The sequence below is a fragment of the Ochotona curzoniae genome, unplaced genomic scaffold (assembly GCF_017591425.1).
Source record: "Ochotona curzoniae isolate NIBS_2020 unplaced genomic scaffold, NIBS_Ocur_1.0 contig_78, whole genome shotgun sequence".
Taxonomy (NCBI): domain Eukaryota; kingdom Metazoa; phylum Chordata; class Mammalia; order Lagomorpha; family Ochotonidae; genus Ochotona; species Ochotona curzoniae.
In genome coordinates, this window is record NW_024466559.1 from 5,745,345 (window position 1) to 6,031,546 (window position 286,202).

The 286,202-nt window shown below is 45.5% G+C and overlaps 2 protein-coding genes across 2 annotated transcripts; both read right to left on the minus strand.

Annotated features, from left to right (window-relative positions):
* Positions 1-9,200: 9,200 nt before the first annotated feature.
* On the minus strand, positions 9,201-134,973 carry ARHGAP21 (Rho GTPase activating protein 21). The gene is made up of 26 exons (XM_040992614.1): positions 134,888-134,973; positions 133,076-133,503; positions 76,077-76,253; positions 73,282-73,306; positions 57,346-57,438; positions 55,916-55,994; positions 54,827-54,881; positions 46,190-46,219; positions 43,141-45,034; positions 38,441-38,599; positions 38,201-38,303; positions 34,194-34,230; positions 31,404-31,529; positions 30,590-30,874; positions 27,878-27,942; positions 27,657-27,793; positions 26,445-26,587; positions 25,673-25,828; positions 25,497-25,575; positions 24,274-24,347; positions 24,107-24,196; positions 16,165-16,290; positions 15,978-16,019; positions 15,588-15,693; positions 13,590-13,621; positions 9,201-11,429 (listed from the first exon to the last, which is right to left on the minus strand). The coding sequence occupies exons 2-26, from the start codon at positions 133,139-133,141 to the stop codon at positions 9,984-9,986; spliced, it is 5,625 nt and encodes a 1,874-aa protein (XP_040848548.1). The 5' UTR covers positions 133,142-133,503; positions 134,888-134,973; the 3' UTR covers positions 9,201-9,983.
* An 87,258-nt stretch (positions 134,974-222,231) lies between these two features.
* Positions 222,232-281,976, minus strand: PRTFDC1 (phosphoribosyl transferase domain containing 1). Its single transcript, XM_040992539.1, has 9 exons — positions 281,929-281,976; positions 276,254-276,360; positions 271,404-271,587; positions 237,386-237,451; positions 229,320-229,337; positions 227,379-227,461; positions 226,130-226,176; positions 223,405-223,481; positions 222,232-222,279 (listed from the first exon to the last, which is right to left on the minus strand). Exons 1-9 carry the CDS (start codon positions 281,974-281,976, stop codon positions 222,232-222,234), a joined length of 678 nt encoding a protein of 225 aa, XP_040848473.1.
* Between the last annotated feature and the right edge of the window lie 4,226 nt (positions 281,977-286,202).

The following is a 286,202-nucleotide window of genomic DNA, read 5'->3' on the forward strand; positions in this document are numbered from 1 at the left end:
TTTCCAGGTACCTTACTAGGAACAAGATGGGAATCCGTGTAGCGGAGATTCAACCAGGCACTCCAGTGTGGAATGCTAGCATTGCAAGAGGCAGCTTAACCCACTGTACTAGCTCCAGCAGCATGCATATTTCTTTGTCATTGGTATAAATGTGACATCAATGTAATTGTCTCAATTCTTGTATAAGAACTATGTCTCACACTGTTTGGAATTTCATGCCTTACATTCTCATAGCTCAAAAATCTCTTTATACTGATCTGAATTCAGGAGACCTCTATTTCTCAGTACAGTAGGGTAGCTCACACAGTCGTCCTAGGCTCCAGGACAGAATGAATCAGATACACTGCGGAAAACATCCAAATAGTAACTGGAGAGTTGCCAAGATGGCCAGGAGTGCAAGAAACCAAATCCAAGGCAGAACGGGGGATAACAGCAAGCTTGGGTGCTGTTGTTCCCCTCTGGGTCTGTTTGCAGGTGTGAAGACGTGAGGTCTAGGGGCCAGTATTGTGGGCTGAGTCAGTTTGGATACTGACATTCCCTATTGGTGCATTGGTTTGAGTCCTGGCTCCTCTGCTTCCTGTCCAACTCCCTGCTAATACATACTGGGAAGGCAACCCAAGATGGTTCAAGGGGCCAAGATGGGCCTGGCCCCTATCTTGTTGAAGGTCAGGATGGAGTTCCAGGATCCTGGCTTTGGGTCAGTCTAGGACTAACTATGGCAGCCATCTGGAGAGTAAACCAGCAGATGGAAGCTTCTGTCTCTCACCCTCTCTTTGCCTTTCAAATAAACCTTTGAAAAGGGAAGGGAGTTGGAGACTAAGAAGTCAGGTGTATGTGTATGTGGGGGGAGTATGTGAAGCGGGCTCATGGCAATTTTCTGGAGCTGGGGAGACAAACAGGGGCATGCAGTGCAGGGATGGTGAAATGTGAGGTCCACTAATGCAAACGGCTGAGACTCCTGAGAAGGGGATCCTATACCGGATAGGTTTCCCTTGGAGGAATTTCTCAGACCCATACTTAAGATAAAAGGCAAGGAAGCTGAAAGTAGATTAAAAAGAAACAACCAGATTGGGCAGAGCGAGGATTGAGGAAGCACTCTCAGCACACTCTTACGCACTTCAGCCCTCGTTCTCACCCGTGGACAAGGTGTGAGTCCTCCTTGTTACCGTGAAAGCTCAGGGTGCTCTTTCCCTCAGCTTAGGGTAGAAATGAAAAGCCAGGGATTGGTTGCAGACAAAGAAGGAGTTTTATTTGGCAAGTAAATGCACGTGAAAAAGGAGAAAAGGGAAAGCCCCTCCTGGGAGAGATCAGGAGATGGGGTGTCTCGCAGGGATAAGGTTTCTGGAAATGTCTTGGACTTTTCGAGAGTTCCCCGACAACTCCTTGTCCGGGGGGAAATAGGCAGTAGGCCTTCTCTACTGGCGGTCTCTAGCTAGTTAGCAGACGACTGGGTGGCTCCTGTATTGCCCACTTGAAGGTGATGAGTTTCCTGACACATGCTATGACTGTACACAGGGGGCGGTGGGATGGAGGCCCAGGAGAGTGGCCTCACAAGGTCTGCCCCTGGACCTCGCACAGGATTCAGAGGGCTTGAGCAGTTCCATGCTCCAGAGCAAAACACCAGTCCTGGTCTACTCACTTAAAAAAAAGAAGAAACCTTGTCTTTTGCAACTACGTGGATGCAATTGGAAGCCATATACGCTTAGTGCAATAAGCCAGTCCCAAAGGCCAGACACGCTTTCTCTTACCTGAGATAACGAATAGACAGAGTACAATAATTATGATTTATTGGTGCAAGCTTTACTGGGATGTGATTGTGTATACCTTTTTTGTTTATACTTCTAAGGAAGGAACTGCAAGGTTTTTTTTTTCTTTTTTGTTTAGTTCTTTTGTTGTTCTGTATTATTATGTTTACTTGCCCTGTTTGATATCTTACCTAATGGAGTGTTAAACCAGTGGAGGAAAAAAAATTTTAAAGTTAGATTTTTAAAAGACAACATATATGTAAAATGAAGAAAAAATATGCAGCTGAAATTTCATTTTGAAAACAAACCAGAAACAGATGCCTCCAGCTGGGATCTCAAACTCACCCTCCTGGTGAGTCAGATGGTAAAGCTGTCAGGGATGGTTTTTAAAGTCTCTACAAAAGGATGCTCACAAAATAAGCAAGATAGGAGCGTGAGACAGGACAACCAGGTGGAATGCATACAAATAAAAGTGACATGAAAAATTACCAATAGGGCCTGTCATGGTAGCCTGGTGGCTAAAATCCTCTCCTGCATGCACTGGGATTCCATTGGGCTCTGGTTTGTGTCCCGGCTGCTCTACTTTCCATCCAGCTCCCTGCCTGTGGCCTAGGAAAGAAGTCGAGGACGGCCCAAAGCCTTGGGACCCTGTACCTGTGTGGGAGACCCGGAAGCGGCGGCTTCTGGCTTTGGATCAACTCAGCTCTGGTCGTTGTGGTTATTTGGGGAGTGAACCATCAGGTGGAAGATGTTTCTCTGTAAACTTGAGTTTGCAATAAAAATAAATCGTTTTTAAATTACCAATGGTACATGCAAGCATGTAACAGTACAGGATCATACAACCAAAAGTAAGGATTATGACTAAGACTGGACATGCCTGAAAAGAGTACTAATGAATTTAAAAACAGAGTGTCAAACTGCATCTCTAGTTCTTCCCCGAGGCTGAAAAGGTGGGCAAATGCCAAAATAAATAAATAAATAAATAAAAAGGCATGAAACGTGACAGGCAGTAAAAAGGAAAATGTCAGCTCCAGGAAGGGTTAGGGTAGAGATGGGCAGCAGCCATCCATGCCATGGTCTAGAATGTTCCCTGTCTGTGCAAGCCATCAAGCTAGGTGTGAAATGTGCATGGAGATTATCCTAATTAATGTTGCAGGGAAACTGATTTTTTAAGCATTCGGTTGGAAGGTAGAGTTATGGAGGGAAAGGGAGAGATGGCGCTCTTCCGTCTCCTGCTGGCTCACTCCCCACATGGCCACCACAGTCGGACCACTCTGAAACAGGATCCAAGGTTCTTCCTTTTTATCCCCCGGGGTTTCCTGCAGGTATACAGCCCCCCCCCCCCGGGCCGCCCTCTGCTGCTTTGCCAGGCGTATCAGCAGGGTCAGAAGTGTCCTGCCTGGGAATCAAATTGGAGACCATGTGGGATACTGGAACTGTGAATGGTGGCTTAACACACTGTACTACAGTGCCACCCCTGCCTCTGCCCCAACTTGCTTTTTCCCTCCCCCTTTAAAAAAAATGTAGTTATAGGAAGTGAACAAATTGTGTTTCAGAGTAGTTTGAGGAGCACAGTATTTCTCACCCTGCCCTCCTTCTGGTTTATACATCATTGGTTTCTGATTTTCACAATGGCATATTTTCATTTCACATTGCAATCTCAAACTTAACACTACATAAGGTAAACGTATCTGCACATAGCAAGTAGAGAGAAAAAAAACCCTATTTCTCAGGAGTAAAGACAAAGGTTGTAAACTGTAATCAAATCCCCAGTTGTTAATACATTAAATATTTGTGCTCTGTGTTTGTTATCAGGGACAACATTTATCTTTGTGTCTGGCTTGTGTTAATAAGCATAATAGTGTTCGAGTGCATCTATTTAGCTGCAAAAAATAAAATTCTATTTTTTATGTCTGAGTAGTAGTAGATTCCATAGTGTATGTATAGTATTTTTTAAAAAAATCCAGTCACCCATTGATAGGCTTCTGGGTTGATTCCATATCTTAGCTGGTATGAATTGAGCTGCTCTCTGTGAGAGTGCAGTCCACCAGCATGAGCACCTGGCTTCCACCGGCACACAGGCGGGTTCAGAGGGCTCTGGGGGATGGCACCAGTGGGGGCATGTGGGTACCTGGGGCTCGTGCCCAAGATGGTGGAATAAGCCTGGGGATTTTCACACATGCTTGACCTCAGTTGGGGAGGAAGGAGGGCACAGCCCTAGGTTAGCATGCTGGCATGGTATGCTGTTGGACTAGGCTTGGGGAGCTATGAACACTCTTGGGTCTCGGGTAGGAGGAGGGTAGGGTCCCAGGAGAGCATGGGTGCCAGGGGACTGGGTCTTGGGGTCCATCTGGGACTGGGAGCTTGGGTTTCTGGTGGGTGAGCAGAGATCCAGGACAGAATACCATCCCACTGGAAGATTGGACTTGGGAAGACTGAGCTGGAGAACCCATATGTTCTTGGGACTGTGGATTGCTCAGGGAAGGGGGCATGGGAATATAGCAGGGGGAGGACCACAAAGGGAATATGTAGTAGGTGAGCAATGACTTCTGGGGGAGTTCCACCAACAAGGCTATTGTACTTGCAGACAAGTAAGGGGGCTGAGACTGAGCAACTGGGAGGAAAGAAGCTGGAGGGCTTTTCTGGGTCAGATTGATGCACTCACCCACATGGGTGACCTGAGCTGGGCTAGTTAGCATCAACTACAGGCAACCACCACCTACCAATGCATAATAAATCCTAAGCTGGGGACCTATCTGGCAGGGATATATCAGTACCTGCCAGTGAGTGTCCGAACAGGGGGCAGGTAACTAAGCTGGGCAATGACACTAACTAGCACTCAAGAGAACTATGTCTGGGAGCAGATTCTGTGGGGGATATGTGTGCTCATCCCTGTGGAACTGCAGCGTCTCCTTTTTTGTTCAAGAGCTGTGGGTAGTGGTAAGCTGAGCTAGGTGTGATCCTGGGACCTCACAACACTCATGGGCATTGTGATTGGGATTAGGCTGGGCTGATCCCGGCCAGTAGCACCCGTAGGCACACCCAATAGGTTGTGAGGATCACAGAACACAAAAAGGTCAAGACAGGGAAGGCAGACTGGGTGGGGAGAGGACTTAGCACCCACTAGTACATGTGGGATCTAGGGCTAGGAGTGGGTCTGGTGGGCTGTAGCTCCCACTGGTGAGCACGTGAGTCAGGACTGGGTGTTAGTTGGGCCAGCAGGGCAGCTCCACTTGCTGGCAAGTGTGTGGGTTGGTTCTGGTGGGGGCTGGGGAGCAGAGAAAGAGGCAGACAGGGTAAGGTCAGGCAAAATCTAACCCACTGACATGTGCAGAGGATGGGATGGAGTGCAGGCCATGCTGGGCTAGGCTATCACATCTACCAGTTTGAAAGCCAGGGATGGGAGTAGACTAGACAGGGATAGTCTGTAGCACCCACTAGTAAGATTTGGGACCGGGGACAGGCTGAGCAAGGCCAGGCTCCAGCAACTGATGGCAAAGGCCAGAATAGGGATGAGCTATGCTGGGCTGCGTCAGAACAACCACTAGCATGTTCATGATCTGTGGCTGGGAGCAGGCCTGGTTGGGGAGCTAAGGGATGTCCCTGTGTGCTATGGTTCCAACTGGTGAGCACAAGAGCCAGAAGGGGGATGCCAATCTGGGTTGGACATGACTGCAACATCCCTTACATGGGTGTGGATTGGGGTGTGCCAGACTGGGCTAGGCTGCATCACCCACTGGTACTTGGGAAAGCCAGAGTGAGTGTAGGATGTGTTGGGCTAGGTCTCAGCACCCACTGAACCATGTTAGAGCTGTGTCTGGGGTGGACCAAGCATTGCTGGGCAGTAGCACCTAACAATAAGAGCCAAAATGGGTGTAGGCCAATCGGGCAGGACCACTGTTCCTGCTGCCATATCCACTGATACATGCATGAGGCAGAGTGGGCGCAGGCTGATCAGGCTTTGCCACAGCATTACTGGCAAGTGCTGGGAATGGGGGCAAGTTCTGTAAAGCTAGACCATAGAACCACCTGGAAAGTGCAATATCTGAGTCTGGGAGTGGGCCTAGCAGAAAACTGTGGGCACCTCAATGATGGCCTGCAGCTCCTACTGGTGAGCATGAGAACTGGGACTGGAGATGGACCTGGTTGCACAGGCAGTAGCCAGCATAAGTGTGGGCTGGATAGAAGGATTGGTTGGGCTGAGCTAGGCTGCAGCACCCATTGATGTGTACAGAATCTGAGTGGGATATGGGACAGAATGGTCCGGTCGGCTACACATGTCAGCATATTCTAGAACCAGGGCTGGAGGCAGGCCTTGTTAGGTTATTTGGCAGTTGCTCTGGGCTATAGTGACCACTGGTGAGTGTGAAGGCTGAGTGTGTGGTGGGCAGGGTTGTGCTGGCTGCAGCTTCCATTGGTTTACATAAGAGATGGGGCTGGGACAGTACTAACCCAACAACTGCAACCACCGGTGTGTATGGGCTGATGTGGGTGATGGACTGACATGGACCCCCATACTGGCTGGCACACACAGGAGTCAGTTCTGGGGGTCACCTCTGGTGAGGTTCTTTATGGACTCCCCCCACCCACCAACTGAACCCCTAAACTCAGAACTCCAACCATGGGGGAAAACGTAGGATCTGTGTGTTCTGACCGTGAGTCAGAACTGGGCCTCCTCAGTTGCTGAAGACCGTGCAGTGGACAGCATGCCCAGATACACACTGGGGATATGGAAGTTCACTGGGGTGCAGAGGACACCTGGTACCATGCCAAAGTATGCAGGGCAGAACAAATTGGACAACTCTCCCAGCCAAGCGTTGAGAGCAAGTATCTGGGCAAATGGAGACTCTAAGGTGGACTGTGTTGGCCAATGGCCCATGAAGGATTTCCTTGTCTTTATAACGAACTCAACAGCATTTCAGAACTATCAAAAATCACTTGAGATGTACCTTTCGAGCATGCTCCACATCGGAGACCCTGGGATGATACCAGGTGCCTGTCCCCATCCCTAAGTACTGATGTGTTTGGGATGCTACATGTGGCCTCTGCCCTACTCTTCACCCCAGATACAGGAAGAAAAGAAAATTGGCAACCATTACCTCATCCACCTTCCCCTGTTCCTTAACCCTTCTCACCATAATCAGTGGTCCACCTGGGCATGTACCCATCTCAACTATGTAATCATCAGGAAAAAAAAAAATGGGAGTACAGATAGCTCTCTCATATGCTGAATTCACTTCACTTGGGGTAAATCTCCAGAAATGGGATGTTTGGGTCATATGGTGGATTTATTTTGAGCATTATGAGCAATCTCCATACTGTCTTCCATATGGTTGCGCTAGTTTATATTCCTACCGGCAGTGGGTCACAATGTCTTTTTCCCACAACCTTTCCAGCACTTACTTTCTGACTTCTGTTTGATGACCATTCTAACTGTGATGAAGTGAAATCTCATTGTGGTATTTATTTCATTTCCCTGATGGCTAGTGAACCTGAGCATTTTTTTTTTCATGTGTCTGTTGGCCAATAGAATTTTATCCTCTGAAACATGTCTGTTTGCTTTTGCTTATTTTGTAACTGGATTGCTTGTTGCGTTCCTTGAGCTCTTCATAGATCCTGAATATTAATCCTCTATCAGGGCATAGTTTGCAAATACTTTCTCCCATTCTGTTCTTCGTTATCTTAGTTGATAGTGTGCTTGGCAATGCTGAAGTTTTTTTGTTCTGTTTTGTTTTGTTTTTGTTTAGCTTGATATAAGCCCATTTGTTTATTCATGCTTCAATCGCCTGCCCTTCTGGAGTCTTTTCCAAGAAATCTTGGCAATGCTTATGATTTGAGGAATTTCTCTGAGGTAATTTGATGGCATCAGTCCTAGCTTTGGCTCCTTGATCTGCTTGTTTAGTTTTTATGTGAGGTTTAAGGTAGAAGTTATGCTTCATCTGTCTGCATAGTAGATCCAGTTTTATTAATGAAACTTATTTCTCCTTGTCTTATTTTGGTTAATATGTCAAAATTAGTTGGATGTAGATGTGTGGATTTGTTTCTGGGGTTTCTGTTCTGTTCCACTGATAGTCATGTTTGTTTTTGTACCACTGCTAGGTTGTTTTGATTACAACGGCCCCATAGAATGCCTTGAAGGTTTGGTATTATGATGCCAGACTTTTGTTTCTGTTGTTTAATTAAGATTGCTTTAGCAATTCCAGATCTCTTAATTTTTCATATGAATTTGAACATGATTTTTTTTTTAGATCTGATAAGAATGTCAAAAGGATTTTGATTGGGAACACATAGATTTTGTAAACTGCTTTTAGTACATGGACATCTTAATATTCTATCAATCAATGAGCATGGCAATTTTTGTATGTTTTGGTGTCTTCCTCTATTTAATAGTTTGCAATTTTTATCATAGGGATTCCTCAAATACCTGGATAATTAATTCCATGGTATTTTTTTTTTTGCAGTAATTATGAATGGTACTGATCCTTCAAGTTCTTTCTCAGCCATGACATTGTTTGTGGATACAAAGACCACTGATTCTTACATGTTGACTTTATAGCCTGCAACTTTGCCAAACTCTTATGCATTTTAATTTCAATTGTCTCTTAGAAGAGCTTTGCAGTTACCTTAGAGAATCCTCTCATCTGTAGTTATAGCTTGACTTCTTCCATGCCAAGTTTTCCCCCTGCCTAATGGCTCCGGCTAAAACTCCCAGAAGTATATTGAGTAACAATGGTAGAAGTGGTCATCCTTGCCTAGTTATAGATCTCAGTGGAAATGCCTCTAACTTTTCTGCATTCAAAATGATGTTAGCTACGGGGTCTTCATACATTGTCCTGATTGTGTCAAGTGATATTTCTTATGCACCCAAATTTTAAGTTTTTAAAATTACATATTTAATATATTATTTATATCATATATATATAAATGAAAGAATGTTGTATTTTATCAAATGCTTTCTCTGGGTCTTTTGAAGTAACCCTATGGTTTTTTAATTTTTCTGCTTGTTAATGTGGCATATCACATTTTTTGCTTTTGTTGACCCATCCCTACACACCAAGGATAAATCCACTTGGTCCAGGCAAGTGATCTTTCTGATGTGTTGTTGATTTAATTAGGTAGTACTTTGTTGTGGAGTTTTGTATCTCTCATCAGGAATATTGCACTGTAATTCTATTTCTTGTTTTTGGTTTTGGAAGTAAGGTGATGTTGACCTAAAAGGAGTTGGGAATATTCCCTTCTTTTCCATTGCTTTTAGTATTAGTAGCATGACAAGAATTTGAATTAGTTCTTGAAAAGTTTGGAATTCATCAGTGAAACCATCCGATCCTGGGAGCACTGCCCGCCAGCTAGAAGGGGGGAAGGCACGGGTCCTATCAAATCACTTTGGACAGTTGTAGATGAGTGGCATTTAAAAACAGGATTGCTTTTGAAACCAAGCAAAGTTCACCAAAACAGTTTTATTTCCAGTGTTTAATCGGGTATGCACACAGGCATGACACAGGTTTGGATTCGTTAAGTCCTCATGCAGAATTATATTCTTCTCGATAAAGAGGCCAGTTCCATCCAGGACCCACTACTACACATCTATGTTACAACATTTATATCAAATCTGGTATCTGAAGAAAAGATACACATATAATATGTTCATTTAAGTTACGTATTTTACAGAAAGATTAAAAATTCAAGTCACACAAAAACTCAAAAAGCTGTATTAAAAGTTTGAATATAAAACTCAGATCCACCTGGAATGACTAAAGAATGGAAGTTCTGTATCCACCTGTGTTAAAACTGGGCCATGGGATGAAGCTTGTTACCGACAAGGTGTGCTCGCGGATTCACGTTATCTCACGTCACCAATATGGCACCCTAACACCCCGACGTGTTTTCGTATGAGGCACTTTTGTTAGTGATGAAACCAGAGGAAGAGGCAGGCGGCACGTGCGTGCCAGCGCCTTCCTGCGGTCATTTTGGGTCTTACACTATGGAGCGAGTTGCAACAAATACTGTGCTCATTTGTATACAACTATTTGATATACTTTTAAATATATATATATTTAAATATATATATATCTATATATATGTATGTTCTTCTGGCTGCGGCAGTACACTGTAAAGCCGTTCCACAGTGCACGAGGAAGAAGGCAGCCCTGGGCAAGGCTGCGGAATAACAGGTCTGGGGCGGGAAGGTCTGTACAGAGGGGCTAGAGCCTGCAGTAATAGCTGTGCCTGAGCCTCGGCTCACACGCAGGGATGGAGCGGTGTGCTGCTGCCCCGGGCTTCTGACAGTTTGTGGGGTTGTGTGGCAGCTGCAGGGCCAGAGGCGGCCTGGCTCCCCTTATGGAAGCGCTCGTCGCCATTCACCTGGTCTGGTGAAGCCGCTGGGGTAAGGGCTGGGCCAGCACCCAGGCCGCTGGGGCTGCTCAACACGGGCTCGCCTGTGGGCGAGCAGCTGAGGTCGGGCGTGCTGGTGCGGAGGCGCTCCCGAGCCAGCCAGTCTGCGATGGACAGGTCCTGGGCTTGGCACTTGGGTCTTAGCCGTGTCACGGCCGACAGCTCGGGTTCGGTGCCGCCCTGCTCATGCACCTTCCAGAAGCTGGCCACGCTGGCGTCTGCTGCGTCCCGGTGCCCGCCAAGCGTGTGCCGCCGCCGGATGTTTTTCCTCCGGGTGCCCTCGGCCTGAGGCCTGGGGCTGGCCCCTGGGAGCATGTCGTCGGCAGCGGGCGCCCTGACCCGCAGCTTGAGGCGATCTGCAATCCTGCTCTTCCACGAGGGCTCAGGCCGCTCGGCCTCGGCTCTGGCAGGGGGTGGCGCGAGGCTGCCAGTGGACCTGCCCTTCTTCATGACATCCAACACGCGGGCTAGGGCAGGCGCGTCCCGCTCGCCCTCGGAGCGCAGGCGGGTGGACTTTCGTCGGGACAGCGTGTCACACTCGATGAGCTTGTGCGAGCTGAAGGGCGGCCTGCGGCCCTCGAGGCTCAGAGCCAGGCTGCCCTCGCGCTCGGCAGCGTGTGACACGGTGAACACAGCAAAGTCACACTCGCTGTCGCTCTCGGGGGGGCGGCCCTCGCTCACCAGCTCGCTGCGCTCGTCGTCTGCCTCGTCGCCCCTGCTTTCCGCCATGGACTGAACTTCGGGGCTCAGGCGACTGGAGTCCAGGCTGACCGCGTAGGTGGCTGAAGACGTGGTGGAGTAGTCAGAGGTGATGGTGCCCACAAACTCGCCTCGCCTGCTCTCCGGACTGGCACTGGGCTTGGTGGATGGCTGTGGCAGCGAGGCCTGGGAAGACATGCTGAGTAGTGTGCCCGAGTCTGAACCCGCCTCCTCCGCGGAGCAAGGGGGCCTTGGGGTCAGCCGGCAGCCAGAGCCCTCCCTGGGCACCGGCAGGCGGCAGCTGAGCGCTGGGGAGCGCACCTCACCCCCGGGGGCCGCCCTCTCACTCCTGGCTGCAGCTGGGCCCCTCTGCTTCCTGCCCAAGGTCTCTCCATCTTTCCTGGACTCTTCCTTGGCGTCACTGTGACCCTGTGCCGCGTTCTCCTTCTTATGAAACACACTGTCCAGCTCGTCTTCTGAGCTGCTGGGCTGTGCCTTTTCCTTGGGCTTTTTCCTTTTGCGGCTGGCGGCTGCGAAGATGGAGGACACCAGCAGTTCCCTGCTGTACTGCTCCTTTCCTGGTCCCCAGGAGCCCTGCGGAGTGGCAGAGAAACGAGAACTTGACCCAAAGCACGGGGTGCAGCGTGGGTTCTGGGAAAAGCCTTCCCCAGAGCTCTAGGGGCACTGACAGCAGACACGGGCCGGCTTGAAACCTCCCAGAAACTGCAGCAGAGAGGCACACTTAACCAACCAGCCCCTCTTGTGGCCTTGGTGCTGTTTCCCTGCCGGTCACACAGGATTTCTTTCTACCGTTTGACCCTAAGGGAGAGGATTCGGGCTTAGCGCCAAGGAGTGCGCCTGATTTCTACTCACTTCTCTGAAACAAGAGCCTGCCTCAGCTGCCACACTTTCTTGGGACTCTGGACTAAGAGCTTGGTGCTATTCCAATGTAAGATTCTGATGCGGGCTGTTCAAGTCCTGTGGCTGACTTGGGGGTTCTAACGACAGCCGCCCTAGACCACAGATGTAGGGAGAAGATCCTGCTAACCCTGCTGCACCCAGGCCGTGTCTTTAGGCACTGCTCTTGGTGAAGGCCAGTGGGGCAAGAACTGGCTTCGTGGACCCTGGGAAGCTCCAAAAGGGCAGGGATAGGATCTTGTGTCCTCTCCAGTAAACGCGTCAGTGTACTGTGACAGGTCAAGCTGGCTGTGAGGTCTGCATGCTAAAGCAGGTACTGGTTTATTAATGATAGAAGCTATTTGTTTTGGCATAAACATCCTAGGTAAGCTAAAACTGTACTTAATTCCTAAGAAATGAACATTGAGGCTGCTGTTGCATTAGAGGCTCCAACACAATGCAGAAGTCTGTGTTTTGGAAGGGTGTAAGGACGTCCTAAGTATGCAGTACACACATGGTGGTTACTGGGCCTTCCTGGCTCTCCCACACAGTGGGTGCGGGGACAGTAGAAACCTTCCCCCTCCTGGGTGTTGCGAGTCATCACGCTGAGCCAGTGACTCATGGTTCAGCTCCTTGTTAAAAGCTGAGGACTTCATAATTGTACATGTGCTGGGGTAAAAGATCCTATTTCCACCCGAGAGACCCTTACCACAGGGGTGCAGGTTACAGGGCCCCTTCATGGGTTAACCAAGATGCATCCGGTGAGTGAAGAGTGGAGACTTTAAACAGGGCTTTTAGGTTAAAGACACTTTTTCTTTAGTGGAGGGGAACGGGTTGGGACACTGTACTGAGTTAGAGTCCAACACATCTCGGGTAACTAATTGCAAGGACTGCTCCTTGACTGCACCCTGTGTAGAGAAATGAAGAACATAACTGTCATGGGGTAGGGAGTTTGTATGGTATGCAGTGTACTCCTCGTAGGAGATGCCTTCACTCCCAGGTGACAGAAGCACCGGTAGTTAGATGTGTTGTCATTGTTTGTGTAACCCAAATGACTGAAGGAGAGAAATGAAAACCGAGATCCACCTATACACAGCTCAGACTACACCACCTGATGAATCTAAAGGATGTTACTATCCCAAAAAGGTTGCCGTAGGCTTAAAGATTTGAAAATAAAGACAATGGGGGTGAAAAATGATGGAAATCATTCAGTGTTAATGGATGTGTTTAAGTATGGTAACATTGTTAAAATTCCATTGACAATTCTAAGTCACTAGTGCTGTGGCAAAGCCAACTTTGGACATGAATCCACTTATCAAAACTTCCTGCCAACTCTTAATTATATGGTTTTGATATTGTTGTCAGTAGAGCACAACTAATGCCCAAACCTAAATTAGAAAGACAATTTACTGAGGAAAACAGGAATGTGTGTGTGTGTGTGTGTGTGTGTGTGTGTGTGTGTGTGAGAGAGAAAATGTATAATAACAATGAAAGCTCAAGAGCTGTGGTGCTTGTACAAGAGTAGTCCCAGGGAGAGGGTGGTTGGTGGAGGATGGGATGGCGTGGATCACTGCTGGGTCAGTCAAGGGTTCAGGGAGACTTGCTTTACTGTCCGCTACACTCCTCGGATAAGAAAGCTGAAGCCTCTGTATTATGCCGACAGTGCCTGTGAGACAGCTAGCATTCCCACTCATGATCCAATATTCGTATATCCTGCTTTAAAAATGAATTTTTCCATTTACTGCATTGCTGCTCTCTTTAGACACACAGGGATGGACATTTGTATAACTGTGAGAAGTCATCTCAGAAGTAACCTCCGCCCTTCCAAATATTTCCAAATTGCACAGAATACTTTACCTTAGATTTTGTTGAGTCACTAGTAGCTGAATCTGAGGAGGGAAAGGAACCACAGTCAGTATTGGTCAGTCTTCACCACTTTCAACAAACGATGCAAAAAGTTAAAAGTTATGGAAAAGACAGGTGCAGGACAAAATGGGAAAGCAAAACTCAAACAAAACCGTAGAACACAGTGGATAGTCAGAGCTCACAAAGATGCCAGCTGCACCACAGAAAGCCACTGCCATGAAAGGATGCTGTGAATTGTAGGCAGAACCAGCTCAATGATAGGAATGGCAAAGGAGCCCTGTACTAAACAGAAACAGAAACACTGGTGTTTATATTAGGGCTTCTAAATCTCAATTCTTGCAATACCAGAGCCTAAAGACCATTTCAGAACTGTCTTATGTGCCACATCCTGTATCTGAAACTGATACACAATGTAGAACTTGTAAGACCATCGGCTGCCCTCACTACAAATCGAGACACTCATACTGGTGCGCTTTGATGGATTTTTGTCAGACTTAACATTTTGTCAGTATATACCGGATGCTTCATACTTATGGGGTATGAATGGATGCCAAAGCTGCGTTGGGATAACCCTGGTTTCAGGTCACCCATTCTCCTGATAAGCAATGCTGATGTCTGGGATTCAGACCCCAGTTTCACATCACTGCAGTCAGGGGTCCTTTTGGCTAGTCTGGTTAAACTGCTACCAGTTTTGCAATTATCTATTAACAAGCGCAACTATGGAAATGGAAAAATGGAGACCGTAATTTTACTGTCTGGCAAAAACTCAGATTGTACAATTATAAAGAGGGTAGGAAGGGGCTAGCGCTGTTCAATTTAATACCAATTTTGAAATTTCATCTTTTAACTGGAGGGAAATCTTTTTTTTTTTTTTCCAAATTATTGAGCTGAGCCCCATGCCACGCCCCTTTTAACACATGGCCAAATGCTGTATGACTTTAAGAACTGGTAGAGCATACCATGCTATTTCTCCTCAGGGTCTGCTTCAGAAATAACAAGAAACAGCAGAAAGACTTTAAGAAAGTAGTATTGATCTGTTTACAATAGTCTTAAGAGAAACTTGACACGACAGATCAACTCTGTTTGCGGTTACAAGAATCGGGGGTTTCTGCAGACAAGGCAGCTACAGTGGGGACAGCAGCCGTCCTTCTTCCTACAGTTCCAGCTGTCCATCAGGGACAGCACCGAATCCACCAGTGACATTACCGTGTGATAGACTCCTCCCACTTCGCCTGTGCAACATCAGTATAGATTTGCCTGTGTCAGTAAGTGCTGAGAAACAACCCTTTAGGACTAGAACAAGAACTAGAGACAAAGGGAGAACATTGTGTCAAACAACATGCTAGATTAGTGCAAACAGTTTGGCAGGAGAGAAATTTCATCAGAAGCCTAGTAAAAACTAATACTTAACCAAGCGTTAGGGTGGCCGTAAGAAACAGGAGAAAAATAAAGGTCAGATTTATTTATTTATTTATTTTTAACTGAGGCGACTGTAATGATAATACATAATAATAGATAGTTATAAAAATGGTGCCCATCGCAGTTGGACGTGTTAGCTTGCCACTCCAAGGCAGACCTCCCAGCTCAACAACTACGTATACACTTTAACCCCGGCTTTCTGCCCTCACAGCAACCACATATCCAGCAGCATGTATCTGTTTTACCTTGTGATGACTATTAGATGGAAACTATGAATTAAAAAAAAAAAAAAAACAGAACAGTTTTGCATGCTCTTCTCCCTGTTTTCGTTCTGAGAAACATTACAACCCCATGCACTGTTCAATGGTTTGAGAGTCACTGGAGACAACGGAGATCGTCAGAAAAGGAAGATCACATTTTCTAGTAGTTGGAGTGGGAAAAAAAAAAAAAAAACAAACGAAAACAGAAAAGAAAGATCATAGTGAACTGTTACTCATGATTGATTCGTTCTTTCACAGCACAAGAATGTAGCGCTGAACCTCGAGATCGACACTACCAGGCGGGAGTTACCTGATCCGTCTCCGGGGGCCACGCCTGTCCTTCCAATGTTGGTGAGTAAATGATCTATGTTTGGCACTGGCTGCGAGTCTACTGTGTTTTCCTCCTGCACTGTCGTCTATGGTTAATAAACAGAGATCTCTTCATCATCTCGTCACAGACACTTTCTTCAAAATTCAAACAACAGTTAGTGACAGACACATTACTGCACAGAGCACCTGTGCGTAACGGTTTAACCATAAAACACACACCGTACTTGTATCTCCCTTAGGTCAGAAACCTGCTTCCGGGGTGCAAAGCAGACAACAGCGCACAAAGCGGGAAGTGGACACTGTTGTAGCATCAGGTTCTCGCGTCCCAAATGAAAATAACGGAGTAGGAACGCAGACGGACAATACTTACAAGAGGTTCTTCGGCTCCTTCTTCCGTGAAAAACCAATCATGCTAAAATTCAAAACAAAAAGGACAAGGAGAGAAATTAGTTCCCTGAGGTTGAAACCTCAGAAGGCAGTAAACACCAGGATCACAGCCCCAGAGGCCAGACGTTTCCCTGCAGAAGCAGCTGGGGCCCCGCGGGCGCCACACTCACGTGCTGGATCAGCGTCTCCACGATCTTGTACTGGTCGGGCATGTGGGTGACCATGTGAGTCATGTTGTCTTCTGATGTTCGCACCAGAGTGGGACCAAAAACTATTGCCAGATTTCTTGGTTCCATCTGAAAAGGAAGGGTGATTTTTTTTTTTTTTTTTAGAAGTGGGCTTAAATTTATTTATTTTTTTGTAAAGTATTTATTGGCTTGAAATCGCAGAACCACAGAGAGGGAGGGAAAGACGGTGGTAAGGGGTATGGGCAGATTCCATCCACTGCCTCACTGCCCGCGTCTGGCAGCCAGATCGGGAGCCAGCTGAATCAGGGATCCAGAACTCCATCCTGGGCTCCTGCTTGAGCCATCCTCCTTTGCTTTAGAAATTTTTGTCAGTTAATCCAACTCTGCTAATGGTAGTTTGGAACCAAGTCAAATGTTTTCTACGAAAAATGAATGCTCATAGTCATTATGTATTGTCATGAAAGCAGGAACAAGTTATGTAGATTGGCTTATGAAAATCCTAACTAGAAAGTATTGTTTCTTTATCCACCTCAGTCAACCAAGCCTACCACAGAAGCATCAGCCTAGCGGCTGGCACTGGTTACAATGCCAGCCCTTATGAGAGTGCCAACTGGAGTCCTAACTGCCCTGTTTCTGATCCAACTTGCTGTAACTGGCCTGAGAAAAGCAGATGAAGATGACCGAGTGTGAGCCCCTGAGCTAGAGAAAGCTGTCTCCAGCCTGGTCCAGTGCTGGCTCTTGTGGGCTATTTGGGGAGTGAACCAGCAAATGGAAGATCTCTCCTCTTTTTTTTCTTTTAAGAAAGGCTTCCAGGGCCCAGCGCGATAGCCTAGTGGTTAAAGTCTTCGTCTTGAGTGTGCCAGGATCCCATATGGGCACCAGTTTTAATCCTGGCAGCTCTGCTTCCCATCCAGCTCCCTGCTTTTGGCCTGGGAAAGCAGTTGAGGACGGCCCAAAGCCTTGGGATCCTGCACCTGTGTGGGAGACCTGGAGGAGCTCCTGACTCCTGGCTTTGGATCAGCTCAGCCTCAGCCGTTGTAGCCACTTCAGGAGTGAATCATTGGATGGAAGATCTTAAAGAAAAAAGAAAAAAAAAAAAAAGGCTTCCAGAGAATGAGATGGCACGAAGGGTTAGGCTGTCCCCTGCAACACTGGCTGGTTTGAACACCTGGTTACTCTGATCCTGATCAGCTCCCCACTAACTGCCCCTGGGAAGGCAGACACAGCTAGAGAGCCTAGCTTTCACCTGGCCAGCTCCCAGACATCGGGGGAGTCAACAAGCACATTGAGGGTCTGTTTATTTTAAAAGACTTATTTATTATTTTTATTGGAAAGTCATATATACAGAGAGGAAGATCTTCTGTCTGATGGTTCACTCCCCCAGCAGCCACAATGGCTGGAGCTGAGCCAATCCAAGGCCAGGAGCCAGGAGCCTCTTCAGGTCTCCCATGCGGGTACAGGGTCCCAAGGCGTTGGGCTGTCCTTAGCTGCTTTCCCAGGCCACAAGCAGGGAGCTGGATGGGAAGCGGGGCTGCCGGGATTAGATCGGGTGCCCATATGGGATCCCGGGCATGCAAGGCGAGGATCTTAACCACTACGTGATTGCGCCAGGCCTGAGGGTCTGTTTATTAAAAGATTTTCTTTCTCTCTGCCCGTCAATTTTTTTTAAATAGTGAATAGACTGGGGAAGTATTTATGATGAATTTCTACTTCAATCAATGCTCTTAGCTTTTTCTTTTTATTATTAATTACATTGCATTATGTGACACAGTTTCATAGGATCTGGGATTCCCCCAACCCCTCCCTATACCCTCCCCATACTGGATTCCTCCACCTTGTTGCAGTACCACAGTTCAAATTCAGTCAAGCATATACCAAGCCTAGAGTCCGGCATCTTATTGTCCAGATAAGTTCAACAGTTTCTTGGGGAGACCATCTCTGGTCTGAAGGTAGAGATGGCAGAATATCATCCCGATCAATTAAAAGCCCCAGCACAACAACGACAATTTACAACATTATGGAATTAATTGACATGGTAGTGAGTAACCAATATGTTTAAAAAAAATGCAAGTTCTTAACCACATCCTGTGACTATTTCATTGACATTTTGATTTTAGTTTATATACAACTAGCTTCTATACACCTTAAAATGGCTGTCTCGCATCTATTTTCGTTTTAGTATTTAGCAGTTATACCATTGAAGCATAATTGTACTGAATTGGCAGATTTTAAGATAGTCTAAACTAGCTTATAACTCTAGCACGGCATATGTCAACAGTTGAGGTGTAGAACAGTTTTAGGAGCGGTGTGCAGAGAAATCTTCCATTCCCCAGTGAGGAGTATCTAATCCCTGTGTCCTACCTAGTTAGGTTTATGTGAATCCACTCTGACCGTTTCCTGTCTGGTTCTAAGCTTTCCTTGTTTTTCTGTCTATTCTGATTTTGTTTGTTTTTGGGGTGGGGGGCTCTGGAGTGACCCTGATGGTCACTGCAAGATAGGTAAGGACCAGTGAAAGCTCGCTTGCCTAGTCCCGAAGGAAGTTTGCTGTTCTTCAGTGTCTACGGACTGCTCAGGGTTCCAGATGGGGGTGGGTGACCTCAGAGTTCTCGGCCTCCGGAGGCACTCCAATTCCCCGTAGTCTCCTTGGTAGTTGGGATGTAGTCCTTGGTGCCCATACTGGTAGTCCTTCGTGTAGATCCAGGGGACTTGCTTTGTGTGCTCTTAGCTTTTGTACATTTGTTTCTATGATACTGTTATAAAAGATTCTCAAAGGTTGAAATATCTTATTTTCCTGTGATGGTACCTAGAATGATGGTTTGGAGTGAGACTTCGATTAAAATGTTAAATAGGTTTAACTAATTCTAAACACATTGAGGGACAGCAAGAGGAATCACTGCAGAACTCAAAAAGCCAAGCCAGTGTTTAAACAATCCCACGTGGGGAAGTGCACTGCCAGCCTGCTCTGCCAGGTGCCTGCATGCGCACATGCCGGCACTTTCAGGTGTGGCAGAAATGGCAAGCCCACAAGGACCGTTGCTTCCTGTGCAGGTACTATGCATCTAAGGGTTAAAACCATGAAGGACACACTGGCACACACCGCGCTCCCTGCAGAAAAACAGGACACACTATGCCTAATGTCAGCGTTCCCCTAGAAAGATGTAAGAATTTACTTAAACTGATATGTGTGCATATGTTGATACAGTGGGTCAAAAAAATAATCACTCTTTCACAGGTCTTAAAATTTTTACTACATTGTTGTGTCTATGATTTCATTTAAGTTTTTTCAACTAATCTGAATCTCATTTCTATATACAAGGGACTTGAGAACCTTTGAAAAATAAAAATAAGATGCATATCTCAAGGCAAAATGTTTGCAATTCACAAATACCATCTTCATAATATGTATTTCTGAACTTGAGATCTACATATTTCATAAATTTCAAACTTTTGCACCAAAATAAGTTTAATTCTCTCATTGCTTCACCCTCTGCCTTTCAAATAAGCAGAATCTTACAAACAAAAAAAAAAAAAGAAAAGAAAAAACCCTACTGAAAATGAAGTAGTAAGGAAAAAAGACACCTTTTACAAGTCAAAATGTTATTTTCCATTGTGTATTACTTGGTGCTTTTTGACCACTGTATCATGCGCATGTGGTACCTAATGATACATGGTTGAAAAAGAAATCAAGCACAAAATTTCTGACTTTTAAGTTTTTCTAGCTGGTTAACTATAAAGACAAGTATCTTTAAAAAAAAAAAAGCTGACACATGAGACAGGCATAGTTTCCCTGGCAGCAAGACAGCCCTGTTCCACTGTTGTGTACCTGTTTCAATTCCCAGGTCTGGCTCCTGAGTCCAGCTTCTTGGGAGCAATGTATGAGGCCTGAGTGATGAATTCCTGTGCACTGCTCTGGCCTGGCTAAACCCTGGCTATGGAGGGCTGTGGGAAATGGCTATCTACCTGCCTCTCTCAGCCTTTCAGATAATTTCTTTTTCTAAATGCTGACAACTGGTATTTTGGAACACTTTAAAGCAATTTCTAGAGATTTTAGCAACTTGAAAATATTTCAGAATGTTTCAGTAAATTACAGACTTTATCCAGGATTTACAAAGAGTTTCAGAAACTCAACAACAGCACAATAAATACTCTGTGAAGAAATGGGCAAAGGAAAGGAACAGACATTTTTCAGAAGACATTCAAATGGCTAATACACATGTGGGAAAATGCTCAGGCTCCCTAGCTATCATGGAAATACAAATGAAAACCACACTGAGGTTTCACCTAACACCGGTGAGATTGGCTTACGTTCAGAACTCTACTAACACCTGCTACCATGGACGTGGGGAGAAAGATACTCTTCACTGCTGATGGGAATGTAGGATAGTACAACCTCTATGGAACTCAGTATGGAAAGTGCTAAGAGATCCGAGCATTGATCTACCATATGATCCAGCTATCCCACTTTTGGGCATGTATTTAAAGGAAAAGAAATGTGCAAATGAGAAAATGACTTGTACTCCTCTATTCACAGCACTGCAATCTACAATTGCAAAGACATGGAAGCAACCCAGATGATCATCAAAAGAGGAGCAGATAAAGAAAGTGATACAGGAAGGAGTTCAACCTCCGGGCTTGGATGGATGGACCTCTCGGCAGCATGCCAGCTGCTGGGGGCACCTGAGCCAGGTTGGACTCAATGCTTGGGGCCCTAGCCCCAGCCACCGCTACCAATCAGTGGACATATCGGGCTTGTCTGGGCCTGGTAGTTTTTTCCTGCTGGCTGCCCAGCAGAGAGCTCTGGGGTCTTGAGGGGGTGGAATTACTGCCTAGGGACATCCGTGGATAGAGCTACTCTATGTGAGGAATGAACCCTGAGGGCCTCCCAATGACAGGACCACTGTACTTTCAGGTAAGTGAGGGGACTGAGACCTGGTGGTTTGGAGAGGACAGACTGGAAGAGCTGTCTGGGTCAGACTGATGTACCAGCCCACATGGGAATCCTAAGTAGAACTTGTTAGCATGGAACATTGCTGTCCTCCACACACCAGTCCACAAAGCAAGGGCTAGGGGTCTGTCTAGTAGGGCTAGAACCCAGTACCAGATTGAATATCATAATAGGGGACAGGTCACATTAGGCAGGGTCATGCCACTAACACGCAAGAGAATCAGGTCTTTAGATTCTGTGGTGGATGTGTGGGCCAAATCCTACGGAAATAAAAGTCCCACTGGTTAGTTCAAGAGTTGGGGTGATGATGGGCTGAGTTAGGTGTGGCCATGGAACCTGCCAACACTAACAAGTACAGGGGTTGAGAATAGGCTGGGCAAGTCCAAGCTGTAGCACCCACATGTGCATCCTAAAACAGGGGTGTAGGGCGGGCCAGGCCACAATGTTCACCAGCTCATACAAGGCCAAGATGGAGGGGCAGGCTATACCAGGCATGCATGAGCCAGGCCTGGGGATCAGGCAAGCTAGCTCCAATTGTTAGCTAATGTGTGGGTGGATTTTGGAAGGGGGCAGACCAGGCAGGGCCAAGCAAACCTTAGCTCACCAGGAAGTGTGCAAACCAGGCTAGAGCACAGGTCACGCTGGGCTAGGCCATCATACCTACTGGTTTGCATGAGCCAGGGATGACAGCAGATTGAGCAGGGCCCAGTTCCAGTACCCGCCAGCAAGAGCTGGGACTGGGGGCAGGCCAGTTCATATCACCCACTGATAAATCTGAGCGCCAGAACGGAGTGTGGGTCGGGCCGAATTGGGTCACAATCAACCCAGTTCACATGAAGGCCATGACTGGGAGTGGGCTGGGCTAGGCTGTAGCCTCCACCAGTTTTTAGCTGGAATTTGGGATGGGCAGGGCCCGGTCAGGCTACAACACCTATTGGCAAGTGCTGAGGTGAGGCGGGCCATGTCAGACTGGGCCACAGCACTCAACCAGCACCTGTGAGACCAAGTGAGGAGGGGGCAAAGCCGGTAAGGGACTGTGGAGGGCTCCCCTGCTAGACCACCACTCCCACTGGAGAGTATGGGTTGGGATGGAGACAGACCAGGTTGGGCTATGAAACCTGTTGGCCTCGTGTGAGCTGGATTAGGGAAATGCCAGGCTGGGTTGGTTGGGCTCTGCTGCAGCATTAGCTGGCAGATACTGGCACAAGGGGCAAGTTCTGTCAAAATGCAGAACCACTTGGAGAGCGCAAGATCTGAGAGTGGGCCCAGTAAGGAAACAGGGGCCACCTCCCTCTTGGGTTGCCACTCCCACTGGTGAGCATGAGACTCAGGACAAGGGGGGTAGGCTTGGCTAAACAGATGGTGACACCCAGTGGCACCAGTGTGGACTGGGCTGAATTAGGTTTTCAATGACCTACAGGAAAGCTGAATGGGTTGTAGGACAGACTGGACCAGACCAATATGCTGTACATACTGGCAAGCCGGGGGTAGGCCAGGTGGGAGTTATTACAGGTTGTTCCAACGAGGTGGCCACTTCCACTGGCATACTTGAAGGTCCAGTGTGTGGTGGGTAGGATCAGGATGGAGAAGACAGGGCTGGAGACAACTGACCTGGTAATTGCAACTAACAGTATGTGCATAGGCTGATTTGGGTGACTGTGTCAGACCCTGTATTGATATGCACACACAAGAACCAGGTGTGGGATCCGCTCAGATGAAGTTTGTCTATCCTCCTGCCCCACCACACAATGGAATCTCTGGACTCAGAACCCCAACCCTGAAAAGAAGTGCAGGTTGGTCTGACCATGGAGTGCGTGTGTCAGAGCTGGGCCTCCTCAGTGGCTTACATGGGACAGTGAACAGCATATCCAGATGTACATGGAGGATACACAGTACAGTAGAACATGCAGAGGACACCTGGTAACATAACAGGACGGAGGATAGAACGAATTGATCAACTACCCCAGCCAAGAGTTGGCAGTGAATACCTGGGCAAACGGATACTCTAGGCTAGACTATGTTGACTAGTAGATTCTGAAGAGATTTCTTCATGCTTGGAGGGGCAAGATTATCAGTAATTCAGAACTGTTGAACTATCAAAGCCTCTTCAGCAGGACCCTCAGAGCATGCCCCATAGTGGGGACATTGGGGTGGTGTTGGGTGGCTGTCCACCATCCCAGAGTGTAGAGGCATCTGGGAGGCTGGACATGACTTCTCTCCTTCCCCCACATACAGGAAGGAGAAAAAGAATGTGGAAATGGTGGTCTCACCTACCTTTCTGTAGCCCTTGACCAGAATCAACTGTCTAAAACTAATTCATGGGAAAAATAAGAAAAACTTAGTAAACTTAGCACATTTACTCGGGAATATTACTCAGCCATTAAAAAGAATGAAATCTGACCATTTAACAAAATGTCCCAAATTGAGCCCATCATGCTCAGTGAAATAAGCCAATCGCAAAATGACAGATAGATTCTCTGGGGTTAGGGAACCTTCATGCAGAAAAATGAGATCAATAAATATGTAGGTTATCTAGAGGGACTGTGTATCTTCACAAGATAGTCTATCAAAGATGGACGCCCAGTGAAATTGTTGAATATATATTGGCAATAGGCTGCTGGACTCTACCATTGTCAACATAAGCTTAAATAGGATGATGTAATTATAGGGGAAATCCCAGAGCCTATGGAACTGTACCCTAAAATTAATTTTAAAAATTTTACTTGTGAGACAGTGAGCTCCCATCAGCTGGCAGATTCGCCAAGGATCAAAGCTGGAAACACTCGAAGACTCCCACTGACTGGCAAGAACCCAGGTCCAGGAAGCTGCAGTCAGGAGCTGGGGCCTGGACCCAGGGGCCTGGATGAAGGCAGCATTTTCATTGCCAGGCTCAGCATCCCATCCTGCAAACCCATCTTCGTCTACCTGCCATGACACAGTGAAGCACATTTTTTAAACTCAAGCGATTCATTCACATACCTTATTTTTTTCTGAGTTTTCTGCCACTGTCTTCAAATGAGCTGAGAGAAATTTAAGTGTTTCATAATGATGTTCAGGCAAGTCATGAATCTGAAAGATAGCATTTCATGAGCAGTCTTAAATGTTGAATTTCGGTTGTATTTCCAAATATATAAAATAATACCTACTAGTCTTTTTAAGGTTTTCAGGCGGTCAAGAGGATCTTCTTTACGATTGGCTTCAATAAAATCAGCGTATTTATCTGATAACAACAATAACAACACCTTAAATTGATTTGGGAAACTGAGTTTTTATGTTTGTTTTTAATTTGAAGGCGGATTCAAAGAGAAAGAGAACTTCCATCTACTGGTTAACTCCCCAAATGGCTGCAGGAACCCCAGCACTTGGGCCAGCCTCTGCTGCTGTCTAAGGTGCATTAGCAAGGAGCTGGATTGGAATCAGAGTAGCTGGCAATTGAACCAGCACCCATATGGAATGCTGGCACGAAGGGTGGCTTTACCTGCTGAGCCGCAATGTTGGGCCCTGAGGTTTGATTTTAAACCACAACCGGTAGAAGAATACATGGAAGGTTCCCACATGTAAATTTATATTTTGATGTTTTTAATGATCTTCTCAGCTTTATTGCCAAGTGTTAGAAAATTCACTGGAGTTTGTGTTCCCTGATGAGGCCACCCTCTATGCATGCTGCCTTTTTTGCGATTCCCCCACTCCCTTAGATCTATGGAACTCAGTGCTTTAGATAGCTTAACTAAAGCAATGTTTTCATTAAGGGATGCCTTACCAGGCCCCATGTTTTTTGACCAAAACAGTAACACATCATTCACTTGAGTACAAACATGGATTGACTGGATAGTCTTACTTTATACTGAACCTTAGACAATCATTTGGCGGGGGGGGTGGGGGGGGGGGCGGCATTGTAGCACAACAGGCTAAGTCACCATCTGCGACACTGGCATCCCTTACTGGATGGCTGGTTTGAGTCCTGGCTGCTCCACTTCCAGTCTGACTCCAGGGGAAGACAGCAGGTGACAGCCCTGGTTTGTGGGCTGCTGTCACCCAAATGGGAGACCCTAGTCGAGATCATGGCTCCTGGCTTCAGCATGGCCCAGATTTGGCTGTTGATGTCACTGGGGAATAAACTAGCAGATGAAAGATTTCTCTCTCAGTGTGTCTGCCTTTAAAATAAGTGTTAAAAACAACTATTTTACAACAAACAGGAAAGAAAAATCCAAATGATAAATAGTACATAATTAGGCTTTTAGGATAAAGGAGGCCTGAACCAGGTCTTTTTTCTTTAGCTAAAATATTTTCCTTGTATTAATATTCAGTGGTTTCCAACTGCCATGATTTGTGCCATCTCAGTGGGCACTTTCTCCAGGAGCTAACTTACCATTTGTGAAGAGAGGCTCTGGGAGTTTTCTGAAGAAAGATTTTAGTAAACTGCTGATCACGTTCAAGTCTCGCCATTTCTAGATGTGCAAAATAGAATCAGCATTTTTATTGTCAATTCCCATAAAGAGAAGGACGGGCTAAGTTTTCTATTGAAACAGAAATGAACAAACTTACATCATCTTGTATATCAATATCAGCCATTCCCTTGTTGAGCTCTTCCTGCATACTTGAGATGGCTGCATTATTTCCGGGAACTCTATAAATACCTGTATATTCGAGACCTCGTTCTTCAACTAATTTGCAACATATATCAACTATTAATGGAATATACTGTAAAATAAGAAGTAGACACAAAGGCTTATCCTTAGTGAATACTTACATATCAGAGCTAACATAGTCCCTGATCCTCTAAAAAGAAACTTACAAATTGCTATAGGTAATACAGAGAACAGGGAAGGCATAAAACTAGTAGATGATATTTGAGACAGTGGGAAGAGATTGGATAAGTCAAAACAAACCAGAAGATCCCTCGGGGCCCTAACAGTCTGAAGAGGAAAGAGAAGGAAACAGGTCTCAGGATGGCAGAACAGGGTGAGCACAGGTTTAAACAGAAGGATTAGCCGAGGTGAAGCAGCGAACAGCCCAACAGAGTCAAGAAGAGGGGAGGTGCAAAGCCAATCAACACATGGGAGGAAGTTTAACAAGATCACTGGGTACACACTGACACACATAGGCGTCTGCATTAAACTGAACTCCTTGATCTAATCCTTGTTTTCTGGTGTTAAAAGCAGAAATACACGACTGGAACATGAATTCCTACTGACCTCGGACATATTCTTAATGGTTGAATAATTACTCTTTCATGATCAATACAAAACATAGGATGAGATAACTACCCAGGTGCCCCCCTTCTACAGCTGAAGAAACAGCTGCCCGAGTCTCCTACCCGATTTGTGTGAGCTGGTGGGCAGTCATCCAGTCGGACCCCGAAGGTCCCTGTAGCAGCAGGCTTCTTTTCAAATGTCTTCCTCATGATGTGGGGGATGCCTTTTCTCCATGTGCTTTTGTCTTTGGGGGGACTGGTATCATCTTTGGGTTGTTATGCAAAGTAAGATGATGTAATAAAGAAAACACAAACAAGAGTGTTTAAATTACAACTTCACAAATATTTTCTGGGGCCAGAGTCCCGCCATGGCAGGTTAAGCTGCCACTTGCAGCGTAAGAGTCCCATCCTGGAGTGCTGGTTCGAGGCCTGGCTGCTTCACTGCCCAGCCTTCCCTGCTACCGCACCTTGAAGGCAGTGGAGGCAGACCCATTGTGGGAGACTTAGCTGGAGGACCAGGCTCCTGGCTTTTGCCTGGCCCAGCCCCACTGCAGCCATTGTGGCAATTGTAAGAGTGAACCAGAGGTTGGAAATCTTCTAACTCTGCTCTTCAAGTCACTCTTACAGGTTAAGCCACAGTCCTATAACATGCTTCCCCTAATGTGCCTTTCTTAACCGCTATCATTCCATCACTGAGACTTCCTGACCCCTTTAGGATCTGTACCGAGACCTTCTTTTAGAAAATAGAATCAGTGGGTCATGTTGATAGTAATCGTTTTGAATACTGTTTATTCATTTTCATTTAGAAGGGCCCAGTGACAGGGAGAGCAGATCCCCCATCCGCTGGTTCACCCACAGATTCCCATCACAACTGGGCCAAAGGCATGAGCCAGGAGTTCCCGCTGTGTCTCCCATGTGGATGGCAAGGACTTAAGTCCTTAAGCATTCCACTGCTCCCAAGGTAGGGAGCTGATCAGAAGGTGGAGGCTGCAGTTGATCCCAGACACTCCCACATGGGAATATGGGATGCAGTCACCCCACGTGGCAACTTAGCCTGATACATCAAAACACCTGCCACCCCCCTCCCTTAGTGAGACTCTAGCAAAAGGAAAAAGCTGGTTTTTCCTCATGACAGCACCTGGATCTCTGTGCAAATCACGTTAGTACTGTCTCTTATGTAAGGGCTGTATTTTCCTTGCCTTTCTCCTTCACCTTAAAGGGAAGGGCCCCTCACTGGCCAAGGCCAGGCCTATGGCGGCCACGGAGGACATGACGACAGCTTTACAATCCCAGCGTGGCCACCCTTGGGCAACACAGAGCAGGGAACGCCAGTACCTTTACTGAGAAGTTTCCGCTCCGACTCCTCTTTTGGAGAGTGTGGGCTCTGGGTCTTTGGCTCTGATTTAGCACCAAGCAAAGTCTGCCTGAGGCTGAGGCTCTGGCGAGGGGTTTTTGGCAGCTGTTCTGCTTTGCTGTGGAGAGAAGTGCACATTTCTTCCCCATCTCCTCTCCCACATGCAAATGCACTGTGGGGGCAGGCAGGTTGGGATGCTCACCTCATGAGGCTGTTGTATTCTTTGATCCTCCGACTGATGAGATCCCTGTTGGTCACACCTGTGTCCTGCAGAGGTGACAGCAGAAAGTCAGCTCTAACCCCTGTGTGTTCAGTTTGCCATGGCGGTGGCAGGCTTGCTCAGCATTGATGCCATCACCTGTTCCCAGGGTTTCCGAGTCACCACCATGTGACGGAGGTTCCAAGTGCCTCTCTGCCCTTCCCTGACTGCCCAGAGTTTTCTGGATTGTACAAGATCTAGATGAGTACCAGTGAGGAGTAAGAGGCTGATACTTGATTAACTAATGACTGGGAAGACCGAGGACCAGTTTTTTCTTTCATAAATACCAGAAACAATGACCATCATTTAAAAACAAAATACCATTCAGTAACAGTGGAAAAATTCTGACAGAATTTATGAATGGTTTATCAGTAGGCCAGGGACATAATGAGCCAGTTAGTATCATAAACAGCAGAAAAGAAAAGCCTCAACAATTTTTTTAAACGTAGCAGATTAACTTTGATGTTATATGGTAAAACTAGAATTTATCCTAAAATATTCTTTTTTTTTTTCAAATACCCACTGACATATGTCTTCAATTTTTAACTGGTCTCATTTTGACAGTGAATGCCCACTCAGTTGACTAAGAACAACATTAAGTTGACTGTTCTAGTCTGGCAGCTGGGAGTCCTATGGTTAAGATCAACAATGAGACAGCCTGGATTTAAACCCCAGCCCCAACACAGCTACCTGATTTTGGGAAAATTCTACCAGTTTCTGCCTTTTTAGAATACCTCCCAGTACTGACTGACCTTCATGCAGCATGCTGACCACAGTGTCTGACATGTGGTACATTCTTGGTGAATTACTTTCTCAACCATGAAACTGTGTGTATGGAGGGCGGGGGACCTGCCTTAGCACGCTGATGACGGTGGGGGTGTGGCGGCTGACACTGATGGGCTTATCTCACAGGCACTAGGCAATATTCTTGATAAGCATTCCCTCATCCAGTCCTGGAAACAGCCCTGTGTCACTGATGAAGTCATCAAGCACGGAAACAGACTTTTTATTGCCTGCAGGGTGCCTGCAGGTGCTTATTAATCAAGAACACCTTAGAGTTACAATCTATATACTATTCTCCTTGGTTACAGTACAGAACCTCAGGTCGGACTCTCTCTTTCCCATGGGTGGCTGTGGAACAAAGGTTGTATTGATAAGGATCTGGTGTTAATTTTTAACTGCAGATAAGGAAGAGAGCAAGCTACTAAAGGAAAATCACAGGCGTTCTCTCACAGTATGTTTTCATAATTTGAGTCAGAATGAACGGCAATGACTGAGAATCCGACCTGCATAACTTCACAGTCAATGCGGGAGCTGCTCGATACTGTGAACAAGGGAAAAGAACTTCGTCCTTGTTTGTTGGTTCTGACAATGGGACTGGAAAGGGAGAAGAGTGAAAAAAAAAATGCATCAATGTTCGAGAAAAAAATATTCGAACAAAAGCTAAGCTTTGTCAAGAAAAATCTAGCTGTGATTAAGATCTTAATTATATATACTTTAAGAACTACTTTTACGTGCCAGGCGCAGTAGCCTAACAGCTAAAGTCCTCGCCTTAAATGCGCCGGGATCCCATATTAGTGCCAGTTCTAATCCCAGCAGCTCCAGTTCCCATCCAGCTTCCTGCTTAGGGCCTAAAAAAGCAGTCAAGGATGGCCCAAAGCCTTAGGACGCTGCACCTGTGTGGGAGACATGGAGGAGGTTCCTGGCTCCCAACTTCAGATTGGTGCGGCATCGACCACTGTGGCCACTTGGGGAGTGAACCATCGGATGGAAGTTCTCTCTCTCTCTCTTCCTCTCTGTATATCTGACTTTCCAATGAAAATAAACAAACCTTTTATAAAAATTAAAAAAAAAACAACCTACTTTTACTACTGACATTTTGGCTGTGACAGTATCTTGCCAATTTGGAAACAGACTAACTCAGTGTCCCTTAACATTAATTGTTATAAAGAAAAACTGGGGCCAGTGTTGTGGCATAGCAGCTAAAGCTGCACCAGCATCCCACTTGGGTGCCAGTCTGAACCGTGACTATCCCACTTCTCAACCAGTTCTCTGCTAACGTGCCTGAAAAAGCGCTGCAAGATGGTCCAAGTGCTTGGGCTCCAGCAAGAGATCAGCCCAGCTTCAGTTGTTGCAGCCATTCAGGGAGTGAACCAGCAGATGGAATATCTGTCCTGTCTCTCTCTGACTCTGCCTCTCAAATTAACAAGCCTTAAAAGCAAACAAAACCCAAAACAAAGCCTTGCAATGCTTCTTTGGGAGCTTTCTCAGAAACGATTTTTTGGAACCATCAGAGGCTACACTCTTCCACGAGCCAAAGTCATCCATCAGTTCCTGTGTTTACATAGCACTTTGTTCTAAGAAGCTTTTTCACTCTGATATAAACATTATGAGAATCTTGTCTTCCAGGGAATGAAACAGATCTGGAACAATCTGTTCAGGAAGGCACACACAGGAACCCGGCCTGCCCTTGCACAGGTCTGGGCAGCTCATTCCTTACTTCGGCACTCATGACTTTAAGTGAATAGAACAGGGACAGCTGAGTGGACCTTCTGGTCAACTCTTCCGGAAATGACAGCATGTTAGAATTTGCACTGGGACCGCCCTCTTGGGGATGCGGGCATCAGCACCCCCCACCCCAGGCTGACCACGCACCTCCTCGTTGAGGTTGCTGCTGTCCTGGATGGTCTTGATCCAGGCCAGCATGTCGTCCCGGTCCTCCGCCTGGAACAGGCACTCGCAGTCGGGCGTGGTGAGCCGGAACACGTTTTTGCGCTTGGTCTCGCTGTAGGAGATGTCGATGAGGCAGGCGTTCACGCTGATGGGCTGTTCCTCCTCGCACGGAGTCGGCTGCTCTCTCTTGTCTTTGTACAGGTACAGCGAATGGCCCCGCAGCACCACGTACATCTGCTTCCACGGCCGGATGCTCCCGCCGACTCTCTGGAAGACACCCCGTGGCTCCTGACGTTCACCACCTGTCTACCTCCTCGGGACCCTTCATTCACACACGGGCACATCCACCTGGCGCAGCAGGTGTCTGATTTACCTCCAAATGCTTTTCTTAGGAGAGGAAGGGTAGGAATTGTGAAGCACAAGCCAAGTGAATTCATGTAAAAATCAAGGGTGGTAAAGCCCCAACTTAAACCTAACTGGGAAGGTTAAGATGAACAGAGTAATTCAAATAAAGTAAACATTGCAAAATGCATTAAAAATACTAAGGGAATAGGACACAAGGGGAAAAAAGGGCATCAGAAAAACCTTTTGAGTAAGATTAAGGTCTGGGAGCTTGTGGATGATAAAAGGAATTCCCAATTCAAATGTATGAATCAGCAGTTAAAGCTGATCAAAAACATATGGCTAAGCAACAACATCCACACCCAAGGAAGGCTTTCTTAAGAATATTTAGACTCCATGCCTCTTGTGCCAGGCCTGCTGTTCTGATGCCCAGGCTGCCGAACACATGTCCTACCTTGCCCTTGTCGGTGACAAGGGGCCGGAAATGCAGCCACCCTTCCTTGGCAGCGTCACTGAAGACCTCTGAGGAGGAGTCTTTCCTGGATCCTGAGTCTTCTGATGACTTCTGGCTGTCAGTGAGCTGCAGAAAAGGCCAAGAAAACAGGAAAATGTCAGCTTTTGCCTTTGTAAATATTTGCACACCAACGTTCCTTTGCTGTGAAGGTTTCAAGTTCCATGCGAAAAGCCCGGACTTGATCAATTACATTAGAAAAATATCCAGCCGTATTCAAAGTTTGCATTGACTGCCGTCATTTTTAAGACGACATTTGGAAGAGCAGGAGTGTGCTTCCCCTGCTAGTTCCCTCCTTACGTGCCCACAGGAGATGAGGCTGGGCCAGGACAAAGCCAGGGAGAGACGTGGAGGTTACCCACACACTCGCATTATCATCTGACGAGCTTATGTGTGTATCAGCAGGAAGCAAGACAGAAGTGGCGATAGAAACCCAGGCATGGCAAGATGGCATGCAGGTGCTCAAGATGCAGTTTAACCTGCTCCCAGCCCCTTTTGAAAAGCCACTTGAATGAGTGTTTCTCCTACTCTCTTGAGTACACATTTTAATGGCAAAACAACACTGAAGAAAGATGACAGTGCTATTGTGATTTGTTCCATTGAAAGGAAGGGAACAGCAGGATGGAGCAAGAGCTGGCTGAGGAGTAAGTCTGTGGCAGTGGTGGGGGCCAGGCCTCTGCAGAAATGACATTCAGATGAAATCTGGAGAGAAAATCAAAGAGGTGCTACCCACGAAAAGGCAGAGGGAAGAAGTGTGCAGGGAGAACTGACAGTGCATACTGGTCATTACCATTTCACATTCCCGCTGTTCAGCGTGAGTGGCACAGCTCATTATCGAGAGCTCAGGGACTTGAAGGCTGTGCAGGTATGCACAGCAGCCAGGAAGTGACACACCAGTGGCGTGCAATGATGTGATCAGTTCAGGGGTCCCTCTGGCTGCCATGAGAGAAAGGATTCTAAAGGGACAAGCATGAAAAGAGAATGTCACCGTAGCAAGTCAGGTGAGGGATGACGGTGGCTTAAACTAAAGCAGCCGAAGAGAAAACAGCAAAGTGTACAGATGTGGCAAGCAACTAAAGAGGGCGTGGGAAGATCTGATGGGGGGGCAGGAAAAGAAAAACAAGGCACACTCCCCAGTCTGTGGCTTGAGCACAGGGGTGAGAAGAAGTGGGCATAGTGAGACAAGGAAAGCTAAGGGACAGGTGGACTGGGGGCATCTAGGTGTAGTGGCTGTGTATGCCTGAACTGCTCCCTAAGACCCACAGGACGATACCACGTTGGCACCAGGGGCAAGGAGTAGGGGGACAATCACAGCCAGAGGACCAGGAACACCTGCGTGAGATCACCAGGGATATCAGAGAGGGTAAGAAGGCGGGGTAGGAAGGAACAAGCTCTGGGCACCCCCACACTATAGATACTTGCTACAGGCAGATGAGGTGGAGAAGATGGAAGCAGAAAGCATGCCAAGACAGGAGCCCACATAACCACATGTTCCTGGAAGGTGGGAGGCTGGCTGGGAATACTACTGGAAGGCCAAAGAGGTAAAAACCCAAATAACCATTCATTCTGGGAGGTGAAAGTCACTTCCAACCCCAGGGGCATTCTGATGTTTTAGGCTATGAGACAGTGGATGCTATAAGCAATGTTTTCATGGCGTGTTGCTATGAGAGAAGAAATGGCAGGAATCAAATACAGGATGTGGATTCCACGAAGGCAACTGTTTGCTAAGAGGGATCCTCAAGGAGCTCATGGAAAATGATCTTACAAGAAAACGCCACATGGGTTTCAAAAGGGCTTTTTTTCCCCCACAGCAAAAGCAAGCCCCCTTAATCCGGTTTTCCCAGAATTTTCCAAAGTCCCTTCTTACAGAAAGCCTGTGGCCGATGCAGAATGAGGCGAGGGAAGGCACTGGTGAAGGGTGGGACAGTGGTCACAGCGGCACAGGAGTTGGCTTCTACTGCGACCATGTTCCCAGTGTGAGGTAAGGATGAAGGCAGAGTGTGTGGGCACAAATGAGGGTGCGTGACAGTGTGGGGTTGGAGAACAAGGTAACACCTGTGGAACAGTGTCCACTTTTCCAGTAAGGTACAAGGAAAGGGCAGAAGACAGAAACACACACACACAACAAAGGACAGAATAACTACCGAGCAGTTACATAGTTCAGATGAATGAGCCTAGTTTGTGTAATGAACATGTGAAGACATTCCAGGGCCCGGCGGCGTGGCCTAGCAGCTAAAGTCCTCGCCTTGAATGCGCCGGGATCCTATATGGGCGCCGGTTCTAGTCCTGGCAGCTCCACTTCCCATCCAGCTCCCTGCCTGTGGCCTGGGAAAGCAGTCGAGGATGGCCCAAAGCCTTGGGAGCTTGCACCCGCATGGGATACCCGGAAGAAGTTCCTGGCTCCTGGCTTCGGATCGGCATACCATTGGCCGTTGCGCTCACTTGGGGAGTGAATCATCGGACAGAAGATCTTCCTCTCTGTCTCTCCTCCTCTCTGTATATCTGACTTTCCAATAAATAAATAAATCTTAAAAAAAAAAAATAAGACATTATCAAAGAACACTTCATACCTACTTTCCCAAAGTACTGATACTTTCAGGAAAAAAGGTGTAAACTTTAACTATTAAATGTCTAATGGATTAGAAAAAAACTTCTGCAGGAAGAGATACAGTGGATGAAAGTCAACAGAAACATGTCTCATTTCCCTGGCGTTTCAGGACGCTGGCTACCAACCTTGATTCCCTTCAGGCTAGACACGTGCTTAAAGGACCTGTTGGAAAAAAAGTACACAAACATTTGTAATCAAAAACTTCATAAAGATGTAAAAATCTATTATAATTAACCCTTCACTGATGAGCTGACACATAAACTAACCACAGTAGATGCTCTCAGTTCAACATGACAGACAGCTAATTTTGTTTTTCAGTGTTAGGTTTTTTCATATGAAAGGCAGAGACGTAGAGACAGAATGACTGGTTCATTCCCCAAATGCCTGCAACAGATTGGGCTTGATCACCCAAGGGACTCCAACACTTGAGCCTACCGCCTCCCAGGGCATGCATTAGCAGAAAGCCAGAATCAGAAACGCAAACAGTTTTCGAATCCAGGCCCTCAACACAGTGAGCCAGGGTACCAAGGAGCCACTACACTAAAGGCCCACCATCAAACAGTGAAACTCAAATTCAATTATAAAACTTTTCTTGGTTGGCCTAGTAAATTGTAAGATGTTTTGCTTACAGTGTCAGTGTGAGATTTTTTTTTAAAGACCAAAGAAACAACTACTGAGATTCAACCTTAGGCTTCCAGTTACTGTGGTGCAGAGTTTAAGGATCTTCTGTGGCCAGAGGCAGTCGGTGCCAAAGAACAGAGCATCTGCACTCAGCCAGCAGGTGGCGCCCGTGTGTCACAAATGGCACAAGCACCGGGTCACCACCCAACACCTTCCCCTTCAAACACAAGGCTGAATTCAAGAACTTACTAACCTTTGCTACACAAAAGGCTTAGAGCTTCAGAAGACAGGTTCACATCAATTATAGTTTACAAAATCAGTTAACTTATATTAGAGGGCAAAGTTGCTTTTTTTCCTTATTTCAAACTTCATTAATGGAACTTAGAAGAATTTTAAGCTGTGATGCCCGTCTTCTGCAGTATCAACAAATACTGAGCCACAATCCAGACCATGACATGAAGTAAACAACATACAGGGAAGCATGGAATGCACAGCCCAAGCTAAACCACCATGCCTGCTCTGAGAGACCACACAACCCTTGGTCCTTTGCTGGGAGCAATAGGGATAGGCACTGGAGCTCAGGAGGGGGTGGCCAAGGGTCCCAAAAGGAGGCTGTGTGCACCAGCCATAAGGGGGACAAGCAGATGGCTCACAAACCCTATGGCATCAGGGAAATTCCTGCCAGCTTGGTCACCCACCCCAGCCACACCTCACACAAAACCCCCTTGAGTACCTTGTCCAGAAAGAACTGTTTTTTGTTTTGCTTTTTTAAAAAATGTAGTTATTTTTTTTAAAGATTTATTTTTATTATTTTTTCATTGGAAAGGCGAATATACAGAGAGGAGAAGAGACAGAGAGGAAGATCTTCCGTCCAATGATTCACTCCCCAAGCAGCCGCAACGGCCAGTGCTATGCCGATCCGAAGCCAGGAGCCTCTTCCGGGTCTCCCACGTGGGTGCAGGGTTGGGCCGTCCTCGACTGCTTCCCCAGGCCACAGGCAGGGAGCTGGATGGGAAGTGGGGCTGCCGGGATTAGAACCGGCGCCCATATGGGATCCCGGGCGTGCAAGGCGAGGACCTTAACCACTTGCGCCACCATGCCAGGCCCAAAAAATGTAGTTATTTGAAAGGGAGTAACAGAGAGGGAAGGGAGAGAGATCTTGTGTCCACTGGATACCTGAATGCCTGTAAGAGGCAGGTTGGGCCAGACCAAAGCCAGCGAAGTGGAACTTTATTGGGGTTTCCCACATGGGTGGCAGGGCCCCAAGTACTTGGGCTGTTTTCTGTCGCCGCCTTGAATACATTAGCAAGGAGCTGGGTTGAAATTGGAGCAGCTAGGATTCCAACTGGTGTTCCAATATGGATACTGATGTCATGAATGGCAGCTAACGCACTGTACCACAACACTGGCCCCCATGAGTTTTATAGGAATGGAAATAACCATAACTTTCAGAGGTTCTTAAAGATGAGATCATAAAAAAGGACAAACTACTCCTTGACAGAAGGTTCAGTATAAAAGTTATCAACTTTCACTAAATCGATCTGTAACTATGTGTCAATGAAAAATATGAATAAGGATTCAAGAACTAGAAAGCCTGAATTTGAGGTTGAAATAGAACATCAACAAAAATAGCAAGATTCTAAACAAACCAAGTAATGATGGACAATAGCCACCTACTGAAAAGTGATTATGCCACTGCTAGATTTATTGGAAGCTAGTTAACGTGGGCATGAGTCAAACAGCAGAGTCCCAAATGAAACTCAGTAATTGCATAGAATAACACAATACGGAGAACAGGTAAGAAAGGGGACAGTGGCGATAGCTGCTCTGGCGACAAAAGAGATTGGAAAGCAGAGTTGGCTTTCCATCTCACTAATGAGAAACTAGCTCCAAACAAATCAAAGCTGTTGCTATCACAACAACAACATGCAAATTTGAGAAGTGGACATGGAATAATTCTGGACAGGCTTTTTGGTAAAATTAAAAATTCAGTAGCTATGGGAAAAAATTACCAAATACAACTGTAGAAACACGCTGAACAATTTTCCTTGATTTTTTTTTTTTTAACTAGAAAACTTGGCGTGGTAAGTTTAGTCCTAGTGGTTAAAGTCCTCGCCTTGCATGCACTGGGATGCATAGGTTCTAATTCTGGTAACCCCACTTCCCATCCAGCTCCCTGCTTGTGGCCTGGGAAAGCATCCGAGGACGGCCCAAAGCCTTGGGACCATGCACCCATGTGGGAGACCCATGGGAGGCTCCTGGCTTCGGATCAGCTCAGCTCCAGCCGTTGCAACCACTTGGGGAGTGAGTGAGCTATCGGACAGAAGATCTTCCTCTCTATCTCTCCTCCTCTCTGTATATCTGACTTTCCCATAAAAATAAATCTTTTAAAAAAATAGAAAAAAGAAGTTTATTTATTTGAAGGGCTAATGGCAGAAAGAAAGGGATATCTCCCATCTTGGTTTTCCAGAATGGCCATGACAGCTGAGACTGAGCAGGAAGCTGGTGCGCAGAGATGGACTCTGGCCCAGGCCCTCTCACACAGGATGCTGCAGGCAGCCTAAATGGCATCTGAACCCACTGTGGTCGAACACCTGCCCAGAAATGAACACTAGTGAGTGGGAACAAACTTCCAATATTTATCAGAGGACTAATTTTATTTATGTAGAAGCACATAGAAGAAAAATCAGTAGTGAATGGACAGAAAAAAACAAAAAGGCAATTATCCAAAAAGGAATACAAGCATCTGATCTATGAAATGGTACTCAATAGATGACAAGGTTTTGGATCACAACTGTAATATGACACCATTAGGGCCACCAAGAATCGAAGGTAAATGCCACACTGTGCTGGTGAAAGGAATGGAAAGGAACCCGTATGCTGCTGGGAGCAACGTGACCTCATCTGCTCTGTACAGGCAGTGTCTGACAGACACAAATACGAAAAATACACCCGCCCACTCATGGATACAGTCCTGTTTTCAACTGAAATCACACTTATGCTAATTGAAGTATGCACAGATATAGCCAGTGACGTATTAACTGTAGCAGCATAAGAATCTATATGTCTAATAATGGGAGACACAATACTGGTTAAATGTATTATGACCCAACTATTCAATGGGAAATGAAACAATCATGAAACAGAAACTCTAAAATCTGTGCACATACCGTTAAATCACTCACATACTATATATAAGGCATGTGGGTAGATGCATGTGCATATGCGATTCAGTGCCTGGAATCACTCTATAATTATACAAAAGCAAATATATCAGAGAACTGACCAACTGAGCATATCTAATATGCTAATATCATGTCTGCTTATCACTTGATTTTTAAAAATTTGTAAAGCTTAACTGGGTTTGTTATCAAATAACTGATTTTATTTGCATGTACAATTTTACAGTTATAAAATACAAGACAGACATTAGATTCAGCATTTACATGTCAAAGTTATGCTGAATACTCATGCATACACAAAGATTTAACGTACTACACCTGAGACTCACAATTTGGCATCTTCTCTGTAGTCATCCAGGCCCTCGTCGTAGGATTTGGACCTTTCCGTCTTTGAGGTGGGCTGGGCATCCAGGCCAGGGGTCCCGACAGACTCTGTAATTGAAACCCAACACTGAGACATTTGTGGAGTCTGCTCCCAGATTCAGTTTCTGGTGAAGAGACGCTGTCTGCAATTCTCAGTGAGGAACTGAGAGCAAGGTGCTGTTTGCACAGCCGCTCTTTAAACCTACCATGGTCATGTGACAGTTGCCTTCGGATTAAAGGAGCGGAGGTCGTGAGGCTGGGAGGGACAGTTGCAATGGAGGGGACTTGAGAGGTGGAGGCTGAAATTACGGCAGAAGCAGGGATGTGTGCAATGTCATGATCAATGCTCGGGCTGGTGGGCTCATCTGGGGGGAAAAAGGCAAAGAATGCATCACAACAGGAAAGCAATCCCCTCGCCGGCCTTGCTGGTTTAACAATAGCCTACTAGAGCGCCAATGAAGGAAGCATTTGGTCTGCTCTAAAAAAAGATCTACTACATGATCATTATTTCAATAATTCCAAGTAGTTCTGAAAACATGGCCTGTAAAAATGAATTATCCCTTTTGCCAATCAATTAGTACCACATCGAAATGGGAATCAGATAGACAAAATATCAGATGAGTAGTTCCAAAATAGTAGCCATATAATGCAAAAATTCTTCACAATTTTGGTTCCAACTCCAAAAGCAGGGGCACTGACTGAAAAAAGATCTAAAATGCCAAGGTATACCTCAAATATGCCAAATGCTGACGAACTATCAGTCATTATCTTATATTCAAATGTGATAAATACCCTTTTCTTGCATACTACACAAGGAATGGCAGTCACACCATGTTAAATTATCTTAATATGCAGCAGAAGTTCTTTCTTTACAAGTAGCAGCTCATCTTTAACAATGCCATTTTCTCATTATTTCTTTAGGTTAAACCAAATGAAAAAAGTCATCCTAAAAAAAAAAATTCTGGAATCCCCAGGAAAATCTTACTTAAAATAAATTACCGAACATCAGATCAAAGCGTTGACAAAAATAGCATACTGAAGAAACTGCATTTATTAAACTAAGAGGATATAGTAAGGCCTCGATCTGTGGCATAGCTGATAAAGCTGTCACATGTAATGCTGGCCTCCCAAATACTGACAGTGGTTTGAGTGCCATCCGGCTCTGCTAATGTGCCTGGGAAAGCACCAAGTGTCTTGGCCCCTTCATCCACATGGGCCACCTGCATGAAGTTCCTGGCTCCTGGTTTCAGACGCACCCAGCTCAAGCTGTTTCAGCAAGCTGGGGAAGTAATGAGTGGATGGGAGCACTCTCTCTCTTTTACTCTGCCTTTCAAGTAAGTAAATGATTTTTTTTAAAAAGTGACACAGTAAGAAAGACTATAACACACTGCATACTGAAGAAGAAAGATTACAAGGACATTAACATAGTAATGCAGACTTGTAGTCTGTGGTCAGCAAGCGATGGATCTGATCGTGAAGCAGTAAGGCCTGTCACCCTGCATATGAGCCGGCCAGAGATGCCATCACCCGGTTCAAACATCCAACTTTTACCTTAACTGGTACATAAAACAGCATGTACAACATGCTAACACTCCCCTAGGTGTGTTCTGCAGTCTACAAACCCATGGGAAATTCTAAATGAATTTTCTGAGAAGTGTCATTTTCTGTTCTTCCTAGCAAATTCATGTCAGCAGTGTGAGGCGGCCAACACAGAGAGAGGAGGATCAAACGTGTCTGCAAACCAGTGTATCTGAGCACGGGGCTTCAAGAGGAGTGCAATTAGCACTCCTGCACAAAGCAGCGTTGTGATTTATGTCAGCACTGGTATCTAGTCTACCTTCTGTAAAGAACGTACTTTACACAACTAGACTGGCAATAGAAACACTTCTACACCAAATAAAATCCTAGAATCCAACAGTAAAAGAATTGCAGTTAACAATTTCATAACTTACACCCAGTGAAACACTGACAACTGTAATGATTGGACATTTGTAGGTATTTATGTATTGAACTTGGTCTTTAGAGCAGAGTAATATATTTTTTTCCCTTCGAGGTCAGACAGAAAATCCAAATACAAATGTAGTAAGCATAAAAAGATAGTTTTGACGTTAGGCTGTGAAAATTAGACACAGAGGGGCTGATGCTGTCATGCAGTGGGTTAAGCCACTGACTGTGACACTGGCATCCCATAAGGGTGCCAGTTGGAGTCCGAGCTGCTCCATTCCCATCCAGCTCCCTGCCAATGTGTCTGGGAAAGCAGTGGAGAACCATCTAAGTGTTTGAGCCCCTGGCACCCATATGGGAGATGTGGAGGAAGCTCCTGGCCCTTGGCTCACAGCCATTTGGGCGGGGGGGGGGGGGGGGCGGGGCATGTACTAGAGGACACCAGTTCTGTGTCTCCTTCCTGTTCCCCACCAACCCCTTCTCCCAACTCTGACACTCAAATACATAAATCCTTCAAAACATTATATACTGATATTTTTTCTCAGTGTTTTTGCTTCATCTGATTCGCTAAGAATAGAAAATGTCTGAAAAATCTCAGGAGGTGGGTGTCACTCCACCTCTGGGATCACATTAATGGGATATGTTCACACACAGCAACACAGGGACATATACTCTGTCAGGGCCTCCCTTCTGATTATTCCTCTGACTCAAGGGCTGTATGAGGGCACTGCACATAAGTCGTGGCAAATGCACATTCGCTTTTAATTCTATTTCTCCATAGACCTAAGTTCACAACATACCCTCACATGACTGATCCCACCAGAAGCACATGCCATATGCTAACCTTCAGAAATGAGGGGCTATGATGGCATTCTTCTGCTGGGTAGCTCCAAAAAAACCAGTGCTTCATAAAACAAGGGATGCCTTTCACTATGAAGGAGACTTTAATGTGCCTCAAAGAAAAAAAAAAGATCAATTTGGTGAGCAGCTTCATCCTCAATGATTAATAAAATGGTATGTTTCCATTGATTGTATTTATAGGATTACTTAAGTCTCTAGATGACATTTTCACCAACTTTCTCTCTTGGTTGTTCATATACTTCTCAGTAACCGCAGGCAACACTGGCAATGCCACCAGCCCAGGTTAGTAAAAACTCCAGGGTACTCAGACTGCACTGTTCCTACTACGTAAGAAGAAAATGTGAGATTACTGCTTGGTAGGATCTCAGAGGCCTGCAAAAGGGAGCCACAGGTTGTAGCATTTTTTTATGTTTTATAGATATCACAAAAATAATCATTAACTTTCTTCAAAACTATCTATATGATATTTAAGGTCCTAGTTATAAGATTTTACTGTTTGCTCAGCTTGGCCTGAAACCTAGAAGATATGAGCGAAAGGTTGAGAATCTCCACAGTACTTATTGTAACTTGGATATTCAAAGCAATAAAAATTGTGAGTTAGTGAGCCTTTTTTAAAGTTTCAGAGCATCCAATGATAGCGCAATAGACTAACAGCTTCACACAAGGTTCCCTGGAAAAGAAACACTCTGAAACACTGCTCAAGAGATATATATTCTATACAAGTTGGGGGAACTCTTTTCTGAAAGGCTTTTCCACACACTCTGATTGGCTGCCATCTAGAGCCATGCTCCATGACAAGACTGAAGCAGGCAATGCCAGAGTCCCTATCTCCATCACCTGTTAACTGAGGGATCCCCGAAAATTACTGAACTTTTCTACCTTAAATCTCATTGACAACGTGTAAACAATTCTAAGAACATAAATCATAACCCTGTTAGCTGATAATGTGTTGGTGGTGTTGTATAATCATTGTGACCAGAACTTTGTTTTGCTATCTAAGTATCATCTCAAAGTTATCGTTGAACCATTATTTCCACAATTATTTATAGAATGCAGTGTTCTAGACCTGAGGGACATACAAGTAAACCAGATTTAAAACCTTGGCTTAGTTTTACAGAGAAATGTGAGTAAAAAAGAAAAACCACAAACTATATCAAGTGGAAACAAGTGTTAAGATGATACACATGGGTGCTAAAGAGGAAGCAAATGGAGTCCCATGTATATGTGTGGTCCTTTTTTTTGGATAGGCCAGCCGGGAGGTGGTAACACTGGTCAGAGAGCCAGCTGTAGTGAGGGGAGGAACAGCCTTCTGAGTGTCTGTGCCAGATGTCCAGACTGGGAAGGAGCCGGCCAGCCCCGGGGTGGCATGGCCTACAGCAGCAGGGATGTAGCAGAAAGACTTCAAAGGATTCTAAGAGGAGGGCATGAGAGACGTGGACCAGTGCTGGGAGGCTATCCCCGATCAGTCAGGCCATGAGAGGTTTTTGGATTCAGTTCTGGATGGGATGGGAAGGAAAGAGGGAATTCCAGAGGACATGGGAAAAATATCCTATTGGCTGCCACCTGGATAGGCTGGAGGGGATGCTGGGGGCCATGGTCATGACATCAGCCTGCACCTGAAGGGACTTTCTCAAATCCAGGCCAAAGTCATCTAAAAATGAAATGTGCTTTTCTCTCAGTTCAAGTAAGGACTATCAAAATATACATTAGAAAGAGAAGGCACTGTGTACATGAAGCTCTGATTAATGACCCAAGTGGCTAGGCTTGGTTTTTTAGTTCAATGAACCAAACTGGATTGCTGATTCTCTAGGCCCTTGCTGGCAGGAATTTGTTTCATCAAAATTAAAACTGAAAAAAAGAAACACAATTGTACTCAAGTAGCTGTTATCTGAAGCATAATTGATGCTAGGATTGACTTTTAAGCTGGTAAAAAGCTTATGGCTCTAGTTAAAGCATAGCTTACAAAATCCTGAACAGGGATTTTAAAATCCCAGTGCAAGGTTTCTAGACCTGCTGACCTGGAAGGACTTTCTGGATGTTTCTTGGTCACTGTGTGGGCTGATGCCAACCCGTCGACGCCGGCCCTGGGTGAACTACCCACCTATGAACGGGATGGATGCCAAGGAGTCCCCGGGCGGACTGGCGCTGGAGGCCTTCCTTTCCTCCAGCCTCTTGATGTTGACCTCTCGGCGGGCGTCGTTGGGCAGCCAGCAGGTGGTGTCAGAGCCCGTCTCCTGGTCGTTCACTGCCAGGATGTAAGACTGGTGCCTCAGAGGCTGTGGCGTTTGGCGACCAGATGGAGGTTTTTCTCGCAGGACGACCGTCTCTTTCGTGTCTACAGTGTGCGACTGCTGGGTTTCAGCCTCTTGTATGTTTAGGTCTGCATCCCTCGGACTGACGGGCGATTGCACGTTGGCAGTGGTGGAGTTCTCGCTCTCCCGCGCAGCGGGCTTGGCAGGAGCTCCGGAGAAAGAGGGGGGTTTCGCAGGGTCCACCTGGTGTTCGGGGCCACTGCCAGCTCTGAACCATGGCTGCTGACTGAGCACACTGTTTTGATGCAGGTGATTTACCGGTCTGTGGTCCTTGACGGAAACCAATGAGTTCTGGCTGAAAGATGGTCTCGTGGCGTGCACGGAGGGCGCTTTCAGAGAGTTGCTTCGGACTTTCACAAGAGGTGATCGGTCTTGGGAGACACCCCGGGGCAGGGACACTCCACAAGCAGCGGGAACATTTCTGCTTGACTGTAGCGTTTTCAGATCGGAGGGGGTCTTTTTAAACTGTGCCACAGCTCCCATTCCCCGACCAGTCACTCGCCTATTATCCACACTAAGCACACCCGGGGCCACGGAGAAATTCGAACTCCGGAAAGTTTTATGAATTTCTTGCTGCCTTGTTCTTTCATAAATGCCTCGCCTGTCATCCTGCTCTGTAAACCCGCTCCACTTGTACGTCTGCTTCCGCTCCCCATTGGAATCGGGTGTTTGACCCTCAGAACCAGCATTCTCTGCACTTTGGCCCTGTCCCTCCAGGTAATCCCAGGACCGAGTTCTGTGGTTACTAAAACTAACAGGGGGAGAGGTCAGCGCTCCTTGAGATGCACTCCGTGGACAATACTTCATTAGCAAAGAATCTTCCAGTCTTTCCTGGGACACGCTGCGCTGCCGGACCTGGACGGACTGGGGCACCCGGTCATGAGAAGTGCTGCGACGTCGTACCTGCGAGCTAGTGCGGCTGGGTACCTGGCTATAGTCGGCCGTGCTCTGAGATGCAGCTCTCAGACTATCCAATCTTTCTTGAATCGTCCGACAACCTATGTGCAATCTTCTGTTATCGATATACTCTTTGTAAGTCTTATAGTTTTTCCAGTCTATGTGCTGATGGGAATTGGGGGAACAGTGACTAACAGACACCGATGGGGAGTCTACCATGTGAGACCTGTCGCTTGCGATACCTTCTGAATGGCCACTGTAATTGCCAGATTTAAGTAGAATTCTGGAAGGTTCCAATGACCTGGAGCCTGCAGAATGATGAATTACACGGGCAGTGGGAATTGGAGATGGTGGAGATGTGGTTCTTGATACTGTTTTTAGAGAGGTCTGCTCATTTATGCCATACCTCACTTCTTCAGTTCTATGAGAAGGACCTGTGTGGTTACTTCTATTGGAGAGCAAATCTACAACCTTCTCAGAAGGCACAATAACAGTCCTTACACTTTCATTGCAAACACACACTGCTGTGTTGGATTTTGCAACGTCTGTTGGTGACGGAGGCACTTGTATTTCCATTCTGTAGGCCCGCGCAGGTTGCGTCAGTACTGGGGTAGTGCTTTGTGGCTTGCTCAGCGAGGAGTCCGGAGGAGATGCTTCGACCGGCTGTGCCACGGCTGAAGGTGCAGAAGGCAACCAGGGATAGCAGACGGGGGGAGGCTCTGGGATGTTGCGGGCATTGCCACTGAAAGCTTCATTGCCTTTCAGGTAGGCATCTTGAGAATATGCCTGGATGGAAATCAGAGGGGAGTATCATTGGGAATTCATGGAGGGGTCAACAGTTTCTATTTTGGCAGTGTACTGTACTTTTGGCCCACCCTGTTTCTGAATCGCATTCACTATGGCATGCACACACAACAGAAGGGCAGTCAGCAAATCTGGAAAACAGCTAGTCTTTTCCACAAATTATCATCACTTATTTTCGCAAAAGATGTGAAACACATCAGCTATTTCCCCCACCAGTGAAGCACAGCCACATTGAATCTAAATTTCTCCCCATCCAAATTTCCCCGTTTCTTAGTAGTTGGTATGACAAATGGCTGTCTTATACAGGCCAGCAAAAAAACAAAACAAAATAAAAAAATCTTACCTTTGGCCAGAGAGAAGGTGCGAATATTAAAGATCTCACCCAAATATATTTTAAGTGCTACTGACATCACAAATTACATATAATTTATTAAGCTGTCTTGTCAATGAACTATTAGAGTCCCCCCAAATAATCCACACCTTGATAGTCTTTTGATAGTCATGCTAAATATTTTGCTATAAAATAATCAAGCACATACATTAAAGGCATAAACATATTAAGAAGTTAATTCTTATTTTTTTTATTTTAAGCTAAGGTCAAATTTTCTTGCATAAATTCATTTCACCTCTTGCTTATCACAAGGAGACATTTCACTATTAGTAGCAGGCAGGCATGCAGCTCAACTTAGGTTGTCATCAGCTATTTGTAAAATTAGCTGGCAATAGTTTTAGAGACTTTGGAATCACTGAAATTAACTATGGAGACTAAAGTTGTCAGTGCAGCAGAGACTCCTGGTGTGGCAATACCCTCCCCCAGCCAAGCAAGCTTCACTCACTGCATCCTGTGTGTGCATTAGACAGCCCGCCAAGCTCAAGCACAGCCACACACAACAGCCAAGCACCAGCAAGGGGGAAGGGGAGAGGCTTAAAAAAGGAACACGCATATAGAAAAACATTATGCTTCAAGAGCAGTAGTGTGCTTGACATAAAAGGAAACCAAATGTAAAATGGTAAAAGCATACTTTCTGAAAATTAGTAAAATTAATGCCAAGAAGAGATTTCTCTACGTCAATGTATACATCTTTACAAAACATGACTTTTAAAAAGTAAGGAAATGGCTGCTTATGCATTTCTTACCAGTGCTGTGACATCCTTTGTAAATTGTAGCTAGCAGAAAATAGGAAAACATAGAAGCTGCTTACTGATACAAAGATGGAATTATGTTGTCAAGTTGATGCTGCAAATGGCGAGCTCAAGATACACCTATCCTGACGGCTCTGGGAGGCAGGGGACAGTCGGCTCAGCACCCTGCGGAGCCCCTCCATCTCTGCCTCTTCTCCCAGCTTTCTTGTTGTGTCTACCACTAGGGACAGTGCAACACATCTGGCAGCACATATTCCTGACAGCCTCTTCCTCAACAGGCTCGGCTGGCTGACAGCCTGCTACAAAGCTTCCCTTGCACAGAGAAGCCTGGTGGGGCTCTCGTGTTTCCCTGAGTGGCTTCCAGTTGACACAACGAAGGTTCCATTGTGCCCTGAGAACAGCACAGCCTCCTGCTTGCCTGGGAGATCAGAGCCCAGCCATGAGCTCCCAGCTGACTGCAAGCTGCCTCCACACTACACTTCTGGGAGAAAGAAGACTGTTTCGTTAAATAGTTTTTACTCAAAATGTAAAAACTTTCAACATTGTAAGATTTGTACTATTTTGTGAGCATCTGAAAATAACTACATAAAAGCACGATTTCAAGTGATTCTTACCTTATAATGAATACTATAGAACACAGACTAGAATGCAGTAAAAAATTAAAGCTAACTATATAAAAGAAAATATGCATAGCAGAATATTCTTACAATCCAATTGTACTTGTGCAGCATGGGCGCTGTCATCACAAACCCATCTTTATTGTGATGGTGCTTGTGCCATTTGGTATAGCATATCCTATAGTGTGCCTTTATATCAATCCTTCATATTCTCATGGAGGGAAGGGTCAAGGTCAGCCTGAATTTTCAAAGCCTCCACAACATTAATGGACATGGTAAAACTTCAGGGGAAAGTATAAACTCATTTGCCCAAGACCCTATTTCCCCCCCAAGAGGTTTTTTTTTGTTGTTGTTTTGTTTTAAAATAGTTGGAATACCTGCTCAGGAAATGATGTTTCAGAACTAATAATTCAGAGGTACTTCCTTTATTCAAACTTGGAGAACAAAATTATCTTTTAATAACAAAAGTGTAAGGGTACTTTAAAAAATTAATAGAAAATACAACTAAAAGTTAAGCACTTTGGTGCCAAAACTTGTGAGAGCTATGCATAGTGTTTTCATTGTATGCATCTTCCATGAACTTTCATATGACCAATAAATACTGGCAAAAATGTTTCATAATCTGACTCTGAAATAGCAATCCTAAATATCAGACAGCCGTGAGCTCTTGCTTCTAAGTAAAGCTGGGGGAAGGCATCCTTAAGCCCATACACCGGGAGCATGTCTGAACAGCAAGCTGACAAAACAATCTCTCGCACATACAGTGCCATTGTCTAAAGCAAGCAGGTAGAGTGGAGATAATGAAATATGAAGTCATTCATGAGCATGATTGAATTACCTCATATGTTCTCTTAATTGAGACTTGCTTCTCTGCCTTTACTTATTTACTTACAAACTTAAAGGTTCCTGGTTCTCCAGTAAGCTTCCTTTGGGACTCGGAAGAGGAGTTTTCTCTGGTCCTTACTTAGTTCCAACTTTGGATCCCCACCCTATCTTGCAATGACCATCAGGGTCGCTCCAGAGACCGACCACACACACACACACACACACACACACACACACACACACACACACACACTTTAGAACAGATAGAGAACAACAAGGAAAGCTTAGAATCAGACAGGAAATGGTTAGCGTGGACTCACACATACCTTACTAGGTAGGACACAAAGATTAGTTACTCTTCACTAAGGTATTGAAGATTTCTCTGCACACCCCTCCTAAAACTGTTCTGCACTTCAACTGTTGACATATGCCTTGTTAGAGTTAAATGCCAGTTTAGAATATCCTAAAATCTGCCAAGTTCAGCAAAATTATGCTTCAACACTATAAGCTGCCAAATACTAAAATGAAAATAGACATGACACAGCTGAATAGTACCCTATAGCCATTTTAAGGTGTATAGAAGCTAGTTGTATATAAAACTAAAATTGAAATGTCAATGAAGAAGTCACAGGATGTGGTTAAGAACTTGCATTTTTTTAAAGATATTGGTTACTCACTACCATGTCAATTAATTCCATAATGTTGTAAATTGTTGTTGATGTTATGTTGTGGCTTTTAATTGATCAGGATGATATTCTTCCAGCTCTACCTTCAGACCAGAGATGGTCTCCCACTGAATTTATCTGGACAATAAGATGCTAGACTCTATGCTTTGTATATGCTTGCAATGAAAGGATCTTGACTGAATTTGAACTGTAATGCTGCAGCAAGGTGGAGGAATCCAGTATAGGGAGGGTATAGGGAGGGGTTGGGGGAATCCCAGAGCCTATGAAACTGTGTCACATAATGCAATGTAATTAATTTAAAAAATAATAATACATAATCAATCCTTTAAAAAACAAACAAACAAAAAGCTCCTGGTTCTCATAATATTGTGAAAAAGTACCATTCTCATGTGGAAGTGGCAAGGCCTCTGAGCTCACTTGTCACAAACATGTCTGGAAATAATTTCTGGAACAATGATGGCTATTCCAAGAGGTGCACAAACATGCAAATTAGCTCCCAAATAACTGAGCAAAGTCAACTAAGAGTGGATAAAATGTACTGCAAGGAATGCCTTGTCACCATGGTGCCCATGTTCCCTTAGAACATCCACTGCCTGCTGAAGGCAGGCCAAGGAGGAAAAAACTCAGAAGAACCTGGGCCAACACTGCAGTGCATCCATTGGAATGGATCCCTACACACAGCTCCCTGAGGTCAGGGCTGCACTACTCAGCTTTGGATGCCTCGGGCTTCGAATGTCTTCTCACAAGGTACCATTCTTTCATGGTTGGGCATATCAATGTTAACTAACCACTGAGGATTTTTGAGTTGTCAGTGGGCGCCAATTAAATGGCACCAAGTATTACTGACAAAGCAATTTATATTCCTATATCATGATGTTAAAACCATGCTGTATTAATTTTGTCTGAAATGATATGACCAGGAAATTTTGTACCAATGTCCCAAGAACCACATCCTTACTATTAATCATTTTGAGTTTCACTTTTAAGTGCTAATGGATACATTTATAGGCATTTGGGGGAATAGAGTCAATGTTTAAAATATCTTCCAATTGAACAGTTCTGGTGAATTCAACAGAATTTTAAAAACTAATCATTTTTCCCATTTTATCTTTTCACATACTACTCCGCATTCTCCCTTGAATTTTCTTTACCCTCCTACCTTTTTTTAATCTCATAGTAGTTTCATAGTCCATACTGTGACATTAAAGCCATCCTTAAAGCAGAGAGACTAGTAGCAGCTCTGTTAGACCGATCAGGTCCAAAAGCTCTTACGTGAAAAGAAAGTGAGAGGAAAACAAAAAGAAAGATAACACTCAGAATTCTTCACCTGGGACTAGAACTGCACAGAACGCATTAACTGAAATTTAATATTCACAGTGTGGGTCGGGACTCCAGGTACAGTGGGTTTCTGTTCAGCTTTCACTAGTGATACTCTAAGAAAAAAATCACCTCTCCACCCCAACAATACTGTCTATTTAAGCAGTAACAAAAATAAAAGTAACATACAAAGAGTTTACTGATAAATAAGCTGGTAAGATTAGAATTCTCCCCAACTACTCATCTGGACAGGTGAATTTGTAATGTAATGCCATCACCTGTGGCTGACGCAGAAACAACCAAGACACGCACCACCCAGGCCCCAGTGCGGAAGAGGAGGATGAATGCCTTTCTAATCAGAAATGCTTTCCACAAACAAGCACTGTTCCCAATTACATTTAAACAAATTCTAAAGAAGCATCACATGATTGTGGCTATCCTGGAAGAGTCTCAAACAAATATCTAGAATCCCAACTCTTGCTTTCCTGGCAGAAAATCACCTCAATTCACAATTGGTCCTTCATTATTAAACAAAATGTTGGACTGAAGACAGAATCCATGAAATGACTTAATAGCTACTCTAGTTAAAACTAAAGACAAGCCTCTGTAAACTAAAAAATTTTCAGTTTGTGTCACATCCACGGTGTCGCTCAGAATCTAGAAGTGCAAGTTGGAACAATGCAAAGTGCTGGGTTCAAAGTACAAGCCTTAGTCACAGGCCTGCAGGTCCAAATCTAGCTCTACTGCTTTCTTCCCCATTGCACTAGATGAGCTATTCAGCTCTGTTAAGCCTAACACAGAATCAAACAAAGCAGGCTAGTGGTACCCCGGGCAAGCACCACCAACTGTCCAAAAGTCTCCTGAGACATCAGAAATAATCAACCTAAAATCTAGTTCTGAGTGCCCCCTGAGGCCGAACAAAGGACCTGGCTGACACACAGATTAGAACATGCAGGTGCAGTCCTCCTGTCCTGTCCTGGGTCAGTGCCACAGCCTAACTGCGTGCCCTCCCAGCCCTTCTACAGAAAACCAGTCATCATCAAGACAGTACTGGGAGATAAAGGCCTGAGGAGGTGACTGGGCCATGAGGCTGGAGGCTCTCCAGCAGAATTAATGGCTGCACAAAAAGGCTCTGGACAGCATCTTGGCCCTAACACCCAGAGAAGATCCAGCAAGAAGGCACCATCTATGAAGGAATAAAGTCCTGCTGGTTATTAGCTTCTCATAGCATCCCCAACCAACCAAGAATGTCTCACTGTTTAGGAACTTGAAGGGTGATAAAAATGTTATTTTTGTACAGACAACATTTCATAGAGAAACAGTTTTTTAAAAATTAAACAAGAAATGCCTTTCATTTTGTAATAGTACCTGAAAAATGCAAACTGGTCAAAATGACTGAAATGAGTGTATACAAAATAGATGTGTTGGTTTAAAAGACAAGACTGCCAAGAATAGGAACTCTTTTAAAAATAACAAATTGTCCTAATTTCACTTTGTGCTTTTCAGTATCACATCACTGCCACCCATAACTCATGGTTATATATCAGTCCTAACCCAAGCCAACTTTTAAACCACATTAAATGATCTGTGCCAACTCTCAACAGTGAGCTGAGAATTTCCAGGGTAACTTGTGGTCCATTCATGAGACCAAGAGACAAAACCACTGCGGACCACCCAATCCTAAGGCTAGCTAGGCGATACAGGCCTCATGAGACTTCTAAACTGCCTGTAAAAAGTTCATGTCATTTGTTTTCTACAATAAATATTCTACAGTGATAACATCTTCCAGGTGCTGGCACAGTGGTATAATAGGCTAATTCTCCACCTGCAAGCCAGGTGTGTGCCAGTTCGTGTCCTAGCTGCTCCACTTCTCATCCAGCTCCCTGCTTATGACTTGCGAAAGCAGCAAAGGATGGCTCACATCCTTGGGCCCCTGCAAGCACATGAGAGACCCAGAAGAAGCTTCTAGTTCTGGCTTCAGATTGGCTCAGCTCTGGCCATTGTGGCCATTTGGGGAGTGAACCAGTGGATGGAACATCTTTCTGTCTGTCCTCCTTTCTGAAAATCTAATAAAAGATAAAAATAAAAATAAAAATAAATCACAAAACATGCTATCTCTAGAATCTGGGCCAGAGACGGAGAAACAGTCTTTTCGAAATTTCAGACTCTGGGGCCAGCACTGTGGTGTAACTGTTTACACAGACGTCTGTGATGCCAACATTCACATGGGTGCTGGTTGAAGTCCTGTCCGCTCCACTTCGGATCCAGCTCTTGGTTAATAGCTAGGAAAAGCAGAGAAGATAGCCCAAGTATTTGGACCCTGCCAACCAACCACACAGGAGACCTGGATATTCTCCTGACTTCAGCCTAGTCCAGCCCTGGCTATTGTGTCCATCTGGGGAGTGAACCAACAGATGGAAGATCTCTCTTTCCTTCTCACTCTGTTAACTATCAAATAAATAAATGTTTATCTGATTATTTTCTAAGATCTTTAAGAACATAGATATTTCATAGAAAACCAATTTTTGTGGAAAAGAAGTTGCCATATCTAATGCCCTTCACAGAACAGCACATATTATATCTTATTTATTTATACAGACACTTCACTGACTGCCTGATGAACTGAAATACACTCAAATGTGAACTAAGAGTATTTTTAAAGCCAGTCTTCCCTCACCACCGAGGCCATGGGTTTATAAGACTCCTGCTGGTTTCAAGAACGTATTCTAAAGATAAATTTTTGTTACAACACACCAGAGCCCTTCACTAATGAGCCCCAAGATCCATATGCTCATGTCAACTATTGTCTGCATATCTTCTCGTTTCTAACAGTCTATGCTTTGCTTTTATTTTACATTTACTTATCATTAATACAATTTAACAAGACAAATTAACTTTCTACTAACTATATCATTAGAACATTATTCCTTTCCTTTCCTTAAGTGGTCTGTTTCTTTTCATAATGATCACACAACAGGTCATTATGGAAATTCTGCATTTAATTCTTTTCCTCCGGGTTTAGTATAGGGCTGGTCATTCCCTGACATGGGGCGTTATTTTTAATGGCATCCAACGAATGCTTTCATCATAATAAGGACAGAGTCTACTGAAGATCAGAAAACAGCCTGGGTTTAGAAATTAATTCTGTCTCTAGGTCTTTAGCTTCTAAGGAGGGATTAGCAGAAAGCCTTCATGATCTTTAGTGTATCAACTTCGTGTACTTTGTGTTAAGAACAATAGAAGGGGGCCTGGTGTGATGGCTCAATTATCTAATCCTTCCCTTGCAAGTGTGCGGATCCCACATGGGCACTGGGTTTGTGTCCTGGCTGCTCCACTTATCATCTGGCTCCCTGCCTGTGCCTGGGAAAGCAGAGGAGGGTGGCGTAAAGCCTTGAGACCTTGCATCTGCATGGGAGAAACAAAAGAAGCTTCTGGCTTCTGGCTTCAGATCGGCTCAGCTCCAGCCACTGCAGCCATTTGGGGAACAAACCAGTGAATGCCAAGATCTTTTCTCTTTTTGTCTGTTTCTCTCTGTAAATCTGACTTGCCAATAAAAAAACATTATATATATATATATATAGTACATATATATAAAATATGTATAATTTTATATATATACGTAAAATTAAGAACACTAGAAGGGTGGGCATGAGACACAGCAGTTAAGACATCGCTTGGGACATTGGCCAGCTCCCTTGTTAGTGCCTGAGTTTGAGTCCTGGCCCTGTTCCCAGTTCCAGTTTCCTGCGGATGCACACTTGCAGAGACAAGACGTGGCGATGCTAGTACTCTGGATCCCCGTCACCCCTGTAGGAGATTTCAGCTGAGTTCTAGGCTCTTAGGTTATGCCTGGTATAGCTCTGGTTATTTGTGGGCATTTGGAGGATGAACAATTGGGTGAGAGAACCTCTATCTCTGCCTTTCAAATAGTTACACAAGATTCTTAGAAAAACGGAGTCAGAAGATTGCTCGCACAAAAGCACTTAGGATAATTTATTATCTCTGTTGAGTGATTCTTACAGCCATTGGCTTCAGTGGTTATGTTTGCTTCTCTGTGTATGGGATTAAAAGGTCGGGAACTCTACAACTGCTTCTACATGCCTGGGACAACTGCTGCAGATAGCTCTACTGTCCTTGTCAGACGCCAGCAGCACTGTATGCTTAAGAAGGGGATTCTGCTACCAGTTAATCCGCATGCCTTGAAAACACGGGGCTTGCCTCTGAGATTTCACCTAAGCACACTTCACATGTGAACAGGATGAATGATGAGGATCAGCATTAGTGATACTGTTACGAAAAACGTTTACAGAAGATTACTGTAGGGCCTTTACTAAGCTAAATTCAAACTATGCCATCACAAATAATAAAAAAAAATACCATACCATTTCCATTCCCACCACAGAGATTCCATATAAGCTTTCTTTTTCATGAACTTAGCCATTAGCTAGAATACAAAAAAATCTATTCACTAAAATGACTTAAAAAAATGCTCTATGGTGGTCACTGTCATCTCCTAAACCTGACTTAAACAAGAATGCTACTCAAAGGGATCTGTATGTTCTATTTAATACTCTTCAATTGCAGTCAGTTGAAGAAAAGTATAGTCTTCTTGAAGGAAACACATTTTAATCGCCTTTTAACTTTCATCATTACTTAAAATTAACAAAGCAGTTAAGCATTCCGCTCAGTTTGTTTCTTCTGGAAAGAAGAAAAATATTTTAGAGTAGAGGCTATAGTTTCCACTATACAGCTCCAGTTCTTTGGTAAGACTCTAACATTAGCAAAGATACTTGGTTTACTCATTTACAAGATGAAGATGGAAAATGAAGAAATGGTTTTCATAAGATTTCTGTTCTCATGCTAAAACAAAGAGATTCTAGTTCCCGCACCAATGCACTTGAACTCTCAAAAAACCAGGGGGAAGACAACACCGGGTGAAACTCCAGCAGTTTCAACCACTGAGTTTCCTGTGGAGTCAATTACACATTCCAATGTCTGTTAATTCCAAAAGTGACAACGGTCTTGTTTGGCTTTGTAAAATGTAGAGAATTCTTGATTCTGCTAACTGAAACATTGTTTTTTTTTTTAAATTCTTTTTGTGAATTCTGTCTACCTTCATCTCAAAAAATAGTTTCTTAGCATTCAGACCTACGAAAATGATTCATATTAGAATAAATTAAACTTACCACTTGGAGAATGTCTTCATCTTTTGGCATAACACTAAGTTCCAATGTTGTATCACTGAAATCGAATACATATATTTATACAACTTTAGCAGAAGCAGAAATGTATAAGGAAGCTAGTTAACTTGGAAGTATTTTTTTAATTGCTGAAGAGTTTTTCTTACACTTTCTCCTATTAAAATCACATCACTAGAATGAAGCCACTCTTACATATGTAATTACTGTGCCCTACTTGTACTGTTTATAATCACTCACATTTACTTTACAGCATGTTGCTACTTGAGAATCACAGAATATGTTAAATATTTCCAGAGCAAAACTCACAAAATATCAGTATTTACTGTTTTAAGTCATAAGAAAAGTACAGATTTTTAGCACATACTCTGTTTATCAAGTTAAAAAGTCAATAACATAAAACAAAGAACCTTGAGTTTACTATTTTAAGCAATATTAAACATCCCAAGTTTGATAAACATTCCTTTTATGGCCTGAGAAGTGAAGGAAATCGATTTCCCGTCACTACTGCTTGAAATGATTCACATTTTAAAGCTATATACCACCTTAACCACTGGCTTCTCTAATGCAAGTGCCAGGATGCACCTAGATGCCTGCTCAAAACACTGTTGCTGAAGGACTATACTATTGTAACAATGGGGGAAATAGTGGGCTTGGCTTGGCGGGGATGGGGAAGAAGAAAGGGAAGGGAGAGGGAGAATCTCTATACCTACAAGACTATATCATGGAAAATATTAAAAATTTTAAAATGACATCTTAATAAGAGGTTATGGAATAAACTATCATTTATTTACTATACACAAATTATATACCTGAAATAAAAGTACAAATCTCAACAGTCGATCTTTGCAAAGGATTTTATCCTAAATCTAACAAGTCTGCCAAATACAAACCAACAAGTAACCTATTTTCAGGAAGCTGGGCCTTGGCAACTCCCAAATGCATTATCCAGTGCAAAGGAAGTTCCACATCTCCACTTCATTCCAACTCCTCATACAAGACTACATTAAATCTGCTTGGTCCATTATCTAGAAAGTCCACCTCGGACCAAAATTAAATATCTTTCAAGATTCTCACCTGTTCTGAATTAAAGCAATCACTTGAGAATAGGTCTTTCCAATAACACTTTCTCCATTGACTTTGATGATTCGGTCACCTGCAAAAAGGAGAAAAACAACCCATGAAGATGTTGTAAACGAGGCTACTTTTCATACTTTTCAAATATTTCTTGAGCACTAGTCTTATTTTTGATGTAGCCTTATTCATCCTTTTCAATGTCCCACTTAAAAAATGAATTTAAATTAACATACCCAGATTCTTATAAAATATAGCCATATTCTAAAGAAATTGTCTACATATAGATGAATTTAGAAACTTCCAAAAGAAAGGTCAACAGCTGACCCTGGCCATACTATTCATACCTCCATCCACCCTATCACTTCAGAGAGAAACGTTATGCCATAGGTTTAAAATTGTGATTAGTTTTATTTCTTCAGTGTGCTCCAGTTTTAGCCCAGCTCACTTTAACAGTATTTTAATCTATGTAATTGGCTTACTGAGCAGATTGTAATACAGAACTTAAGTACACGCTTTTGATTTTATACATACTAAAGGGTAAACAAAGGCCAGAGCAGGGAGAGGATGAAGCAGGAAGCTGGTGCTGTTGGGTGTGGGCTTCACACCGCTCACAGGGTCTGGGGTGTACTGGGATCCCGTGTGGACATAACATCCCTGTCACACCTGGTGACACTGAAGTGAGGCTCACCTGAAGTAGTGTGAATTGGCCAACAAAGAGGAAATGCACCGGCGATGCATCCTAACAAATCCTAACAAAGATACTACCCAGTTTGATTTGGTGGCTATGATACATTTTATCCAAAAGATGGTAAAGAAGCATTTTTTATTCTTTCATTTCAAATTATTTCAGGTTTAAAAACAACAGAGTATTGTAGAATACACACTTAATGAAATCTTTATTTTTACTTAAGTCACGAGTCACAAAATATTTTGAAACAAAAAGCCAGCTGAGCAGACCACACCCACTAGCTGATGCTGATGAAACTGGGAACTGGGCTTGCATAGCATTAGCAACTTAAGCTGCTTCTGATGTCAGATACTTCACCTTTGGCAGACCAGGCACTTCCAGAACTTGGACATCCAAGAAGATTATTTCGATCATGTGAAATAAATTCCTTCATTATTTTGCTATTTTGTAATCCGTTGTAAAAATTCACTGTATGCAAAATATGTTCATTAAAGGAGGCAGCAAAGGCCCAAGATCTGCATGGCAACTCCAAGTGCCTGCAGTGTAGCAATTTATGCTGGTATTTCTTTTCAAACTCATCCACTGGGGGATAAACATGTGACTAGCTACACAAAAGCGATAATCACAGCAGCAATGCATTACCAGTACATCCTAATAAATACTAGTAAGAACACGGGAGACACAGCAGAAGGTGGAGGAGGAAATGCAAGGGAAAAGGTGTGCCGTGGGGAAGAACAGCCACCTGTGCACAGTCCAGCTTCAAACGCCGGCCCTCCTTCCTTAACCTGCTTGACAAAGATGGTGTCCATGGGCTCCAAGCGCTTCCCTTGTTTTCCTGAAGGAGAAAAAAACATGCACATTTGATTTTGCTTCCTCATATTTTATTTAAATCCTAAAATATAAAATATTCAGTTGGAATAAAGCAATGACTTTGTAAGTATTAACACATATCCTGAATTTAAATGGTTAAAAAAAAAATCGCCATGCCAACATTTTCATTCAGAGTTTAATTTTACCTTTTCCGTAACACAATGACAACCACAGCATCATGACGGTTGCCACTTCCTGTGACTGTCTAATGTTCATGATGACACTGAGTAACCAACACATATCTTAAAGCTGATTCCCACAGCAAGCAAGCATTGCTACCACCACTGTGTCCAGCAGGAAACTGGGACCTTGGGAGATGAAGTTCTCTGTGGTCACGTGGACTACACAGGCACTACTCACTCTCCTGCTTTTTTAACATGCACTGTGCTGGGCCTTAACTAAGTCTCACATCTTTCCCTCCAGGAATTCTGGTAAAAGACAAATGATAGTATAACATTATAAAAAAAAAATCAGAGACAAATAAAACACTCATCATCGTATTGAGGCAGGTATGATCAAACCTGTGTCACAGATTGCTCTCCATGGGTCATCTGCAAGGACATCGAAGGGGAGTCAAAACAGAAACCCACTCCAGCACCACACTTCCCACATGATCCCAACACATGCTAAATTCTCAAAACCGACAGGTTTAATAAAAGGGAAGTCAAGGAAAGGTTCCCAGAAGAAGGGCCGTGTGAGTGATGAAGCCCATGGTTAAGGTCTGCAGGGGGACAGGGAGGTGCATCCTGGCTCTTCCAGGGCACTCCTCGGACGGGCAACAGGAATCCCATGCACCCCGAAGTGGCTGTGAGCACATTCAAGCTTGAAAACGACTACATTTGAATTCCTGAATGCTAAAGAATATAATCAAGAAAGTGCTTATACACACATAAAGCATGACAGTGACACTGGCTGAAAGCAACACTGGACAGCAAGTGACCAGGCATCAAACAGAAAGAAGGCATAACTACTGCCATAGAATTGTTACCATGGATATGCACAAAGATCACTCAAAAATATTTCTTAAAGGAGTATCTGAAAGAAGTCCTTTAAATACAATGAATAGATAGCTACTTAACAAGCTATAGAGCCTGGCTTCTTCGAAGGCAGCCGACATGACCTGGTGTGGTAGCCTAGCAGCTAAAAGTTCTTGCCTTGCAGGTGCTCTGATGCCTGGATTCCATACGGATGCCAATTCTAATACCAGGAGCCCTGCTTCCCATCCAGCTGCCTGCCTGTGGCCTGGAAAGCAGTCAAGGACAGTCCAAAGCCTTGGGACCCTGCACCCATGTGAGAGAACCAAAGGAAGCCCCTGGCTCCTGGCTTTGGATGGCTCAGCTCCGGCCATTGTGGCCACTTAGGGAGTGAATCAGTGGGCAGAAAATTTTGCTGTCTCTCCTCTCTGTATATCCTCCTAGTAAAAAAGAAATACATCTTGGGAAAAAGTCAGTAGACATATGCTCAAATCCTTTTATGACCACAAGAAACAGGTTTCAGCTTTCCTCAAGAGCTCATCTTACAAGACTATATTTTTGTTCGCTTGCATGCTTGTTGCACATCTCTCCTACTAACATGCCTCCAAGGCTGGCATTTTGAGCTAAAATTGCCATTTGGGTGATGAGGAAACAAAGTAACCTGCAAGGTTACAGAGTAAGAATTTGAACCAGGGTCTAATTTAAACACAGCATTAAATGCTGCTTTGAAGGAAAAGGAAAGTTATTCACTTGTCAAGTTCTACTGAATACAAAGGATAGTCCAGTTCCTTTTCAACTTAAGTCATCTGAAGTAAAACACTGAATTCCAATTCAGTTGGTAGATAAACTGGGTACTCTGTGGCCAACCCAACAATTTCAACAGTGGGAAAAAGGAAAACCACCTCTAACCTGGGTGAGAGTTCAGGGTTTCATAGCTGCTGCAACAAGCCATTGCTTCATGGTTAGTACGGACTCCACAAAATCAGTTACTTTTTTTTAAAGATTTATTTTATTTTTATTGGCAAGTCGGATACACAGAGGAAGAGAGATAGAAAGATCTTCCATCCATCGATTCACTCGCCACGTGACCACAACAGCCAGAGCTTAGCTGATCCGAAGTCAGGAGTCAGGAGCCAGGAGCTTCTTCCAGGTCTCCTACGTGGGTGCAGGGTTCCAAGGCCTTGGACCATCCTTCACTGCCTTTCCCAGGTCACAAGTAGGGAGCTGGATGGGCAGTGGGACTGCTGGGATTAGAACCAGCACCCATACAGGATCCTGGCAGGTGCAAGGCAAGGACTTTTGGCTGCTAGGCTACAACACCAAGCCCTCTACAAAATCATTTAAAAGTGGCTTGTGGAGCAACGCAGTGACTTCAGAAAATTTTGATTGAAAATTTTCACTTACACTGAATGAAAATTTTCACTTACACTGAATGGAAGCAGCTCAAAATCATGTGGCATTTATTTCCATAAAGGAAATGCTAATTTTGCAATGGCTCAGTTGCAAAGTCAGATATTTTTTCATTGACAATTTTTTTTAAAGATATGATAGCCAGGGTCCAGCACAGTACCCTAGTGGCTAGGGTCCTTGCCTAACACACGCCAGGGTCCCATAGGGGTACCAGTTCTAACCCTGGAGGCCCCACTTCCCATCCAGCTTCCTGTTTGTGGCCTGGGAAAGCAGTCGAGGCCCAAAGCCTTGGGACACTGCACCCGCATGGGAGAACGGGAAGTAGCCCCTGGCTCCTGGCTTCAGATTGGCTCAGCTCCAGCTGTTGTGGTCACTTGCAGAAGGGAAGCATTGGATGGAAGACTCTCCTCCTCTCTGTATATGTGACTTTGCAATAAAAATAAACTTTAAGAACAACAACAACAAAAAAACACTATAGCTAAAAACACATCAAGATGGGGCACATTAAAACAAAGACCACATGGCAGCCAGGTAGGCTGTGCTCACAGTGGTGTTTCTGGTTTCTTGTTCACTTTCTTGGCTTTCTCCAAAGCTCTGACTTGCTACTCCTGCCTAGATGGTGTCTAATTCCTTTACGGAAGAGAAAAATCTCTCATATGCGTTCTTCATCATGTGCAGGTTTCATTGAGAAATATACGTCTCTTTACCTCCCATACCCACAAACACTTGGCTCATGAATTCTAAGACTATCTTTTAACTTTAATATAAGTTGTTAGCCTACAATTTGGAAATCAAAAGTGTCAGATTCAAAATGTTTGTTATCAAAGATTAGTTACTGCTCACTAGGGTATGGAAGATTTCTCTGCACACCCCTCCTAAAACTGTTCTGCACCTCAACTGTTGACATACGCCTTGTCAGAGTTATAAGCCAGTTTAGATTATCCCAAAATCTGCCAAGTTCAGCAAAATTAAGCTTCAACTCTATAAACTGCTGAATGCTAAAATGAAAATAGTCATGAGACAGCTGAATAGTAATCTATAGCCATTTTAAGGTGTATAGAAGCCAGTTGTATATAAACTAAAATTGAAATGTCAATGAAATAGTCACAGGATGTGGTTAAGAACTTGAATTTTTTTTTAAACATATTGGTTACTCAGTACCATGTCAATTAATTCCATAATGTTGTAAATTGTTGTTGATGTTATGTTGTGGTTGTTAATTCATTGGGACGATACTCTGCCAGCTCTACCTTCAGACCAGAGATGGTCTCCCCAGGAAACCGTTGAATTTATCAGGCCAATAAGATGCTAGACTCTATGCTTGGTATATGCTTGCAATGAAAGAATCTCAACTGAATTTGAACTGTGGTACTGCAACAAGGTGGAGGAATCCACCATGGGGGGAGGGTATAGGGTGGGGTTGGGGAAATCCCAGTGCCAATAAAACTGTGTCACATAATGCAATGTAATTAATTAAAAAAAAAACATAAACAAACAAAAAAAATGTGTGTCATTCACTATCTTGGATCTTAAATTCTTGTGAGTACACTTCTAGAACTAAAAAACAAAAATCCTGAACTGCTACTGCTCACCAGGAAAAGACAAACCGCCTAAGTGCCCATATGATGATTTAGCAGAACCTGATAGCTTCCTTGGTGATTCTTAGTTTAGAAAATAAACAAAGCCAAAAACTAAAGAAAACCCTTTCAGTTCCACATTCATAATCTGTGATCAGTTGAGTCTGAGAGCACATCTTTCGCAAAAACGCTGAATGCTCAAGAATCATTTCCTTGGGGCCCGGCGCGGTGGCGCAAGTGGTTAAAGGTCCTCGCCTTGCACGCCCGGGATCCCATATGGGCGCCGGTTCTAATCCCGGCAGCCCCGCTTCCCTTCCAGCTCCCTGCCTGTGGCCTGGGAAAGCAGTCGAGGACGGCCCAAAGCCTTGGGAACCTGCACCCGCGTGGGAGACCCAGAAGAGGCTCCTGGCTTCGGATCGGCATAGTATCGGCCCGTTGCGCTCACTTGGGGAGTGAATCATCGGACGGAAGATCTTCCTCTCTGTCTCTCCTCTCTGTATATCTGTATATCCGCCTTTCCAATAAAAAATAATAAAAATAAATCTTTAAAAAAAAAAAGAATCATTTCCTTGAATTTATCAAAGGCAAAATGTGGCTTTTCGCACACACGTAATAAATCTTACTGCATTTGCACAAAGTGACATAAAATGACAATGCTCTAAGATGGATGAGAAAGACTAAAGTAATCAGGTACACAAAAAGTTCTGTCTTATGTTTAAGCTTATTATAGACTCAAAAGGATAGAAAAAGCACATATAAATTGACCAAAAGCCAATACTACCCTTGCAATCAGAAAGAGCATGCATGTGCTGGTATCATCAAACACAGAAATAGTTTGGGAAAAATTAGCCTGAGTAAAAAATCGTCTTTGCATCTGAATAGTAGATGTCATCTGAATACTGAAGGTGTGGGTGAACGTGGGCTTTAGTCCCCATTTTCACCATAATGTAAGGGCTAAGACCTTGGGCCCTATAACTAGATTACATAGTTAAAAAAAATCCCACCACTAACATTTGCTTGCCAAACTTTTCAATATTTGAATCATTTGAACTCAAAATTATAGTTGTGTATGTGAAATTGAAATTTAATTCCATATTTTATCTGGCAAACCTATCTCCAGGTGATTCCAGGCAAATTATTTATGAGGTCCAGTTTACTCATTCTAAAAATGGGAATGAAAACTTCCTACCTGGCAAGACTTTTGTGGGGATGAAAAGAATCCATTTCAGTGTCGGCAGAGACCCCAGCACAAAGAGGCAATTCAGAAATGTTGTTCACCACTATGTTAGCCCTACTAAAGCCACAAAAGGCTTCCATACAGGGTAGGGATGATGGAGGCTGCGGACTCAGAGCTTGTCTCACCATTGATGGTCAATGAAAGAAGTCCCAGAAAAGTCAGTTGTCTTATCCAGGGCAAGTCGAGGAACACAGGCCAAAACAGAAAGAATATAGGTAGAACAAAAGGCAGAAAGGCCAGAGGGGTTGTAACCAAAACTCCAGGTAACTTTGGCACAAATCCTGCCTTTGACCTGCCTGGGATTAAGAGACTTGGTCTAGGGCCTGGCATGATGGCAGAGTGGCTAAATCCTTGCCTTGAACACGCTGGGATCCCAGATGGAGGCCAGTTGTGTCCCAGCTGCTCTGCTTCTCATCAGGCTCCTAGCTTATGAACTGGAAAAGCAGCAGGGGATGGAAAAAAGCCTTGGGACCCTGCATCCATGTGGGAGACCCAGAAGAAGTTCCTGGTTCCTGGCTTGGGAACAGCTCTGGCTGTTGGAGGCACTTGGGAAGTGAATCAGTGGATCTTTCTGTATCTCCCTCTCTCTGTAAATCTGCCTTTTCAAGAAAAATTAATATTTAAGTTAGAGAGAGAGAGACAGAGAGAGACTTGATCTAAAACCAGAGGGCCACACCTCTATGGGATAACCTTCATCCATCAACAAGGGAAATTTTGGTCTCTACATCCCCTTTCTTGGGGGAATGTTGACATCAAAATCACTTCTGATATCTGGACTTTTTGTAAATTTGAAATATTAACTATGCAAGCAAATAGACTGAGGCAAATAGATGAGAAGCAGCAAGGCTTGAATTATGCCAACCACAAAAAAGACCCTGTAACAAAGATCCACAGAGAACGAGATAGGTCAGGGAACTAGGAAAGAGAAAACAGAAAATCCATTCCCTATTTTAGCAAAACCAAAACGATAGGAAATCAAAGCTATCCTTGAGATTAACCTTATTTTCCTCTGAGTTATCAAACATTCCACTGGAAATTTTTTAAAAGATTTATTTTTATCGCAAAGTCAGATACAGAGAGGAGGAGAGACAGAGAGGAAGATCATCCAATGATTCACTCCCCAAGTGACCACAACGTCTAGAGCTATGCTGATCTGAAACCAGGAGCCAGGAGCTACGTCTGGTTCTCCCATGTAGGTGCAGGGTCCCAATGCTTTGGGCCGTCCTCGACTGCTTTCCCAGGCCACAAGCAGGGAGCTGGATGGGAAGCAGGACCACCAGGATTACAACTGGTGCCCAAGTGGGATCCTGGTGCGTTCAAGGCGAGAACTTTAGCCGCTAGGCTACTGTGCTGGGCCCTGGAATTTTTTTTAGAGAAATCAACTATGTTCTGCTTTTATGACGACAGCTGTCACTAAAAAAATTTTCTTTCATTGATCTCTGTTGTATAGGAAAAAAATCTCTACACAACAAATGCTGTTGAAAAAAGTGAGGAGGTTCTGTGTAAAAGTCAGACAAATTAGTGTAATATAGAGGCAGGTAGGTAAAAGACACCTCGGTTAATGGAGCATGAAAACACAAGGCATCAATTATTTAGGAAAAATCAACCAAACAGCTTACTGAAATCAATAGCTATTTTTGAGATCTAAATTAATTGAAAGCATGATGTAGAATGAAACATATCACACTAAGGCCTGGTCAATGTTTTTTTTAAAAGGTCTTCACCTCTCTTTGATGAAAAATAGCCCAGGGGGTGAACTCTGCAGGAGGATTTATTGAGCAATAGTTAGGGAAGAAGTGAGAAACACCAAATGCTGCCTGATGCTGGCCTGCAGGGAAAGAGAACGGGGTGGCGGAGAGGGGTTGGCATAAAGGGCTTCACAGACATTTGCAATCATCTCCACCCTGGAGGGAGAGGAACAGAAAGGTTGGAGAAGTGGAGCTGCCACTACGCCAATGGCAGCCGACATCTTAAAGTTACCTCCCACCTCCCTGTACGTTGGCATTTTGAAATGTTGCAATTTTCCATTTTAACTTTGAGGGATATGATTTGCAGGCATCACATGAATCACCAAGAGCCTAGTAGAGACAAACATAAAAAGCCTGTGATCCCTGGTGAACATATCCTGTGCCGCATTCATTCGGCAGGATGCAACGGATTTGTCCTTACTGGAAGAAACAGAACAGTAACAAGAGACAAACATGCCAGTTTATGACGTCTACGTGTCACTCCAATTCCCATTCCAAAGGGAGAACAGGTACTTTAAAATCACCTCCTCGGTGTCCACTGGGGCTGCAGACCCACACTCCAATAACCAGCAGAGACCACCTGTCAGGTCCTAAGCACATTACAGACTAACCATCCCTACTCTGAAAACGGCACAAAATTCAAAACGCAGAACTCTGGTTCATGCATTTAAAATGTTATATAAAATTACCTGGGAGTAAGGCATTTGGCAGAGCAGCTGAAATGGCCCCTGGGACTCTTGCCTCCCAAATCAGACCTTCTGGTCCCAAGTGCCTGGCTCCCCTCCTGAGCGCTTCCTGCTAAGGTTCACGTGGGAGGGAAAGAGGAGGGCAGCCCTTCCACCCACCAAAGAGAGGGAGTTTCTGGTCCCCAGGCATTTATTTAGGGAGTGAAGCAGGAGATGACAGCTCTCTGTCCCTGTCTTTTTCAAATAAGTTATATTTCTTAAGTACCATACTAAAGCAAATAAAAAAAAAATTTTAAAAAACCAAAAAACACTATCATCAGGCTATGTATATAAATTATTTAGACTTGAATCTTATTTTGAAGATATCTCATTACATACATGCAAGTATTCCAAGATCTAAAAAATACAAAATTCAAAACCTTTCTGGTCCCAAGCATTTTGGACCCATTATAAGTAAAAACACTGCAGTTTCTGCTTATTCTGATCTTCAAGTAATAGCAAATAAACAAATGGAATAAGGAAATCTGTGGAGCTAAAAACAAGCTTGTTTTCTAACTTAATCACATTAGGCTTTCCTTCAACTCACAGCACCTAATTTTTTTCTGTAACTTTTAACTGAAGAAAATGTCAGGCATATAAAGACCTTAAATGACAACGACATACAGCAATCTGAGCCCAGCATAAACAATTACAATAAAGCTGTTGATCCTATTTCATATAAATTCATCCGCCTTTTAAACATTTATTTACTTCAAAGTCAGAGAAAGAAGTCTTCCATCTGCTGGTTTACATCCCAGATGGTCACAACGAAGACAGGAGACCAGAGTTTCACTCAGGTCTTCCACATGAGTGGCAGGCGGCCCAAATCCTTGGGCCACCTGCCACTGCTCTTCCCAGGCCACCAGCAGGGAGCTGGGTCAAAACTGGAGAAGCTGCACTTTTATGGGATGCTGGGATCACCAACACTCCTTTACCAGTTACAACACAATGCCAATACAAATCCTCTTTTAGACTACTATTGTGCACCAGAGGGCTAAATCAATGACTGCAACACAGGTATCCCGTATCGGTGCTGGTTCAAATCCAGGCTGCTCCACTTCCAATCTAGCTCCTTACTAATGCACATTCTGAGAGATACATTATGACCAAAATACTTGGGGCCCTGCCACCCATTTTGGGAAACCAAGATGGAGTTTCATGTTTCTGGCTTCAGCCTGGCTAATCCAGATTCTGTCCCTTTGGAAGAAAATGAGGGGAAAATCTCTGTTTTTTCAAACAAATAAGTCTTAAATCCATCCCTTAAAAAAAAAAAAAATCTACTTTTCCTAGAAAGGCGTATTTACACAGAGAAGAAGAGACTAAGACAAAGATCTTCCATTTACTGGTTCACTCCCCCAAAAGGCTGCAATGCCCAGAGCTGAACTGATCCAAAGCCAGGACCAGGAGCTTCTTCCAGGTCCCCCTCACAAGTGCAGGGTCCCAAGTGCAGGGTCTACTGCTTTCCCAGGCCACAAGCAGGGAGCTGGACGGGAAGCAGAGCAGCTGGGACACAAACCAGCACCCATATTAGATAGTGGCATCTGAAGAATGATTAGCTTGTTGGGTCACAGCACTGGCCCCAATTCATCTGTTTTTTCTTTTTCTAAAACTTTTTAAAGCAAACTTCAGATACACTAATTTGCTCATGTTTTAATCGGTATGTTCACTAACAGATAAGATCTTCACTTTTCAAAGGGGTTAGGGGCAACAATATCCTAAAAGGTTCACACATTGTGGAGTACTCTGAAGAGGGGGTTTCTCATGCAGGCTGACAATAGGCCCAAACTTTCTGCTATCTTCCCAAAAGGCCACTTAACATTAATGAAAAGCATTGTGCCATGATATAGGCCTGGCAATCTCAGAAGCTACAGCTTAAAATCAGAAAAAGGCTTATGTGAAAAATTTCAGCAGTACCCTGGATTCTGCTGCCCAAAAATCCTTCTGGTGATTTGTTTCAGAAACAGAGTAGTAAAGCTGATATCTAGGTGGCAGTTCAAGAACTGTACCACTAGGTGTCAGACATGAACCCAAACGTTCAACCAGCAGGGAAGACTGTAGAGGGTGTTATTCATTCAGCAAATATTTACTGCTCCCTTACAGTGTGCCAGGCGCTGATTATCCCACAGCGAACCAAACAGTCCTGGAATCTGGAGTATCTTAAGTTTCTGCAGGGTCATTTTCCTAGTCAAGTGTCAGGAATTTCACAGTGCATCACATCCAGTTCCACAGCCTCCTTAGTCCTATTGCTCTCAAGTCTAATTTCTCTGTTAACCAAAAAATTTTCTGGCAGTGCTCTAACCACAAGCAACTCTTTCCCTATTCTGACCTTATACTTCTTAATCCCGTAACCAACTAAACTTGTTCCTGGACTTGATCAGACCTCTCATTTCCTTTAGCTCTCTTATCCCCCAAGAATCACCGTCATTGCACTAGACTATTCAGGGATCAGTATTTCACAACAGTCACCAGCAACCCCAACTGCTGCACCCCTGCACTCTTGCCCCTGCCACTGCCTTCCAAGTCATTCAATTTGCCCATCACCAGCTCTTGGCCCACTTTGCTCTTGTTCCTGGCCTGCAAATAAAGCTGAACGAAGCCGCAGAACACAGTAGCCAGGCTCAGCTAATTTCTTGATGATGCTCAGAAGCAGCATATTCATTCCTATCCCCTCCAGGGCGCACTTCACACTGCTGATACTTCTCTTCAACCTGCCGCTCCATCCTGACTTCTTCACGGGATCTGGACAGCCTTGTCTCCCACTCACTGTACCTCACTGCCATACCCACCATTGCCTTCCCTTAGCTCATCCTGCCTTGGTTTGATCTCAGATGAGAATTTAGTCATCAGCCTTCTTGAAGCCTTGCTCCCATAGTTCCCTATCCTCATTAGTAAAACTTCAGACACCATTTGGCATCATGGTTAGGACACCACTGAGTACCCACATACGATATCCCAATATAGGACCCAGTCCTGGCTCCAGTCTCCATTAACCTTCCTGCTCATGCACCTGGGGAAGCAGTAATGATGGGTCAGGTGCTTGGGTTCCTGCCACCCGCGAAGGGTACCCGGATGGAGTTGCTGGTTCCCAGCTGCTTTGCTGGTACTGAGAAGTGAACCAGCAAATGAATGATTTAATTAATAAAATGTGAAACATGAAAAATAAAACTTTAGTCAATCCTTAGTCTTCTCTCCCAATCTTATAGCATACAAGTTATCCAACTTTGAAACAACCAGTTCTTTGCACCCTTCCAAACCTTAACATTCAGGCTCTGTGCTCTGCATTTTCCATGCCTAGGCACAGTCAGCACACTCACACCCACATTTAGGTTCACTGCCCTGCTTTATGCCCAACCCAGTAACCCCTGCTTTCCTCAAGAGTTCTTGGTAACTCTACCCATTTCCCATTTGTTAGATCTGGTTCAACAGTATCTTTTCGTCCCTGTATAGTAAACTGTCTATGACAAATGACAATTTTACTGCTCCCCCCTTAAAATTTCACCTGCTAATCAACAAATCACCAACTCCCGCTGGTCACACTCCTCTTTCCACTCCTTACTCTGATCTCCTGTGAACCCTTCTTTCTTAGAACTTCTCTCAGTCATGATGGTCCCTGACCCTATCTTCATCCTTCAGGTCTGCAGACTGCCTGTCTGTCAGGCACTTCATTATATGTATACTGTGATGGTTTCCAAATTCACATTTAAACCCCCGTATCTTCTTACCAGCACAGATGCAAATTTTCAACCAGACACTAAACACTTTATAGACTTCAGAAATCCAACTTACCCCAAACTCAGCTCAGTTCTCTGGGGGGGATGAAGGGAGGGAGGGGACAGGTTTCTCCTCAGGTACCCTTTGGTTACTGTCACTTTCCCTTTCAGTCATGTGAGCCTCACTGAACTGGTGACAAGCAGCACCTCCTCAAGGCCTCCCAGGAGCTCTGGGCAAACACCCTCGCAACGTGTCTGAAATCAGCTCCAGGCGGCAGCATTTCCCTCAGGCAGACAGCACTCCCCTCCTCTGTTAACCACCTGAGAACCCTGCCCTGGTGCACTGAGACTCCTGGAGCCGAGGTCATGCAACAGCCTTGGATACCTTTGGCTCTGCAATTATGAGACCAGTGTACATTTCCATCCTCTATCAGTCTAAGAGCTTCTTATGTCATGGCTGTCATATATATGCATGCAAATAAATTTACATTTGTTGGATATATGTATTTATACACACCGGCAACTGCTGCAAATTTCAAGAAAAATGTAATAAACAAACCTGTTCTGCATCACAACTGAAAGAGAAAATATTAAGGAAGACACAAACACAGTGAAGGATGGAGCTGAGTGCTTTGTGGAACAGAGGCGAGAGGGTCGGGGGAGGAAGGATGGCTGGGGCAGTGGGAATTCTGGCCGGAGGCATTCCTCCAACAGATATGTATCTCTGAAAGACATGAGCTTAGGGACCATTCCTCTTCTCTCCCAGCAATTTGGCTAGTGCTTGGCTCATGACAGACTCAACAGATGCTTGCTAAGCATTTCTTGATGTAATGCATTCATCATTAACATGCAAATATTTCCATGTTGTTTTTATACCTTTTCACTTCTTGGACTTATGAATTATATACTTTCTATTCAAACCAGATAGAGGGCATTCAGGAAGCAGATGGGATGAGCCAGCGAGGTGGGCTGTAACCAAGGCCATGTAACTGAGTAGCTGGGACAAGAGCTCAAAATTAACTAATTATAGCGATAGCTCAGAATTTTTTTTTTTTTTTACAGAAGTTAGCTTCAAACAGCATTAACACTCTAACCAAGTTATTTTTTGGATTTTTTTGACCTTTGTACCCAGCTCCAATTACTTCTGAAATCCTATATTTCATATTTCTTAAAGGTTTTAGAACTGCTGAAGAGATTTTTATAAATCGCAGTTATTTTCTTGAATGTCAAATTAACTTAATGTAGTGTTTTCTTTCAGTCTTAAAATCTACTTCTAAAACTTGGATTACTGACAATGCCTACTTTAATCCAATTGAATTTCCTTCATTTTAGATTATTGTACTTCAGGGTTCTCGGGCTTCTTAAAGTAACAGATTCTTTTTCCCACCTCTATTCAAAGTTGACCATGTCAGTAGTTTATTTTACAGAGAAGATGTTCAAATTGCCGTGAATGTCCAGGATACCCTAGTCTTGTTCTTAGCCAAAAATACACAGAGCTGCTATGTGAAATACTTCTAAAATGAGAAGTGGCACGGACATGTTGTGTTGCAGAAATGGTAAAATCCCAGCAGGAAGAACAGCAAGGGACAAACTTGCTTCTTCCTCAGAGTAGAGGAACCGACACCAATGTGCTGCATTGCAAATGGGCATTCTGGACTAACACTCCGTACACGGACTCCTCAGACATCAGAGCGCCTCCTGGGCACCGGGCTCACTGGGCTCTGCAAACTCACATGTCTGAGACAAAAGTCCAGCCTTGAACATTTGCAATTCATACATTTTTTTCACAAACACATTAAGCATGTAAGCTGGGGAGGGAGAAGAGGGAATCCCAGAGCTTATGGAATTATTATCATAAAACTAAAAATAAAATAGAGGGGGAGAAAAAGAAAATGCTTCTTTCCATGTTTCTAATGATCAGGCCCTGTGTCACCCCTCTGTTGCTGCCACTACCTCCCCAGCACAGGCCTCTGAAAGGCAGACATTCACTACTTGCTTACCTCACAGCACAAATAATCCCTCAGGTTGTTTCCAGGATATGAGCAGGTACCTTTGCAGTAGAGAATTTGGGGGAAAGTCCATGTCTCTTATGAACTATGGAGCATTTACTCCTTGTTGGACAAATTAACAATCTACACAATCTCCCATCAAACATCTGGAAACGGGCCTGGCATAGTACCCTAGTGGCTCAAGTCCTCACCTTGAATGTGCCAGGATCCCATATGGACACTGGTTCTAATCCTGGCAGCCCTGCTTCCCATCCAGCTCCCTGCCTGTGGTCTGGGAAAGCAGTTGAGGATGACCCAAAGCCGTCCCTTCTTTGATACTAACAGGGACCGCGTCATCATGCACCATGTGTACCATGTCTATCAAAGGTCAATTTACATCATCTTAAATGTGTTTTTAACCATAAACTTTAACCTCTTTTTCTATCTAACCATATAATGCATATATATTCCTGTATGTAAAATCAGATAATGTAAGTTCTACTCTTCTCCAGTAGATCACAGCTCCTAAGTCCCACTGAATCACTCCTCTTCAAAAGCCCTTCTGCTATACCCAGATCTTCTAGTTCTCCCAGTCAAATGTTTGAAATTTATTCAAGGCACTAACTAAACCATTCGTTGAAATGAATGCCAGATACATAATCATCTGCATGCAGGGCGAGCAGGAAACTCCCAAGCATTGGCTGACCAGCAGGCGAGAGCACCCACATCCTCCACCTCCTCCTGTGCTACTGCTGGTTTGGAAGTTCTGCCTTTCCCCAATAAAACTTACCACAAGCGGTACTTGAGTCTCACCCTGAATCCCGGAACATTACAGACTGTAATACCCAGAGGAGTTTCGACAGCACTCAGAGTCAGCACATCTCTCCCTTTCTAATCTGCAACACATCCTTTCCAGTTCCTCAAACCAGATTGGCAAGATCATCTCACAAAGGTCCACCAACACCACAAGTTCCCTCACAAACATGGTGAGCTGCAAAATGTTACGCCAGAAAAAACAAAGAGTATGTCTTGTATTAACCCGTTTTTTTTAGGCAGTTTAGACGAACTGTGTGAGAGAACAGGGTGCTGGAAGCTAGGGCTAGGATCTGAGTGCAGAACTGCACAGGGGAACTTTATAGGATGATGTAAAAGTTACTGCTGCTATCACACCTCAATTGAGACTTACACACCTAACAAGACTCACCTCACCTCACTACAGAATTAAAATAGGTGCCAATGTGGTATTCTTGCTAAAAATGTAAAATCTTGAATTAATGCTAAGACAAAAATTACACAAATCTAAACAGAAAGACTTCCAACAAAAAAGCTGAGCAATACTTTTCAAAAATACCAAGGTCAGGATGGGCATTTAGCCCAGAAACTAAGGTGCCTACATCTGACCGTTCCTAGGTTTGATACCCAGCTCTGCCACCTGACTCCACCAGATTCCTGCTACTGCGGATCTGGAAGACACTGACAGCTTAAGTAACGGGATTCTTGCCAGCCATGTGGGATACCTAGACTGAGGTCCTGGCTCCTGGCCTCGCTGCCAGCATTTGGGGAGTGAACCTGTAGATGGGGGAGGGAAGGTGGAACATACAGTGTGCTCACACCCGCTCTTAGGCTCTCTCTCCCCACCTTCTCAAGTAAGTAAAAGAAACAAAGTCACAGTCAAAATGTAAGGAAAGACTGAAGAATTGTCATAACTGGGAGAGAATACAATGTGGGGTTCTAGAACAGAAAAAGGGCATTAGTGGGAAAAACTAGCAGAATCTGAATAAAGTCTGTAGTTTCAATAATTATGTTTGTCATACTAATTTCTTAGTTTTATTAGCTGTATCATGCCTATTTAAGCTTTTAATATTAGGTGAAACTGAATGAAGGATATATGGAAACTCCTATACCATCTTTGCAACTTCTTCAAATCTAAAATAATATGCATATAGTTTTAAATGGGTGCATTTTGTTGTATATAAATTCTAACTCACTAGAGTTGATTTAAAGTTAAAACAAAAATACACTAGAATTACTAAGAAATTCCCTTACCTCTAGCCGGACCTTCCTGTTAAACTCATTAAATATTTATATCAAGAATAAGATTAACTATAAGAAAAATTTAACTTCTTATAGGGCAAACCCATAGTATTCCTCACCTGAAGAATCACAAATTCTAGCAAGGTTATTAATTAAAAACATCAAGATTACTTTCCTTGGGATCACGTTGATACTAACAAGAGAGTCCTTGTACATTTAAGTCACAATAATTAGATTTCAAAAATAATTAGATTTCTGCAGTAAGAAATACTTAGCATCTGTGTCTCTCACACCTCTTATACAGAAGAATTACACTTGAACTGCAAAAATGCTATCATTTCACTTACTATTACTCAAACAGACATGGGCAAGAAAAACAGAAAAATCAAAACACTTATGGCATACCTCCTCTGTTTCCATTTTCTTCATCCTACAAGATAAAAAAAATCCATTTTGAATACACATTTGTAAACTCCTGTCAATTCACAGCAAGGCTCAATTTATTTCACACTGACCTCCCGGAGGTAGGCCGATTAAAATCTCACTGGCACCACCTTAAGGCAAGGGGGGTGGAGTTTTCATCGGCAGAAATGAGAAGGTTGTGGTGAGGTCCCATTTCGGCAGCTTTGGGGACCCACAGTGTGAGATGCTAACACAGATACACAAATGAAGCAGTCAGAAAGACAGTGGACAGACAAACTAGAACTTGGGAGAGGCGGGTCATCCTCTACTGTGTTTATAGGTGCCTTGAGGCCCTGATTCATGCATATTCATAGACTGGTTCCAAGCTGCTACAGATTAAGGCTCTTACGCTCCACACTAAGGTTTGTTTGTCTACCTACTATATTTTGCTGTTACCAGGCTATCCAGTACCTGACTCCACCTAAGAAATTAGAACAGCAGTTTTTTTTTTTTTTTTAAGATTTGTTTGTATATTTGCCTTTCCAATAAAAACAGAGAGGAGGAGAAACAGAGAGGAAGATCTTCCATCCGATGATTCACTCCCCAAGTGAGCGCAACAGCCGATGCTATGCCGATCCGAAGCCAGGAGCCAAGAACTTCCTCTAGGTCTCCCACACGGGTGCAGGGTCCCAAAGCTCTGGCCTGTCCTCGACTGCTTTCCCAGGCCACAGGCAGGGAGCTAGCTGGATGGGAAGTCGGGTCACTGGGATTAGAACCGGCACCCACATGGGATCCCAACACATTCAAGGTGAGGACTTGAGCTGCTAGGCTACCGTGCCAGGCCCTAGAACAGCAATCTTTAAGGAGTGGCACAAAAAGACCCCCTTCCAACATCTCTTCCAGATGGAAGCTCCCTTGCACTGCAGAAAGGGAAACAGTGAAGGCTAATAATTTCTTACATAATTTTTGACCTTTGTTTTGGCTATGTAAATGTTGCTTCCTTCTCTCTCTGGTCATAAGCTCTGCTCTTGGACTAGTCAGTTTGCCAGCAAAGGGACACAATGAAGACCTTGTTGCATCCATTGTGCATTTTCTAGAAGCTACACAATACCAACATTTAAAAAAATCATTTTGAAGTGAACTAATGAAATGTCATAACTTAAATAAAAAACATTCAGTATGTATTTTCCAGATAAAAACTGGTAAGGCAAGAACATCGACACAAAACAACAGCAAGGACAGATGGAACTTCCTGAGCAATTACCACAGGTGCATATCAACTCTAGTGCTGTGTTCTCATGTGTAGTCTACGTCATTTGCTCATTGCATGGTCAGGAGGAATGTTCCATCACTGCCTGGCAGGTCATGTATTAAAGGTCACCAAGCCAAGGCAGGCAGAGCCTGGACTCAACTCGAGGCTCACTGGACTCCAGCGACCTTGAGGCCAGCAAAGACTCCAGAGCACCACACGGCAAAAATATCTTCCAAGAGCAATGTATTTTTAATCTGTGTTTGGTAACCTTACAAAAATTATGCTACCTATTTGCTCAGCAAAACTTCTATTCAAAACAAAATAGAAATAAAAGCCAAAAAAATATTCAACCCCGATATGTTCTTTCACATGTGGTCCATTATATAAATTACCCTATTTTAGACCTTCTAAGATCAAGCTGATTCCTGGGAAATGTAGTCAGTAGTTCTAAAAATTCTGGGAAATCCAAACTTGTAAATTGCAACTCCAAACATGGCAGTTATTTATAATCCCTGAGAACTAATAAGTACCCTATGGGGTTGCCACTGTGGGGGTAAGTGGGTTAAGCCAACACCTGCAGTGCCAGCATTCAATACAGGCACTGATGTGAGTCTGGGATGCTGCACTTCCAATCCAGCTCCCTGCTAATGCATCTGAAAAGCAGCTGGAAGATATCCCAAGTGCTTGGAACCCTGACTCAACTTGGGAGACCTGGAAGCACCTCCTGACACCTGGATTCAGTCTGGCCCAACCCTTACTGTTGCAGCCATTTGGGAATTAAACTAGTAGATGAAAGCTCACTTCCTGTCTCTCTAGCTCTGCCTTTCAAAAAAAAAAAAAAAACAGAGTTAAAACTATTTACTTGAAAAAGATTATCCTCTAAGATATTTTATTGGAGAGACATATTTTGTAAATAAAAATATTTATTATTTTTATTTATATGGCTATGTTCAGATCCCAGGTCTACTGCTTACCCATTACAGGACTGAAATCCATTTACACAATCTGACAGATGGATCAATAGCATCACCTGCTCCACGGGGTTTGGGAATGGAGACAAAGAATGGCTGCAGGGCCAGCTCCCAGTTGTTAACTGCCCCGTCACCCCCTTCAGACCGCCCTGCAGAAGCACAGCAGTGTCACCCATGTTGAAGGAAGCCACATTTGTAACTCAGATGTGGCATCTTGTCACCTGAGAACCAGGCAGCATTCCAGTCTTACTCCTCTGCGTAACCGTCACAATAGCTCAATGAGTCCACAGAATTCTCTTGTCCAGAAACTCACTATCTTCCTAGATGGTGTGACATCAGTTACACTGCAGAAAATGCAGGAGTCTTTGAAGAAAGGGAGCTTAACAGCAGCCTGACCTTTCACCTAAGCTGTTGTTCTAGAAGACAGAAAAATATCTAAAGGGGATATACTAAATGTCAGCTTAATACTTCTTTCAGAAACAGAAAAACCACAGGCGGGAAGGGTGACAGGACGACTACAAGGAGACAGGGTGGGCTGGTGTTATTCCTGCAGTCACTGGACTTTTCATTCTTACCTTATATGAAAACTGAACTGCGGACTCTGGGGGGTAGACAATAAAATGCCTCAGTGTGAAGCCAAAGCCTTGAGAAGTTCTTTTCAGCGTGACCGTCTTGGGACCTGGCCAGAACGCTTCATCTTCGGACGGTGATACAGTTTCACTTTGCTCTTTCCCATCCTGATTTTTTGATACCTAAAGTGAAAGATATTTAAAAGGTAACTATATGTTACACAGATCAATTCCTCACTTAGAAAAAAAATGCATGTAAAAATATAATATCTGAGTGCAAACAGGGACATTTAATGGAGAAAATGAACTCTTATAATATGTGAATTATGTTTTATAACTATTCATGCAGTCATCAAAAATGAGTTTTTATAGAAAATGATGATGCTATGATTATTTCATCAGCAGCAAGAAAGAACATTGGAAACTAAAGCTACAATGGCTAAAATTAAAATGGCAAAAGAATGAATGAATGATAATTACAGAGAAACCTCATGGCGCCCTATGAGGAGCAAGAAACAAACCAGGAAGGGACAAGGAACAATAACGGAAGAAGTCCAATCACTCATCATGTAGTCCAAAAGAAACAACAGGGCTTAGAAAATAACAGGAGAGTGGGCCTGCCCTGGTGGCCTAGCAGCTCAAGTCCTCGCCTTGCACAACCAGGATCCCATACGGGCACAGGTTCTAACCCTAGCGGCTCAGCTTCCCATCCAGCTCCCTGCTTGTGGCCTGGGAAAGCAGTCGAGGACGGCCCAAAGCCCTGGGACTCTGTACCCGTGTGGGAGACCTAGGGGAAGAGGCTCCTGGCTTCAAATCGGTTCAACTCTGACTGTTGCGGCCGCTTGGGGAGTGAATCAGCAGAAAGAAAATCTTTTTCTCCATCTCTCCTCATCTCCGTATGTCTGACTTTCCAATAAAAATAAATTTTTTAAAAGAAGAAGAAAATAACAGGAGAGGCCTTGGGGTTCTGAGCAGATTCAGCAAACAGGCTCCCTGGACTTGGAGTTGTCGGATCTTTCACTTCCATCCTTCGCCTGGTCCCAACTGAAACCCCTTTGCAAACTCAAATCAAAGATTCAACTAGGATCACCGCCTACTGCTTTTCAATTCAGCCCTTCTCACATCCCAACCGTAAAAAATTCTTCCATCTAGGCCTGATACAACCACCCTGTCCTTGGCCCTCACCACCCGCAGCTCCCCTTCCTCACAAGCCAGCTTCAGCTCACTCTATTGCTCTCATCTCCTCAGCTGCTTGCCAAAATCTAATTCATCCTCACTTTCTCTCCCCAGATAGGGTTGCAGCGATCCTGTTGATCACATCATTCCCATCTGCATACACACATTTGTCATTTCTTGCATCTTAATGACAAAAAAAAAAAAGCCTCTCAACCACATAGCCCTTGCCAGCTGCTGTCTTAATCTGCTTTTCTGTAGAGCAAAACTCCTAAAAATCTGCCTATACTTGCTGTCTCAAACGCTCATGCTCCCCATTTTTCTCCTGTGGCTTCCACAGTAGTAATATGAATGGCCAATCTCCATCTCTTATTTTATCTAACCTATCTGTTAATTGAGGGGTCACATTCTCCTTTTTGAAAAAATATGCACCTGACACCTCGCATGCATCTCCCTCCCAGGCTGCTCTTGCCAGGATCCCTACCCCTGCTCAATCTGTTAAATGGCTCAGTCCATGAACTTCTCCAGCTATACTCTGGGTTTTGGTGATGGTGTTCAGTCCCATGTATTAAATACCAGCTATACGACAATGAGTCCCATGCATTTATCTCTAGTCCATATATACCCCCAATAACAAGTATCCCAAACTTCACATCTGCATTGAATGGATGTTTGTATTAAAAAGAAATTTTTCAAATTGTGACTATTAAGTTCATTCCATCATTTCTTAAAGTGTCACCTGTATCAAGTGTGACAAATATTTGAACATTCTTCCATGTTTTATTATCTCCCTCTGGTGACTTGCTTCATATAAAGAAGGAATGACAATTACATAGTAACAATGCCCACCCAAACCTACAGTCTGGGTAGCCATGAGAATGAAAACTAACATACAATACACACAAATCCACGTTTTTTTTTTTTTTTTAAACAGTAGCAACAAGCTACTGGAAAGGAAAGATCTTCAAAAATCACTTAAAATGGTAACAAAATATAAAATACAAGTAAATCTGACAAATGATTTCCAAGGCTTCTAATCCAAAATTCAACCACTAAGAGGTCATAAAGACGATCTAAATGAACAGGAGAAAGGCACCAAGTCAGGGGTTCTGGGGGCCCTGTAGTGCGAGGTCAACGCTCCCCAAATTCACTTACAGACTCAATGTAATCCTCATCAAATCCCTCAAGATTTTGGTGAGAAGTTGCCACACTATTTCTAAAACTCAATTTACCACACAAAGAACCCAAAAAGTCACAAATTATAAAATAATAATGAGGTTGGACAATTTATACTACAGCTCTTTAGGACATAAACTACAGCAACCAAGACAGTGTAGTGTTGATTTTGTTTTGTGGCTCTTCATTTAAGGGGATGTATATAGTAGCTGTGTAATGGTGACTGTCATATCTAGTAACATGTCATTTCACTTCATGGCACTGTAAATTTCTATTTTTCCTTCTATCGTTGATTTTGTATTATGACTTTTCATTTGAGGGGATGTACAGTAGCTGTGAAATGCAGACTAACATGTCCAGATGTGAGGATACAATGTAGTATGCATTTCTACTTCCAGCAAAGATGGACTTACAATGAAACTGTTTACTATATCTTGACAACAGGATGCTGGACTCTCTGCTATTGTCCATGCCCGCAATTATGGACATATGACTGTGTATGAAGAACTAGACTTTAGTAAAGATACAGAAGAAATACACGGGGAGGGGGAGATTGGGGCTGGGATAAGGGAAATAACAGGAGCCTATGGAACTGTATGATAAAATGATAATAATAATAATAAAATCTAAAAAAAAAAAAAAAGACAGTATAGTGTTGGGATCAAGACAGCCAGATGGACTCATAGAAAAGAATAGAGTCCAACTACAGACCCGTGACAATCTGACACAGGCATTCTACGCCTGTACATTGATTCAGGAGAGGGATGCATATGTCAATATTGCACAAGCACAATGCAAACACTTGTGAACACAGTCTGGAACAGCTGGCTATTCATATGCAAGAAAAGAACTTTGATTCACAGCTCACATCACAAACAAGCATTAACTCAAATGACTACAGACTTAACTACAAATCCCAACATTATAAACTTGTGAAGGAATGCACAGGAGAAAATGTTTACGAACTTAGGATAAGCTGTGATTTCTTACTAAAGATGAAGAGTCATTACAACGACAAAACATGGAATGGAAGTTTTTGCAAATCTCCATGTCTCTCAAAGATCTCATATCTAGAATATATCAAAACTCAGCCATTGTGTAAAAAAAATTAGGCAAAAGCTGCAAGCAATTTATCAATAGCTTCTCTGGCCATTAAGCAGGTGTCAATATGGAAACATACATGAAAACCATAGTGCAATGTCAGTACACATCTATTAAGGGTGCTAACCCACCACAAAAAGTGGGGCCTGCGATGTGAAGCTACTGCAACTCTCAGGCACTACCAGACGTGTTGTGCATAAATGTCCATAGCCAATTTGCTATACTATCAACTAGAAAATACTCCGAACATTCATCAACTGATGAATAAATGGTGACACAGCCAAAGAGTAGAACAATATTAGCAATTACATGAAATGGACTATTGATCCATGCAGCAGTACGATAACTTTGCTCAGGTCAAGAACCCGAGGGGAAATAGTATATATTGTATGATTCCATTTACATAAAATCCTGGAAAAACTGCAATAACTAACCTGATCTATACTAACTAAAAGAGATTAGGGGATACCTTGAACAGACGGAGGGAGGGCAGTATGACAAAGGGAAAATGAAGAAATCTGGGCAATGAGTAATGTTCTGTACCTTGACTGAGAGGATGTTTTCAAGCAGTGTTCATGTGTAAAAGTTTACCAGATGGTATAGATTAACTATGTCCCCTTGATTACACGTTAAATACACCTCAATAGAGGTGTTTAAACAAAAGGTACGTGTAGGGAGAGGAAGGATTAGCACAAACCTCAGGAAAGGGGTTATCCTGAAGAGAGACAAGTATGCAAATGAAGAATTAAAGGGCAGAAATCATGTAAGTTTCTTCACTGGCACTGGTGACAAAGTGACAACTTGTGAAGGATACCTAAAGCTTCATTTTATTGTACAATATAATGTCAATGCATGGTATATCTATTCTCTGGGTGTATCCTATCTGATAAAGACTAAAAAGTAAAGCAGTTCTATAATTCAACATAGTAAAAATTCTTTAAGATTTATTTATTTTTATTGGAAAGGCAGAAATACAGAGAGGAGGAGAGACAGAAACATCTTCTGTCCAATGATTCACACCCCAAGTGACCACAACAGTCAGTGCTGCACCGATCCAGAGGCAGGAGCCAGGAACTTCCTCCAGGTCTCCCACCTGAGTGCAGGGTCCCAAGGCCTTGGACCATCCTTGATTGCCTTTCCAGGCCACAAGCAGGGAGCTGGATGGGAAGTGGAGCTGCCAGGATTAGAACTAGCGCCCACATGGGATCCTGCCACGTTCAAGGCGAGGACTTTAGCTGCTAGGCCACTGTGCCGGGCACATAAAAATTCATAATCATTGCTTTGTCATCCTTTAATGCAAGATTCTCTGATTCATCTTGCTTTATCTGACTCAGCATTTTAATGCTCAGTTTTACACTGGTTAAGAATGCAATTTGAATCATCCGAATCAGGCTCTAACCCCCTTCTGCCATTGGGAGTCGTCCAACAGACAATGACCTAACCTCCCTACAATTCATTTGTTTCATCAATAAAATAAGAGCACTTCTCTCAGTCAGTCAATGGGCACTAAATGAGAAACACCTGTAAGGAACTGAACCACCTGAGAATTAAGCGTCATGATATATACCATCTTCTCTAATTCTTTACTTTTCTTGATGGCTCTTTAAATCACAGTATTTCACAATTATGAACATACTTATGGGTCATATGCATGTGGAATCAGACCTAAAAGCCAGTCACAAACTTGGCAAATAACCCGGGCAGCAATCAATGCTGTTAGGAGGAATCAGAGCTCAGATAATCTGCTAAATTTTTCTTCCTATTTTTAAAAGCTTTTTTTCATCTTAGGGGAATCTATTTGAAACAAATTCATTACAAATCCATTGTAACTTGTCCCCTCCTTTTTGGATTTGAGGGTTGGGAAGAATGAGGCATAAAACTGAAAAAGAAATTACAGGAGACCATTGTTTTGAACTAAGATACTTCAGGGTACTGGGACTCAACAGAAAAGACTAAAAATCAAAACGAAGTCACTCTTACTAAAGGGCCGTGCCACCAAACAGAAACTAAGCTGCTATTTGACCTTCTGAGAAACCAGTAGAGATAACAGCCAAATGTCCCAAGCAGGCCAGCTCCAATGGCCTGATAATAATGGTCCCCTGCCCAACTCTCACAGAAGAAAGGACTGATTAAGCCCAGGTGGCTATCTCCCAGTCCTCACTTTACAAGGAATGTAACAGAACAACCCATCCACTCTCTGCTTTTTGCTGCTTTCTTAGACATTTTTCTGACTATAAAACCAACCTCTTTAGCTCAGCTCCCAGGAATATTTGTTCTATTTCATGGAACGGAATACCACCTGATTCTAGATTCACAAATAAAGGCAATTAAGATGGTTCAGTCTGTTGTAATGTTACCTTTTCATAATACCAAACAACATGGGAGGCTAAAGCTGAGTCCCAAGTGGCTGCAAAGGTGATCATACGCTTGATTAGGTAAAATTTGTAGGATTAAGGTTATCCTAGGCTTCATTATCCGAAACATTTCGTTAAGCCTTAAGTAACGACTTGGCTTCTGAGATCCATGCGGATTATGCTCACTCCCACCGTCTTCATTCATTGTTTATTAAGCATTTAGAATGTACACAACAGTGACTATAAGGTAACTAAAATATGCAATAAGAATTTTGTGTGGTTTTTTTACTTATGTGAAAGTTCTATTATCCACTGGCTCACTCCCCACATGCAACAGCTAGCACTAGGTCTCCCTCGTGGGTGACATGCACCCAAGCACCTGTTGCTTCCCACGGTATACCTTAGCAGGGAGCTAAGATTAGAAGTGGAGGAGCCAGGATTTTAAAATGGGATGCAGGTCTCACGTGGCATCTTAACTACTACACCAAATACCTGCTCCTGGTCTGTTGCTTTAATAGTTTCCCAAGTTTAGATAATTGTGAATTCACATGCAAGTGTAAGAAATAAATACAGAAGGACACCACGTAATTTTCATGCACTTTCCCTCAACAGTAACACTCTGGAAAACTAGTACAACATCCCAACAACCAAAGCATAGGCATAAAATCATCTAATTTAGGGTCTCCCGACTATTTACATATGTGTGTTTCCATGAGAGACTCAGGCAGGGGAACAGTGAGTTTGGTTCTGTACAGTGTTAATCACAAGTACAGGCTTGTATAACCATTCCCAGACAAAAAAAAAAAAAAAAAAAGTCCCATTACAAGAATGTCTTGTGCTGCTCTTCCATATTGGCACCCACTCATCCTGTCCCTAACCCCACCCCCACAACCACTAACCTCTTCCACATTTCTATCATTTAACAGTTCGGGATTGGCAAAACCCTTGGGTAGTTTGTTTAGGTGGCTGCATGTGCCAACAGTTCGTTCTTTGTTACTACTGAGTAGTGAGTACCACGTGGCATGGATGTGCTGCTTTTTGTTCCACGGTTAACCTGTTCAAGGACTTCTGAGCTGTCTCCAGTTTTCTGTAAGAACACAGCTGCCATTTCTCTGGGATAAATGTATCTCCTAAGAGCGTATCTGCTAAGAAGAATGACTCTTAGCACATTGCAACAGCTCTAACAAAACCCCATAGGCCACAACGCTTACAAGCTACAGAAACTGACTTCTCCCAGGACTGGGAGAGACCAAGATGAAAGCCACTTACAGGGAAATGAAGCTGTCAGAGGCTTCCTGTGTAACACTACATTCAAGATATGTCTAGTGTTACAAGATACTACCAACTTGTGTTCCAGAGTGCTCAAGCAATTGTACACACTCAGCAGCACCTAAGTTTTTCTCTATCTCCACATCCCTGACCCAAGTTGCTACTGCCACTGTTCCTGCTTCTAGTAATCTTTTCAAAGAAAATATTTATTTTTATTAGAAAAGCAAATTTACAGAAAGAGATAGAGAAATATCTTCAATCCACTGGTTTACTCCCCATATGGCTACAATGACTGGAGCTGAGCTAATCTGTAGCCAGAAGCCAAATGCCTACTCTGGGTCTCCCAAGTGGGTTACAGGGTTCCCAAGGCATTGGGCCATCCTCTGGTGCTTTCCCAAGCCACAAGCAGGGAATTGGATGGAGTGTGGAGCCACAGGGACACAGCATTTGGGATGCTGGTGCTTGCAGGCAGAGAATCAGCCAGTTGTGGCACTGCACTGCGCCCCCCACCCCCTTTCTAGGCAGGTATCCTGACAGGTATGTAAAGCTATCTCATTGTGACCTTAATTTGCATTTCTCTACTTGGTAATGATGATGAATTATCTTTCCTGTGCATAGCTGCCATCTCCTTACCTAAATTAAAATTACAAAAGAATTTTTAAGATCCCACCTAAGTGTACCCTTTCATGCGACACATAAAGAAACCTAAGTCCAGACTGTGAAGCAATTGAACACAGCAAGCTAGAATCAGGACAGGAATTAAGGTCATGGTTTCCTAAATCTAAGGCTACTAAACTTTCTGTCATATTATTTTTCATTATTTTGTCTGTTCTGCAATCTACAGCGATTCTTCCTTCAAATAACTCTATGATTATTTTACTGTCATTTTAAATTTCCATCTGTGAGGTAAGAATTTTAACACTTTAAATACAAAGTATTTGAAGTGGACCAGTATTGTGGCACAGTGAGTTAAGCTACCACTTGCAATGTTAGCATCCCATATCAGAGTGTTGGTTCAAGTGTCAGCTGCTCAGATTCGAATACAGTTTTCTGATCATATGCATGAGGAAACAGAAGATGACCCAATTACTCAGACTGCTGTCACCGTTTGGGAGACCCAAATGGAGTTCTAGGCTCCTGACTGAACCAGTCCCAGATCGGCAACCATACGATGAGTGAAACAGAAGATACAAGATCTGTCTCTCTCCCTCTTTCTTTTCTCTGTCACTAAGTCTTTCAAATAAATTAATAAATATATCTTTTAAAAAGGTTACTCAGATTTCAATTTCATTTCTAGTATACTATTTGGCTTCACAATTGCCAAATATTTTCAAGTTTTCTTTTAAATCCTAGAGGTAATTCTTGGATAATGTTTCATAACTCAAGGTTTTTCATTTAAGTCTACTGTAGCTGGCTTCAGTGATCTCTTTATACACCTGAGGATGGTAAAGCAACTTCTTTTTTCTTAAAAACAGAGTGACAGAGGGATAGAGAGACAAGTAAGGACAAGAGATGCGGAAAGACATGAAGGGTGGGTCTGGCACTGTGTCACAGCAGGCTGCAGCTCCGGCACCTCATTCAGGTACTAGTTTACATGTTGGCTGCTCCCTGTCAATGAACCTAGGAAAGCAGTGGAGGATGGCTTAAATACTTGGGTCCCTGCACCCATGTGGCACACCCAGAAGAAGTGCCTGTCTCCTGCACTTGCCTGGTTGACCTTCAATCATTACAGCCACTTGGGGAGTAGGCCAACAGGAAGATCTCCATCTCTCCCTCTCTGATAACTATGACTTTCAAATAAATGAAAAAAACAAACAAACAAAAACTTTAGGAAAAAAAAAACCCCGAGGGGGAGGTAACTCTTCCATCTGATGCTTTACTCCCCAAGTGGCCACAAGAGACAGTGCTTGGATCAGGCCAAAGCCCAGAATTTCAAGGAGTCCCATGTGATAGGACCCGAACACTTGGGGCAAGGGATAATTAACCCTCTGTACCACAAAACTGGTCCTAGCAATTTCCTTTATTTCCCTCTGCAAACTTATTTAAGATCTGAGTGGGACATTACTCAGTAGTCTAAATTCTTCCAGCCACCCCTAAGACCCTTCTCTGCAGGACAGGGCAGGATTACATTTTTATGTGCCTAAGAGCAAAACAGAGGCACAGATGCCTATCTACATTCTATCTACAGGTCCTGGGACCTCCTGGGTTTCAAAACAAGGATGAACCTTTAGCAGCAGACAATGAAGGTACCCTGCAGGCACACATTTCTCCAGGGAAGAAGCCAGAGGAGCCCAGCACCATGGTTCAATTGGCTAATCCTCCCCCTTGCATGCGCCAGGATCCCATATGGGCACTGCTTCAAATCCTGGCTGCCCCACACTTCCCATCCAGCTTCCTGCTTATGGATTGAGAAAATAGTGGAGGATGACCCAAAGCCGTGGCCCCTGCAGCCATATGGGAGACCTCGAAGAAGCTCCTGGCTCCTGGCTTTAGATTGGCTCAGTTCTGGCTGTTGTGGCCATTTGGGGAGTGAACCAGAAGATGGAAGATGTTTCTCTTTCTGTCCTTCCTTCTCTATGTAAATCTTAAAAAAAAAAAAAAATAGAGAGAGAGAGACAACTAATATGTATCCATCTACATAAGTCTTTTGATTGAATAGTATCTCAATGTTAACAGAAGCCAAAATAAAGGATAAAAACTCTATAAAAACTAGATATAGGAACTAAACAAAATAAAAATATAAAGAGATAAAATTATTAAAACAATGAAGGAAATATAAGCTTCACCTAAGGGAACATAAACTGGTATGACAGACTTTTCAGGATAATAGAAATGAGCCAACAGCATCAGCTTCAGCATGTGAATTTTACAACTCACAAAGGATACTTCAATCAAGATGGTTTATTTATTTTCGTTGTATTCAAAAGGCAGAGAGACATCAAGAGACAGAGATGTTCAAACTTCTGGTTCACTCCCCAAATGCCTGCAACAGCCAGGGTTGAACCAGGCCAAAGCTTAGGGCCTGGAATTTCATTTAGCTCTTCCATGTGGGTGCCAGGGAGCCAAGCACTTGAGCCATTACCTGCTGCCTCCCATGATGGATGCTAGCAGGAAGTTAGACAGGAAGTAAAGCAGGCTGGACTTCAACCCAGGCGCTCTGACAAGGGGTTTGAGCATCCCAAGTAGCAACTTTAAATGGCTATGAGTCAGACACTAGTCTCAGACTGTTTAAAATTTACATACGTGAAAAACACAAAGCCTAAATAACTTGGTTGCCAGAGGTGAGGCAAGGCTGTCACAAAGCAAACAAAACAGTTACCAAAGAATGCCAGTTCAAACAATTAATGAACTCCTGAAGTCTTAAACCAGCTCCTGTAACTCTGTAGTTCACATAGAAGGAGGCTAGTGTTCTAGTCTGCTCAGAAGTCCATCTGTGATGAAGCACAGAAAGGATTTTGTGTGGTGTTCACCTTCAAAGATTCTAACATGACTTCACCATATCTCTAAGATTATGAACCCTTCTCTTCCTAGTCACTCTTGGAAAACAGTTGGCTAATTTCTAATTGTGCCAACAATAATATTAGTAATATTAGTTGCCTAAATTAAGATTCTTTTCTTATTTCAGGACCAGACTTCCATAAGGTGGTTAGATAGCCTTTTCATGATGTCACTTGCTGAGAAAACACAAGCTACAATGCGAGTGTGAGCAACCACCTGGTTGATTTTCTCCTTTTATGCGCTTGAATTGCTGGACTGGTCTGGCATCAGTCTTTCATTTTATGACACTGGGATGTAGGCTCATGTAGGCACAAGAATAGATATCAGACCCAGACCAGCTATGCCACGATGCTGGATTTGAGCTGTGGACAGAGGGCAGGTTCCTTAACACATTTGTGCCTGGGTCCTCGGCACTACCATGATGATGATAATATAGGCTGAGAATCCTCAATCCCAAAGGCTCCAAAACCCAAAACTTTCTGAGAACTGACAAGAACACTACAAGATCTAACTTCATGTGGTGGGTCTCCAAACACATGTAATCATTTAAAATGTTATACAAAACATTTACATGAAATATAGATGAGTTTCATTAGATTTGGATCCCATCCCTCTATTTGCCAGCTTTTCATTAGAGCAACTAAAAAGAGAGGGAGCGAGGGAGGGAGTTTATTTGGGGCCATAGTTTTGAGCTTCAGGGAGTCCCACAAGTCTGGTATCTGAGAAGGACAGTAGATAAGGTGTAGAGGGAGGGCCGGATGGCAAGCTAGTCCGCAGACAGAGTGGAGGTGGGCCCGCCCCAACACTCCCGGGAGGACTGCTTTCTGAGGGCACACCCCAGTGACTAAGGAGCTCCAATAGGCCCACCCCCAAACACTGTAACTGGATCAAGTCTCCACCCAGTCCCCACAGTGCCACTGTGGGATCAAGCCTTTACCACAGGAGCCTTGAGGGAAATGAAAACTATGACAGCCAAGCCATAACACATCCCCAAGACATCTCATTATGTGCCAACATATGCAGATACTCAAAAACTTGGAAAACAGCCAAAAGCCAAACCCAAAACATTTGTGATCCCAAGCATTTCTTATAAGGCACTGTACCTGTAATAATGTCTACTGTACATTCTTGTTTATACAGTTATCTGTCAATTAAAAGTAAGTCTAAAAGATTCCTTTTTAGTGACTAAAAAGCCTGCAGCTTGTACCTTGCCCATATTGAACACTATTAAACTCAAAACTAGGGGTCACTGGAAAATCAAAGTTTATTTCAAAAGTAGATTACAGGGTCACTTTTCAGGACCCAGGAAGACAGTGCATAGGACAGTTTTGCCCAAAGGAAAAAGCAAATCTTGCTAGATTTACATGTACACTGCAGGTCTGATGAAGAGGGCTCATCGTGGTTTCACAGGGTGCAGAATGCAGACTGCCAGGACGTGACTGAGCTGGCGCACTCGCTCCTCCCTCAGACACGAGGGGGCAGGGTTTTTCACGTTAAGGTTTTACTGTACTGCTTTTTCCAGTGCCAATGCCACAGAGGATTTCCTTTGGCAGTAAATAACTCCTCACATATTGGGATTCTTTATGAGGCCATTCTCCTCAGAACTTTCCAGCATATGTGGAAATACAATGTTTCAATTAGAGGAGTTTTTGTTTCTTTAAACCTCAGAAGACTTGTTAGAACACTTGAATAAATGTTTATATGCTAATTGCGCCTGGCACCTCCAGACACAACTTGAGTATGGAATCTCTGCAGTCCAGGGTCACAAACTGAACCACTTGGATGCTGAGTATCTAGATAAATATTCCCAAAAAGCAGTTCTGTTCTTTCAATGGATATTTAATATAGAGGAAATTAATGACTAAAGAAAATGACCCTCATGACTTGAAGTTGAAAATTCAGATAATTTCAGTCAATAATGCTTCAAATGAAACACTGAACTTACTTCCATAACAGACTGCCCACCTGGGCCCTTTTAGCCAGTGTTCTTCATGATTTCATTGTGTGGATTATTCTAACTCATTGTGCTTTCAGTATAAGATCTCCTTCCCTATTCAGCATTCTGGATTTTAATTTAATTTTTACCTAGACAGCAATTTTCTGTTTTATTTTCAGATTCCAATATTTCAAAGACAAACTAAGTTCTTAAATACTCAATTTTAGAAGTTCACATTTGGCCCGACTTGATGGCTCAGTGGTTAAATCCTTGCCTTGCAAGTAACAGTATCTCATATGGTGGCCAGTCATGTGCAGGCCACTCTACTTCCCTTCCAGCTCCTACTTGTGGCCTGGGAAGGCAATAAAAGATGACCCAAAGCCTTGGGACCCTGCACCCATGTGAAAGACCCAGAAGAAGCTCCTGGCTCCTGGCTTTGGGGTTGCTCAGCTCCAGCCGTTGCAGCCATTTGGGAAGTGAACCAATGGATGGAAGATCTTCTCTCTTTCTTTCCTTCTGTAAATCTGCCTTGCCAATAAAAATTATAAATCTTTGTGTGTATATATGTACATATATATAAAAAGAAAAGTTCACAATCATGGAAGACAGCTAGTTTTAAATCTGTTAAATAAAAAAATCTGAATGAATGTTGTGAAGCATTCGAGATGTTCTGCAAACAGTTGAGTTTTGACCACCATCGCGACCTTGAAATATTGCATGTCATTATTTATAACACATATAATCTGGTCTCAGAAAAGGACAAGATGGGGAATATTCACAGGGTACTTCTCTTCATAACCAATGATCCATTTAGACCCATTGTTGGGCAGAATTGAGTTACTGTATTTCTAGTGATGACAAGTTTCAACCACACTTATCTAATTCTCTCTCTCCTTGGGATGGATAGTAAATGCTCCCATGAAAACAGAGGATGGTTTGGATAGCCTCCTCAAGTACAGAAATCATGTTCAAAAGTATGCCTGGAATGGGAATTCTCACTTGTCATTTGATATATAGTTACCTTTCTTTATTACTCTGATCCCAGAAGCAATTAATATCACTGACTGCAAGTAGCTTTTTTTTTTCACATTTTTTTTCTTTTAGCCTCTGACTTTACCTTCTAATCTTGCTATCAGAAATATTCATTACAGGAAGGGGTATCAGGGGGTAGGAGACCCATCTGGCAGAAGGAACATGAAAACAGGCTGATGACCAGGTAAGGGAACTCTGCTTAGGGTACTGACTTAACCTACTATACTCAATTCACATCTTCCTTACTCACTCTTTTGTAAGAATTGGGTTTTTTTCCCCCAAATATTTTGCTATCTTTATATAAAGCTTTGCTAAGAACATTTGATGACATTTATGCTGCAGTGTCTCCAAGGTATTTACATGACCTCTTCAAGACATGTACCTACACTTTCATAGTATTTGCATAGGATGTTTAAACATACTTAGCTGATATAGGATACATCTTTACAAGACAATGCCAGAGACAGCTTAATACACAGTAAGCTTAAAAGATGTAATTCAGAAAACTAATCTGGACCAGAATTTAAGCAGCCACCGCCCACTGCCATCTGCTGTATCACCTTCTCATCCTGGAAGGCTGCATGGTTAGGAAGTCTGATCCATGGAGACCTTGCTCAGTATTTCAACCTCAGTCTCAATCGTACTCCCTTAGTTCTGCCCTCAGAGACAGTAAAACTCTTATTTTCAAAACTGCTTATGATCTGGGAAAGCAATGGAGGAAGGCCCAAAGCCTTGGGACCCTGCACCCACACGAGAAATCAAGGAGAGGCAGTTGGCTCTGATTGGCTCAGCTCCAGCAGTTTCAGACATTTGGGAAGTGAACCAATGGATGGAAGATGTTTCTCTTTTACATCTGCCTTTCCAATAAAAATAAATTAATCTTAAAACAAAAATGAAAGCACCTCAGTGGAGCAGTTACTGTGGTACAGTGGGTCAAGTCCATATTCCTTGTCAGAGTGATGGCATGGGTCTCAGCTATCCTACCTCCAATCTAGCTTCCTGCTAACACACCTGAAAAGGCAACAAAAGATGGCCATGGACTTGGCTTTCTGCCACCAATTTGGAAACCTGGATGGAGCTCCATAAACCTTGCTTCAACCTGGCCCACCTTTGGGTGTCCTGAGAATTTGAAGAATGAACCAGCAGATGAAAGATCTTTACCTATCCTTTTCTTTCTCTGTCATTCTTTCAAATAAACAAAACCCATCAAAAGCAAACAAACATAAAAGACAAAACAAACAAGAAACACCTCAGAAAACAGTGAACCTTAACTCAGGGTCTAGAGAAACACAAATTCTAACCCATAAACTTGTGAATAACAAAACAAATTCTAGGACTTTCTCAGACTGAATGTTGAATATCTTCAGAACATATGAGGGCAAGGTTTTAACAAAGGACTGATATTTGGATTGTCAGGTAAACCTGCTTAACATAAACTTCTATTTTTTTCCCTTTTAAAAAAGAACAGAACAGAATGACTAAATCCAACACCTGTTCAAATCTAATGCATGTTCAAACATAATTTTAGTCACTCTGGTATCAATAAACCTTGTAGCTGTACTATAGTAGTAAGCACTAAACTTTCCATGATGCTTTTTTGTTCCTTTTCTGCATTTTAGCAAGCATGTCACTTCCCAAAAGGTAAGAAGAGAGCCAGATGATACAAAGGAATAATACTTATTTTACAACATGGTAAAGGCAGACAGTCATGTGTAACCATGTGCCAATCAATGATGGTTGCACAAACATTGGGGGTCCCATAGATAATAACAGAATTGAACACTCCCTGCTGCTTAGGTGGCATGTATGTGTGTTTGTGTGAAGCTGGTAGAAACATACCCACTTCACTGTCACCTACAACTGTTCATGATCAATAATACACAATCATCATACTGCACAATTACGGTGCTGAGGTACATACATTATTGTACTTTCATCATTGTTTTGAAGTGTACTCCTATTTTTCTTTTTATTTTTATGCTACTATGAAATATCCTAGGGCAAGACTTTGAGGCTGCATACAGAAGGCACTCCTATCACAGGAGGCAACGGCTCCATGTGTGTTACTATCCATGAAGACCTTCCAGGGGGAAAGATGGAGGCAAAGACAGCAGTATTTTAAAAAAGAAAATGTTTTTGTATAGATGTATGATATGTTTGTATGTGTGTGCTTTACGATTTGTTGTTGTTGGAAAGGGAATTACAGAGAAGGAAAAAGGAAGATCTTCCACCTGCTGATTCACTCCCCAAGTGCTTGCATTGGCCAGAACTGAGCCAATCCAAAGCCAGAAGCCAGGAGCTTCTTCTAGGTCTCCCACGTGAGTGCAAGGTCCCAAGGTTTTGGGCCATCCTCTACCGTTTTCTCAGGCCACAAGCAGGGAGCTGGATGGGAAGTGGAGCTTGTTAGACACAAACAAATGCCTGCAAGGAATCCTGGCACTTAAAAGGTGAGGATTCACCAATTGAGCCATTGTGTTGGGCCCAATAAGTTTGTGTTTTAAGCTAAGTATTACAAAAGTGTCAAAAACCATTAAAAGTGTAAAAGGTTTTTTTTTTACTGTATAAAGTGATAGTAAGCTAAGATGAATGTACTACTGAATAAAGAAAATGTTTTCTATGAGGTTCTAGCCTACGTACAGTGCCTGTGGTGTTGACAGCAGGGAACAGCAGGCTCATAGGCCTTAATGGCACCCAAAATAATGTGCTGTATTTCTGTGTTTATACATGTGTAGAGACACACATTTTTACTATTGTGTGAGAACTGTCTACAGTATTCAGTGCAGTGACAGGCTGGATCCACCACTTGAATCTGCATACATATGCTCTAACGTGGCATGTTTCATTCACCGCGTCCCCATCATCAAGTGATCTATGACAGTTTACAAAGAGTACATAGGTAATCAACTGCATTCAGCATGGAGCCAAAACAGAACAGACTGACGCAGGTATTTGCAATTCAGTACAGTTTATACTGCCACAGCACTTTCATAATCTAGATCACTCCAAATGCCTACAATAGCCATGATCAGGCTAGGTTGAAGCCAGGAGTCTGAAATCAATCCTGGTCTCCCACATGGGTGGTAGGAACTCAAGGACTCAAGTCATCACTACCGCCTCAAGAGAATATATATACCAAGAAGCTATAATCACAATCAGTATTAGAGCTGGGCTTGAATCCAAGGCACTTTAATAAAGGACGCTGGCATGTGATGTGGTATTTCAACTAACTGTTGCACCAAATATCTGACCTAACAGCTATTTTTTCCCCAGGGAAAACTCATACACAAGGAAAGACAAGCAGACACAGAAGGAGGAAAATATCCTCCATCTATTGGCTTACTCTCCAATCAATCAGATCTGGGCCAGGCAGAAGCCAGGAGGCAGGAATTCCAGCAAGCTCTCCCACATGGGTGGCAAGGGTTTAAGTACTTAGACATCTTCAGCTGCCTCCCCAGGCACATTAGTGAGAAGTCAGACCAGAAGCGGCGCAACTGGGATGTGAACTGGTACTCTGGTATGGGATGGTAATACCACAAACCTGCAACACTCCCAAATATATCTTTTTATTTATTTTTAATCATAGACCACATTCCTGAACAGGGTCCATTGTCTTTTCCTGACACAAATTTGGAAGACCTTAAAAATGAATTAAGATTTTTTTTTTAAAGATTTATTTTTACTATTTTTTTTATTGGAAAGGCGGATATACAGAGAGGAGAGACAGAGAGGAAGATCTTCCGTCCAATGATTCACTCCCCAAGTGAGCGCAATGGCCGATACTATGCCGATCTGAAGCCAGGAGCCTCTTCCGGGTCTCCCACGCGGGTGCAGGGTCCCAAAGCTTTGGGCCGTCCTCGACTGCTTTCCCAGGCCACAGGCAGGGAGCTGGAAGGGAAGTGGGGCTGCCAGGATTAGAACCGGCGCCCATATGGGATCCCGGGCGTGCAAGGAGAGGACCTTAACCACTGCGCCACCGCTCCAGGCCCCCATGAATTAAATTTTTTATGAATTAAAGAATTTAAGTTTACACAAAACAAGGGTAAGAGAAAGAAAATGTTTAAAACCTTGTTGAAGAATTGCACAGCTGAGGGGCTTCCATTAATAGCTTCATGGCATGGGTATATACGTATGGGGCCCACACCAAAGTGGTTTGGAGGAAAGAACAAAAGTGAGAGAAGCTGTCTGTTAGCAGAATCTGTGGGGGCAATGTGGGCTCACCCTTGTGGAACTGCAATCTCTGCTGGCTCCTCCTCGAACTGCAGATAGGGCCAGGACTTGCTGGGGAACTAAGGAGGCAAACCAGTTGGGTTGGGATTTCCACTGTTGAGGATAAGAGTAGGATTGAGTGCAAGGCCTGACTGTACTTGGCTAAAGACTGCACCAGCACGGGTATGCACTGGGACAGTGGAACGTCACATTGGGCTTAACTCCAGCCACCACTGGTGCTCGTGAGGGCCAATTTGGGTGTAGAACAGGCCAGACTAGGTTTTGATTCCCACTGAACTTCGAGAAAGCTGTGTCTGGGCATGGACCAGGTGGTGCTTGGCTACAACCAACAACAAGAAACAGAATGGGTGTGGCTGGCTGAGCAAGGCCACTGTTCTCACCAGGATAGGAGGTAGACAAAGTCAACCTGAGCCACAACAAAATGTGCAAGAACGGCCACTGGGAGAAGACTCAATGGAGGAGCTTGGGAAACTCCTTCATTGGGATGCAGATCCTGCAGGAGAGCGCAAGCAGCAAGGAAAGGAGCAGCCCAGACCATGCCAGGTTACAGTACCCACCAGCAATACATGTGGGTCAGGCCTGAGGACAGACCAGTCTGGGCCAGCTCATAATACCCACTGGTACTATGATCTGAGAACCAGGACAGGGGGCAGGAGGAGCGAGATCAGGCCGCAACACTAGCCAGTTCACATTAGGACAGGGACAGCAATCAGGCTGGGCTGGAAAAGGCTGCAACACCTACCAACAGGAGCTGGAACAGGGGGCAGACTAGAATAGGCCAGTTGGTAAACTGTTGACATATGTCTTCTTAGAGTTATAGAGTTAGACTATCCAAAAAACAGCCAGGTTCAGCAAAATCATGCTTCAACGCTATAAACTGCTAAATATTAAAATTAAAATAGACATGAGACAGCTGAATAGTAAACTATAGCTATCTTAAGGTGTACAGAAACCAGTTGTATATAAACTAATAATTGAAATGTCAATCTAGAAGTCACAGGATGTGGTTCAGAACTTGCATTCTTTCCCCGCCCCCCTCTTTTAACATATTGGTTACTCAGTACCATGTCAACTAATTCCATAACGTTATAAATTGTTACTGATATAATGTCGGGGCTTTTAATCAATCGGGATGATATTCTGCCAGCTCTACCTTCAGACCAGAGATGGTATCCCCAAGAAACCGTTGAACTTATCTGGACAATAAGACACTGGATTTTATACTTGGTATATGCTTGAAATGAAAGAATCTCAACTGAATTTGAACTGTGGTAATGCAACAAGGTGGAGGAATCCACCAAGGGGGGTGGGGGAGAAGGGGCGAGGGGGAATCCCAGTACCTATAAAACTGTGTCATATAATGCAATGTAATCAAAAAAACAAAACAAACAAAAAAACCCAAATAGGCCAGGTGGCACAACAAGTTTGTGGAAGCTCAGGTGAGGCAAGTCATGCCAGGCTGGGCCAAGCAGGGGCCAGGTAGGTGAGCCCCAGGGACAGGGGATTTGACAGGGCTTGGGTAGATTGGCTCAGGTCATGGGGTCCACATGTGTGTTGGGAGACGAGTTCCTGAGCCCCGGGAATAGGGGAACCAATGGGGTGTGGGTCACCCAGATCTTGTGGCCCACCTGCTAGGTGGGTATTGGTTTCATGAACCCCAGAGTAGGGAAACTGGCGGGGCTTGGGTTTCCAGGCCAGGGTCCTGGGGTCCGCATACTAGGTGGGTGCCGGGTTCATGAGCCCTAGGGGTTGGGGATCTGGCGATGCTTGGAACATCTGGACCAGCTACTTGGACTCACCTGCAAGAACATGCCCTACTTAATGAAAAAGGTGGAGCAGTAGACACAGGCCCTGTTGTAAAAGGAGAATAAGGCAGCACATTTGGTGCTGTAACAGAAGAACAGAACTAACTGGACAACAACCCCAAACAAACGATGACAGCAAAAAATCTCGGTGAATGGAGCCAATGGACATTGGGAGAGTGACATCATCCTTTGATCAGTGAAATTGGCAGCATTTCAGAACTATCCAAGCCACTTGAGCAGAACCCTCAGAATATGTACACTGTGAGACTCAGTTACTACAAGGTGGCGGATCCCCATCCCTGGGCACTGGGACGTGCGGAAAGTCCTGAGTAGTTTCCCCCTTTGTCTCTCCCCTTTCCCCAGGAACAAGAAGAAATAGCAAATTTGGAAGCAATGAATTCACCGAATTTTCCCTAAAACTTGATCCTTCCCAACTTGATCAACCATGCAATCCTTACTTTAAAAAAAGATAATAAAAACTTTGTTGAAGAATTGCTTCTATTTAGTTAGTCCCCCATGTGCTTCTTCTGAGACAGTAAATGCATACTGCACTACTTCCTAGCAAGGAGAGACAAACAGGCAAATACTCAAATACAAATGCCTATTTGGGTCACATATTTCTTGCACAGAACTGCTATTACCAGATCATACAATGGAGACATTTTTAAGGTTATTTAATTATTTATATGAATAAAATCTCGTGAGCCCAGTGCAATGGCCTAGTGGCTAAATCCTTGCCTTGCAAGCACTGGGATAAAATGTAGGCACTAGTTCATGTCCCAGCTGCTCCACTTTCCATCCAGCTCTCTGATTGTGGCCTGGGAAAGCAGAAGATGTTCCAAAGCCTTGGGACCCTACATGCATGAGGGAGACCCAGAAGAAACTCCTGGTACCTGTCTTGGGATCAGCACAGCTCTGGCCATTGCAGCCACTTGGGAAGCAAACCAGCAGACAGAAGATGTTTGTCTCTGCCTCTGTAAATCTGCCTTTCCAATAAAAACAAATATAATCTTGTTTACTCTGAGCCAGAGAACAGATTATTCTTTGGGGTTAAAAAAAAAGTATCTCCATATCTTTTGGGTAGGCAGAAATCAACAAATCAAAAATCAACACTATGTTGACTAGAACCCCAAGACTTCAATAAGTTCAACAACTTGTGAGGAGTTACACAAACACTGATAACCCAACCTGCTCATGATGAGGGTCCTAGACGAAGTAGGGTAGACTAGGGGAGGAGGACTACCCCAATGGGGTGAGACTAGGAGGGGAAACAATTCATATAAAGAGCTCATATCAGCAGCTCCTATCTGTCAAAATAACATCAGCAGTTTGGGGCTTTCAGGGGAGAGGCCCTAAGACATGCCTTCTCCTTGAATCCCCCCTGCCAAACAGCAGCAAGGTGGGACGCTTAAAAAGAGCGACTTCAGATACCTTACACATAGGGTTTTCTTTTTTTACTTTTATCCCACCCCAAATCTACGGAATCTTTTTCTGAAATTCAATACACAACATATGAAATATACAGTGCTGCTATTTGGAGACTGACAAGGGAGTTTCTATAGAAACCTACGAACTTGTCGGAAATCGAGTTTGTTAGAGTGTTTAGAAACCAAAGATCTAGTTCAACCAATTTATTCTACAACTAACAGACACTGAGGCCCAGGGAGACTTGTTGACAGCCTCACAGCTAATTAGTGACACAGCAAGGACGAACCCAAGCCTCCTGTCTTCTGGTCCTGGAACTTTCCCAAGATACAACACCACTGATGCATTGCTTTGGCAACTCAAGAATGGCAGCTAAGAAGAAACATGGCATTCTTTTTTCTTTCATAATTTATATTTAAGAGACAGCTAGTAGTTTCGTTAAATTAGAAAAAAGACGCTAAGCAAAAGCAATTAATTTATTTACCCTTTTCCCCCTCCTCTAGGGAAAAAAAAATGACATCAGTATTTGGGGATATATCCAATCTTTGCATATATAAATATGTACTAACACACACTTTTAGCAATTCTACACCACTTAGCTTAATGTTTATGTCTATCAAAAATGTCATTTTTTAAAAAAACCTAGATGGCATTTTACAATATGAACCATATTCTATTTGTGAGAATTTTTGTCATTAGCTATATACACTGTTTATTATATTTTTTAATAATTTAATTTCATTTATTTGAAAGGCAGAGTTGGAGAGAGAAAGCAACCTTTCATCCACTGGTTAATTCTCTAAATGGCTGCAATAGCTAGGACTGGACCTGAACAAAGCCGGGAGCTTTAGCAGAGTCTCCCACACAGGGCCGGGCCAGCTTCCGCTTTCTTCCCAGGTATATTAGCAGGGAGCTGGATGGGAAGTGGAGCAGCTGGGCCTCAATCAGAGCCCATATGAGATGCCAGCATCTCAGGCAGCATTTTATTCTGCTATCCACTAACACTGGCCTCCCATATTTTTTGTTCTAATACTGCTGGTGCTGCTATCACTGTTATAACAACCTTGTAGATCACAAGAGTTACTTTAGGATCAACTCCTGAAAATAGAACCGTTTGGCTTAAATAGGCATTTTTCTGGTTTTAGCATGAAATAAAAATGTCAAGGGGCCATCCATAGATCAGGGACACTCAAATCCCAAGTCCTCTGACAGGATGTGAGACTGCCATGTCCATACCACAACCAAGACCAGGGAGTTATTTTTGCAATCTTTGCAAATATGCTAGGATAAAAAGTGGCCCTTATTGTGTGGCTTCTTTTATTACTAGTAAAACTAAACATTTCTGCCTGTGTGATCCTATTCTTAGAGTCCTATAGTATAAATACATAGAAAATAATGTAGTCTCCAGTTCCTTTAAATTACATAAATGAATGGTGTCATTGCAGTGCAGAACATTGCTCCCATGTAAAATTATACAACAAGATTGCCAAGAATGTCCCAAAACATGGTAGTCAACACCAAAGCAAAGACTGGGGATCTTGGAATATACAGGAGCGCCTGGGTGTGTCACCTGGAGTAGGAGACTACAGGTCTCAGAGGAGCTCACTGGCCCCCATGGAGGACCATTACACTGCCTACTGCCTGATCAGTGTTTAGGGAAGGGATGCTGGAGTGGACACGGGTGGATGCCATGAAGCTGAGAGCATCCACAGCTCCCGGGGGGGCGGGAGGGGGGCAGAGGATGGGAGTCACAGGGTTTGGAGATGGAACATCTGGGCTGCCACCCAGTTTCAATGCATCACTCTTTGTAGGTCAAACCCAATGTTATCTCATGTATGCCAGGAACCTAGCAAAGCAAAAAAGATTTCATAAGTGGAAGATTGGTTTACAATTTGCCCATGAGAAGCTCTGATTAGATATCCAATGCATTTTAGACACTGCATTTAAAGGCACTGGTGGAGCTTACTTCAAATTCAAAAAAAATCCTGGGTAAAAAATATTTTGGAAGACAAATTATTTTACTCCATAATTATGTCCTATAAATGGAACTCCCTTTCAAAATGACGCATTTCTGGAAACTACATTGTAAAAATGGGTTATTTTAAGAGATAAAATTTTTACACAAGAAAAAAATGTTTTCATTGACTAAAATACAGAAATAACCAACAATATTATAGAGGCAATGATTAATAATTAAAAACCTCCAAGGTCATCTATAAAAACAAACATAATTTTAAGTAAGCATAAACATACACACTGTATAGTGTATACTAGGAATACTTAAGTGCTACAGAGTATGTAAAAACATTCAAACATAAGTCCAGTACACAGTTTTACTAAAAATGCAATTGCTGGAATTAAGAAACATTACTCATTCCTGTGAGCCGGAAGAGCCCAAAAGCAAATTACACGCTCCAAGCAGGGCAGTGACACTGCTTCGCTTTGATAGCAGTGGATACCTACTTGTTTACTGTTGAATGATGTCTGGACTCGTCCCTCCCTGACTGAAATGTGAGGCAAGAGTCAGGATTTGGCTTTGCTCATCCAACGGTAGCACAAGGCAGTTCTGTAAAAATGGACTGCATGAACAGAAAATGAAGGTTCTCTTCACCAGTAAAAGAAACCTTGCATTTGTAATTACATCCCTATTCCTGTGTATTCCACTAGATCTCAGTCATCAGGATGGCAGATACCCTCGCACTCATGTTACAGCCCGTGCAAGCCAAAGAGATAAGGTGCTAAGGAAAGGTGTGAGGAGCCCAAGTCACACATCCAGGCCACTTCTCCTTCCACAAACACACTGAGTTGTACACCATGACGGCCACACTGGGATCTAAACGTTAGGACAACTGCCTGAACGAGATGCCTGTATCCTCCCTCCAGGCTGGAGAGCATTCTACAAGGGTGGCCCTGACAGCTGGATTTCAAGAGGGTCCTGAGCCTGAACTGTTTTACAACGCTGTGGTTTATGTGAACACCCACTTTCCTCAGGAGACTAGAATCTTAGTATACAGCAGGTAGAAGAACATCCTATCTCAAAGGGGCTCCTCTGGTTTACAACACTTCACAGGTATCCAAACCACTCCCTGCATCCTGGCTGATTCTGCTGCGAGAAGATTCCTGAGTGCTTGGGCCCGGCATGGTGGCGCAGAGGTTAAGGTCCTCGCCTTGCACGCCCGGGATCCCATATGGGCGCCAGTTCTAATCCCGGAAGCCCCGCTTCCCTTCCAGCTTCCTGCCTGTGGCCCGGGAAAGCAGTCGAGGACGACCCAAAGCTTTGGGACCCTGCACCCAGGTGGGAGACCCAGAAGAGGCTCCTGACTCTGGATCGGCATAGCATCGGCTGTTGTGCTCACTTGGGGAGTGAATCGTTGGACGGAAGATCTTCCTCTCTGTCTCTCCTCTCTGTATATCCGCCTTTCCAATAAAAAAAAAAAAAAAAAAAAAGATTCCTGAGTGCTTGAGGACCTTCTCTGCATTCTGTTCCTCTGGGTTTTTGCCTTGCTCTTCAGCAGAGCAAGAACCATATGCTGAGTCCTGGGGTTCTCCCAGCCAGTCAATGCACCAGGGTGCCACCAACAGGATTTAGTTCCTGCAGACATTAAAAACACCAAGTTACAGGCTAATGCTACTACGAGGGTGGGAAGTTAATCTAACAGTGGTGCAAAGGAGGAAGGCCTAGTGAGGAATCCCACAGTACTAGGAAAAGTGGTCTCAGAAGGTAATTCTCATGAGAAAATTGACTCTGGAAGTGTGAATTTTGGCTCAGGAGCAGGTACAGTGGGCTAAGCCACCACCTGATATGCTGGCATCCAGGTGGTACCAGTTTGAGCACTGGCTACCCTGCTTCCAAGCCAACGCCCTGCTAAAGTTCTTGGAAAGGCAGCAGAGGATTGCCCAAGTACTTAGAGCTCTGCCACCCATGGGGAACATCTACACAGAATACTGGGTTCTGGCTTCAGCACTGTCTAGCCTACTCTGCTGCAGCTGTTCGGGGACAGAACCAACAGATGGAAGCTCTCTTTTTTCCTGCGCTCCCATTTCAAATGAATAAATGTGTCTAGAATGAATAATTAAATAAAGTCTTCCCAGCTAATCTCTATTCCCTGGCCCACTTTGTGGGCTCACACACCAGGCTCTACCAAGCTGCCTTCACCAGGGGCTAAACACCAAGGAGGTTATCAGATCTCAGCCTGAAACCTCCTAATTTATGCCTAAATAAACCTTTCCTCTTGGTAGCAATTTATGACAGTGAGAAGCTGGCTTATATAAGTGGTTGGGGATGGGGGAAGAGTCCCATCTCCCAATTCTGAAATAGATTATATAATCAATCAATCAACTATAGAAGTCAAAAGTAGGGAGAGAATTAGTGACATTTACCTTCAGGTTATTCACACCTAAGTGTAATCTTCCCCAGGAATGTGGACTAAGGATGTGGTTAGCCTCTAGCAAATGGAATTCTGGAAAGGCATGGGCTGTCAAGCCCACAATCAGTTAGCAAAGACCATGACCTCGTCTTTCCATATCCTTTCCCTAGCCCTTCTCACTTCACAGGACAACTGTCACATTGTGACCTGCCTTCTGGAGAGGCTCACAGAGCATGGCCACAAAGCCACCAGCAGCATGAGAACAAAGGCCCTCAGCAAATACGGACTAAGTCCCAGTGAACTACCAACTAAGGCAGCAGACCCTCCCCAGGCGAGTCCCGAGATGCCTATAGCTCTGGCTGACCCCTTGGGATAGCCTTCAAAGCCACTCAAAAACTTCCAACCCACAAATGCGGACTGATGTACTCTTTTTCAGCCCCAAGTTTGGGGACTCATCTGTTACTCAGCAATTGGGAGCAGAATCTCACTACCACCTAGAAGCACCTGCAATCCAGACAACATATACACAGAAGCTAGCAGGTAACTAAGACAGTGATCCTAGGAAAGAGGAGACAAGCTAAGTGAACCCTGAGTCAGCCCCAACTGACTGCATCAAGCTTCCCAAACTGCTGTGAGGAAGAACGTTGCTCAGAGAGAACTCTGGGAACACCAGACCCTGGCAGGCCTCCTGTAAGTACTGAGGAACCCTCATGAGGAACATGACCAAGGAGGCGGAAGAACCTCCCGAGAAGCAGGTGACACCAACCCACAGAAACACTGACAGCAGGCATAACACCCACTGCCAACAGTGAGAGTGGGGAGGCTCTGCACTTGAGGGCCATCAGGAAAAGTCATCAGAAGGCACTGCCTCAGTAGGCGCAAAACTAGCTCATCTGGCATCCTGATCAGAGCTGAAGCACAAGACCACCAAAAGGAGGGAGACAAAACCCCCAAGAGCTGCAAGCATGACAAACACCAGGAGTAAATCCAGCAGACCAAGAGGGGGTATGAAGCCAGACCAAAGTGGAGATCAGGCACTCTTAGCTGACCCAATAATTAATACTGAGTTAACAGTCCAGTTGAGGCTCAAAAACACTACTGGAATTGTCCAGAAGCATAGAAAAACTGGTATCGCACATTAGAGAAGTACAAGCTGTTCTGGCAGTCTGGGGAGATGGGCCCAAACCCAAGAACTAAGGTCTGGAATGGATGAGCATCCCAGACAAGAGAGCCAATGGCACAACCTGCTTCCACTCACCAAGGTCATCCCACATGGACTGAGGAAGAGCTTCCCCAAGAAGCTGAAGGCCCTGGCCAGTGCCGACAGCAGACAACACCATGGTGTTAGGGTCATAGAGCAGCCAAGGCAGGCAGGGCCTTAACATGTAGTTGCAGTGAAATTCAAGAATAAGCCTACACCAGAATGGCATCTGGGGGCCAGCTCCAGGCTCCACGGACAGGGGCTCTGACCTAGGGCTGGGAACAGAGGGCACACTACCCAGTAAAGGTGTATCTTAACCAGCCAAGACGAAGCAGGTGCACCTGCTGGGGATGAAACGGCCTTGTAGAGGGCGTCTGGATAGAGATGTGAGGGAGGAAGATGGTGGTAACACGGCAATCTAAGGGAAGTTTCCCTGCATGAGGAAAAGGAGGGGACAGAGAGATGAGGTGCCAGGGAGAGGTGAGACCCTTCTGCTTTTTGAGTTATTCACCTTATCACTCCCGTTTTCTATCCCATCTTCTTCCTATTCCCATGATTTCCTGTCAGTCCACATTTCCTCCACTACTTCCTAAAGTGGCCATCTACTTGAATAACGCTCCCTTGTTCACATTTTATTTTTTTATTTTTATTTATTTTTTTTTAAAGATTTATTTTTATTATTTTTTCATTGGAAAGGCGGATATACAGAGAGGAGAGACAGAGAGGAAGATCTTCCGTCCGATGATTCACTCCCCAAGTGAGCGCAACGGGCCGATACTATGCCGATCCGAAGCCAGGAGCCTCTTCTGGGTCTCCCACGCGGGTGCAGGTTCCCAAAGCTTTGGGCTGTCCTCGACTGCTTTCCCAGGCCACAGGCAGGGAGCTGGAAGGGAAGCGGGGCTGCCGGGATTAGAACCGGCGCCCATATGGGATCCCGGGCGTGCAAGGCGAGGACCTTTAACCACTTGCGCCACCGCGCCGGGCCCCCTTGTTCACATTTTAAACACAACTTTCCAAGTCCTCCTTTAGGCCTGATGAGTTGAGCATTGCCCTCCACACTGAGAGGTAGAGTGTCATGAGTGTAGGCTACACCTGGGAGATTGGGCTGAGGTATTGTGGATGCAGTCAATGCACTCCGTGGCTCCAGCATCTGCTTGTTTGGACCCCCTTAGGAAAGTGAAGTAGCACCTGCCACAGAGCCTGCTTAGATGAGGGAGGTTCCCATTAGTCTTTAAAGTGACAGTCATTACAAACGGTAGCTTACATAAGCAACACTCCTCATCAACCATGAGCTAATAACCAAATGAAGGAGTCACAATTTTATTCCTCAACATACAGTGCTATGGATCACCCAGCCTACTTGTCTAAGGTTCACTTTTTTTAGAACTGGAGTTAAGAATCCCCAGAATCACTTAATCATCTTACACATAAAGGAAAACCCGGGGAACTCAAGAGATGAGCACAGAGCCCCCCCAAGCAACTCATGGTCACAGGCCAAGGATGCCTCTGCTCCACTCCAAGGCCCCTTCCAGCAGACCTCATGGCTTTCCAAGCTGTCTTCCCCAAAGAAGGGAAGGAAGGAACACTCAAGACTAATATTTTAAGTGTTCTGCTTGCTGTCAAATACAATCGCTACCCAGAAGCCGACACAGATGGGCCTGCAGTTGCACTTGCCCACACACCACAGAGACCGCCCCTCCCTTTCAAGTCGGCCTTGTTCTTCAGAGATAACATTTTGTCTTCCTCATCCCTTCACTTTATACCAACAACCAGAGCCCCTGAGCAGCACCCTGGACCCAAGACAAACAGGACTTGGGCCCTCCGAGTGACAGGACCAGGCAGCTGGCTTGGCGTGAACCATCAGGAAGAACCAGAGAGTTAAGCAAACTGCCTACCATTCAGAGGTGACCACGTTTCAGGCCAACAGCAATCACACACACACGTTACAGAAGATTCAGCATGTTTTACAACTTTCACAGTGAACTCCGCTCACAGACTTAATGTTTACAGTTGTCTATGTGACCTGTCCATCTACTCATAACATACTTACACACATGTTAGCAATGCTAAGTCTCTCACGAACATACATGGCTAAGCAACTTCTTAACTACTCAGTGTCACAAAAGCACCCAAACCCACAGTTCCTAGTACTCACTGCAGTGACTACTCAGGTTTCAACCTCTCTGCTTTTCTGCTCTTCAGCCTCCGCTCTTTTTCAAACTGTACTGGCTCCATCATTTCAGACATTCAGCTACCCTCTTTCTGCTCCTATACTGCCTTTATCCATCTACTTTTACCCACTACTACATAAGATGACCATCAATAGGGGGAAAGGAAGATACATGATTTGTGTACATATCTTGTATTATTTATGCCACATTTCTAACACAACTGTGGGATAGCCACTTTTAAAAATCAATGTCTAGGGTGCCATGTTTTAGTCTTCAGTAAGGGACAGTCCAACCTGAGCACACCAAGCTGGGACCCTGGAGTTGGATGCCTGAAGCTTCTGCTGAGGTTTCACATGTGTGTGGCTCCAGGTACATTCACTTACCTCCATTTCATCAATTTCATCTGTACAACGGGATTGTGAAAATACCCTCTCTAAAGGTGGTTAAGCATGTAAAAGTATCTGACACATGCCAAGTATTCACCAAATGTTACTGATTTTTAATATCTCACAAAATATTGACCTAAAGCTCCTTGTAGTATTCTTCAGCATCTCAGAACCTTAGTGTGACTGGGCTCAGTCAGGCACTTTGTTCTTTCTTACACTCAAGGCTGACAGCTCTGACACCTAGAAGTGTGCAATACAGAAATGTGGTTGGGTTTCTCCTAACAACAATTAGTAGGCTCTATCCTTTAACTCCCACGTCCCTCTGTTCTCATCTATAACATCTACCCGCAGAAAATGAGCCACCTGTGCATCTTGGCAATCTCAGTGTGCCTGCTAAGGTCACATCCCCTTGCCCACTGGCAACTTTCCCATGCAGCTTCCAGCAGAGCCGCCTACACTCTTGAGCAGGCTACTAGTCAGCGAGCCTGATGCTGTGATGAGGGGCGGAGCACACGAAACCTGCAGTAGCACACAGGCCCTGGGGGGCAGTTCTGGAGGTCACACCAGGAGAAAAACCAGTTTATCATGCATGCCTAGAGAGACAGAACCCTCAGGGATCCCAGCCTGAAGCTCTGACTGTCAGATTTTCTAATTACAAATTATAATGAAAGATGGTTTAGGTTTTTCCCTTCTGTGTTGGCTTTAAGAAATCGAAAACATAAAAATTGAACATTGTGACCCTATTCTTTGTGTTCAACTAGTTTGGATTAACCAAACTCTGCACAGCAATCAAAAGACAAACAGAGCATTTACCTCCTTGAAAAATTCTCTAGGACTATAATTAAATAATGTGGAAAGTGATGAAATCATTAGTGTCGGTATGTGCCTTGGTTTTTAAAAGAAGATATAATGTAAGGAAAATTTAAAGAAACTGAACTGGGTTTTTTTTTTTTTTCTGAAAAAATAAGACCCTCTAAAGTTTCTTTCCATCATTTAAATCCAAGCTGTAACTTTCAGAAATGATGATTCGAGATTTGGTTATCCTCGAGACATTCGCATTGTGGACATAGGACCACATTCAGAGGGCCAGGATATCTACCTCTAATTTCCCAGCTTCTCAATTTAAAGCTCTTAGAACAAACTGGGCCGCAGATTGCCAGCTACTCTAACACCACTGGGTGCTGGGGTGGAGAGAGGAGCTTCAGTGGGAGGCAACAGTAAGAGCAGTTCCTGCAGCCTGCCTCTCCACCTCCTCGTGGCCTCCCCAGGGAATACAGGCACATCCATGCTTGGTTGCTGAGCAAACCTGTTTCCTTATCGTCTCCAATCCAAAGCAACTAACCTAGGGTTTCTCTAACTCCTCTTTCCCGAAAGGAACTTATACCACAAAATTATTTCTGTTATACTTTTATATATATTTGACAGAAAGACAGATAGCCCTCCTATCCATCAGTTCACTCCCCAAGCACCCACAGCAGCCGGGGCTGGATGAGACCAAAGCCAGGAGCCAAGAACTCCATCTGCTTTCCCACACTGACGGCAAAGGCCCAGATATGTGAGCCATCACCTGCTGCCTCCCAGGCTACATCAGCTGGGAGATGAAATCAGAAATCAAGCCAACACTCAAACATGGACACCCAATGCCCAGCCCACTAGGATCATTGTTTAAGAACAATTCCCTGAAAAGTGGATGTGTGAGAAAAAAGCTAAAGCAAATCCACAACCAGGCAGAGACCTGGGAGGAGCACCCTTCAAGGACAGAAGGAGGTTCAGCTCTAAACAGCAAGAAGGCCATCATGCTGGTAAAAGGAACCACTAATGGAGAACACGGAGGGAGGGAAGCAAACTCCCAAAGCCCTCGGCTTTTGCTCAGAGTAAGCTATGCAGTGCTGGGTAACACAACACATTCTGATGCCAGAAAGGACCACTGTGGCCACTGAGCTGGGGCTGGCACAGTAGACCACACACAAAGGACACAACGCCCAAAGGACCAAGCCTCACACTTCCTGTAGCTCCTTCTGGACCCCCAAAGATGCCACTATACAAAAACTCTTGCCACTGGTTTGAAGAAAATGAAGAACTGGGTTTATGGGAAATGACATGCACTATATATATATGAAATATTAACCTCCAATGCTGGCTCAACTAACACCAAGCCCTCAGGTCCTAACTCTGAGAACATTTCAAATGTATCACATGCCCTGTGGTGGGAGGAGTGAAAAGCACTTCTTCCTAAAGGCATGGTGGGAATTAATATATGACATTCATAACATTCCAAAAACTCACGTGTCTCTCAAAGTCCAAGAACAGCCCTCTTTCTAAAGTTTTCTCATTGAGCACAAAAAAAATGAATTTTTAAGACTTTTGTCTTAAAATATTATCACCCTGACTCAGTAAATTCATTTCTGACTCTTCACCCTATAAACATAACCCTAACCTAGAATTTTAATCATAAGGATAGCACAACTATATTTGTGCTTTCTAGCAGGGATATCATGCAGTCATTAACAATATAACAGAAATGGAAAAGTGCATGTAATATTATGATTCCACCTGATAAAACACAGACACAAAAACACTAGAGACATAAAATACAAAAGCACTGACTAGAGAAAAACTGACACTGTATTTATCAAAAACAGTAACAGGTCATACCTGAATGATGGAACTATATAGATTTTAACTTAAATCTTCCCACTTTTACATGATCATCATTTATGATTTATAATTATAGAAAAAAGCTTGTAACTCCCATATTTATATGTGCCATGTAAACCTCATATCACATCACCTCTGTGCATACTGCACCAATCTAGGATATACAGCATTTGTAAGCATAAGTTAGCACTTTACATGATGCCAGGTGCCATGGTAAACACTGTGTCCAGATTATCTCATGTTATCTTCCAAATCATTCATGACACAGGTTCAGTGAGCAGAAGGAAGCAGAAGTGGGTATGGAGCGCTTGGATCATACAGTCACACTGACCCAGGGACCGTCAAGGCTCGAGTCCATTTTTTGCACTGAAATCCATACTCTTGATCACTACACTCACTGCCTCCCTGCAACAGTGTGGAGTATGTTGTCAATAACAACCTCTGGGGGTGGCGCTGAGGCTTAGTGGGCGATGCCACTCTTTGCAGTGCTTCTGGCATCCCATATCAGAGTGCCAATTTGTATCTCAGCTGCTCTGCTTCCCATCCAGCTCCCTGCTAATGCAACTGATAAAACAGTAGATGATGGCCCAAGTACGTAGGTCCTTGCTGGCCATGTGGGAGACTTGGTTGGAATTCCTGGCTCCTGGTTTCAGCCTGGTCCAACCCTGATGACCATTACCGGAATGAATCAGTGGAGGGAAGACCTCTGTCCCTCCATCACTCTTAACTTTAAAATAAGTAAATCTTGAAAACAAAACAAAACAGGCTGTAGTTGTTTCTGTAGCTCCATGTGAAACCATAGAGGAGGTGGAAACAGGGAAAAGACAGAATACCAACTATGGCTTTAAAAACAGACTGACAGCCTCAATCAGAATTGCCAACAGAGAAGTGTGGTGGTGCCTGGCCAGCTCCTCATTCCTCTCCTTCTGTGATACCCTCGGTCCCTCTGCCTTGAGGATCCTGTTTTCCAGGAACTCTGCCTTCTCTACCTCACCTCTCCCTCCCTGCACAGGTCTTCCAAAGGCACCCAGCAGCACCCTAGGAACTGGATGGCTCAAAGAAGCCAATTCTTATCTATTGTTCTCTATTAATCAGATGTTACATCTGGCCAATAGCTATAGCTGGCCAGCAAAGAGGTTTGCTTTACACAACCCAAAATCTTGAATTAGTTACTAACACTTAAGAATCAGGACATAGGGCCTGGCATGGTGGCGCAGTGGTTAAGGTCCTCGCCTTGCACGCCCAGGATCCCATATGGGCACCGGTTCTAATCCCGGCGGCCCTGCTTCCCTTCCAGCTCCCTGCCTGTGGCCTGGGAAAGCAGTCAAGGACGGCCCAAAGCTTTGGGACCCTGCACCCACGTGGGAGACTTGGAAGAGGCTCCTGGCTTCGGATTGGCATAGGATCGGCCGTTGCGCTCACTTGGGGAGTGAATCATTGGACGGAAGATCTTCCTCTCTGTCTCTCCTCTCTGTATATTCACCTTTCCAATAAAAATAAAATAAATCTTTAAAAAAAAAAAGAATCAGGACATGCTCACATAAGAATCCAAGTTTTTAGCTTGTCTTGGAAACACGATAGGCTGACAATGGTGAGTGGAGCACGGCAGCAGCCCCTGGCGCCTTACCTCCATGTTAGGACACACCAGCCCCATTCTCTAACGCCCAGCCGTCTCCTCCTCCCTGCACACAGTTCAACAACTTGACAGCCAAAACGAGTCTCTAACCTCCTCCAAAAGTCGCTTGTATCACTGCTCCTGCTGTGTTCTCTAAACCTCTGAGGGAGGCCAGCACAGAATCTGCTTCACATGGAAAGGCCCACAGGCATTCCAAAGCCACTGCCATCCTTGGCTTCCTGGGCAGTTGTGCCCTGACTTTGCCATACCGCTTAGGGGAAGACAGGATATAGTCCCCAATAAGGCCTTAATTTTCAAGTTAGAAAGCTCTCTGATTAGGAGCCTAATAAGTCTAGTAATAACTGCAACCTAATTATAAAACACAGAAACTAAAAGAGAGAAAGCTTTGGCTTTGTTAGGCCCCTTGAAAGTATGAATTTTACATGCTAATTGCAGGACTCATCTTTGATTCTCTCTGCAGCCATTCAAAATCACCGTATGGTAATGCAAACCCATTAGGGCAAGAGCTGGGAAGTGCTCCGAGGGATCTCTCTGGCCCTGGCAGGAGAGAGACTGAAGGTTGTGCTCTGTGCTGTTTCGGCCTCTGTGCCATTCCACTGCAGACAGAACAGGCACTGGAGAGTCAGAAGTCTACAAACTCCATGGCTCACACACTAAGACGCCCACCTAACAGCCCTGGGAGAACCGAGGAATGTAGAAGTGGCACAGGCTGGCAGCACATGTACCCTACCATTCATTGACCCCAGCCATATTTCAGATTCAGTTTCTCAATTTCAAACAAGGCTAAAGAACCTATTTTTAAATAAAGAAGATGGATACTCACAAAGTGGTCATTAACCTCACAAGGTAAATAAATGACTTACAGTTTGCAAAGATTCAGTGATAACTGGAACACAGCCATGTGTGTGCCGGCCCCCCTTGTTCTCTGTGCAGAGCCCCCCACACAGACGCAGCTAGGGCTATTAAGTGTCTGCACCTGATAACAATGTTGGCCAAAGGTTGAAGGGAAAACCACCAGGTTTTGCTTGCTAGAGAAGTCAAAAGCAGGTGATAACTATAGTAAAGGATATGCCAGCAAGGTTCTCTACTGCACAATAAATATCCTACCAAAAGCTTGTCAAATATCAGAAAAGGTTCAGAAAATAACTTCCACTTACCCCACTCTAAAAGAAATACAGAGCCGCATCTCATAGCAAATGAAAAACAACATATTTCAAAAATTTGCCTACTTCCCTATAAACACAGTATTAAACATCTCCAAGAAATGTAATTTACCTTATTTGATTAGCTGGATGAGTAATTTTTATTTTTAAGCAATTCTCTGATTCCCCTCCCCCATCTGACTTAATGCTTTCAGTAGTGCGATGAGTGCTATTAAAGTGTTAACAGTTCTTTTAGAGTAATTCCCATCCTTCAATTTGAGGAATGCCACGTCACAAAGGTATTTCAACAAAAACTAATACCCTCTAAAAGATCATTTTTTTTTCACCATTACAAGAGAACCGAATTTAAACAATCCAGCATTTTCACGGACCTGTTTTTTTCTCTACCCATGACAGCAGTTTTGTATTGAAAAGTAAGTAGCTACGTATCAAACTGACCTGACTACTCCAGGCGCAGTACAGATTGCACAGGAAGCTCCAGTTGTGGTTCATCATGCAGTCTAAGACCCTGGGCTGAGCCATGGCCGCCTCCAGCGCAGTCCGCCCCTCTCTTCTGACTCAGCTCCTGTCAGCAGGGCCGCTCCCCACCGGAGCTCTGCAGTGAGGCAGGAGCCACAAACGCTGACTCCCCTCCCCTTCCCGTGTACGCAGCAACGGCTCATCTTCCCACACACCGACATACTGACGTCACTCCACCACAAAAGAATTATCAAAAGTCTTACTCAGTATTTGCTATCACCTCTCTTCAAAACTTGTTTCCTTTTTTTCTAAGCATTGTAAGCTAGGATTTTATTCCTCCAGTGACAACACAGTCCAGGGAGGCAGGCAGCTGGTTGCACTGCACAGCAAACCCAACCCCACAGCAAGCTGTGCAGCTCTGAGGCCAACACTAACTCCTCTAGCTTTTTTGAAAGAGACAGTAGGGCAAAGGGAGAACTTCCTGGACCCTAGGAAGACAGACCCCAGCTCCTCACTACTACCAAATGGCAGACCAGGAGCCGAAGGTTTTGAGCACATTAATCATTCCTTTGTAAAGGAGGGATAGTAACACCTGCCCTCACAGGATTTTCAGAATAAACAACACCTGTAAAAACCACGTGCTGTAAAATACAGCATGCAGGAGAGACGTAACAAATGATTGGTAGGATTATCCAACCTGGCTCCCCTTGCTGTTTCCCCCCTTTCCCAAGCCATGCTTAGATAAGATGCTGTCATCTTTATACCCTTAGCTGACATCATCCTCCAGACCATGAATGTAACTGAATCACTTCCAAAGCTCTCTTCAGAAAGGCCACCCTTTCTCCCAAGTTCCCAATCCGCATGCCTAACCTCTTGCTCAGCAGTACACCCAGACACCTAACCTGCATCCCTTTCCCAACCTGAACCAGCTCCCACGTCCCCTAATCTGCTTGCTGTTGGCGCAATCCACCATCCTGGCCACTCAAAGAGAAACCAGAGTTATCCTAGATACCGGCCCCCTCCTCACCTCTCACCACCAGCTCCTGTCACTTTCACAACACAGCTGAAACGTCTCCTTGTCTACTCTACAGTTTCTGCCTACATTCAGAGCCCATCAACTTCTGCGAAGACGTGATATCACCCCAGCCTGAAGATGGTCTCCCAAACATCACAGCTCACTGGCTTCCTCTCTGGGATCTTGCCTCAACAGGATTTACATACACACATACATGCATAGAAAAACGACAAAATCTTTATTTGACCACTTTGCCTAAATTCCTCTTGTTGTGTTCCTTAACCCACCCCCACCCACCACCCGCTTGCCAGCAGGTGTGTTTTCCAAAGTCTTTGCTGGTGCTACAGGATGCAGAACAGGAATCAGCTAGGTGGGAATGTGTTTAGCTGCAGAGTGTGAGAAAAGCTGGGTTACACAAAAAAATGATGGTACTGGCTTCTCAGAGCCTAAGCATGCAGACAAAATACAAAGTCCTCAGAATCCAAACATGGAGGCACCTGAAAAGCTGGTTTCAAACCTGTCCTTTCTGAAACTTTCGGCAAACATGTCTGTCTGCATCCCTTCCCAGGTGGCGCTCCTTGAGGTTCTACAGTAAACGCCAGCTGGCAGGACTTCTGCCCTCTGGTCAGGTAAACCTGACCCAGCTGATTCCACTGCAAGCTCAGTGGGAGCATCTGGGAGAATGCCCCAACCACTTTGTCCCCTTGCCCACCCAGTGAAACTCTTGCTTCAAACAAAGCCAGCTACATTTTACACAAACCTCTTGAGTCAGTCTTATTTGAGTTACTGTAATTATGTAGCATTGATAATATAGAAACTGGTGACAGGATGAGTACACAGTTCTTTCTATGAAAACCAACAAACGTTGTGGGAGGAATCAGTAGTCTGATGCTCATATCCATATTTTCCCCTTCCTCAGCTTGTAACTGTGGACTCCAGTGAGATAGTAGAAAGCCTCTCCCAGCTGCAGCTACTTCCAGCTACAGCTTTCAAACACTAAGAGCGATCTTTCTTGGTAAAACATTCTTTTCCTATCTGCTTTATGGCTCAGCTGAACCCAGCCTTCCTGGGAAGGCTTCCCCTGCATCCCACACAAACGAAGGGCTCCCATTTCTTGTACTGTGTTCTAAGGACTCCCCTAGGCACCCGTACCTCCTGCCAGACACGCATGCCCAAAAGACTTAGCCACTGCACTATCCTGAGAGTCTGTCACTTCCAAGGCACTCAATAAGCATCTGTTGAACAAGCTCATACCTATGGAAGGACAATTCTAAATGTAACAGGTATCTCTGCATCAAATCATAATCATTTTAAGACAGTAACTTGGGAACAAAGAGGTCATTATCACAAAATTGAAGCAAAACAAAAGTTTCTTCCTTCGTCATATAATCTAAGAAAGCAATTGGAGCAGATGAATTCTAAAAATCCCTAAATATCTTTACTGAAACCATTTATTTCATGTTCACCCCTAGATTGCAAAAAAGAGAAAGAGGTTTCAGGCATCTGATTTTCAGAAGACCCTAGGTAATTCTGATAGACTTAAGAACCACTCCTTAAGAACTATTAAGCGAAGTCCACAAACAACAACAAAGACCAACAAAACCATTCAATGGACTAAAGGGGCTGGTGTGGCACAGTGGGTAAAATCATCTCCCACAGGGCCAGCATCTCACTGGTTTGAATTTCAGCTGCTCCACTTATGATCCTTTTCTGATCCAGCTCCTTGATAATAGTTTGGGAAAGGAGCAGATTGCCCAAATTCTTGGGCCCCTGTACCCATGACAGACCCAAATCAAGTTCCCAGCTCCTGGCTTCAGCCTGGACTAGCCCCAGCTGTGCGGTCATTTGGAAAATGAACCAGCACATGCAAGATCTCTCTCTTTTCCCTCCTCCTCTCTCCATCTCTCAACACTGATGTCCAAATAAATAAATAAATGTTACAAAGAAAGAGACTGACTGACGAAAGGCTCAACTGCAACCATGCTTTCAGAAATCTTCCCTAATAAGATTTACATATTTTTATTTGAAAAGCAGATTTACAGAGACAGGGAAAGACAATGTGAGATCTTCCATCTGCTGGTTAATTCCCCAAATAGCCACAATGGCCAGAGCTAAGCTGATCTACAGCCAAGAGCTTCTTCCAGGTTTCCCATGTGGGTGCAGGGACCCAAACACTTGAGGCATCCTCTCTGCTTTCCCCAGGCCATCATGCTGACCCCAACAGTTTCACTTCTATGTCTTCATTACCCCCACTGGATGCACTATCATCTATAAAATCCTTTCCAAAATTCAGCCAGGTTTACACAAAGGAAAATAGTCAAGTAATTGCCTATCTCTTTTTTATTTAACAATCAATATAGAAATCTGTCTAAATATCCTTCCAGGCCACACAACGATGACAATGCAATCATAATCAGACTACAAGAGCACATGGACTGTGTTTACAACAAAACTAGGAAGCAAGATAGCCCTAAGAACCCCAGATAAACACGGCAGAGACAACCACGGATGGTGACAAATCCTGCACAGCCATCAGCATGGGCAAGAGGGAGCAGCTGGCGTGGGACAGACAGAAGAAACCCATGAAAGACACCAGGTAAAGAACCTGGGAAGAGGTTGAAAAGGGGCCATTGCAGATGTGATTAAGAGGTAAATCACCTAGCTGGGACATAGCACCAGGAAACTCCAGCAATCAGTGGGGAAGGTCACAGGAAGAGACTGCAGTGACACTGCCACAAGCCAAAGGATTCCTAGAGTGACCAGCACTGTGAACAAACACATTTCCATGGCTTCAATTTATCACGTAAGGCACAAACAGCCAAGAGGTGCTTACTGAGATGTACCACAGCCAATATGAAAAAAATAACTAAGCCGGGATACATTTTGCCCATTCAAATAAGTAAGTGTGTGAAAAACAAACTATGGAACTGCTCAAAAGAATTCCCAAGTTGGCTGTCTGAACTCACATTACTACAGAACTGGTCAGAAAACTTCCCTTTCTGAGAAAAAGCTGAAATATGAGGAGAAACTGCAAGACATAAAACACAAATTGAGTAGAACAGGCCAGTGTTGCAGCACAGCCTCTTAAGCCACCTCCTGCCGCTCCAGCATCCCACATGGTCAATGGTTTGTGTCTTGGCTGCTCGACTTCCAATCCAGCTCCCTGCCGATAAACCTGAGGAAGCAGCTGATGGTGATTCAAGTGCTTGGACCTCTGCACCCACACAGGAGACCTCAATGCAGTTCCAGCACCTGACTTCGGCCTAGCCCAGCCCTGGTCATTGCAGTCATTTGAAGAATAAACCAATGGACGGAAAGTCTCTCTTTGTTTCTCTCTGTAATTCTACCTTTCAGATAAATAAATAAATCTTTTTTAAGAAATTGAGTAGAATGAAACCAGTAGAGACAAAGAAAGAAAAGGTCCAGGTAAATGGAGAGCATAACTGGGACAGAAGCAGATATCTTACAACATCATTAGCAGAGCAACAGAAGAGAAACCTTTGGACAGTCAGGAAATCTATGCTAACTACACCTCTTTATAAAAGTTTAGGAATAGAAAAGAATAAAACTAAACACCTAAGTCACATAGAAAAAGGATGAGAAGCAAAACAGCTCTATAAATAATTAAAGCAGGAAAACGTGCCCCCCAAAAGTATAATCTATTATTTCCTCAAAAGTTAAGAGACATGAAAAATACGAGACAGGAAAGAACAACATAATTCTGAATTACGTAAATGCAAAAAAATGACCTGATAGAATTCAGAAAAGCAGAATTAAAAGAAATCCGCAGAATTAAGGACATACACTAGATGTGACAAACACCACAGACAGACAAGGCAGTTTCAATGCAGGTGTGATAATGTCATTTAAAAAGAAACACAAAACAGGGAAACAGAACAAATATTGAAAACTTTCCCAAGATCAAAACTGAAACTACATGTTGAAAGGAAACACCAAGGGTATCTGGGATTGCAGACCCACATGACCAGCAATATAAAGATACATTCTGTATAGCTGATGGAAATGAAAGAAAAATAATCCTTTCATAGCTGGGCAGAAAAGATCAATTATGATAGAAACAGAATTAAACAGCTGTCAGACTTTCATAAAGCCAAGCTTTATGTACCACCCTTCCCAAAAACCACCTGGGCACTGTACATAAGATATACAGAGAAAGAAATTGTGAGTTAGCCAAACTGGTTTCCAATTACAAGCTACAGATAAACTCCTACCTAGTAGAGAATGAGCTCTGGACAATTAAAAGGACTGGAGAAACACTGACATAAGAACCAGCAACGAGCTTTAAACACACAGCTCCGTCATACTGTGACAGGAGAGCACCTTACATGAAGTATCTGTTGAGAGCTAAGGAGTTGATTAGCATTTGTTAAGCTTGGCTCCTGCAGGAAATGGGCTTGGAGGCTAGTGGCACCTTGTCTGTCAGACTCATTAGCATCCGATTGTTCTGCTAGAGGCTTGGGGGAAAAGTATACATGGCTGAATAAAGGGAGGCCAGAGAGACCTCTTCCACCACTACTGGTCTCCTGTCGGTGTCTGATTCCCTGACCCTCGCCGTGTCCATGCTACTGGCTCTGCTGGCCGGAACAAGTATCTATTCACTTAGCTTGATAAAGCAGAAGAAGGAAAAAAGTAAAGTATAATACTTGAGTTATCACACTGATTGTGAACTACCGTATCGTTGTATATGTTATTTCGGATAAAATCAAATGAGCAGTTTTGGGATATTCAACTGCCTTTCTATGTCCTTAAGAACTAAGATTTTTCAGGGACAGAATTGTGGCACAATAGGCTAAGCCACTGCCACCTACAATACTGGCATCCCATATGGGAACTAGTTCGTGTCCTAGCTGCTTCATTTCTAATCCAGCTTGCTGCTAACATGCCTACAAAAGTAGTATAATACGGTCCACATGTCTGGGTCCTTGCCACAGATCTGGACAGAATTCGAGGATCCTGGCTTTAGCCTGGTCCAGCAAGTGCTGGCCACTGTGGAGATTAGAGGAGTGAACCAGCAGATAGAAGATGCCTCTCTCTCTGTCCCTCCTTCTCTCCAATTCAAATAAGTAAATAGGTCTTTTTTAAAAAGTAATATTTTGCAAATACTATTTAAATCGCATTTTTTTTAAGATTTACTTATTTTTATTGGAAAGGCAGATTTACAGAGAGAAGAAAAAAAGATCTTTGTTTGCTGGTTCACTCCCCAAATATCTGCAATGGCCAGAGCTGAGCTGATCCAAAGCCAGGAACCAGGATCTTCTCTGGGTCTCCCATGTGGGTGCAGGGGGCACAAGGGCTTAGCCATCCTCCGTTGTTTTCCCAAGTCATTTGCAGGGAACTGAATGGGAAGTAGAGCAATTAAGACACAAATCAGCACCCATATGAGATGCCTGCATCACAGGTAGAGAATTAGCGTGCAATGATGCCAACATGCCAACCCCAAAATAGGACTTTTAATAATGCAAATATATAAATAAATAAATACATAGATGTAGTTCAGGAAGCTGAGTACCATCCTGTAGGTCTAAATTTGAAAGGAAAAGCATCAGAGTGACACAAGAAGTATCATTATCTTTAGTTTTTAACATGGCAAATAAGGTCTAGACTCTGATAATTACAACAGCACATAATTTTGGTTTAGATTATTTATACTATGATTATGTGAGATGTTTACATTAGACAAATCTGGGCAAACAATACAGAATATTTTCCACAACTTCTTACTGTCAACAATTATTTCGAAATTAAAAAGTTAGGCAGGCATTTGGTGCAGAGGTTAAGCCACTAGTTAGGACACCCACATTCCATTTCAGAGTGCCTGGATTCAGTCTCAGTTCCATTCCTGATTCCAACTCCCTGCTAAAGCATGTCATGGGAGGCATCAGGCAGTGAATGGCTCAAGTACTTGGGTCCCCGCCACACTCACAGTTTCTAGCTCTCACTCTGCCTTGGTCCTACCTAGATGGTTTCGGGCATTTGGGGAGTGAACCAGCAGGTAAGAGCTAGCCCTGGCTCTCTTCTTTCTCTCTCCCTTTCTTTCCCAACCCCCTCTCCCTATCTGTCAAAATGTGTGTGTCTCTTGTGTGTTAAAAGGCCTTATCAACAGCCACAATTCAGTAGCAATGGATATCTCTACCACCCAAATGTGTTAAAATATCAGCAGTTAGGTAGTAAAGATACAAAAAAAAGGTGAGTGAACAAATAATACCTGATAATAAGGAAGCTATCTCCCAAAGGGAGTGATGGCTAAAGGGCATCAGGATGCAGGGAACAACCCCTGAAGGGACTATCCTGGCCAAGAATGACATGTTAAGAATAACACTGGATCAACACACACATAGATGTTCCCTTTCTAAGTTGATTAGGGAAGCAAGCACTGCTGCACATAAATGCAAAGACAACAGAAACATCCCAATGTCATGATTATTAGATTTTTTTTTTCTTAAAAACATAGCAGGTACCTCCAAGAAAAGTGGTTAATTTGTATCAATTATCCCACATTAACACTTCTAAGTTGCAAACAGTTCTGAAAGGGAAAGCACTGTTTACAACTCCCTGACAGCAGAGCCAGATCTGACCTGATGATAACCCAGGGTTCCTCGGGAGCCTCTCCTCACTTCCTGAAGATCCAGGCCTCTCACAGCAGCCACTGCCCAGAACTGGGCACAGTTCCAGAATGTCTCATCTGACATTTAAAAACCTGAAAAACCCAGGGACGTCGGGTAACAGGTTACGGACCTATAGAAACAATCCTGTACGTCAGAGTACTAGACAGCTGGTTCCCAGACGAAGAGAGAGCAAGACCAAGACCACGTATCCCGGTCCAGGGTCATTAAGGTCTGAGAAAGCTGACAGGGCAGGTAAATCTAGAGCCAGGCACTGAAGAAGTGTGAGATTTATATAAATGACCAGAAGACAAAGGAAAGGCATTTCAGGCCAAATGAACACGAACAGAAATGAAAACGCTTAAGAATTCCCATAATTCAGGAGACAATGGGTATCTACATTTTCTTTGAGGCTGGACGGTAAGACACCAAGTGGAAGAAGTACATGTGCTTAAATCCTGTTGCTGTGCGTCAGCCGGAGGAAGGGTACGCAGGCCCGGACGCAGCAGATGTTTCACAATCATCTGTGTACCTTTCACGGGAAACTTTAAGTACCTCAAGCTGCTTGTTAGTTTGCCAAGACACAACACACAGCTGATAAAATTTTCAAGCTATTAATGTGCCACTTCACTGCTTACTATTTACACAACTGAACACAAACTATTTCCATCTCTCTGAAACCAGGGAATCGAGATCAAAGTAAAGATTTTCTGAAGCAAAGCATTTTGCCTAGTAGTTAAGACGGCCATGTCCCACATCAGAGTGCCCAGCTGAGATTCCTGGCTTATGGGCCTCCTGACTTCAGCTTCCTGCCTCTGCAGACCTGGTGGGCATTCCTAACTCCAGGCTTTGGCACAGCATGGGCCAACAGAGGCAGCAGGAGAGGCAGCTAGCTGAGCAGCCCCCTCCCCCAACTCCACAAAAACATTCATCATAAAAAAAAAATCGCTATCTTCCTGCTCTTGCCGTGTGCGCCTGGTGGACCTAACAGCTCTCTGCACCCTGCCTCCACAGCTGTTAAGTGAACAGAATCCACATCTCTGCGGCGAGGATTAACTGTGGTGAACTTACATATAATAAGGGTTAAATGTTCTCTTTTAAGTCCTGAAAAGTTACCTGAAATCTCCATCCAAGTGTGTATTTATAGGAAACACATTTTAGTCCAGTCCTTACAAATGACTGAACAGCATTTTAAAACTAAGTAAATATTAAGGCTAATAAATGTCAACAGCATGAATGCCTTAAAGCGAAACAGAAATAAAGAATATTTAAAGCTTATGAAACATTTGAAACTGGAGACAGACATCATTACACATTCTAGGCTAGGAATCAAATGACTACTTAAAATATTTTTTGCCAATGTGTTTACAAACTGAGAGAAAAAAGCTAAAATGCACTGCTCTTAACAATCACACCACTTTCCACAGAAGCTTACTCACGTCCTGCTACTGGGAATACATTCTCGTGGTCTGATTTTTATCCTGGATTTAAAAAAAAAAAAACAAAAAACTCCAACTAGCTTATCTTCCCAAAGTTCAAGACCACCCTGGCAGACAGTGTTCTAGAATATGCACAGTCATGTAACAACAATGAAGTCATTTTTCACAACAGCACCAGTTAATCACCTACAGAAAAGCAAAATTGCCACAACAGAATACAAAGTAATTCACAGATTATAAAAGGAAGGAAGGAAGGAAAGAAGGAAATTTAGAAAGAGAGAATATGCTACTATTTCTAGTCCTGGGTAAGGTGTTTAGTTTTCTCCTTGATCTTCATATCCTATTCTTATTCTTCCCCTTTCTATTTTATTATTAATATCATATTTTACACATTTTTAATAAAAGTGTGAATATTTACTCACCATGTAATGCATGAATCTTAAGTGCAACTCACAACATTTCACCAGTGCATATGCCTAAGTCACTGACACGCATGGACAAAGCATTTTCTGTGGCTCCCATGAGGGCCCTGCACTCCACCCAGCAATCCCTGTCACTTCCACAGATGGAGTCAACGATTTCCATCTGCTTGTTCCAAAACATTTTATGAATGAAATCATACAATTGAGAATCTTTCGCTTATAGAATGACTAAAGTGAATAATAGGAATTTCAAGCATCGTTGGGTGTGCAAGACCAACTGAGCTTCTTAGTATTGCAGTATGTACTGGTAACTCCCTGTAATTTTAATTTGCACTTTTTCCCAAATCATCATGCTGTTGAGCCTCTCTCTCCAAGTACTCATTCATGCAGCTTCTTTGGTGGAGTTCAACTTTTGCCTATATCGAAAATTGGGAGGTTGCTCCGGAGCTTTCCCGTACCCTGAAAGCAAGTGATACAATTTCTGCAAATCCATTTTCCCCTCTGTGGTACAAAACACTGAAAATTTTTATTTTGATGATGTCTAATTACTTTTTTTCTCCCTCTGGTTTTATTTTTAGCTTGTCCTTTCATGTGACTGATCCGTTTTGGGCTATATTTCAATGTGATTTGACATAAAGATGCTTCTCCATGTTTCCCATATGGACACACATTTGCTCCACACCCGTGCTGAAACAGTGTCTTTTCCTCACCAAATTAAATGACTCTCTATGGGTCTCCCAACTCTGCATTCTCTTCCATTCTTTTGTGTCTATAAATAATTCTATTGACTTTTGTGCCTTTTAATAAGTAATAGTAATTTTACTATTATTTTACTAAATAGTAATAGTAAAATTTTCTCCAATTTTGTTCTTTATCAAAATTATTTTGGCTATTCCATGTCCATTTCCATACAAATGTTAGAATCAGCTTGACCATTTCTACAAAGAAACAAGCGGAGAGAGAAAGACATGGACAGGGACAGAGACAAGGAAGGAAGGACTTACTAGGATTTTAATAGAGGCTTTAAAAACAGATTCCTTATAATTTTCTATATCCATACTTATTTTGTACACAAATAAAGACATTTATTTCTCCTTCTTCTTTAAGATTTATTTATTTATTTATTTTTATTGGAAAGTCAGATATGCAGAGAGCAGAAGAGACACAGAGAGGAAAATCTTCTGTCCACTGATTCACTCCATAAGTGGCCGCAGCAGCCAGAGCTGAGCCAATCTGAAGCCAGGAACCAGGAGCTTCTTCCAGTCTCTCACATGGGTGCAGGGTCCCAGGCTTTGGGCCATCCTCGACTGCCTTCCCAGGCCACAAGCACGAAACGGGATGGGAAGCAGGGCCACTGGGATTAGAACCTGTGCCCAAATGGGATCCCAGAATGTGCAAGGCGAGGACTTTAGCCAGTAGGCTACCACACTAGGACCTTCTCCCTCTTCTTTTTCCTTCCTTTTGGTTCTTTTTCAGGGAGGTGAGTGGGAAGATGGGGATGACACATTACACTGAGCAGGCCTCTGGTTGTATTGTTGAGGTGTTGGAAAAAGCAGACATTCAGACATGCTTGCCCTGTTTCGTTTTAGTAGCAGAATTCCATATTTCATCATTAATATGATAGCTATAGGTTTATCCACAGAAGTCCTTTATCAAACTGAAAATGTTTCCTTGATTCCCAATTTTATCAGTTCTTATGATGAACGTTGTATTCCGTCAAATATGTCTTCTGCCATCTACTGAGACAATATGAACCGTCTCCTTTATTCTATTTATTTATATATTTACAATGGTAAAATATACTGGCTGATTTTTGAATAGTCAATTCATCTTTGATTCCTGGGAAAAGTCCAACTTAATCATGATTGATTTATTATCCTCTGCATATACTGCTATATTGGCTTTGCTCATACTTTGTTAGTTTTACATCTATAAACACAAAGGTTATCAGGCTCAATTCCTTTCTCCTATGATGTGCTAATCCGGTTGTTAACAGGTTTGAAATACTGGTCTCACAAAGCGAGATGGGAAGTCTTCCCTTGGCCTGTTTTCTGCATCTGTCCAGAACTGGTTATATTTTTTTCCTTCAACGTGAAACAGGCAGGATACACGATCTGGATCTAGAATCTTCTTTGTGTTTGGGGTGGGAGGAGCATATTTCAAATGCAGTTTCTTCAACACACTGGTGTCATTTTTTTTTCCTTGCATCAGTTAAACCAATTTGTTTCCCAGGGAATCTGCCCATTTCAGTTAAGTGATCAAATTCACCGGCAAGAAGATGTTCATAACATCCCTGTTTTATGTCTTCAATATTTATACATCTGTTCATGTCTCTTGTTTGATCCCTGACACTGCTATTTTGTGTTTTGCCTCTTAGTTGATTACACCAACTGATACCTTATAAGACACTAATGTAGGAATCTCAGTCCAGTCTGTTGTTAATTCTAACTAACTAGAAAAGACATTTTTTTTTCCTGTCAAAACCATGCCAAACATTTCACCACGGTGAAAATCTGGCTGTCTAAGCCAGGGACGTTTGCTCCCTGGATGAGCTGTCTATGAGGGCTTCAGTGCCTGCCTACCTTTTGCCTTGATTCAAATACAATGTCCAGGTGACCTGCTTGAAAACCAAGGTGGAAACAGGCAGTGGTGACCAAATAAAAAGATAGTAAAGGGTGGTGGCAAAGTGAGAGATTCAGCAAGGAAAAATGATCCTTCTTCCAAGATCCTCTCCTCCATGGAAGAGAATCTGCATCACCGCACACCCACCGCAGATGCAGGTCTAGCAGTTGTAAACATGAGATTTTTCCAATTAGCAACTTGGATTTGGCGCTCACCACCCCAAGGCAGGTTACAGTGGTAACAGCCTCTTCCCACAAACCTGCAATGTAACTGCTCCTACCCAGGCCGACTCCAATCAAGCTGCACACTTTGCTAAGGCATCAACACACAGCAAAGGCCTGTGAGGACCACAGGTGAAATTGACGGAAATGCAGTCTGAACTCTCTGGGTATGTAGGAACTACTGCAACCATGAGGACCTGGCCCTCCTATTTCAACAGCTTGATTTCAAAGTCAATTAGAAATGCGGGGATTTCCCCTTACTTCTCAATAGTACTGACCAAAAGGAAATGAAAGAGAAATCCGTTCACCACTACCTCTCTTCTATCAATACATTCACATACACATTTGAGTGTCTCTTGGCAAACAGAGCTGAAGCCCTGGGGTCTAAAGCAAACTACTCCCGAGCAGACAAAAATACCAGGGCACTTGGAAAAACCTATGGGAAATGGAATGAAAGCATAAGTTTATTTTGGGGGGTGGGCGCTAAGATACACACTTAAACTGCTGCTTTGGACAAATGTCTGTATGCCTGGTTGGAATTTTGGCTTCTTCACTTGGAATCCAGTCTTCAGCTAATGTACACCTTCAGGGGCAAAAGCTGATGGCGCAAACACTTGGGTCCCTGCATTCACTGTGGGAGTTGTGGATTCGGTTCCTGGCTCCTGGCTTTGGACTAGCCCACTCCTGGCTCCTGTGCGCACTGAATTTGAATTTCTAGATTTTTTTTATCCAAAATAAATGTATGTTTGAATTCCATTTTTCATGAATTTTTTGTAGTACTCATGTTTCCAGATATCAATATGCAGAACCTAAAGAAGAAAACAGGTATTGGGTCCAGTGTGATAGATAGCTCAGCAGCTGAAGGCCTCGCCTTGAAGGTGCCGGGATTCCATATGGGTACCGGTTCTAATCCTAGTGGCCCTACTTCCCATCCAGCTCCCTGCCTGTGGCCCAGGAAAGCAGTGGAGAATAGCCCAAAGCCTTGGGACCCTGCACCCACGTGGGAGACCCGGAAGAGGCTCCTGGCTTCAGATTGGATCAATTCCAGCCATTGCGGCTGCTTTAGGAAGGAACCATTGAACGGAAGATCTTCCTCTCTGTCTCTCCTCCTCTCTGTATATCTGCCTTTCCAATAAAAATAAATAAATCTTAAAAAAAAAAAAGTAAGCAGGTTTCATTCATGAAACTTACAACAGCTCTTTAAATACAGAATCTTTATTGGGAAAATGCTGAGCATGAAGATGATACCTCGGTGTTTCTTAAAATGTTTCTTAAAAAGTGCCAACTAAGCTTCAAGATCATATTGATAAGCCATGTCCAGGAGAATTGTCTAAACTGTAACTTCAGCTTTATGTTTACTGGAAGGAATATGACTGACACTTAAGAATAGCCCACATTGTAAGCAGAGATGAAATCAAAATAATCTTGAGAACATGAGTCCTGCTAAGATACAGTACAGGTGAGTACCATGAAGAATGACAATTTAAAAAAAGTCGCAAGGCTATGTCTTAGGTTAGAAGGAGGAAGGTGTGCTGGGATGGCACTTGTAGACCTGGCGCTTCTCACCATGGCACATGACAGGAGGCAGACAGAAAGACACCTTAACACGTAAGAACTAGCGGCAAAGGAAAATGCAAATAATGGCTTAAGTACGCCAGTTTGGGGGTAATAAAAGTTTGTTCAGGTCTGTCTAAATGCCTTCCCCAAAAGAGATGAATATTCAGAAATATCTAATCTGAGGTCTAAATCTTGCTTTATTGCTTTATTCACAGTTTTACATGGTGAAACTTCTTATTGACAAATACCTAAAAGGAAGAAGACTTATTTTAAAAATAACTGTCATACCATAAATTAATGGGACTGTGCCATTATATTAAAAATACAATATATGGGGCTGGCCCAGTGGCATAGTAGGCTAATCCTCCGTCTGTGTGCTGGCATCCCATATGGGTGTTGCTTCCAGTCCCAGTTGCTCCACTTCTGATCCAGTTCCCTTCTTACAGCCTCAGAAAGCAGTGGAGGATGGCCCAAAGCCATGGGCCCCAGTACCCACATGAGAAACCTGGAAAAAGCTTCTGGCTTCCAGCTTTGCAACAGCCCAGTTTTGGCCATGGCAGCCATTTGGGAGTAAACCAATGAATGGGAAGAAATCTCTCACTCTCTTTTAGTCCTTCCCTTCCTCCCTCTTTTTTTCTCTTTCTTTCAACTAAAATAAGCCTTTAAAATAAATATAGTCTTACCTCTATGGCATTGTGGCATAGAGGTAAAGCTGCCGCCTTCAGTGCCGGCATCCCATATGGGCACCAACTCAAACACCAGCTGTTCCATGAACATTCCAGCTCCTTGTTAATGTGCCTGGCAAAGCAGCAGGGGACAGCCCAAGTGCTTGGACTCCTATGTCCATGTGAGAGACCCACAAGAAACTCCTGGCTACTGGCTTTGGAACAGGCCAGATTGGGCTGCTGTGGTCATTTGGGGAGTGAACCAGAAAATAGAAAAATATCTCTTCTTTTCCTCCTCTTCTTCTTCCTCTCCAATTCTGCCTTTCAAATAAGCAAATCATTTTTAAAAATCAACATATCCGCTTGAACTTCAAATTATTTTAGAGGCACAAAATATCTTGCATATTGTGAAAAAAAAACCTATCTGCACAATACTTAATCTGGTGAAAATACAACAATTTAAACACTAAGACTACTTCGATTAAAGCAATCCAGAATTGAGTATTTGCAGGAAGACATCTTTCCACTTCAAACCAACAGAATTTATAGACAGTCTGTGATATTTTAACACATTTATTTCTTAATACTAGGTCACTCTTTAAGTACAGTAATCTTCCATTTTAGTAATCTAGTCACATCAACCAAGAGGAAAAAAAAAAAACACAAGTGCCCACCATATGGTCTGCATTCAATAACAGCATCTGTGCATCTTATCAACACTAGCGCTGCCCATATTTAAATCAGCATATTATTAAATATAATGACACTTCCCTTCATGAAGCAAAGAACAAAAGAAAACTGAGTATCACTTCTGAATTAGATTACCTGACCTGGCAGTCACTAAAGAAACAAAAGACATGAAATGAAGGCTCAGTGGCCTTTATAAAACATTAAGCTTGGAAGAAATGAATGCTAAGAACATGAAGAATTCAGGCCCACTCAATTTATATGCCAACCCTGATTTCTCCTGAAACACTTCTAGAAGATAACGCGCTGCAGTCTCTGCCGCCATTCTCAATGCCAACATGCCTGTCCTACAAGCCACACACTTAGAGTCAGGCAAGAAAGGCACTCTGAAAATTGAACAATAGTGTACAATCTACTGTACTATAACCCAGCAAACTAGAATGAATCTTGGGCTCAAAGGAAGAAAATGTGGGCTTTTTAGAAATTGCTAAGTACTGTTTTGAATAGTATGTATGCTTTTAAAAAGGTTTTTATATATCATTTCAAGCACAGTAGGTTTGCTAAGAAACAGACTTTCAGACAGGTAACATACTATCAATTTAAAAAAATCTTTAAAAGTATCTGTATTATAGTTCTAAAATTTAAAGAAAACCCACAAAATAATATAATCCCAATCTTTTTAATCATCCAGAAGGAACAACTACTAATATTCTGTCACAGTTAACACTATGCTTTGTTCCAATTAGGAAATATTATGATATTAAAACATAACAAGGAACATTCACACACTGGCCATTCATTTTAAGGAATAAAACATTGTGGCTGGCACTGCAGTGCAGTGGGCAAAGCAACACCAGAATCCTACATGGTTCCCAGTTTGTGCCCAAACTCCTCCACTTCTGACCCAGCTCACTATTAACAGCCTGAGAAAGGCAGCAGAGGATGGTTCAAGTGCTTGGGTCCCTCCCAGAAGAACCTGGAGGAGATTCCTGGCTTCAGTCTAGCCCAGCCCTGGCAGTTGCAATCATCTGGGGAGCAAATCAGTAGACGGAAGATCTCAATTCGTCTTTCTCTAATTCTTTCAAATAAGTAAATAAAAATTTTAAAAGAAAGAAAAGAAAAAAAGAAAAAACATTGTAGTGCCTCCGATAAACCAGTCTGATTTCCTTCCACTTGTGTGTGTGTGTGTGTGTGTGTGTGTGTTCACTATCTCACCCCTTAGTGCAAATCCTTCCAGGCATTTGCATTACAGTGTCTTCTTTACAGTTTCGTGGCTGCTAGCTTCCAAAAGAAAGATGTAAAGACAAGAGCACCAAACATTGTAACAGAAGCAAAAATAGTCACAGCAGTTCATGCCGCAAAGGCCGGGGCTGAAAGAGCTAGGAGCCAGGAGTTTCATCCAGGTCTCCCACACAGGTGCAAGGTCCAAAGGACCTAGGCCATCCTCCACTGTTTTCTCAGGCCACAAGTAGAGAGCTGGATCAGAAGTGGAGTGGCCAAGACACAAACTGTGCCCAAATGGGATGCCAGTGCTTGCAGGTAGAGGATTAGCCTGTTGAGCCACAACACCAACCCCATCACAGCAGTTCTGATGGAAATGGAATGGAACTGAAGGGCCCGGGAGGGCTAAGGAACATATCCTGCATTCTTCACAAGGCTTGTATAATCTGAAATCAGTGTTCAATTATCACATGCCCAAATGCAAACTTCCTGGCAACTTGGATTTCATGCATGCATTGAGAAGATTAGGGAGGACACTCTTCTAGGCATGATGTGGACAAAACAAACTGCACTGTTAACACTGACACATTTTGGAGACATTACCAGTCTGAGTAAGAGACAGCAGTGGGGTACGCCTGACAGAGTGAGTCATGTGATATGAGACAGCAACGCAAGGCGGGACAGGGCCTGGCCAGCTCAATAAACCCAGGACTGGGCAAAGCTTTACACAGAGGGTGACCTCTACGCCAAAACCCGAAGAGGGCAGGAAACGAGGCCACACGGACCCAGAGCGAGAGGATTTGTCCATGCAAGAAGTACGTTTAGCACATGGGAAGCCTCCAGGGGGCTGCCCAGCCCAGCCTGCTGTTTGTCCAGAGTTGCAGGGGTGAGGAGGAGGGAAACAGAGGTGAGCTCAGGGAGTGGGCGGAGCTTTGCAGGTTGTGGGGCTGTAAGGAAACGCAAAGCCATTACTCCCACGTGAGCCAAGGAATGACATGATCTGTTGACGACCGCCTGGCAAATGGAGTCCAGGGTGACAGGGTCTGATGGAGAGAGCAGCCAATCTGATTTGCATATCATGTATGACAGAAAAGAGAGCTCAAAGTTCACCCTACACAAGAGACCTGAAAGGGTGGCACTGTGATAGCTTGAGAGGAAAAGCACAGGGAGCACAGTGGGGCAGGTGGCTGAGAGTAGAGATGTGGGGAGCCTGGGACTTGATGTTGGATACACCAGTGTAGTTTCTGAGCTGTCAGGTCAGTCGGAGGCAAGTATGTGCATTCAAAGGATACAGTGACAGATCGAGGTATGTACATACATAAACATTAGTTACATACATTTGGATTCTTAACATGTCCTCAATACTTAAACCATGAAACTGAGTGGAGGGAGGAGATGGTGAAATAGCCTGGAGGTGGCAGGTGAGGAAGCTGGGAAGCTCCAGAGACAGAAAAAGGAGGGGACTGGAGGTGGGAGGTGGGAGAACAATGCATTGAGTACCATGCACTGGAATGCAAGTGGACACTGCCCAGAACACAGAGCCTGACTGCATACTCACTCATTTAGTCACTCAACAAACACCACACTAACACTCACTGTGGATCAGACACAGTTCCCAGTAAAGCCACAGTGTTTCAAGATACCACAAAAGGAGCAGCCATGCCATCCAGAAAGGCTACACAAGGGCAGCGTCTGATGACAGGACTAGAAAGAGAAGTGAAAAGGTAGCCACGGAAGGCAGGCCCATGGAAGGCAGGCAGGGCGAGCAGAAACCAGAAGAGTGGAAGGAAGCATTCCCAAGGGCCTGAAGTTAATTAAGAGCGATGCTGCCACATCCCAACAGGCCTGAAAAAAATTTCACACGAGAACCTCAGAACAAAGCAGGAACAGGTGAGACGGGAGCGAGTGAGACAGAGTCTCACTGTCCTTACAGACTTTAAAGGAGTCTGAACTTTGCCTCCAAGGGCAAGGGGAGCCAGCACACTGCTGGGAGCTCTCTGATTATGGCAGGGACAGAGCTCAGGGAGGGGCCAAGGTGTAGCTGTGGGGCTGCTCCTGAGGAAGCCTGTTTCCGGGGTTCACACGGTACAGCTGACCTGAAGCCAGGCAGATTCCTTGAGGCTTTGGATGTGCAGAACAAGGAAGGAGAGAGTGAAGCACTGGGAGCAGCGGGCTCTTCCAAGGAGGGCACCGGGAGAGGGGAGGGGTGGAGTCCGCAGTGTGCTATGCCTCAGGCTATCCCCAAACACTCAGCAGGAAACCAGCAATTGCACACCCGGGTCTAGAGACCAACCCTAAAATCCAGGATACCGCTGCAGATTTGCAGCCACCACGGAGGAGTTAAAACCACAGCAGAGTGCTGAGACCCGAGGAGAAAAGAGCACAGAAGCGGAAAAGACGTGGCAGGGATAAAACCAACATGAATGAGACATGCAAAAGATAAAAAAGGCAGAGTGAGCCGGCACCTGCTGAGGAGTCGATCTGAAACATTGTGTGTGTATTCCAGAAGGAAAGGCCAAAACATGGGTTCATAGAAAGCTGTTTACAGAACAATGCCTTATCTCATGCTACTCTAAAATCAACCAACAAATATTTCTCATCAGTCATTCTTACATCTCAATCATAGGATAATCTCAGCCAAAGCAAAGAAGCCTTAGTAAACAAACAAAAAAATTAAGGCAAGACTTTTTTCAAAGTCAGAGTTACAGAGAAGGAGGAAAAGATAGAGAAAAGAGATCTTCCATCTGCTGGTTCACTCCCCAGGTGGCCACAACAGCCAGGTATGGGCCAGATTGAAGCCAGGAGCCAGAAGCTTTATCCAGGTCTCCGATGTGGGTGGCAGAGGCCCAGGCACTTGGCTACCTTCTGCTGCTTTCCCAGGCCTTTAGCAAGGAGCGGCCCAGACACAAACCCGTGCCATTGTGCCACAACGCTGGCCCTATTAAGTTTTCAAATAAACAGTGGAAGTGCTAAAAATTCCAATACTGCACAATGCTTTCAACTGACATAAAGTCAAGTAAATGTTTAAAGTGGAAAAAAATCATGAAGATTAGAAAACTAAAAATGAGTTTTCACTTCTTTGGTTTAAAAATAAAGTGAGTTCTGAAGAGGAAAGCCTACATGAAGTGGATGGAGGTGTTCCTATCACAGTGGATTCAAAGGAGCAGGTGCTATGAAGACTGTGAGCAGACTCCCAGGGGGCTTGCTGTCAAAGTGCTCCACACCACAGACAACACACCCTAACCACACTTCATGCATCCAAAGGGGTGAAACCAATTTGGAAAAACAGCATCTTGAGACGTGCACAGTATATTAATTTGGGCAAATTAAATCTGTGCCATCCTTAGGATATAATGCAAGACACAGTCCACTGACCAGTCACAATTCCCCATTTGAATAGGCCTGCTTGTTATTTGCTTTTGAAGCTTTCAATATACTCTTGGGGAGGGGTGTCTAAATTTATTCACACATCAACACAGATTATAACACTCAAGCAATCTGACTGTGATCCAGCCAATCAAAGGACCTTATTGTCCATTATCTCTGTTAGGTATGAAGCGGACTCCTGTCAACTCACCACTATCAACCCTTCTACACAGGTAGGCGGCTGGCCGACACATAGCATTTTGTTTAGACACATACACTTGCCACAAACCTACCATTCAGGCATGCGTGGGAACATGGTTGCTGACTTTTTAAATTTTCTTAAAGAACGTTATTCATTCTAATAAAATGCAACACAAAAAAAATGCAGTGTTCAATACATAAAGATCAAAGTGAAATAGTCCAGTGGCAACTCCTTGTTACTAAATATTCATAAGACTTAACGTGCATCAGAATATCAAACCCCACACAGCTACACCAGGGCAATAGTTATCCAAGTTCCCGAAGTTCTAGAATGTCTCCCGCCAGCAGATACCTACTACATTTCTATGTCCACCTAGGTCAGCTAAGGTGTTCTTGGGTAGTCAACACCACAGCTTACTCCCAACTTTAAGCACGTGCCAATCCTCTCAATGAGTCAAAATACAGACAAAACTGTCTTTTCCTCTTTCCCAGACTGGAAACAAAATAGCCATGCGCCAAGTCCCTGCCAAATAGCAACACATTTCACTGCCCTTACAAAAACACATAACTGTCATTGTGAATAAAAGCCACGTGTGCAGCTAACCGGAAGCACTGCTTTCTAGCCAAGGACAAGGTGTGTCTGAATTCCTGGTTTCAGGGGCATCCTTCGCATGAGACACACACACACACACACACACACACACACACACACACACACGCACGCGCGCACAAAATCAAGTAACATTAGTTCTTGTAAATACAATGCCAATGGCATGCTAATTAACGTCTTCACCAGACAATGACAGACAGGGCTTCAGGACCACGGGCCATGTCATTATGTAAGTGCAGTACACATTAAGCAATCGCCAGGATGTAGACAGGCCCTGCAGAAGGAGTGATTATGGTTTACCGGGACAAGAGGATGTGGTGGTTCACTTAATCACGCTTTCACCTACAAGCAGGTGTTTACCAATGTCAAGCAAAAAAAAAAAAAACCAAAGCACCAATGTGCACAGATCAGCATAGGGCGCCTTTTCTGTGATTAAGCAAGTTTTTCTGTACATCTTATTGTGGATCCATTTACCAAAAAAAAAAAAAAAAGTCAAAACTGACACCTTCAAACTAGACCCTATTTCAACAGAATAAGGTCAGCGCTCTGGAACTCAGGGAGAACACTGAGTGAAGGTGCGTTTGGGGAAAGTGTTCTGGTCTACAGCAGATTTTCCCGGGCCTTTCCAGAAATACACAGGGTGCAGAGGAAGCGGGACAAGTGGAAGCAAGGCTTCCACAGTGCTGGGTAGGAACCGGCTCGGCCCAAGTGAACTGAGACTGCAAATCCCCAGGGCAGAGCCACGGGGGCTCTGAACCAGAGGCTACAGACAGGCGGCAGGCAGGATCTATCACAGGTCCGAGAACTTGCTAGGACGGCTCCCAGCCTGCTCCAAACCCTAGCCATGATATTTTTTTCCCCCAGGGCAGACCCTAGTGGGGGCAGGCACGCCAGCCACCTGACACCCCACCCAAGAGTAGCAAAAGATCCTTCCTGGAGTGGTCATACTGGAGTGGGATACTCTTCAGTGTAGGCGCACCTGCCAGTGCAGGGGCTGCCAGGACCCCCGCTGCTGGGAAAGGCAGCCCAAGGGCCAAGTGCCACCACCACAGCAGAGTGCCAGCTGCTCCCTCCCCACTGCACCCCTCCCCCGCCATCTCCCTGCAACACCCTGTCCATGTCGTCCACGGATGCATATCCCCAGAACACACAGCCACTCTGCGGGATGAGGGCTGAAGGCGCCTTGCCGCTCCTCCCCAGAGGTCTGGCAGGTGCACAGCCACTAGAGCGGCAAACACAGAGAGGGACTCCTCCTCACCAGAAAGCACTGTCCAAGTCGTCCCCTACAGCCCCCCCCCCCCCCCCCCGGGCTCGCTTACCTCCTGAGGGGCCTTGAGCTTGTCACCATCTCCCTCCGACACAGCAGTCCCACGCGTGGCCATCATTTCATCGCCAGTGACCAAGAGGGGTCCAATCCACTGGGGTCCACATTGGAGGCGCACAAATGTCACCCCGCACCCAGAAGAGAAGCGACTTCACAGCAGGCTCCAAGGACAGGCAGATTCCTCCACCCCTGCCCCGTGGTGGGGGGCTGAGGGGGTTCGGTGGCCAAAAGAACAGAGGGGTTTCTGCGGAGCCCCTTGCTGGATACAGAGTTCAACTCCCCTCACCGGCTGCTTGCATCTCGGTTGGCTTGGAGGACACAAAGGCAGCACTCCGGACTGCTGCAGCGGAAAGCTGGGGTTCCCTTCTCTCGAGTGTCCAGGGGTGTCGGCCAGGGTCCCCAGTTGGCGGCAGGAGCTGCTTCCTGCAATGGGCAGAGGTGAAAGGCCATGAACTTTCCCAGACGCCGCTCCCACCCTGCAGCCCTCCCTGCCACCTGGGTACACCTGGCTGCCTCCCTGCTTGCGTGCTTGTCCCAAGCACCCGGAAGGCTCGCAGGAGCTTTGGGCTCTGGTCAAACGCAAGCTGCCTCCCTCCTACGGCCGCTTCCCCCTCCACCCTCACACAAATAAAAGAGACAGCCTGTTATAGCAGAGAGGGGAACAACAACAACAAAAAAACAATCCTCAAAAGTGCACGGGGGGGGGGGGGGGCGTCAAACACGCCAGGCCACCGAGCAGCCTTAAAGGAGGGGAGATATTTAAAAAAAAAAAACCCTCTCGCCTGTCCACCCGACCCAGTTCAAGTGCATTTTAATCAATGCATTTCCTAGGCAGAGCAGAGCACAGCCAAGGAGCACCTTCTTTTGCCCGGCCCCGAAGAGAAGTGTAAAGCACAAGGGCTCCTTCTCCAACATCCACCTCGTTCCCCACCATTCCTCTCCAGAAAACACACCAAAATCCGGGCTGGAGCCAGGGCCCGGGACCGGGGTGGCTCAGTGGCTGCTGCCGGTCCCTGCAGAGGCCGCCCGCTGCTCCCTCGGCCCGCGGGCGAGGCAGGGTGGGGACGCGGCGCCGCGCCCGCCCGGGCTCCAGTGCAGACCGTAGCCAACCACAGAAATGACCCTCTCCCCTCCCTTGTACAACTCCATCCACCGCCCCCCCAACCTGCGACCACCTGGGATGTTGGAGAAGAAGAGAAGAAAAAAAAATCCGACAGAAACTCAACCCTCCCCCTCCCACCCGCCCACCTACCCCTATTTTTCTTCCACCCCCTGCCTGAGGCTGGCCGGGAATCTCGCGCTTTCGGGAAGAACGGCCCCAATCTGTGCATATATTTACATATACATAGATATACGTAGATAAGATTCTTTTTTTTCTTTTCCCTAAGGTGCAGGGAGCGACCACGGAGGGGAAAGGACGGAGACCAGGGGGCTGCCCTCGCGGCCGGCAGCGGGCCAGCAGGAGCCGGAGCGCGGGGCCCGGCCCGGCCGCGCTAGGCCGCAGGCTCGGTTAATATTCATGAGAGGCCCCGGGGGCGCCCCTCCTCCACGGCCGGCCGGTCAGCCGGACCCGGGGCGCCCGCCGCCGGCCTTTGTGCCCTTCCCTCCGCCCGGACGCCCTCCCTGGCTGCGCACACGCGGGCGCGGCTCCCCGGGGCCACCGTGCCCCGGCCGCCGGCTCCCCCTGCGGCCCCGCGCCAGCGCCGGACGCGGGGTGGCCTGGAGGTGGCGGGAAGGGAGAAGGAGCCCGCTGCGAGCCGGGCTCCCGGCCGACCCGCGGAGACGGAAAGGAGGAACAGACACGCACCGGAGCCGGAGAAGGAGGAGGAGGAGGAGGAGGAGGAGGAGGAAGCGGGGCGAGCGTCCCCGCGCCTGGCTGCCCGGCTGCCCGGCCCGGGGCGGGGGACGACAGCGCGCTCCGCACGCCCGGCGCCCCGCGGGAAGGACGATCCGCCGCCGCCGCGCTCCGAGGCCGCCGCCGCCCCCGGCCGGCCGCTCCCAGGCACCGCCGCGACCTGCCCCGGCCGGCCCCGGGCTCTCTCGGCCGCCGCGGGAGGGCGTGGGGCGGGGCGGCGGCCGCCGGACTCTTCCCCCTTTGCCGAGGCCGGCCCCGGGGCCCCGTCCGGGCGCCCGCCGATCGCCAAGTGACACCGACGCCTGGCTGCGGCTGCGGCTGCCGCGCCGCCGAGCTGCTTTCTTTCTTTTTTTTTTTTTTTCCCGGGGGCGGATTTCTCGCTTCTTCCTCTCCCTGGATCCACCTCCTCCCACTCCACCTCCTTCCCCTCCCCTCCCCAGGGGAGGCTGTGGGGCTGAATATTTTCTGTCTTGAATAATACGGTCCCCGGGAGCCCGACGCGCGAGCAAGGGGGGATTAGAGCGGAGGGTGGTCGCCGCCTCCCGCGCCCCTCGCCTCCTCAGCCCCGGCAGGACCCGGGGAGCGCCGGCGCCTCAGGGAGGTGGAGGTGTGGGGTGTGTGGGGGACACTCTCGGGCAATTGGCGCTCCCTTTTTATTTTTTAATGTTTTATTTCCAATGAGAAGGGAGCGGAGCGGCGGCGAGGCGTGGGACTTGTGGCTGAGGGAGTACCCTCGCGCTCCCGCCCGTTCGTTCTCTGCCCTGGGTGCGAGCGAAGCGCGTTTCGTTCACTTTTGTTGTTGTTGTTGTTGCTGCTGCTGCTGTCGGGGAGCGGCAGCCGCGAGGCTTGTCCACCCGGGGCCGTCGGAGCGGCTCGGAAGCCGAAGGACACACCTCGTCCCCGCCGTCCCTTCCCTCACACACGGCTCCCGCGTCCCCGGCGCCGACCCCGGGACGCCCCGCCCCGCCGCGCCTCACAACATCTCCCGCTGCAAATGACCCAATCCGGAGACGCGACGGAAGAATGCGAGCCAATCAGGGGCTGCTGACTCAGGCCTCCCTCCGCCCTGAGCCCCGCCCCTGGCTGGAGGGCCCGCCCCCGCTGCGGCGAGGTGGGCGCCCCAGCCAGGGTCTTCGTGGGGCAGCCTGCGTGGCTGGGTGACCCTGTCGTCTGCCCCCTCTCCGCTCCTCTCTCTCCTGTTCCCCCTGCTGCTGCTGCTACTGCTACTGTCTTGGATCATTTTTATCCTGCCATCCGCACAGGGGCTGCCAGCTATTGTTGTCTGGTCAGCTGCCACCACCGTCCCATGGGAGAAGGAAGATAAAACAGGAGCAAGACCTAGAAATGAAGGGGTCTGCGATCCTCTGGCCCTAAAGACTTGGAGACACAGGTGCCGCCCAGCTTCCTGTCTAAGCACCCGCCCTGATGCTCCAGGGAGCTGGGGGTGCCTGTGTGCCCCAGAAAGGGACTCCTCTCACCAGGTCTTTTTTTTTTTTCCCCTGTGACCATGAAATGTGTAGGCCTGACAGCCGCTGAGTGCAACAGTCCACCGATAACCAAGGAGTGAAATACAGGCAGGGACCTCCAGGCCACACCGGTGACTGAGGCCTCCCACCCCCCCACCCCCACCCCCACCCCCGGCCCCTGCCATCTCCATTCTGTGTCTACATACTACTGAGTGAATTAACAAGAGAACAGAAATGCAAACTGTGGCTAGCAAGAAACAACAGCGGTAACAAAGCAACATCAGGTGCACCAAAGGCACCCCAGAGCATCTGCTCTGTCAGCCACTCGAGGGTGCCTGGGTGAACATTTTTAAAATAGACATTTTAGGAGTCTTGGTTTTGGAGGAGGGGAGGGGAAAGGTTTTCAGTTTAGTGGAAAAGAGTCCAGTATTGATGGTGGTGAAAGGGAAGTAAAATACGTCTGAATGTGTGACATTTCTGTAAAAGGTAACATGTGCGGACACAGATTACAATCCAGGGAGGCTGGCGCTGGTGTGGTAGGTTAAACTTCCACCTGCAGTGCCAACATCCCAGGCAGGCACCAGCTGGAATTCCGGCTGCTCCACTTCTGATTCAGCTCCCTACTAGTGCTCCTGGGAAGGCAGCGGAAGACAGCCCTGTCGCTCAGGTCCCTGCACTCACATTGGAGACGCCAGAGAAGCCCCAGGTCCTGCCTGGGACCATCCCAGCTCCAGCTGTTTGCAGCTGTTTGAGGAATGAACTAGCTAATTGAAGATCTCTCTTTTTTTTTTCTTTCTCTGTAAATCTTTCAAATTAAGTAAATAAATGAAAATTAAGATAAATTTTTAAAAATAGATGTTGATATATTAATAAGTAATAGTAGATCCATTAATTTAAAAAGACTACATTTTACAAGAAATCCTTTTTTAACAAAAGATTACAACCCAGGTCCAGATGTTACCTTGTAACTGAGAGCAAACTGTGACTTCCTTAGACAACTTCTAGAGCTGGCGAGTTGATTAGGGCCTGACAGTCTGTGACTTCAGAGCCCGCCTCCTGCTAGTGTTCTTCAGGGTGAGAGGCAGAGTTCATCCTATTTATCACAAAGCTAAATTCCCTCTCTTGCAGATTTCCATCTGCTGGGTCTCTCTCCAAATGGCTGCAACTGCTAGAGCTGGGCTGGTCCGACGCTGGGAGCCAGGAACTTCTTGCAGGTCTCCCACGTGGGTTGAGAGGTCCCAGGAGTTGAGCTGTCCTCCACTGCCTTAGAACCAGTGCCCTTATCGGATGCCTGCAGAGCAGCTCAAGGAGAGCTCAAGAGTGAGAGAGAAAGAGATTCTATCTGTTAGGCCTCGGGCTTATAGGTGCAGAGGCTGGGAGTTAGAGCTCAGCTCAAGCCTGGCTTCCCATCTGAGTGGCTATGGCACATGTATTTAAGTCCTCTCTCGCTACCTCCAGGATACACATTAAGAGAAGCCAAGCTACAAGTTTTCACTGCTGTGGTGCAGGCCGGCCCTGTTGTGTGTATCTAATGTATGGGATGCAATCTAGATGGAGAAGCACAGAGGGCACATGATGAACATTTGGGAAATACGGGACCCAGTGCCCTGCTTGGGCCTCTGAGGGTGACTCTCCCTCTCTTGCTGGGTGACTTGAGAATAGCACATGAGATAATGGTGTAAAGCATGAGGGCTGGCAATGTGGCTCAGCAAGCTAATCCTCTGCCTGCAGGGCCAGCAACCCCTATGGGCCCTCATTCGAATCCTGGCTGCTCCACTTCTATTCCTGGGACAGCAGCAGAGGATGGCTCAAATCCTTGGGCAGCTGCCCACATGGAGACCCAGAAGAAGTTGCTGGTTCTTCGCCGAGGATCGGCTCAGCTCTGATTGTTGCAGCTATTTGGGGAGTAAACCGGAGAATGAAAGATCTTATTGTCTCTCTCGCTCTCTCTCAATCTGTCCTCCTCTCTCTCTGTAAACTTGCCGCGCAAATAAAAAGATTTTTTTTAAATCATGATCTCAAGGACGAGATTATTATGAAGCAGGAATTGGCCAGTTGTCCTAGCAGGAACCCCACTCGTGATAACCTACTGGTATTTATTAGGGACATGTGAAGCTGAGTAATAGCAGGCAGGAGCAGTAAAAAGGTGTTAATGCAAGTGTGAGCTCTCATTTGGATGCTTCCTGCAGGGCAGCAGCCAGCGACGCATGGGCTTGCAGTGTAGCTGGTACAGGCACGTCTTCCCACTTGTCTTCAGCAGCCATCCTAGGTGGTTCACTCAGGAACACCTCCATGGCAGGAGGGCAAGGAATAGAAGAGGAGCTGAACGTGGATCTTGCCAATAACCAGTTGACAACTCCCGTGAGCGATTTGGGGGCGATGGGGATCATTGAAACCCAACGGAGGTTGGATAGTTTCAGGGTGGATAGTTTTCATTTTCTTTATCCCAAATATCATAGGTAAGCAAAGCCTGTGGTCATTCTAGCTGTGTTGACGATGAATGGCTGCCTCCCGAGAGTGCTATCAGGGCTCCTAAGCATCTATTTCCCATCACCTACCTTTCTTAGACTGTCCCTTGCCGCAGCCAGAGAATTGACTGCAGTACTAGCAACCTGGCCACCATACACGCTGTCCTTCTCACCCTGGGAGCAAGACAGTTCCAAAGGTGGGATCTGCTTCCTCAAAATGCAAGGTTCATCTTGGTACATTACCTAATGATACTGCTTTGACAATCTATTATCAAGGGAAAATGTCAAAGTCAGAAATAGAATGCTGGCTGCCCGGGCCCTGGTCAGAGGCCATCTTGTGATAACCCGAGCGTGATTGCCACTCCAAATATAGGAGCCAGTGGCACCAATGTTTGCCAGGGAATTCCATAAAGCTTGTCATTTGGATTGAGGCATTTGCCAAACTGTGTGTCCAAGGCAGAGGTCAGCTGTCTGCTGGTTCACTTCCCAAATGACTATACTAGCCAAGGCTGTGCAAGCTAAAGCCAGTCTCCTCCTGAAACACCTAAGTGGGTACATGCAGGGGGCCAATCAAATTGGCCCATCCTCTGCTGCTTTCCCTGGCACATTAGCAGGGAGCTGGATGGGAAGCAAAAACCATGAGGACTTGAACTCTCACCTACATGGAAAGCATGCATGTAAGGTAGCAAGGTCAACTGCTATGCCCCAACACTGGCCTCACAATGAAATCTTAAATAATCCTGTGCCCTCCACTAAGCATTTACTTTTTCTTCTCTGGACTAGAATATTAAAGTTTCTTTTGGGCTTGTGTGTGTGTGTGTGTGTATGTATTGCTATTACTTAAGTAAATTTAATAAATTTATGAAGTAAACTGTAAATAACTTCATAAATGAATATTGCAATGTTTTCTGTCTATATGACAAAATAATCTATGAGGCCTATTCCCAGGGGTTTTACTGCATTTCAGCTCCCACAATGCCTACATAACTACTACACATAGAAATCACCAAGTTTGGTCTGGCACATTGACTCAACTGGCTAATCCTGCGTCTCCAAGTGCCAGCATCTCTTAGGGACACTGTTCTTGTCCTTGGTGTCTCACTTCCCATCGGCTCCCTGCCTGTGGCCTGGGAAGGTAGTAGAGGACGGCCCTACACTTGCGTGGGAGACCCAGAAGAAACTCCTGTTTTCTGGCTTTGGATCAGCTCAGCTCTGGCCATTATGGTCATTTGAAAAGTGAACCAGTTGGAATGGAAGATGTTTCTCTTCGTCTCTCCTTCTCGCTATAAATCTGCCTTTCCAATAAAAGTAAATAAATCTTTAAAAAATGAAAGAAATCACCAGGTTTCGGGCAGAACATTTATGATGCCATTTGGGATGGTTGCATCTAGTATTAGAATAGCTGGGTTAACATTTTGTCTGTAGTTCTTAATCCAGCTTCCTACTAATGCACACTTTATTATGGCATGGCTCAGGAACTTGGGTTCTATCACTCACGTAGGAGACCCCAAATGAGCTTCCCATTCTTCAGCTTGGCTCATACCCACATATTTTGGGTATTTGGGTAATGAAACAAAAGATAATCTCTCTCTCTCTCTCTGTCTCATTCTGCCTCTGATAACAGGAACAGGTTGGTCAAGGAACACTGCAAATAGATGAATCATCTCTGGTTTTCTAGCACGCAGAGAGTGATCATACATAATAATAATCAAGAGGATGTTAAAAGTTTTCACTCTGAAGAAATCATAAATGTTTGAGGAGATGGCCACGGCTCCCTAGATTTGGACACTACAGCGTAGACATGCATGGAGACCCCAGAGAGAGTCCCATAACCACGTACAAATTTTATGTGTCAATATTAAGAATAAAGATTAGGGAAAAACCTGGAAAAAGGAACCAAAGATGATGTGTTTCTACTATTGGTAACATACTTGCTGACCCCCGCGGCTGCCCAGGACACAGGAAGTATGTGGGTCTACCAGAAGGATATGCCGCAGCTGGGGAATCACATTGAAAGAGGGATCCACAAGGACAACAGTTTTTGTCACTCTACGTGTGATTTCTTCACCTCACTTTGCCTCTGGTGGCTGAGATGTGTGGGCTATCCACCATCCTGAACATCAATTGCATTGTGGCAATAATTAGGAAATCTCAGCTCATCCATGGTACACACAGTCGTGTCTCAAACACTAGCTTGTGGATTCAAGTTACTTATCGACACCGTGATCGTTTTCTTAAAGATTTATCTTATTTCTTTGAAAGGCAGTTACAGAGAGGAAGTGACAAAATAAGCGAGAAAAAAATGAGTGCAAACCTTCTGTCCACTCCCCAAAGGCCATAGCATCCAATGCTGGGCCAGACCAAAGCTGAGAGCCTGAAGCTCCACTCAGATATCCCACGTGAGGGGCAGGTTCCCAAGCAGTTAGCCATATGATGTTGCTTTCATAGGTGCATTGGCTTGAAGCTGGATCAGAAGTGGAACAGTCGAGACTTGAACTGGTGCTTATCTATGGGTGCCAGCACTGCAGGTGATAGCTTGAGCCACTTTACCACAACACTGGCCATCAACACCATAGTCTTTACCATTAGCAGTCTGAGTCAGCAGCACCCATGATTTATTCTTATATGTTAAACAATTTATTTTTTTAAAAAATCCATCTGCATGAGTTTTTGGTATCCGCAGAATTGTGATTTTCAGTTATACATGTCCCAGTTTTCCTTAAAAATAGGAGCCGGGTGTTTTCCGTGTTTCCACCCACTAAAGATGAACTGGAACATCCTGTGAAAATACTGTGCAGTCTGGGCAGAAGCCCATATTACAACTGGAGAGCTGAAGTATGTTTTTATCATCTTGGATAGAACACTGAATTCCAACCATTCTAACTAGGAGACTGCTGGCAGTTGGTTTTTAATAATAGAGGTGTAATCTAGAATAATCAAATATTTTGCATTAAAGAAAAAGTTAGAGTCCTACTTTCCTTTTCACCTTCAATGAGCAGAAGCAGGAAAATTCCCGGAAGACCACTCCATTCCTCCATTCAGTGCAACGCTGGGTGGTTTCAGTATTCCCTCTCAGATCCCATTCCTCGGCTGCAATCATTGCCTGCATTCCTTAGTAATCCACAAGTCAACTGACCAAGGACTCTTTCTTCAGCAAGGAGAAGATTGCAGGGTGATACGTGGCAATCCACATCGGAGCTTAAGTAGGATAGAGGCAGGCTTGCGCAACTTTTCCCTTACAAGATTTTTTCAATTATATTTTAATTTTTATAAATTGCAACATAAAAAGGAACAAATAAACCCTGAGACTCTGAAAGGCTCCAATCTCATACCCCATATTGGGACCCCTGCTCTCACATTCTTCTAGCTTTCCTCTGTGGCTTCTTATTGGTTGACTACAACACAAAGCCTGAGGCACCCAGAAGTAATCCATCTATGCTGTTTATTTTTAATATAAAGATGCATAGAAAAGCTAGACAACACATCCTGATTAAAGATGAATAAGTGGAAATAAAAATACTGATGTAAACATTGTAAATGGCAAAGGGTAAGTGAAATAAAGGAACATATTATTCTAAAGAGAGAGAGAAAGGGTGTGTTTAGAGAGGAAGATTACCCTGAGCAGACAAAAGAAGACAAGTGTTTGACCGCCTAGAGGAAATGAGATATATCAAGAATGAAATCACAAGAAAATGAAGCAGACATAGAGCTAATGTCAGTGGAGTTGGTGAAGGGATATAGCAGGCAAAGATACCACCTGCAACACTTGCATCCCACCTGGGTGCTAATTTGAGTTCCAGCTATACCACTTCAATCCAACTCTCTACAAATGGCCTGGGAAAGCAACAGAGGATGGCCCAAGTGCTTGGACCCTACACTCACATGGGAGACCCAGAAAAAGATCCTGGCTCTTGGTTCCTGGCTTCCACTTGGCCCATTCCTGGCCATTGCAGCCATTCAAGAAGTAAACCACCAGACAGAAGATTTTCTCTCTCTCTCTCTCTGTGTGTCTCTTTCTCTCTCTCTCCCTACCTCCCTCCTCTTCTATAATTCTGTCTTTTAAATAAATAAAATAAATCTTTGAAAAAAGGAGAGAGAGAGAGAGAGAAGAACTAAAAGAAGATATGTCTCATTTGCCAAAGTGATACACAAATGAAAAGTAAGGAGGAGTGAGGATTATCTAGCAAAAAAAAAAAAAAAAAAAAAAGCAGTGGGGTAGGGAGAAGTGGGGTGATGGATGGATGACAAGTTCGTATACAGCATACCCAGATGTGCATTTGTGCATTTGATCTAGCAGTTGAAACACCAGTTAAGATGCACAGATTTGCTATTGGAGTTCCTGGGTTCAACTTCCAGTTCTGGAACCAATTCCAGCTTCCTACCCATCACATTCTGGGAGGCTGTAGATCCAGATTCAAGTATTTGGGTCACTGCCATGTCCATAGGAGCCTTGGATTGGTTTTCTGGCTCCTGGCTTTGGTCAGATTCAGTTCTGCCCATTGTAGGCACATGGGGAGTGAACCATTTGATGAAAGGGATCACTCTGCCTCTTGAACTAAAAAGAAAACAAATCCCAAGGAAAGGAGATCATGATTCCTGTAGCAGACAAACCGCAGACATCTCATTTAGAGCGCTAAGAAAAAAAAAAATTTTGTAATTTATCCTTCAAAGAGAAAATGTAACAGACAGCTCATGTCCTCCCAGGATCTGCTCTTTCCTTCTTTCACAATAAGAATCTTTTAGCTAAGCACCTGGTTGACAAGCTAGACTTCCTTCCAGCTAGGTGTGGCCATCTGACTAAATTCTAGCCATGGACATGTGAGCAGGAATGATGTTGTGTCAGTCCAGAGGGTTTTCCTTAAAAGGACAAGATTGATGCCTTCTCAGACTCTCCCCTGCCTCACAATGGCTAGAGATACGGTTGCCAGGTTCAACAAATAAAAATAAAGAACTCTTGGTTCAATATGGATTTCAGATAAACTGCAACCACATTTTTAGCATGAGTACATCTCAACAATGGCATGAGACATACCCTAAAAAAGCAATCTTGTTTTGGAAATGCACATTGAAGTGAGTGTCCTCTCTTTTGATCTGAGGACCTTGCTTGGAGGCAGTGAGCACATGGAGGGGCAAGGAAATCCCATCCCTGTTGAAGGAATAAATGACTTCTAAATGAGAAGGACTAAGAAATGGCCAGTGAGGAATAGTGGTATGGTTGATAGGTTCATTTTTTTCTTAAGATATATTTATGTAAAGGTGGAGTGTCAGAGAAAGAGGTTTGAAAGAGAGAAAGAAAAGATGCTTGGTCACTCCTTAAATGCCCATAGCAACCAGGACTAGCCCAGGCCAAACACAGAAGCCTGCAACTCCATTCAGGTTTCTCATTCAGGTGGCATGAACCCAAGGACCTGGACCATCACCCACAGGCTCCTATGTGTATCAGCAGAAAGGTGGGTCTGGAAGCAGAGAAATTCAGACTGGAACAGGCATTCTGAATATGGGATGTGAGTGTTCCAAGTGGCAACTTAGCCCCCATGCCACAATGCTGCCACATGATGAGAGGTTCTTAAAAGCACAGTGGGGATGGTTGGTTGGCCTAGCAGTTAAGACCCTTGTGTTCCACCTCAGAGTGCCTGAATGTCTGAGTCTATTTCTAGGCATCTGTCGACATACACCCTGGGAGGCAGCAGGGCATGGATCAGGTACCCATGTTAGACTTCTAGATTAAACTCCTGGCTCTTTTCTTCTAGGAATAGAAGGTCCCATGGAAGGAGACACAGCCTTCATGGCAGGCCCAAATGTCTGCCTCTCTCTGGGTTGTTATTGCAAGGCACATCTCTTTTCACAACCACTTCTATTCATAAGCACCATAATTATTGTAAGATTGGTTTGGTACAGGAGTTTAACCTTTGTCCTTATAGAGATTAGAAAGTCTTACCATGATTTAGCAATTACTACAAGGGAAAAGGTGCTAATGGAAAGCTATTCAGCTTGGAGTAAAAGAAAAGTCATTCTACCAGCAAATCAAAGTACACGACCTAAGGTGGGGTTTGACAAATGCTGGCCCACACACGAAGTCTTGACTTTTGTCTGCTTTTGTAAATCGAGCGGTCTGGTCACACTGAGGGGTTAGCATCCTTGCCGGTTGTCTCAGCACTGAGAAGGAGTAACAGAGATAAGGAGTTGTAGTAGAGTCAAAATGCCTGTCCAGTTGAACAAATTTCCTCTCCGAAAGTTTGCTGACTCTTGACCCAAGGGAACACTATTTCTGGATTCAGGAACCTTCAAAGCAACCTTAAACCCTCTTGTTCTCACACCTTCCCACTCCCACCTCCTCACATCTGTCAGCTTTCGCATCAGCACAGGTCCAGAATAAGCTCAGTGCTGCAGCTGTAACCCAACCCCGAATCATGGATCACCTGGATATGACAGTAGCCTTAACTCATCTTTCCACTCTTGTCAACTTGGCAGGAGCCTGTGGAAACTTTCAGAACCTAAATCAGATCAAGTCCTTTGCGCCAAACCCTCCTAGGACTTTCCTCTTGGCCTCAGATGAAAAGGCATTGCCTCAGGATAGCTTCTGATCTGCCTGCTGTGACGGCAACCAAAATGTCAGAAAAATCAACCCAGGATGGATCAGAAGGCTGATATCCAAAATCTGAGGAATTATGACCAAAGCTTTACTTACAAGGGCAGGCAAGGTGCTGTGGTTCAGCTGGTTAAGGCCCTGCTTGCAACACCAGCATCCTATATAGAAGTTGTGGTTGGAGTCCCAGCTGCTCCACTTCTAATCCAGCTTCCTGTTAATATGCCTGGGAAGGCAGCAGATGGCCACCACACTGGAATCCCTGTCATGCAGGAACCCTGCATGAACAGAGTTCTTGGCTCCTGGCCTCACCTGGCCCAGACCTGGTTGTTGTGGCCATTTGGGAAGTGATTCAGTGAATTAAAAACTCCCTGGCTTTCTCGCTCTCTTGCTCTCTCGCTGTCTCACTCTCTGTGTCTGTGTCTCTTCCTGGCTCACTGTAACTCTGCACTGCCAAGAAAAAAAAAAGTCTTACAAGAATGCAGCACTTACAAGAAAACTCATAATGTTGAAGATTTTAACTATGTAAAATTAAAATAAATTACTATTTTAAAACATTCATTTATTTATTTAAAAGGCAGATTTACAAAATGAAGTATTCTACCTACTGATTCGCTCCCCCAAATGACTGCAATAATTAGGGCTGGGCCTGGGCAAAGCCAGGAGCTTGGAACTCCATCCATCTAGGTTTCCCGCATGGAAAGTCAGTGACCAAGTCCTTGGGCCATCTTATACTGACTTCCCAGGAGCACTACCTGAGAGCTGGATCAAAAGTGGAGCCAGGACTTGAACTGGTGTCCATATGGGATGTCAGCATTTCAGTCAGTGGCTTAATGTGCTGTGCTATAAAACTGACTCCAAATAAATTATTTTTAAAAAATCATGGAATGATAAGAAAAAAATGTTCTTAAGGAAATCAGAATGAAGGAATTGGTAAATCTAAAATATTTAATCAGATAGTTAATTGGAAGCCTCAAATCAGGAAAAATTATAAATACTTTATAACATAAACAACCATAAATAAACAATTTGCTCATCTACTAACAAAATGTGAATAAAACATTGGTACATAAAAATGAGACAAAACAATAACCACAGATATGAAGGAAAAATAAATAAAACTTTTTGGTGTTATATATTAATATAGAGGAAAATCTGGAAATACAGAAATACAGATTTCCAAAGTCTACTAAGGATAATGCATCCTTCCAGAAACCAACAACAGAAGATATTGTCTAGAATTACCATTAAGGAAGTATTACTACCTAGAAATTTAATAGAAGCCAAGATTTTTTCCCTCCATATCTTTGCTTAAAAAAAATTATTTAGAAAATCAGTGAGAGAAAAAGAGAGAGAGAGGAAGTAAGTGGGTACTCTTGGGGACTCTTATCCAATTGTGCACTCCCCAAATGCCTGCACCATCCAGGGCTACGCCAGGCAGCAGCCAGGAGCCAAGAACTGTATCTCAGGTCTCCCTTGTGGGTAGCAGGAGTCCAAGCCCTAGCTATCTTTCACTATCTTCCCAGATGTATTAGCAGGGAGCTGGACTGGAAGCAGAATAGCCAGGACTTGAACTTGTACTTTGATATGAGATGCCAGTGTAGCAAACAGTAGCTTCATCCATTGCCCCACGATCCTGGCCCTGGAGCTTTAATTCCTATGTAATATAAATGGTTCTTAGGCCTATATAAAAGAAAATTTTGGGACTACTGCTGTGACACTATGGGTTAAGCTGCTGTCTGCAATACTGGCATTCTATATGGACACCAGTTTGCATCCTGGTTGCTGTACTTCCCATCCAATGCTCTGCTTACACATTTGGGAAAGCTTCAGAAGATGGCTCAACTACCTGGGCCTCTGCATCCACCCTGGAGACCTAGATGAAGCACCAGGTTCCTGGCTTTGTCCTGGGCCAAACCTGGTATTGTAGTGCAGAAGTTTAAGCCACTGCCTGGGACGCTGGCATACCATGGGGGTACAAGTTCAAATTCTGGCTTCCTTTCTTCCAATCCTAATGTGACTGTGGAGGCAGCACATGATGGCCCAGGTACTTGGACTTCTGCCAGTCATGAGGGACACCAGGATTATGTTCCTGGTTCCTGGCTTCAGCCTGGCCTCTTCCCAAGCATTTGGGGAATGAACAAGTGCATGAAGGATCTTTCCCCCCTCTCTTCCTTTTCTGTCACTCTGCCTTTCAAAAAGAAAACAAATATTGGGCCCGGTGCGGTGACCTAGTGGCTAAAGTCCTCGCCTCGAATGCGCCGGGGTCCCATATGGGTGCTGGTTCTAACACTGGCAGCTCTACTTCCCATCCAGCTCCCTGCTTGTGGCCTGGGAAAGCAGTCAAGGATGGCCCAAAACCTTGGGACCCTGCACCCGTGTGGGAGACCAGGAAGAGTTCCCTGCTCCTGGCTCCAGATTGGAGCAACACCAGTCCTTGTGGTCACTTGGGGAGTGAGTCATCAGACAAAAGATCTTCCTCTCTGTCTCTCCTCCTCTCTATACATCTGACTTTGCAATGAAAAGAATAAATAAATCTTTAAAAAATATAAATATTAAAAAAAAACTTGGAGGAAGGTTTTTGTGTAGACAATGAAAGTGAGAAGACAGAGAAGATGAGCTAGAAGGAGAGGATTTTGACGAGTGTTGGACTTCTTTTACTTTTTAAAAAGATTTCTCCATTTACTTGAAAGGCAAAGTTACGAAGAGAGATGGACATAGGGAGAAAGAGAGAGAAACAGAGGGAGAGAGATCTTTTGTCTACTGGTTCACTCCCCAAATGATTGCAGCAGTCAGCGCTGGGTTGGACCGAAACCAGAGGCCAGGAACTCATCTGGGTAACAGCAGCCCGTGCGTTTGGGCCATCCTCTGATGCTTTCCAAGGCCCATCAACAGCGAGATGGATGAGAAGTGCAGCAATCGGGGCTTCATCGACGAGCTCTCACATGGGATGCTGGCACTGGGGGTTTCCACCTGCTCCTGCTTATCGTGCTGTGCCACAAAGCCAACCTGGATTTCTTTGCCTTGTCTGAGAACAGCCATATTTCGTCTGCTGTTTGGAGTTCTTTATCCTACCTGCTATTAGTTGCAAACCTTCAACAGGCTGAAACCTTCAACCTTCTCAGGCTGAAATCCTGAGGAGAACCCAAAGTTTGCCACCCCAACCCCTCCCAAGTGTGGTGGGGGAACCTTAAGCCAACGGAAGCTGGGAGCACTCAAGGTGGTGCCAAAAGCTCATCTGAAGCATGACCTGAAAATGAAAGCTCTCGGAGTGAATGGGGTGGCTGGCGGGGTGCTGGTAGACTTCTCAGTACCTGCCATTCAGGAACAAACACAAAATCAACTTTCCTCGCCCAACTGAGGGTACTTCAGTTTGTGGGAACATGGAATTAGAAAAAGTTTACTTGTGTGCAAAATATGTTGAAATCCATGCCTATGGGGGGTCTTCAAAAGTCTCACGAAAAAGGCATATCACGAAGAGGGAGGAGGAGAAGAAAACCCTTGCATGAATTTCCAAAAGCAATTTTTGCAACAAAACAAGCTTATCTTTTTATTCCATGTCACACAAACACACAAGGCTTCCCACTGCACATGCCTGGTGAACACGCTCATGGTACAAGGCTTTTGCATCTCGGGAAACCTGTTTTGGCTCACGCGAAGGCCGTTTTGTAACTGGGAGAAGAAGGGGGACCCAAGTTACAGAGTGGCTACAGAAGAGGCATCCCTGCCTTGAGGTGCACACACGCCTGCTCTCCGGCCTTAAAGCACACCCCTCCCCGCAGTCCAAATTCCACCTCTGTTATGTTGCAACCACCCTGAGCCGTGACAATCGTGATGACTAATTTAAAGATTTATTTTTTATTTTTATTACAAAGTCAGATATACAAAGAAAAGGAAAGACAGAGAGGAAGATCCTCCGTCCAACGATTCACTCCCCAAGTGACCGCAATGGCCGGTGCTATGCCAATCCGAAGCCAGGAGCCAGGAACTTCCTCCAGGTCTCCCACATGGGTGCAGGGTCCCAAAGCTTTGGGCCATCCTCGACTGCTTTCCCAGGCCACAAGCAGGGAGCCGGATGAGAAGTGGGGTTGCCGGGATTAGAACCGGCGCCCATTTGGGATCCTGGTGCTTTCAAAGTGAGGACCTTTAGCTTCTAGGCCACCGTGTCGGGCGCGTGATGACTGATTTTTTTCCTTTTAAAGATTTATTTATTTTTATTGGAAAGGCAGATGTACAGAGAAGAGGAGAGAAAGAGAGGGAGATTTTCTGTCCGATAATTCACTCCCCAAGTGACTGCAACAACCGGTGCTGTGCTGATCTGAAGCCAGGAGCCAGGAACTTCTCTCTGGGTCTCCCGTGCAGGTGCAGGGTCCCAATGCTCTAGGTCGTCCTCAATTGCCTTCCCAGGTGCGTTCAAGGCGAGGACTTTAACTGCTACGCTATCGTGCCAGACCCAATGATGACTAATTTAAAACAGGGCTTTCTAAGATCTCCTGGGGGAGCTCTTCAAATTCTCTAATGCCAATCTGAATTACAATTCCATTTGCCCTTTAGAAAATGTAGATCAACCATGTTGGGAATGGAGTTTGATACAATTGGAAAGAAGTAGCACTTGAACTTGATGAGTTGTGGAAAGCTGTGTGTGTGTGTGTGTGTGCCCACCCCAGCTCATACTGGAACCGTCTGCAAGTCTGAAGGACTCCTGAGGCCATCATGGCGATGGGGCAGCTGAGTCGCTGTGGCATGGGGCGCAGACAACAGGAGTCTTCTAACGCCTTTGGGTGGTCCCACGGAGTGTCATGCTTGGGGGCCATTACCGTCCGGAATGGACAAGGGTAGAAACCGTAAAAAGTCGCCAAACCCAAAGGCAGTTACAAAAGGCTCTGTGTCTGCATTCCAGGACACAGAGCATTTGGGATGCTCTTCTTGGGCAGGCACGTGAGCCGCTCTCTTTAGACTTCCCACGTGGGCAAAGTCACCAGGAAATCGCTCTCACCATCTGGCAAGGCAGCCGGGAGCTATTCTGGTGTGTATGAAGCCAAGCCTGTGCGGAGGGGTGGGGGTGGGGGAGTGGGAGGGACACTGACAAGGCAGGCTGAGGTTTTTAGAGTGACACCGGAGGAAATGCAACCTTTCCAAAGGCCTTTTTCTCCTCCTTTTATTTCCACAGAAAGTTTTTCTAAAGCCAAGATTTAATTAGCCATAAGGGAGGGGGGTCAGGATTGTAGCACAATGGGTTGAGCGGCTACTGCTTGCGTTGCCTGCATCCCAAACCTAAGCAACAATTTGAGTCCCAGCCGCCCTGCTTCTGATCCAGTTCCTTGGTAATGTGCCTAAGAAGGTGTGGGTGGTGACCCAGTGCTTGGGCCCCAGTCACCCGCGTGGCAGAACCAGATGGAGTGGCCTGGCTTTGGCTTCTGCCCGGCTCAGCCTGGATGTTGAGGTCATTTGTGGAAGGAATCAGAGGATGGAAGATCAATTTCTCTCTCTCTGTCTTTCAAACAAATTAATACATCTTTTTAAAAGTTAAATAAATTGAAGGTGGACAAATGAACTCTAATACTTCCAAGCCTTTCACAAAAGCATGAAGTGAAAGGATGCTCCGGGATAGACCTAACTGGTGGGCATTGCAGGGACTACTGAAGCCCTCTTAGAACCGAAGCAGCTTTGAGCTTGGGGGGAACAGATTGGGAGCATTTAGGGGAACAAAGCCCCCACACTAGGCTGTTAACACCAGGCCTGGGCTACTTCCCAGGGTTCTCCCTGCAGCCTGTTCTTTGTTTTCTGAAAAAGAATTCATTAATTCTTTGAAAGAGTAACAGAGAGAGGAAAAGAAAGAAAGGTTTTCCATCTGCTGGTTCACTCCCTCGAGCAACCACAACAGCCAGAGCTGGGCCAGGTTAAAGCCAAGAGCTTCTCCCAAGGTCTTCCACCTGGGCAGCCTTGACCCGATGGTTTTGGCTGCTTTTCCCAGGCCATTAGTAGGGAGCTGGTTTGGAAGTGGAGAGAGAGGCCAGGACACAAACCAGCGTCCAAACGGGGTCAGATAAATGGGGCTATTGTTTGTTACTTTCCCAAGCACATTAGCAGGAAGCTAGATCCCACATGGAGCAGCCAGGCCTCGACCAGGTGCCCACATGAGATGCTATGCCTCAGGTAGTGGGTTAACACACAGAGACACAATGCTGATCCCATGAGTTTGAATATTTTCACCTTAAGAAAATGACAAATGTCTGAGGGAATCGCTGTGTCATCCTTATCAGACATACATGAGGTATTCATGTACTGAGACATTACATTGTGTCCAATACATACATTGTGTCAGTTAAATTTTTTTTTTAATTTAAGAAAAAAGTGATTATTAATGATTAGCTCTGTTCATTTTACATTGTTCACTTACATTTTAAATTGACAAAATTTATGGTGTATCATATAGCTTTTTCTTTTTCAGAGACTTATTTATTTTTATTGGAAAGGCAGATTTACAAAGAGAGAAAAACAGAGAAATATCTTCTATCCACTGGTTCACTCCTCAAATGGCCGCAATAGTCAGAGCTGAGCTGATCTGAAGCCAGGTGCCGGAAGCTTCTTCTAGCTCTCCTGCACAGGTGCAGGGTCCCAAGGCTTTGGGCCGTCCTCAACTGCTTTCCCAGGCCACAAGCAGGGAGCTGGGTGGGAAGTGGAGCAGCTAGGGCTAGAACTGATTCCTATATAGGATCCCAGTGCTTGTAAGGGAAGGATTAACCAGCTGAACCATTGCATAGGGCCCAACACGACTTCTTAAAAAGGTTCTGTATTATTATTATTATTATTATTATTATTATTATTATTATTTTAAAGGATGTGAGAGCTAGAGAGACAGTTGAGTGACAGTTGAGTTGAGTTCCCATCTCCTGCCTCACTTCCCAACTTCCAGAACTGGGCCAGGCTGGATTTGTTAACAGGGAGCTCAATCCAGGTGTCCTGTGTGAGCGGCAGACACCAGATTCCGTGAGCCATCACCTGCTCCCTCTCAGGAGGGCTGGCTCAGGAGTCGGAGCTGGGAAGCAGGAGGCACACAGGCCTCCCTGTCAGTGTCCCGCCTGATCAGTCACATGCCCAGCCCAATAGGCTATTTCACCCATGTACACATTCGGGAGTGGTCAAATCACACTAATGAACTCATACCCTCAAAATTTCCCTGTAGTGAGAAATGCAGAAATCCATTCTCCCAGCACCCTTCATGTGTACAACACATTGTCAACAACTAGAGTGGTCATGCTTAAACCCTACTGTGGAATTTTGTATCCTTCGATCAATATATTCCCAGTCCCCACCCTTAGCTCCACCCCTCCCAGCCCCCATAAGCACTATCTTACTCATGTGTCCATAAGCCCGGTGTTTTTCTCTGTAGTTCACATATGAACAACATTTTTCAGATTTTCCCTTCCTGTGCTTGGCTTGTTTGGCTTCACATAACATCCTTCAGATGCATTCATGCTGTCATGAATGACAGGGTCTCCTTCTGTTTTAAGGTTCTAAATACCTTATACCGTTATACTTTATACCATTGCACATGTATACCGCATTCTCTTGATCCGTTCATCTGATGATGGAATGAACACATAGATGCATTCTATGTCTTGAGTAGTGCAAAGGATTGTAGAATGTGAGAGGGCAAATATCACTTCAACATACTGGTATCTTTTCTTCGGGTATATATTCAGTAACAGGATTTGGGGGTCATATAAGAAGAGCTATTTTTGGGCCCGGCGCGGTGGCGCAAGTGGTTAAAGGTCCTCGCCTTGCACGCCCGGGATCCCATATGGGTGCCGGTTCTAATCCCGGCAGCCCCGCTTCCCTTCCAGCTCCCTGCCTGTGGCCTGGGAAAGCAGTCAAGGACGGCCCAAAGCTTTGGGACCCTGCACCCGCGTGGGAGACCCGGAAGAGGCTCCTGGCTTCGGATTGGCATAGGATCGGCCGTTGCGCTCACTTGGGGAGTGAATCATCGGACGGAAGATCTTCCTCTCTGTCTCTCCTCTCTGTATATCCGCCTTTCCAATAAAAAATAATAAAAATAAATCTTTAAAAAAAGAAGAGCTATTTTTAATTTTTTGAGGAATCTGTATATGTATTTTTTCATAATAGTTGTCCTAGTTTTCATTTCCATAGTTTACAAGATTTTGATTTGCTCTATATTCTTATCAATACTTGTCAATCTTTTCCATTTAAAAAATATTTATTTCTATTTGAAAGGCAGATTTATAGAGCAAGGAGAAGACACACACAGAGAAAGAGAGAGAGATCTTTCATCTACTGGTTAATTCCCCAAATGGCCACAATGGCTAGTACTGGGCTGGTCCAAACCTAGAAACCTAGAGCTTTTCCTGGGTCTTCCACGTGGGTACAGGGCCCCAAGCACTTGTGTCATCTTTTGCTGCCCTCCTAGGACGCTAATAGGGATCTAGACAGGAAGTGGCTAGATGGAACTGGAACTGGCATGACACCCGAGGTGGAGGCGTGACCTGTTACACCAAGTCACAAGCTGCTTCTATTTTTGATAATAATGATTCTTTTTAATAAAGATTTATTTATTTTTATTGCGTAGTCAGATATACAGAGAAGAGAGACAGACAGCAAGATCTTTTGTCCGATGATTCACTCCCCAAATGACTGCAACAGCCCGAACTGAGCTGATCCAAAGCCAGGAGCCAGGATCCTCTTCTGGGTCTCCCACATGGGTGCAGGATCCCAAAGCTTTGGGCTGTCCTCGACTGCTTTCCCAGGCTACAAGCAGGGAGCTGGATGAGAAGCTGGGTCTCCGGGATTAGAACTGGCACCACTATGGGATCCTGGCACATTCAAGGTGGGTATTGAGCCGCTAGGCCACCGTGCTGGGCCTGATAATAGTGATTCTAACAGATATGAGGTACCATTGCATTATATTGTGGGTTCGGTTTGAGTGTTATTGATGTGGAACGTTTTCTCAAGTAGCTGTTAGCAAACTTATTTTCGTTTTTGAGAAAAGTATGAGGATATTTCAAATTGTTTATGGAAGTGAAATTAAAAGGGACAACTATGGTGATGCAAAAGAATTCAAAACTCACACCTCTTTTAGACTAGGCTTAGTTCCCAAGAACTTTCTCTGTATGGTAGTTGGTGAAGAGCGTCTTCTCATGTGCTCTTCTTCTGCAGGTTGTGGATATAGGGTCCAGGGATTTTAATTCTATTTGCAGGCATTTTCATGATGTGTCAAAGCAGCAAAATGATTAGAAGAGTGGCTAAGGCTTTGTTCTCATATAACTGAAGTCTCAATACTGACTTAATCATGCCTTACTTTGCAAAATTAGGCAAGCTCTTTTTTTTTTTCTCAGTTTTCCGATCTGCAAAATGGGGGTAGTCCTACCTTGCTTTGAGGAGTTAAGAAGTTAGTCTGTGCAAAGCACTTCAATAAAATGTTCAGTTATTTTTTAGTTGTCATACAAAATGCATATACATTTCATAAAATTAATAGCACAATTTCACAGAATTTTAGAATTTGTTTTACTTCTTTCTGATACTTAGTATTATAGATAACTTTTTAAAAACATTTATTTATTCTTATTGGAAAGTCAGAGAGGAAGAGACAGAAGAATCTTCTGTCTGCTGACTCACTCCCCAAGTGGCCACAATGGCCAGAGCTGAGCCAATCCGAAGCCAGGAGCCAGAAGCCTCTTCCAGGTCTCCCACGTGGGTGCAGGGTCCTCTACTACTTTCCCATGCCACAAACAGGGAGCTAGATGGGAAGCAGGACTGCCGTGATATGAAGTGGCACCAATATGGGAGCCCAGTGGTTGCAATGACTTTAGCTACTAGGCTACCGTGCCGGGCCCAGAAAGCATTTTTAAAGATCCATCCATTTATTTTTTATTTTATAGGCTGTGTTACAAAGAGAAGAGAAAAACAGAAAGAAATCTTTCATCCATTGGATCACTCCCCAAATGGTCAAAATAGACAAAGCTGGGTGGATCCTAAGCCAGGAAAGGGAGCTACTTCCAGTCCTCCCATGTGGGTACAGTGGCTCAAGGACCTGAGTCATCCTGCTTTGCTTTCTCAGGCCATAAGCAGGGAGCTGGATTGAAAGTGGAGCAGCTGGGATTTGAATCAGTACCCACATGGGATTCTGTAGTCCACTGTAGGCTGAAGCTTCGCCTGCTGCACCATGGTGGCATTCCAAAAACATTGGTTTATTTTAAATGGGAGATGCAGAGAGACAGAAAGACACGTGAATAAGCAGAGATAGTTTCCAAATTCCTGGTTTACTCTCCACGTGCATTCAGGGTACTTAATCCAGGTCTCCCTTGTGGATGGCAAGAACTCAACCACTTGGGCCATCTTTGCCACCTTCCTGGGTCTACACCAGTGGGAAGCTAGGCTGAAGAGCTGGAGCTGGGGCGTGGCACGAAAGCATTCCAACACAGGCTATCAGATGCCTTCCCTGAGCGATCAAATGCCACCCCTAGAGAAGACAACACTGGTGTCCCCAGGTTTTGCCTTTCTGAAGTAGCCATCCTTGAGGATGTTGGTTCAGACTGCGGGATTCCCAGCTGTCCGCAGTCCCGGCACCGGGCTTGCTGAAGAATGTGCTAATCTCTGTCAGCAGCGCCTGCAAGGACCTCTGTAGGGCCCTCTGCAGTGCCTGTTAGCATCTGCAGGCATAGGTCAGCCTGGGTCAGATTCTCTGGATTTCTCAGTGTGAGCCAGAGCCGCTGAGCACCTGCTGTTCGGTTCCTGGGATCATTTCAGGAACTACAGAGCAAGGCAATCCAGAGAGGACCTGAGCAAAGCTGTCCCACATTTCCTCACCTTCCAAGGCTTCCAGTGAGTTTATATTTCAAGTATTAAAACATTTATCTGTTTTTTATATTTATTTTTGATGATGTTTACATAGTTGATCAGGGTGGGAAGGGTTAAGGATTGGGAGAAAGTGGGTGAGACCATTGTTTCTAAATTTTCTTTTTCTTCTTCCTGTATCCAGGGGAAAGGGTGAGATAAACAGAGAAGCCACACCTAGCCTGCCAAGTACCTCAGTACCTGGGACTGGGGAACGGCCACCTAATGCCATCCCAGGGTCCTTGATGTGGAGGATGCCCCAAGGGTTCTGCTCAAGTGGCTTCGGTAGTTCTGAGATGCTGTTTATCTTGCTGCTCCAAAGATGAGAAATCCTTGCAATGTCCATGGGCTGACATAGTCCACCTTAGAATCTCCATCCATTGGTCTGTCTTAGCATCTGAGGAGGCCATGTTCTGACACACGTACTTCATGGGCACTTCATAAGACTCACTTTAGAATTCTGAATTCCAGTTTTTGTAAAAAACGTGAAGATGCTTCTCGTGCAATTCTCCCTGTGTTTGGTTCTGAGTCCAGTGATTCAGATGGGGATCTCCAAAGAAACCTTGTCTGATGTGATTCCAGATCTGGCTCTAGTGTGTGCTTGCCGGTACGGGGTATACTCTGTCACCCACATCAGCCTACACACATACTGGAAGTTGCAATTGCGGAATCGGTTCTGTCTCCAGCCCCATCTCTTATGTAAACCAATGGGTATGTGGCTCAGCCCAACCCTGCCCGCACTTGGCCCTCACATACACCAGCAGGAGCTGTAACCTAGTCAGAGTGACCCCAATAACCCCGATTAGACCTCTTCCCAGCTCTGGTTCCTGTGCTTGCCAGAATGTGCAGCGGACTAGTCCAGTCTGTTCTACATCCCACTCAGTTCTTGTACATGTCAGTAGTAGCCATGTCATTGAAGCCTAGTTCAGCCCAACCAACTCCTCTATCCAGCCCACACTCATGTTGGCTAGTGCCACCACCTGCCTAGCCAGGTCTTCCCCCAGTCCTACTTCTCATGCTCACCAGTGCAAGTTGCAACTCATAAGAGAGGTGCCCACTGTTTCCCTACTGGGCCCACTCCCAGTCCTGGATCTTGCACTCTCCAGGTGGTTGTGCAGTCTAGCTTGACAGGATTTGCCTCCATTCCCAGCACTTGCCAGCTGATGCTGTGGCAAAGCTGCACTTACTTTGGCTTATGCATGTACTAGTGTGTATAGTTGGTTAGCCCAGCCTGGCTCTTTCCTTAACCCAATTCACGTGCAGGCCAACAGATATTGTAGTCATGCCCAGCCTGGTCTGCCCCCATCTCAGTTCTCATGCTCTCCAGTGCAAGCAGTGGCCCAGAAAGAGAGTCCCCCATAACTGCTCTACCAGACTCGCTATCCCCCTTCCTTGGGTTTCACATGTGCTGGTGGATGCTGTGGTCCACTCTGGCATGGCCCACCTCACCGTAGCATGCGGGTGGGTGCTATAGCCTGGCACAGTCAGGTCTGGACCCTAGTTTCAGTGCATACTGGTGGGTGCTAAAGTCATAATCATTTCATGGCACTTCTGGGTCCTTATATAATTCTTACAAATTACATGAGAAATATCTTCATATTTTTCACTTTTGTTTTACAAAAACTGGAATTCAGAATTCTAAAATGAATTTCATAAAATGCACAAAGCTGTCTTCACAGGGAATGGGATGGGTAGTTGACTAAATGGCTGTAAGAATAGAATTGGTAAATAAGTTGTATGTTTAGAAGATAAACTGATATATCAGGTAATAGTACACATAGAATAGAATGGGAAAATAGCTTATATGTGTGTGTATTTCTGTATGTCATACAAACTGAATAAGTCATAAAACAAAACAGTCATGGCAGCTGTGCTATGGAGTAGTAAGTTAGGTCTCTGCCTGCAGCGCCAGCATTTCATGTGGACACCAGTCTGACTCCTGGCTGCTTCACTTCTGGCACAGTTTCCTACTTAAAGCTTGGGAAAGCAGTGCAGGATGACCCAAATCCTTGGGTCTCTGCACCCATGTGGGAGATCTGGAGGGAGCTCCTGGCTCCTGGCTTCAGACTGTCCCCGCTCCTGCTGTTGCAGTCTTTTGGGGAGTGAATTAGCAGATGGAAGATTTCTCTCTGTGTCTCTCCTCTGTGTAAATCTGCCTTTCCATTAAAATAAATAAATCTTTAAAAACATTTATGGAAAGATACTTTCCATAAAGCTATGTAACAAACCCTATACGTGTGACTAGATGGGGGGAAGATTTATGTTACATCCTTCCATATTATTTGAAAAAATCTTGACATAATACATGACAAATGCCATTGTTCACAAATGTTACTGAATTATCACAAGACACACACAATGTCTAGATATTCATGGAGAAAAAGACACCATTTCTGTTGAGAAGGGAGAAAAAGGTATGCAAGAAGTTCAGAAAGTCCATGGAAAATATGCATTATGAAAAAGGCATAAATGGATTTCCAAGCTGGAGGCGTCCAAACTAACGTCTCTTCTCATTCCATTTTTCCATCATAACCTTGAACACACACCGTAGCACTTGTGATGGTGAATCACAGATGTGTCAAAGGCAGGGGAGCCCAAGAACACATCGTGATCACTTTGGTGAGTCCTTACCTGTTCGTCATGTGCACAGAACGGCTTTATACCTGTAAGAAGTGGCCAGATTTTCAGAATGTTCGAGACTTAAGGTTTCATTGTGCCCATTTTTGTTGATCTACTTTTCTGCCTTAGTTGATTTGTTCTTACATTTCCCCCTTTCTCATCCACGACGCCCACCATGCTTTGCTTGCTTTTTTTGAGATTTTTGCATTTATTTATTTTTATTGCAAAGTCAAATATACAGAGATGAGGAGAGACAGAGAGGAAGATCTTCCATCCGATGGTTCACTCCCCAAGTAGCCACAACGGCTGGAGCTGAGCCAATCCAACGCCAAGAGCCAGGAGCTCTTCCTGGTCTCCCACACAGGTGCAAGGTCCAAGGCTTCGGGCTGTCCTCGACTGCTTTCCCAGGCCACAAGCAGGGAGCTGAATGGGAAGCGGGGCCACTGGGATTAGAACTGGCGCCCATTTGGGATCCTGGCGCTTGCAAGGCAAGGACTTTAACCACTATGCAATTGCGCTGGGCCCTAAAACATGCCATCTTAAACTACTTCCTGATACACTAACTTCCATGTAATAGCAGAGATAAAACATCACGCTCTGCCTCAGCTTTATGGCACAGCCCCAGGTCTGTGTCAAATGAACTGAAAACTCAGCTTGATAAATTATTTGGGAGAACTTAATGTGATCTCAGTTCTTGCCATGCACACTTCTGTTTGCTTTTGTGAGTTGTTTAGAGTAGGGCATGACACTAAAATGGCACAATGAATGAGACCTGCGTCGTGGAGACGTCCTGTAGCATAAGAACTATTTAAGTGCAGACTGAAACGTTACATGAAAGTGTAACATTTCTTTTTTTTTTTTTTAAAGATTTATTTTTATTATTTTTTCATTGGAAAGGCGGATATACAGAGAGGAGAGACAGAGAGGAAGATCTTCCGTCCGATGATTCACTCCCCAAGTGAGCGCAATGGCCGATACTATGCCGATCCGAAGCCAGGAGCCTCCTCCGGGTCTCCCACCTGGGCGCAGGGTCCCAAAGCTTTGGGCCATCCTCGACTGCTTTCCCAGGCCACAGGCAGGGAGCTGGAAGGGAAGCGGGGCTGCTGGGATTAGAACCGGCGCCCATATGGGATCCTGGGCGTGCAAGGCGAGGACCTTTAACCACTTGCGCCACCGCGCCGGGCCCAAAGTGTAACATTTCTTTAAAAAATTATTTATTTTTATTTGAAAGCCAGAGTTAGAGAGAGAGAGATAGAGGAGAGAGAGAGAGAAAAAAAAAATCTTTCCTGCACTGGTTTACGCCCCAAATGGCCACAACAGCCATGGCTGGGTTGATCTCAAGCTAGAAGCCAGGAGCTTCTTCTGGGTCTCCCATGTAGCTGCATGTAGGGTGCGAAGTACTTGGACCATCCTCCACTGCTTTCCCAGGCAAATTATCAGGGAGCTGGACTGGAAGTGAAGCAGCCAGGACTCAAACCAAAATCCATATTGGATGCTAGACCTGCTGGCGGAGCACTAGCCTACTGCACCATGACACTGGCTCCCTGTAGCATCGTTTTTAACGTTTATGAAAACTTTAATACTATAATTCATTAAGGTTGACATTTTATAATGAGTGCATTCTAGCCTTAAAAAAACAAATAACATGTTGCAATAGACATACACTTAGATACATATGAGCATAAGAGAAGCAATGGGAGATGAATGACAGCTGTTTCTATGGGACAAAGCCATTCGGAAGGGGCTGGTGGTGTGACTACATGAGAGGCCAATGTACTATACGTGAGTGCTGGCTTGTGTCTCAGCTCTCTGCTTCTGATCTAGCTCCCTGCTGATGTGCCTGGGAAAGCAGCAGAAGATGGCCCTGCCACCCATCTGGGAGACCCAGATGGAGTGTAAGGTTCTTGGCTTTAGTCTGGACCAGCCCTGGCTGTGGTGACTATTTGAGAAGTGAATCAGTGGGTAAAAGGTAAATCAATCTCTCTTTCTGTTTCTTTCCTTCTGTCTCTATGTCTTTCTGCTTTTCAAATAAATATAATAAATCTATAAAGAAAGTAGACAATTGGCGCTGGAAGAAACCAACAGGTACATTTTCAAATCACGGTTGCTCAGTTTCTCTCAAAGGGATCTGTGAAGCATCCTCATCATGACTGAGGGCTCCATTTCACTTAGGGCAATTTACGCTGTTGATTAGATCAAAGAACACTTTTTTACCTTTGTGAAAACTAATTTCACCAAATTAAAAACTTACCGAACTGATACAATGGGCTGTTACGTTATTGCACAGAATGTAAAAAATTGCTTATAGATTAAAATTATTTTTTATTTGGTTATTTTCCACTTGCCCTCCGTCAGTCCATTCCCCCAAAATGCCTGCATTAGCCAGGACTGAGCCAGGCTCATGTCAGGATCCCAGAGCTCAATCCAGGTCTTCTACATGGGTGGGAGGCATCCGAACCTTGAGCCACGCAGCACTGGGAGGAAAGGGAGTTGTGGACTCGGGAGACTCACAGACATGTCTGCGTGGAAGACATGCTCAAGGCCTGCTGAGCTTCTGGGGCTGCCCCACACTGTAGGCTTTGAAGCAGGTGGATGACAGGAGCAACTGGGGAAGACAGATGAGGAGTAAAACATGCAGAACTTCCTTATAAATGCCAGAGCGAAGAATTATTTCAGGAGGAAAGTCATCCTCTTTTTGTGTATTCTGGAACGCAAAGGGCATTGACAAACTAAGAGAAAATGTAAAACATCCAAAGGCTTAAGATCATATACAAACAAAGCATTTTTGGGGAAAAAAAAAATAAAAGTCATAATGAAAGCTTTTGAGTCAGTACTTTCAAGTGGAGGTTCTAGTCTTTTCCATTTAGTGGACAACTGGATGACACGACAGGCTTTGAGGCGTGTGGTTAGAGGAGTAGCTGTGCCCAGGGCCTCTTCATGGGACGACAGCCTTTAGCTGCGCAGAGAGAGGGCATGAGTCTGGAGAAGAGAATACAGTGAGAAAGAAGGGAGGAAAGAGCTACGATGACTGTTGTTTGCTCTTGTTGCCCAGCCTTGAGTAAGTGGAGTTCTAGACGCGCAGTTCCAGGAACAGGTAGAACAGACCTCCCGCCCCTGCATGTCTGTAAGATTGACTTTCCTTCTTGGCGTGGCTGTTTGAGACCAGGTAAAATGGCTACTTGTCTAGTCGCTAGTTATTCAGGTGTTGTTTTCCGTGTCTGAAGTTCTCGTAGCGCATCTTATGTCACTCCTGTCTCACTTGGAAGCTGTGGAGCGCCTAAAAAATGAATTTCCCCATTAGGGACTTGGCAAAGGCTAACTTCATCCATCCAGTGAGCTACCTGGTGCCCGGAGATTTGGTCAGATGGCATTCTGACAGCGTCTGTAAGGGATCCGGGTTGCTGGGTAGGAACCTCATCATCGAGGGCACTCCTTTTGCCTGTTGGCATTTGGGTAACATCTGGGCCTTTCACCAGCCTCGGACTTTACCCCAAATATTGGCTTTTCCTGGGTCTAGAATCCGGACTGAGGTCCTTTATGACCCATCTAAGACCATGGGACTTGTCTGTCTGCACAACGATGTGTGCACGTGCCAATGGCTTGCAATGAATCTTTCTATAACTATCCTATTTCTTTGTTCTCCAGAGAAACACTGACGAACACAATGCATCTACTCAGGTAGTTCCAGCCCAGGTCCTCTCCCTTTGGAACTTTCCCCAGGGATATCTGTGCCTGTGGAGAACCCTCCCAGATTCTCTAGGGGAGTTGCTACCCTGCATTATAAAAATATATGGGCTCCTAAAAATGGAGAACATTACTGGGAATGTATTTTACCTCTAGGATTCACCTAAAGATTTAATAGCTGCTGTCCTATCTCATGCAAAAAAATTTTTTTTACAGAAATGTGTGGGCAGTGTAAGAGTGACACGAAGACCAAGAAACAATCAGTGCTCTGGTGCTACATGGGACAGGATCCAAGGACAGGATACCATCTGCCTTGAATTCCAGTTGGTTCAGCTACAGGATTCCCAAATACAGGAATAATTGGGACTGCGAGGACTGTGCTGCAGCTTCTTTTCTGGTGAGTGAGACACAGAATGAAGCAGTGCCTGAGAGATTCTCCCAAACTGGACTAGACAGTCTGAAATGACCAGTTACTACATGGCAATTCTAAAACTTATTTATTTTCAGTTTCATCTGAAAGATAAGAGAAAGAAAGAGAACCAGAGAGTTCTTTCAATCACTGGCTTACTCCCAAATCACCTACAATAGTCAGGATTGGATCAGACAGAATGCAAGAGATCAGAACTGAATCCTGATCTCCCCATGTGGGTGTCAGGGACCCAACCCACTTGAGCCACCTGGGTGTGCATTAGCAGGAAGCTGGATTAAAACTCGAGCTGCTTTGCTCCCACTGCACAGTGGGGGCGAGGAGGTGGGCAGCGGGACCTGGGTGGCCTGGCCTGGCCTGTGTCCTTGGGCCTACCTGCAAGAACTTGTCCTCCTCAGTGGAAAAGATGAATCAGTAGATGGCAGGCCCTGATGCACATGGAGGATATGGCAGCCATTGCGACCTGCAGAAGACATCTGGTACCGTAACAGAGTAAGAAACACAGAAAAAATTGGATAGTTAACCAGTCAAGTTATGACAGCAAAAATATGGGCAAACGGAGACTCTAAGGTTGATTATGTCAGCCAATGGACATTGGAAGGGTTTCCCCATCTTTGGGTGAGCAAGATCGACAGCATTTCAGAATTATCAAAAGCACCTAGGCAGAACCCTCAGAGCATGCGCCACATCAGGGACCCTGGCTTGATACTGGGTGGTCGTTCCCCAGGTACTGGTGTAGTTGGGAGGCTGGCTATGGCTTCTCTCCTTATCTTGCCCCTTCCCTCAGAACAGGAAGAAGAAATAGAAAACTTGGAAACAATGATCATACCCACTTTCCCCAACCCTCAATCCTTCCCACCCTGATCAACCATGTAAACATCATCACAAATTAAAATTAAAAATTAAAAAAAAAGTAAAACTGACACTCAAACCCAACAACTCCAATATGAGATTGTAGGCATTCCAAGCAGCAAAAGCCCACCTCTAAAAATGTATCTTTCAATCCCATTTTCTGTGAATCTACTGAAGTCCCCCCCCCCCCCAAATACTGTCTGTGAAATTTCTTTGCAGATGACTCAATTTCCATCTGTGCTAGATGCTTGGCTTGCTATTGTCTTGATGGTTCTCTGCCTTATGTGCTGTTATCTGCATACTTTCTGGGCCTTCGAATCCAACCCCATTTTTTATTCTGTCATTTCCAGAAGCAACAGTGTAGCAGTATATCCAAATTTTTCCACCAGATGCAAGGATCCTGTCTTCTTTGGCTGGGAGAGAGTTATTGTCAGGAAAATCTGACTGCTGGAGCCCAGACAAATCATGACATAGTTGCTTACATCTTGGTCAGCCACAAGTTGTTGGTCTGCAGGTGTCGTGTTGTGTTGACACAGCTCGTGTTTGCTCTGTTTTATTTATTGCTCTTTCTTTTGCAGGAAATCATAGAGAAACAGGACTCAGACCACAAAAGGAAAGTGTTTATCCATTCAACTGTCCAACTTCTTGGGAAAGAAGGAAATCAGTGAGAGGCACAGGAGTGAATAAAGAGTATCCACCTTTACAACACGCTAGGAAGAACCACAGGGGTGTCCCATGAGAGGCACTTATGTATGAAGAGACAGCATAGCTCCTGGAGCTGTGGGAGGGAACCATGAAAGGAGATTGAGCTCATGTTAGAGTCCAGACAGGCTCAAGGCTCCACTGCAACAAGCACAGACACAATCCCTGCCCTCACAGAACTTCAGGCTGAACAGAGAAATGAAACAACAACAACAAATTGAAAGGACAGGACACTAGAAGAATGGGGCGATGGTCCACCATATCCCACATTCTTAAAGATCTTGATAATTATTATCTTACTTGTTTATTTTCACCCAAATTATACACTTTATGATGAACGTATGTCCAAAGCTGGTTCTCAAAGATAGCAGTTAATGAACTCAATGAGCAAATTTGCTGAGAATGATACACAGCTGCCTAGGAAGAATTGAAGATTCGAGGCAAAAAGAAGCAGGTTGTGTTCAGCTGTGTGTCCATATGCCTTGTGGATGTACCCAGAAAGATCTGAGTGTATAGGAGAGAGTCTTCTTGCTAATATGAAAGGCATATTTGTGTCCCATGGAATGAGAAGTATGCGTGGTATGAGAACAGAACTCAAGGTCATTGCCCAGCTCACAGTTGTAACGCATGTTTCATGAGCTGTTTTCCTCCACGCCTGGCTCCCTGGCTTCTGCTGGATTCATCCTGGCATGTTGAATTATTCTTGTAATTTTTATTCGTTCTCCCTTCTCTTCACCATTCTTTATTTTATTATTTCTTTTTCTCCCCCCCCCCCATTACTGTAGACCTTCCTTGTGGCTGTGAGTCCATTTGCTCCCATCCAGTGTATCAATAAGCACTTGTTTTATGCTTTCACAGACTGCACACCTGGCTCAGCAACTTTTACAGTTCCTAATACTTTTAACTCTTGGATGATGTCAAGACCCAGAAGCATATATGATAGTTATGAATGCTTGCATTTTAAGTCTAAACAGAAGACCTGTATTCAATGTTTTACCAAGCAGAAATTTAAAGCTTACTTTAAGAAAGTTAAATATTTGCTAGCTTAAAATTTGTAAACAAGATATTTAACCCTGGGCCCAGCAGCGTGGCCAAGCAGCTAAAGTCCTCGGCTTGAAAGCGCCAGGATCCCAAATGGGCTCTGGTTCTGATCCCGGAAGCTCCACTTCCCATCTAGCTCCCTGCTTGTGGCCTGGGAAAGCAGTCGAGGACGGCCCAAAGCCTTGGGACTCTGCACCCGCGTGGGAGACCTGGAGGAAGCTCCTGGCTCCTGGCTCCGGATAGCACAGCACCGACCATTGCGCTCACATGGGGAGTGAATCATTGGATGGAGGATCTTCCTCTCTGTCTCTTCTCCTCTTTGTATATCTGTCTTTGTAATAAAAATGAGTAAATCTCTTAAAAAAAGATATTTAAACCATCACTTACTCATCTCTCACATATCAAGGTTAACATTTATGTAACAATTCTTACACCTTTATTCATTATGTTTGAAAGGTAGACAGAGGTAGAAAGAGGGGGAGAAAAATAGGTATGGAGGGAACTTGCATCTGCTTGTTTTTCCACAAATGCTGCAAACAGCCTAGGCTGGGTCAGGCTGCAGCTAGAAGTGTGGAACTCAACCCAAGCTTCCCACATGGGTGACAGGATTACAAGTGCTTGAGTCTTCACTGGAGCCTTCCAGTGTGTGGAGTAGCAAGTGGAGTTAGGACTGGACTCCAAACTCTCCCATAGAGAGATGCAGATGCCCCGGGCAGAATTTTAATTATTGAATCTAATGCCTACCTTATAACTTAAGAAACAGGAAAAAAAAAAAAAACCACCCACATTTGCTTATTTAGTTGAAAGGCAGAGGACAGAGGGAGAAAGAAAAAGAGAGAGAGAGAGAGAGAGAGAGAGAGAGCACATCTCCATTTGCTGGTCTATTCTCAAATTACTTGAAATACTCTTGGCTGTGCTAGGCCAAAGCCAAGAGCTGGGTACTCCATCTGGGTCTCCCACATGGGTGGCAGGGGTTCAAGTATTTTTGCCATTACATGCTGCTTTTATTAACAGGAAGTTGTACTGGAAGTGGAACAGGCAGAACTTGAGCTATGCTGGGTTGCTGATACTGCCAGTTTAAAAAATTAATTTAGAGGCTGATGTCATACTGTAGTGAGTTAAACCTCTGCCTGGGTTGCCAGCATCCCATATGAGTGCTCTACTTTAAAAAAAAAGTATTTATTTTATTACTTTTTATTTATTGGAAAGGCACACATATACAGAGATAAGGAAACACAGAGAGAAAGATCTTCAATCTGCTGGTTCACTCCCCAAGTGGCTTCAACGTCTGGAGCTGAGTCAATCTGAAGCCAGGAGCCAAAGATCTTCTTTCAGGTCTGCCACGTGGGTGCAGGGTCGCAAGGCTTTGGGCCATCCTCAACTGCTTTCCCAGGTCACAGGCAGGGAGCTGGTTGGGAAGTGAAGCAGCTGGGATATGAACCAATGCTCATATAGGATCCTGGTGGATATAAAGTGAGGATTTAGCCACTAGGCTATTGTGCCAAGTGCAAATGCTCCACTTGGATTCAGCTCCGTGTTGATGGCCTGGGAGTGCAGTGGAGGATGGCTCAAGTGTTTGGGACACTGAACCCACATAGGAAACCTGGAAGAAGCTCCTCAGCCTAGCCCAGCCGCAGCTGCTGTGGTTATTTGGTGAGTGAATCAGCAGATGGGAGATCTCTCTCTCTCTCTTTGCCCTTCCTTCTCTTTCTTTAACTCTCTCTTTCAAATGAGAATAAAATAAATCTTAAAAATGAGAGAAAGTGTTAGAGAGATTTTCTATCCAATGGTTCACTCCTCTGATACCACAACAACCAGATCTGGGCCCAGCGGAAACCAGGAACTCCAGGTCCCTATTGGCATAGCAGGGGGCGAGCTCTTGGGTCATCCTCTGCGGCTTCCACATGTACATCAGCAGGGAACTGGATCAGTAGTGGAGCATCTACGGATGCAAACCAGTGCTCTGATACGGGATGGCAATGTGGCAGCTAGTGACATACACTTCAGTGCTTACCCCTATCTTTTTTTTTTTTTAAGATTTATTTATTTTTATTGGAAAGACAGATTTATAGAGAGAAGGAGAGACAGATAGACAGCTCTTCTGTCCACCGATTCACTCCCTAAGTGGCTGCAACGGCTGGAGCTGAGCCAATCTGAAGCCAGAAGCCAGAAGCTTCTTCTGGGTCTCCAACATGAGTGCAGGAGTTCCTTCCCAAGGCTTTGAGCCAACCTCTGCTGCCTTCCCAGATAATAAACTGGTAGCTGAATGGGAAGTGGAGCAGCCAGGACAGAAGCTGGCACCCATATGTGATCCTGGGTGTACAAGATAAGGATTTAGTCATTGAGTCATTACACTGGATTCTATCCTTAATCTTTTAAAAGTAAAATCATCATGTAGAATAAAACATAGAAATATAAAACATACATTTTGATGATGTGTTTATTGTACAATCAATACCTTAATCAAGATGAACATTCTATCATCTCAGAAGCCTTTTAAGAAAAGTTTTATTTATTTATTTATCTGATTCAAATTAATGCAGAGAGAGGGAGAGACAGAGATTGAGAAAGGGGTAAAGGTTTCCACCTGCTGGTTCACTCTCCAGAAAATGGCCACAATAGCCAGAGCCAGCCCAGGCCAAAGCCAGGAGCTTCATGCTGGTCTCCTGTGGCATGGCAGGGTCCCAAGCACTTGGGCCATCTTCCACCACTGTTTTTCCCAGGTATATCAGCAGTGAATTGGACTAGGGAGCTGGATCAAGAGCAGAGCACCCTTGACTTGCAACAGTGCTCCGATAGGGGATGCTGGCCCTGTAGATGGGTGGCAGTTTTACTGGATAGCTACAATGCTGCCACTTCTTCCCACTAAGGAGATCTCATAGCCCCTAATACCCCTGGGCAGACACTACTATGGTACCTATGACTGTGGATGAGTTCTACCTGTTCTAAAACTCCACATATGGAAAGATATAAGTGGACACTTAGGTTCATGTGATATTGATCTATGTTACAGGGGTTATGAGTCATTCTTTCTCTCTTTTTCTTGCTGAGCAGTATCTCCTTGTGTATCTCCCTAGATGAGTCATGCATGGCTGATTCACTGGTCCAACTGTTGTGAGATACTTGTTTTCCAAGTTGTGTCTGGAGGCCAACAGTGCCATATGCCTTCTTGTACAAGTATTTTTGCATTTGTTTTATTTCTTTTGGAGAAGTTTCTAGAAGAATTGCTGGATGGTAGAGTCTGATTATGTTTAGCTTGATTTATACATTTGCATTGGAAAACTGGTATATCGTCTGTGTTCCTTTGAGAATTGTGGTAGCGTCATGCTCTCACCAACATAAGTGCTGTTTGTCTTTTTCATGTTAACCATTCCAGTAGGGGTGAACTCATTGTCTCATTGTGGTTTTTGTTTGGACTTCCCTGATGGCTGATAATGGCAAGCACCTTCACATGTGTTTATCACTCTCACATCTTCTTTGAAAGTGTCTTTTCAGGACTTTACCCAGTTTGGAAAGTGAGTTTTCTTTATTGTTTTAAATTAGTAATCAATTTTGAAATTCCATGATGCATTTCCATAGGCTGTGAGCTTTCTTTAATACTGACTTGTGCTTTGTGCATATTGTACTGGATAAAGATCATTTGTTTTATGTATGTATTTGCTGCACACACTTATTTAGGATATGAAAACAGTATACACATGTATGTAAATTTGTTGTGTGTACACAATAAATTATACGTGAACACGTATATATGTTAATTATACTTGTTTCTGTTTATGTATTTCTCCCACTCTGTAACTTCCATTTCTATTTTTTGATAAATGCAGCTTTGAGTAGTTTTGAAGTCCAAGTTTTTCCCATGTTTTATTCTGTTTGCTTTTAGTTCTAGCTTTATGGTTAGCACCACAGCCCAACTCTAAAGAATTTTTCACAGATAGTTTGAAATAGCAAAGTTAATTTTTCCTTTCTCTATGCTTATCCAGACATTAAAGAACCATTTGTTTAAAAGATTTTCTTTTCCCCCTTGCAGATCTATTTCTAGTCTCTCTATTCTATTTTGTAAATTCCACAGGAGTTTCTACATAGACTGTGTCAGCTGTGAATTTAAGCCGATTTCACTCATTCCTTTCCAATTTGGATGCTTTTCCTTCCCACTCCCCACTCCCCACTCAGGCTGCTTCTCACCCCCAGTGTGATTTGGAATAAAATTTTATCTTGTTGCTGATTGTAGAGGAAAGTGCTCTGTGTTTCACCATTAGCAGTGCAATTGTTGTTTGTTTGTTTGTTTTGGAGTTTTTATCTGGATGTTGTATTCTGTCAGAGGCTTTTTAAGTGGCTGTCAAGAAGGATCACATGTTTTTTTATTTTTGTTTGTTAATATGATGAATGGTTCACATCAACCAATTGTACAATGAACTTTTACATCAGTCAATGCAATTAAACCAACTCTGTGTTTCTGCAATAAGCAGCTTTGGACAGGATACTTCATGATGATTTTATTTGATCGAGGTTTTTAAAGATTTATTTTATTTATAGAGTGAGAGGGGAGGAGAGGAGGAGGAAGAGAGGCAGAGGTAAGGTGGAACAATGGGGGAGGGAGAAAAAGAAAGATTTTCCATTGACTAGTTCACGTCCTAGATGGCCAGAACAGCCAGGGCTGAGTTAGGCTGACACAGGAGCCTTGACTTCCAAGTCACCTTTGTGGATGGCCACGGCCCAAGTGCTTGGACCCTCTTCTGCAGCCAGGATTCAAATCAGTGCAGGAGGTTGACTCAGGTAGTAGCTTATTACGCTGCACCACAGTGCCCGGCCCTGATTGAATACAATTTTGTTAAATTTCCGTTTATGAGGGCGTATTTCTTTCTGATGTCCTCTGTACATAAGCATTTGTGTATCAGTTTGCAAATCTATCAGGTTTTGCCTGATGTAATTTACTACCATTTGCTACGTAAAGTTATTTCTTGTGCTTGAGGTGTAATTGAGCTTGGTGGGTTTGTAATTTTGTGTGTGGTGGAAAAGCTAGGACCATTGCTTCTTTTTAAAAATTTGCCATCTTTTCACAACCTTCTATTTTTCCTAATTCAACTTAAACAGCTCTCTCCTTCTTTGAGAGATCAAGCATCCTACTGGAAGTCCCAAAGTCAAAAGATTCAGTTTATAATTCTAAATCTAAGACATTTTCAGAGGTTCAAAACATCGGGTCCAAGCAAAAACAGACTGACAATGTACATTTAAGCTGAGCACTTTAGCCAAAGCTGCAGGCCAGATCTACGCAGAATTAAGGTAGTCATTCAATCAACAAAAAAGAGGCAGATAGTAGTGAGCTCCTTAACAGGAAAACACATGAAACCTTTCCTAAAACATCTGAAGTTATCATTTAGGTCAGTGTGATAGTTACAAAAAAACCTTGATGAAAAGGATTAGCACACAACATCTGTATGTGGGAACCTAGAAGACAAAACATTTGAATCTAGATCCAGCCACATTTTGTGAAAAGACATAGTTTTGTAAATGCAATCACAAATATTTTCAGAGAATTATAACTGGTTGGCAAACATGCCTAAATACATGTTCCCCATCATTTAGCTATGGATGGAATTTTAGAAAATGCAGCAGACTTTTATGCTGTAAGGCTCAGAGCCTAGACTGGAGGGGCAGCATTGATCGGAAAACCCTAGATATAGCCAGCTTCACAAAGCACGTGTAGCCCCAGTTATTAAAACAGCAGGATCTCAAATAGGTGGGCAGAGAAATGCCCATAATTTAGCAAGCAAGAGAATGGGAACTGTTTGGGTCAGAAAGGCTAGAGGATAGGCTCTTACTAGTCTGGAAAAACTTAAGGTACGGGGGGTGGAGACTGGAGCATTTGGCTCTGCAGAGGTCTGGTGGTGGTTACAGATAACAATTTAAAATGAGCTGTCATCATGGGCCCAGTGCAGTAGTTTAGTGGCTAAAGTCCTCAGCTTGCATGTGCCACAGTCCCATATGGGCGCCAGTTCTAATCCTGCTTCCCATCCAGATTCTTGCACGTGGCTTGGGAAAAACAGTCAAACCAGCCCAAAGCCTTGGGACCCTGCACCCATGTGGGAGACCCAAAAGAAGCTCCTGGCTTCAGATCAGATCAGCTCTGTCTGTTGCGGCCACTTGGGGAATACATTAGCAGATGGAAGATCTTCCTCTCTATCTTTCCTCCTCTCTGTGTATCTGACTTTCCAATAGAAATAGATACATCTTTTTTTAAAAAAATAGACCACACTTAAAAAAAAAAAGTGAACTGTCATCAGAATGGCAGCCAAGGTGGTAGGGAAAAGAAAGCACCAGGCACTGGCTGCCATACACACTCATACCATATCCCAATACTTGGGACAAAGGAACAGGGCGCAGTGACCAGCCCTGGACTTCTCAGGCAAGCCAGAGAGCGCAAAAGAGTGTGGGGAGCAAAAGGGTGTGTGGAGCATGAAAGAATGAGCTGCCTCCTCCTTGCAGGAGTGTGGCAAACAGACAAGCAGGGGGAGGTCAGGGTGGCTTGGTTACAGGAAAGCAGGCCAGCCACCATCTCCATGAAATATTGGCAAAGAGACCCTGGTTGCCACTCGACCAGGCAGGAGAGAGGCTGGCAGCAGCATTCCTCAGAATGTGGCTGCTCAGAACTTAATCACTGGGCCTCTTGGGTGACACATAGGTTACCAAAGGATCAGTTGCTCGGGGTTTTTGTCTTCACACAAGAAAGAATTCAGTCCTAAGACGGCAAGTGTAGCTACAAGTGTGCTGGCAAAGTTTTATGAGAACGAATGAAGAGAGCACATCTGGCAGGCCACACAGACTCCTCTGCAAGGAACTGAGAGCAGGGGCTGCTGCCTCTTCAAATAGTTTTCTGCCCTGTCTCATCTGCAAAGAACCCCATTTATGATGGATCCCTAAAAATTCACAGAAAGCATGTATGATGAAAAGGCACGCATGGATTTCAAAAAGTTTTGCACCAAAATGAGCTCATGTTTCCATTCTACTTTCCATGAACTTCTAAAATGTATTTACGATTAATTTGTTTGAAAGACAGGGTGACAGAGAGACAGAGACTGAGGGCAAGAGAGAGAAGAGAGAGAGAGAGAGAGAGATGGCAGGGGAGAGGGAGGAAGAAAGGGGATGAAGGAGAGAAAGAAACAGATCTTCCACTACCCAAATGGCCACACCATCCAGACTGGCCCAGGTTGAAACCAATTCCATGCAGGTTTCCTATGTGGGTGGCAGGGACCCAAGCATTTGGGCCCCAATCTGCTGCTTTCCTACAGCATTAGCAGGGAGCTGGATCAGAAGCAGAGCAGCTGGGACTCAAACGGGCACTCTGCTATGGGATGCTAGTATTACCACACCACCAGCCCCTTTCCATGAGCTTTTGGAAGTATCCCCATGCAAATACATCAGGTTCAAGGAAGTTAATCCACACTCCACTGATACTCTTTTCATTTTAAAAACATGCTCTTTTTTTCTCTCTTTCATTTCATATAGCTTCTGTTGCTGTCTCTACATTGATTAATCCTCGGCAATGCCTAATCTACATGAAGCCCATACAGAGCTTTTCCCATCTCACACATTGTGCCTTTTACTTCTAGAAGTTCAAATTGGTTCTTTTTAGACGTTTCTGTGTGAAAATATGCGAGCAACTGGGGTAGAGTTTATTGTTTTGAAATTCTTGTTTGCTAATCCTAATATCTACATCAGTTTTGAATCATTTTGAATAAATGGACATTTCTCCTCATCAGAGGCTCTATTTTTCTTTTATGATTGGCTATATTTGAAAACTTTTTGAAACTTCTTTGAAAGGCAAGGAGAGAGAAGCAGAGAGGTAGAGAGAGTGAAGGTGGAGTTCCCAATTACTGATTCTTTCCCCTAAATGCATGCAACAGCTGGGACAGGGAAAGGCCAAGATTAGGAGGTCTTTATTACTGGGGGCATGGAAATGTCTCTCTGGTGATCCTTTGGGGGTTCTCGTGTGCCTTGAATTCTTGCAAGAGGGGTTATTATAAGAGCCATAGTGGAGCAATCATTTGTTGCCTCCCAGAGACTGCAGTAGCAGGAAGCTAGAATCAGGAATGGAGTCAGGACTGCAATCTAGGCACTCAGATATGTGATGCAGGCATCCAAAACAGCATGTGTCAAATACCTGCCCAGGTAGCCTTTAAAAGTGTTTGCCTTGAGGAGGCAATAGGGCCAGAGCCATGTTTATTTTCTGGCTCTCTGTGGTGAATGAACTAGAGGGAGGAAAGACCAGACATAAAGAGTAGGAAAGAAGAGGCTTCCAAAATAGATCACGTGTTGCTTTCCCCTCAACTCGATTGGGATATAATTGACAAATAAAAATTGCTTGTATTTTAGATACATAGTGTGATGATCAGACATATACTGTGATATATATATGCTGTGAATAAGAGTCAGTGTGAACTTGAATTGTGGGTGTGACAAAGGAATTGAAGGGAGATGGATACAAAAGGTTCTGGGGAGGGATCAATAAAATATGAAAATTTGGGATGAAAAAGTGTGAATAAAACTGTTACATACCTGAAATTGTTGTGGTGGCGAAAGAGGAGGACAATGGCTCCATTGCTAGAGAGAAGCAGGACTCTCATCGGAAAAATTGGAGAGAGATCGCTACTGCCAATTCCGAGTCTATTTCCTGTGCATTATTAGATGGATTTACCCACGCATTATTAGATGGATTTACCCACGCATTTGGAGACCATGGTCTGATGGCTGTGGGTTAGAGCCATGGACATGACTCCACCTAAAGAATTGGGAACTGATGGGATTTGGGAGAGAGAGAAGGCCACTGAGGGACCATTGGCTCTAGAAGGCAGGAGGAAGTCAACAGAGACTATGGACCAGGGAAGTTTCTCAGGGTTGGGAGTTGAACCAAAAAGCCTCATGTTATGAATGGAGAGAGCTTGGGGTTACTTAACAGAGCACATAGGAAGGTCGAATTGCACAGACAGAAAAGGCCAACAGGGTTTGACCGAGTTGGAACTAATACGTCAAAATAACTTGACTGATTACACTGAAGCCTTAGAACTCATTTGGCTCAAAACTGAGATCCCTGCTATGTGGAGGGAGAAACCCAGACTCAGCCCAACCGACAGCACTGGACTTTGAGGTCAAAGCCAAGTGCTCACCCCATGTCATTCCCAGCCCCACTCTGCAGCTTATTCTAACTATCTTTCAGAAGTTACATTTACTCTCAGGCCAACATTCTGTTTTCTTTCATATTATTATCACCTAAGAAACCTCTGAAAATACTTGTCTTGGGCCCTGTCATCATGAAGACTGATACAGTAATTCTAGTCAATGACTTAGAAGAAATAAATGCTCGGGATTGCTGCTATGTGTAGGAATAACACAAACTTTATGAGAACAATAAATACCAGCTAAGGAGTACATCGTTTTCCCTACCAATTCTGTAAATGAGCTAAATAAGCTTCTGATTATTTTTAAGCATGCTTTGCAAAAGTTTTGAACAAAGATCTAACATTTGGGCCCAGCGCGGTGGCGCAAGTGGTTAAGTCCTCGCCTTGCAAGCCCGGGATCCCATATGGGCGCCGGTTCTAATCCTGGCAGCCCTGCTTCCCATCCAGCTCCCTGCCTGTGGCCCGGGAAAGCAGTTGAGGACGGCCCAAGGCTTTGGGACCCTGCACCCACGTGGGAGACCCGGAAATGTCTCCTGGCTTCGGATCCGCATAGCATCGGCTGTTGCGCTCACTTGGGGAGTGAATCATTGGACAGAAGATCTTCCTCTCTGTCTCTCCTCTCTGTATATCTGCCTTTCCAATAAAAATAACAATAATAATAAAAATAAATCTTTTAAAAAATAATTTAAAAAATCTAACATTTGCACTCATTCTTGTCATCTGATTAATTAATGATTGATTATTGATATCTTAAGTCAAACATCAACATCCAGGATAGGTAACATTTTATGAGAACACAATAGGACCAGAAGGCTCCCAGCCAAAGGGTTAGTATCTTAAGATTGTCAACAGTACAACTTGTCAAAAGGCACAACTTTATGATGAGGAATTTAGAAAAGGCTCACAGGACTTGGATCTACTGGTATACCATAGACAAAAGACAATGAGATGGTTAAGTTGATGGACTAGGTTGCTGTCTTGAATGGCGAACTAATAAATAGCATATACTGATACTGTGCTAGTTTTAAAGATTTATTTAGATGAAAGACAGAGTGACAGAGAAGGAGAGGCCAAGAGAGAAAGAGGACTTTCATCCACAGGTTCACTTCCCAAATGGCCACAATAGACAGGGCAGGGCCAGGCTGTAACCAGGAGCCTGGGATTCTATCCGTATCCCCCACAGGGGACCCAATCCCCTGAACCATCTTCTGTTGCTCTTCTAGGAGCTTTAGTAGGGAAGTAGCCCAGAAGTGCAACAACGAGGACTTGAACCAGCATTCTTATATGAAGTTGCAGGCTGTGTTGCAGATAGCGGCTTAACCTCCTGTACTACGAGGCTGATCCGAATGTGTACTGTTCTTATCCCTACTCACCCCCGCCCCAAACCTTTAGAGCAAAGAGATGAACAAGAATAAAGAATGTCCTGTATGTCACATCTGTTGTTGGAACTGTGAGTAGACTATCAGGTCAGCTGATTATATCCTATAATGGGTATTTCTACATAGGGAGAACTGACCTAATCAGAATAACGGGCTGTGAACACTCTTGGTGAGTCCGGAGGGACTGGTTCGTGTTCTGTCTAGAGAAGAGTTGCAGTTGTTGTCCTGAAAGTTCTAGTTTTTGACCTTGTAAAGAAGGTAGCCTCTTGGCGGGGTTGGGGGGTCGGGGGGCCGGCCCTTAATCATGCACCAGATAGACAGGAGTGTGTTCTGACACTTGTCCTCCGTTGTCTTCTCACTGCAGGTAGCAGAGTGTGGAGGTTGGGGTGAGTTGGCTCTTTCAGAGTCTGTCCTGTGACTGTGCTGACACATGTCACTCGGGGTGATCACGATTTCCATAAACTGATACCATTCCCTCCCCCATTCCCCAGCCCTAGCCACTAGGAAAACAAACACTTTTAAGAGAACCTCCACGGATAGTCCCTTTTTCCTTCGCCAACAAGTAATGACACAAGTCTGCCGGCTACATTCCATTTTGGTCAAATTGCAAATATGTGACATTTGCGGAGTCTTGGGCTGCTTCACTCTTCACACCCATTTAATCACCATTTTGTGACTGAGATTTGGTGGAATAAAGGAATTCTGTGGACTCAGTGCGAGCTGTGTTTCTGAGATTGTGTGGCAACTAGGGTTTCAGAGGAGAATGGAAAAAAATAAACACATTTAGCAACCCAGAGTCAAGCCAACTTGAAATTGACTTGGACATTCTAGTGTGGGTTTGTCTTCTGTGTACTTGTGCTGCAGTGATTGAGGAAGGACTGGGGCGGGGCTATTCTTCTTGGGGTATACATTTATATAAAGCTTACGGATTTAAAAATCCTGGATTTCACTTCTGTGAACACCAAGAGCTAAGGCTTGGCAGAAACCTATTTGTGGATTTGTGAAAATGTTTCCTTCCCGCTTTAAGTGAAACTGGACAATTGGTTCTGCTTAAATAGGATCCTCTGGAAGAGAGATAGGAAATCTTAGAAAACGTTGAATTTAGACCCAATGTCCAAGACTATGTTGGACTATCTTATGTTGGCTATCTTATGGACTTCCATCACAGTGTCAAAGCGAGAATCATAACAGCAAAGACCAACTAGTAGAAGCTACCTAAATTTCCCAGGTTTAAACAGCGGGTTAGCTGGGATCTTTCCCATTCACTGCACCTCTTCTTCTTGGGTGCAGACCAAGCTTTTGAAATTGAATTCCCATAATTGGATCTAGCCAATCATGTTCCACCTCTACGACACTCAACAGAGAGATAGGAGGCGGGTCTTCAAAAAAGTTTGTGGAATGGAATGTTATGTAAAAACTATGTATAGATTTAAAATTTTCTATACTAAAACTTATCTTTTAATTTCACTTTTCACAAACTTTCTTTAAAGATTTATTTATTTTTATTGGAAAGGCATATATGTAGAGAGAAGGAGAGACAGAGAGAAAGCACTTCCATCTGCTTATTCGCTCCCCAAGTGGCTGCAATGGCTGGAGCTAAACCAATCCAAAGCCAGGAGCCAGGAACTTCCTCCAGGTCTCCCATGTGGGCACAGAGTCCCAAGCCTTTGGCCATTCTCAACTGCTTTCCCAGGCCACAGGCAGGGAGCTGGATGGGAAGTAAAGTAGCTGAGACACAAACTGGTGCCCATATGGGCTCCTGGGCATGCAAGGCAAGATTTGGCCACTAGGCTATCACACCAGGCCTTTTCACAAACTTCTTGAAGTACCTTTAAAAAAAAAGTTTATTGATTTTAATGAAAGGAAAAGCTAGAGAAGGAGGAAGGAAATCTTCCCATCTGCTAATTCATTTATCAAATGGCCACAAAGTATCTATAAAACATACTCTTAAATAGCCACAGACGGCAAAAGTCTACGCTATTAGTGCATCGCCAATAGTTCTAATTTTGTAAGATTTTCCTAATAGTTTTTATATTACATGATTTTAAAACAATTAGTGTACTAATGTCAACAAGTAGATCTATGTGTAACCTAAACTAACCCTGTTGTCACCATATACAAGACACCTGATTTCCAGGGAAAATGGATGTGTTAGGTTTGCATTTTTATTCATAGCTCCTCCAGTAGCAATTGATTCTTGAGCAAATGATAAAGAGAGCCACAGTTAGGTTTTTTCCTAGCTGGGGGGACTTGACAAATTGTTTAAAATTGCTAATGATATTTTGAGGGATAAATAAAGACGATGCATGCCAAGGACTCAGTTTAGAATCTTGTCCACAGTAAAATCTGCCAGGAATAAGACTCAATGACATATATGACCAAATGCTGTGCCTTTTAATATCCAGGGGTGCCCCTGTCTGACTGTGGAAACCGGTGATAGGTCATTGAAATACAGACATTGAAATTGGAAGAGGGTTGGAGAATAATCCAATTGGATACAATTGCAGGGCAGTAAGTGAACTCTGAGTCATCCAATTGACCAGGAAATTAGTACAGGAGAGAGATGAGGACCAAGACTTCCTGGCTCCAGCTCCAGGGTCTGCCTCCTCCTCTGCATTGCTCTGCATGCTGCTTTACCTTTTCCCAGTCTTCCCTTGCTTCTTGGTGTTCTCTGCCCAGGCTAGCCAGTGGGTTCATAATGATCGTGGACAGACATTTTCACAGATCTTCTAGGCAGTGTAGCAATGATAAGTTAATTTCCTCAAGACCATATAATCTCAGGCTGACTCTAGGATTACTTTTCAAGAGGGGTGGGAGCAGATGCTCAACACAGTGGTTCGGTTGCAGCCAGGAACTTCACTGGGTTCCAATCTTGGCTCCTATGTTTCTAGGCCAAGTGGCATCTTATTAAAATGTGTGCTGGGAAGCAAAAGTGAGAGATAGAGACCGCTTTCATCAGATGGTTCACTCCCCAAATCACAGCTTGCCAGAACAGCTTGACCTGAGACAGACAAAGCTAGGAGCCAGGAGTTTCATCTGGGTGTTCCACATGGGTGTAGAGGCCCGCGGCCTTCGATCATCCTTCACTATTTTCTCAGGCCATTAATAGACAGCTAGATTGGAAATGGAGCAGCCAGGATTTGAACTGGTGCCCATATGGGATGTCAGTACTATTGGTAGCAGCCTAATCCACTTAACCACAGTGCCGCTCCATCAAATACATTTAAAAATGATGACTGGACTAATATTTTATTAGATGTGATTAAAATTTTACAAGTGGAAAAATTAGAATTAGATATGACCTCTTTTGAGTTATTCATTGCTTCTGCATGGGTCAATTTCAAGTATCTTCTAAGGTATAAAGTTCATAAAGAGCTTTTTGTCATACCTTCCATCTGAAGACACCCTTGGTGTCCTAAGACACTCGGCTCACCATTATGTGCCCTATTTAAAACACATGTCCAATGTGCTCATAGTTACATGAAGGACAAATTGTTTCGGGGCTGCCACATTTTGTCTCTTCTTGTAAGATACTTTTAAGGGTATAAGTACTTCCCACAAATTAATGTGTGCCCCTCTCTTTGGGTGCCAATAGATGGATTCTCCTAAACATGGTTATGAATAGTGACTCCTAAGATGAACTACCAAAAATGTATTTCAGTTGCATTAGGATCTAGGTAGCTGGACAAAAACAAATGATGGGTTTCAGAATGGAAAATGTCACCCAAGCTCCATCTAAAAGCCAGACTATAAATCTTTAGTACCTAACCCATGTGGAAGTTGGGGACTCCCTGTATTTCAATCAGTTTGAAAGTCTAAGTAGTACTTAAAACAATGACATTTGATTTATGGGTAGTAAAGCAAAAATAACAGAGCCTTAAAAAGATAATTATGAGTATGTTCTATGAGAAACTTCAACATTTGAAGCATTTGTGCAGAGGAAAGACTACCAGACACAGCGAGGGAGGGATTTTGTTGCTGGTAGCCAGAAACGATCTTCCTGGCAAAACATATGTGAGGATTGATGTGGATGTCCCGAAGATGCAATGGATCCATGTTAATCATGTCATCCAAGGTTCCCACTCACTTTGAAAGCCCTGAGAGATTCAATAGTGAGTCATAATGGTTACTTCCAAATTTGATGGTTTTGGAAGGAAACCTTGTCCCGGGACTAGCTGATCAATGTCATCTGTGATGGCTTGCTGGCTCATTTAGTGCATGTAGGTAGACAGTAATGGGTTGCAGCTGAAGGGTGGAACGCCTCTAAAAAGCAGTGTGTTTTTTCTTTGCCAAATATAATGAAAAAAGGCTGACTGACTTCCACTCAAGAAAGATGCTTGCAATGTGACTACTCAGGAAAAACAAAACAAAAAACACCAACTCCTGGAAAATAATATGTGAGGGTATTGTTACAACTCAATCAACAGCATTGTGTCGTAAGAGGAAGATTCAGGATTTCTTACTATAGAAACAAGATGTACATTCAACCAAGAATAAATGTGGCCTCGAGTACAGAACAGAAAGAGCATGATACATCAGAAATTAGTTTACATGGAATAATTTATGCTTTACTTACAAACACATCTCTGCTCTCACTGCTTAAGACAACAATGCTTATTTTTCCTAAAGATTTATTATCTAAAGGTTAGAGTTATGGAGACACATGGAGGAGACAGATCCCTTATCTGCTAGCTCACTCCCCAAATGCTCATAATGTCTAGGGCTGGCTCAGGCAGAAGCCAGGAGCCTGGAACTCTGTCTGGGTCCCCCACATGCATAACAGGGATTCAAGTATTTGGACCATCCTCCTCTGCCTTCTCAGATGCAGTAGCAGGAAGCAAGATTGAAAGTGGAGTATCCAGGACCCAAACTGGCACTCATGGCATGCTGGTATGACAATGGCTTACCCTGATGTGCCACATGCACATGAGGTTACATGCCCAGTGGGAAGGTACAAGAAAGCTCTGCTCACTTTTGTCACTGGAGGCGTAAGTGAGCACTGGCCATGAGATGCTGTCCCCTACACCGCCCCCAGAAGGGGTGACCATGACCCTCAGTTTGAGTTCAATGGTCAAAGCGAGTCACATGACCGTGGTCAACTTCAATAGGATGAAGTCAAATATACCAGAGGCTTGTGAGAAGGCAAATTGGAGTCTCTGTGAGCTAATCACAGCCACCAACTCACTGTCAACAAAAGGAAAAATAGTAACAGATCAAGGATTGCTCTATGTGGGGATAGTCCAGAATGTTAATAATGAAAAGTGGAAGGCATTGGTTACAAATGTAAAATGTATGCCTGATGAATATGTTAATGCTGGAATTTAGAACATGTTTTGCCTAGGTCAAACAGATGGGTTGCAAGCAGTCACGAGCAATGGTTTCTGATATGAATTTCAGGCAAAACTTGTCCTGGTCTGACTTTGTGGTTTCAATTTGCACACTTGGTGAGGCAGGGACAGCACCATTTGCTCCCCAGCGTTCCTAGGAAGCACTGGATTTGTGGATAGTCATTAATCTTATTTTTTTGAAAACCAGGGACCTCCCTGTAACCCTTTGAGGCCTCCCTAAATCTTCACCACAGCCTGGGAAGGACACAGCCATGGAGCTAAGTTCCCTGAACTGGACTCTGAGGTCCTCAAAGACCTGCCACAGTCCTGAGACACTGAAGTGACCCAACTTACAGTCACAAAAAAAACTTCTCAGGAGCAGGCCCTAGAGGGATTTTGTTTTAAATATTTGTTTGTATTTATTGGAAAGGCAGATTTACAGAGAGAAAGAAAAATAGAGAAGCATCTTCTCTCTGATGGTTTACTCCCCAAGCGGCCATAAAGGCCAAAGCTGAGCCAATCCGAAGCCAGGAACCAGGAGCTTCTTCCGGGTCTCTCATGAAGGTGCAGGTTCCCAAGGCTTTGGGCTGTCCTCTACTGCTTTCCCAGGCCACAGCAGGGAAAGTAGAGCAGCCAGGACCTGAACTGGTGTCCATATGGGATGCCGCTGCCTCAGGCAGAGGATTAGCTTTGCTATGCCAAAGTGCAGGCTCCCAACCCAGAGTTTAAGATGCCGGTTGTTCTGTAGCAGAGTGGCTGGGTGTCAATTCTGGTTCTTGTGCCTGACTCCAGTTTCCTGTTAATGAACATCATGGAAGACAGTAGGTTTTAATTATTTAGGTCCCTAAATCTTAACACACACACACACATTTATTCGAAAAGTAGAATGTCAGAGAGAGAATTTCCCATTTGCTGATGTGCTGTCCAATGGCCATAATAGGCAGGTCTAGACTAGGCTGAAGCTAGAAGACAAAAACTTTATCTGGATCAGCCTACATGGGTGACAAGGAACCAAACACTTGGGCCATCTTCTTCTGCCTTCTTGGGCACATTAGTAAGGAGCTGTGTTGAAAGTGCAGTTCACCCACACTCAAACCACTGCGTTAATGTGGAGTGATGGTGTCTCAAGATCTCTGATTTTATTTTGCTGTTGTGAGAGGGACACAATTTATAAGCAGAGCATCAATAAATTTTAAAACAACAATTCTGATTTCCTCTAGGCAAAACAGGAATCTTTAGGATACAGTGTTATCCATAGGCACCAGGGGTACAACTGAGTGGGAATGGAATCAAGCAGGAATCCTGAGCACCTTCTATGATCCCAGGGCTCACCTAGAACTTGACATTTTACTAGTGTGGGGTTGGCAAATGAGAATACATTTGATAAGGATGGTGTCATGGGTTAGTGAGTTAAGCCACCACCTGGGGTGCTGACATCCCTTATGGGTGCCTGTTTGAGTCCCGGCTGTTCTACTTCCAATCCAGCTCTCTGCTAATGCTCCTGGGGAGGCAATAGATGATGGTCTAAGCACTTGGGTCCCTTCCTCCCCTGTGGGAGACTAGATGAAACTCCTTGCTCCTGGCTTCAGTTCTGCCCCACTCCCAGATATTGTGGCAATTGGGGAATGAACCAATGAATGGAAGATCTGTTGTCTCTACCTCTCTGAAAATCTGCCTTTCAAATAATTAATTTTTTTAAAGATTTATTTTTTAAATTTTTATTGGAAAGGCGGATATACATAGAGAAGAGAGAGAGAGAAAGATCTTTCATCCGATGATTCACTCCCCAGGTGGCCGCAACGGCTGGAGCTGAGCCAATCCGAAGCCAGAAGCCTCTTCCGGGTCTCCCACGTGGGTGCAGGGTCCCAAAGCCTTGGGCCATCCTCGACTGCTTTCCCGGGCCACAGGCAGGGAGCTGGATGGGAAGTGGGGCTGCCGGGATTAGAACCAGCGCCCATATGGGATCCCGTGTGTGCAAGGCAAGGACCTTAACCACTGCGCCATCGCACCGGGCCCATAAATAATTTTTTAAAAAGAATGAATCACCATCTACAGTAGCAGAAAGTCTAACAAGAAATTCCACAGAACAGGGGTTCAGCTTGCTCCTTCTTCTCCTATAGGACCAAGCCTATGTGTTCACACATTTATTCATATCAGTTAAGCACCTGCTATGTGTACTAAGCCAGGGTCTGCAGGCACAGAGGACACAACACGTCCCTTCCCTAGGAAGCACAGTGTGGGGTCACAGAAGACAGGGTCTGGCTCTCTGGGATGTTGAGCCTGTGTCTTTGGGCACAGTGCCACCTCCTTGGGCCAGCATGGTGGCATGAAGCCTGCAGCCCGGCGTTGTGCTATTGTGCAGCCTCAGGCTCTATTTACGGTGTCTGATCATGTCACCACCCAGTAGAAAACCCAAAACACACACACACACAAAAAACCAAAAAACAACTTTCAAAATCCTCCTGTATCCTTTGGAATAAAATGTCAAATCACAAGGATGCCCAAGGCTTGTCTTCCCCATTCCCCGAAAGTTTGATTTGTTTTTATTGGAGAGGGTCTATTCCTGGGCTGCCTGTTACTTGCTCTCCCAGACAACCTAAACTCACTTACATATCAGGAAGCCATGCTGGGCTCCTGGTGGTTGAGCTCCATGAGCCCACCCTCTCTGTGGCACACGGGGGTTGCTTTGTAAAAGGTACAACTCTCTGGAGCCCCTCCCCCCTTCTCCTGGCCTTCAAAAAAGAGTTATCTTGCGAGAAAGAGAGACATCTTCCATCAGCCGATTTATTTCCTAAATGGGTGCAATAGCCAGAGTTGAACCAATCTGAAGCCAGGAGCCCCCTCCAGTTCTTTCACTTGGGTGCAGGGGCCCAACTTGGTCCATCTTCTGCTGCTTTCCCAGGCCATAAACAGGGAGCCAGATTGAAAGTGGAACAGCCAGGACTAGAACTGGCACCCATATGGGATGCTGATGCCACAGGCAGAGGACCAGGTTGCTAAGGCACAGATTCAGTTGGCTTTGGACTTTGAAGAATGACCCTGTAGAGAGCAATATGAGAGATGCCACAAGATGCCTGGATGCTGCCAACTACTGTTAGCTGCTGGGCCATGGAACTGGACTGGCACATCCATGTGTGTGGGAGCAGGAATTCCTTGCTTGAATTTGTCCCGGAAGCAGCTGACAGTGAGTGATCTACAGCCGTCCTCTGCTGCTTGGGCGAGATGTGCTGGCTTTGCCAGGGGCCGTCTAACATTTCACTCCTGCCTGAGGGCTGGCACGGTACAGTCCACGTGTTGGGGCAGTGAGAGTTTGGCATGAAGGGCAGCACGTTGCCGGCGGTACATGCCAGCCTGAGGGAACAGTGCTGCCTTTGAGGCACACAAAGGGCCCCTGTCCTTGCCTTTTTTTTTTTTTCTCCAAAAACTTGGAGAGTCCAAAAACTCACTTTGGAGAGATAACAATAGCTACTGGAAGGCGAGGTCTAAAGCTACAGTCATTTCACCTGCAGAATTTCCGCCCAAGTTGGCCCCGAGACACCGCCCTGACCTTAAGATCAGGGTTAGTCCCGTGTTGGTTTCACTCGCTACCTGTTCTGTAATCTGAAGGAAGAAAAGTTCCTATGAAGACAGAATATCCTTTTTCTCTTGAAGCCATCCTGATCAACAGTAGGAAGCAAGTCTGGGACGTCATTGTGTCTTGTTGGTGCTGTTGGTTCCCCTGTGCTAGCACCCCTGAGATCCCCATGATCGGCCAGGCACCGGGCATGCCGGTCCTATGCAGAAACAGGAAGTGCCAGCTGGCTGATGGCCAGGCTCTCTGCCTGGTTCCGGAATCAGGATACTGGACAAGAGAAAGAGAGTGAGCCAACTGTAATTCACTCAAACCTGTGGTCACCTGGTGGTGACTATGGTACCCAAGAAGCTTGGGCATGCATGGCACTGCTGTGGATTCCAATGCAGAGTCTGTGTGTTGTTAGGAGACAAGGCTCAGGGACAGGACACTTGCTCTATGCCAGGCAGTGACTGAGACACACAGATGTTCCTCGGGTTGCTTTACCGGTCCTTAGAGAAAAAAGACATGCACCTGGGGTCGTTACCGTAAGCTTCACTTGGTGCTAAGCCCAGAGGGTGGAAGCAGGCACAAGCGTGAAGCTCCTTGTGAGAGCGCATGGGTTAGTTTAAGCGTGCAAGTTGAAGACATTTGGTTTAGGTTGACTGGAGGGCATAGGGGACAGCAATACCAAAGCCATGAGGCTTGAGGGGCTCTGGCTGCCATGCTAACTACAGGTGGTCCTCGTAGGGCATACAGAAAAGAGAGAGGACAGGAGAGGTGGGTTGGAAACCAAGTGGTGACTGACCTGTGAAATTCCCAGCCACTTTCCAAAAGTGATTGGAGAAGAGGTGAGTCCTCTGGGAGGGAAAGAGAGTGCAGGCACCAGAGCTCCCTTACCCCAACTATGGCAGGTGTCAGGAACCCCATTCAGGTCCTCCACACGGGTGACAGGGATCCACTGCCTCCCACCTCAGGTCGGGTGGAGTGGGGTGGTGCCTGAGCAGGTAGCTGGAATCAACAGCAAAGCCACCACTGAAACTCACGCACTCAGATGTGGAAAGTGGGTATCTCCAGCAGCGTTTAACTGTTGTACCGCACACCCACCCCGTGGTATAGGCAATCTATGAAGATTGCAGAGCTACAGTTGTCTGCCGCACCTGCTCCCCATTGCCTGCCATGCAACCAGATCTAAGGGTGCTCAAATTTTGTGTTACAGTGCCTCACCCTCTGCCGCTAAACCACACACACACTGCTGTGTGCTTTCCATCACCTCTTGATGACATAGAACACCAGATACAATACAGATGTTCTAGAAATAGTCCTGCACTGCTTAGGGAATCATGACATAAATACAAGGTCTGCGCACAAACTCAATTCCCATCCTCCGTCCCTCTAATCCTGATAAACGCCTGCAACATGAAGGCCGTAACTTCAGCACAGCCAGTTAAGCCAGTGTCTATGCTGCCAACATCCCATGCAAGAGCTAGATCAAGTTCTGGCTGCTTCCCTTCCCTTCCAGCTTCCTGATAATGTACTTGGAGCAGCAACAGATGGCCCAAGTGCGTGGGCCCTGTACCCATGCGGGAGACCTGGGTGAAGCGTCTGGCTCCTGGCTTTGACTCGGCCTGGAATGGGTCGTTTTAGCCATTTGGAGAATGAGCCAGCACATGGAAGAGTTCTCTTTTTGTTTCTCCCTCTCAAAGTCAGGCCTTTCTATTCCGTATCCTACCCCTCTTCCTTGCTTTTGGTTTTTATTCTTCTACCTGTACCCTTCCTCTACCCTTCCCCTCTTGGGCGTCTCGTGTGTAAAATAGAACTTTCTGTTTCCCTCCCAATCAATCAGGTGAGCAAATAGGAAAAAAAGTTTGGACAAGACAAAAATATAAGCTGTGGTCATTTGAAGGGGTCTGCCGGTCGGAGGAAAATTCAGACTGGGATTTAGAATCCCTGAGAAGCATCAGCCGCCCAGCTTAGCTATTCACCTGATAAAAATGCATTTCTGCAGCAAAAACACATGATTGCACTTTCCAGTGACTGTCTTGGGAGTGTGTTGGTGATGGGGGAAGTCCCTGGTGAGCTGAACTTGACCGTGAAGGTCTGTTCCTTTGTTGTCCAGCTGCTGCCTCTGAATCCTGTGTTTGTGTCACCGACAATGGCCACGGAAGTGTTTCATTTCATTTATTTATTATTCATACCCCCTCCAATTTCCAAAGATAAACGCAAGGCACGAACGTGAAGCTTTAGCACATTTTCTTTGCCATGCACAAATTCATAACTCAGACTTTTTTTGTTGCTATGTGCATTTCAAAAATCATAGAGTGAATGCAGCCACCAACAGCCTTGGTGAAGATGCAACAGTTTACCCCATAAATTCCACTATCTGGATTTGACACAGGGGTGTCTCCTGCCAGGAACAGGATGAGCTGCCACCCAGAGAACTGGGGTATGAATGTCTCCTTGTCAGTCCCCTCCCCTCCCTGATTGTGTCGCCACAGAGATGCTCTGCCCACGCAGCCTCTTTCATCATCTTCCTCACTGCTGCTTTCCAAGCTACAATGAATCCAAAAGCAAGCAAGGCCTGGAAGCTCTCAAGAGCCAGCAGTGACTGGGACTGGGGTCCCTGCAGACCCTTTGTCGGCTCTGAGAAGGATTTTCTCGGTGGCCTGCTGAAAGCCTTTCCTTTGTGTGGTGATTGACAGACATGAATTAAATATCACTCCACTGGGGTCTCTGATTGGTGCGTGGTGACGTAGGATGAGAACATCTTGGGAAAATGGCGTTTCGTGATAGGGAGACCAGACCGGAGAGGCAGGGCTTTCTCAGATAATCCTGAACTTGACAACACTCCAGACCTTGTCTCTGGCCTCTAGGGTTTCTTTTTCATTTGTTTGTTTTGCTTTGCTTTTGGTTGTTCAGGCCCTTAAAGGGACGATGCTGGAATGGCTCAAGAGAGAACAGAAGAGGCTAAAAGGAAAGGATGAGAAAATTTTGGGGGAAAGGAGAGAATTGTTTGCCTGAAATGACTGATGTTTGCAGTGCTAAGCTTCCAAGAGCTGGCTTCTAAAATGGGCTTGGCATTGTCCCTGAGGCTTGCTTTTTTTTTTTTTTCCTTCTCCATTTATTAGTCAGGCCATTAGTATTCCTTAGGGGAATCCCATGTGTTGCAGAGTCCGTGCCGTTCCCAGCATCCCTTGCACAGCCCTGGATACACAATGCCCTGATTTTGTACAAGCAGAAACAGTGTGATCAAAATGTACAGAGAAATGCAAGGGCAGGGATAGGTACCCCAAAATTTTGGATGATGTGGTGTGCCTGGAGCTACCTGGAGGAGGTGGCGGAGGAACCAGGTGACCCGACATGTCTGGCATCTGGTCTAAGTGCTGCTAAGCAGGGTGCAAAGTGAATTGGCTGAGCTGCTGTGGTGGATCAGCCTCTAAAGCCAAAAAGGGTGGAGTGGGGACGAATGAATGCTAAGCATGAAGGTTGGAGCAGCAGGTTCCTAACTTTAGCGCATATTTTGAGAACAAAATTTTCTGATGTCTTTGACACACGCAGGTACTTCAAAAAGGACATAGAAGATGGAATTTAAAGGCAAGCTTCAGTGCAGAATTTTGTGAAATCTAAGTATATGGGGAGTCATATTCATGAAAAATGAAAGAAACTAGGCATCAATTTTGAAAATTTTTACACCAAAATATGCTTATCTTAATTTCACTTTCCATGAACATTCTGAAGAGGCCTTAACTGTCCAGTGGCTTTCTCCTTAGGAGTGCCAGGCAGGGTTGCTAACAATGATCCCAGAGGAATACTTTCCCCAGATTTTCACACCTGTCAGAGGGATTGTACCACTGAGTTGGGTGCGAGATGCAAGGAGTATTCAAATGAATGTTGGTCTGACTTCAGGCTGTGGAGATGTGATCTGTGCAGAGTTTGCTTAGCCTCAGGGTCTCTTAGGTCTGGAAGGCAGTGTCAGATAAGCCAGCAAGACACACGACCAGCTCCTAGCCCTCACCTGGGATTACCCATGGACCAGATACAGGTGAGCAAGTAACAACTTGGGTGATGGCTAGCGAATCCACCAGCTGGAAGAATCCGCTATAGGCATGAGGGAATGGAAGGGCAGCCACACCTTAAGAAGCCTGTTGGGAAAAATGCTCAAAATCTTAGCAAGAAATATGAGCCACAGTTAAAGATGCTCAGCACCCAAAGCTCCCTCAGCCTTTCTCTCAACCTCAAAGAGGCCCAGGCACTTGACTTGGCCAGGTTCTGGGGTGATGTGACCCATGGCTCCCATGCCTTGGGTTAGGGGTGGCAGGGATGAGAAAAGAACAAGATAGACACACACTTGAGAGTGCAAAATGAAAGAGTTGGCCACCTTCACATTGTGCATGTGGGAGAGGGCATTCTTCTCTTGGGATAGCAAATTGCCATGTGGGGACACACAGTCTGAGGAGTCCGCAGATGGGAACGGTTAGCAAATGTGTGACTGTTAAGCAGGATGGTGGCCATGCCAGCTCCAGAGCCTTCCTATGCTGCCAGGGGAGATGATGAAAACAACAAAAAGGCTTGACCGGTGGATCAACAGCTTGCCAAGCCATGGCCTGGTGCCTCCCCACCCCTCCTTGTTGTATTGTTTTGTTTTGTTTCCCCTCTTTCCTAAAGCACACAGTATTGGTTAGGAAGATTTTTGTTAGCTGAGTGTTAAGGTTCCAAGCAGTTTCCACCCTCACCTTCTTGGGTCTGGGTTCTGTCGCCAAATGTCACTAGATGGGATGATAGTAAATGGTGACTGGAGAAGTGGATCCAGCATAGGGAGGGGTGCATTGGTTTCTGGGCTCATCCTGACCCTCCCTGTGACAGGGTTAAGACATGCCGCGGTGTGGGTGTGGTTTGTCCACCAAGGCTCATGGGTTGGCATCATGGGCCCTGGTGTGGAGATATTAGAGTTGGAGCCTTCTTCAGGGATCTTTAGACCACTGGGGGCATTGGTGTCCTGGCAGGTGCTCTAGCTCCCTGGTTATGATCTGGGAAATGCAGCAGAGGACGGCCCAGGTCCTTGGGACTCAGCACCCATATGGGAGACCTGGAAGAAGTTTCGGCTCCTGGCTTCAGATCAGCTCAGCTCTGGCCGTTGTGAACATTTGGAGAGTGAACCAGCCAAGGAAAGATTTCTCTTTCTCTCCTGTCTGTAAAATCTGCCTCTCAAAATAATAAAATAAAATAAAATTAAATTAAATTAAAATAAATTTAATTAAATTTAATTTAAAAAAAACTTAAAAAACGAACAAGAGTACATCTGCTGCCTTCCTCCTGTGCTTCCTTCTGGGGAATGGGCTTTGTCCTTCTCTCCTACATGCTCCCTGACCCCCCCCCCCACCCCACTGCCATCCACCTGAGAGCCCCACCAGAGTCCAGCCCAAGCTGATGACACACCCTTGAACTCAGCTGCACTTTTTCCCTGAGCAAGGTTGATTTATTTATTTGAAAGGCAAAGTTACAAAGAGATCTTACATCTATTGCTTGGTTCATTCCCCAGATGACCACAACAGCTGGGACTGGGCCAGGCTGAAGCCAGAAGCCAGGAGCTTCATCAGGGTTGCCCACATGGGTGGCAGAGGCCCAAGTGCTTGGGCCATCCTCTGTTGCTTTCCCAGGTGCATTAGCAGGGAGCTGGATCAAAAGTGGAGCAGCTGGGACATGAGCAGGCATATATGAGAGGCTGGTGTAATAAGGCAGCAGACAAGCTCCTGCAGGTGTTTGATTATAGTAACAATGTTTGGACAAAGCAGGAAGTGACTAGGTCCTGAGGATGGAGCCTTCATACACATTGGTGTCCTCGTAAAAAGAGGCTCTGTTTTACCATGAGAAGACAGCCCTGTATGAGCCAGGGTGCTCCACAGACCCAATCTGCCAGCTCTCCAATCTGGGACTTCTTATCCTCCACACAGTAAATTGTTGTTGTTTATTAGGCACTGGCTCTATTGTGTTTATTATGAGAGCCCCAGAAGGTGAGGATGATCAGCCACCTCCTTAAAGATGCCATCTCCAGGTCTGTCATTGTAGCACAGGTGGTAAGGCCTGTGGACACCAATTTGTGGCCTGGCTGCTCCTCTTCCCATCCAGCTCCCTGCTAATGCACCTGGGAGAGCAGCAGCGCATAGTCTAAGTGCTTGAGCCCAGAACTGGAAGAAGCTCCTGGCTCCCGGCTTCAATCTAACCCTGACCTAGCCCTGATTGTTGTGGCCATGTGAGCAGTGATGCAAGATCTCTTTCCAACTGTGCCTTTCAAATAAATATACCATTTTTTAAATGAAGTCCTTTGGAGGCCGAGAGGCCAAGGTTTCAGGTTTATGTGCTGCAGCAGCTCCCCTGGCATGAGTTGGGGCAGTCTCTAATGCACTATAAAGCAGCATCAATAATTCACGCTAAATAGCCCCTTGTCAAAATAAATGAATAGAACGCTCCTGATGATGCAGTTGCTTTCACTCTTGTTAGCTTGAGAACACCCACACCAGGTGCTGAGGCTGCCTGCTGAGGGTGGCAGAGGGCACTTTGGCCAAGGAAGATGCAATGCCACTGCCAAGAGCCACCTTCCAAACACGCTACAAATGAAAATGGTCAGGTCAGCAGAACAGGAAGGGAGAGTTATCATTTTAGGATCCAATCTGGACTGGATCCCAACAGGTCCCTTGTTCACTAATCGTGGGGTCTTAACCCCATCCTGGCTCACAGGAAGCCAGTGTGGAATGGTAGTCTCAGTCCCAGAAGATTCTAGCATCAGTTTGTGGCTCAGAAGATCAGCCCTTGCTGTGGGAAGGTAGTTCTCCTTTGGCTATTGAGGCAGTCTGAGGAGCCTGGTCCTTCTACACGCACATAGCACTGACACAGGTGTCACATTGGAGCCAGGGTGAAGAGAAGAGGTAGGGCCTTGACTTCTGCCTTATCTGAGTGCCTTTTCCTTGTTGTAGTTACATAGCCATACTTAAGATCTCTTGTGACCTCTATGGGGTGCACAGTGTAGTGACGTGACAGACAGCCCATTCCTGGGCAGCAGCCACCATCATTCACCTCTAGAACACACTGATGTGTGTCCTGGCTGCAGCACTTCTCATCCAACTCCTTGCATGTGGCCTTAGGATCCTGCACCTCCATCGGGGCCTTTTGGAGTGAACCAGTGGATGGAAAATCTTTCTGTTTCTCCTTCTCCCTGTGAATCTGATCTGTTTTTCCAGTAAAAAGAAATAATAAATAAAGAAAGAAAGAACAGGCAGAGTTAGGCCTACTTCCCCAGCCCGCGAAAGTGAGGAGGGAGTGAGCGTAGAAAGTGAGGCACCTGGAGTCCATGTCCAGGCCAGGAATGTGGCTGGTAGAAACTCTGTGTCCAGCCTGCTGAGACCCTGTTTATCCAGAAACTTGGAGATCAACCATCTCCTGTGGGCTCCCACAGCTCTCCTGTTCTATTCTACCAGGGGCATCACTTTCCATTTTGGAGGTTATCTGGACTTGCATCTTCTGCTTCATGCTGAGCTATCGGTTTCCTCATGGCAGCAACCCCATCTCATAGCACCAGGAAGCCCCCATAGCACCTAGGGCTGTCATTGGAGGGTAGCAGTGAGCAATAAATATGTACCAAATGGACTCACCTTCTATTACACACTAGAACAACAGACTTACTCACTTCCTGGAGTTCTTCAAAGAAAGCACCCCACTCAACATTGGTGCCTTGTTGCTGTTCACAATGGCTGAGTAGCCAGATGAAATGGTGGTAACTGGAAAAGTTAGGGCATATCTGCAATACTCTGAGCAAGTCCAGGGGAATCAGGAGCAGTCTCTGTGCTAGGGTTTGGGGATCATCCAGAAAAAGCCCAGTGGGGAAGGTAAGAGGAAGAATAAAGATATGGAAGGTGTCAAGTAAGAAGGCATGGAAGGAATTGATTACTTGGCATGGACACACAAGGCCTAAGAGGTAGGGATGATTTTAAGTGTTGCTAAGTATTTGCAAGGCTGTGTTGTGGAAGGAGATGTAGACTGCCTGGTAATCCCAGGGCCATTGGGTTCACGGCAAGGTGATAGAATTCCATGCAAGAAGGAACTTTAGTTAGGGATGAGTGTTTGCTGCAGTTGCTGAGACACTGCTTATGGGAACAGCTGTTGGAAGGAACTAGGTGAGTGGAGCCGATGTTGTAGTGCTGCAGCAAGTTAAGCCACCAGGTGCAGCAGGTGGCACCCCATAGCAGAGCTAATGCTAATGCTAACATCTGGGCCCTTATCGCCTATGTGGGAATCCAGGCTCCCGACCCAGCCCCACGCTACTGTGGACATTTGCGGAATTAACTAGTGGATGGAAGATATCTCTCTCTCTCTCTCTTTCTCTTAATTGGTCTCTCCCTTGCTCTCTGTCACTCTGCCTTTCAAATACAGAAATCTCATGTTTTTAAAAAAGGGGGATTTTTTTTTTTGGACCACTTACATCCCATATCAAAGTGCCTGGTTCAAGTCTCGGCTGGCATGCTTGTGATTCCAGTTTCCTGCTCATGTGAACCCTGGGACACAACAAGTGATGGCTTAGGACCTCGAGTCCCTAGCAGCCACATGGGAGATCTAGATGGCTGAGCATTTGGACAATGAAATAATGGATGGGAGATCACTGTCTCATTCATCTCTTTCTCTGCCATTCGAACACGGGAGATGAAGAAGGGGACGGAAAGGAGGAAGAGGGTGAGGGGAGGAAGCAGGGGAGGGAAGGAGGAGGAAGAGGAGGAAGAAGATAAATACCAAATTTGATAAAATTACCAAGCTGTGGATCTCTGAAACCCGAGTTCTCCCACCCCTGGGGTGGACCCTGTCTACCACACCAGGACTTTCAGGGAGGCAGTGGGCAGGGATGTGCTGGCCAGATCCTGCCTCTAGCAGCTCTTATACAAGCCACAATGTACTCTGTCCAGTCCGGGGCTGTGCCCTCCTCTCCCCCAGGTCTGGGGGTACTTTCAGGAGAGTGATCCTGAGCCACAGAATCTTCCTTCACATCAACCCCTTCCACCCCACCCCCAACACACTCCAATGGTCCCAGCGCTGGATCTTCCATCTCTGTGCACAGATATGGCCTCTCTCTGGGAAAGCTTCTGTGTCCCCTCACAGTGGCCAGAGGGGCAGGGCTTCCTTGCTGTCCCACACGGAAGGTGTCAGTAAAGTCTTATGGGGATGGACTTTCTCTGAGACTTCTGGATCTTTCCAAGGCTCTTCCAGAGATCATGTTTATTGTTGCTATCTGGAGGAGGTAGACACCTGCTCTTGATAAGCAAGGGTCCAAGCTTGTCCAAGGACTGCTAATGTCCCAGGGAAACAAACCCCATCACCCCAGGTTTGCCTCAGGGCTGCCCTCTGGCTCCTCTGGCTTGGGCATGTCATTTGATTGTTGTCTTTCTGTAACTTTTTGCTTTATTTATTTATTTTTGCAAAAATAGCTTTTCCTGACTAAGCGTTATGCTGCAGCAGGTTAAGCCACCGCTACAACCTTGCCATCCCATAGGGGAGTGCAAATTTGAGGCCCAGCTGCTCTACTTTTACTCCAGCTCTGTGCTAATATACCTGAGAAGGAAGCAGAGGACCACTCAGGCCCTTGGGTGCCTGCTGCCCATGTGGAGCTCCAGGATCCTGCCTTCTGCCTGGACAAGCCCTGAGTGTTGTAGACATTCAGTGGGGTGAACCAGAGGATGAAAAATCTGTCTTTCAAATAAATATGTTTCTAAAAGAAAAGAAAGCAAAGCTTCCTATATTCACTCAATTCGGCCTGCCTACTCTCATTTAAGACTTCCTTCTTAGTTCTGGCTCACTAAGAATACTCCTTCCTGCTCATGAGTCATACCATGTGTTTATTATTCTAAATGTAATTTCTTTTCGGTCATTTTTAGGCATCTGTGCTCAGTTAACAGTCTTAATTCAATCTCCATCCCTTCCGATTCTAAAGGTTGTAATTTATAAATGCAAAAGGAAAGATAAGCAGACAACACACAGTCAGTACAAGAAAAGCTCCCACTGAAAACTGTATTTCCCTCCCCTTCCCCCTTCAAAATATCACAAAGACAGCACAGGAAAGAAATTGGAGATCATTTGCAAATCCCATGTACCACCACTAGGCCAATAGCTGTTAACAAAATAGACACCGATGAGGGAACTTCAAAATGTTCATGGAAAACGGAATTTAAAAGAGAAATCACGAATATTTTCTGGCCTCCATTATTCAATGTCACTCCTTCGCTTGCTGTGATCCTGAGCAGCTTGTTTCCCAGGTGACTGGGCTTGCTGCGCTGGCGCCATGACCTCTGCAAGGCACAGCCCATGCACCCAAGGTCACGATCTTTGCCTCTTAAGGGCAGGTGTGGCAAACTGCACTGCCTTTCAAAGCACACACTTACTATTTCTTATTAGGTGACTCATGAATGTGGGTGGGAAATCTGACCTAACACCAAGATGCTTTCCTAAAAATAGATTTTACTTATTATTATTATTATTAAAGATTTATATATTTTTATTGGAAAGTCAGATTTACAGAAAGAGGAGAAATAGAAAGCTCTCCCATCTGCTGGTTTACTCCCCAAATGACTACAATGGCCAGAGCTGAGCCAATCCATACCCAGAAGTCAGGAGCTTCCTCTGGGTGTCCCACATGGGTGCAGGGTCCCAAAGCTTTGGACCATCCTTGACTGCTTTGTTGGGCCACAAATAAGGAGCTGGATGGGAAATGGAGCAGTCAGGACACGAACCAGCAGCTATATGGCATCCCAGCAGACGCAAGGCGAGGACTTCAGCCACTAGGCCACCGCACTGGGCCCCTATATTTATTATTATTTTTAAATACCTATTTGAAAGACAGGGTGAGAGAGAGTCCTGTTTCCATCCACTGGTTCACTCCCTAAAGTGCCACAATGGCTGAAGCTGGGCTGTTCTGAAGCCAGGAGCAAGGAGCTCATTCTCCACTGTTTTCCAAGGTGCGTTAACTGGAACCTGGGTCAGAAGTGGAGCAGCCAAGACTCTAACTGGCTTCCAAATGGAATGTTGGCATGGCAAGCAGTGGCTTTATCTGCCATGGTGTCCGTCCCTACTGTTTTCTTTCTTTCTTTCTTTTTTATTTTTTTTAAGATTTATTTATTTTTTTATTGGAAAGGCAGACATACAGAGAGAAGGAGAGACAGAGAGGAATATCTTCCGTCCAATGGTTCACTCCTCAAGCAGCCGCAACGGCTGGAGCTGAGCCAATCCGAAGCCAGGAGCCAGGAGCCAGGAGCCAGGAGCGCCTCTGGGTCTCTCACATGGGTGCAGGGTCCCCAGGCTTTGGGCTGTCCTCGACTGCTTTCCCAGGCCACAGGCAGGGAGCTGGATGGGAAGCAGGACCGCCAGGATTAGAACCGGTGCCCATATAGGATCCCAGCGTGTGCAAGGTGAGGATTTTAACCACTGCGCTATTGTGCTGAGCCCAGTCCCTATTTCTTGTTGAGAAGGATGAAGGGAGGGAGGGAGTGCAGAGAGAGAGAGAGAGAGAGAGAGAGAGAGAGAGAGAGAGAGAACATGAACATAAGAATGAGAAAGCCAGAGAGAATGAAAAAGCAAGAGAGAAATCTTCCAGCTACTAGTTCATTCCCTATGTGCCTGTAACAACGCCACAGCCAGGCTGAAAGCAGGAGCTGGGAGTTCCGTCCAGGCTTCCCATGTGGATGGCAAGGACCAGAGTACTGGGGTCATGACCTGCCGCTTCCCAGGCACATTCGCAGGGAGCTGGGTGTGAGGCAGAGAAACCCAAACTGAAACCTGGGTCTCTGGTGTGGGATGTGGGTATCTCAAGCAGGTGTATAAACTCTCACCCCAAGGTGCGTTTAAGAAGGGCAGAGGGTCCCTTCTGTAGGTCCCTACACCCCAGCCCTGCTCACTCAGCACTGACCACCCTGATTGTGAATTCTGGGCTTAGGTCCACCACCTCCAGCTCAATCACTTCTGAAACTTACTCCTCTATAGCGGGAGATGAGCTTTTGGTTTCTTTTAACCCTGTGTTCTTTCTTCGCATTTCTTCCTGATTTCTATCATAATTTCTCAGAAAGTCCATATTCAGAGTTTCCTATTTTTATGGTTTTGCAACATTTTTTTGGAGGGCTGAGGTAGCCATGATAAAACGATGACATTTCTAAATGTTAGTGAGAAGCACTGACGTTTTTCTAGAGTCGTTCATTCTTTAATATCTTTTCTGGGGCTCACACTGTGGCATAGTAAGCTAATCCTCCTCCCACAAGCGCTGGCATCACATATGGGTGCAGGTTATACCCCAGCTGCTCCAATTCTGATCCAGCTCCCTGCTAATGTGCCTTGGAAAGCAGCAGAAAATGGGTAGTGTGTTGGTTTTGGATTTTATCCTGCCCTGTCCTGGTGGCTAGCATCACGATCCTCTTGCACAGAGAGCCAGTCGGCAGACACACTTTCCTATGCACTTAGCCTTATTTAAGCCATGTGCTATGCCACATTTCCTGTAAAGTGCATTGCCAAATGCTGATCATTTGTGCTTATTAGAGATGCATCCTAGGCAACAGGCCCACGGGTTTAGACTTGTGAGGGTGTAGACATACAGGTGCCTGGTTTTTAAAAAAGATTTATTTATTTTTATTAAAACAGCAGATTTGCAGAGAGAAGGAGAGACAGAAAAAACAGTCTTTCATCTGCTGTTCACTTCCCAAATGGCCACAATGGCCAGAGTTGAGCCAATCTGTAGCTGGGAGCCAGGAGCCTCTTCCAGGTCTCCCACAGGATTACTGGTGGTCAAAGACTTGGGCCATCCTCTTCTGCTTTCCCAGACTAGAAGTAGGGAGCTGGATGGGAAGTGTAGCAGCCAGGACTCAAACTGGCATCCACAGGAGATGTGGGCACTTGCCCACAGGTTGAGGATTAGTCTGTTGAGGGGCTGTGTCAGTCCTGCATTTGATGTTCTGTGGCCAAGGTTTAATTGCGGGTTCCTTGTGCGACGCGTTCTGTTGACCACCACAGCCCTAGGCCAAGCCCGACCAGGGGTTAAGTCACTGTACCAGCATGCATTCGATGGCACCAACCACACCTGACAGGGAAGGAGTCATAGATCTAAGGCTGCCTTTGCTGCTCGGGCCCGGATGGGTGACACTGAGGTGGCAGCTGCAGTAGCTCAGTTCTGAAAAGAAAAAAAAAAGTGCGTGTGTGTGTGTGTGTGTGTGTGTGTGAGAGAGAGAGAGAGAGAGAGAGAGAGAGAGAGCACTTGGTCTCCTGCCCCAACTACAGTTGGCCCATGAGTCAATCCACCATGTCCCTATGGCTTGCACATGCAGCAGGTGGGTCGAGTGACACCTGTAAGGACCTGTCACACACAAAAAGCCAGAGTTTCATACTTGGTTGGTGTACACCGCTTGGCTGGGCCATCCCTGAGCCCCCAGCCGTTGCTGCTATGTCAGTGAGAGTCTGAAGGCTGGGAACAAAGCCATGGGCAGCGAGGCACGTTGCACCTGGCCTGGGTAACAGAGCCAGGAGCAGAGATCGCTGGTGAAGACTGCACCTTGTAACCTGTCATACATACCCTTTATCTCTGAGTAGCCCGCAGGCCGGGACATCCAAGGCGGGGCAGGTCTGGATGTGGTTGCTCTCCTCCGCGGAGTGGGAGGAGGCGCCCCAGAGCAGATCACACTCACCGCCTTGCCTGTCTATGTCCCTGCTTGCCATTGTGAGCACAGGCCGTGGCCGCTGAACTGGCTCGGGCGCCACTCTTCACAGCTGCGCGTAGGACGCCGCAGGGGACACAAAGGCCGCTGTGTGTGCAGGAGGACAAACAGTTCCGCGGCGGCCAGCGGCCGGCGAGACAATGGGACAAAGCACGGCCTTCAGTACAATGCATTCATTTCCTGTAATAACACTGGGCTCCGCCTGCCAAGAGGCCCTCGTGGCGGGTGTCGCTGCTGCCGCCGCCGCTGCTGCTGCTGCTGCTGCTGCTGCAGCCGCCCAGTTCGGAGATTGTCTGCCGTCCCTCTGACCCCAGGAACGGAAGAGGAATGGGGACAGAACAGAGGTAGCCAGCAGAGGTAACAGTGTTAGCCTTTTTAACACGGTCCCCTGTAGAGCAAGATATCATTATACACAGATTAAAAAAAAAAAAAAAAAACAAAAAACAAACCAAACAGTGAGGGCAGCGATGTTAGGAGCAATTTCGATTTCTAAGTCTCCCTGATGCTAAATGCTCTGGATTCACTGCTAAAAATACAGCCGGAGGCAGCCGGGCTGTCCTACCCTACCTTTTGGAAACTCACCTCCTTCCGTTCTGCTTCAGATCAAAGTCCTGCTGGACGTTTCAGGGAAGGTGGCAAGTAATCAGAATGTAAATGACTGGAGAGTTCTCACTTCCTGATGGCTGTCTCTTCCCAAGACAGGTGAGTGCCACTGAAGAACCAGGACACAGGGAGTTGAAGCGGCTTCCCGAACCTGCAGCCGCTCAGGGTTTCCAAAACCAGGACCTTTGGTAAAGCATGTGGAGAGGTCGAATCGGATCAATTTATTTTGGTGCAAAAAAAAAAAAAAAATTCTGGAACCCCATACTGTTTTTTTTTTTTTAAAGATTTATTTATTTTTATTGGAAAGGTAGATAAACAGAGAGGAGGATAAACAGAGAAAGATCTTCCCTCTACTGATTCACTCCCCAAGCGGCTGCAATGGCAGGAGCTGCGTCAATCCAAAGCCAGGAGCCAGGAGCTCAACTGGGTCTCCCATGCGGGTGCAGGGTCCCAAAGTTTTGGGCCATCCTTGACTGCTTTTCCAGGTCACAAGCTGGGAGCTGGATGGGAAATGGAGCTTCCAGAATTAGAACCGGCGCCCATATGGGATCCCGGCAGGTTCAAGGCGAGGACTTTAGCCATTAGGCCATTGCGCCAGGGCCCCTTGACAGGTTTTGTTTTGGTTTTTTTTTTTTAATGTGAGCATTTTGAAAATCCCTTGTGTGTGTGGAATTCAACTTTTTCCCCTGCAAAAGCAAGGTTTTTTTTTAGTTCCATTTTTTAAAGCTTTCTAAAAAAAATATTTATATTTGAAATGTAGATTTTTGCAGAGAGAAGGGAGAGAGAGAGATTGAGATCTTGCATATACTGGTTCACTTTCCAAAATGGTCGTAATAGCTAGAGCTGAGCTGATTCAAAGCCAAGAGCCAGCATCCAGGGCCAGGATCTTCTCCTGGTCTCCCATGCTTTCCCAGGTCATAGCAGAGAGCTGGATCAGAAGTAGAGCAGCTAAAACATGAACCAGTGTCTACATAGGATGCCAGTGCTTGCAGGCAGAGGATTAGCCTGTAAACCATAAACCAGCCTTTAAACCTTTAAAAAAATATTTTCATTTTATTTAACAGCATAAGAGAGACAGAGTACAAGAGATAGAATAATAGAGAGCTCTCCTATTTGCCTTTTTCTCTTCCAAATGTCCCCCCGCAACAGAAGAGCTGGGAGCTCCATCTGTCTCCCACAGGGGTGGCAGGGAGCCAAGCACTGGAGCCACCACCTGCTGTTTCCCAGGGTGCATATCTGCAGGAAGCTGAATCTGAAGCAAAGGAGCCCAGACACAGACTAGGCACTCGCTTTGTGATACAAGCATCCTAAGATGTGTCTTAGCCATCTCACCAAGTGCCCACCCCTTCTGCCAACTTTTTCAAGGCGCCTGGGTTGTATTCCCATCGCCTTGCAATGAAACCACTGTGCTCCATAAAATCTTCCCAGTTCTGTCACCATCCTCACCCCAAAGACTTTGCCATGTGTCAGGCTCATTTGGAAGGGCCACTGTTGGGGACTTGAGTACAGCAGGTATTGGGGATAGAAGGGAAGTTGGAAAGAGTCAGGGGCCTGGCACTCTGGAGCATGCCTTTGGGAAGGCTGAGGGTGTGGGAGGTGAGGCAGGCCCGCTGGGGAGTTCAGGACTGAGCCAGAGTTAAAGCTGAGGGCCAGGGGCAGGTGCTCCAGCTGGAAGGTAAAGCAGCCTGTTTCCCATATTGATAAAAGTGTCTGGATTTGACTCATGGTCTGATGACCCGAGTGAGTGAGTCCCCGCCCCTACATGGAAGAGGCCAGGACGTAGTTCCCAGCTCCTGGCTGTGGTGCCAGCCCAGCTCTGGCTGTTACAGGCATTTGGGGAATAAGCTGGTGGAGAGGACTGTCTCTTTTTTGTCTCACTGCCTGTCAAAAGCCAACCAACAAACCAACAACAACAGTAACAAAAGTCTCCTGTCCACACCTGTGTGAAAGAGTACATCCAATTAAATTGTTGGAAACTAAAGGTTGTTCTAGAAGGATTTTCCCATGCTATGGCTTGGGATTTCCTTGAAGACCCTGCACACCTGCCTCTGTATGCAAATAAGAGCATGATAGCCGCCTTTAGGTGAAAGCAGCAGAGGCATGACCTCAGGGGTCCTCTGGCTAGGAGGCACTCCAGGTTGGAAACACCTTTCTTGCAGAGCTGTCTGAAATCCTTGAGCCCAGACAGCTGATGGCTGAGCTGTGCTGCTGGGGGAAACCACACCCAAGCACAGCTAGGAATTGCTTTCCCAACATTCCTGCCATGCCTGGAGGCAGCTAGCTGTCTGACATCTGGCAGAACCTGCCTGGGTCTGAGAGCTGAGGGACCAATAGTGAAATCCCCTGCGGGAGTTCCCAGGCAGACAACATTGAGCAGGGCTGTCTGGTGCCAGGGCTGCTCCTCAGCCGTCTAATGCCCTGCAGGTGTGACGATGCCACAATCAGGCCTAGGGGAGCCCATCTGCCCTGGGCAAGTGAATGTTTGCCTAGGTGCGTTTCATCATAGGTGTGTTCACACAAGATCGGCACTCTCTGAAAAGTAAGAAGGTAAGGTGGCGATTAGAAGTCGGTGTTAGGACACCCCCAATCCAAGGTTCTGTCCAGTACCTGGCTCCAGCCCCTGACTCCTAACACAAATACTGGAAAGCAAAAGGTGTGTCAGCTGAATGCATGGGATCCTGTAAGACCTGGAAGGCATTCCCAGCCCTCCGGGGTTGGCCCTGAGCAGCCCTGAAGATCTGGGGAGTAGAAAAATAGATAGGAGCTTCCTTCTCCTTCCCTCTCTATTCCTCCTCCCTCTCCACCTTCTTTGAAATGATTCTCACTTGTTTTCATAAATGTTTAAACAAGCTGAGAGAAGACTCTGGGCCTATCCTGCCTTAAGTAGAGAAGCAGGCAACTCTGGCAGCCAGTGCTGCAGCCCCCTTATTGGGGTGCAGGGTCTTGCATGATGCCTGGGCTCCTTTGTGCGTGCTGCCTGCTTCCCCAGTGTAAGGCCACAGTGGAGGGAAACTCAGCTGGGCCTCACCTGGGAGTCTAGGTCAAGGCCAACGCAAGCTCTCCCTTCTCACTGGCTCCTACTCCCTTCCATCAGTCAGCACATAGAAGGCATTTCCCTCCGGCTGTCCACTGAACCCAAGGCAGGAAAGATGCCCGTTTCATGGAAGACATAGGGAATAGGACTGACTCTGGAAGGGGAGGCAGGTGTGTCTAGTTAGACTAGTCAGATTACCAAATTCCTTCCAAATGAACTTAGCTACATAAGCGTATATTGGGTGCTGCTTCTATGTCTGGTGCACCATATTTCAGGATTTTTTCCCCCTAAAATGCGATTCTGACCATCAGAATGGTAACACTGAGAATTGGTTAATGTAGAAACTGATGGATGATTTTACCAACACTTGTTGAGAGATGGAGAGAGAGAGAGAATGCTTTCAATTCTTTCCCTCTTTATTGCTGTCCCTTAGTTTTTCATTAACCCTGTTTTTCTCCCACCATCATCGGCTTGGTGACTGTGTCATGGGAAGCAAAGGAGTGGCCCTGGGCTGGCAGAGAGGGGACAGAGTCCATGGTCCCCAGGAGGACACATGGTGATGGGTATTGTGTCAGGGGGTGAGGGTATGGGGTTGTGTCAAGCAGCATTATTTCCTGGGGTCTCCAGGACGCATTCCATGGAGAGTACTGGGAGTCTGCAAGGACTGCGGTGACCTTGACCTTGGAAGAGGAAGGGAGTGTCTCATCGTAGAGAACTTTCCAAGAGAAGATGGTGTGAGGGGAATGACTGGATCCCCATCCTGCCTCAGCTCCCAGAGGGGTCAGAGTCAGCCGGGAGACGTGAGACCCTCCAGCCCAGGACCCCATTCTGCCCCAGGAGCCAGTCTCTGGGAGCATGGGAACTGAATAGTCCCTGCCCTCCACAGGGTTTGCTGAGCTGGCTGCTGGCTGCAGGCTGCAAACCGGAAGCGTTCAGCCCACAAGACTGGCCCAGTCCTTGGGTTCCTACCACCCACGTGGGAGACCCTGCTGGAGCTCCTGGCTCCTGGCTTCTGTCTGGCCCTCCCATGACTGAGGCCTTTTGGAAGGCGAACCAGAGGATGGGACTGCCTTCTCCCTCTCTCCTCCCCACAAACCCCCACTCTCTCTCCCTCCTCTTCTTTTTCCCCCTTTTCCATCTTTTCCTCCCTCTCCTCCCCCTCTCCCTCCCATCTGCCTCTTCTCTCCCCTCCTTCTCTCTGTCCCTCTATTTCTCCTCTCTCCCTACCCTCCCCGTCTTCCTCTTTTTTCCCTCCTCTTCTCTCCTTCCACCTCTACCTTCTTCTCCCTCCTTTCTTCCCCTTTCCCCGTCTCCCTCTCCCTAACTTTGCTCTCTCCTCCTTCTCCCATAAATCAATACATCTTTTTTTAATTTGTTTTTAAGCACTGAGCAAATGTGGAAGGCATGCAGGGACAATCAAGCCTGAGCTATTCAGTGGACAGACAGATCCATTTCAGCTGTTGCCCTTGTTTTCCTTTTCCTAAGCCTCAGTCGACTCATCTGGAAAATGGGCTAAATACCCAGCAGGCTCCCATCCTAAAGAAGTTTAAAAAATCCCACCATTTGCTAGCAGCGTGACTCTCCACCTCTCTTGGGAAGAAGGAAGAGGGATTTACCACCTTGGGGAACTGTCAGAATTCCCTGTGATAACACACTGGAAATGTTGATGACAGGGCCTGGCACACAGTGTTCAACTCATCTGAGCATCTCTAATTGGGTGGATTTGAGGATTAGAAAAGGGCGTGCGGAACGCTTCCCCAGGCCAACACTTGGCAGCTGCCTCAAGGAGCATCGGGGGCACCATGCACCCATGCACTCCAACACAAACACAGCACTCTTCCTTGGCCAACAGCCACAGGAGGCCTGGGCTTTCATCTCTGGCTCCCTGCACCTCGGGTCTTAGTCTCCTCTTGTCAAGGTAACATACTCCTGTCTACCACATAACTTCACACAAACTGCCATCATATCATTCGTAAGTCAGAAATCCAAAACAGCTCTGTTTTATTAAAAAACGAAAATCATGCGTTTCAAAGGCAGAATTAGAGAGAGAGAGAGAGAGAGAGAGAGAGAGAGAGAGAGAGAGAGAGATTCCATCTGCTGGTTCACTCCCACAATGACCACAACAGCTAGGGTTGGGCCAAGCAGAAGCTAGGAGCCAGGAACTCCATGTGGGTCTCCCACTTGGAGATCCAGGGGCCAAAGCACTTGGGTCATCCCCTGCTGTTTTTCTGAGTGCATTAGCAGGGAGCTGTGTGGGAAGCAGAGCAGCTAAGACTCAAACCGGCACTCTGACATACGATGTCACAGGCTCAACTCTCGTCTCCTGCCTCTTCCCCTCCCCTCATATCACAAGGACTGAGAAGTCCATGAGGAGGAGAAGGGACAGGCAAAATCCTCAGCAGTGAGTGTGTGCCCTGTCTATCTGCTGGGAATTGATGTATCATTGGGTTGATTGACAGGAAGTGATAGGGACCCGCTGGCTGCTCACAGCAGCAGTAGGTGGGAGGAAGTTCCAACTCAGGAGATGCCAGACCTCCGACCCCACCCAGGCCTGCCTCTCTCCCCAGGCCGGGCCAGTGTCTCCATCTCCTCTTCTTAGCATCCCAGCATGAAGGACAGGGAGGCATGAGTTCACTCACCATCATCTTTAGTTGGAGCCTCAGAAGGCCGAGATGACAAGTTGCTAATGAGATAGAGTTGCAGCTTGCATGGAGCTGCAGAGTAACTCCAGGACGCTGTGCTGCCACTTGCTGCTTAAACTTTGCTGCTGATGGTATGTGGATTTTCAGAAGGGTGTGGGTGCTTGAAGGCATTCAGGTTCCTCAAGCTGGGGTAGGTGGTGGACTGTTGGGGTGTGTGTATGTAAAGAAGGGGACCATAGGAGCCCAGAGGGTGGCCTTCCCCAACCTCTGTTAGTCACAAATGTTAGGCCTGGTCTTGAGTGGCTGTGGAATCTGGAGATGGGGCAGGAAGTCAAGAGCAGGCTGGCAAGAGCAAGTAACCAGCAGCCTGTGGTTGCAGGGGAGGCTCAAGTTCAGAGAGTGGGTGAGTTCAGCAGGTAGGTGTCTGCATGCCCCAAGGGGGTAGGGGAAATCAGGAGCCCTGCCTGTTGGCCCCATCTGGAGGCCTGGATGGTGGGGTATGGGTTGGGTGTTTGGCAGGTGGCCCAGTGCCTGGGAACTGGATCAGAAGTGGAGCAACTGGAACTCTAACCAGCTCCCAATTTAACATTGATATGCTGCAAGGCCGACCCCTGTCCAAGCATTTTTTTAAAGACACATCCTATCTAATACAGTGTTGGTGGTTGACATCACTGTATAAGTATAGAGAGATCTTTCCTGTTTTTCTACAAGGTCCGTATCTAGGATATTAAAGAGTCATAGTGGGACTGGCACCATGGCATAATAGGATAAACCTCCATCTGCAGTGCCAATATCCCATATGGGTGTTCATTCATGTCCCAGCTGCTCCACTTTGCATCCAGCTCCCTGTTTATGACCTGGAAAAAAAGGCAGAGGATGGCCCAAGCCTTTGAACCCATGTATCCAACATGGGGGACATAGAGGGGGGCCCTGGTTCCTGGATTTGGCAGTTCTGGTCATTGCGGCCATGTCAAGGTTGAACCAGCAGGTAGAAGATCTCTCTCTTTCTCACTGTCTTTTTTCTCTCTGTAATCCCTCCATTCAATTAAAAAGATATTTCTTTTTAAAAAAGTGCCAAGTAGATGTGTATTACAAAGGGTTAATGTCTGAGCAGAAGCCACAGTCCTCAGCCTGCCTTGCCTGCTCTGCTTCCCGCCACCTGCTTCCCTAGTCTTCCCCTTTCCATCTACAAATCAGTCTTCTCTCCCATTGGATGAGAAGGAATCGTTCGATAGGCGCAAGTGCAAGTTGGAGTTCATGGCAACCGTGAGTAACTGACAGAGAAACGCCATGGAATTTTCCTTTGAAAAGGTCAAGTCCGGGGACTGGTATTGTGGTAAAGTGGGTTAAGCTGCTACTTGTTCTGTGTCCCAGATGTGAACACCAGCTTGTATCCCAGCTGCTCTGCTTCTAATCCAGCATCCTGTGAGCACTGCTGGGAAGGCCATGGCTGATGCTCTGTGTGCTTGAATCCTGCCTGCCATGGAGGTGCTCTGGGTGGAGTTCCTGCTTCCTGGCCTTGGTTTTGGCCTGACCCCAGCCAGAGTCATTGCAGCCATTTGGGGTGTGAATAGATAGGTAGAAAATCTCCGTCTTGGCTTTGATTTTCAAATAAATAAGTAAATCTTTAGAAAAAAATTCTAAAAAAAAAATAATTCCTATATTAAAACATGGAAATTTCCCAAATCAAGTGTTCAAAGAATATATTATTTAATATCTCAGGCATTTTAAGATAACAGTTTTCCATTGCTTCTCACCAAAATGAGAATTTTCACAGTAAAAATAGCGATTCGGGGGAGTAGGGAGTTGTATTTGGTTCTCAGTTAGCAATGCTGATTAGCATACCCGTTCCCATTGCGGAGTTTCTGAGTTTGAATCTCAGCTTAGCCACCACAGGAGGCAGGAGGTGATGGTTCAAGTGATTGAGTCACTGCCCACCATTTGAGACACCTGGGTTGTATTTCTGGCTCCCAGCTTTGACCATAGCCCGGCCTAGGCCATTGTAGGTACTGGCAGTGGGGCAGTCCATGGGAAATATCTCTCTCTCTGATTTTCAAATACATGTGTGTGTATTTAAAAAAAAAAATAAGTAGAATAAATGTTGAGAATGAAATATATCTGAAAAAATAGTAATTTGTTTACACTGTATCATTTGTTTACAATGTATCACGCAAGGTTTACCACCTGAACCATTTTTAAGTGTCCAAGCAGCTCCGCATTGGGGGTGCTCATGCTGGATGGCAACCTTCTAGAACTTTTCATGTTACAACATGGAAGCTGTGCATTCATGGAACATTAGATTCCCATGTACACTACCTCCAGCCCTTGGCAGCTTCCACCCTATCCTGTGTTCCCATGAGCCTCCCAGAGAAGAAAGAGTATATTTAAGTTCTGGGAAACAGTGAAGAAGAGGGAGGGAGACCCTGGTGACCTTTGAAAATCACCAACATTGCAAGCTATGTCAAGACCCCAAAGAATTTTGCTGCAAGCACCTCCATGGCAATAGACTAGTTTTTCTTTGAAATAAATTGTTTTGAACCAAATTTTTCCCCCTTGGGCTTGCTGACGGAATTGAGTCTTTAATGAAATCTTATGGAACAAAGATGGAAAGAGGATGTAAGAATATTACATTTACCCAAGCCCTCCAAATCACCAAATATTCGGTGAGTCATCCCTTTAGTAACAAGTTAGAACTGTTCTGCTCACATGTGACTGTAAAGTGACTTTGTGCAACCCATCACTTGGGATTAGCATGAATTGGTTAATAAATGGGGGGGGGGTCATTCTATGTTGGATGTCAATCCCCTTTTTCTTTTTTACTAAGAACTTTAAAAATTCTTGGAGAGGCAGATTTTAATTTTATTTATTATTTTTATTTTGATAGTCTTTACATAGTTGATTAGAGCACAAATGGTCAAGAGTTACAGGAAAGTGGGCAAGACCATTGTTTCTACATTTTTGTGTGTGTGTATCTGGGGAAAGGGGAGAGATAAATGGAGAAGCACCACCCAACCTCCCACCCCATCCCAGGGTCCCTGACGTGGGGCATGTTCCAAGGACACTGCTCAAGTAGTTTTGATAGTTCAACAGTTCCGAATTGCTGCCATTCTTGCTATTCCAAGCACGATGAAATCTCTTCACAATCCACTGGATAATATAGTCCACCTTAGAGCCTCTGTTTGCCCAGATTTTCATTGCCAACACATGGCTGGGGTAGATGATTGGTTTGTTCTGTCCTTCATCTTCTGTTGTACCAGGTGTCCTCTGCAGATTCCAATGGACTGCCGCATCCTCCATGTGCACCTGGATATGCTGTCCACTGTGCCGCCTAAGCCACTGAGAAGGCCCAGCTCTGACACATGCACTCCATGGTCAGATCATGGAACCCATAATTCTCTTCATGATTGAGGTTCTGAGAGCAGCAGTTCAGTTGGAGGGATCCCTAAAGAAACTTCATCTGAGGTGATCCCAGACCTGATTCTTGTGTGCGAAAGCCAATATAGGGTCCGGTACAGGCCATCGTCCCAATCAGCTAATGCATATGCTAGTTGTTGGAATTGCTGGGTCAGTTCTGTTTCCAGCCCTGTTTTCCACATGAACCAATGGGTGTTGCAGTCAAGCCTGATTCTGCCCTCCTCACACTCAGTCCTCACACAAACCAGTGGGAGCTGCAGCCTAGTCAGGGTGACTCCCAATAATCCCTACCAGGCCTGCCCCCACCCTGGATCTCGTGCTTGCCAGTATGTACAGCAGATTTGTCCAGTCTGTCCCACATCCCATTCAGCTCTTACACATGTCAATGGGCATTGAGGCTTAGTTGAACCCAATCAATCCCTCTATCCAGCCCACACACATACTGGTGGGTGCCGTTCTGTCTAGCTATCCCTGCCCCAGTCCTGGTTTTCATGTTTTCCAGTGTGAGTGGTAACCCAGGAGGGAAGCACCCACTATTTCCCTCCTGAGCCACTCCCAATTCCGGATCATGCGCCTTCCAGGTGGTTCTGAGGTTTAACTTGACAGAATTAGCCCCTAGTGCCAGCCTCCGCCAGCTGATGCTGTGCAAAGCTCAACCAACCCTCACCTGATCTGATTTAGTCTTGCACCAGTAGGATCAGTCAGCCTAGCCTGGCTTTCCCCTGATCTAGCTCACATGAGGCCCACAGGTGTTGTAGCCCTGCCTGGTATGGTCTGCCCCCATCCCAACTCACGGTCTCCATGGGAGTGGCTGTCCAGCAAGGGAGCCCTCCACATTGCCCTGATGGGTACCTTTTCCTGGTCTTGTCTAGACTGCTCCCTATCATGGTTCTTGTGCTCACCTACAGGGACTGTGTCCTGACAGAGGAATTGCCCAGGCTTCTCCATCAGAACTTCTCCCAGTGCTAGATCTTGTGCATATTGGTGGGTTCATGGGCCAGCCCTGCTTAGCCCTCCTCCTGTCCTGGCAGTAGCAGTGGCCTTTCCTGACTGGCCTTCAACCCATTCTGATTCTTACTGTTGGATGTTACAACCCAGCCAAGGCTCATTCATACCCAGACACAGCTCACACATAGCTCAGTAGGGGCAGAGACCTAACCTAGTTTGTCATACATATGCCCTGGTTCTCACGAGCACCAGTTTGTGCTGGAGTCTAGCCTAGCTCAGTGCTCTCAGCCCAGGTTCACACTTGTGCCAAGGGATACTGCAGCCATATCCAGACCAGAATGCAGTCCCCACTACAGCCCCCGCACTCACCAATGGGAACCCCAACCCAGCCAGGGTGTCCTTTTAGCTCCCCAACCAGGCCTGTTCCCAGCCATAGATCGCGCACATGCCAGTGATGGCTCTGACCCAACTTGGCACAGCCTCTCGCCTGTCTTGGCCTTTGGAGAGGCAGATTTTTAGAGAGAAGGAACGACAGAGAAAGATCTTCCATCCACTTGTTCACTCCCCCTAATGACCTCAATGGCCAGAGCTAAGCCAATCTGAAGCCAGGAGTTTCTTCTAGGTCTCCCATGTGGGTGGAAAGATCGAAGCACTTGGGGCATTTTTCACTGCTTTCTCAGCATGTTTGCAGGGAGCCGATTGCAAGTGAAGCAGCTGGGACAAAAACTAGAGCCCATATGGGTTATTGGTATTTGTAGGTCGAGGATTAGCCAGTTGAGCCATCAGGCTGGTCCCAACAATCTTTTTTTTCTAAATTTTATTTTGGTGGTTTGGAGTGTTCGAGATAAGGTCATGATTCGTCCAGTTTCATTGTAGTGTATTTTAAAATTCCTGGGTGATGCTTTTTTTTTTCCCCCTCAACAAAGTAGAAATGTGACACTTGGAGAATAATGTTCATGATGATTCTGTTGTGCCCCAGGAAATGACAGTAAAAACTATGAGAGACTAAGTGCAGGTGATTTCTTTTATACTCCACACCCATTGCCCTACTCCCGCTTCAAAGGATAATAAAACAGTACAGCAGGAAAATAAAAATCCAAAAAGATGTTTCAAATGCTTTTTAAAAACATTTATTTTACTTATTTGCAAAGCAGAAAAGAGTGTTGCAATCACTAGAGCTTTGCCAGGTCAACACCAGAGGACCCAGGGGACCCAGGGGACCCAGGGACCTGGGCCATCTTCTGCTGCTTTCCCAGGCACATGAGCACTGGTCAGATCAGAGTGCAGCAGCTGGGACTCCAACCAGTACTCTGTTTTGGGATGACAGCATCACAGGCAGTGGCTTAACCCACTGCATCACAATATCAGTCCTTCAAATTCATGTAACAGTGTGAATATAATGACTGCAGGATTGTGAGACAGAAAGGATGTGAAAAACAGATGGGTAGGAAAAAACAAACAGGAGCTCGTGTGATAGTTCAACAGGCTAATCCTCTACCTGCAGCTGCTGGCATTCCACATAGGTACTAGTTGGTACCCCAATTGCTCCACTTCCCACCCAGATCTGAGTATAGTCTGGGAAAGCAGAGAGGATAGCCCAGGTTCTCAGGCTCCTGGCTTCAGATCAGATCAGCTCTGTCTGCTGCAGCCATTTTGGTAGTGAGCCAGCAGATGAAAGATATTTCTCTGTAAATCTCCCTTTCTAATAATGAATAAATGTTTAAAAAAAAAGATAGCAAACTTGCAGATAGTTTGCAAAATTAAAAAAAATAATAAAATTCCCATCTTAGAGATTGAAAGGACTTCACAGCATAAAATTCCTACAGAAAAAATCTGCATGGTAAAAGTAGAAGGTAGGTATTTGGTTTCTGCTGATTCATTCACAATCATTTCTAATTTATCTTAAAGAACCTTAAAAACATTTATTCATTTACTTGAAAGAGTTTGAGAGAAAGGAAAGAAAGAGATCTGGTATCTACTGGCTCACATGCCAAACGGCTGCAACAAGGACTGGGTCAAACTGGAGCTGGGATGCTGGAAATCCATCAGGGTACCCTGACTACAGGGGCCCAAATATTTAAGCCATCTTCTGCTGCCTTCCCAGGCACATTAGTGTGGAGTTAAATGGGAAATAGAGCAGCTGGGGCTTGAACCAGCGTCCATATAAGATGCTGATGTCCCAGATGGTGGCTTAACTTGCTGCGCCATCATGCAAGTGTCTAATGTTCTTCATTTCAAAACATAGAACCAATTAAATGTAGGACTCAGTGCTAACCAAGGTTTCTGGTGCCATTTTAGACCGATGACTCAGGAAAAGATGGAGGCCTGCCAACTGCAGCAACTGCAGTGGCTTGTTGTCCAGAAAAATCCCTGCTTGCCAAACGTTCCTTCTTACATAAGCCACCAGATGTTGCTCAGTGGAAGTCAGAGAGCTGCTAGCTATGTGTGAGTCACTGGGTGAAACCACAGTTGAGCCTAGCGGAGCAACTCTTGTAATTAAACTCTGTTTGTGGTCTTTGTAATAAAACATGTTCTAAAGGGAGAAAATCGGAGATCCTGCACCAAGCAGGATGTAAGGCTTTAAAATGCTATGTAAGCCATAGACGTGATACTGAAAAGCAGCGCTAACTGGGGCAGGTATTTGCCTCAGGAGTTCAGACACTGCTTGAGGTACCAATGTTCCACAATGTGCTGTCAGGGTGAGTCCTGGCTTGGCTTCCAATGCAGCTTCCTCTTCATGGGCCTCCTCAGTTCAAGTCCTGAATCCCTGCCATCCACGGGACCCAGGGTGAGGCGTGGCTGCTGACTTTAGCCCAGTGCAGCCCTGGCTGCTGCAGGCATTTGGGAAGCGAACCAATGGCTGGAAGATCTCTGTCCATCCTGTCTTTTTTTTTTTTTTTCTTCTGTTTTTCTGCTTCTCAAATTATCTTTTTTAAGAAATAGATGATATTTAGGTAAACAATGTTGCATGCATTGTACATTTAAAAATAGATGATATTTAGGTGAACAATGCTTACATGCATTGTTTGTGATATTTAAAAACTACTTTAGAGTCAATAAATTAAAATGTCTTGGAAGACTCAGCTTCTGATCACCTAAGAATAACTTTATCAAGTGTCTGTGGGCACAGGGCAGATCATCAGCTTGTACTTCTTTAAATGTTCGTTTACATTTATTTGAAAGGCAGGCAGAAAGATAGATCTTGCATCTGCTGGTTCATTGTCCACAACAGCTAGGGCTGGGTCAGGCCAAAGCCAAGAAACCAAACCTCCATCTAAGCAACAGTTCATTCCATACAATAGAACATGGACTTCGATGGGCTGAATGGCAGAGGTGGGTTTTATAGACAAAAGATGCTGAAGACAGTGAAGAGAAGAATAAAATGCAAAGTGCTCTTTTCAAAGTGACTTTCTTGTATGGCAGGGACAAGGGGACAATAGAAAAACCACTAATTAGGGTGACATAACAGGCTTGTCCTCCATCTTTAGTGTCAACATCCCATATGGGCACTGGTTCCAGTCCCAGTTTCGCTACTTCCAATCCAGCTCCTTTGCTAATGACCTGGGAGAGCAGTGGCTGTTAGCCCAAGGCCTTCAGCCCTTGCATTCACACAGTAGACCTGAAAAAAAGCCCATCTCCCTACTTTGAACTGCCTCAGTCCTTGTCACTGTAGTGGCTTGGAGAGTGAACCAGTCGGTGGTAGATTTCACTGCCTATGTCTCTACTCTTTCTCTCTGTAACTCTTTCAAATAAAAAAAAAAAATCTTAAAAAAAAAAACCCCAATAAAACAAGTAGAACAAAACCACTGATTGATTAGCATCTAATTACTTTTTTTTTTTAAAAAAATAAGAATTAAAGAAGAAAGGACTTTATTTCACTATTGGAACTATTCAGGAAATTTGATTCTTCTCTCCCTACTGCACTTTCTCAGAAAGTCAGATGACCTAGATCTGGTTGAATTGCATGGAACTTTAAAATAAATGACTAGGCCCAGCATGGTGGCCTAGTGGCTGAATCCTTAAACTGTGTCAGGATCCCATGTGCACACTGGTTTGTGTCCTGGCTGCTCCATTTTCCATCCAGCTGCCTGCTTGTGGCCTGGGAAGGCAGTGGAGGATTGTCCAGGACTCTGAGACTCTGTTTTGCTGTGGGGGACCTGGAGGAGACTCCTGGCTCCTGGCTTCAGATAGGTTTGGTTCTAGCCGTTGTGGCCATTTGGGGAGTAAACCAGTGGATGGAATAACTTTCTGTCTCCTTTTTTTCTTTAAAACTGCCTTTCCAATAAAAAATAAAATAAAATAAGTGGCTCCATTTTAGGTTTTTATTCCTCCTGCTATAGGTGTTTACTTCAAAGCAACAGTCTCCTATAATTTCCATATAACACCTTTCTCTCTTCCTCTTTTTCTTATCAATGTTTCCATATTTCATCAAATTTTATTAATTTCTGCAATCAGCTTTTGTAGTCAGTTTTTAAATTTTTGTAGATCATTGATCATCTTGCTGATATTTCTTCTTTACATAGTTTATAATTAATTTGCTTTTTATGTTTCTCTTGCAGTGAAAGCTGAAGCTATGGATTGTAAGCCTTTCTTCGTAACACAGGTGTATAATGCTATGAATTCCCCCAAGTATTGTATTACCTGCACCCCACAAATTCTGATATGTTCTATTTTCACTTAATTCAAAATACTTCATTTCCTTTTTTTAAAAATCTCTTATTTGATTGAGTATATTTAGAACTCTGTTCTTTGGTTTCTAAATATTTTGCGAGTTTCTAGTTACATTTTTTCTCCTTTATCGATTTCCAATTTATGCCCTTGTGATCAGAAAACATATTTTACGGAAATTCAATCCTCTGAAAATGTTGAGGCTTGCTTTCTGTTGTGAAACATGGGGTCTCCTGGAAATGTTGGGAAGGTTCCCACATGGCCGGAAAAGATGGTGTGTTCTGTGAGGGTTGGGTAGTGCATGCTGTGAATATCAATCAGCTCGTATCTCTCCATAGAGGGATTCAAGTCTACCATACATCTGACTTCAGCTCTGCTTGTCCTATCCATTGTTAAGAGGGATGTTGAGATCAGGAACAATGACTGGATTTCCCCTGGCAGTTCTGTCTTTGATGAAGGTATTTTAAAGTTATAATATAACTTGCATCAGCATTTGTTATGTCCTCTGGGTTAATGGACTATTTATCATCTTAATATGCCTTTAAAAAGATCTCTGGTCTTTGCTTGATATCTACATTGATATTAATATCACCCAGCCTTCTTTTGCTGAATAACTGTGTGGTGTATCTTTTTTCTAACTCCTAACCTTTAACCCATATGAGTCACTGAAGTTTTTTCTGATAAACTATATGGCTGGACCTTGGATTTGTATCTAATCTGGTAGTCTATGCCTTTAATATTATTATTAATATTACATTTGGATAGTCTCTCTGTGTTTTTTTTTTTTTTAAGATTGATTTAAGAATGTGAAAGGCAGAGTTTCAGAGAGATAGGGAGAGACAGATTTTCCATTTGCTGGTCCACTCTCCAAATGACCACAACAGTTGGGACCAGCCCATGCCAAAACCAGGAGCCTGGATATCCATGTAGGTCTCCCATGAAGGTGGCAGGGATCCAAGCACTTGGGCCATCATTCACTGCCTCCCAGGTGCATTAGCAGGGAGCTGGGTTGGGAGTGGTGGGCACATAGGATGCCAGTGTTACAGGTGGTGGCTGAAACAACCATGCCACAGTGCTGCCCCCTGCATTCACTTGAAAGGCTGAGAAAGGATGAAAGTGAATGAGAGAGGAAGTGAGAGATCAATCTCCCATCCTTTGGTTCACTATCTTCTTTCCTCCAGGTGTCTGCTGGGACCACCACCCCACCTTATTTAATTCTTCCTGCATTTCTTCCAGCCAGCTTTATATCCAGACTTATTTCAAAATACCAGCTTCCAAATTTTTCAGTGCAGTTAGCCTCATTTGGAATGATTTAGGATACTGGGTGGAATAATAATCCCTGAGCCACCTGCCAGGAGCTTTTAGGTCTCCCACATGGGTACAGGGTCCCAAGGCATTGGACCACCCTCCATTGCTTTTCCGGGCTACAAGCATAGAGCTGAAGGGAAGTGGAACAGCTGGGATGCAAACTGGCACCCAAATGGGATCCCAGCATATGCAAAGTGAGAACTTTAGCCACTAGGCTACAGCACTGGGCCTCCTACTTAATGGCTCTGTTCATGTTCTGGGTCCATCTCTACTGATTGATGTAGCTGCTATTTATGCATTGTAGATTTTCTGCTTCATTTAGTGCCTTTTAAAAAGGAGTAATTTTCTTAGCTGAGACCATTAGAATTCATGTTCCTTTGTGTATCATGACTGGAGAGAGACAGGAGCTTCTTCTGGGTCCCCCACGTAGGTGCAGGGTCCCAAAGAATTGAGCCATCCTCTACTGCTTTCCCTGGCCATAAATAGGGAGCTGGACAGGAAGTGAAGCAGCCAGGATATGAACTTGCACTCATATGGGATGCCAGCACCACAGGTGGAATATTAGCATTCTGTACCACTCTACTGCTCCCTAGTAACTTTTTTGGGGGGAAGATTTTGTTTCTTTTTATTGGAAAGTCAGATTTATAGAGAGAAAGAGCCAGAGACAGAGCTCCCAGCTCGTGGTGTACCAGCTCATGTTGCTGGTTCACTCCCTGAACACCTGCCAGTCCCTGGGAGCTGGAAACTCCCTTTGGGTTTCTCATATGCATGGCAGGGACCCAAGTACTTGTACCCAAGTACTTATGTGTGTAACCCCACACACACACCTGAGGCCTTCCCAGGAAGTACTGAGGCAGGCAGCTGGAGCTTAGAGTCCAACCTAGGCTCTCAGCTGTGCGATGTGGACTTCCGAAGCAGCACCTGAAACAACGGGCCAAACGCCCACTCCCAATGTCCTCCTTTTATCCTTTTCTCCTATCACAGTATTTGCTAGTTTAGAGCTCTGGTGTCTGTAGGGCTACTTGTCTTACTTCAGGCTTGGCCCAAGCCAAAGGTAATCTTGAGTTGGTTTAAGCCACTAATTCTGGAGGCCATGGAGTCACCACTGCCTTCCTCCCTTGACCTGACTGATGGCTGCAGCAAGGAGTCCACTTGACCTCTGTCACCCACAGATTAGTCCATCTCAGCAGTCCCATCATATTCCCAGCCATGATCTTTCCAAATAATGCCTTGGTAATTTTCCTTGATCATTTTCAGGATTTTGACTAAATATAGGTTGGATCTTCTGCATCTTACACATTTGTGTATTACAGGTGGTGTCCTATTTTTCCATACCTGAATCTCTTTTATGTTGTATTCTGGGTAATTCAGATTTTTTTGTTCAATTCTTCTACTCTGTTATTTGCCCTGTCTACAAGCCTAAGTGAATGCTGCTAGCTGGACTGGGTTTTGAGAGAGACAAAGAAAGAGTGAGGGAGAGAGATCGATTTATTGGTTCACTTCTGAAATGTCTGGCACTGCGTCAGGCCCAATGTGAGAGCTGGGAACTGCATGCAATATCCCACATGCGGCAGAGACTCAACTTCTTCACCGCTGCTGCCTCCCAGCTGTGTTAGCTGCACACCAGCAGGAAGCTGAAGCCCGGAGCTGCACACTGAGCCAGGCACTTGAACATAGGTTATGGATGCTGATCTGCGATCCCAACTAGCAGGCCAAACACCTGCCCCATGGTCCATCACTAATGACAGGTGTATCTTTCTCTCCCATAGAACCCGCTCTTCCTCCCATTCTTGTATCTCACGAGACAAGAACAATGAAGTCTCGGGTCTGGGTTCAACACTGGATGACCAATACTGGGTGCAAGGCAACAAGCAAATCATTCATGATAAGATTAGAGAGAGAGAGAACTTTGAACTAATCCGCTTATCTAGGAGGACACAATAAACAGTATGTTCAGGCAAAAGGAGATGGCTCCATTTCTTGGACCCCAGCATCTAGCAGCACATTGCACACGGTAACTGACCACCACACAAGGTTGGCAAGCTATTGAATTCATTTGCTTAAATTTATCTGAAAGGAGGACAGAGGTCTTGTATTTACTGGGTTAGTCCTCCATACCCACAACAGCCTAGATTGCGCAAGGCAGAGCCCGAATCCTGGGACTCCACTGAGTTTTGCACATGGGCATCAGGGGCCCACGTACCCCAGATCCTTCACTGTTGTCTCCCAGGGTTCAAAAGCTGTACTGGGGCATGGGAATGTACTGGGCCCCCAAATACACATCCTCAGCCTATTTCTGTACAGTAGATACTTTTAAAAAAAATTTTTATTTGAAAGGCAGAGTTGTAGAAAGAGATGGAGAATCTTCCATTTGCTGGCTCATTTCCCAAATGGCTGCAATAGCCATGGCAGGGCCAGGTCAAAGCCAGGAGCTTCATCTGGGTCTTGCACATGGATGCAAGGGCCCAGTTTGGGCCATCCTCTGTTGCTTTCCCAGGCATATCAGCAGGGAGCTGGGTTAGAAGTGAAGTATCTGGGACGTGAACTGATGCCCCATAAGCTGGGACATAAGCTGGTACTGCAGGTGGCAGCTTAACCTACCCCATGGTGATGGTGCCACTAGCTGCATTTTAGAGCCGGCCTATCCACTGACCTCAACTGTCATCTCGAGAGCTAAAGACCCTTCACACTCGCCAAATGAACCAAACTCCCTAGTTAGCCATCAGCCAGCTGGCCGTCCGGAGTGTGGTTCAGGCCTGTGGCTTCCTAGAACAAACTGCTTCCATTACAACAGGGAGGAAATGGCTCTGTGATTACAGAGCTCTGTAAGCGGGATGGGCTAGTTTATCTTCATTATTGGGAAAATCCAAGTTGACCCCACAGGAAGCTCGACTAAGGCTGTTTTCCATCTTAGAGACGTAGCAACACACGTGAGAGCCAAGGATACTATAAAATAGGCTGCCATCTAATGACGGGGCACCAATGGGACTCATGGTTCAATGCATGCTGTGTTCTAGCCCACAGAAGAGAAGGCTAGTATGTAATGAGGGTTCTAATTTGCCTGGAAAATCCCCAGATAGTGCCAATTACATAGATAATGTCTAAATCCAAATTTCCCAATGAAATACACACCTCCATGAACCTATGCTCCTCTCCTCCTCTGGATCATGTATAGAACACTAATCGAACAGAGGACTCAGTGTTAATTAGGTAATGGGCTTTTGTACTTTTGGTTTAGGGTGAATGAACTCAGTGGTATTAAACACACTAGAGTTTTACATGAGAAGAGGATGTGTCCCAAGATGACTGTCAGTCACCTGATAGGAAAGGACTTCAGTCATGATTCCGTCCCTAGGATACTTGGTCTTTTCCAGTATTTATTACAGAAGACCTCAAGGGCCTGGCACGATGGCGCAAGTAGTTAAGGTCCTCGCCTTGCACGTCCGGGATCCCATATGGGCGCCGGTTCTAATCCCGGCAGCCCTGCTTCCCATCCAGCTCCCTGCCTGTGGTCCTGGGAAAGCAGTCGAGGACGACCCAAAGCTTTGGGACCCTGCACCCGTGTGGGAGACCCGGAAGAGGCTCCTGGCTTCGGATCGGCATAGCATTGGCCGTTGCGCTCACTTGGGGAGTGAATCATCGGATGGAAGATCTTCCTCTCTGTCTCTCCTCCTCTCTGTATATTCGCCTTTCCAATAAAAAAAAAAATAAAAAAATAAATCTTTACAAAAAAGTAAGACCTCAAAATGGTGCTGATGTAAGGTGGCATGTGGTACAGCTGTTAAACAGCTGCTTGGGACACCTGCGCTCCATCCTGGGGCTTTGGGTCCTGGCTCTGCTTCTGATCCAGCTGCCTGCTAACATACTTCTGGACACAGCAGGAGATGACTCAAATACTCAGACCTCTGTCACCCACATAGGGAACTGGGATGGAATTCTTGACTCCTGGCTTCAGCCTGGCTTTGGTGGAAATTTAGAGTGAACCAGTGGATGGAAGATCACTGGCTCTCCCTGCTTCCCTTTCTTTGAAATACATAAAAATCAATTAAAAACCTTAAAAGGCCGATTTATAGAAAGAAAGGTCTTCCATTTGCTGGTTTACTACCCAAGTGGCTGGAGCTGAGCCTATCCAAAGCTAGGAGCCAGGAGCTTCTTCTGGGTCTCCTAGACAGGTGCAAGGTCCCAGCCTCTGCTGCTTTCCCAGGTCCTACACGAGGAGCTGGACTAGAAGTAGAACAGCTGGAACGTGAAGCTGTGTCCACAAGCCGGTGATCCAAGTGAGTCTTAGCCTACCACGCCAGGGTACCAGTTCCTAAAATTCAATACTTTTTAAGGAAACAGCTAATATTGTATGCTTTATGGATAAAATTTCAAATTTCAAATCAAACACACGCTGCATTTTTTTCCCTAAGTGTTCTGATATAAATGTGGCATAGTGGGAAATTACGCTTATAGCAGGAATTTTGATATTTCAAGAAATCAGCCAGTTACACAGAATTACAAACCCGTCACTTGGATACCAGTTCTTTCATGAAACAAAGCTGGAAGGGATTGTCTTGGCTGATTTTGCCCTTGGGATATCTGGGTGTGGTTTATTTTTCCACTGTGAGTGGAATAAAGACAGGCAAGAAATATCTTCTTTTACAACAAGAAATTCCTGTATCTTACCAACAAGCCTAAGGAGGACAGGGGAAAAAAAAGCTGCAAACCAGTCCTATTTGCTTATATTGGTCACACATTGGACTTGATCCATGTTAACAAAATGAAGGCTGCAAGAGAAGTGTGGAATAGTAGCATACTGAAGCCACTGGCTCACATGTAGCTTTTTTTTTTTTTTTTTTTTTTTAAGGAGACAGAGGAAGATCTTCTGTCTTTTGATTCACTCCCCAAGAGGCCGCAACAGCCAGAGTTGTGCTGAACTAGAGCCAGAGCCTGGAGCCTCTTCTGGGTCTTCCACATGCATGGGGGGGGGGGTGAGGGGGGGTTTCCAAGCCTTTGGGCCATCCTCAACTGCTTTCCCAGGCCACAAGCAGGGAGCTGGATGGGAAGTGGGGCTGCTGGGATGAGAACCGGCACCCATATGGAATCTCCCAGCTGGCGCATGCAAGGTGAGGAGTTTAGCCACTAGGCTACCGCACCAGACCCACATATATTAATGGTTGAAAGTATATAAAAAATAGGGAGGGGGGCTGAAGGAAAACAGCAAGCAGGTATGAAAGATGACAAGCTTTCTTAGTCTTTCTTGGTTTGAAGGAAGCTAGAACTTAACAGCAATTGCCCACAGAGGGTTCCAAGACAGAGGCTCCTTAATTACCGATGCAGCATTTGCTTCTTGTAGGAAATGTAGAAGAAAAAAAACAAATCCAGCTGCACTGGCACTCACATTTATTTTCTGTTCAAACCCCCACTCACTAGCAAAATAACTTGTTCAGCAGTAAAAACGGAGAGGATGCTATTTCAGGAGGGAGAAAACAACTTGAAGTGTGCTTGTTCCCTTGGGTACTTTGGACCATGAGGTCAGTGTGACAAGAGGACTTCACCAAATACCCCAGCACGCAGCACCCACATTCGAGTTCAGGCCAAGCCCTCATGCCACCTTGTTCTCCGATGTCTTAGCAAGTGGGAGAATGTAGACTTGGCAATAACATGAGCCTGCCATTTGCTTGTACCGCACGTAAACAAAAAGGATGCAGCTCACCCATGAAGGCCTGGCTGCCGCCATTGTGTCTGCCCTCCTTAACATGCAGTATATGAAGCACCGTGGAGCCCGCCCACGCGTCCACGATGGGCTGTCATCACCTGTGTCCATTGCCAGGATGGACACAGAGCTCAGCTTCCAGCGTCATGAGGACGAGATGCATCACAGCCTGTGCTAACCCACAGCTTTGTCAGAGCCGGTCTGACTGTCTGAAGCATTTGAGGGTGCACACACGCGCACACACACACACACACACACACACACACACACACACACACACACACACACGGGCAGGCAGTTGTTTTTCTCTTCCCTTCCAATGTGCAGGATCTAACGAGCCGGGCCCAGAGCTCACGTTATGAAAGTCTGCAGCAGCTTCTTGATATTGCAAAATATCACCAAAATAAAGCCTATTTAAAAAAAAAAAAACTGAAAAATATCTGAGGAGTGATGTGTGTGGGGGTGTTCCTGGGAGAAGGCAATGAGGGCAAATGATTGGGTCAAAACAGAAGACATAAGCAGCTCCAGAGCGGGAAGTCTGGACGGACAAGCTGGCATGCTGATGGCATGTCATGCTTTCTTTTACCCCAGTACAGCTGGTACTGGTTCTACTGGACTCTTCCCCAAGAAACCCTCTCAGGGAAACGCGTTTTCTTTCCTGCCCTGCTGAGCGACATGACTGGAGAAGACGGGGTCTATATGGGCATGATGGTCAGTGCAAAGACTCAGTTATCCAGGGATTCGACGTGATGTCGGCTACTGCTTTATCATGTTTTTTTTTTTAACAAGATTTATTTATTTATTACAAAGTCAGATATATAGAGAGGAGGAGAGATAGAGAGGAAGATCTTTCGTCCGAAGATTCACTCCCCAAGTGAGCACAACGGCCGATGCTATGCCGATCCGGAGCCAGGAACTTCCTCCAGGTCTCCCACAGGGGTGCAGGGTCTCAAGGCTTTAGGCCGTCCTCAACTGCTTTCCCAGGCCACATGCAAGGAGCTGGATGGGAAGTGGAGCTGCCAAGACTAGAACCAGCGCCCGTATGGGATCCCGGCGCGTTCGAGGTGAGAACTTTAGCTGCTAGGCCACGCCGCCTACTACTGCGGGCCCTGGCCTGGCTATTGCTTTAGACCCGATATTTTTCTTTCCCATGTTCGCTGATCACGCAAATGTGCTGGAATGATAAAGGGTTTAAATGCATCAGAATCTGGGGTGCAGGAAGTGGCGTGCCATAACAAGAGAATGCCACCGTAAAGTGGCTATTGTTCATTTAAACCTGTATATGTGTGTATCTGTGTGTCAGCTCCAAAGAGAACGCTCAGATGCAAAAAAATTCCTTGTGGTTTTTCAGTTCAGGGCCCTCGTGAGAATCTGACTCCACAGGTACTCCAAAGCTGCAAATGTGAGGAGCTGCAGGTGCGGCTGTCTCCAAGTGGTAAGATGACCACCAGCTTGGGTACAAGGGCAGAAAACAGAGACTCACACAACATGCACTCCTACTTGGTCCCTTTTTGGGCAGCATGCCTAGTGTTAGCAGGAATTGGGTTGAAAAAGCAAAGAAATGTAGTCAAGTCATTTAAGTAACAACAATGGAGTTACTGGTAGGATCCTAGGGTCACTCACAGAACCCAAGGCTGGAATGAGCAATGACATAGGGGATGGCCAGAGCAAAGCCAGCTGGGGCACCTGCAGCCTGACGTGCTGAGAATGCTCTATGGACATGATGGGGGCTTAAGCACAAAGTCCCTTGGCCTCTGCTGACTTTTGGCATACAGTTCCCATTGCTAGGAGAGGGACAATGATGAGCCTACTGTGCCTGAGATGCCAATCTCATTCAGCAATGGCTAATGTCACTTTGTGAGCCCATGTCTTGGGAATGGAGACCATTTCCCCATAATGGGGGTGGATGGGAGGGAACAACTGGGAGGCACCTGTCATTGGAACCTACTAGGTTTCAAGCATGGACATGAAATAGTTTCTGGAACATTGGCTTCTATTATAAACTTGTGGGCATGCTCAGTGATGATGGAGAAAAAAAAAGTCCATGTGGAATTAGTTCCATTTCTATGGTCCAAAACAAGTGATGATCATCATCTCCTTCTGCCATTCTCATGCCTGCCTGGCAGGGGAGCAGTGGGAAGTCCTTGGGATTAGATGGATGCAAAGTGTCCAGCCTACACTAGTACAGGAGACCCCCAATCAGCAGCAGCCATCATGACTACTACTTTCAATGACTTGCTCAACTGATGTTATCATGAAACTCTTCATGAAGAGGTGGGGAGCTGCATGCAAGACTTACATTCAGATCTCGGAAATACTCATTGTAATCTAAGGCGTATCCGACGACAAATAAGTTGGGAATCTCGAAGCCAGCATCTTAGCAGAGAGAGGGGGAGGAGGAAGAACAAAAAAAAGAAACAAAACTTTAGAGCACATGGATGTGGAATCTTACCACACCCTGTCCTTGGTATTCACGCTGTGAGGACTTTTCACTGAGGCAGAAGGCAGAACCCGCAAGAGACCCGCACCGAAATGACTCCTTGGAGGAGACACAGCTAACCCCCAGACACACTCGTCTGCTGCACCAAGACTGAGCTGGCATGCAGAGCTGAGAAAACACTCAGCGGGCCCATGGACGATGGTAAGAGGGACATACGAGTCAGTCTTGCTACCCAGGGAATGACGTCACACCAAAGGCAACAGAAAAACACTACAGGCCAGTTCAGCCGGAAGGCACCCCAGTCCTGCAGCCTGTAAACAGTGGTGCACCTGTGTCCTTGGCTGGTTCAAGGGCACCGTGAAGTGAAACCATGAGATCAACATCAAAGGAAATGGAATTGTCCATTTTGAAAAATGCTCGGGATTATTTAGTGGTTGGTCTTCTGAGACCACAGTGCAGAGGATGTGAATAAAGGTTTCCTTGAGCAGAATGAGAGGAAATGGATCTAGATTCCATGCAAGGTTAAGAAAAAGGAGAATGTACTGAAAGGAAGAGTAATTTATTGGAGAGAATCCTTAAGGAATAGATTACGATTCTCACTTTCAAAAAGAGGCTTTAAAAAGATTTGTTTTACTTATTTTAAAGACAGCATTGTAGAGAGTCAGAGATAGAATCTTCTATCTGCTGGTTCATTTCCCAAATGGCTGCAATCGCTAGAGCTGACCCAGGCTGAAGCAAGAAGCCTATAACTCCATCTGTGTCTTCCTCATGGGTGGCAGCGGCCCAAGCATTTGGTCATCATCCACTGAATTTGCCAGGCACATCAGCAGGTGTGGAAGCAGATGGGAGGAGGTAGGACTCAGACTGGTGCTGATATGGGGTGCCAGTGCCTTACGTGGTAGCTTAATTCCTTGCACCACAAGGCTGACCCCCACACAGATTTTAAAGTAGCTAAAGGATGGGTAAATCGCAGGGTATATACAACAACAACAACCTTGGAAAGAGTAATACAGTGTCTACAACAGGCGTGCATAGCAATTCACACTGGGTAAATGCCAGCCCAAAGCCAGCTTAGCAGGTCAAACTCTGGGATGCTGTGGAACATGAGAAGGCCTGTGATACAGAATGACCCCTCACTAGCTAGCAGACGTGCAGATCTCCAAAGCCTGTGTTTGCAGTGGTGGCAAGAGAGCAATGACATGAACCAGACTGTCCAGGCTCAATGCTGATAATGAGCTTAGCAAGTTGGCTGGTTTCCTATTTCTCATCTGGAAGATGGGTTTAACAGAGTGCAGCTGTGAGGATGACAGGAGCCTACCTCCACACAGCCCTCAGCAGAGTGTCTTAGCCACTATGATTTCCTTCATGTTGCTGCAAGCAATGTCAGAAATCTGTCATCAGAGCTGGCATTGTGGTATGCTGAGTCAAGCTGCTGCAAGCAATGCTTCCCATATGGGCACTGGTTTGAGTCCCAGCTGCTCCACTTCGGATCCAGCTAATAGGACTGGAAAACCAATGGAAGATGGCTTGAGTACTTGGGCCCCTGCCACCCAAGTGGGATACCTGGATGGAGTTCCGGGTTCAAGACTTGGGCCTGGCCTATCCTCAGTCCTTCAGCAAGTGGAAGATCTTTCCTTCTCTCTGTCTCTCTCTTTCCCTCTCTCCATAAATCTTAAAAAAAGAAACCAGTAATGAATCAGGCAGATTTGAATCAAATGCTTTCTTATTTATATGCCTCTTACTTGATACTATTTCCTTATAACAGTTCTGTTTCATAATCTCAAGCAGCCTTCATTAGACCCAGGTTGTATTCCCCAAATGTGGTAGAGCCTGCCAGTACAGTCAGCACAGGACTGAACTCCACTTACAGAATTTGGAGGCACTGGCTCGGGACCCACCCCCTACCCTGCTCCTCTGATTTCATTGTTTGTGCAGCTGGCTGATGGGAGCTGCCGCCAAATCATGCTAGGGACTCCAGAGTCAATGTGAGTGAATCATGGTCAACTCAAGTGCGGTCTGTGCCTGCAAACCACAACTCACTTCTAGTGTTAGGGCAGTAACTGAGCAGGCTGCCTGTGGATGCCCTGCGGGTTGTCCCTGCCAGAGGTAGTAGGCAGGACTCCTTGTGCACACACATCACCTCTACAGCCCCCGCAACACACACACACACACGCACACACCACACACACACCACACACACACAGGCTTTCCCCTTCTAGGGACTGTCTGACAACAGATCCTGCAGGTGGATGGCCCAAGGGGTCCCTTCGACCTCCTGCAGTACCTCTGGGAGTCTGGTGGGTGGGACCAGCAGCCATGCAGGGGTGCAGGGCCTTCTCAGTCAGTCCTTTAGGGGTCAACCCTTCTGCCACCCCTGTCATGGAGCAGCTAAGTGCTCTGAAACAAGGCGCTACATAAAATCCTAGAGGAAAAACCCATCCAGTGCACGCACAGCACAGAGTTCCCGAGAAAGGCCAGCAAAGGAGAATTTTGAAGCTTCTGGCTTCTGGGGAGAGACACACAGAGAAAAGCAGCAATTCTTAAGTAGGAAACACAGCACCAGTGCCAAGCCAGGCACACTCACAGTGGGGCCGGAAGCCGTCGCTCCTGGGCGTTCTCTTCACCAACAAGCTGCCGACAAAACAAAGCACAAGCACACTTTGGAGGATGTCAACATGAGCTCTGGGATCTGCAGGGAGAACTGCACAGCATACAGGTGTGTCTCCCCACTCCCACCTTGGAGTCTGGCAGCAGCACCCTCAGCCTCTGCCTTTGTTACCAGCAGGGGGATGGCCTTGAAGGCTCTGGGTAAGAAGATGGGGCTGAACTGGTGTGGTGCTGCAACAGGCTAAGCCACTGCCTGCCTGCGGTGTTGATGCTCCATGTGGGGGCTACTTTATGTCCTGGCTGTTTCACTTCTAATCTACTTCTCTCTGAGATGCCTGGGAAAGAAGTGGAAGACGGCCCAAGTATTTGGGCCCCTGCACAAATATGGGAGACCTGGATGGAATTCCAGACTTCTGGCATCAGGAGTGAACCAGTGCATGTTTCTCTCAAACACACATGCACTCTCCTCTTTGCCTTTCAAAGATACCTGTCTACATATATGTGTGTGTGTGTGTGTGTATACACACATATACATATGTATATGTAAACATACATGTGTCTATAGATACATAGAGGAGGAGAGACAGACAGCTCTTGCATCTATTGGTTCACTTCCCAAATGGTCACAACTTTGGGTCTGAAGCCAGAAGTTTCTCCCATGTGGGTACAGGATCCCAAGGACTTGGACCATCTTCCGCTGCTTTCCCAGATGCATAAACAGGGAGCTAGATTGGAATTAGAGCAGCTGGGACTCAAAAAAGCACCCATAGGGGATGCCCATGCTGCACATAGAGATTTAGCATGTTATGGCATGGCTCTGGCACATTAGAATATATATATATTCTAATATATATATATGTATATATATGTACATATATGAGTATACACATACACATATATGTATATATGTACATATATATGTATATATATGTATATGTATATATATGTACATATATATGTATATATATATATACACCTATGTATATGTGTATATTTAAACAAGGAGGGAAAGAGCAGTTGCACTGGGTTGGTCAGACTGTTCCTGGGGGTAGTTCCTGGAGAGTCAGAGGCAGGGACTCTGAAACCCAGCTCCTCTCTTGCCCTTCCTTTCTCAGACTGTGATTAAACCCTCCTGCCATCGGAGGAGATTCCATCTTCCGGAAGAGCACCACAATGCCAGCACCCCTGCTGAGATCCCCACACTGGGGCTGGGAGGCGTGACTCACCTGGCTACCTTGATCATGGTGGGCTGGTACTTCTGGATGCTGCTGAGCAGGGCCCGCATGGTCCTCCCCGTCCCTACGACGTCCTTTGCAAAGAGAACAGACATGAGATACATTCAACTGAGCTAGGTGGAACAAAGTGGCCTCACACATGAAGGGTGCACCCTGGGGGGAGCGGTGGAGGTGGGGGAAAGGAGAAGCTCTCCCTTATTCAGAATGCGTGCTGATTTGAAATGCTTTCAGTGTGACTCTCAGGCAGCCAGCAGGGCGGCCTGATCATATTATTTTTTCAACCAGTGCTTTCTTCTGGAAGGTGAATTTGGGGTGGGGGAGTAATTTTCTCCCTGGATCCCTCAGCTGTGTTCCAGGGCTGCCACCGGGCATCGTTCGAGTGGAGTGTATTTGCAGCCTTGCACGTGTGCTCACACAGACATACACATAGAGAGGCTTGATGTGGCCCTGGGGTTACGCCACACAATACAAGGCGCATGAATTTTCATGGCCGTGGGACACTCTTGTGAATACATCGAAAGGATAAGCGCCTCCCCCTTCTCCCTTGGCGGGCCCCTCTCAATAGGGGACTCTCTCTGTGTCTGGGCCGCAGCTGGCGCTGGTCCCGTGAATTTGAAGGGGGTGGTGGCTGCAGGGGACAACTCCCATCCCCCCCCCCATCTCCACCAAGGACTAAAGGGCGTCAGCTGCCAGGAGCTGATTAGGCAAGGTCTGAATGGAGCCAGGGCTGGGCTGTGCCTGTGGCCTGAGGGCCTACTAGATGGGATCTATTAAGCCCGAGCAATTCCAGATACACAAGGTGCACATGGACAGCACAGGACAAAGGGGCCAACAGCTCGCTGACTCAGCGCCAGCTGAGCGGGCGGCCATGTCACTGACCATCACTGTGCCTGGTACAGGGTTCCTGCTTCCTCCCTCCCTCCTTTCTTCTTATCTTTCCCTCTCTTCTTCCTCTCTCTCTCCTTCCCTTTCCCTTTTTCTCCTCCCCTCCTTCCTCTCTATTTTTTGTTAAACATAAAAATTAAAACTACATTTCCTCTCTAAGTTCCCTAGGTTTCCACTTTCTTAAGGTATCTGAGGACAGCCTGTGTTCATTGGGAGGATATCAGTAAGATCATGGAATTAGGGCTGGCATTGTGGCATGTGGCATGCCACCTGCAGCACCAGCATCCCATGAAATCACTGACTCAAGTCCTGACTCCTCCACTTCCAATCCAGCTCCCTGTCAGTGGCCTCAGAAAGCAACAGAGGATGGTTCAAGTCCTTGGGCCCCTGCACCCATGTGGGAGACGCAGAACAAACTCCTGGCTTCTAGCTTCAGACTGGCCAGCTGTGGCCATTGTAGTCATTTGGGGAATGAACTGGTAGGTGGAAGATCTCTCTCTGTAACTCTTTCAAATAAAGAAATCTTTAAAAAAAATTTTTTTTAAAGTAGTGATTCTGATTGGTTCCTGTTCAATACGCCTGGGCAACCACATACACAGTGGGAACTCTATTCAATATGGGTGAGGGATGGTGCTGTGCAGCAATGGGTTAAGCTACCACCTGTAATGCCAGCATCCCACATTGGTACTGGCTCAAGAATTGGTTATTTCACTTCTGATCCAACCTCCTGCTAATGTGCCTGGGAAAGTAGTGGAAGATGGCTTACTCACTTGGGTCCTGCACTCACTTGGGAGACCTGGATGAAGCTTCTGGAATCTGGCTTCCACCTTACCTAGACCTAGCCATTTTAGCTACTTGGAGAGCATCTTGCTTGGTCTCTGTCTCTCATCCTCTCTGCAGCTCTGTCTTCTAAATAAATAAATCTGGAGCCATGTACAGAGTGGGAACTTGGAAGTCCTGGGCTAGCATGCTGATAAGTCTTATGTTTCCAAACTCACCGCGAGACTCTCTCAACTCCCAAGGGTAGACAGGAAAAAGCCAGCTTACCTCAACAATGAGGACATTCTGAAAGAAAGAAAATGCAAGTTTCAGGGTATCTCATGTGCCTGGGTCACAAGACGAGCACACCCTTTGTGTGCAGCTTCAGGATGCCCCTCACCAGTCCTCCCCAGGGGGTCTCATCCACATGTTCACAGGTCACCCAGGCACTCCAGATTCAAGTCCTGGTTCCTTTGGAACCACTTACTGCTGCATTCCCAGGCTCCATCTTAACCATGCTACCCAACCCAAGCTCAGTGGTCCCACCCAGTGCTCCCTTGAGAGACAAAGCAAGTCATTCAAAGGCCACTCCCGGAGGCAAGGCTGTGTGGCTGGATCATATGCTGAGCTGTGGCAGCCTCCTGTGTCCCCAGGAAGGCTTTCCTAAGCTGAGGAAACAGAGAGCAAGAACTGTGGTGGTTGTGGGCGGGTGCAGTGCAGTGACTCAATAGGCTAATCCTCCACTTGTAAATGCTAGCATCCCATATGGATGCTAGTTCATATCCTAGCTGCTCTACTTCCCATCCAGCTGCCTTCTTGTGACTTGGGAAAGCAGTGGAAGGTGGCCCAAGTCCCTGGACCCCAGTACCCACAAGACAGACTCAGAAGAAGAAGCTCCTGGTTCCTGGCTTCAGATTGGCTTAGCTCTAGCTGTTGTGGCCATTTGGGGAGTGAATCAGTAGATGGAAGATGTTGGCTGTCTTTCCCCTCTGAAAATCTGCTTTTTAAATTAAAAAAAAAAAAAAAAGCATCTTTAAAAAATACAAACATAAGGAGTTCAGCTTCTATTTTCCCCTGAGGTGGGCGGGCCCTTTGTTCCATGGACCTCTGTTTTTCCCCGGGGACTCCAATCAAGCTGCACTTGGATCTCTTGTTGGCTTTCTCCACCTCCACTGCAGCCCCAAACTTGACGCAATAAGGGGGTTAATGGAGGTCCCGGGTGCCCAGCTCCCAGCTACACTCCAGCACAGTGCCTATATACAGGTGCTTAAGAATGGCTTGTTGAATGAGGGAATGGCAATAACCAACGCAGGTTAGGGATGAGGTTAGGGATGAGCTAAAATTAGCCAATTAAGTGGACCAGCAGGAACATGTCAGTGCTGTCCCACTAAATGAACACACGCCCTTCCTGTTAGACACATGCTGAAATTCCACCTTTGTGGAAAGGAAGTTTTTCTTTCTTTAGGAGACTTTTCATTTCTCCCTAGGATTTACATCACTTTGACAAATACTATCGAATCTTACACATTAGCTATCTGACACACAAGAGACTTGATGAATGAAAATAACTACCTACCCAAGAATCCCATATCCCTGAAATTTGCACCATTTATCAAATTCTCTTTAAGGAGATGTTTTTATTTCAGGTAGGGTCCTTTTAGTCACTAAATCCATTTATAAATTTATCATTCCATCATTAAAATATAAAATTACCCTGTGCTTTCTAACATCATTTTCATTTTAAAAATAATTTTTAGGAAAGATTTACTTAAAAGGTAGAGTGACAGAGATCTTTGATTGGCTGGTTCACTCCCCACAAGCCCCACCCCACCCCCAAAATGACAGCAAAGTTTGGACCAGGCAAAAGCCAGGACCAGGGCCAGCAGCTTCTTCTGGGTCTCCCAGATGGAGTCAGGAGCCCAAGCACTGGGGCCATCCTCTGTTGCTTTCCCAGGAGCATTGGCAGGGAGCTAGATCAGAAGTGGAACAGCCGGGACTTGAAACTGATGTGCATATAGGAGCAGGAATTGTAGGTGGAAGTTAAGCCACTGTACTACAATACTTGCTCTTCTTTTCATCTTATTTGAAAGATAGAAACACAAAGACTGTTCAGTGCCTGCAATCACTAGGGCTCAAGTCAGGAGCCTGGGACTTCAGCAGAGTGACCCATGTAAAGGGCAGGGACTCAAGTACTGCAGCCATTCCCTGCTGCCTCTCGAGGTGAACTGGCTGGCAGTCAGAAGACATGGAATCAGGCACTGTGATGTGGGATGCTGGCCCTTTGGTGCCCATTTGTGAAGCAGGTTGAGGCATGGCATGCTAGTCCTGCTGGCAGAGTCCGTTTGCCATACTGAACACAGTTCCCTAGATCCTAACACTGAATTGACACATGTCAGCTGAGCTGTGTGATTGCCGTCTGAGGATCAGCAACTAGAACATTCAGAGCACGTGGTGGGTAATTGAATCTCCTGATTCTTCACCTTGTCTCGACTAAGAGAAATTTCAAGAGAGTGACTCTGCAACACACCTAACTATATTGAGTGCACTGGACATGGTTAAATCTGCTATTCTGGTGTTTGACAAGTGCAGGTGTTTGGACAACAAACCCTTTCTCATTGGAAAGATCAGCAGCTTCTACTCTGTCACAGTGGTGGGTGGGAAGAAGGATTTGGATGTGTACTGATCCCAAGACACAAGATCAAGATTACCCCATCATGTTTTAGACCAGGGCAATAACACACATATAGTGAAACTTCAACAGAGGGAGTGGGTTCTATAGAAGCCTTCACCTTTCCTCTCTCCCCACATGCAGTTACTTTGAACTCTGAGCTTTCTTGCTCCCCACTCCCCCGTGTTCCTGCTGCATTTCTAAAGAGAAGCAGAGAGGCTATGTGGTGGCATAGCTGGTAAAGCTGCTGTATATATATATATATTTTTTTTTTCCAATTGCAGAGGTAAACCCTGTCCTATATTACTTCTCCTTCCAGAGCTTGTTTATTGTTCTTTTGGCATTCCTAAATTGTGTTTACTCTGTTCTTACAGTGTTGTATTTACAGTGTATTGATTTCTTTACTTATTTATGGGACACAGCGAACTCTCCCAGTTACTTATTCACTCCCCAACTGCCTACAATGGGCCGTGCCTGGGCTAGACACAAGCGAAGAGCTGTGAACTCCATCCAGGTCCCCCCAGTGTGGGTAGCAGGGCCCCACCACCTGCTAGGATGCGCATTAGCAGGGGCTAGACTCCAGTGCGCAGCGTCTCTGAAGGCGGGCACTCCTTTAGGGACGTGGGGATCTTAAACAGCAGCTTAACCACTAGGCTAAATACCTGTCCTTCTCCAGGAGTCTGACTTTTCTTTTTTCTTTTATCTTCTTTCTTTCTCCTCCTCCTCCCTCCTTTCTTTTTCTTTCTCTTTCCTTCCTTCTTTCCTCCTCTTGCTGGATTACTTTAAGGAACATATGTGTTAATTAGGATTCAACCATATTTCACAGATATTGGTGGATGTGGAGGCTTGGGCCAGCATTGTGGCCATGTAGGTTAAGCCTTTGTTTGTGAGGCTAGCATACCACATGGGTGCCAGTTCAAGTCCCAGTTACTCCATTTCTGATTCAGCTCCCTATCAATGTTCCTAGGAAAGCAACAGAGGATGGCTCAAATGCTTGGGCCTTAATAACTATCTGGGAGACCCGGAAGAAGCTCCTGGCTTCCAGCTTCAGGCTGGCTCAGCTCCAGCCACTGTGGCTATTTGGGAAGTGAACCAGTGGAGAGCATCTCTCTTTGTTTCTCTCCTCTAAGCCTGTCTTACAAATATTAATAACTAAATCTTTGTTGATCATATCTGTAGCAACATAAAGTACTTTCTGAGCTATGTAAAAAGATTTTAAAAGCACAAAATTAGTGGATTCAGAAATCTGGCCACAGAGCACACTGTCTGCTAGGGAACAGCACGCCCTGCAGGTAACCAGTGAGCTGCCTAGAGTGTCTTAACAATGCTAGCTCACCTTCAGCAAGAGTCATGTCCCAGGGCCTCTGTGATGGGACTGGGGTACCAGGAGGCCCTCTGCCATGTGAAGCAAGAGGATAGCCCAGGAGGAGACAGGAAGTAACTGGAGGCATTGTCGCTGCTGTCTACAGCAACAGGTCTCTTTCTGGTTTCATAGTCCAAGTTGCCATCCCAGAGCTAAAGGCCCAAGACTCCCCCTTCTTGTAGGATCAGCATTTAAGGCAGGGAATGGCAGGCAGTAGGCATTCAAGAAACACCTAGGAACCAATCAGCAATTGTGACCTTGTTTCTCCCACTTCCTCTTGCTCATTATCCTTGTGATCCGGCAACCCCCTCTCTTGCATCCTACTACTTTAACCAGACTTATTGTCTAATGCTTTCAATTCTGCACAAGACCGTCTGCTAAAAATTCCCATCTTTTTTTGAGCGGGCAGCCTTGGAAAACAGACTCCAGAACATGCCGTGCCTCCCAAACACTTCCAATCTGATAATAACTCCTCACCGAATCCATGATGCTTGCCAGCTCCTGTCTTAGTCATCCCCTCACGCCTAGCTCATTTCCTCCCAGAAAGTCAGCAAAATCTGCCGGTGGACATTCTAGGGAGGTGTGGGGGATGCATGCGTGGGGGTGGAATCTCCATTTCTTTCCTTACTCTTGCATGGTTCTTTTCTTGGCTCACCACCTTGGAGTTCCAAACAGGCCTGGGAAGCAAAGAAAATTGGAACCCAAGACAGAAGGAAAGGATAAGGCAACTCTCAATGATTTTTTTCAAGAAGCAAGCCCTACTTTTAGTCTCTCAAACTGCCAAGGAGTTGGTACGGTATGGCATCGGCCAAGCCCCGGTGGTCAGAGGGACGGAGAGTGGAGGCTGAGCCAGCTGTGTGCTATGTGCCAAGTATTGAGTGGGCGTTGAGTCAACGCAAGACTGCCCCTCTCTTCCAATGCCCGCCCCAGAAAGCTGAAGCTCAGCGTTTTGCTTCCAGTGCTTCTTTCTCCAAACTGCCAGAACCTCCCATTAGGGGGCATTTCCACGAATGTTCACAGCCTGGTTAGATGCAATGAAGAGGAATAATTTAAAGAACTGGGGCAGCCAGTGGAGGCAGGAGGAGGGAGCAAGTGCGCTTTGGACAGCTTCTGATGGTGCCTGAATCTGGTGTTTGGGGACCGCTGGGCTTGGGAGGGACAGGGAGGGTGTGGGCAGGGGCATGCTAGCCAGGGGCTCATGTCCCTGTGCTTAGTTCTGTTCTTTCCTCCTCTTCTGAGAGTCCTCTTGAACATGAATGTCATGTTCATGCGTTCTGAAATGCCAAGGATTCAGCCGACTTTGAGAAACCATCAGGCCGAGAGGGGCAACCTACTGAGGGCTCTTTTCGTTTAACAGCAGTGACCTAGTTAGAGCTGTGACACAGCTGGCTGGCTGGCTCGGTAGTGCTTTCCCCTTTCTTACAGGAAGGAAGGAAGCAAAGTAAGGAGAGCGAGAAAGAAATCCAGTCTGGTCTTCTCTCTCTATTTTACCTCCCATGCCTGCAAGGGTTCCAGAAGTTACCCAGTTCCAGGGGCTGGTCCTGTCTCTAATTTAGAGCATGACAAAAACCAAGCAGGTGGGTCACTTTCCCAGGTAGAAAGTGCTTTCATAAATAAATATTGATTGGAAAAAAACAAAATTCTTCTTGCCCACCCTCTTTTTTAAAAAAAAAAAAAAAGATTTTTTTTTTTTAATTGGAAAGTCAGATACACAGAGAGGAGAGACAGACAGGAAGATCTTCTGTCCAATGATTCATTCCCTAAGTGGCAGCAATGGCTGGAGCTGAGCCAATCCGAAGCCAGGAGCCTAGAGCCTCTTCCGGGTCTCCCACATGGGTGCAGGGTCCCAAGGCTTTGGGCCGTCTTCGACTGCCCTCCTAGGTCACAAGCACAGAGCTAGATGGGAAGTGGAGCCACCGAGATTAGAACCGGTGCCCATATGAGATCCCATCCGGCACATACAAGGTGAGGACTTTAGCCGTGGACCCCACCGCCCTCCTTTCAACTACACAGCTGCTCCTTTTTTTCTCACTCCTTCTTGGTAGTTAAAGGGCTCCCATGGGCTCTACCTGTGCCATCTCGCTCCCTCCTTCCAGGAATCCCACTCCCCCATGAGGTGCGCTAGCCTTGAGTACAACTCTTTTGAGTCAGTGAATATGTGGTAAAGATACTCCAAGTTTTCTACAAACCAAATCTGCTGCACCTGCTCAGGTTGTTAACCTTTCCCTGGACCACCTATCCTCCTCCCTCCTGCGTTTAACCCATCCTGCTTCTGTGTTCTCTGCATCTTCTGGTCCCCAGTAAACCTCCCCTACCTGATTAGGACCATCCCAATCCTCTCCAGCAGGGTTTTTTTGGATTTTTTTTCTTTTTTTTTTTTTTGGAAAGCCCACAGGAAGTGGGGCTCTTGTCTGGGTGCTGAGCACGAGCCAGAGAAGGCAGTCACACAGCCAGAATGTAACTGAAAGTGCGGTTTGTGGAGCCATTGCAAAAGCAGACACGAACTACAGAGGAGCAGACAGTGCACAAGCAAGTTTCAGAGCATCGTCCACCATGGTTCAGACCAAGAGCCCACCAGTGAATGAGTGCCTTTCCCATTCATTTGTTGTTGTTTCCAGCAGAAATGAATTTGGCGTGATGGCAAAATTCTGAATGTGAATTCTAAACAATGCAGAGAGCCCGGCCTCTCATGATTTCCATTGTTTTTCAAGATCCCTCCGACCCTGGGCGGAGAGCCTGCCTGGGAGAGGTGGTGCACAGACAGGCCACACACATGCCCTGGGCTGTTTCAGGATTAGAAAGGAATTTTCAGGGGTTGCATGACATTTTCTTCCAGTCCTCCTGGCTCAGCCCTTACCAAGCTGTAAGGGAACAGTACTAAAGTGACATCGCTTAAGGACTGCTTGGTCAAACACTGTTAAAAGTTATACATTTTAAAGCCGTTTCTGATATTTTAGGGACTTTCTGCACAAACGGTGGCCTCACAATGCCTCAGTATCAACATGGTCATTCCAATTTCTAGGAAACCCACTGACGACCACTGAACAATGCCTGAGCAGTGTTGTCTTCAAACATGTGGGCATGACGGCTGTTCTGTACTCACAGTGCCCACGCCTCATGATGTTATTAGCAGTGTTTTGATTAAACGCGGCTGTTGTCCCTTTTGCCCCATCTGGGGAACTGTGCGAGCCGGAGGGATTAAGCTTGCGGAATGGAGGGATCCTTTGTTCTTAGAAAGCAGAAGATGGAAACAGCTCTTGAATGCATAATAGGCCAGCACAGGTGCACACAGACACAGCCTGCTTCTCTGTTACTGAAAGCAAAACTCACATTTCGAATCGCCTCCTGCGGAGACGCTCTGCTTTCCCAAGACCCAGGGGCTCTTTCCAAGATGACTCTGAACTGAATCACGAGGGTGCCAGCAAGGCTGCAACTCCCAGTTAAGACTAGAAGTATCTTCCTATCACCATTTAGGGTGCGTTCTTTTTCAACAGGAAAGAGGAAACAGGCCAAGGTCTGAGAGTATCTTCTTAGGAAGTTCTGTGTCCTTCGTTTGATAAATGTTGCACATGTCAACAGACTTGTCCAATGGCTTTCTTAAGTGCAAGGAGGCTTCCTTCTCTCTCCTTTTTAGGGATTTATTTTATTTATTTGAAAGACAGAATTACGGTGAGAGTGACTAAGAGATGTTTTGTCTGTTGTTTCACTTCCCAAATGGTTGCAACAACCGGTGCTGGACCAATCCAGTCAGGAGCCAGAAGTTTCTTCTGGGTCTTCCACATGAGTTCAGGGGCCCAAGGACTTGGGTCATTCTCTGTTGCTTTCCAAATCACATTAGTAGGGAGCTGGATTGGAAATGGAGCAGCTGGGAGTTGAACCAGTACCCATGTGGGACACCAGCACTGAAGGTGGTGGCTTTACTTGCTATGCCACAGCACCAGCCTCCTTTTCTTCAGGTGCCAGGGAAAGTGAGCTGCCCCACTTCCCACTCAGTTTCCTGCTAATGTGCCTGGGAAAGCAGCAAAGGATGACCTAAATCCTTGGAACCCTGAGCTTACATGGGAGACTCAAACCAAGCTCTTGGCTCCTGGTTTCAGCCTGGCCCAGCTGCTCAGGCCATTTGGGGACTGAATCAGTGACAGAAGATCTCTGTCTATGTAACTCTACCTAGCAAAAAAAAATTTAAATAATAACAAAAAAGGAGCAGTCATTACAAGGACTGGCATATCCATTTGCACCAATTAGTTAGCCCGGGAGGACGTCTGAGATGCGTCCCTAAGCGTTGGCCCAAGACGAAGGTCACCCGTATCTCCAGAAACAAACCTTTCCAGCCAGGGTTGAAAGGTCCTCTCCTCCAATGATCTGCATCTCTTCCATGCATTGATCGTTCTGCAGAGAAAGGGCAAGGAAAGAAAGATGGCATGTTATTGCCCAAGAAGACGTTTCTTTGCAGCACCAGCACGTTTTCCCTCTGCCTGAGTGGTCTGATCACGCCTCACAGATAGGAGCAGCATACACGGTTGCCTATAGTTAACCAAGAGTCTCTTTACTGCACCTGCTGGTGGGAGGGGCTGAGCAGGGTAGGAAAGGAATGACAGACAGAGGATAAATGAATTTAATTTGGAAGCAAAACATTGTGGACTGTCCCTGGGTACACAGGATGGAGAGACAGACAATCACGGCTAGCCTGGGGACACTGTGAGGGCCCTAGGAGACATGCAGATCAGATCTGCTGTGGCACAGTACCAGCCCCTAGAAGACTACTAAAATCCCGTTATCCCATTGTTGTTTAGGGTCGCTTACTTTCACTTTCTCAGCATCTACATATGGCACCTTACCCTTTCCTAACCAAACAAATAAGCAAAAAAAAAAAAAAAAAAAAGAGTGGGAAAAGTCCCACTGCATAGGATACAATGGATCATTTTCTTCCTATGGGAAACGGAACTGAAAGAAGAAGAATCAGAGCACATCTGGAATTCACCCATCTTTTGCCATTTAGGTACAGGTGCAAATAATCGCAGATTCACAATTACAACCGTGGTTAAGAACTTGTCTAACGTGTCAATGGAGAACGTTTTCTTCATCACTTCTGGTGGTGTGGAGGTAAAGGACTTAGCAAGCGATAGATTTCTGCCTGCTGGACTCAAATATGTTGCCACAGAAGCAAGAAGTAAAATTTCTGTCCTGCTAGGGGTTGGAGTATACAGAATTGGATATCATCACCAAAACACAAAGTTCCATGTAACCAGAGAGATGGATGCTTGACCAGATAAGTACATTTCAAACACTGCTCTCAGCTGCATTCTATCGTATGGTTATCTCTATTGGTTTTTGTTATTGATAAAAACAACAACAAAAAAAGACAGTCAAAAGCTAAACAACATGTTCAGGGTCAGACCGTTTTTGCTAAGCAAGAGTTCCTGAAGCTGGCTTTACAGAATCCAAGTTACAAACATGTTTTTAATATTAGATTTGTTCTTCACCCATCTGGAATTTGTATCCTCCAAGTGTGCACACAGTCCATTGTCCCAACACCACTTTCTGTTATTTTCCTACTAGTTTGAAATGTCATTTTTTCCAGATTCTTTCTTCTCTTATCTAAGGGCTAATCCCTATATTATTCTAATCTAACCTGTCCGTCCCAACATTAGTTAACCTAATATATCTCATTAATTAGCCTAACCTGCCTATTCCAACTCCTAACCCATACTATTATAATTATCATTGCCCTTAAATAAGTTTAAGATCTTACAGGACAAGTTCCATATTTTGGTTCTTACAAAAAATTTTCTTGGTGATTTTTATACACTTTGTTGCCTAGTGGGTTGTTAGAGCAAGTGAATTAATACATTTGGGATTTTTTTTTTAAAAAAGAAGATTTATTTATTTGAAAGGCGGACTGTCAGAGAAAGAGGGAATAATGAAGACAGAGAAATCTTCCATCCATGGTTCACTCTCTAAATAGTCACAATGGCTGGCCGTGCTGAGCTGCAGCCAGGGGCCAGAGCACCTGGGCCATCATCCATGCCTTCCCAGGCTATATCAATAGTGTGCTGAATTGCAAGTGGAGTAGCTGGGAATGCAACAGGCCCTCAGGCTTGGGATGCCAGCACTGGGAGGAATGGCTCAACCTGGTGGGCTGCAACAACCCCCAATTCCTCCTTTGTGGGTTTTCAAAGCCAAGTCCTGCCAGCCTCCCACAATCACTTGGGTAGGTCATCAGTTCCTCCCCCCCATGCCCCCCATGACACTCCAGCAAAGCCTGTGGGTGAACAGATCAGTCTGTCTTGCTTGTAGCTCAGGGGAGGTGCTGCTCAGCCTCTACTTCACAAATAAGGATGTTGATGGTGACTGGTTAGAGAGGTGTGGCTCGGGCAGGAAACACCCCAGCTCCCACCCAGACCTGCCCGGCTCTGTTATTACTCCTGGTACAGCCCTGGCTCTCTCAGTGTAGGGAGACATGTGTGCCAGCATGGCCAGGAGAGACCCATACCTTGGTGAAAATGTGACGGACACAACAGGACATCCTGGACGTGTGGTTCAGACCTCCAGGGAAGATACATTCTGGAGATTATTATCTGGTCTGCAGGCCCTCCTCAGAACCCGCCCACCGCCCTCTCACCCCCACAGTCCAGTGACATAGTCCCCCACCTGGGGGATGGGGAAGCCCAGGTAACACCAAGAAAACACCAAAACTGAGGGAAAAAAAAAAAAGATACAACTCTCTAGTCCTTTGGAGGCACTAGAAGGGAAAAGATAAAAATAAATACATAAGCAAACAGAACTACTCTAAGACACTCACTCCTGACATCAGAGTAACTTGCTTCAGATTTCAGTAGGTTAAGCTGCCCATATGGACACTGGTTTGAGTCCCGCCTGCTCTGCTTCCAGACTCCCTGCTGATGTGCCTGGGAAAGCAGCGCAAGGCAGCCGAAGGGCTGCGGACCCTGCCAGCCATGTGGGAGACCTGGATGGAGTTCCAGGCTACTGGCTTCAGCCCAGCCCAATCCCAGCCCTTGTGACCATCTGGGGAGTGAACCAGTGGATGGAAACACACACACACACACACACACACACACACACACACACACACACACACACACACACTCTATCACTCTCTTTCTCTCTCCTGTGCCTGGCTCTTTTCCTCACTCCCTCTGCCTTTCAAATAAAGAACTAAATCTTTTTGTTTTTTAGTCGATACAGGAAAAGCTTCCTGAACATTTTCTACTTTCAAGAGCTCTTATCTCTGCACCTGCTTCCTAATCCTGTCAGCTCATCTTCTGCACCCAGTGAGAGGCCTGGCCTCTCCACCCTGTGTAAAACAGACACAAAGACATTCCCTTAGAAGAAGCTACAGGCATCCGACTCGGGGAGCCTCTAGTCAAACTGATGATTCTGCCTTACCTAAGTAAATAAACCTTGCAAAGAAATCAAAATGATAAACAAGCACATATAAAATATCTATAAAACTTAATGAAGAGACAGAGAGAAGCTACCTGGGGCCCGGCTCAGTGGCTAATCCTCTCCTTGCATGTGCTAGGATCCCATATGGACACCAGTTCAAGTCCTGGCTGCTCCACTTCCCATTCAGCTTCTTGCTTGTGGCCTGGGAAAGCAGTGGAGGGTCCCTGCACCCACGTGGGAGACCTGAAGAAGCTCCTGGCTTCTGTTTGGCTTAGTTCTGCCTGTTGTGGCCACTTGGATGAACCAGCAGATGGGAGATTTTTCTTTCTGTAACTCTGCTTTTCCAATAAAAATAAGTAAATCTTAAAAAAAAAAAAAAAAAAGTTGCTGTGTGAGCCAAATGGGAGATGGAAAGAAACATGCAAACTCCCTTCTGATTTGTCTCAGCAATTCCACCTCAAGCTCTGTTTCCATGTTAATCATGTATATCCAGCCTTTCATATTTTTACTTTTTAAAAAGGTTTTACTGATTGATTTTTTAAAAGTCAGTCATGTGGGAACAGGGGCCAAGCACTTGGGCCATCCTTGTTTGCTTTTCCCAGGTGTCCAGCAGGAAGCTGGATCATTATTGGAACAATCAGGACACAAACCTGCACCCATATGGGATGTTGGCACTGCAGCTGATTGCTTTACCCGCCAAGCCACAATGGCAGCCCCTTCCTCGTATTTTTAAAAATGTAAAGGTAAAAGGCCATGTGTGTGCCTTTTCAACATATGAAAGTAGTAAATACTGGTGTCTTGATGTTATGAGGTTGGATGATTGGTAAAGGATACGTTTTTTTAAAGTCCCACTTAGTAATTGTAACCCATTCAGTATACACACACACACAGAAAATGTATGTTATCCCATACAATGTAGTTCCTTTGACAGTCCACATCCAGTCTGCATTTCCTGACTCTGAACTGCCTCCCGCCGCATAGGCCTTGTGCTTTTCTTGGGAGACAAAGAGACTTTTTCTACTTAGACCATGATTTATTGCTCTATTGTGACTGGCATTCCACTCCACCCAGCCTCCCAGAGGGGGGCTGCTGAGTAAGGGAGCCATCCCCCTCCAATGGAGAAATAAAGGGATGCTGGGACAGCAGAGGGGGATCCAGAGGCTGTAGATGGTGGGATTCTCATGGAGGGGCACCCCAAGAAAGGAACGAAGGGAGGACAGGCTGCCCTTGACATCGCTGTGGTCATGAGATCCCACGAAAGGGGAAAGTGGGTTTTACAACACAGCGACTTTGCATGCATGGCGCTCCAGGCCCAAGGCAGGATATCCTTCCAGCTCGGCTTGGGAACACTGCTTGTTTGGATCCATATTCTGCTTTTCAGTCACCGAGCAAGACTAGCAGGCAGCGTGTCAGGACATGCTGGGAGGACTTCCCCCACTTCCGAGAACTTGAGCTCTGTGTTGACCATGGTGGTGGCCACGCTCCCAAAGACCACTCTTCTGCTCCATGGGCTCCTTAAATAACCACCCAGGAGAAACTGCATGGTGTTTCAGACATGACAAAGGAAGTAGTTGCTGACAAACAGTGAAATCTTATTATTTTTTGTTTAATTTACTTGAAAAGTAGAGTGAAAAAGAGAAGAGATTCTTCACCTGATGGTTCGCTCCCCAAGTGGCTGCAACAGCAGGCACTGGACGAAGCTGAAGTTAGGAGCCTGGAACTCCAACCAGGCCTCCCATGTCGGGAGGCAAGGGAACAAGCCATTGGGCCATCGTCAGGTGCATTAGCATGGAGCTGGATAAGAAGAACAGCTGGATAAGAAGACACCCGTGTTCTGCTATGGGATGCTGGTGATGTTATAAGTGGCGCTTTACTCATATAACTCCCCAGTAATGAAATCTGAAATGGCTTCCATGAGCCTGTTAACACAGATGGCTTGGGTTGGGGAATGGGAGTTCGGGACAGCCTGAGGTTAGTTAAAGAACCAAAACAAAGTGGAGAACAGGAAGCAGATCCTGAACAGTGGAAACTTCTAGAACATGGGAATGCATTTTTGTGTTAGACCAGATCTGCTTTCAGTTCCACCTGATGGAACTCTACCCTTTTTTCCTTCCAAAAATAATAATTCTGAAGATGCATGCCCATGGCTGCAAACTAAAGCCTAACTTTGTCACTGTGGTGGAACAAGCATGCAGGCAAGGGGGTTTCCCCATCAGAGGACGAAACACAAAGGTTTTGGGCTTTTGTTTTTCATTCCTCTGAGGAAGGTCTTTCCTGGGCTCTGAAGGTTCTGCACCAGCCTGCATACACGTGTGGGACAGGGAGCAGTGTGTGGTGGACAGGGCTGGTGGTGGCAGAGCTAAGCACAGCCTACTGGGGCAGCTGGGTACAGAGGTGCTGCTGCTAGCCAGCCGGGCACACTGAGCCCTCCCAGGGCAGGGGGCTCAGCAGACACGGCTGCCCCGTGACATCTCTTGGCTCAGAGGGTACATGTAGGCAGCAGAGTGTGAAACTAGATGGTAACGTGGGAGAAAAACCTAGTGCTGTAGTTTGCCAGGGAAGCCCCACCTGCAGCCCAGGGTAGGCCACAGGGCTGTATTCAGGTTTGCAGCTTGCAGCTCAGCTCCTCCAAGTCGACTGATTGGGCAGTCTATGTGTGAACCTGGATATGGACAAAACCATAGTGGTTCAACACTGTAACTATTTTGGCAACTGGCATGTTGATCTCTATTTGCATTCTGGTGTCTAGTTCCATAAACTCTAGTGAGAACGATTTCACGCGCATCAGACCCCTGGCAAAGCACAACGCTGCCACAAGGCCAAACAACATCCTGCGGCTACAACCCCAGAGACCTCACACCAAGCTAACTGGTTTGAAAACTGAAGCCTGCACAAAAATTTGCAGCTACAATGTTCTTGAGTCACTGCTGCAAGACTGGAGGCTCATAAGACTTCTTTGGAGAGTGGAATGTTTTCCCCCTCCCCCCAAGTTTTATTTATTTTCATTACAAAGGCAGATTTATAGAGAGAAGAAGAGATAGAAAGATCTTCCATCTGCTGGTTCACTCCCCAAATGACTGCAATTATCAGTGCTGAGCTGATCTGAAGCCAGGAGCCAGAAGCTTCTTCTAGGTCTCCCACATGGGTGCAGGGTCCCAAGGCTTTGGGCCGTCCTTCTGACTTATAGTTTCTCTTGCATGATCCATCAAAGGGAAGGTGGCAGGCCTGGAGGGAGGCAGGGATCAAGCCAGGTCCAGCACTGAAAATGTGGATTTTCATTGAGATGCTTCTTCCCATCCAAAACAAGCTCTAAGAGAAAAAACCTTCCATCATTCATGTAACTAGGACTTCTCAGCATGTACAGGACAAAGACCTGCAATATTTCCTGGTTCACCTTTTCCGTAAGAACTCAAATTCAAATAGAACTTAGAAACAGGGTATCAGTTGTGTCCTTATATCCTTTGCTTCACTGTTAATCTGACTGGCAGAGGGATACAGACAGATGAGAGAGAAAGAAAGAGAATGGGTCTTCCATCCATTGGTTTACTCTTCAAATGCCTGCAACAGTGCAACAGCCAGACCAGCCTAAAGGACTCCATCCAGGTCTTCCATGTAGATGAGGACCCAAGTCCTAAAGCCATCACCTGCTGCCTCCCAGGGTGTGCATTCAGCAGGGAGCAGGATGATAAATGGAGGCACTGTGACTGAAACCACCACTCCAACATGGGGTGCGGGCATCCCAAGCAGTGGTTTAACATGATGAACAAAGTAATGCAATACGTCCAAAGGCCCAGTGTCATCTATCTAACTTGAAACAACCAAATCTAACAATAGGTAATAATGTCTACCTTCAATAGGCTCACAGAAGAAAAAAAAATTAATATGATTGTCAGTAATGACTGGCTTGAGTGCTCACTCCTTGGGACACTTTTGCAAACGCACTTGAGTCCTCATTTACCTCACCTGGAAAATGGCAGCTGTGACTGGCAACTGTGGTCTGAACCATCACATCCTCTCAAAATCCTTTCATGGAAACCTAATTAGGATGACCCAAAGAGGTGGGGCCGGGGTTTGTTAGAACAGAGGCTTCAGGAATAGGATTAGTACCCTTACAGAAGTTGTCTAGACAGCTGCTGCTCAGTAGGACAGCAGGGAGCAGGTGTCCCCATGAACTGAGAAATGAGCCCTTAGCAGACTAACTCAGCTGCAGTGTCGACCTGGGACTCCCACCCTGCCTCCCACTGTGGTGAGAAATATGTTTCTGCTGGTGTCAGAGCCCTCAGCCGAGAGGGGTTTGTGACAGCTGCCTCCAGCAGCACCATGCCTGCTTCTGAAAGCTAGTGTAAGAGGGTTGGCATTGTGGTGCAGTGAGGTGAGCCACTGGCTGCAATGCCAGCATCCTATATGACCATCCAATTTTACTCCAGGCAGCTCTGCTTCCAATGCAGCTCCCCGATAATGTACAATCTGGGCAAGCAGCAGGTGATGGTTCAAGTGCTTGGGAACTATATCCATGTTGGGAGAGCCACATGTAGTTCCTGGCTCTTCGTTCTGACTTGGGCCAGCCACTGCTGTTGAGGCCATTTAGGGATAAACCAGTTGGTGGAAGCTCTCTCTCTCTCTCTCTCTCTCTCTCTCTCTCTGTTTCTCTACCTTTTAAACAAATAAATGCATCTTTTAAAGCAAGAGCTATTACAAGGAGCAAACAAATGACTAATATGTACAAGCACTATGAAAAAGTGTGATGAGGTCAGTGAGGTAGCCTAGTGGCTAAAGTCCTCCCCTTGCATGCATTGGGATCCCATAAGGGTGCTGGTTCTAATCCTGGTAACTCTGCTTTCCATCCAATTCCCTGCTTGTGTCTTGGGAAAGCAGTCGAGGACTGCCCAAAAGCCTTGGGATCCTGCACCCACATGAGAGACCCTGAAGAGGCTCTGGGCTCCTGGCTTCGGATCGGCTCAGCTCCAGCCATTGCAGCCACTTGGAGAGTGAATCAACGGACAGAAGATCTTCCTCTCTGTTTCTCCTCCTCTCTGTGTATCTGACTTTTCAATAAAAAAATAATAAACAAGTAAATAAATTAAAAAAAAGAAAAATGTGATGAGCTTTCTAATAATCTTTATGCACAAAATGCAATCGATTTGAAATACACAGAATGGGGAAGACGTGTGGAAGGCCACACATCAAGGTTTTAATCCATTGTAACTAGGTACATCGTTGCTCAAACTTCTCCAGGTATCTGATGTGACATGAACAACCTGGGAGCAGCTCAGGGAACACAGGACCCAGGGAGCCACCATTCAGTTTTCAGAACACAGGGAGAGGATTGGTTTGATGGAGGACTGTTGATTGGCAAGGCAGGCTTGCAAATTCTTTCAGGATGAAGTCACGTCTTCAGAACTAGGTGTGGCGCAGAACTCTTAAATATTTCCTCTTCTCCACTGGAGGCCAGGGTTTTAGGGAGCTGAAGACTGCGTGTGAATGAGTTAGGTGGTCTCAGGGGAGGAGTGTGGGTGGGAATTCTGCCTTGACAGCACTGGCTCCTACAACAGCAGTGCGCACACGACCCATCTGTGTGCCCAGAATCCAGGCCAAGTCTGGACGCCATTTGGCTGCCTGCTCCCTCCGGCTCCTCTGGGTGACAATGGATTGAGCTGCTTTCATTGGCTGGTTAGGATGCGGGTGTGGGGGGAAGGGGCCCATGATCAGGAACTGGAGTTGTTCAGAGATCCGGACTGCTGGGGACCCCTGTATCTGTGAGAAGCCCTGCCCTGCCCTGCCCTGGTAGCTCTGGGACAGTTCTCTGGGGGGCTCTTGAAGGTCCTAAGAGCCCCTGGGTATTCTTACAAGTGCCTAAGCTGCAATGCCTCACTGCTGATCCAGGATGAGGCTTTACAGCCAGAGATGTGCAAAGCACCGGCTGCCTCTCACTCTGACCCTGATAAAGTGGGAGTAGTGCCAGGTGCTTGGGGGTGGCTGTGGCTGGTGGGACAACCTGGGGACCCTGAGAAGTAACTGGTGAAATGGGTCAGTAAGCAAAGTTCAATCCAGATCCACAGGGCTTTCAGCAAAGTCACGAATGGGTCCAACATTGCTCACTGATTGTGAAGGTCAAAGTTAAGAACTTTTAAAAAAAGCACTGGGTTCAGAAATTTCAGATACCTCCCCAGAGCTGATGAGGTAAAACTCACAGGCTGTCAAATCCATGCTACGTGAGTGGGAGTTGTGGGGTTAAGGTGTTGCTTGGGACGCCTGCACCCCGTGTTGTTGCATCTGGGATCAAGTCCTGCCCCCATCTCTGACCCAGTTTCCTGCTGATGCACTTGGGAGGAATCAAGTGCTGACTCAAGTACTTGAGTCTCTGCCACCTGCCGCCAGGATGGGCTCTTGGCTTCAGTCTGGCCTAGTGGACAGGTGGGGAGTGAACCTTGCAAGTGTTTGGTTCCCATGTGGACACCAGTTTGTGTCCCAGACACTCCACTCACTGCTTGTGACCTGCGAAAGCAGCAGAGGATGGCCCAAAACCTTGGGACCCTGCACCCACCTGGCAGACGCAGAAGCAGTTTCTGGTTCCTAGCTCCCAAATGACTCAGCTCTGGCCTTTGTGGTCACTGGGGGAGTGAAGGAAGATCTTTCTCTGTGTCTCTCCTTCTCTCTGCAAATCTGTCTTTCCAATAGAAATAAAATGTAACAACAATGTGCTATTCTTAACATAAATGTGTTGGTAAAACTGTTCTACCTATGGTATTTGGTTTTTTTCTTTTCCTATTTCTTAAAAATCTGATGGAAATGATCTTTATTGAAGTAGTTTTAAAATTTCATTTTACTTTGGATAAGTTCCTCCTGACTTCTGCTGTGAGGCATAATGGAATACAAGAGCAGACTTAAGTCTGCTGCCTTAAAGAAAAGGAAACAAAGAAAATAAGAACAAGAAAATGTATGTGACAACAGTGTGAAGGCACGGGACCTTGGGCAAGCAGGGACAGAGAGCGACAGAGTCCAGTGAGATGGGCTCTAGCTGTGCTGGTGGGGCTCCAGGCCACAACTTTGGGGAGGGGGACCAGGCAGATCTGAGGAGATTGAGCTGCTCTGGAAAGAGAAGGGACTGGAGTTATCAGGACAGGATCCTGTGGGGAAGAGAACTGAGCAGACAGACAGGTTAGCAGGGGACGCAACAGCAGCACCTGAAGAACCAGAAGAGGTGAAAGAGCAGAGGGAGGAACTGGAGGGAACAGAGCTCACCCGAGTCAGCACCCAGGACAGCGTCTTTCCCAATAGCCCCCAGCAAAAAACCTCACGCTTGACAGGTTGCTGACTTTGACATGCCAGACAGGGTTCTGTCTCTGTTTCCAGAAACAGCAAACTGCTTTTGAATCAGGGCTGGTTAGTCAGGGCATAACAAGCTACAGGAGCAGGCTGTGAGGAGCTCAGATGGCAACCATGGACTCACCTACATGGCCAAACACATGGCTCAGGACTGTAGCAAAGCCCATCTGTGATCCTATGAACCCACGCCCGACCTCAGCTCATGGTTAGAACAATGCATATTAAAGCTGTACCCCAATATCCCTTCACACCACAAGGATGCCCACCACAGAAGCCAGAAAGAACAGACAACAATAGCATTGGGCTGGCAAGAATACAGAGGAAGGCTGGGGCTTTGGTACTGTCAGAAGCAACATAATAGCATTGTGAGAAACGGGGTGCAGGGTCCTCAAAATCAAACAAACCCAAAAAACTAACAGATCAACCATGAGGTCCAGAAATCCCACCTTCAGATTTGAAAACAGAAACCTGGGTTCAGTATAGTACAGCACAACAGTCGCTGTTGGCAGTGCCGGCCATCCCACATGAGTGCTGGTTCAAGTCCCAGCTACTCTGCTTCTAGGAAAATAGCAGATGATGGCCCAAGTCCTTGGAACCTTGCACCTACATGGGAGACCCAGATGGAGTTCCAGGCACCTGCACTGACAGCCTGGATTAGGCTGAGTTGTTGTGGACATTTGGGGAGTGAAGGCAGATTTCTCTGTCTCTCAAATAAATGAATAAATCTTTTTTTTTTTTAAAAGAGAAAACAGAATCTCAAAGAAAGATTTGCATACCCATCCTCTTTCTTTCTTTTTTTGCAGGTGGTAGCTTACCCCACTGTGCCACAATGCCACCCTACTAAAGATTTTAAATAAATAAATACATAGGACATAAGCACCTGGGTTGGACATGTGACCCTGTAGTGAAAACACTACCAAAGGTACCAGTGATGTATCAGTGTGGTACATCACTCAATATCCAACTCTACCCTGACTCCAGTTTCCTGCTGGTGTGAACCCTGGACAGCAGACCTTCGGAGTTTGGGGTTTCCAACTTTGGCCCCTTGCATGAGATCATTGCCACGATTTATGGAGTGAAGCAATGATGGGGGAGATCTTTATTTCTGTCTCCCAAATACAATACAGGAATAACAAGAAATACCAACAGTATTTCCGTTCTTCCCTTTGCTCACTGCCCCAGTGGGAAGTCCTCAGCTGACTTTGCGATGCTCACTTTGGGCACAGGCAAGGACCCTCTTGGTTTGGAAGTTGCTCTAGTGGCTGCTGCCAGCACCTCCAGTTTGAAGTCATGGCCGTCCTTTACTGAAAGTCTCCCCATGGAAATCCCAGAGCCCACAGAGCTCTGTTGACTCCATGGTGCCAGTTTGTTCTCAACAGGTGGGAGGGGAGATCAGCACAAGGTACCCCAGGTGGAACTATCTCCAGAGGAGTGCCAGGAAGTGCACCCTTCAGTAGGAGTGCCAGCAGGTGCACTCTTCAGTTCAGTCTGCCATGAAGAACACTGGGTGGTCAAACATGGAAAAATTCCAAAAAGTTTTCAGTGAAATCTAAGGTTGCCTGGCCATCTTCAGACTAAGGGACAAACCATGCGGTATATTAAAAAAATATTAAGGAGTAGGCTTTGTGGTGTAGCAGGCAAAGCTGCTATCTGGGAACAGTTGTGTCCTGTCGAGTGTCATCTGAGTCCCGCCTCCCCTAGTTCTGATCTAGCTTCCTGCTCATGTACATCCTGAGAGGTGGCAGTCGATAGCTCTAGTTGCTGCTTCCCTTCCACCCACCTGGGGGACCCACATGGAAGTCCTGGCTTCTGGTTCTCAGCTTGCCCCAGCTAATCAGAGCACTTGGGTGAGTGAACCCATGAATGGAAGATCTGTCTCCATCTGTGCTACCTGCCTTTCTCCCTCTTCCTTTCCAATAAAGTCAAAATTTTGAGAAACAAAACCACCATACCCTGAAGAAAAAAATTAAGGCAATCTGTGTTTTGATAACACCTTCTGATAGCAGGAGCCCCTGCCAGCATTTTGATGATGTGTGTATTAGCAGCCAAGGTATGAGCTGAACATTCTAGAACTTGAGGACAATCCAGGGTTTTATTCGTAAGAACGACCCATTTTCCCCAAAAAGTGCAAACTACAAAAACAATGAGCTAGCACTTTTTGCGTTTGAGTTGGACAAACACAATAAAGACTTATGTGAAGGCGATGACAACCTGAAAACGTAGGTCCTCCCAATGAACTAGTGTTGGAAATCCACTTTGAAGACTACTCTTTGGCTAGGAAATCCAATGTAGTTGTAGTCACAGAATTGGGTCCCCACCACCTTGTGGGAGATCTGAATAGCTCTAGCTCCAACTTCAACTTGGCCCAGCCCCAGCTATTGTGGCATCTAAAGGGCAAAGCAGCAGGTGTAAGGTACGTCTGTCTCTTTAATACTGCCATCCAAAGCAGGAATTCTAAAGCACTTTAACTCTTACGTTTAAAAATCCACCCTGTTCTCAGGATGAGAGAATCAAGTAGAACTGCCTCCCAGGCACAAATTCCACCTAAATTAACACCGAGGCCATGTACACACTGGTGTCCGTTCAGAGCCCCTGTGGGTGTGTGTGTGAGGTCTATGCACTGGCTCGAGCTCCAAGAGATGCAAACAGCCAGAGACTCCGTAGACTCCAAGCCCACAGCCTCAGGGAACTTTTCCATAGCTCCAAGAAGCTGCCTTTCTACTCTACCAAATTCACCGCCAGGCGATGCCTCACACCCCTCTAGGATCCCGAGTGCAGACAGAAGAGGGGGCAGCTGTCGAATCTTGGGAAAGTCACTTGGTTTAAAATTTGCAATGCTCTTAGGGAGACACAGATGTCCAGTATTGACATAATTTTGTCAAATTCATTCATTGTATTCAAAAAGAAATGATTTCATGGAGTGGGTGCTTGGCCCACCAGTCAAGGTGACATTTAAGATACCTTTATCTTCCATGCTAGAATGCCTGGGTTTGGCTCCCAGCTTTGGCTCCTGACTCCTGCTTCCTGCTAATGTGTACTCTGGGAGGCAGCAGTGATGGCTCAAGCACTTGGGTCCCTGGCACCCATGAGGGAGATCGGGAGTGAGTTCCCAGCTCCCAGCCTCGACCTGTCTCAGCCCCAGCCACGGAGGAGCGCATCTGGGCAGTGAACCAGCAGGTGAGGGATTGCTCATTCTCTTTCTCCCTCTAATAAAGAAATAATTTATTGAATCATAAAGTCCTACAAATCAAGTCAATACACCTGTGTAATTTTTTTTGGCAAGTTAGTCATTTCACTAACATTTTAGTTGGTACACTTTGTGCATGTTTATTTTTAGAATAAAAACAAACCAAAGAATTCAGGTAAGGGCCATTTACACAATCAGGATGAATATTTCACATGGGCACACTCTTTGTGAAACGGAGTATATGTGAAAAGAATGGACCCTATTCCTTGAGCATGTTCCTTATAAAGGAGATGACTTCAGCCCAATATAATGACCTAGTGGCTAAATCCTTGGCTTTCAAACACCAGGATCCCATATGGGTGCCAGTTTGTGTCCTGGCTGCTCCATTTCCCATCCAGCTTCCTGCTACGATCTGGGAAAACAGTAGAGGATGGCCCAAGTATCCAGGGCCCCCGCACCCAGGTGGGAGACCTGAAAAGAGATCCTGGCTCCCACGTTTGGATAAGCTACACTCCGCCATTGCGACCATTTAAGAAGTGAACCAGTAGAAGGAAAATCTTCATGTCTCTTCCTCCCTTTCCATAACTCTGACTTTCAAGTATAATAAAATAAATCTTGAAAGAAACAGTTGCTGCTTTGGAGCAGAAGTGACTCCCACACCCTGCTTTCACTGTGACACGCTGAAATGTGCTCACACTGTCAGGTCCACAAACGCACGGACATGTACATCCCCAAACACACACGGCCTACAAACCCCCAGAGTGACCATGGGTCCCCACCTGCAGGCAGTAGAGGGTCAAGGCCCTGGCAAGTTAACAGCAACCTCACTGCAAAATCCACAAAAGCTGGTGTGTGGAGGAGGGAGGCTGCTGGGAGACAACCGGCAGCTGAAGAGGAGGGTCCTGGCTGCAGTTCCCCAACCCCACTCCACACAGGTGGAGCTGCTGTTGCTAGTCACTGCTGTGTACACAGCAAAGCTGCTGGCTGGGAGCCCAAGATTGCAGTTTGGCTGGATGCTATCTGGTCACAACTGTCCCAGTTTTTTTTTTTTCCTTCTTCTTTTTTAACCCCTTTAATGTGTTCTTTTAAAAAGAAAAATCCAGTAATTTGCATTTCAGCTGGGACTTTCTCTCTACGGGGCCAGACTGGCCATGGATGGACGCCAGCTGCTAACCACATTGGGGCACCACAGTTTATTTTTATCCACTTCGTGGCCGCAGCTGAAAACCACAGCCACAACCAGTCCTTGGAAAGTGTGTTTCTGGAACCTTTGAAGGAGACTGAATCCCTGCCTCTGTCAGTGGTCTCCTGGACTCTGCTTCAGCTGGGACTCGAACTCTGAGTATCTTGGTTGCAACCCTGGACTCGAGGTCTCCCACATTCTGAGACACCCTGAACTATCTCATCTTGGGAATGGAGACTTCCCAGGATGCTTTAGATTATGTTGACTTTTGCATTTTCTTTGGGCCAAAGAGAACTGGCTGTGTAGGTTCCAAACAGGAAGACAGCCAGGTTGCTTTCTCGACATCGTGGTGCTCTGACCTAACTGTGGACGTACACACTCATTCGTGTAGTCAAAAAAGGCCTGCTTATTTCAAGACCACAGAGATTGGCACTATGATGGCACACACTACTTAGCAGCACTACTTGGAGCTACACAGCTGCTCCGCTTCCCATCGGCTCCCTGCTAATGCTCCTGGGAAAGCAGCAGAGGGGAGTGCAAGTACTTGAGACCCAGCTCCTGGCTCCTGGTTTTGGCTAGCCTAGCTCTGACCATTGCAGCCATCTAGCGAGTGAACTAGTGCAAGGAGGATCTCTCTCTCTCTCTCTCGTTCTCTATCTTTGCCTTTCAAAAAAAATTTTTTTAAGTTTTTTTTTAAGAGAAAGTGATTGAATCCTCTCACATGGAGAGTGAATTGTCTACTGGGCATCCCCTGTAGGTTGACAGTTATGACATCAAGCTGCAGCTAACGCTTAGTTTGTTTCATCAAACAAATACTGGGAGGAAAAAATTCACTGAGCAAACTTGAATGTCTGCTACACTTCAAATCAGAGTTCTTTAAAGACGAAAATTAAAGGAAGTGATTTCTATAGGCACCTCAGGTTTCAAGGGGCTGTTACTGCATTGTACTCTCCCCACAGTATTTATGAAGAGAGATGGCTTAGGAAAGAGTGTAACAAACCTTGCACAGGCCCAGGTCTGTGGATCCTTACAAAATCCTCCATTCTGGGCACCTCATTTGAGGTGGGGCACTGGGGGAACTGCACAACTTGATTCATCATCCATTTGTTCATGCCCTGTGTGGTCTTATCTAAACTTCAAGAAATGTTTCATCTTCCTTTGGATTCACTGATCTGTCAGACTCTGGCAAGTTAAGGTGGGGGCCTCTAAGGATGAGGCAGTGGGGGCCATCTCCAGTCCATTCCACCCGTGTGTACCTGTGGCTCTGAGATGCTCCCATTCCCCATGTTGGCATGTCAAGTTGCCTGCTTTTGAGGAACAAGTCCCGCTGTCACATGTCTTCATGGAGGTGTGTGCATGGGACCAAAGAATTTCCTGCAATTTCCTGCAAGGTTATGAGTGAGTTGGGCAGTGTGGTCTCTTGGAGGGCAGGCTGAGAACTCTTGACCCAACCCTCCAACCCGTCCCTTCCAGAGACATCCAGAAGACACAGCTGGACTTCCAGGAACCCCTACATATCCCACAGAAGACTAATAAACTGCTGTGTAGAAAGACCACCCTGCCTCCATCCTAGGGCTGTCACTAAACTTTCCGGGGTGCCCCCGCCGCCTGCATCCTTTGTGGTTAGTCCCCACATTCAGTCCACCTTCCACCTAACTGTACATTCTCTTCTCAACCCCTTGCATGATATCAGGCTCTCTCTGTATGCTAATGAGTTTCTGTTTTGTTTTCATTTCCTATCAAGATAACACTGCAGTACATGGCTCATCTCCCAATGGCCTCTCTCCTGGGGATGCCTGCAGGACTGTCTTCTGGATCCCTCCAGGTCAGTACAGGAGACCTGGAAGTCTGGTATCCATCCAGCTACGGTGGTTTCCTTCTCCTCTGTCCCTTGCTTCAAAAACAACACACTATCCATTAGCTGCCCAGGCCAGGAATCACAAATCCTACAGTTCTATTCTCTTTGATCAACCACCTTCAACTAGTCATCTACTAATTTAGTGGCCTAGGAAATTAGTAGTTACTTTTCACATTCAGAATTCTGAGCCACCCATCTTATAACGATTCTGATATACCATATATGAAGCATTAAGAATGGACAACCCCCCAGGGCCAGCACCACGGCACAGTATGTTAAGCCTCTGCCTGTGTCAGTGGTATTCCCAGTTGTTCCACTTTTAATCGAGCAACCTGCTAATATGCCTGGGAAAGCAGCAGAAGGTGGCCCAAGTCCTTGGACTTCTGTACCCACATGTGAGACCGATAAAACACACCTGGCCTTGGACTGGCCCAGTCCAGTTGTTTTAGCCATTTGGGGAATGAGCCAAAGGGTGGAAGATCTCTCTCTTCCTGTCCATCCTTCTCTCTCTGTAACTCTCCCTTTCCAACAAAAATAAGTAAGTCTTAAAAATAACAACAGAAAGAGTGGGCAACACTAAGATGTAATCCGGTTCTCTATGGCACACACACATATTCCAAGATGCACAGAGAGAAAATGCTATGTCTGGAACAGCTATCCTACCATGAATGACTGAATGATGGCACCTCCCTTGGTCAAAGGACACACAGAGGTATCTGATCACAGAGGAGGGACACAAATACTCCTGGCCTCTCTGCTACAAGACCTTGGGTTTGTCATGGGAAGGATCTTGGTCATGAAGCTGATGAAAATGAGGTCTTCTCTGCTGTTCCACCACTGGTTGAGAGCAGGGAAGTGTCAGCTTTCATCCAGGCATTGTGCACATGAGGCGGGGAGGGGGGGCGGGGTGTCACAGGGACAGAGAGACAGACCAGAATCAGGAGGCGTGGGTACTGCTCTTGGTTTTCACCCAGTGTCCCTTTCTCTGCATGTCTGCAATACAAGCATAGGATTATACCCACACAGGGTATAAGGCAGCTCAAGATTTCTGTGCCTGAATATAAAAGTCACGTGAGCACTTTGCTGGTAAGACGAGCTAGCACGGCTAAGTATAAAAATGGAAAGTAACTCAGGAAGTGGAGTCAGACGGTGAGTGCTGTCAAGTACAAATTTCTGGAAACTAAAAGTGCCTGGGCCCAGTGTGGAAGCCTAATGGCTGAATTCCTCGCCTTACAAGCACTGGGATCCCATATGGGTGTCAGTTCACATCCCAGCAGCTCCACTTCTTTCCCAGCACCCTGCCTGTGCCCTGGGAAAGCAGCGGAGTACGGACAAAAGCCTTGGGACCTTGCACCTACATGGGAGACCCAGAAGCTCCTGTCTTCAGATCAGCCTAGCTCCAGCCATTGCGGCCACTTGAGGAGTGAACCAGAGGACCCAAGATCTTTCTTTCTGTCTCTCCTTCTCTCTATAAATCTGACTTTCCAATAAAAATAAACAAATATTTAAAAATAAATAAATGAAACAAATTTTTAAAAAATGCCCTTTTTGGATCCCTCCCAAACAAACATCTCAGACAAAAATCTTTCTTGTGGAAACAGCAACTGAAGCAATGTTTGAAGCGATTATGCTTTCCTTGAATTCTGCCTATGTCAGGTAGCTTCATCAACACCACTGACGATGTAAAAGTCTTTGAACTGCAACATCCAACTACAGCAGCAAAATACTGAGAAGGCTGCTTTCTTTCTGCCCTTTCTGTAAAACTACAACTGGAATGCGTTTCAAGGAATTCTAACCCCATATAAACAGAGCACACAGAATAAAAGCCTACTTCATGACAGAGTCCAGCCATAAAATGTCATGACCTTTGTCCTGAGAGTTTGATTTTTTTGGTAAAATTTCTTTATGGAGTTTCCAGCAACCAAGGGCTTGGAACATGAAATGTGGGAAAATTTTACTCGAGGGCAATGCTGCTTTCCAGGACTCTGTCCAAGACATTTATGATGAATGCTGAATAGGGTCTTTATAATAATCTCCCTGAGCATGGTAAGAGCTACAGCAGGGCTAACAGAGGCCCTGGGCTGCATCATACTCTAGTGTCTCCATCATAGTACAGGGTACTTGCAACATGTTCTTGTTGAACTGCAACGCACTGAACGGTCTCTCTGAAAAGATGACCATCTTGTATTTCAACGCAATATTTTCATCCAACAGTACCTTGTTGCATACTCCAGGCAACAGAGAATACAGAAGAGCACTTCAAAAGAGGCATGGGGAAAAGAAATAGAGTTTTTTGTTACAAAAGATTCTGTAACACAAATGCATTTTTTTCCTATAATATGCATGTTCCATGAACTTTGTCAAGTACCCTTGTAGATCACCAAGCAGACACAATATACTGCTTTCTCTGCAGCCACAGCTTGTTCAGGATGAAAACTAGAACTTTCCATGTGCTGCTGTGCACCCCTCTGGGCCTGAGATCCCATTTCCACTCCCACCTTGGAACCCAAGGAAGAACGAGGAAATTTGCTGGGGAGGTGTGAGCATTTGGAGTTAGCCCACAATATAAAGAGCCCCTGTGATTGCAAACAGCTTTAAAAAAAATGTATATATATTTGTTTTTATTGGAAAGGCAGATTGGATTTACAAACAGGAGAGACAGAAAGAGCTTCTATCCGATGGCAAACCTCCCAGAAGGCCACAATGGGTGGAACTGAGCTGATCCAAACCCAGAACCAGGAGCTTTTTCCAGGTCTCCCACACAGGTGTAGGGACCCAAGGTTTTTGTCGGTGCTCCACTGCTTTCTCAGGCCACAAGCAGGGCACTGGATGGGAGTGGAGCAGTCAGGACACGAACTGGCACCCATATGGAATCCCAGCACAAGGTGTTTTTAGCCAATTGTGCTGGACACAATTCCAACAGCTTTAAAGAAAAACAGATCTTAGGCTGAGTCAAACATTCTGAAAATACTTGGGTAACTTTGAGAGAGAGAGAGAACAGGCTTCCATCTACCATTTCATTTCCCAAAGGCTCATCACAGACCCAAGTCAGGCTAAGCACCACAACCAGCAGCCCGAATACCGATCTAAGTCTCCTGGGTAGACGGCAGGAGCCCACTCACTCGGGCCATCCCTGCTGTCTCTCAGGGTCTGCATTAGCAGGTGGAAGGTAATGTCAGGAAGCAGATAGCCATCTCACCTGGGTCCTCTGATAATTGCCACCTTGGTAATTTAACCTGAGTGTTAACTAGCAGTTCAAACACCTGCCCCAGGGCAGCCTTTCAAACTACAATCATCCTGCCATGAGCAACCTTAGGCCAGCCTCCAACATTTCTAATCTTCGGCTCCCCAAAGTATCAAGTACAGATCAAGAATATCTAGCTTCCCGCTTTTGGCCTGGGAAAACAGTGGAGGATGGCCCAAGGCCTTGGGACTCTGCACCCATGTTGGAGACCTGGAGTAAGTTCCTGGCTCCTGACTTCAGATTGGCTCAACTCAGGTCATTGCGGCCGTTTAAGGAGTAAACCAATGAATAGAAGATATTTCTTTGTTTTGCCTTCTCTCTTTAAATCTGCCTTTCCAATGAAAATAAATAAACCTTCTTCTTCTTTTTTTTAAATCTAGCTGAGAGTTTAGAAGGAGGAATTGTAGGACTCTGGATAAACATCTGGCATCCAGGCTGTCCCTTCCTGTAAATGTCCACAACCCACCTAAATGGTTTAGTGCTCACTTGTCCACACTCCCACTTCACTTTCTAAGCCATGGGTCTCTTGTAGGACAAGGATCAGGGACTGGGTACAGCTTACTTCCTTTCCCAAATCCACAGAATCTAGAAGAATTTCAGATATATAGACTTTGAGCATGAAGGAATTTTTAAATATTACATATATTTTTCCTTTGTAATTTTTATAACTTCATGTAGGACCAAAAAAACCCCCTTCTCTAGATAGTGAAGGTCTAGCATGGGACACCTAATATTCAACTTACTGCAATGTACTAACTATGTGCTTTAGCTTCTAAAGTAAACACATCCTGTGCTACTGTTCAGAGTCCAGGGAGTTCCAAGTCCCTTGGTAAAATTAGCTGTGTGTGTGCATGTTACTGAGAAGCACCAGGGCCCTTCTCAATGCTCTCTCTCTCTCATACACATACCTGACTGACACTGATGGGTTACTATGCACACATACTCCAAGAGGATCTATCAGTTTATTTAGGACAAGTGGTACAATTAGCAGAAGCTGGTCACGGAACAAATTCATGACCATCATCACTTTAACAATGTGATTTTTTAAAAGATCTATTTATGTTTATTGGAAAGTCAGATACACAGAGAGAAGGAGAGACAGAGAAGATCTTCCATCTGCTGGTTCACTCCCCAAGTGGCCACAATAGCTGATCCACAGCCCGGAGTCGGGAGCCTCCTCTGGGTGTCCCACATAGAGGCAGGATCCCAAAGACCTAAGCCATCAGCCACTACTTTCCCAGGCCACAAGCAGGGAGCTAGAAGGGAAGTGGAGCAAATGGGACAAGAATTGGCGCCTATATGGGATACTGCTCATGGAGGTGGAGGATTAGCCAATTGAACCATGGTGCTGGCCCAGCATGAATGTATTTTAAGGCAGAAGGGGATGAGGTTGCCTCTGCATGAGACAAAGGCCCTGCATGGAAAGCCAGGAGACTCAAGACTTGGTTCTCATTTCACAAGCTGGGTGACCCACTATGAGCCAGTCATTGGACCGCTCTCATATTCTTCTCATTCCACGGGTAGGGGTAACAACAACATTCATCTCAGAATGCTGCTGGAAAAACAGAATCAAGTGCATGAAAATGTGACATGCAGTCCCACGTAACACAGTCCTAAATGCTCAGTGTGCAGCGAGTGGCTGAGTCCCCGATTCCCAGCTATGGGGAGGGGCATGGCACTGCTCTGCCTCTAGTAATGTGTCCTTCAGGTCACATCTGTCCAGGTAGAATGGAATGCAATGAGCAAAAAGCACGCCCCTGAGGCCCACCGAGCTCATGAAGAATAGATCTGTAACACACCACCACTGGATTCTGCGATGGAGAAGCCAAATTTGAGGCAACTGAAATTCCACACAATTTACAAAAGCAGCTCTTCTACAAAACACCTTAGCTTACAGCAACAAATTACTGAATGTGTTATAATCTCTACTTCATAGCTGGCGAAACAGATGTCTCAAATGTGTATACCAGGGTCTCAGAGGTGACACCAGGCACTTCTATCAAGCACCTCAATCAAGTTTGAGCCAAGGTGTTCTACTCAGTTAGTGTCTACGCCAATTTCAGAGTCACCCTTGACCTTTCTCATTCTCTCACCTCATCTCCAACCTTCCTGGCTTTGTCTTAGAAATATATTCCAGAATCACACTGCCTCCAAAGCTACATCCCTGAGCTGTGAGCTCTCACTGGGACTAATTACTGAAGTCACCTCTGAACTTGTCTCGCCAATTCTGTGCTGGTTCCGTTGTAAAGACAGCATCCTGCTCATTTTTATAAACCTTTTGTCAAAACCATGCTGCCTTGCAGGGGCTTAAGTCAGAAGCTATAGCTGTGCAGAAAATCCACCTGCACTTTTTAAAAAATCATACCCAACCATATAAAGGCAATATTTTCACAAAGCAAAATACAAAGCATTTTAAGAAATTTTTGTGGCCGTCACTAGGAAGATAAAGGGCAGACAAAGGTACATTGTGAGCAAGCAGATGTAAATGCATGATGGTTTAGATTCTTATTATGTTACCTGAGGACTCTGTGTGCATAGAAGGGAGACAGCAAGTGAGAGTTAAGTGTTTTCACCTTCTTTTTTCTTATTTGTCTTTACATTTTTATTTGTTATCTTGTCATGAAAATAATTTATAAACTAGACAAACAAACAGCACAAGAGTCTCCATTTTATTGTCCATTTTATATCTCAGTGAATTCATGGCAAAACACAAACTTTGGTAGGGCTGCCCGACTTTCAAAGCACAGTCGTCTTGTGGAGGAACACTAGACTGAGACATCATCCTGTAACTCGCTTCCCCTCTTGGTGCTAAGTTATGTTGGTGCTAAGCTAAGAGAACCTTGAGGGTGCACCAGCTGTTCATCTCAGGGCCTGGATCATTCCTTTTAGCTTGGCACTTTTGCTAACCCTATGTGTGGCCATGGGGTTTCAGAGATCATCAGTGACATGGCTGTCAATGTAACCGTGTGTTCTGCTGGAGGTTATTACTGCTAGGCTGCTATTGTGACTCTAAATCCTTCAGCCTAGTTTAGGGCCATGAGCATTATTCTTTTCTTTAAAAAAATGGATGCATTTATTTTATTTCATTTGAACAGGAGAGAGAGAAAGAAAAAATCCTATCTATTGGTTTACTTTCCAAATGTCTAGAATGTTTATAGAAGTGGATTGGACCAGGAGTTCAGAACTCCATCCAGGTTGACCACATGGGTGGCAGGGACTCGAACCCAGCATGTGTACGAATAGGGAGCTGGAATGGGGAATGGAGCCAAGACTCAATCCAGGCACTTGATTAGGAGTACTGGTTTCCCAATGACAACTGCTGTACCAAACACATACTGACAGCTCTCTATTCCCAGATGTCTTGTTAAGTAACATTCCCACTGGGACCACAACCACAAAAAGCAGTTAGAATCAAGGCAATCTTTGTCTCATTTATTCGAGGGACTTGGATAAGTACTTCTCTCCCAAAAATGACATTTTCAGATCAGCTGACATGATGTTTCAATGCCCATGTTAGAACACATTTTCACTCCGATTACTCCACAGCCAGATGCTAGCAAGGGTCAGGCCTGTTGGATCATGCTTTCTAAGCATCTGTTCACCTCTAACCCGTGGGCTGTACCTCACACCAGTGAAGGTGAGAAAGCTCAAAGCAGATGTGGATTGAAGGTGTGCAAGCATACCTTCCCAGGAGCCCCATGTAAAGACACAGGATTTCCAGAGTTACTGTTCAACACAGCTATAAGTTTTTAAATGCAGAAACTTAAGGAGACATTCCACTTCCCCTCTGGGGAAATTACTTGACTTCTGGGAAAGACCCGTTTTGATTGACTTTTTTTTTTTCTTTTAAAGTTGAGAAATTGAATGACCATGAACTTGCCAAACAAAAGTGGACACCCAAAGCTAACACTCTGCTGGGGATCTGTTAGCTAATGTGCCTGAAGGTTATGAAGCTTCAGAGAGGAAGCCAGAGAGGGAAAGGATGCAGGACTCAACAGCACACTTGGAGGTTAACAACAGCCACAAATGAACACTTTTGTGGGAGACAGAACCTACTTGCTCAGTTGCTAAATACTTAATCCAAGTGGAAAGTGTGATGGCTTCTAAGTATTCCAAGTGTATCTGATTTACTGTCAATAAAAAAGGAGGAAGTCGTTATAGACTCTCAGAACATTTCTTTCTCAACTGTCTGCTATCTGCTTCTTATTGGTCAAATAGTGAATGAAGCCAATCACCATGCCAATGTAGCACCCTAAGGCACAAACCCACATGGTAAGGCCATGTGAAGCCTCAAAACATCAGCCTTCTTGGCCTGCTCACACACCCAGCTGACTTCTCTTGCCCACCACAACCCAGGACAGATTTTTATTCCAACTTCCCATGGCCCTCACTGAGACTGTGGAGTTGAAGAGTAGTCAGGTGATGGGTTTTGGACTCTATCTAGAAAACATGAGCTTCCTGCACTTCAGCTTCCACAGCCCTCGAGGTGAGCTTCCATTGGTACAAGCTTTCTGGGAGCAAGGAATTACATTCAGTCTTCAAGCTACTCCCTGCGATTGGCTGTTTCAGTTAGCTGCTCAACCAGGCTCTTCAGCATTGGCTGAATTGTACCTGTTGGTACTCAAACACTCTAGAACCCTCACCAAGGTGTCTTTTTGTCTACCAAGTTTCTGAACATTGGCAGGCGATATCCCAGAACTCATGCCTTAGAGCTCCTCTCTACCACTTTCATTCCCTAGGTGATCCATGATTTATCAAGGCTTTCAATATCTCCTCTGAACTAATCCTTCTTAAACTACCAACTTCATTTCCAACCTCTTCCCTGAACTCCAGATTGGGGCATGCAGCTTCCTGCTCATCTTGCATATCTAGGAAGAAACAGTTCCAGACCAAGCTCCCAGATTTCTCTTCCAAACTTCTCCTGTTTTAGGGGTTTGTTTTTAATGCCATGTATATATAGTATTGGTGAGACAGTCGGTAGAGTTTCCATCTGCTGGCTCACATCCTAAAATACTCACACAGCCAAGCCTGGGCCAAGGCCAGGCCTGAGCTAAAATTAGGAACTGGATCTCCGAGCAGGTGTCCCACATGGCTGGCAGGAACACACGAACTTGACCCATCACAGCTGCTACCCAGAATTTGCATCAGCAGGAAGCTCAAGTCAGAGGGTGAGCAGGGTACCAGACCTAGTCAACTCTGATGTGGGATGTGAGTATCTTTACCATTTGACCAAGCATCTGCTCACCCTTTCACCTCCCCCCAAAAAGTTCTCATTTTAACAAATGGAAATCAGCTCTTACTCAGGCCCTGACCCTTTGGGGTCAGAATCCACATCCTTCTTATGAGCATTCTGGTAAAAAGCACAATATTCTCTCTGCCTGCAACTACAATTCCTATAACCTTACCCTCTTCACTGTCTTTCAAAGCCAACAGGCTCATTCCTTCAAACCACGTCAGATCCATTCACACCCGGGAAAGCCTTCCCACTTACGCAGAGCTCCTGCAATGGCTTGGGTCAGAACATTGCCCCGTGACTCCAACTCTGTTGGTGTGCTGGGTCTCTTTCGTTCAGTTTGTCATTTGAGGGATACATATTCTCCTGCCATTTCAGGGGAACATGGGCTGGCTGTTGTTTTTATACACACATGCCAGGGCTCAGAGTTGACATAAATTCAGATCTGTCTGCTCCAGTGGCTGTGAGGTGGTAGAGTGGAACGACTGCTGTGTTTTACTGCTTGGTCTTGCACCCGCTCAGTTCCTGGACCCAGGATAGGTTCTGACACTATGTGGAACCTACTCCCCCGATCCACGCCACACTGAAATGGGAACAGCAACCACAAACTAAATCATGTCATGGACATCGAGGAGTTAATATTTGTGAAAGTGCTGAAAATGGAACTTTCATGGAAGAAGGAGGAAGGATGGGAGGCAGGCAAGTTGGAAAGGGGAAGGCAGGGAGGAGGGGAGTGTCATTGTGTTCTTACAACTGGCATCTGCAACTCACACTTAGTTGTTAAATACTTATTAAAAATTTAAAAAATATTAAAAGTACTTTCATATAGCAGCTGAATCAATATTACTATTGTTCCTCAGGATAAATGTAAATCAGCTTTTATTTATATTTTAAATAAATGACTTATTCACTTGAAAAGTAAGGGGTAGGGGGAGAGGGGAAGAGAGAGGAGGGGAAAAAAGAACAGGGGAAGAGAGAGAGAGAAAGAACTCCCATTCACTGTTTATCCAATGCCCACAACAGCCAGGACTGCACCAGTCTGAGCTGAGTCCCTACCTCCCATGTGGGTGCAGGGATGCACCAAAGCAACATCTGTTGCTTTGCAGGGAGTGTAATAGCAGCAAGTTAGAGGCTGGGCAAGGATTTGAATCCAGTCACTCCATGTTGGAGTGAAGACATTTTTAAGTGGCATTTTAATCATGATGCCCAATGCCTGCCACTAACTCAACTTTAACAATAAATAAATAAATAAATAAATAAATAAATAAATAAATAAATAAATAAATAAATAAAAAATCTGGGGTTGGTACAACAGCTAAGTCCTCACCTTGTATATTCTGGGATCCCACATGGGCACAGGTTTGTGTATCTGCTGCTCCACTTCCCATCCAGCTCCCAGCTTGTGGCCTGGGAAAGCAGTGGAGGATGGTCCAAACCCTTAGGACCCTGTACCTGCTTGGGAGAACCAGAAGAAACTCCTGTTTCCTAGCTTCAGATCAGCTCAGCTCCGGCCATTGTGGCCATCTGGGGAGTGAACCAGCAGATGGTAGATTTTCTCTAACTCTCCCTTTCGTGTATCTGATCTACCTTTCCAACAGAAATAAAGAAATCACTTTTTAAAATCCTTGTACCTATGCCAGTATTCTAGAAAGCTAACTTAAGAAGTCTTGGGTATAATTTATCTCGGTAGACATATTTTGAGTGGTGTGAAGGGCATTAGTGGCTCTCCTAGGGCTCCAGTCCACAGACAGGAAGGAAGGTATAGTTTCGGGTTCCCAGGGGCACACACCCACTCACACTTCCCCCAGTTGCTGCAGTGTCAGCCGCAGCCTTGCTGATTCATCAGCCACTGCTGGCCCGGGGAGGCTGCAAGCCTGCCTGGTCACTTGTGCCTGTGGCATGAGCGGCTGGGCCCCTGACGCACTGCCGTTCCCTTGTGCTTGCAAACAGTCATCCTGTTTTGATGGCACTGGTCTCTCATCTGTCAATGTCTGCTCGAATTCCATTTCTGTTCCCTAGGGGGAAGAATTCTTTTCACCCAAATGCATCCTCTAAATAAATACTAAGATAACCAACAGGAAACAGGAAACTGATTCTTCTCCTGAAAAGCTATGGATGTCAAGTATTTTAATGTATGCCAAATTTACTAAAGCAGTTAACACTAAGATGAGTGTGTGTTTTAAAGATTTATTTTATTTTTACTCAAAAGGCATAATTACAGAGAGGAGAGACAGAGATCATCCACTCACCATCGCACTCCCCAAATAGCCACAAAGACCAGAGTTGAGTTGATCCAAACCCAGGAGCTTCTTTCGGGACTCCCACATGTGTGCAGGGTACCAAGGACTTGGGCCCTTCTCCACTGATTTTTCAGGCCATTAGCAGGGAGCTGGATCAGTTGGGACTCCCATCCGCACAGGATGCTGGGCATGCCAGGTGGAAGCTTTAGCCTATTATGCCACGAGGCCACCCCCTGGGTGTCTCTTTTATATATGTATCTAACATTTTAAAATTAATTTGTATTTTGTTTGAAAGCCAGATAGACACAAAGACACAGATCTACCACCTGCTGGCTCACCCCTCAAATGCCCAGTCTGAAACAGCATTTAGGCCCAAACTAGGGGCCCAGGGCTCACTCTCTCACACTGGAGCAGGGACTGAAGCATTGAGGCGTCACCCACTGCCTTCCAGAATGTGCATGGGTAAGACGTTGGAGGAGAGTGGTCCAGGGCTTGAACCTGGGCCCAGTGATACAGGAGAGTGACTGAGCCACTACAGCTGACTCCCAATCCAGTGCTGGGCTAAGTGCTGAACTGGAGCCATAAGAGAATACACAGGCTACAATAACAGTAATTCCCAGCTGAATTACACCACAAAAAGCATTACCAAAGATTCATAAAGTTATTATTTTCTCATAAATATTTTCCTCAAGTCATTTTATTACACATATAAATGTGTTTTTGTCTTCCCCCCTCAAAATCCGAATTACCAACTGATAACTTTCCTGGAACCTAAAGATTGTCATGAGCTGGATGCTAAGTTTTTGCTTAAATACTTATTTATTTGAAAGATAGCATTATGGAGTATGAGAGAGACAGAGAAAGAGTAATAGAAAGACATATTCCATTGGCTGGTTTATTTCCCAGATGGCAACAGTTAGCATTGAACCAGCCTGAAGTCAGGACCCCAGAGCTTCACCCAAACTTCCCACACAGGTACAGGGGCTCAAGCACTTGGGCCATCCTCTGCTACTTTCCCAGGCCTTTAGCAGAGAGCTGAATTGGAAGTAGAGTAGCCAGGACTTGAACCAGTGTCCACAAGAGATGCTGGACCACAGATGAAGGCTTTATCTGCTATGCCACAGTGCTGGCCCCTCGATACTAATTTTTATACCCTACATCAGGCACACACAATAAAGCCATCCCAGGAAGCGAGCTAGAACCTGGCCTGCTCGCCTTACTATGAGGTGTTTACAAGTCTGGAGGCTTTTATGGGTCTCTGCTCCAAGGGAGGTGGAAAAGATTTGTGTGTGTGTCCAGGAACGGACAGTCTAAGCCTGGCCTGACCTAGTAGCAAATTTGCCCCTGAGTGTGGAGACAGCGGCACACCAGAGCTCTAGATGGAGTGTAGACACCGGTCCCTTGATGGGGATGTTTAAATAGGGAAATGGCCTAACCCCGGGGCGAGCAGGCTGGCTACCACAGGAAACATCCTCTGGGGATATGATGTGCAACAGCAAGGAGGTGGACAAGAGAAGGGACTTGACAATGTGGGACAAAAACAAAGCCCAGGGACAGTGTGCTGGCTTGATAGGCTAGTCCTCTGATTCACAGCACCGGGATCCCGTATGGGCACTAGTTCTAGTCCTGGCTGCTCCCCTTCCAATTCAGCTTCCTGTTTATGGCCTGGGAAGACAGTGGAGGATGTGTCCAAGTTCTCTGGCCCTTACACCCACATGGCAGACCCAGAGGAAGCTCCTGGCTCTTGACTCGGATAGGCTCAGTTCTGGCTGTGGCGGGCATCGGAAAAGTGAACTAGGGGATGGATAATCTTTGTCTCTCCTTCTTTCCGTAATCCAACCTTTCAAACAAAAATAAATAATCTAAAACAAATAGACAAACAAACAAAGCTAAGCTGGAATGTGTGAGACTGGGTGAAGACAGTGAAGACTTAGTCCTGATCATAACCTTCTGCGTTGATCAGAATCAGAGGAAGACATCCCGAGTGCCTAGAACTGAGCCCTGGTTCAGCTCCCAATTCCAGCTTCCTGCTAAAACATGACCTGGGAGGCAGCAGGCAACGGCTCAGGTACTTGGATCCCAGGTACCCAGCATGCAGGCAGCTTGGATTGAATCTGCGGCTTCTGGCTTTTAACTCAACCTAGTTCTGACTACTGCAGGCATCTGGGGAGTGAACAAACTGATGGAAGCTCTGTGTCTTTCTCTCTGCCTTTCACAAAGACAAGAGCTTACACTGGATTAATGGACTAAAGGAATTCAGTATAATTTTATGTTTGAATTCGAAGAAGCTGTCCTACAAAGTTGGGTTTTGTCAGTTTTTTCATGTGTAATATATTATAAATTTACCTTTTTGGATATAATAAAAGCTTTCATACAAAAAAAAATAATAAGAAGAAAAAACAAGGAGTAAGAAGTCAGGCCACATTCCTGTCCCTAAGAACAATGTGTTGTCCTGAAAACATCTGTGCAGAGGCAGCGATAACCATGCCATTGTTCCTGCAGTTGGGAAATGCAAGTATCTGTTCTTGACAAGCTCTCCAGGGAAAGAGACGAGGAGGTAATATTCCCCAACCTGTCCTGTGAAGCCAAAGCAATCCTGACACCAGAATCAGAAAACAACAGTACCAGAACAGAAGGTGATGGTTTGGTAGCCTTCTTGAACATAAATGCAAGAATTCTCAAAAAAAAAAAAAAAAAAAAAAAGAGCAAACTGAATCCCCAGCAACATATGAAAAAGGATCAGATGTCACGGCCAAGAGGAAAGACGATTGTACAGCCAGAAAAACCAATCACTGCGATTTACCAGGTGTATCAGTCTAGACAAAGCACTTCACAATAGTCATGATTTTTTAAGCAAAAGAAAAAAAGAAACAGACTCTTATAAAACTAGGAATACAATGAACTTTCTTGGCCCAATAAAGAATATCTCCCAAAAGACCACTATTAAATCCCATGATTGGAGAACAAAGAAAGAATATTTTCTTCCAAAATTCCTATTCAGTATTGTACAGTAGGCCATGGATAGGGCAATAAGGGAATTCACAGGTGGACATTCATCAAGGAAAAGTAAAAACATACCTATCCAGAAAAAAAATAATTATCTTCCAAAAGAGGGGCTGGCACCAAGGTATAAGCCAGTCTTCTGCCTGTGCTGCCAGTAACCCATATGGGTGTTAGTTCAAGTTCTGGCTGCTCCACTTCCAATCCAGGTCCCTACAAATGTATTTGAGAAAATAGCAGAGGATGGCCCATTTCCCTGGACTCTGCACCCATGTGGGAGACCTGGAAGAAGCTCTTTCCTCCCATTTCTGGACCAGCTCAGCTCTGACCATTGTGGCCAGTTGTGGGGTAAGCTAGCGGATGCAAAACCTCTCTGTGTCTCCTTCTCTTTCTCTGTAATTTTACTTTCCAAATGGGGGTTGGGGGGGAGAAGAACTTTGAGAAAGCTACTAGAAGGGCAAATTTCAAAAAGTCAAAGCATTCAATACACAAAAATCCATTAAATCCATTGTTATATGGGTATATATGTTAAACCCACAAATAACAGGGAATTGAAATCTGATGAAAAAATTTTAAAAATCATTCTGTATGAAAATGAAAAAAAAATTTCTATATAGTAGTTACCATTAATCAGGGAAAACACGAGATATTTCTCTTTTGGGGACTGACTTATTTCACTAGATATAATGGTCTCCAGTTGCATCCATTTTCTCATGTGCATGAGTGAGATCGATATTTTGAGATTTGAGGATTGTTTACAGCCTTACTCTTGAGGAAGTGGTTCTTCTCCTTACTCCTCGTTAACTTCTTTAGTTGGTGGAGGCTTGCACATGTGATTATAAACAGTAAGTTGAAAGTATGTCATTGCAAAAATTAAAAGTTAAAGAAGGAGGAGAAAGAGTGGAAGAAGGGAAGGGTTATAAGGTGGAAAACTCCACAATTCCCTTCAAACTATACATATGAAGTATGTGAAATTTGTTCCCTTTGTATAAATACAAAAGTAAAGACAAGATAAATGAAAAAAAATTCCACTGATTGGAAAATCTATCCTGAAAATGTACCAAACAAAATACAAGAAGAATTCTCAAAACTCAATAATAAAACAGCAATTTTGAAAACAGGTGACACATTTGAACACACACAAAGAAACAAGTGCAAGTATATTCAACTCCATCATTCAGTGGGGATTACAAGCTAAAATTACAAGACCTTAGCACCTACTCCAAAAGGTAAAGCAAAAAGCAGAAAATAACAAGTGACTCCAACACCGGTGCCCACGCAAAACTGTTCAGTCACTGGGGAGAGCCATTTAGCTATTGTTTCTCTATCCTTCCCATAGAACACACCAGTCTAGGTCTCAGACATTTACTAAGGTGAAAGGAAGAGGTAAGCACACATGGGAAGTTACATGGCAATATTTACAATCGCTGGACCCATGATCATCCCCATATGGAACCAGCCCAGATACCCTTCAGTCACTGAATGGGTTACACAACTACACTATAGCCACATCAGAGAATCCCACCTGACAATAAAAAGCATTGGACGACCAACACAATATGGGAGAATCTTCAAGGCATGACGTCAAGGTTTATGGAAGCTGTGACTGTGACAAATGATGACTTGTTTATGAACCTATCAATGTGGCTGGCTCAATTATAGCAACTTAACCAACCACATGCACTTACCAACTCTCAAACAATAAAATGGGCTGAATGTACCTGTAGCTACATTGTACTGGAACTTCAAGAACTTTGACTTGAACTTACAAGAGTTTATAGAAGGATTTTTTTTAAAGCTATTAACCAGAGATGAATAAAGCAAGGATGAGGGTCAAGTGACAAAAACCTTGTTTGTGATAAAGGAAACCCAAAAGAAGTTCTCATATAAGGTAAGACCAATGAATTATGGCCAAAGTGTCTGTAAAGAGAGTACTTTAAGAAATAAGAACCAGGGATAGCCATCTGGAGCCCTGGTTAAGACCCCTGTGTTCCACATCTGCAAGCTTGTGTTCAAGTCCTGGCTCTGCTTCCAACAACAGCTTCCAGAGCACGTGCATTCTGGGAGGCAATGGTGACGGCTCAAGTCCTTGGGTCCCTGCCACTCACACGGAAGACTGAGATCTGAGCTCCGGACTTCAGCCGGGCATAGCCCTGTCTGCTGTACATTTTGCAGAGGCAATCAGTAGATGGAAGACCTCTATGGCTTTCAAACAGTAAAGAATGAACTAATTTTCCAGCTTTCCTAGAAGGGAGGGCAGTGAAAGAGTCACAGAAGAGTGTGATAGAACCGGTACTGTGGTGAGTAAGTTAAACTGCTGCCTGCTCTGCCAGCATCCCATATGAGCACCAGTCTCTGCTTCAGCTCCACCTCCCTGCTGGTGCACCTTAGAAAGCAGCAGAATATGGCTGGGCCAAACTTTTGGGTCCCTGCACTCACGCAGAAGATCCAGATGAAGTTCATGGCTCCCGACTTTGGACTGACCCAACCCTGGTCATTCGGGGAATGAACCAGAGATTGGAAGATCTCCCTCTCTTTGTAACTCTACCTTTCAAGTAAGAGAAGTCTTGAAAACAAAAAACAAACAAACAAACCTGTAAAATAATAAACACATGTTGACTTAAGCCACTAAGTTTGTGATGAATTTTGGAGTGAAGCAGTACACAGCCAAACGCAAAGAATGATTAACAAATTAAAACGTGCCAACCTAATTCAGTCAATGAGAATATCTTAATACTTTATTTGACAAAGAGTACCGGACAGATAGAGAGACCTATCTCTCATCTGCTGATTTACTCCTCAAATAAGAACAACAGCTGGAGCTGGGCCAGGCTGAAGCCAAGAGCTGGAAACTCAATTCTTGAGTCTCCTGGTGGATGACAGGGACCCAGACACTTCAATCTTCACCTGCTGCCCTTGAGGAAGTTGGAGTCAGGAGCTCAAGCCAGGCATTGAACCCAGTAACTGCGACATGGAATGTGGGGAGTCAGTCACCAGGTGAAACCTCTGATCCCTGAGAGCATTCTAAGATTTGCATTCCTAAGAGCTCCTCACTCAGTGATCAAGTTCATTTTCAGGATTGAGGATACACTGACTCAAATAGCAAGAACCCAGGGAGAAAAGGATGCTGTCCGGTGGTGTGGAGGGGGGAGTGTGTATCCAAAGCTCATGAAAGACTGGGGAAGGCCGGGCCCCATCACTCCCACACTGGACAATGTGCTGTGTCTCTGAGGCTTTGCCTTCCCCCCTCTGCCCCAGGCGAGGAACGGCAGCAGCCACCTGTGGATGGAGTCTCTGGGCTGGACAGCTCCCCAAGCCCAACAGGGATCCCCTGGGAAGACACATGCAGTTAGGTTCCCTGGATTCACTCGATGCTACCCATACCTTCTGGTGAGGCTGGGCATCGGGAAATTCACCACCGGCAGAGAACACAGGCGTCATGAAAGGCAGTCTTGCCAGGCATGTGAAAACAGTCACCAGTAACTACCTAAGTTCTGAGCCAGCTGCAGCAGTCCAAAAAATGAACCAAGGACATAAAAATACTCTGCACATGCATTTACAAATTTTAAAACCACATTCTCCATTTGTAAGGCTTTTGAATCGTTCTGATACCTCTGTTCCAAAGACACACACACAATACAGATGGGAAACGGCCTGACTTACCCGGTAGCTTTTCAGGCGGATGAAGTCAACTTTCATAGAGACACAGCGATCTGAATTCCGGCTGATGTTCTTCAACTGATCTACCAGGTCAGCACAAAACTTGTAGCCTCCTTTGAGCACACACAGGACCATGAGGTCACAGTAGCCTATGTCCTTCATGATGTCCTTAGCCAGCCTCTCTATTCTGGAAGAAGCCAGGATGAAAGACACATAAGTGCACAATAATATCCTGAACAACTGTGTGCCTTTAATAAAAATGCATGGTGTATGCTATATCCTGGATTACTTAGGGAAAGGTGCAGAAGTATCTGGGGAACAGAAACCTAGAGTGAAAAGCATGGTTAGAGGCTGGCACCATGGCATGGTACGTTAAGCCTCTGCCTGTGACATCCTGTATGGGTGCTGGTCCAAGCCACGGCTGCTCCACTTCCAGTCCTGCTCCCTGCTTATGTCCTGGAGAAGCCACGGGAAAGCCAAGGCCCATGTGCTTGAGTTGCTGCACTCATGCAGGAGAGCCAGAGGGAGCTCCTGGCGCCTAGCTTTGGAACAGCTTAGCTCCCCTGGCAGCCATGTGAGGAGTGAGCCAGCAGATGGAGGATTTCTCCATCTTGCTCTGTGTAGCCACGCCTTTCAAATAAAATCAACCTACCTAAAAAGTGCAGTTAAGGCTGGGCGTGAATCGCTTCTTGGCCTTTTGGCTAAGATCAAGGCTGGGCGTGGACAGAATGTCTGGAATGTACTTCTGATAGCTAGTAAGCTACACTATATCCTTGTTCCCCTGTGTCACAGGAATCATTTGGGTGTGACAGGTCAAAGTCAAGCCAGCTGCTATCCCACACCTACAGAGCCCAACATCCACCGTCACTGAGATAAGTTGGTGTCTCATAAGCCTACCCCACCCTATGACCTTCCTGGGCATGGCAGGTGGTGTCAAAGTACGCCAGGCGCCTCACTTGACTGAGGAAAAGCTAGGAGCCATTCATGGGCAGGAGACAGGTTTTTCACGGGACACAGGCGCAGTGAGGCCCCTGGTGCTCTGTGAGGCATGGAGGTCTCATGTGGAATGGCCCCTCTATTCTTCTGCGTCATAATCCTCGTGTCCTTAGAGCAGTGGATGTGAACAGCTCAAAGGAAGGCAAGACCTGGCACACATCTTTAGAAAAATCCACACTAGCACTTAACACAGAGTTAGGTTGAGAATAAAGGGAGTGATCGATCTATCTACTCTACCTACGTGATAGCATGGTTCATATATGCATAACCATATACTCAATACAGATGCATACACACATATAGATAAAGAGTGGTACGTCGTCAGGCACTGTTTCTCAAAATATGCACATCAAGAAGTATGTGAGACACGACCATGGTCCCACCAGGCGGGCTCTCACCGGACAACACAGAATGTTGGCAAGGCACACAGAGAAGCCACACGCCTCCAGCACTGCTGATGGGAGTGGAAAATGGCGCAGCCACTTTGGAAACTAAACTTCCTTAATCTTACCAGAAAACCTGGAATTCCTCTCTGAGCAATCATCCTGGAGGAATGAGCAGACCCCGTAGAGACCTACATGCCTATGTTTGTAGAAGCCTGATTCACAATAGCCAAGGTTTAGAAGCCCAAATGTGCACTAGTAAGTCAATCAATGATTAGATAGCACAGGACTTCACTTCTACGACATATCCACAAAGGACCCATGGATAACGCAGCTGCCAGACCCTGAGGGTGAGCAGCAACTGTGAGAGGCTGTGCTGCCTAGAGGGTTTCCCCATTACATTTAACAAAAAACCCTTGCAGTGTTTGTTCACAAGGGGTGGATTTTGTAATATGTAAATTCTATCTCAACACATTTATCTGAGGGGTGAGAAGAGGAGGCATTCTTGAGCCATACCCCACACCACTGTTCAGGATTTCTACACAAGAAAGCTGGCAAATATGCATTTTATGAAAGCTCACTTCAGTCCAGGAAAAGGGCTATGGTCACTTTATCAGACTCAATGATATTCTAGATAAAACCCAATGAAGGGGTCCAGTGCGGTGGCCTAGCCACTAGAGTCCTCGCCTTGATCGTGCCAGGATCGCATACAGGCTCCAGTTCGTGTGCCAGAGGCCCCACTTCCCATCTGGCTCCTTGCTTATGGCCAAGACCTTGGGATCCTGCACCTGCGTGGGAGACCTGGAAGAAGTTCCTGGCTCCTGGCTTTGGATCAGCTCAGCACCAGCCATTGTGGTCACTTGAGGAGCAAATTGTTGGACAGAAGATCTTCCTGTCTTTCTTCTCTGTATACCTGACTTTGCAATAAAAATATAATAAAGCTTACCAAAAAAAATGAAGCCAGAAAATCCAGGTTTAACAATGACAACAAAAAAGGCAGGGATTTGTTTACACGAGGGCTCCGCAAACCTGTGTTAGGGGAACCCTTGAAAGCGATGGGGAAGTGAACTGCATACAAAGCCCCCTTACACACACACACACACACACACACACACACACACACACACACTGGTTTAACTGCTCAAGTCAGGCAGGTGCTTTCCTATCTTGTCTTTCAAAGTACCTGCAACTTGAATATACCTCGTGTTTGTTTAGACAACTGGGAAAGTCAGTGATGTGGGAAATGTTAAATTTTCCAAATTTCTTTGATTAAGAAGTTTTTCTACCCTGGTAGGATCAGATTTGCATTAGCATTCTATGGAAACCATCTTAGCTCATAAACAAGCCCAAATTGGAACTAGGTTTAGCAATATACCACAAATTGAGTCTGGACATACTTGTCCAGTGGAAAAATCTCAGAATTTGGGTGAATGACACTCCTCTAGGCTTCCTGACGGTCAGATGGAATGTTGGCAACACAAGCAGTCTTCAAAAAGTTCAGAAAAAAAAGTAATGCGAGGTGGGCATTGGGTGCAGTGGTTAAGACACATCTGCACTATGTGCATCCTGTAGAGTGTACATGGGTTCGAGTCCCAGCTCCACCCCTACGCCAGTTTCCTGCCAATGTGTACCCTGAGTGGCAGCTCTTGGCAGCTCAAGGACTCAGGCACTTTCCACCCACATGAGAGACCCAGAGTCCCGACCCTGGCTTGCATCTGTCCAAGCCCTGGCTGTGGCAGGCATTTGGGCCTTTGACTCTCCTCTGTCTTTCGAATAAAACAAACTGTGCAAGGGTTTCAAGTTTCTTTTGAATTAAAATACATGGGCCTTTCTTAACTCCATTTTTCCATGAACTTTTAAGTTCCCTCCTCCACCATTGAGCATTTCTGAACTTTTCTTTGGCTTTGAGGATCTATTTCATAAAGTTAGAACTCCAATGAAGTGGGTAGGATTGAGCTGGACTACAACACCTATTGGTTCACGAGGAAGACAGGGCTGGAAACAGAACCAACCCAGCAATCGCAATGACCAGCATGTGCATAAGCTGACTGGGGCGATGGACGGTGTTGGAATCTGTACTAGCAAACTCAAGAATCAGATCTGGGATCATCTCAGATGAAGTTTCTTTAGAGATCCCTCCAACTGAACTGCTGATCTTAGAACCCCGACCATCAAGAGACTGTCAGCCAGTGGACTCTGAATAGGTTTCATTGCGATCGGAACTGTGAGATTGGCAGCAATCCAGAACTGATGAACTATCAAAACTGTTTGAGCAGGACCCTCGGAGCGTAGCTCCTGTTGGGATGGGGATGGGTGGGAGGTTGGGTGGGGCTTTTCCCTTTGTTACTCCCCTAACCCCAGATACAGGGAAAAATGATAATATTAGCGTGGAAACAATGGTATTACCCACTTTCACCCTATAGCCCTTGACCCTTTGTACCCCAATCAACTAAGATTAAAATAAATTAATTAAAAAAAAAGAAAGATTAAAAAAATATTTTAGAACTCCATCCTGAAAATGTTTTACTGTAACAGACTGAAAAAACAAAAACAAAAACAAAACGGAGGGGCTGCAGTGCAAGCCATGGGTTGGAGTGAGATGTCTGCTCTTGACTTAAACTGCTGCCCACTGCCATCCTTATTCCAGATTCTGGTCCACTGAAGAATCAGTGCCGAGACTCTTGTGAAAACCATAGAAAACCTTAGCTTGTTACCCATAGATATGTGTAGGCCTCTAAGTTTGACTTTCGCGCCAGAAACCCAAGGCCAGTGGATAGGGAGTCAGGCACTTGGCATTGACACAGGGGCATTAGTGATCACACCTGCAAGTCACCACGATGTGGGGCTAAACAGGAGGAGCAACACTGGCAGGTGACTGAGGGTCACCGCCCAGGAGACAGAAAACCCTGGTTTTGGAACAGGCCAAGGGCAAGATAGAAGGCAGGGGGAACGAACATAGACACACTAGGAAAACAAGAAATCGTGTTTTTTGAGCTAGCTCTCAGCATATAGGTTGAGGCGGCAAATGCTGCTACTTTGTATCACTAGCACCGGTTTAAGAAATGTCGATGGAAAAAAAAATGTCATTGGAAACCAAGAACTAGTCCACCTGGGAGACACGACTTGGTGCAAAAGAATCCAAAGTTGCAGGAAAATCCAGAGGCATTCTAGGAAGTCAAGATGCCTTCGGTTTCTCCCGTCAGCTCAGGAGCCTGTGGGAAGTGTGAGACTGAGGGCCTTGAACACAAAGCTTTCCTGGCCCGATCAATATCTCTGTTTATCTCCAGGCTGTGCCGGGGAATGGCTAGGCCCACATATTCTTCCTACATTCCCCTTGGACGGACATCCAGGTGAACCACCTGGCCAACACATACAGGCCCAACCGGGCTCTCCGATAAAATCTTTCTGCCACAATACAATGGGGCAGCCCGGCCCACCTTTTGCACCAGGACCCCTGCAGGTGCGTACACTCACCTGTCCATGATGATGCCGTGTGGGATAAGCACATACTCCAGGTCACTGTAATAGTGCTGCGGGTATGTGAACAGGTTCAAGTCATAGCCGGGCCAGTCATCCTTGATCTGTGCGAAAAACAAAGGAATTACATAATGCTGTTTTGAGTTGGAAATGCACCTTGAGACATAAAGACATGACACAGTGGCTACATGGTTTGGGACACAGAAAACTGAACACGGGGGAACAGGTCTGGCAATCCCATCACAGCAGCAGGAAATTACATTCTCTCACCCTGGAAAGCAGTCCCTGGGGCCAGATGGCTTGTTGGCAACAACCTCATACAACGATCTGATAAAGGATCTGTGACTGAAGGGATGAGAATACTCCACTCCTAAGACCTGACAGTGGACAGAACAGAAACTCAAAAACTGATATTCCTCTCGGCAGGACTGTTTCTATCAGTAATTGTATGCTTTATACACAAACTGCGAAACTGTCCCAAGTATACCAGCATAAAAAACTGAATAAGACACATTAATATACATTTATTATATATGCTGTTACATTTCTGCTCCCTGTAAATGACTCATCTGCTTAGGAAAGATTACTAAGTAAAAGTGCAGTATTAGGGCCAGCACAGTGGCATACTAAGCAGCAGCAGCAGCACACCATATGGGCACTGGTTCATGTCCTGGCTGCTCCACTTACAATCCAACTCCTTGGTAAAATGCCTGAGAAAGCACCGAAAGATGGTTCAAGTGCTTGGACAACTGCACCATGCACTCTTCGCTCCCGAATGGCTCAGCCCTGGCTTTTGTGGTCTTTTGGGGAGCGAAATCAGTGGGTGGAACATGTAATCTACCTTCCAAACAAATAAATATATCTTTAACAAAGAGAGAGAGACTAAAACAAAATTCATCGTCAAGGGTAGACACAAGACTAGGTGGTTAAGCTGCCAGTTGGCACAACCACATCCCACATGAAAATGCCTAGGCCCTGTCCCCAGCTCTGCTGCCATTTCCAGTTCCCTGCTAATGCATTCTAGGAAGTTTCAGCCATGGTTCCAGTCTTTGGGTGCCTGCCACCCATGGTGGAGACCTGGTTAGAGTTCCTCGTTCCTGGTTAATGGGAAGTGAACCAGAAAAAGGGAGTTTCTGGGTCTCCCGTGTGTGCAGGTTCCCAGGACATTGGGCCAGACTCTGTTGTTTAATGCCACAAGCCAGGAGTTTGATAAGCAGTAGGGCAGCTGAGACACGAACTGGCACCCATACTGGGGTGTCGGCACTTGCAGGTAGAGGATTAGCCAACTGAACCATCCGCTGACCCCTAGAAACATTTTCTTTTTTTTAGCCAGACCTTCTTAGCCCCTTCCCTCCCACCCTAGGTCCCAAACCACCCCTTCTCCCTGGACAACTACAAGAACTGGTATACTTGTTTCCTGGTTTCCATTCTCACAGCCCTCCCATGTGGCAGCTGGAGCACTCCTTTCAACACATTGCATTGTATTTACACGGCCTTCAACTTTGAGACCTTCCCTGTCCCCTCTGGGTGAACTCTAGGGGCCTTACCATGCCCTTCACGGGGGTCCATCTCTATCTTGCCTCAGCCTGCTCTTGCACCACCTCCTTGCTCATCCAAGGAGGACCTGTTTTTTTTTTATTTGTTTGTTTGTTTTTCCCTACAACCCTCTTGCCTCGGCTATTCCCTACAGCTTGCTCACCTCTCTCCAGACTTTATCCCACGTCATCTGTCACCTGTACAGAGACCTTTCCTGGCAATACAAAGTTCTCTCTTCCTTCCACACTCATTTCTGTATCCCTGTAGCTAGCTAGACTTTCCTTCACAGCTGTGTTCCCACTGCTTTTGTGTGTGTGTGTGTGTGTGTGTGTGCACGTGTGTGTGTGTGTGCACATGCATGCTTGCCCTGCCTCATCTCTTCCCATTGAAGCCTTCTTGCAGACACTTATCTTATTCATTGTGGAAGGCCCAATGCCTAGAACTCTAAAGTGCTCAAAACCTTTCCAAGAATGAATGGCATGGTCCCACCCTCAAGCTACCAATCTAAATATACCCAAGCTCTGGCCTCAAGCCTCAAGTTATCTCCTTATGATAAAGCATATCACTGAGCAAGGCTCTGGACACACCTTCCTCCCATTCCAGCATGCAGGCTGATGGCTAGAGGGGGAAGGAAGGTCACCTGCATTCTAGGGAAGGAACACATTACCACCTCAGCTGAGTGGGTGGGAGAGTTGGCACATGACTGCTCTGCCTCTTGCCCTTACAATTCCTGGAGCCTGCTAGATTCTCCAATATCACAGTGCTTGGCTGGTTGGTCCAAGCCTTACAGATTCTGTGTGTAAAAGGTCCCAACAGCAGGTCACAGCAGAGAAAGTCCAAGAACCCTGGCCAGCAACTGGGCTACAGGGAACTTACATAGGTGCTTAGCACTCCCTAGCTCCTCTTATAGACCACACACACTTTGACTCTCTTCCCAAGGGTCTGCACCCAAGGGTCCCTTAACCAGTGATCGTCCAAATCCGTTCTTCCCATTACATGAGTCCCCACTGTCCCCTACTCTGGCTGGATCTCAGTGACTAGTCCGTCCCCAATTCAAGAGCTGGGCTCTAATGCTGCTCTCCTCTAAGAATCAGACCCAAGCAAGCCTGTGGACTAGGAACTGAGAGACAGAAAACAAGACACATAGAGCACCCAATATGTGGGTACACAGTAAATAATAAATGGTGCCCTTCAAAAAAAAAAAAGACAAGACTGCCAAAAAATGAGTGCCTGCAGGGTAAAGAGAGGGGAAGAAGATGAGAAATAAAGGCAGCCTGCACAGGAAAGCTCCAACAGACACACACAGGTCAGAGGTTCCTGGGTCGATATCCACAGAATAGACTCAGAAGGGCAACACACCTGAGCCAAGTTTGCCATCTGGGAGAATTTGGCAATGAACTTCTCCGAGTATGAGTGCCTTCCTCTACAAAAAGCAGTCACATGGCTGTGGTGAAGATGGACTCAAATGGACACAAGATACCAGGTGCACATCAGTGTCTGGCCTACATTAATTATGCAATGAATGTTCACACTTGGGCAGATTAAAACATACATCACTGAAAGACAAATTACATGTTTTCATTCACTTAAGGAAGTGTGTCAAACTGACCAACAGTCTCATTAGCCTAATTAAAGCTATGCATTTTAAACAGGAAGCAATGTAGTGCTTTGAGACCATTCTGTAATTCAAATTGGCCATTATTTCCAATCCCATTTTTAAAAAACCACAACAGTAAAAACTGCGTAGTTATTATTGCAAGATGAAGGATGCCCTGGCTGAAGTTGTTATCATCCTTACCAGTGTGGGCAAAGTGTGTTGTGAATAAAGCTGAACCTGCGGCAACAAAACTGGCCACCAAGTGTAGATAATTATGGTATTCACTTGCTTTTTAAAAAAAAAAAAAAATCAAAACAAGACCTCCTAAAATAGCTTCAGTTTCCTGGAGAATCAGTTCTAGGTTTATTCCGCACAATACTTCCTCCGTTCAAAGCAGCAAAGCATCGCCAAGCTGGGCAAGTGACAAACACATCCAACCAATGCATTTTATACATCAGAATCCAGAGCTCAGTCTCACATTTCAAGATATACCGACAGCCTCCTTTCTGAACCATTTTTCCCCACTGAGAATAGCTGTTGCACTGTTGTTGTTTTTTTTTTCCCCCAGGATCTTTCCTAGTGGAAACACGGAGCAGCCAGCTTATCTATGCACCCATACCCCCGTGAGCTCCAGCAGGCAGGGGCTGCTGTGGGTCAAGTTGGCATCTACCCTTACAGCAAAGGGAGCTTCAGTCCTTGGGTCTCCTTTCAAACTCCAGAAGAGAAGCTCAACAGCCTACATCCAGAGCCTCAAAGCATCATGGGCAGCAGCCTCAGAAACACAACTTTAAGAACAGGGTCCGAGCAGTTTGCTGAGAGAAGACCCCCAAAGGAACAAGAGGGGCTCCATAGACCAATATCACCTTCTATCTCACATGTCTTCCTCTGCTGGAGTGCGTTCAACACCCGCCAGGTAACACTTGTGGCAGCCAGGTAAAGCTGTTTTTAGGTGGACCTCGTATCACCTGCCACACAGCCACCTAGTCCCGGAGGATGAGGATAGAAGCAGGGATGAGGGAGAGTCAGCTCAAACAGAAACACAACCGTCTTTGTGGATGCTTCTTGTTTCCATCAAGCTTGCTCATGTGGAGACCATGCAAGCTCTCCTACAATGCTTCGGTAGGCATCAAGCCAGCCGACCAACCAACCATACCCAAACAACCTGACATTTCCAAAAAGCCAAGTGGACAGAGTTCTTAACTTCTCACCCCAAAGAAATGACAGAAAGGTTCCAGTCAAGATTACCGGTGAGCTCAATGGCCCCAGATCAAGTGGAAGACTGGCCCTCTTCTCTGTGGCCGAACCACATCTCCCATAGCCCAGTGGGGCAAAGGTCTAAAACCAATTGTTGCTAATAAGTACTAACGTCCCATCTCCTCAATACATGGGAGAGTCACCTGGAGGCAGAAGTCCTCCCAAGTTTCTCACTAGTCCCTTCTGCACAAAATACACTTCTTTGGCTTAGCTTCCCCAGCCACCTGCCTTTGCAAGACTCCCAACTCAGAAAATTCTTCTTCATCCATCTCTGGATGAATCATAATACCTATCGGTACCATACCAGAACCTAGATGGATTCTTTCAATCACTCCTGCACCTGCCTTACCTCAAACACACAGACACAACAAGAAGCTCCTATCAGCCTGCTCATTTCCCTGAATGCCCACAAAGGCCTCTAATGGCAGGTAAAACCCGGAACCAGCTGGTCCACCACGTGAATGGGAGTGAACTCAACCAACAGCCTCCCTTACCTGCTGCTTCGGGGGGGTGGGGAGGGGTATGGAGCTGGAAATCAGGAGCTGGAGACTAGAATTGAATCCACAAACTCCAAAATGGGAGTGTAGGTATCTTAGCTGCCATGTCAAATGTCCTCATCAGTAACCAAGTCCCATCTCCATCTCTAAAATTCCATCCTGGAACCTCAGCTTTCTGGCAGCATGAGGGCAAGCAAATCCTGTTTCTACCTTGCACCGGTGCTGTGGCCCGGATGAGGAGTCAGCCTCGGTTGGTTTACACCTCCGAAAAAATGGGAGACGTAAGAGACCCACTTGCAGAGATGGGAGGACTGGATGAACCCAGTTAAAGGCCCAGGGCCAATGGCCAACACACACATGCTACCTGTCCCCTTTCCCCTCCCGCACTCAAACTTGCCACTCACCCCAGTAATGCTCCCACTCCAGTTTACCTCTCTCTCCCTCCCTGCCCGAGGTGCCAGGACCTTCCTCCCCACCAGCGTTTGAATGGGGACAGGGACTGCGCGGGCCAAGCTAGGGAATAGCAGGGCATGGAGACAAAGTGCGCAGGGGAACTCCGAGCCCAAGACTCGTGTTGGCGCCTCCAACCAAGGAACGTTGGACTGGGTCCCGCAAGCCGCCCCCCACCCCCTGAGCCGAGCAGTGACAGCCTGGGTGGGGGCTGGGTCCGAGGCCCCTCGGCTGCGTGACAAAACAAAGGTGAGGACCTGCTGCTACATTCACAGCCCCCGTCCCCTTCCTCCTCCTTTTCCTCCCTCTCCCACGAAGAGTAAGGACTCAGCATTTACCACGACGCCGCGCCCGCGATCTGGAGCCTCCTCGCTCCTCCCGGCCATGTTTTCTCCTGAGGCAAAGCGGGAAAACAAGGGTCCAGGGCTGGGGGCAGGGGGCGGGGATAGAGCTGCCGCCCCGCCCCGGGCCAGCCGGCGGGAAAGCCGGATCCTGGCGCCGCTCCGGGACCTCAGCCGCTGTGCGCTTGCCTCCCCGGCCTGCTGCAAGCCTACAACTCGGCGCTCAGCGGAAGGGCTTGTCCCCAGCCACGCACAAGCAGAGCTCCAGCATTGCCAGTGCGCGCGGGGTGGCGCGCTCCCTGGCACGCGGGTTCAAATCCGACATCCACCCTCGCGGACGCGTTCGCCTCGTCACAGGTGGTCAGGCGCTCGCCACTCTGGAATTGGGTAATCCCTGTTTGGGGGGACTTGCCCAGGGCCCAGTCTCCCCTTCCTCCGGGGTGCACAGTAGGGAGGAGGGAAAAGCTAGTTCTGCTTGGTTTGGGTGTAAATATTGGAAGAATGTTGGGTGTAAAGATTGGAAGGTAAGAGGCGAGCAGACGCGGCGCCCGAGGGGCCCTAAGCCGCGACCCTCGTGCAAGTTTATGCAAGAAGTCCCAGAGGGCCTGACTTGGGAGCTGTTTTTTCCCCCTAAAGCAAATGAAGCACAACTAGCTCCGTTTTGCCTTGGCAGCCAGGGACTGGGGAGAAGGGGTGAACCTGCGTCTCAACTCAGAAAAATCGAACAGCGGTACCTGTGCTCCCAACCCAGGAGCTGGGGAAGATGTCAGAGATATGATGGACGCATTTTTTAAAGCCAACCCACAAGATGTCCAAATGTAACAAATGTAACTCATATGATAGAAAACACGCTTGGGAAACAATGAGAAACGAACGGTTTTTCAAAAATAAGTTTTATTCACTGTCTTTGTACCTTTCAGTAATATTCTGGGCAATCTGACCAGTTTAGAATCACACCTAATATTACAAAGAGTATTTTCAAAAGCTGGTAATGGGGAGAGAAGTAATTCCTTTATCCAGTCTTTATCTTGCAGTATGAGAATTTAGATGCAAAAATTCTTTTTGAATCAGATTTGTGTTACATGTATCTAGTGAAATGGGCTTGTATTATTTTTTTTTTACTTTTTTTTTTATTATATTTTGACAATCTTTACATAGTTAATTAGGGTAAAAAGGTTCAAGGGCTATCGGAAAGTGGGTATGACTATTATTTTTTCCATATTGTTTCCTTCATGTTTAAAGGGGGGTATTAAGGGAGAAGGCCCACTCAATTTTCCACCCTCCCCAGGTCCCAGATGTAGGGTATGCGCTGAAGTTCTTGCTCAAGTGGATTTGATATTTCAACAGTTACAAATCGCTGCCAATCTTGCCACTCCAATTACTATGAGGTCCTTGAAGAATCCACTGGTTGACATAGTCCATCATAGAGTCTCTGTTTGCGCTGTATTTCGCTGCTAAGATATAGCTGAGATGGTTGGTTGACCTGTTCTGTTTTCTCTCTTTTCTTGGTTAGGGTTCTGAGTCCAGCATTTTGATTGGGGAGATCTCCAAAGAAACTTTGTCTGAGGTGTTCTCAAACTAGATTCTTGTATGTGCTAAAAAGTACAGGGCCCGGCACAGTCCATCGCCCCGATCAGCTGGTGGTTGTAATTGCTGGGTTGGTTCTGTTTTCACTCCCAACTTCCACTGGAACCAATGGGTGTTGCAGTCCAGCCTGGTTCTGCCCAGCACATACTTGGCCCTCGCATAAACCAGTGGGAGCTGCAGCCTAGTCTGAGTGACCCGCAATAACCCCCACCAGGCCCGCCCCCTATCCTGGTTTGCCAGTATGTGTAGCAGTAATCCAGTCTGTCCCACACCCCATTCCACCCCAGCATGGGCTTGGATTATTAATCTAAGGTTGTTGTTGTTAACAATTCATAGGACTTTAGCTCTTCTATATTTGCTATGATTAGTACAGTATGCAAAATAATCCTCTCAAAAATTGCTGTACAGTTATAATTAATCTGATCTTCTGTGATATATGAGCATATGTTTGTAAAATTGCTCTACGTTAAAATTATAGGGATTCATCCACCCCCTTTTTAAAAGATATATTTTAATGTATTTTTGCAGCAAAATGGGAAAGGAGAAGAGCAAGAGCTTCCATCTGCTGGTTCACTTCTGTCTGCAGTAGCCAGGGCCAGGGCTGGAACTGGGGCTGGTCCAGATAGAAGCCAGGAGCCAGGGATTTCGTTCAGGTCTCCCACGTGGGTGACAGGAGCCCAAGTCCTTAGATTGTCCTCTGATGCTCTCCCAGGCAGATGAGCAGGGAGCTGGATTTGAAGCTGAGCACCCTGGCCGCCAGTCTACCATTTAACTCATGGCACAGCAGGGCCAATCCTAAGGAACTCCCGTTTTAATACTGATAGTAAGATCAGGTTGAGAACAGATACACAGCAACCACAACAAAGAAATTGAGTTTCCCAGAATAAGGATAGTTTTATTCAGAATGTCCAGTCTGTCTTTTCAGGAGCTGTAAGAATGGAGGTGTATCTTTGCAAAGTTAGTGCCTAGTAAGTGTACTAGCATTTTTCAGTCATCATCTTAACCATAGTTCCGTTGTAAATTCTCTGGATTTTTTTTTTAAAGATTTATTTTTATTATTTTTTCATTGGAAAGGCGGATATACAGAGAGGATATACAGAGAGGAAGATCTTCCGTCCGATGGTTCACTCCCCAAGTGAGCGCAACGGGCCGATACTATGCCGATCCGAAGCCAGGAGCCTCTTCCGGGTCTCCCACGTGGGTGCAGTTTCCCAAAGCTTTGGGCTGTCCTCGACTGCTTTCCCAGGCCACAGGCAGGGAGCTGGAAGGGAAGCGGGGCTGCCGGGATTAGAACCGGCGCCCATATGGGATCCCGGGCGTGCAAGGCGAGGACCTTTAACCACTTGCCCCACCGCGCCAGGCCCATGGATTTTAAGACCTGAAATTGCCTTGTGTCATTTCTATGGTGAAAATCCAAGTATATATCGTACATTCACCAGCAGGCTAGTTGGTGACTTTTATCCTGCAAATGCATACGAACTTCTTGACATTTTGGTCATTCTTTGGCTTTGGCCATTTGGAATGTGTTACTGAATGAGCGATTCAATCACTCTGCACAAGTTTTCTTAGCTAGTGACACTAGCTTGGAAATACAGAAGGGACATTTGATTCCGGGTCATACACATAAACAAGTAAATAAATAAATAAATGTGAAGCCTGAGAATTGTGTGGAAATACACAAACATCTGAGATGTTGTGACTCAGATTGTTAGTTGCTGGTTAGAATCTGGATGAAATTCACTATGGACCCAAGCCAGTCATAATGATGCTGGTATTTTGCTTTGCTAGAGCTCTGAACAAAAACACTTTGCAAAATTGTTACAAGTATGAAAGAAAAAGTAGCAAGATGTTTTCCTCTGGCTGTTGCAGCTAAGAACCCTGATGCATTTGCAGTATTTTATCTCTCCCTTCTGCAGTCCCCCTACCTCTATCTACTTAAACACCGAGACAGTACAAAAGAAATTTAATGGCAAATAATTTTTACAGAAAACCTAGTTCGGCCAAGTTTCCTTCTTATACAGCAAGCATTGTAGCAGTCTTTGCTGTAGATCTCTTGTTGGAAGCCGACTGGGTGCAAGGCATAGTCCTAAGGAAAGCTGGGAGGTGCAGTATTTCGCAAGGTCATTCCCCCCGCCCCGTCGGGAACTGGACCTCACTGGGAGCGGATGGATCCTGCTCTCTTGCAGTCGTGGCAGCAGCCGAGAGTGAACAGCACTAGCAGTCAGTGCCACCCATTCTCTCTCCATCAAACCCCAACAAGAATTAGAGAGCTTCCAAGCTGAAGAATAATGTGTCTGTGTGTTCCTCGTGATCCCAGAGCCCTGGCCGCCGACCTCAACTCTCTTGGCCACCATAAAGCAGTCATTGAAAGGATACAGCTGCGGGAACTGGAGGGCTGGGCAGGAAATACATCCACAGGACTGGAAGCAGAAGTTGCGTACATGACCCCAACCCAGTCTTCCCTGGCTTCAAATGAACTGATCAGCAGTGAACGGTGCAGCAGCGGCAGCTTACATGCAAAATTAATTGCTGCTGCTGTTTTCAAGACAAGGATGTCTACTTCAAAGAAACAGACACACACAGGATGCGCCAAGGCCTCAGGAAGGGAAAGTAGCTTAGGTGAGCTGTTTGCTAACTATACATGGATTGTAGTGAGCTAGGCAGCTAGTTCAGGGTCACAGGCT

Coding starts and splice junctions, on each gene's coding strand:
- PRTFDC1 (XM_040992539.1), bottom strand. CDS start 281,976: ATGGCCGGGAGGAGCGAGGAGGCTCCAGATCGCGGGCGCGGCGTCGTG. Junction 276,361..281,928: donor ATCGCGGGCGCGGCGTCGTG/GTAAATGCTGAG, acceptor TTTTTCGCACAG/ATCAAGGATGACTGGCCCGG. Junction 226,177..227,378: donor ACCATGATCAAGGTAGCCAG/GTGAGTCACGCC, acceptor TTTTGTCGGCAG/CTTGTTGGTGAAGAGAACGC.
- ARHGAP21 (XM_040992614.1), bottom strand. CDS start 133,141: ATGATGGCCACGCGTGGGACTGCTGTGTCGGAGGGAGATGGTGACAAG. Junction 73,307..76,076: donor CAGTTCAGTTTTCATATAAG/GTAAGAATGAAA, acceptor TTTATCTTGTAG/GATGAAGAAAATGGAAACAG. Junction 46,220..54,826: donor ATGAAGACATTCTCCAAGTG/GTAAGTTTAATT, acceptor ATTTTCTGCTAG/CTACAATTTACAAAGGATGT.